Genomic DNA, 273,631 nt, shown 5'->3' with positions numbered 1-273,631 from the left:
GTCCCTGAGATCATCCCCCCTGGGGACCTGTTTCCCCCACCCTGGGTTTGGGGCCACCCCTGGGGACCTGTTCACCTGCCCCCTCCCCGACTTTGGGGTCAAACCTGGGATCAGGGCCACCCCTGGGGACCTGCTCCCCTTCCAGGATTGGGGTCACCCCTGGGATCAGCCCTGGGGAGCTGCTCCCTGCCCAGGACTGGTGCCAGCCCCAGAGTCGGGGTCCCCCCTGGGGATCTGTGTCCCCTCCCAGGCCTGGAGCTCCCCTGGGGATTGGGGCCCCCCCAAGAATCTGGCCCCTCCAAGACCCCCTGGGTCCCCTCAGTGCCTCCCTGGGGGCTCCTGGGGTGCCAGCACCCCCATCTCACACCTCTCCGGAGCTCGGGGGGGCCGTGGCAGCCACGAGGCCTTATGGGGTGTCCTGGTGTGAGTGGGGGGGGGGGACACAGAGCCCCATCCTGCCCTGGGGTTCACGGTGCTGAGCCTGGGGGGGGCCGCAGCACCCGCCCAGGGCAGGAGGCAGAGGAGGGACGTCTGTCCTGTGTTGTCTGTCGCTAATTCTTCCAGCGAGCGGGACACTGCAGGCACGCCAGCCCCCCCCCCCCCCTTTCCCCGCAGCCCTCCCCATGCTGCTTGTCCCCCCCCCCCACCTGCCCCCCCGTCTCTGGCTCTGCCCCAGTGACCCCCCCACTCCCACCCCGGGGCTGAGACCTGTCGCCGTCATGTCCCGAGTGAGCGGTGCGATGCAGGCAGGCCAGGCTGGGCAGGAGTGCATGTGCCACCCCTCCTGCACCCCCCCAGCTAACCCACCCCCCCACTAACCCCCCCCCACCCCGTCCCTCTGTCCGTCTGTCCGTCCCTTCTTGCACGGTGTGGTTGCTTCTCCTAACCAGGGTCCGTACCTAGTGCCCGGGGAGCCGCCGCGCGAGGGGGAGCACGGCCGCCTCCGGCAGGGCCCCGGCGAAGCGGGGGGCCGCGGGCAGGGCCGCCCCCCCCCGCCGCCCTCCCGCCCGGCCCCCCGCAGCCTGTCCCGCCAGGACACCTTCGACTCGGAGACCCCGGGCAGCCGGGATTCGGCCGGCACGGAGCCCGGCGATTCCTGCTGCATGGACATCGAGACCGACCCCGGCGAGGAGGAGCCACCGGGTCCCCCCGGGGCCGCACCCCGCGCCCCCCCCGGCCACCAGCACCCCGGAACCTGGGACAAGGACGAGCCCGGGCACGGGGGCCGGGGGCCACGGGGCCGAGACCGCTGTGACTCCGACCCGCCGGAGCCCCTCGGCCTGGACCGGAGCGACGCGGAGGGCTGGGGCCAGGACGTTTACATCCATTAGGGTGAGGGGGTGCAGGCAGGGATGGAACCCCCCCCCAGCTCCCAGCGTTGGTTTTGGGGTGGGGGAGAACCCCCCTGGTTGCCTTTGTGCCCCCCCCAAAGCCCGGCCAGCTGTGCCATGGGGAGCCCCTGCTTTGTCCTGGGGGCTCCCCCTGCCCCACTCCTTGGTGTGTGGGGGGTGTCTCCCCTCGCCCTCCCACCACAGCCCCCCAGCATCTCACGGTGCCTCGGGCCTTCCCCCCCCCCCCGCACCCCCAGGGAGAGCAAGTGACCAAAGGGGACCCCGGGTGACCGGCATGTCCCCATGTCCCCCCCCTCCCCGGGTGCCCCCGCTTCTCCATGGTGCTGTTTGCCACCCGGCTGTGGGGGGACCCCTGAGCTGGCCGTGGCAGTGGGGGGGGGGTCCCTGCCAGCTGCCCCCCCCCACATCCCCCTCCCAGGCAGTGTCTGCAGCCTGGCTCTGCACCCGTGCAGGGCTGTGACCCACAGCCCCCCCAGCAGCAAGGTGGGGGGGGTTGTGCATGCGTGTGCGGTGTGTGCAGGACTTTGGGGTGCTCCAGCAGTGGAGGGGTCCCCGCTGCCCCAGGTTGTGCCCCCCTGGGGTGCTGCCTGCACCCTGGGGGGCAGGGGCAGTTTGCATGTGTTTGCCTTGGAGGGGCTCTGCCTGAATGGGGGGGGGGGGCAAATCTGAGCCAGTTTGGGGGGGTCTAACACGTGCTAACAGCTGCCCAGCCCTGGCCTGCTGCGGCAGCACCCGGAGGGTCCCTCTGCCCTGGGGGGGCTCCACGCTGCCCCCCCCCTTTCCTTGGGACCACCGGGGTGCGCCGGGCAGTGCCAGACCCCTGCCCCTCCGCCCCCCCAAACCCCCCCTGTGCCAATCCCCCCGCCCCACCGTGCCTGACCGCTCTCACCCCATCCAGCTGTGTCTGTCCGTCCGTCCGTCCGTGAGCCTGTCTGTCCGTGTGTGTGTGTCTGTCCCCCCCAGCCCCACAGGGCTGCCTTCGCCCCCCCCCCCCCCCCCAGCACCCCGGGGCACTGCCTTCTCCTGCGCCCGCCCCGGGGTGTCCCTCGGCCCCCCCCCCACCTCCATCTCCACGGGGGTGACCACACCAGGGTGGAGCGGGGACACCCCACATCCAGCCCTTGCTGTGGGGCTGCGCTTGCCCCGCTTATGGGGCAGCGCCTTGCCCCCCTCCCCTCCCCGGGGGGGGGAGATGCTGGGGATCCCCGGGGTCGCTGCCTTACCCAGACCACCAAGCCTTGCCAGCCCAGGCCGGGGGGGGGGGCTCAGGGGGCACCCAGCCGCTGCCAAGCCACCTCTGCCCATCGCGTGCCTCAGTATCCCCTTTTTTGGGGGGGGGGGCAGGGGGGGGACACGGCACTCGGTGTCACTGCCTGCCAAGTGCTTTGAGACTCGCCTGCCCCCGCAGCGGCCAGGGTCCGGGCAGTGGGTTCCCCCCTCACGGGCAGAGGGACGTCCCGTATTTATGTCACTCCACAAACTTTATTTAAAAAGACCCAACAAAGTGTATTTTATTTATTTATTCTCGTTGGTGTGTGGGGGGACTCGCCCCGCTCGCTTGGTTCTTTGTAATAAACATTTCGGTGAGACCTGCCCCGCAGCTGTGCTTGGTGGGGGCTGCGCCGGGCTGGGGACACACACACACACACACACACGGGATCCGCAGCCACCAGGGAGGGGCCAGCGCTGAGACCGGGCACAACTCAGCTCTGCAGTGACCCCCCCCCCCATATCTCTCCGTGGGGTGGCCCTTCAGCGGGTGCCCGGGGTGGGGGCACTGCCAGGGCTGGAGCTGGGACCTGCCCAGCTCCTGGGAAGGGGCGAAGACCCAAAGCAGGAGTTAGTGGGGCTCCTGCCGCCCCGCTGCCAGGGTGATGGTCGCCAGCGGCAGCCACCGGGGTTTAGCGGCGCTCGGCCGGCTCCGGACACGTTATTTACAGGGAATAAATACAGCGCTGCCGGCTCAGGGCTGCCGGCACCTCCACTCGCTCTTCTCTGGGCCGTACTCGAACGCCTTCCTGCGGAGGGGACACGGGGATGTCAGTGCCGCCGCGGTCCCCAGGACCCAGGTGTCCGCCAGTCCCCCTCCCCGGCTCGGGGGGATCCCCAGCAGCCCCCTGTACTCACTCTCGCCCAGGTGCGGTGGCCCGGCAGACCAGCCCGGCCTGGCACGGGCAGACCTGGTTGATGCTGAAGGCCAGACCCCCGGGGGGCACGTGGCAGCTCTGGGCCAGCTCCAGCCGCCGCTGGCACACCCGCTCACCGTGCCGCCGCGCGCAGCAGCCGCCCGCGCCGCAGTCCTCGTCCCGCTGGCACCGGGCTCCTGGTGGGGCGGAAAACGGGGTTAGGGGACCCCCCCACATACACCATCGCCAGGCTGGGGGACAGAGATGGAGCCGCAGGGGCTGGGAGAAACGGGGCTGGGCCGCCCCCAGCACCCGTTGGCTTCGCACCGTCGAGGCTGACGCCGGAGGTTGGCGCCCGCCCCATCAGCGTGACTCAGGTCACCGGGGTGAGGCTGGCAGGGCTGTCCCTTGTGTCCCCCCCCCATCCCCGACCCCATCTCACCCTCCTGCCCGTCGGGCACCGGCTGTTGGCACTTCCCGAACATGCAGAGGAGCCCGTGGGCGCAGTGGGTGTCCCGGCGGCAGTACTGTCCCGCGGGGCGCGTGGGCAGGCACAGCCCGAAGTGCTCGTCGCAGAAGTGTCCGTGGGCACAGGGGGTGGCCGGGCTGCACGGGGTCACCTGCGGGGGGGGGGGACACACACACAGCACGTCAGGGCACCGGGCCCCATCCCTGACCCCCAGCCCTGACCCCGGGGACAGGCCAGAAACAGCAGCAGGGGGCAAAAAGCGTGTTTGGACGTTAGGAAGCGGAGCGGGGGGGGGGCGGTTTAGGGAGTGGGGGGCAAAGGCCGGGGGCAGCTCAGCAGCGCTGGGGCGACCCATCCCCGCGGGAAACAGCACCCCGCAGCGTTCCGGGTTTTTTTCTCGGGAAAAGAAAACCCAGCGGGGGATTGGGGGGTGCGTTTTGGGGGGGGAAGGGGAAGAGCGAGGGGTGGCGGCGGCGTTGCCGGAGCCCGTAAAAGTCCTGCTCCAGGTGAGGCTCGAACTCACAACCTCGGCATTGCTCCGCGTACTGCCCTATAAGTACCGCGCGCTGACCGATTGCGCCACTGGAGCGCCCGGCGCCGCCCGCCGCGCCCGCGCCCCCTCCCGGCCCCGCCGCCCCCCGCCCCCCGCATTGCGCTGCCCCCCCCCGCTCCCACCTTACACCCCCCCTTGCTGCAACTCCTGCACCCCCCGGCTGTGAACTCAGCTCCCACCCTGCTGCGAATCCTGTGCCCGCTCCTGCTCCCACCCCGCTGGAAACTCAGCTCCCCCCTGCTCCCACTCCCCCCCCCCCCCCCAGCTGCAGACCCTGCTCCCCCCACCCTGGCTGCAAATTCTGCATCCGCTCCTCTCACCCTGCTCCCCGCCCCCCCGGCTGTAAATTCAGCTCCCACCCTACTGCAAATCCCACACCCGACCCTGCGCCCACCCTGCTCCCACTCCCACCCTGCTGCAAATTCTGTGCCCACCTCTGCTCCCCCCCCCCCCGGCTGCAAATTCAGCTCCCACCCTGCTGCAAATTCTGTGCCCACCCCTGCTCCCACCCTGGCTGCAACCCCAGCTACAAATTCTACTCCCACCCCAGCTGTAAACTCAGCCCCCACCCTGCTACAAATCACCCCTGCGCCCACCCCTGCGCCCATCCTCTCCCACTCCCACCCTGCTGCAAATCCTGCACCCACCCTCCTGCAGCGGCACCCCCCGCTCCTCTCCCCCAGGAACCCCACGCCCGAGGGGGGGGGGGGTGTGGTGTGTTCCGGGGGGGGTCACCCACCCCCACTCACCTCCTCCAGGTTGTCCCCCGGGCTGGCGGCTTCGTGGGGCGGGTGCTGGGGCAGGGAGTACATCCAGGCCCAGAGGTGCGCGGGGGCCACGGGCAGGAGGGAGGCGACGAGGCAGAGGATGGCTGGGGACGTCACCATGCTGCTGGCGGGTGGCACTGGGGTGCTCGGGCCCGCGGCCGCTGGGTTTATGTAGCCCACGGGCTATCTTGGCCCCCGCTGCTAAAACTGTTTGCCCACCTAATGGGGAAGGAGGCGGCAATCAGGGGTTAAGGGATTAACATAATTGCCACCTTCCCCTCGCTGGGGGCAACAGCCCCAGAGTAAACGGCCCCCTCGGAGCAGTCTGGCTCCGGCGCCGGGGGGGGGGGGACTCCAGCCTTGGGGTGCAGCCCGGGGTGCCCTGGGTCCCTGTCAGCCCCTGGGGTCCCCCCGAGGCTCGGGGTGGCGGTGGCTGCCAGGTCACAAGCGGCTCCGTGCAACAACAGGCTTCGGTTCCCGGGTTTGTCCCCCCCCTTTTTTTCTGGGGTGACGGTGGGTGCCAGCACCCTGCCAGGTCACAAGCAGCTCCAGCAACAACGGGGTTCAGTTCCTGGGTTTGTCCCCCCCTTTTTTTTCTGGGGTGACAGTGGGTGCCAGCACCCTGCCAGGCCGCAAGCGGCTCCGTGCAACAACGGGGTTCAGTTCCTGGGTTTGTCCCCCCCTTTTTTCTGGGGCGGTGGGACACAGGGGACAGCGAGGATGGGGGGGAGGCGGAAGGAGAAAGCGGGGGGCAAAGGTTGGGACCCCCAGGAAGGGCAGCGGTGGGCACCTGGTTGGCATCTGGCCTGTGTTTTGTGTCGTGTCCCCGCTCCCCAACCCCGGTGCTTGCCCCCCCCCCCCCCGCCCCCCTCCCCTGCACACAGTCCCCGGGGGTGACGGGCTTTGCGCCCTCCCTAACGGGTTTGCAAACGAGGTGTTTGCGTGTCCCGCCCTTATCTCCCCGCGGAGCTGGCACCGGCCTGGGCAAACCCGCAAATGGCCCCCCCTGAGCGGATCCCCCAGACAATGCCACCACCATGTCCCCAAACAGGCGGGGGGGCTCAGCCGGGGCCCCCCCGCGCTCCCCCCAACCTCTCCAATACACTTCGCAGTGGGAAGAGCCCCCCCAGGACTGGCTCCCTGTTGCCAGGCTGTGACACGGGGGGGGGCTTTGTCCCCAGGGGCAGGAGCTGGTGGCTCGCTGGGAGTGGGGGACACCTGGGTGTCCCCTCCTTTGGGCTCCAGGGACGCATCCTGCTGCGAGGAGGGAGGTCACCCCCCCGTGGGGTTTCCCTCGCTGCGACTGGGCGATTGCCCCCTGCTTCGTGCCTCAGTTTCCCCGTCTGTAAAAGGGGAGGCTGATGGGTGACACGGGCGCAGCTCAGTGAGGGGACACCCCAGATCAGGGGCTCGAAAGCCACCGCGGCTGCTTGCACCGGGTGGGGGGACCCCAAACTTCCTTTCTCCCCGTGGTCCAGGAGGTGCCGGTGCCCCGGGGCAGGATCCGGCCCCGCACATGTCCGTTTGCGCAGTGGCTTAAGGAGCAAATATTGACCTCGCTCCTCGGGCGCGACCCCCCTGCGCCCCCCATCCGTCTCCCACTGGGCGATTGCCCCGACGCTGCTGTCTCTGGCTAATCCTCCCCCGCACCACGGAGGCCCCCCACGGCAGCTCTGCTCCCCCAAACCCCCCGGGGCTTACCCCAGCTGCAGCAGCTCGGGGGGGGGCCCATGTGCTCCCCCAGCCCCCCGAGCCCTGCGGTGGGCTGCACCCCCTGCGCCTGCTTTGCCAAAAACTCGGGGTTTGGCCCCATCCCGCTCTCTGCCGATGGGGTTTTGGGGCTGATGGGGCCACGTCCCCCCCCACCCTACAACCACTGAGGCCTGGGGTGGAGTGTGGGGGCTGGATCCTGCTTCCCCCCCCAACCCGCTGTGCAGGCAGAGATGTGGGGGGACACTGGGCTGGGGGAGGCCGGTGAGGTGTGTGTGGGGGGGGAGTGTGTGTGTGTGCACCATGGCTGGGTGTGCACATGTGGTTGGTGCACAGGGGTGCACGTGGGTGTCAGTGGGTGTCTGTGGGTGTCCATGGGTGCACGCAGGTGTGCAGGGGTGCTCGTGGGGGCATGTGGGTGTCTGTAGCTGCGCAGGGGTGTCTGTGGGTGCACACGGGTGTCCATGGGTGTGCAGGAGTGTGTGTGGGTGTCTGTGGGTGTCCGTGGGTGTCCATGGGGGTCTGTGGGTGCACACGGGTGTCCATGGGTGTGCAGGAGTGTGTGGGGGTGTCCATGAGTGTCTGTAGGTGTCCGTGGGTGCCCACGGCTGTCTGTGGGTGTCTGTGGGTGCCCGTGGGTGTCCATGGGTGTCTATGGGTGTCCACGGATGTCTGTGGGTGCCTGTGGGTGTCTGTGGGTGTCTGTAGGTGCCCATGGGTGTCCATGGGGGTCTGTGGGTGTTTGTGGGTTCTCGTGGGTGTCCATAGGGGTCCATAGGTGCCTGTGGGTGTCTGTGGGTGCCCGTGGGTGCTCAGGGGGGGGTGCCCAGGGCCCGGCCGTGCAGCACTACAGGCCCGAGGCGGGAGACTGGCTGCGGCGTGGGGGTATAGCTCAGTGGTAGAGCATTTGACTGCAGATCAAGAGGTCCCCGGTTCAAATCCGGGTGCCCCCTTGTTTTCTTCCCCCTCTTTTTCTCCGTTGAAGGTTAAATTTTTAGAACCATGTACCAATATTATGCTCTAGGTCAAGAAAACTCTTCTTTGTCCGCGTTAAAGCCAAAGATCCCCGACCAGCAGAACCAGTTGGCAGCCGCCTTTGAGCAAGGACATCCCGGAGCAATTAGACCCTGACGAGGATTCATGGCCAGCTGGGCGAGCAGAGCCACGGTCCGTGTGCCCTCCGCTGAGCCCCCCTCGTTCGAATACCAAAAATCCCGCCTCTAGGTCAAAAAGACCCTTGTCCAGGTGAAGACCCTTCCCCTGAGCATGCGTAGCAGCAGAAGTGTTGTGTCAGCAGTATTATAATTGTATGTAAATTCTGACCAATCATCGTAGAGGGGATGGACTTGGCAAATCACCAACTCTGCAAGTTTTGTGTCTAAATGTTGCTCGAAAAGTCCCGTTGGGGGGTTTGATTTGGGGGAGACCACCGAGCCCGCGGGTTTGCGCAACCCGAAAATAAATAAGCGATGTCTCTCCTGAGTGTGCGATTATCGACCTATCACCGGGCCATGAACCCGCTTTTTGGATATTTTCACCCTTTTTATTCGCTCCCCAACCCCATGGCAGCGAGGGGAGGTCGTGTCCTGCTCCCCCCCGCTCCCCCCTGCTCCCCGCAGCCGCGGGTGCCCCCACCGGGGAAGCACCTTCTCTTGCAGAAGGATGGAGCGAACTCTCTGGCAGTGACCCCCCCCTCCAGACCATTGCCCCCCCCCAGACCGTTGCCCCCCCGCCCCCGATTCCGCAGTTCAGAGCAGCCAAAGGGCCCCGCATCCCTCCCGCACCCCCCGGCTTTGGCCACGGGTCGGCGGGGGCCAGAATCGCTCCCCAGGCCCTCGGCACGGGACGCGTCTCAGCAGGTGTTTGCACCTTCCTCCTGCCCCGGCACCCGGGACTGAGCCACCCCCCAGGGAACCAGCGAGGGAGGGGTTGGGGGTGCAGGCTGAGCCCCCCCAAAACGCTGCCCAAAATGTGGTGTGGCCAGAAGCCAGCTCGGCTGAACATGGGGCTGGAGCGTCGGGCAGCTGCCGGGGCTCTGCGGTGCCAGCTGGACCCCCCCACTGTGACCCCCCCCCACCCTGTGACCCCCCACCCTGTGACCCCCCCAACCCTGTGACCCCCACCCCACCGCCCCCAGCGCCCCCAGTAACCAGTGCTCCTGCTACAAAGGGAAAAACTGGGGGGACAAACACATCTGCTGCGGAGACGCATCCCCTGTGCGGGTGGGTGGGTGGGTGGGTGGACCCCGGGGGGGGGCGAGGGGTGCTGGACCCCCCCCAAACATGGTGGCTGCCATTGCCCTGCGGCTGCTCCGGCTCCTTGTCCCCGAGGGCAGCGTGTGGGGACAGGCAAGGCCACGGGCTGGGCTGGGGGGGCCACGTACCCCCCCGACCCGGGGCTGGGGGGGCTCAGCCAGGCACACTGCCCCCCCCCCCCCGCAGCCCGGTGCGGGGTCACCGACCCCCGGCTGCCCGCAGTGGGGACCCCCCAGCCTCATTGTTGCCCCCCTCCCCGTGTTGCTGGGGGGGTTGTCGGCACATGGTGGGGGTCAGCACATGGAGGGGGGGGTCAGCATATGGAGACCCCTTTCCGGGGGGGGTGGGGGGTGCAGCGCAGGCTCGGGGCAGCCGCCAGCCCTACCCGGGGTGGGGGGACACTGCCCGAGCCCCCACTTCGGGGTCGGGGGGGGGCGTGGGGGGGGGTGTCCTGCCCCCGGCTCCAGCCCCACCCCCGGCCCCACCCCCGGCGCCACCCCCGGTTCCCGCCCGGGCTCCGGCACCCGCTCCCGCTCCGGCTCCGTACGCGGCTCCCCGGGGGTGCCGGCCCATGGCGGGGCGCTGAGCCCCCCCCCCCCCCAAAAAACCCCCAGAGCCGGGGCCGAGCGGGGCCCCCCGCCCCCACCATGCGCTGGGGGGGCCTGATCCTGCTCTGCCTGCTGCGCGGGGCGCTGGGAGCAGGTAGGGGGGCTGGGGGGCGAGATCTGAGGGGGGGGGGGGGGCGGGAGTGGGGGTCCGGGGGGGTTGCTGTGCCCGCGGTCCCGCGTGTCCGTGGGCAGCGGGAGGTGTCGCGCCTCGCCCCGGGCTCGGGCTGCGCTTTGGGGGTGTCTTCGCGCCCCACTGGGCACGCAGGTGCGTGACACGCTGCGCCCCACCGCAGGCTGCACCCACAGCAGCCACCCGGCGTGGGACCTGCCGTGGGGGGGCCCTTCCCCGCCCCGTGTCCCCCCACCCTGCGAAACCGATGGGACTGTGGGGTGCCCGGACCCCCCCAAGCAGTGCAGGGCAGCCCTGGGGTGGAGGGGGGCTGTGGCTCCACTGCCGGGGTGCCCCCACCCAGAATTCCGCCCCCCTCGTGGCACGGCTGGTGCTGGCCTGGCGGGGGGGGGGGTGCAGCTGTCGAGTGAGATTTTAGGGGGGATGCCGGAGCCTCCGTGGGGGGCACCACAAACCTCCCAGCAGCGGTGAGGGGTTGGGGTCCCCCAGGGAAGGCGAGTGTGACCCCCCCAAGCACAGAGCCCCTTTCCCCGTCCGTCGGTAGCGGGACGCGTCCCGCCGGCTCCTGCCAGCTCAGCCCTGCTCCCCCCTGCCTCAGTTTCCCCTCCCGGAGGTGCTGGGAACAGAAACCAGCCCCACGGGACCAGGAGGGGACCAGGAGCTCATTAGGCAGCAATTAACTCCCTCTCCCCAGGGAGCAGGTGGGAGCCCTTTCCCAAGGGTGAAGGGAACAGCCTGCGGCCCCCCCCGGGTGGTTTTGGGGTCCCGCTCACAGGGGACAGACGTCCGGGCTCTGTCCCTGCCCGTGGGCGAGCATGTGCCGTCTGCACCGCCTCCGCCCGTGCCGAGCTGCCAGGAAATCTCATGAATCTCTGCAGATTTGGTCCCAAACGGTTTTTTCATCCCCCCCCCACCCCTTCATGCTGCGCTGTGTTTCTGGCCTCCGCTCCCTCCCCAGGGCTGAGCCGGGCAGGGAGAGACGCGGCAGGAGGGGACGAGGGACACGTTGCTTTTGGAGATGGGTGCTCAGAGTCTGCCCCAGCACCCACGCCCCACACCAGCCCCGACCAGGGGGACATCGAGGACACGGCCACGCTGGTGCCCCGTTGTTGAAGCTGCATCTTCCCCATCCCCGGGGCCTCACGCTCCTCCCTGTGCGAGGTGTGAGCCAAGCGGGGAGGGGTTGTAGGTGTTTTGCCTCTGTTCACCCCTCCATCGCAGCTCTCCTCCCCTGCCTGCGGGTGTCTGTCACCCGTCCCTGCACCCGCAGCCACCCCTGACCCGAGAAGCCCTTCCCTGCCGCCCCATCATTGCAGGGATGCTGCTTATCAGGGCTGAGACCCCCCCAGACTCGTGTCACCTAAGCAGAAACTGCCTTGCTGGGGGAGAGGGCTGATCCCAGCCCACAGGCCAGTGCCCTCCTGGTGCGGGACCCTGCTGACCCATCCCTGTACCCCCCCCACACCCCAGGACGCCCCCCCAGGAGCCCGGTGATAGGCGAAGGGCGGCGGAGAGCTCGGGAGACCTCACCGGGGACCGAGGGGACCCGCATCAGCCAGGACCTGGTGGGGGGCAGCCTGGCCATCGACACGCTGCCGGCCAACGAGACACGGATCGTGGTGAGTCGGGGCCCCCCCCAGCCTGCCCCGCGGCAGGATCCGGCCAGCGCCTGACTGCCCACAGCTATTTCCAGGCTGGGCAGGGACCTGGTGGAGACGCTGGCTCTGATTTAATGTGTGGGGCAGCCCAGAGGGTAATTACAGCCCAGCGCGGAGGTGGCCGTGCCCTGGGGATTGCGCCGAGCCCAGTGGCCGTCCCTGCCAGGTCCTGGAGCCATCCCTGGCCTGAAAAGCCGGGGCTGCTTCGCTTGCCATGATGCCACGTGTGCGACGGGGACGATGCTGCCGAGGGTATCGAGGCCGAGTGGGCTCGAGGCCGGGGCGAGGGGGCTGTGTGGGAAGAGGGGGGGTCTCTGGCTGGGGAAGGTGACAGCCTGTGCTGCTGCTAACGAACTCGTGTAGCAGCAGTGTCACCTCCTGGGACATCTCACTCCGGTTCTCACATCCCGGCTGTGCCTAATTACCCGTCCTCAATTAGCTCCTGGTTATTTGTGGCGGGGCCATGTGTCCCTTGGCAGCTGTGGGGGGGTTTGCCCAGCGCTGAGGGCTGAGGGGCTGCGTGGCCGTGGCTGGTTTCTGGTGGAGGACGCGCTGGCCGTGGGGGCTTGTTTTTGCCAGTGGCTGGTTCTGGCTTCGGTGGAATCGGTGCCCCCGTGGCACAGCGTGCAGGGGAGGGAGGAGCAGCTCTGGCTGTTTCCACTCCGCTCGAGCTCCAGCTTGGCCTTGCACGTTGTTGGGGTCGGAGAGGGGCCAGAAGCCAGAAAAGTCCCTGATGTGGAAGTGTTTAAAAAAACCCCAAACCAGCCCAAAACCACCAGTGTCACCATTTGGAGATGCCGGGCAGCCACAGGGAGGGTGTGATGGTGCTTGTGGTTCCCAGGAGGAAAAGGCAGCAATTTCCTGGCGCTCGGCGCTGTCGGGGGGTGAGGAGCATCTGCCCCGAGAGCGGGGCCACGTTCAAGGTCAGGGACGCTGCTTTTCCACGTGTCACTGTATCTCGCTGTGTCCTACCTTGGGGGGTGCCAGCCCAGGGTCTGGAGGGGTTTCCCCACTCTCCTCCCAAAAGGTTTGGGGCGCAGAGGGGCAGCTCTGGACCCAGAGGATGAAGAGGGGTGTGATGCCGGGCATCGCTGGGGTCCCTCCCCGAGCTGTGCCCCACGGCGGCTGCGCTCCCCACTGCTTTGTGGATCCAAAACCTTCCCTCTCTTAATTCCTGCTGTAACCAGAGCAAGGTGACAGATTAGGACATCCTTCTGAGTCATCGATGAGGTCAGGAGCTCGGCAGCCAGCTCCCCCGCGCTCCCGGCCCTGCTTATCCCCCCCTTTTGGAACACATTAGGAAGGCACAGGCGGGGGGAACACGACGAGGGCATGGGAGGTTTTGTCATTTGTCACCCAGTGGTGGCCTGTCCCGGCGTCCCAGGGGGTTTCCAAAGCTTTTGCGTGGGGAGGTGTGTGCTGGGATGCAGCAGGTGGTGGCACAGCCTTCCCCGTGCCTCAGTTTCCCCATCCATAGGGAAGGGGCTGCACCAGTCCCTCCGAGCGAGGAGGGGCTTTGATTGCCGTAGGGAAGCTTTCCCGGGGTCAGAGCTTACGCAGGAGGCAGAGGAGTGTAACGGCTCTCCCTGAACTTTGCCGAAGCTGAAAAATTTACACATTGCAGGCTTTTGCTCAGAGCATTTTATTCCTTGTGACTCCCGCAGACCTGCAGGAGCTCTCCGGGGAATAACACGGGACTGGGGGCGAGGGGGGGTCGGAACGGGCCGAGCAGCAGAAGCGCAGCAGACGGGGACGAGCGGCGAGCGTGGCGGCACGCCAGGCGCTGGCGCGGAGCAGCGGAGCAGCGGAGCAGCGCTTTCCCAAGGAAAATTAAGATGCTTCTCTGTCTGTACCACCCCCCCGGGCATGAACCAGCCTCCCCTGACAGGCGACGGCTCCCAGCTGTGTCCCTGACCGGCCGCACGCCGAAGCCCGTTGGAGAGGCCCTGGGGGGGGCCAGCGTGGCCAGGCCACAGGCTGTGCAGGGCTGGCTGCGCCCTGGGAAATGGCCGGTGTCCCCACGGAGCTGCCCCAGAGCCACGTGTGCAGGTCCCCGGTGGGGATGCACGTCCTTTGTCAGGCTCCTGCCCAGTTTGGGATGGTCTCTCAGGGTTCGGGGAGCCTGGGGGTGCTGCTGGTGGCTGCGGGGGGATGCCCGGGGTCCCTCTCCTTGTTCAGGGTGAGAAGAATGAGGGGGGATCTGATCACAGAGCCGTGCCCCAGCCCGCGCTCCGGGGGTGTCACCCGGGAGAGCAGAGCCCTGCTCCCCACGCCAGGTCCCCCGTCCTCAGCCCCTCGCTCCCGCTCGGCTGGCTCGGCCTCTTTCCCCGCGCTGCCTGTTCCAAGGTTAATCATTTCCTCTGGGCTTCCATGTCTTCAGTTGTTTGCTTCGCTTCTAGTGGTCACTTCAGCTGTAACTTCCAGCCCCTGGCTCTGGAGCAGGATATTTTCTTGCCGGGAAGGTTGCATCTGCTTCGCTCAAGTCTCTCGTGAGTCACGTCTCGTTCTCGCCAGCCAGCCCATCCTCTCTGCGCTCAATCGGTCTCGTGGGCCTTCTCTGCACCTTCTCCAACTGCTCAGCATCCTTTGCTGGCTTCACCCGGGGTTTTTCAGTGCTGGTTTTGTTGCTGTTTTGTGCTGAGGTCGGGTCCTGACTGCTCTGAGCCGTGCCTGGGGGTTTGCATCTCCACGGAGTGAGGTGGGTAACGCTGTGCCCTGTCCCCCCCGTCTCTCCCCGCCCGCAGGAGGACAACCACAGCTACTACGTGTCACGGATCTACGGGCCGGGGGACGCCCGTCTGAGGGGGCTGTGGGTTGACATGGCGGCGGCCAACAGGAGCCAAGTGAAGATCCATGGGATCCTCTCCAACACGCACCGACAGGCCTCGGTGAGCCCACGGGGCTGTTCCGCCACCGGGCGCGTCCCCCGCATCTCCTCTCCCCGCAGGGATTTCCCGATGGTGGCACCTCACCCGCGGCAGCAGCATCCCCTCCACGTCCCTGTGACAGTCTGGGGGAGACCAAGGCTTGGGAGGCGTTTGGTCCCCCCCCAGCCCCTGTCCAGGGCTGCAGGGGATGAGCCATGGGGACCAGGCACCCACAGCATCCCCACTCCCACCCCTCTGCCACCCCTCCAGGCACCGGCCCCGGGATTTTGCTCCAAGCCAGGGCAGAGCCGGTGCCGGTGGGCACAGACCCGTCCCCCCACGTCCCCAGCAGGCGTTTTGCCAAGGACCGAGCGTGATTGTCACCCCATTTCCCTCCCGCAGAGAATCGTCCTCTCCTTTGACTTCCCCTTCTACGGCCACCTCTTGCGGCAGGTCACGATAGCGACGGGCGGTGAGTGGGGATGGAGGGGGTGCCCGCGCTCGGTTGGCGTTGCCGTGGTGGGAGGGCTGGACGTGGCTCTGACCTCACCCCACGTCCCTGAGCCCCGGGGAGCTCAGGCAGAGGAGGGGCTACAGCCCTTCTAGCTTCCTCCCTGCACCCCAAATCTAACCCCTGCCCTGCTGCTGCTGTGCGGGGAGGCGGGTGCTGCCGGTGCCTCGGTTCCCACAGCGGTTGAGGGGATGCAGCGGGGTCTCACAGGCTTGGAGGAAATCTGGGAGGGGATGCTGGGGGTGAAAAAAGGGCTGGGTGAGCCAGGGCAAGGTGGTGGGAGGTCAGGAAGAGGGAGGGAGCATCCCGGGGCCGTCGGTGGAGGGGAGCGTGCGCTGCTTCACCCTCCTCTGCTCGCTCAGGTTTTATCTTCATGGGGGACGTCATCCACCGCATGCTCACGGCCACGCAGTACGTCGCACCCCTCATGGCCAACTTCAACCCCAGCTTCTCCCGCAACTCCACCGTCCAGTACCTGGACAACGGTGAGCCCTGTCCCAGCCACCCCCCGCACAACCCGCGGCGGCTGCGGCCGTGCGTACGGGCAGAGAGCAGGCAGCCTGCCTGCCCGCTCCCGCCTCGTGAAACGGGGCAAAGCTCAGCTGTCCGGAGCAAATAGAGGGGCCGGAGGCAGGTGGGGGTGTGGGGAAGGGGAGCCCAGGGCAGCGGGGGCTGTTCGGGGGGGCTTTGGGCAGGGGCAGCAGGGGTGTTTGACAGGGGCTTGCTCATGGGTCTGCTCAGAGCGAAGCGCTGGGGGTTGGGGGATGAGGGGACGTGGAGCTTCACTGGCGGAAGCGATGTGTCAGGCTGTTGAGATGTGGAGCGAGGAGAGATGAATCACAGAGTCATCTCGGTTGGAAAAGACCTTGAAGATCATCAACCATTAACCTCACACATTACATTGACCTAATGAGAGGACTGATCTGCGCTGGTCCCTCCCCCAGGGACGGTTTTTGTGGTGCAGTGGGACAAGGTCTATCTTCAGGGGAAGGAGGACATGGGCAGCTTCACCTTCCAGGCGGCCCTGCACAGCACCGGCAGAATTGTCTTTGGCTACAAGGAGGTGAGAGATGTTTTTCTGCTGGGGACAGCACGGCAGGAGGGTCCCTCGGGGGATCCCTCTGGGTCTGGGAGGAGACTTGCTGTTGTAACCGTTCACACGCTGAGTCTGGGCATTCCCAGTGCCACCAAAGCACTGGAGAGCTCTGCAGCAGCACCAGGAGCCCTGGGGCCAGGCTGGGGTCCATCACCCCCTCTCTCCCTGGCTGCAGATCCCCGTGCCGGTCCTACAGATCAGTGCCACCCAGCACCCCGTCAAAGCTGGCCTCTCCGATGCCTTCATGATCCTCAACCCATCTCCTGATGTGCCTGGTGAGTTGCTGCATTCGAGGGACTGGGGAGGCGGCTGCCAGGGCTGGGAAGCAGCTGGTCCTGCGGGGATGCCAGGGCTCGCCAGGCACCGCAGCTGGGAGAGGGGGCACGCGGGGACGGAGGGGTGAGACCTTCACGTCTTGGGGCACTTTAGGACATGAGGGTGCACGGTCTGGATTCACGGCGGGGAGCAAGGGAGCGTGAGGAGGGGCTCGGCTGCCCCTCATGTCCTGTGTCCCCTGGTGCATCTCTCTTGGGCTGCATCTCTCTTTGGGTGCATTTCTGCTGGGCTGCAGCTCTCCTGGGCCGCAGCTCTTGGGCTGCATCATCTTGCCCAGACCATGGCGCAGCCTCATGCTCTGGGTGGCCCCAGCCCACGAACGCTGTGTGCTTTGGCGAGGCGCTGCAGGCAAAAGGGCTTCGTGCTTCTCGCCCAGTGTGTTCAAAATCGCTGTGAGCAGCCAAGCTCTCGCTTCCCTGATTTCCAGCTGATGAGGAGGAGGGGAAGAACATTTGCAAACGAGACTGCAGATGGACGAGAGGCTTGGGGGATGCTCGGTGCCCCGTCTCGGTAGGCGTGGGGGTTCAGGGGAGCCTGCAAGCCGCACCGCTGCTGCTCCGGACCGTCCCTGGACGCGTATCACGGCACGGCTGCCGCACGGCCACTGCGGGCAGGGCTGGGACCTGCACCTGTGTCGGCAGGACTTGGGGACGGCTACGTGCATGTCCTCATGCTTATTCCACGTGTGCTGCGAGCTGCGGGCCTGGGCCGAGCTCACCAAAAAGGCTCTTCCAGCCTCTCCCGTCCCCTCTTGTCACGAGGAGCCCAACCTCGCTCCTGCCTCCCCGCGCTGCACCCGGCGCCGTTGCTTTTTCCTTGTTATTTATGGAGCCTGCCATCTGGCCCTCATTTATTACCCGTTTACAACAGTTTGTGTAAAAAACCTCGGCCAGGCTGGATGGTGCCTCCCCTCCCCACCCCGCCAGCCTGCCCTCTCCGGGCTGCTGCCCTCCGTCCCCATGGGCTTGCCGGCCCCTGCCTGCACCTCCTGCCTGCCCTGGCGCTCTGAGGGGAAGTGGGGGGAGAAAAAATGCAAGAACTGGGCACGAAAACCTGATGAGGTGAAGAAAGAAGGGAAGGAGAGGAGGGAGTAGGAGGGGAGAGTCCTGCTCATCCGCTGGTCTCCAAGTGTGGAGCAGAGCTGCGAGGAGCCGCGGCCGTGCTGGAAGGGCGGGTGTGATTCTCCTCGCAGATAAGCGTGATGCCAGAGGAGCATCTTGGCTGGTGACACCATGTGAATTAGTGGCAGACGCTGGGAGAAAATTTGGGAGAAGCTTGAATCCAGGATAGACCCCTCTGGCCCCCAGGATGAAGGGGAAAGAGAAGGAAGGGGGCAAAGCGTGAGGGAGATGGGGGAAGGAGGAGGCTTTGGGGGGAAGGCGGCTGCAGAGCGGGAGCCTGGGGAGCGGTGCGGAGCTCCGGGCGAGCGCTGCGCATGGGGGAGGCTCACAGCCCCGTGAGTCACTGACGAGCAATGTGTTGTGCAGCTTCGTGTTTGTTTAGAGCGATGCAGGACTGGACCGCATCCATCTCGGGAGTCTCTGGTTGGGGAGAGGGGGACAGAGAGCTCCAAGTTCCTCCTAGCAAAACAAGAAAGAGGAGCTCTGTGCCCTGACATCCCTCCTCCCCCCAAGCACCTCCTGCATTGCTTCTGCTGCGGCCTGAAAGCCTCCGACACCGTCCTCCCCCCCAGGAACGACCCCAAGACCTGGGGCCGCCAGCTGGGAGTCAGCAGCAGCCCCACAAGCTTTCCCCGGGGGCACACGCTGGGATTGACCTGTGGGGTAAAACCCCTTCGCAGGGTGGGGAAGGGTGCGCAGGGTGGGTTTGTGCCCAGTCTAAAGCCGAGGCTCCGTCTTTCAGAGTCCCGCCGTCGGACCATCTACGAATATCATCGCGTGGAGCTGGATACCAGCAAGATCACCAACATGTCAGCCGTGGAGTTCACCCCGCTGCCCAGTAAGTGGGACAGGCTGGCGTGGTGCCCCAGAGCGGGTTTCCCTCCTGTGGTTTCATCCAGCAACTACAACAGCCTCTTATTTAGAGCCAGAGGGGGACACCAGGGCTGGAGGAGGCAGGTTCAGTGGGTGCTGGGTGTGGGGCTGCCACCCATCACCTGATGGTTGGGAACCTACAGTGCACCGGAGCAGTGGAGGGTGGGGGGGTGCTATCAGTCCTGCTCTGGGGTCCCGTAGCCACTCTCTGCCTTTGTGAGGAGGCCTGTGCGTGGCTGTCGCTGAACGTACAGCCCTGGTGGGAATTATCAGCTCAGAGACCACCTCAGCCAACAGCAAATCCCACGCGCGTGCCAGCCTGGCTGCGCCACAGCTGAGATGGGATGCAGCGAAGCTCAGCTGGCACAGGGGAAGCTGATAAAGGAGGGATCTGCGGGCAATTACACCTTACCCAATTTGCTCAGTGCTCCCCAACTGAGTGACCAGAGCAGCGGTGCCAGCCACGATGTCCCTGGGAGCGATGGGCCACGGTCCCAAGCTGTGCTCCACGCTGCTCTGCCACCACTCAGTGCGCAGCTGAGTCGATGGCTCTTGTTGCTCACCAGTAGATCCCCTCTCGCCCCAGTTCTTTAATTCCTTATTTCCTGCACTGACAGCTCTTCCCACCTCTCCCATCGCTGAAACTCCTTCTCTTTGCTCTATAAGCTGCAGCTAATTTTGCTGGACACTGGTTCACTTCAGGTCTGTCTACAAGACATTTTCTACGCCTCCACACTCAGATGAAATTTCTTAAGGATCCTGTTAAATAGATACATTTTTAGTGTTTGGATCCAAGGACACATGCGCACGAGGGAAAGTCGTCATGCAGTCCATAAATACAGAGCGGAGAGTAAATCTGTCATGAAGATACCAAGGTTATGCATTTAAACGGTCTCCCCAGGGTATTTTATGACAATTTTAACAGCAGGCAGGGTTACTGCAAAGCAGATCATAAATAAGTATTCTGCAATAATTCTATTTTTTCTCCTTAAGACTTGCTATTTTGTATCTCCCCAGCATCTAGGATAGCTAAGAGCAGTATCTTCAGAGGAGCCACAGAGGTAGAGAGAACTAGCCTCCACTTTTTCTTCTGGGGATTTAATTTTTAGCCTTATTCAGGTCAGAAGTGGATGAACTGGGTTAGCCTTGGCCTCTTCTCCAGAGGTCCTTGCTTGCTGGCTGCCTCCACGTCTGCTCGGGAGAAGTCCAGGGTGGGAGAGCGGAGGAGATCAGGACTGGAGGCCACCAGAAGAGTGTGGGCAGCCCAGGTCCGGGGCAGCCGCTGTGGTGAGTTTGGAGAACAGGGAGCCCGTGGGTAGAGAAGTGATGGAGTGTGCGGGTCAGGACGGAGGAGTGCCAGGCGTCCCCGCTGGGATGGGGACGCTGCTGCCTTTCAGGGTCCTGTGCACCGAGGCAGGATGGGAACCTCTCGTGCTCTGCCTTCGTCACCTGGTAGTTCAGAGCACCACATCAGCTCTCGGCTCTGTCACCGCGGCTGTCAGGGACTCCCCAGGGGCTTGTTAAAGCTGCCAGTTTCCTTGACTTTTTTTGCAGACAAGCCCTCTTGGCCATCTTTTCTAGACAGGGTGACAAGCAAATGATGGTGCTTTACAAGCAGCTAGTCCTCCCCAATGTGGAGATATTCTTGCAGAACTATTTAGTATGGACATAGCAACAGAGGGTTAAACTGCTTGTATTGCTTCCTTCCTTCTGAGAAACACCCTCCGTACAACAAGAAATGGCATAAATCTCAGATGTGTTTTAATTCCCAGCCAAACAGAATGGGAAGACAGACGTTTACAGACGGACTGTGAGTCCACTCCTGCTAGAAAGGTGCTGCCTGGTGCTGCAGGTCCGTTGCAGAGAGAGGTCGGGTTAGAGACTCATCTGTTGATGCTCCGGTTCTACCCAGGCCACCAGCTTTCAGCAGATGCTCCCTTGTGCCCGTGCAGATGCTGGCGCATCGCTGGTACGTCTCTCCTCTCTCTTTTACAGCTTGTCTCCAGCATCAGAGCTGTGAAATGTGCGTGACCTCGGAGCTGACCTTCAACTGCAGCTGGTGTCATGTCCTGCAGAGGTAGCTGGGATGAGTTTCCTTCCCACCTCTTCTCTTGCTAATGTTTCTGTAGCTGGGAGAGCAAGTGCAACTCCAGGTCTGATGCCTGTATCAGTGGTGCTGGTTTTTTATTATTATTTTCCTTTTTTTATTGGGTTTTTTTTGTTGCTTTTTGGTTTAGTTAGGGTGCTGCTCTCAGTCTCATAGCCATGGTTAAGCAGCGATCTGATCTCCGGTTACAAGCCATTGAAAGGAGACATTTCCCGAGGCTTGGGTTTTTGGTCCTGATGTTTCCATGCAGCAGCTGGAACAAGTTGAGACCAGAAGCAAGACTCACATTTTTGTCAGTGAGCTTAAACGTGGGGGAAACTTGCCCTGACTTAGGCTGTGATTGCAGACAGAAGTGCAGGGCAGGGAGGCTGGGACAGGCTCAGGTCTGAAGGACGGCCGGGGATGCTCATCAGCCCCTCAGCTGCAGGGGACAGGCCCTCTTTGTGGGGGACGAGACACAACAAGGGTGGGGGGCTGCTTTTTTGGGGGTAAACAGAGGATCTGGGGGACGGGGCTGGCCCTGCTGCAGTCCCAGCCATGCAGCAGTCCTGCTCCGTGCTCTCCTTCAGCTCGAGCAGCGCAATACGGAGCATGAGAGAGTCTAATGAGATTTTGCTGAAGTATTTATTTAGAGCTAGTGGCAGGGGAGAGGACCCAATAACACAGATCCTCACAGGCGGCACGGGGACGGCCGTGCTCGGGAAATGCCCGGCTCTCCCAGGAAGGCACATGGGCTGGCCCCTTCCCAAGCTGCCTCCTGCAAGAGCTCGCCCTGGCATCGCTCGCAGGGCACCTTCATTCCTCCTTTCTGTAGCCCTTCCCTCGTTACGCTCAACACTTGCACCCTTTCCTTATACGCAAGGTATGAGCAGGGCAGCTGGGATGAGGAGAGATCCTGAGACATCAGCAAAGCAACCCTATAAATCAGTGTTGATTCACTGCCTTTTGGTGGGCTGGAGAACAACCCGAGCCAGGGGAACATCATTTTTCAATGACAGTTGCTCAGCGGTGGCTTCAGATCAGAGAATATTATGTTCTCGCAGCTGAGAGAGATGCGTGAAACCAGATGTGGCTTTGGTAGCAAAACCAAGCCTGAGATACAGTGGCTTAGTCTGGATCTCGTTTGGGCTGAAACCCCAGGGTTCAAGGACTTTGTCATTCTGCTTATTCCTAATCCACGGTGTTTGCAAACCCCATCTTCCAAAATCCAAGTCGTCGTTGCTGACGTTTGCTCTTATCGCTTGTAGTACGGTGACTTCTTGATGCGTTGGCTAAAAGCCACGCTTCCCGCAGCCGCAACGGCGGATCGACAGCTCGGCCCTGAAGAGCTTAGGTTACAAATGGAAAGTACAAATGGCAAGCGTGGCGGAAACTGCAGGCTAGAGCAAGCCTACTGCTATCTTGTTGGCTTTCAACCAGGTTGGTTTTGTAAAGCCAACATCATCTTTTCCAAGGAAGCTGGTAGGGTGGCTTCCAGGGTTTGAACATAGATCCTGAGTCCAGCTCATTGGTTTAACCCCAGAGTCCTCTTAGCTCTCTTCTGGATGGTGGAGTTTGTATTTTTGCTTTTGCTGAGCCCGTAATTGTTACAGGAACTGTACTTTCAGCAAAGATCTCAGTGACTCAGCAGGACCTGAAGTTCTTTGTGGCTTCTCCTCTTTTACTGGTTGGTAGTTGGGTAAATTAGTGCTTGTATGAGCTGAACCCCTGATTCATATTTTAGTATCTCCAGAAACTTCCCAAAGGTCAGAGTGCTATTTCATTCCCTCTGTTTCTGTAGAGATTTCTCTAGCTGGTGTTTTCTTGATGCAGTTTATAATTTCTTTAATGTGTTTTTCCTGTGCAGATGTTGCTGGAAAAAAAAACACCTCGTGAAGATCATGGCCTTGTCCTGGCACAGAGTCTGGGGAATGGAAATTCAAACTCAGTCTATATATTTTTCCTATTTCTCTGCTTCTCCGTTTCCCTTGGAGAAGCAGTGTTGACCCTTTTCCTTCTCTGTGAAGAGGAACATTTGGGTCCTCCCAGCACAGCTGTACTGGAAACCCCATGTCTTTGGAGACCAACTTGTATATAATCTTTCCAGTCCTCAGATATTTGTTTGTCCAAGTGTACACAGTGCCCATCGGGGCAGTGTTTGGGACTCTCAGGCAGCTTAGAAATCGCTAGTGATGCCCCCCCCGCCCCTAGAGTGAGCATTATTATTGCTGTGTCTTTTGGGAATTCACATGCCACAGGTTAATCCTGCTTTTCCCCGCAGATGTTCCAGCGGCTTTGACCGATACCGTGAGGAGTGGCTGTCCTACGGCTGTGGCCAGAAGGTGAGACTGAGAAGAATCACATCTCTTAGGTCCTCTGCTAGGAATGATGCTGATCTGCAGAAAAAACAGTGGTCATAGCCCAGCTCAAAACATTCACGCTCGGCTCCTCTTGACCCGTGCTGTTCTGGAACAGACCGAGTATCCCTTTGGATGTCCCCTTCCCGTTACAGCAGGACCTCACAGAGGATGTCTGTACTGGAGTGGTTAAAACATGGTCCATCTAATCCAGCATTTGCCTTGCTGGTGTCTTGTTTCTGTGTTGGTCGGTGCTGGATATTCAGTAAAGGTGCAGAGACCTCCATAAATTACCAAACGGTGCAATCTGAGTACACTGGGATATTTTTTCCTTCACCTTCTGAAGCATGACTCTTAGTCACTCACAAGCCAGAAGACATTAGCCCTTGTGATTTTTTTTTTTTTTTGTCCTTGTTAGCACAATTATCTCCACATTGGATGAACTAGTTTCTTTGTCTCAGAAAGATCAACTCTAACGAAACATCTGTTTCTGCTTTGGGTTGGGTTTTTTTTGTTTTATTTTTTCCCCACTGAAAACTCGGCTTTGTTCCCTGTTAACCAAGAGGGCTGAGTGAGGGAAAAGGAGGTCACAGGACCGCTGTAAGGTCATCCAGTGATGCAAGAAGGTCAGACTGTAGGACCTTGCCAGATCATTGTCATTTGTCCTACTTCAGTGGTTCCCAAACATTTCCTCCTCTTCTCCAACCTCCAGGTCACCCCCCTGCCCCATACTTGTGGCACTTCTGGACTATGTCCCCTGCTTCCACTCCAGTGTTGGAACCCCAAGGGCTCGGCAGCCCTAAGCCTGGGAAGCACAGTCCTCACCACTGGCTTCCTGGCACTCCTGCTGGAGGAGAGCTGGGAAAAGTAGCTGTTCTCCATTTTCCTTCCAGTCAGATGAGAAGACCTGCGAGGATTTAGCAGAAGGCGACCACTATTCAGCACCTCCCGACAGCTCTTTCTCACCTCTGGATGAGGATGTCACCACCTCCACGTCCTCGCTCTTCATCGACAGCCTCACTACAGAAGGTAGGGGCAGGTGGGGTGAGCAGCTGTGGCAGGGACACCCCATCCTCAACGCTTATCCCTGGAGAGATCTTTCCCTCCAACGCCTCGTAAAGGCAACTCGTATCCAAATAAATGCAACAACAAACCCGTCTTTGAAGCGCAGGGCAGGGGTGGGAACAGGAGGCAGTGGAAAGGAGAAGCAGGGCCAGCCTAGGAGGTGAGACTCGGAGTGATGTGGGAAGGGGAGAGATGAAACCCGCCAGTGGGAAGAGTTTTACAGTTGCATCGCAGCCTTTTTACACATTTGTGAAGGTCATCGAGCAAGCAGTTCCTGGTGGACAGACACCCCAGCATCGTAACAGGTTAATATTCTTATAGTGGGGCTCAGGCTTTTAATGTGCTTGGTCCTGAGGGCTGCCAGTGCTCTCAATAATACAGCCCAGGCTTGTGATTGCCCCCTGCTCCGGAGTGGTGTTCGTTCCAGCATAGGAAAGCTCCACACAAGGACCCGAGTTTCCCTCGAGACACCCATGTTCTAAAGCTTGATAAGCCTATTAAGACAGGGCTGGCTCCTCCGATCCTAGCGGCAGGTATCACTTCAATTTTGCTGCTTAATAGTCCCTAACGCAAACTGCTAATTAGAATAAATAGAAAGGAACATTAGTAATTGTCCTTCAGCAATGGGAAGGAGTTGGGGAGGGGGGAAACGGAGCGCCTGGCTGACAGAGTTGACTTTGAAAGGAGCAATTAAAGGAGGGGGGAGTGTAACACCACCACTGAGATTATTTTCCAACTCATCGCCAATTCTTGGAAAAAGAACAAGAGGCTTTCTGTGACATAGTCAAGCATGAAGTTAATTTGTAATCTTGGAAGGAAACAAACAGCCAGCTGCATCAGGCAGCGAACTTTATCTGGAGAAGCACAGCAAAGGAACAAGCAGAGCAAAGGAGTGGAGCCACCCCTCTGCATCCTCCCCAGCCAGCCCAGCTCGCTGGCTCTGCTCATGGAGATGTTTGTGAACGTCTCTGACTCGCTGGTTGTGTGTCAGCGCTGCAGCCACCCAACGCGTCAGCCCAGGAGGAGAGACTCCTGGACGAGGATTTCAGCTGGACTCGCAAGGGTGGTGGTGTGGAGAGCACCAAGACACAAAGCCCTGTACAATATATCCTGGTTCTTCCAGAATGAAATGAAGAATGGAACTGGATTTTGGGCCCCTGTGCCAGACGTCTACAGCGTAACATCCCATTGATTACTCAGGGTGTATTAGCAGCATATTGTGCAAATGCCACAGTCTGAACGCTCGCAGGGGCTCAGGGCCCGTGCAGCATTCAGTTATTGTTCTGCTTTGCACACTGAACATATTTAGGTTTCCTCAGATGTTCGTGCTCCAGGTGCCACCTTTGTGAAAGAAGACAATAAACTATAAGCCACGTGCTTCCACCAAACTTGGAGGTTTAAAACTGTCGCTGGCCACATAAATGCTGTGCAGGAGGTGTGTTCTGTCACTGGCCCCATTACAGGGGGATGAAAGCGGGTGGGAAGCATACAGAATATCATAGAAGGCTCCTAACTTTATTTTTGTTGCCTTTGTTTTCTTCTTTTAGATGATACAAAGCTCAATCAGTATGCCGGAAGCGAAGGTAAGCCCTTAATCTTCTCTCTGCCTGCTCACATTCGTTCCAAGTGAAAACATGTTACACTGAAATCAAATGCACTGGGGAGTTGCGATCAGTCAGCGGGGTGGACAGGTGACTGAGATTGGAGGGATGTAATCAAGATAAGACTCCTGTTGTCCTCACCCTGATTAATACCATTTCAGATAGTGAAAAGTGAGAGTCGGGACTAATCTGTTTTACCCTGATGCTGTTTGTCTACTTTTCCCACTTAGTCCTGCTGCGCAAACTAAGATGATGAATTTTCTCTTTGCATGTAATTCCCTTTCTTTGCAGTTTTTGCGTAGACACAAAGTCCTTTTTTCTTTTGAATTTCCCCAGCTGTGCCAAAGAGCACTGTAAAATCCAAATATAAAAAGTCTCCTTAGCCCAGCTCTGCCTTTTTCACCTCTGTTCCCATGAATCCCCTCTCAGGCCGAGTCTGTTGGTCACCCCAAGAGCAGGGAACCAAACTGCCCTTACTAATTCCAGAGTGTGGGAAAGATCCAAGCCCTCTTTGCCTGCAAGACCTGTGGTCGGACGCAAACCACGAGCCCATCCCTCTTACCTGAAAGCAGCTCGTGGAAGCTACACTGGCTAAACTGGGTGCAGGATCCGTTCCTTTGCAGGCACAGGGCCTTTGAAATGCATGATCTTCCCAGTTTCAGCCAAATTGCTCCCCAAATGGCTGGTAATGTCACTGTTAATATATGCCACACCCCCCCCTCTGTGGCTCCGTGCAATTGCATATTCATAGCCGAGCACTGAGGGCAAGCTGGAGGGCTGTGGGTAAGACACACTGAGGACCCTGCTCAGCATATGGCTAATGGCTTTCTATCGGAGTGAGCAGCCAATATATAAAGAATATGGATTGAGGAGGGGGTTTACTGCATGGTGGTGGTTTAATCTTCTTTTAAACCAGCTACTGCCATCATCTGAAAGGGATGCTGGAGCTCAGACTACTCTCTGCTGCATCTTCCCCTCTTGTTGAGCCAGACAGCAGCAGGCTAAGTTGCTCAGTCGTACGTGCAGAGCTCTGGAAGGTCTTGCCTTGCTTTTCTTTTCTGTCCTTTCTTTCCCCGAGGTCTCAGCACGGTTCAAGACTCAAGTGAATTCTTTTTCGCAGGTGTGGGAAGCAGCCTTCCTTCCAAGAAAGCAGGCGCCCCGATTCACACAGGTACTATTGTGGGGATCGTTCTGGCTGTGTTGCTCATTGCAGCTATTATCCTTGCTGGGATTTACATCAACAGCCACCCCACCTCCAACGCTGCCCTGTTCTTCATCGAGGTGAGTGGACAACCTTACCCCCGGCTGTTTTTTTCCTCCTCTGCCATCAACACAAATCCCAACCTAGAGGAGAGCAGGGAGCAGAGAGAAAGGGAGAGAGGAACTTTGACAGAGTTCATATCTGAGTTTCTTTTCATGGTCCTACAGTCACAGCTAATCTTCCAACCTCCAGTTGATGATGTTTTAAACTTAGGCTCTCTCCCTCCCACACTGTTTTATTTTGCTCCCTTTCACACATTGCCTTTTTTTCCCCCATGCAACGTTAGACTTTTCCACCTGCTTGCATGAGCAGTCGACATGCAGCCTGGTTGGAGGGCTCAGTTGGAGCTATGACATAATTGAGATCGCTGCCTTTTGAATTGCCCAGCTGGATTTTGTTGACTAAAATTGTCAGACTTTACTGATAGATGTCATGCCATCAGCTACTGTGTAAGTGGTGGTGTGAATGCTCTAAATGGAAGATTTTAATTCTCGGAAAGACAGGGGGTCCGACAATCTCCATCTGCTGTTAAAAGCCAGAAGACCGCTTGGTGTAGGATCCCGAGGCAGTCAGAAGTGGGCTGAATCCTGGCATAGGAGCTGCTGCGGAGGGAGTGAGCAACACTTAGCCCTCAGCCTTTCCTTATCACTTGCTGACTTTTTCCTAGAGCACTTGTCTTTCCTCCATCTGTCCTGTTTGCAGAGACAGGCTTCAGAGAATTGATCTACACAGCCTCTACCAGCTTAGTACCTGAGCGCTTGGCAATGTTTGATGCATTTATCTACCCCTGGCTGAGAAGGGGCAATGCATTGTCCCTGTTTTGCAGATGGAGGGGACACACAGAGCTGACGTGTATGTGGTCGCACGGGAAGCCCACGGCCAGCCTTGGCCGCACAGGGCACCCTTGTTCTGAGGCTGATGTGGGATTTCACTTCAAATTTCCATTTCCTCCCCACTCCCCATTTTAACCTTATTAGCGGGTCAGCTCAGTGAGATCGATGCATTGTAATGAACTCTTTATTAATAAAAAATAAATTTTAAAAAATCGCTTCCTGCTTAAAAAAAGTCAAACTTCCACAAAGACAGCATTGTTTTTGTTGCAGGACCGAGTTTCCAATTTCCCCGCAGGCTTGGCGTAAAAGGCTCTGTCACAGCTTCTGATGGGTCTTTGTTTCTGTCCACAGCGAAGGCCACATCACTGGCCTGCCATGAAATTCCGAAATCACACCAACCATGCAACGTACTCGGAGGTGGAGCCGACCAGCCAGGAGAAGGAGGGCTTTGTCGAAGCAGAACAGTGCTGAGCGCTTCTCTCCCTGCGTCTCGAACCTCCCATGTCTCAAGTGTTGGAGTCTTCTGTTATTCTATTGCAAAGTCTTTCCCCTCTTGGAAAAGAAACGGCAAGTAGAGGAAAAAGACCCAATGGAGCATTTGGAAAGAAAGAGTCAGGGTGATGTGAGGCTGGACTTGCCTGGATTCCCCACGGGACAGCAGAGCCTGCAGCCCCGCACTGAAGCCCTGGATGTGGTGGTAGAAAAAAACGCAGTCAAAGTTTTGGTTTGGCGTGGGTTTTTTGTTTTGTGGTTGGGTTTTTTCCCCGCTGTGTGTGGCTGACCTCTTCCCTCCTCCACCAGGACTCTTAACAGGGGCAGCAAAGAGGGGACAAATCTCGGTATGGGCAAAATACGCAGTTGCTTCAAGCAGCAGGCCCTTGGGGACAGCAAAACTGTTGATTTTTGCTGCACACTGGCTCTGCCCGCACTCAGGAAAGTCGGCTGGTTGCCTCTTCCCCTCTCCAGGGAGAGGCTGGGTGGGTAGGGGTAGGGGCTGTTGGTGGCCCAGAGAGGCAAGGTTGGCTCTCCAGGGCTCACCTCCCCTCTCCCATCCCCTCTCTCCCAGCTCTGTCCCTTTCTCCACTCTCCCCTTCACCTTCTTTTGGGGCAGGCGACATTTAATTTTGTCCTCATGGCTGAGAAGCCTTGAGCCCTTGTCTTTTCATCCTGCAGTTGGTCTTCCACCACCACAGCTGCAACTCCCTCCCCTCCTCTCCCTTCAAAGCAAACAGCTTCCACCCCCTGGCTCTGGAGAAGGGGAAACCTGATCTATTTTAAGGGCAAAACCCTGCGGAGGATTCACCTTCAGGATGTTTGTGAGCCAACAGCTCTGATGCACTTTTTGGCATCTAACTAGTTTGCTAAATTACTATGACCCTTAGCCCAAAGGAGACAGAGTGTGAAAAACATCTTAAGATTCCTTCAAAATATGTCCTCATGATGTGGCCACTAATCCAGCAGGAACAGAGTAGGTTTTGGTGGAAGAGAAAGGGGACTAGTGAAAGCAGTGTCCTCCCACGGGCTAAATCCTGAAGTAAATCCGAGCTCCTTCATGGGCATTTCACATAAATAAGGAGTAAAGGCATACACGCCTTGACACCGTTGAAAATCTGAAAATCACCTTGTTAACATCATAGTTTTTAGAGTCTACTCAAGTCAGTGGAATTTTTTTCTATTTGTTTATTTTGTGACGTCTGTGATAGGCCCTGGTCTGGATTTGTACGTATATCATGATTCCAGAATCTAACCCTGACTAAGGGCTTTGAGATTCCAGAATCTGACCCTGCCTAAGGGCTTTCTCAGGGTTTTCTACTCCTTCTGTGCAATCAGAATTCAAGACTAATCTGCAGAAACACTCTACCCTACTTCCACAGACACCAGCTGCAGGATTGGGCCCTAAACTGAGGAAAGTTTGTATAAAAAAAGAGACCAAAGTCCAGTGTAAGGTAAAGTTTTCTTTCCCCCACCAAAAAAAGGTGTTGGTTGTATGGGGCTTCTTTTCCTTTTTTTTTTTTTTTTTTTTTTTTAATTTTCCCTTGATCCTCAGTTATTTATTCTGATAATCATGTTTGGTGCATATTTTATCCACTGGCTGGTTCAGCTGTCACTGGTGGTGATTACTGCCAAAGGCAGGGTCTGTCTAATTAATGTTTTCCTTCTCATCTGCTGAATTTATATAGCCATTAAAGATAAATATGGATGCTTTGTGGCATTTAGACCCCAGATTATACTTTCTCATACATAGCCACTAGGGAGACTTTTGCTGCATCTTATTATGGCATAAAGGCACCAAAACGCTCAAACAGGGTAAGTCAGACTGAGCCGTGCCAAGTTGTTAAGGCTCAGACAGTCTCTCTTTAGACATATTTTGAAGATAAACTTTATTCCCAAATAAAGCTTGCAACTGGAAGGTTGGTTTTTTCCCCCTGTTTCCCTGAAGTAGAAAGAATTCAAAGGGATGCTGTCATCTAGTTTTTGCCTAGGATCTGATCTCCTTTGAAATGGTTATGAGCTGGTAAGGAGTTTTCTCTGGATTTAACTCTTTTCAAGTAATGGCCTTGTTTTTACTGTTTTTCTGAACATGCACACACAGTAACAGCAAGATTTTAGGTACTCCTCTTACCCCTAGAAATGCTAGGTAACAGCCAAGAGTTCTGGAATGCTGAGAATTTAGAAGGAATGAGACTTTAAATAGTGTGCAATTGAGCTGTATAAATCACTGGTGCATTACTGCAGCCAGGATCTTAGAAGGATTCAGAAGAGGATCAGATACTCAGGTGGAGAATAACAACATCCAAGTGCCATAGCACAGAAATGGCTGAGATACGTAAGACACCTGTACTTCAGGGGAGAAGCCAAGTTCTGAGTGCCTGGAGTTAAAAAGGCTTTTTTTTTTTTTTTTTTTTTTTTTCCTTTAAGGAAAGAAACAAAACAAACCAGGCTTTTCTGTAGCTGTGCACCAGATGACTGGTCTACCTTCTACTGAGGAATGTGGTTTGGGGTATTGTCAGGTAGAGCATTAACGGCTCCAATTCACCATCTCTAAGACCTTGTGGTAGAGTAGGTGGAGAATTTACTGCCCATAGTCATGTGCGTGCTCGGAGCTGAACGTCTGGATCCAACCAGCATCTCCCACTGCCCAGCCTGGAGAACCTTGCTGTGTCTCAAGAAGGAGAAAAAGAATATTCTGTCCTACCTTTCGACATGAGGTGTAGCTCTGGGCACCTGAAGTACCCATCTGGGAAGCTCGTGAGTCAGCAATATTCTTTGCACATGGCTTTGTAGCGGAAGAGAAGAGGTTTTCTATTAAATTCTGGAAAATGTAATGGTGGCATTGCCGATGCCTAGAAGAAAGAGAAAAATGTCTTTACCATCAACAAGTACTGCTCTAATGTTGAAGAGGAGAGTCTGGGTGCAAGTTTAATGCTGGCTGCACCAAGTCAAACACCTCAGGATCAACACTCCCTTCCTACCTGTGTAACTCTGACTTCAAGATGCCGGTTAATCTTGGTAGTCTCGAGTGCCGAAGCAAGAACGTGATGATGGCAACTATGGCATAAAAAGAGGTTGATTTTGCTTTTAATCGTGTGGCTTCTCTAGCCACATCCTGAGGTTTTCCTCTGGATTCTGATGAACCCAGCATTGGGGCTTGCTTCAAAGCAGACTGCATAATGTACATGTGTATATTGACCTGTATATTTTATAGCTATCAAATGGGCTGGGGCTGTTAGCTGTGCTCAGTCCGCTGCTCAGCTGGTTAAAAGAAGATGCAAAACACAAACAACTGCTACGGCTCCTCATTTGTCTTTCCAAGCACCGTGCCCTGGCAGTTTGTGGCGACTGCTGAGCACATCGTTCGGGCGTAAGGCAGCTGCCTGTCATCAGGCAGAAAATGGCATCACGTGTCTGCGCCTTGGCCACTCGCCTGCGTTCAGCAGTTGGGAAAACACAGCGCAGGGTTTATCGGAGACCAACGAGAGGTTGGTTGGTTCTGCTCCTGTGAAAGTTGGGGGCTAACCCCCCCATTTTTGACATCAGTGGGAGCAGGACCCAGATCAAAAAATATTCTCTTAATAACTAAAGGCCTACTTTCCACATACTTGAATTTACAGCACAGTTGGACTATTTTGAGGGACTAAAGGCACTTTAACTGTCTTTTAATGCAATGTATTTACTATGGATTATCTGCATGGAACACAGTCTTAATATTAAAAAAAAATCTTCCTTTTGGACTGCTTTGTTTTCAAAATAAAACATGCAAAGGATTATTGGTCATGTTATGTGAACTTCTAAGCGGGATGGGAATTATTTTCATCTTGTATTCTTTCAACTGACATTGTAAGAATACAAGGATTTTTTTTTTAAGACATCCTTTTCTGTCTTAGTAATAACACATCATTATCAGGAGGTGTTCCCAGGACATCTCTAGGATAAAAACTAATGTAATTGAGGTTTGAATCAAGACTGTAATTTTCTTCTCATTTTATTCTGCTCAGCTTATTTAGATTTTTTTTGCAGGCTTCTCAGCTTGAACAATGAAGTTTGCTTGGCCCATTTGACTTTTTGACAGTAGTCAGGTTAAGTGCTTTGATCTCTGCATTAGCACCAAATTAGTTCAGAAATGTAAATCACTTTAAAGGTCATTATCTGAGACCTCTGGGTAGCACCTCCACGCACATCGCTATTGTACATCAAAAGCACGAACAAATTGGCATGATGCAGTAACTGAAAGGAGATGATGAACTGTAGGAAAAGGCCCATCTTGCAATTAACTACGGATATCAGTAGATTGAACCCCGGGGGAGCTCTGACAGCACCGCTTCCATGCGTGTTACACCTCGAGCAGCTGATAAGGACAGAGCCAGCACAAGGACCTACCCGTAGCCCTCTCCACGTGCTTACCCTGCCAGCTGCTGTACCACACAGAAATTCCCACAGCAGCACAGAAATTGGAGCAATTCCGTCCTGCTTCACATCCCCTACGAGAGGTCAGCGTGAGCCTCGTCAGAGACATACCGGGGCTGTTCGCAGAGGCAGGACGGAGCTGTTAAGGTACTGGGTTGTGGGCCAGGAGTCGGAAGTCTCCGATGATAGAAGATCTCCTGGTATCTCAGTTGCTCGTCTGTAATATATGAACAACACCACCGTGTTTTGCCTGTGGCTGGTTAAATTGTAAACTCCCCAGCCCGGGGCTCTTTCCTAGCATGCACATATACTGTTCTGGGCCTTGATTCTGCTCGAGGAGCTTCATGCACAATTTTCTAAGCGTAACTTTGTCCCTGCTGCTGTTCCAAAGTGAACGTCAGTATTTTTTATACCTCCTTTCAATGGCTATGACCATGTTGCAATATTGGAAAAAGAAGTAATATATCAGCTTCTTCTCATTTTCCCTTTCACCTTCCCAAGCCCCTCACACCCTGTTCATCCCCTCTTCCCCCAGAGTCTTTTCCAGGTTGGGAGAAACCAGAGAAATTAATTTAAACATGATCAAAGAATTCTACTCTCCCAATGCCTTGCTCTATTTCTCTGAGCAGAAATGCAGCAGATATATAATTAGAATATATATATTCTATTTTTATATATATACATGTACACACACACAAGCAAATACTTTATAATATGCAAAAATGTCAGCTCTCCTGAACAAATCGTTGTCACACTAGACAACATCCCAGAAACAGGGGGAAAAAGACTTTAGCCATTATGCAAATAAACAAGGGTTTATACCCTGGAAATGCAACTGCAACCTCAGGTACAACAGCATGCTGAACCATAATTAATAGCACTGAAAGCAAGTAGGGAGCAGATTGCTACAAAAGGGCCTGTGGGTGGTGGAATAAAATCTCAAATAGATGCACAGCTCTGAATCTGCATTTTACAAGTGCTGTGGAATTAAGCTTTGGTTACAACTGGGAGCAGGGAATTAGGGCTCCTGAAGTCCTTGCCTGGTTGTATATTAAATGTCTTTATGCCTCGGGTTGCCTCACCTAGAAAGGAAGGATGGGAATAATTTCCTTTCTCACAAACAAATAGTAAATTTGCTAATATTTGTAAGATACTGACAGGTGCTCAGGGGAAAGGTGTTTTCAAGGTGGTGGGGAACTACTTGCTAAGGTGATTGCAAACATCATACACGCATCATCTCAGAAGCTGTTTTTTAAATCTCTTACACTCACTAAAAGAATTTAGAAATCTTCTCGAGTCAGCTTTAGAGAGGAGGAACGGGTGCCGCTGTAGTCAACCTGTCTGACTGGAATACATAAAGCTCACGCTCGCCACAGCTGGGGCGGGTGGCAGCAGCACTCACCCAAAGTGGGGCTCAGACAAACCCCGGAACAGGTTTGAGGGAAGCCATGAAGCCAATTATAACGCTGGGTTTGTTTTTATCTTTGTGAGACAATTTTATTAGTTTGCATAAAATACATTTCTGGCCCATGGGTGTGAGAAACAGATTTTTTTTGTTGTTGCGTTCAGCAAAGGGAAATGTATTTGCACACCCAGAAGCACACCCTTCTCTCTCTGACACACCAGCTATTTGCCTTGCTCAGCCACCTCTCTGCCTCCCCGTCAGCAGGGCCCCGCGAAGGGTGAACCGCTGCCGTAAACATCTGCAGGGTCTGCGGGTGAACCTGCTGGGTGCTGGCCAGGACAAAATTCAGCTGGCGCCTGCAGCAAGGGCCGTCGGTATTTCAGGCAGGTAGTTCCCCAGAAAACTTAAGAGCGCGACTCTTTTCATCCCGTAATCAGACTGAATTACAAAATTACTGATCCAAAGGCTATGCTAAAATTGCAGCGGTGATGCCCCCCCGCCCGTTGGCAGTCCCCTGCAGATGTACTTTCCCCCCTGCGCGCTGGCACGCTTCTGCCAGCCGGCTTTCAAACGGCTCAAGCGATGTTTCTGCCACCACAAATTACTATCTTAAGCTCCGCACCACTCTCTCAAACGGCAGATAGGGAAAGATTAGAGGGTGGCATCCTGTAGTGTGATAATTATCAGCACAGCTCCCAAAAAAGGCTCAGCTAACAGGCTGGATCTAAGGAAGCAGAAAACACCTGCACATTTCCATTCAGCTATCACGAGAGGATCTCTGCAATAACCTTCATCTCCTCCCACAACTTTCTCATTACAAAAGGATGAGGAAGAACTTGTGAACTCAATTCACGTACTGAAAATTTTCCAAAGGCTGGGTTTATTTGTCTTATCTTTTCCTTTTTACACAACAAATCCTGATTGTTTAGCAACCAGGTCAGAGCAGGCAGCAATTTTCGCAGAAAAACTGAGCTAAAATTTGTTGGTCCCCTCCTTAATTTGAACATAAAGTTATAAAAATTGATGTGTGGCTTTGTTACATTTTTTAAAACCTGACAAAATCTTCAGCATGTGCTGGCAGGATGCCTATAAAGCCCTTTTCCTCTGCACAAAATACGTAACTAATAAAATTTCAGGATTGCTGTGATAAAGAAAAAAGAAAGCCTTTTATATTTGTTTTCTTTTTTTTTTTTTTTCTTTTTAAAGTACTGAAAAGAGCGGGTTTGCTATTCTTTTAAGAATAATAGCAGATTTCATGCTCTGTGACACCTGCACACAAGTACTGGCTTCCTGGTACCTGCTCTTGAAGGTTATTTCCATGACTCCACTTTGCTGCAGAAGGATTTTTAACTCTGCCAGCCTACAGACCTACAAAATAATAAGAAAACCCAGGGTGAGAATTTGTGAACTCCTTCACCCTTTCTAGCTGACGGAGGTGGGGATAACTCAACGTGCCTGACTGTTCACAAAGAAACGAAGATCTGTGATAGCTCCGGCTGTTGGCAAAGCAGGCAAGTGATGCCTGGAGGTGTCTGACAGCAATAGAGATGCACGAGGTTGCACGTGAATCTCCAGGAAACAGCCTGTGCCACGAGCTTTGGTCCTGGGAACACGGGACTGCTTAACACGCAGCAGTGAAGAGCAAGACAGAGCCTGAAGCAATCATCAGGTTAATTTCTTTAACATTTACGCTATCCCTTGTTACTGCACTTTCTTGATATTTCCACGCCTCTATTGCAGGCCAGATTATTTTCCCTCCCCAGACAGGACAGCCGCCTGGGCTTCTGCGGAGTTGCTCTGTAACTTCGACGAGAATTTGCATCCCTACGGAAACAAGGTTTTTCTTGGTGTTTCTTCAAAGGAATAATAGGGCCTACCAATATGCTCAGCCTGAGAAAACTGATAAGATCATAAAACAGAGTGGTATTGGCTGCAATAACTTCCTATCTGTTATGAAGCTTCCCATGGCTCAAACGGGTAATTATCTCCATGTTGTGCTGACAGGTTCCCATCTGCTTAGGGCTGAACATTGCATCTTAAAAAGAAGCAGAAAGGAAGAGCACCAGTTACACTCTGACAGGTTTGCTCAGCTCTACAGAAAACCAGAGGAACTTGATTTGAGATGCTAATGAATTCTTAGTAATCCACTTCTTTTTTTGTGCTGGTCTCTATTTCTCTGCAAAACTGGAAGATGGAGAGAAGCTGAAGATAGGAAAAATATAAGGACTATTTATAAGGAAGGAGCAGACTGGAAAATCTAGAGGCCAGATCCTCAGCTAGATTTGACAACTGCAGAGGAACAACTCTGATGCGAGGTAAACCTTTAATATCTGATGAAATATCAACAATATACACAGGGCACAAACCTGCACCACCTTTGCATCCACCTCATCCACCCACTGCCTTGCCTCTTTCAGTCCTACATTTTCTCCATCCAAACATTTAGTGCCATCATCTAAGCCAGGAAGCAAGAGCTGGGACTCTGGATGCTGCCTCCAGTATCTTCTAAACAACCTTGAAGAAGTCCCTCGGCTCCTCCTGCTTCAGCATTATTTAGATAAGGGTTACCTCCTCCACAGGGCACGTTACACAGCTCTGTGATTTAATGCACGCAAAGTGCTTTAAGATCCTTGGTTGACAGGCATGGTAGAAGGCCAGAGCATTGTTAATTTATCTCAGTCACCATCACTGTCCAAAATGAGGTGGAAGATGCAGGGAGAAAATGGCAAGTCCTGGCATTAAATCTGCTTCTGCCTCACGTGCCCCAAACCAAGACACTTATGATCCTAAGAGCAACAAGGACATCTGGAAATTCTGTGTATTAGTGAAGATCCTGCTGTGGTTTTCTGCAGCCCTAAGTTTCAACAGGATGACGCTTGGGTTTGATATTGCAGTGAGGACACGGATGATGCAGCATCACAGAACTGCAGTGAGCATCAGAGCAGCCAGGCCATGATTAACCTCAGTCCTTCAGTGCATGGAATGTATTAAATAATTACCTCTTATTTTTTTCCCTGTTTACCTATTTTTTTGTTAAATTTTCCATTATCTTTTTTTTCCTTTTAATTCCTCCAGCTGCGTCTCATCCGTATCGCTGCACAGTTCCGCAAGCAAAATAACAATAAAATTGGGCTTTGTGTTATCAAAATTCTGATCAGCTCCTCAGCAGATGAAACCATTTCCGAGGTCTGGGACGCTGGATGTATACATCCCTGCCCTTCTTAGCCCTGTGCCATACATCAGCCCTTCCACACTCTGCCGCCGGTCCTTCAATAGAAATGCCAGCCAAGGAGGGCATGGAGATTTTATCCTGAGAATTCATTAAGAAGGATGATACAAAACAATGCCTCAATTCGCTCCATACCCTTGCACAACGCAGAGCAGAGCCTGTGCTGGATGAGTCAACAATTCCCCACTAATTGTGTACTTTTATCATTTTGTAACAAGCCTTAAACTGCTTTCTTCAAGTATAAATGAAAGGCTGTATCTAAGCGCCTTAATAACATTTCAGAGTTTCAATGAAACCTCGAGAGAGAATAAACATTTGGCAAATGAGGAAAAATTTGATTTAAACAGGGTAAGTACTGCAGAAATTTCACTGCCTAAGACTGCATACAAAGTGACACAAAACTTGGAGGCATTATGTCTTTCTTCTGCAGTTTATATTACTATTATTTGCATTTTGTAATGCTTACAGCACACTAGATGCTGCTCTTATTAGTGCTGGTCCTAGTGGTGCAATTTTTCCAGTATTGTCTCTTGCCTCCCACATTTGGTGTTTTCTTTTAATGCCCCAGAACAATTCGAGAAACCGCAGAAGAATGCCAGCTTTCTGCCTGTTGCTCAATAGTTTTCTAGTTATTTACATCTAGCCCTTGTGGTGAGAGGGGATATCTGAAGACAGGAAGAATACATTTTCTAAAGAAAAGGAAAAACACCTTAAATAAGTAATATATGAGGCCAGTTTTGGGAGGCTGAACACACTGGCTTGGCACATACCTCCTGCCCCCAGAGACTAAAATGGAAAAGGCTCGTTTGAGCAGGATGGAGGGGAGTGAGACACAATCCTTCCCTGGCAAAAACAGACATAATTTGTCCCGGCCTGACAGACTGCAGAGCCCCTTCCCAGACCCTGGAATCATTCGAGCTGGAAGGGGCCTTCCAGGGGCTTCTCCAGTCCCCACCCCGGTGCACAAAAGCTTCCTTTAGGTATCCCTAAAAGCTCTTAATTCCTATTTGCACCCCGTTTTACTTTTAAATATAGGTGCCGCTCCTATCACAGGGCTCTCCCATGATTTTCCTGAAAATCAGGCCTGTGATTAATGAAATAATGACTGAAAACTGTGCTGTTTCAATAGCACAAAAGATTTAGAACTTGCCCACATGGCCATTTCAGAGGAATTTAATGACATGCTTAAACACGGCTTCGGCGCGCTTAGGGCTACCTCCTAGCTTCCTAGGCATCCTTTCAGAAGCCTAACGTGCTCGGGCTCTTTGGAGAAACAACAACCAGCAAGTGTCTGCCATCTAAACCCCAGGCGTTTGAAAAGCTGACTCCGCCGCAGTCCTGCTCTTGTCAGTTCAATGTTGCCACCGTTTCTGCCACTGACAGTAGCAGAGCACCAGAGACACAACTGATATTTTTACCAGACTTACATAATGTTGCTCACACGTTCGGTGTAGGCAGGGCAAAGATAAATTAGGTACACAAGGCAAGGCCACTCATGCATAGAATAAGCAGTTAGCACTCTAGCAGAACCATCGCCATAGTTTATAACAACTCAATTGTACTTTTTTCCTTATTAGCTTTCATCCTGTCATCTCAAAACAGTTTACAAACACTGACTAGATTACAGAGCCTCAAATGAAGAAAAAAAAATAAATAAATCAACTGTGACTCATTCAACCAATTTAAAACAAACACAAGATAATACTTTTACCACACAATGCAATTAAACCGCAGAACTCAGTGTCACTGTTGCTATCGTTAATTATGCCAATCATTATGTAGTTAGACGTATTTATGTAGGTCCACCACTGCATATTAAACATGGGAGGGAGCCTGGATGTAGCTTCAGACTCGGGAAACCCTTAAACCACCGTCAGGCTCCGGAAAGCTGTACCAGAAGAAGGATAATCCATATACGTCCCGTTTTATTATATTCTTTCCCCAAGCAATGGTATCTGGTAACTACTGGAAACATTGATATTGGCATAAATGAACAAGCGTGGCAGTCTGAAATTCTTTATTCTGGCATTCCTGAAACGCAGCCCTTTTGTGGTAGAACACAGAGGCACAAACCAGCAAAGCAGCGACGGGGATGAGGTGAACGATACCTCGCTGCGTGCAACGGAATTGCTGAAGGATTTACAGAGGCAGAATGATTCGGCCAGGCACTGCCAGCTATCTCCCAGATGGAAAAAGAAACTGGGACAACGTAAGTCTTTAGGCTGTACCTAGCTGGTGCTGCTCAACTGGATAGTCAGTCTACATAGAAATGCCTTGGAGGCCTATTATTTTTGCACACTTGTCTAATTTATCTTTCACAAAAAAATATTGCAATCATGGTCACATCATCATGGCATTCCCACTCTCGTTGTCATTCATTTAAGCAGCCGTTATCAGATGATGCCCCATCATTATACATGGGGTTGATTTTTCGTTTGTTTCTATTTCAGTTTCGCTAAGGAAATTTCTTCCTTCAATAAAGTTCCAGAAAAAAACCAAAACAAACAACTGTCTTTGGGGAGAAAAAAAAAAAAACCTACTGGGGAAAAGTCCTTTAAACCAGCTGCAGCCCTCTGCTGCCATCGTATGGGAACTGCCTTCGGAGCAGCAAGAAAACCTCTCCCGAGGGGTTCGGTTACTATCCCCAAGAGAACTAGTTATTTATAGTCAGCTGCTTCAGAAGCAGAATTTGTAAAAAGAAATCGTTATTTTAAAAAGCAGTTTTCTAGTGAATACGAACTGTTTACGGCTCTAACAAAGAATGGCAGCTTGCCGTGGGTTTCCCGCGATCGCAGCACCGTGGAACAATACTATTCTGCAGTATAATGCAATAGTGTGTAACGGCTGCACGGCAATTTGTAACTACTTGTCGTAGCACAGCCTCCGCTAACAATGTTTGCAGCTGGTATTGTGCCACATTTTTGTTTTACAATGCTACAGCTTTGCTCCAAGACTTACGTTACGGCACGCTTAGTGCTGTGACATCTTTCCACTGCAGCATAATTAATTTGTATGCAGGCTTCACGGTCCTGTGTAAGCTTGTCCTCCAGCATCAAACTGCTGCTCTGACGTTAGCAAACGCTGGGGCCTGGCACCGTTGCTTGAGGTCATGTTTTTCCTCAGCAGACTGAAGATGGGGTTTGGCGAGCCTGGTCGCAGACAGGAACAACTTTGTAGGACGTGAGAGTTGTGCTACAAGGCAGGTCGGTGATGCGCTGAGATTTGGTCGTGGCAGCAACCTACGGAGGAGACCATAAGTGTCCTAATGCCCAAAACCTGGAGTGACGCTCCTTGCGGTACCCCTCACCGGGATGTGGAGGGAAGGGATCCATCCAGAGACACCTGGACAGGCTGGAGAGGTGGGCCCGTGCAAAACTCCTGCAGTTCAACAAGGGCAAGGGCTTGCACGTTGGCCGGGGGAATCCCCAGCACAAACTCAGGCTGGGCAAGGAGTAGATTGAGAGCAGCCCCAAGGAGAAGGACTTGGAGGGGGGGGTTGGAGGATGGAAAACTGACCCTGAACCAGCAATGTGCGCTGGCAGCCCAGAAAGCCACCCGTGTGCTGGGCTGCAGCAAGTGTGGGCAGCAGGGCGAGGGGGGGGATTCTCCCCCTCTGCTCCGCTCTTGGGAGACACCCCTGCAGTGCTGGGTCCAGCTCTGGGGGCACCAACAGCAGAAGGACACGGACCTGCTCGAGCGGGGCCAGAGGTGACCATGAAGATGCTCGGGGGGGCTGGAGCACCCCCCTGTGAGGACAGGCTGAGAGAGTTGGGGGGTTCAGCTGGAGAAGAGAAGGCTCTGGGGAGACCTTAGAGCGGCCTCCCAGGACTGAAAGGGGCTACAGGAAAGGGGGGAGGGACTCTTGATCAGGGGGTGTAGGGATAGGATGAGGTGTAACAGGTTTAAACTGACAGAGGGGAGATTTAGATTAGATCTAAGGAAGAAACTCTTCCCTGTGAGGGTGGGGAGGCCCTGGCACAGGTTGCCCAGAGGAGCTGTGGCTGCCCCCTCCCTGGGAGGGTTCAAGGCCAGGTTGGACGGGGCTTTGGGCAACCTGGGCTAGTGGAAGGTGTCCCTGCCTGTGGCGGGGGGTGGGACTGGATGATCTTTAAGCTCCCTTCCCACCCAAACTGTGACTCCACGTGCACACACGAGCCCCCACCCACCTCAGGCCCCCACACCAGTCACCCACCCCACAGCGGGGCACGGCAGCCTTGCCGGAGGACACCAAAGTACCCCAGCGAGCACCAATAGCTCACCTCGCCCAACCGGGAGGCGGCAGGAGGCGGGTACCGGCCCCCGTTCCCCGCCCGCCGCGCCGCCAGGGCCGCGCAGCAGCCTCTAGCCCGCCCCTCGCTCTAAAATGGAGGCCCAACGGCCGCCGGTGTTAATTATTCATGAGGGGGTGGAGCCACGCTGGGCGCTGACAGGCAGGGACGGGCGTTACGGGGAGGGAGATAATTACATATTCAACGAAGGGGCGGGGACAAGAGGGCGGGAAAGCCGCGCGCGAGGCTCTCCCTTCCCGCTCCTCCCCCTCTGCACTGAAAGGGGCGGCGGGTGAAAAGGCGGGAAAATAATTATTACAAACAAATTAGCACAAAACCCACAGAGAGGGGCAGAATTATTAATAATACTAATGAAACACTGCTGGAATAAAGCAATTGTGTTGCCTGAGGTAATTTCTTCCCTCCAACGCTTATTTACCGCCATTGGCCCCCTTGACAACCACCGCCCTGAAACGGAACTGGCTTTTTTCTGTGTTTGCAAATATTTCTGCTCCCGACTAAAGTACACACACACAGGTGTGCCTGCCGGTGTGCACCTGTCTACATCGCTAAACCCAGACTTCCCTTTTAACTCCAGTACCTAGTGACGTTTGACTGAAATGCTTTAAAAAAATTAGTTTCAAATAAGAATTTATTTTTTTTTCCCTCAGGGACATGGGGTGTGGTGCTCACCAGAGGCAGTGGGGTCTGCTCACCCCCCACCCCTTCATTCCTCTGCTGCTCCCCTCAGAGGCAGCCTGGCATGCGCTGAACCGGAGGGTGTTTGTGGGGAGGAAATGTCCCTGAGGTAAAAACCAGCTCAAAAAGCGTTCTCTGTGAGGAAGCATCGACTGCCAGACCTTCTCTATTAACTGTGTGTAGGTTTGGGGGCACAGGTCCCCGTTTTCAGCCCCTTAGCCCCAATTTTGGCAGTCTGGGGGGGAGAGGGGCTGTGGAGGGCCGGGGAGAACAGGGCCTAGCCAGTCATTTGGCCTAAAGGCCTGTCATAGCCTGGCTAAATCCGATACAAAAGGGCAGGTAAAAGGCCAAATATAATCTACTCCCTCAAATACTGCAGTCTGAGGAGCAAACCCACCCTGGGCTGAGATAAAAAAAAATAAGTGCTGGCATTTCCCCTCCGAGTGGACCCTGAAGGGATGAGCCCGAACCAGTCCCCCCCCACAACAAAGAAACCCCTGTTACCATCAGCAGTGGGATCAGGATTCCCCAAGATTTGCTTTCTAATCAGGGTTATTCACCAATTTAGATGCTTACGGGACTGATTTGCACTACCAATCTGATGTAGAGCCTTCAGCATAAATAAAAATATGGGGTTTGTAAATTGTCAGTGTAGGCCGCGGGTAACAAGTACTAACATAACTCCATGGCTGCACTCGGTGCTCTAAGGTTTGTCATCCCTTGCTTGAACTCATACATTTTTATTTGCACTGACAAGGAAAAAGAGAAAATTGAAAAAGGAAAAAAAAAAAAAGGAAGAAGCCCAGTCGAGTTAATATTTGAGGCAATTCGTTCTATGCTCTTTGTGTCAAGGCAGGGAAACGGAAATGTTCCAAACCAATCTCCAGAGTAAACAACCTTTTGCAATAAATGTTTGCCAAATGCTAACACAGGGCTCAGAGAAATATCAGGACAAAAGTGCATCCATTAGCAGGAGTTTAGCGACTGCTTAAGGACAAGAAACATTCTAGAGGGGGTTGAAAGTTGATGCTTTCTGCCTGGTAAACAAATTAGCTTATAGCAACAAACAAGATGACCCTTCTTGGCTAATATTATGAGTTTAGCTTGTTAAATATTTAACATTTACCTTTCAATTTCCAGTCTGGATTAAGCAGTTCTCTAAACAAGTGGTATCCCAGCAGCAGATGGAGATGCACAGACCATTGCCCCGCTCTGGCTGAACTCCCCAAGAAATAAAAACCAGTTAAGTCAAAGAGGAAGCAAATGGGAGCTTTCAGTAAAGTCTCTAAGCTTTGGCTTTGAAACTCACTGCTTGTACTCATTTTTATTTACATTAATTTTATCTAGCTCTGCTCTAAATTAAAATAGTGGTAGTCAATTCAGCTTCAATCAGATTGAACAGAAACAGACTGGAACTGGCTGAGTACTTCTGAAAACCTCCCTTGTTTTTCTTCCATATAACACAATTGCAGACCCAAGGTAAGATTTAAAAAAACCCACTTAACGATGCCATAAATCCTTACAGTACAGTCCTGCTGAAGACAATAAGGGGAGTGGGGGAGGAAAAGAAAGTATCATAGGATTGCACGTATATTTCTAAAGTATGAATCAGACAAATGCATCAGATTTAGCCTGTCTTGAGCAAAGTTTAGCAGTGCCCTGTTTATAAGCAGGACTGGAGTGGCTTTGTATATTTTAAGTTGTCTTGAATCCACAGTTGTGTGTATAAAATTTCCACCGATTTCAGACTTTGCTTTCTTTGCTTTTAGAAGATAAACATTTTCTTTCATATAACCATATGTTTATCTATAGGTGGTTTCTTGATTGTTCTTAAAGGTGTTACATCAATTTTCTGCCTCTTGGCTGAGCAGCGTAAAAGTCCAATGAAACACTAATTTTAGGAGCAGTTACATTTGCTCATGAACCTCGTCAAACTTTATAAGTGTCTTTAGCTAGCTAGAATTTACCACACCTAAATTAAAAATGCTTCCAGTGAAGTATAACTTCCTTAAATGTACAATGCAAACTATCCAGCACACAAGCACAAGTCGGCCAAACCCATTTGTAACGCTGTTAATGAAATGCCCCGTATTCTTCCAGTTGTCAGTACAAACAGTGCTTCCATTGTGGATGTGGTAATTTTGCTCAGTGGCATATTAGATCGGTCTGGCTTGCGTGCTTTCGTAATAAATATGAAGGATGTTTGGAACTTGTTTTCTGTAATTTTTGTAAATTTTTAATCTTTGAAACAATGAGTCTATTCTCTGAGTGTATTTCCCACTGATGGTGACTGGGATGTTGCACTGCAGCTTGGACGGGTTCCAGTTATGTTACTACTAGTGCTGCCAGCTCTTGTAATTATACTGCAGCACTCATTCTCTTTGCCAATTTCCCTGAAGCCTCAGCTGCTGGAATCAAGAAATTGTGTGAAAAATCTCAGTTTAAAAAAAATATTTAAGAGGTAGCGAGTCACTAACTCATTGTTGCCTGACAATGTGAAGTGTACCTATTCTAGAGACTCAGAAACCAGAGGGCGAATCAAAAGAACGTATTTATTGATCTTTTAAAACTCATTATTTTTCAGACCCTCATCAATTTGGCAAAGCCTGGGCCACTGGGGTTTTTTAGATAGCAATACTGTATCATTTATGTGGATATCACACATATAGTCACTGTATGAAATTTAGCCATGTAACAACTTCAATGCTGCAGGAAAAAATGGTTTGAAACACAACTTTGTTACTTTTAATCTTGTTTTTGGTCACATGCAAGCGTGTGTATAAGTAGTTACCACTCTAAAGGAAACTAGTAATGTGACATTTCAATAGCATCCCTATAACTTTTTTCTGTTCTGTTGAATAATTAGTGTAACAAGGTAAAAGAATGTTGTTAATCACTGTAGTTTGTACCCCCACATATACTTCCTCAAGACTTTCCTTTCAGAACTATTTTCCTAACTTTCTGCTGTCCCCGGTGCTTTTATCTTTTCCTCCTCTAAGATCAGCTGAATACTCCATTCTCTGAGACATGGATTTAGAAAATCATTTAGTAAATTGCATGTCATTGCACTAAATTCAAACAAAAATTTATCCTACGCATATGACAAGATTTTCACACTCCATCACTGTGACTACAATGCGGCGATTTCCTCTTAGCCTAGTTCTGGGTATAGTATTTTCCTCTTCTGAAAATATTTCTTCTGAAAATACTTCCATATTTTCTCTTCAGGTTAAATTTATGGGACTAACAGAACAATGACATCCACGGCAGGGACCAGCTACACCTTGATTCCCAACCAGAAATACAGACGCAGCAACCGTCGCTCCAGACAGTGCTGGAACATCTTGGGCACAGATTCCCAATCTCTGTCAACACTTGACTATTTTCAAACACTTCCACTAGAGATCTTTCAAATGGTATTGAATTATCTCTCAGGTGAGAATCTGATAAGAAAGGTATTACTTCCAATATCTGAAAATTACTACAAAAGTTTTCCATTTAGAAAAAGCCATTATTATTTAAAATGTTTTAGCTGTTAGCTAGTTGAAGTCATTTTATGTGACTTATTCTCTGAATTTTCAGCTTTTATGTATGGAGAACCAAATGACCAAAATTTAAATGATAATTACAAACTATTTGAAGTGCTTTTTGCCTATTATGTGTGAAAAGTGTTCCTTAGATCTACCCATTACTAATTACTACAGTTTGTTGGCAAAGGAGATAAACAGTAATTAAATTTTGTTTTATTTGTGAATCTTATTTCTTGGCCTATTTTTCAAGTAAGATAAAGATATTGGCTAGTGATCAGCATTTTTCTTGCAGTAAAGATTTACAGGTATACTGGGTTTTGCTTTTTCAGTGAAGGATATCAGCATGCTGAGCATGGTGTCGAAAACCATCAGCAACAACCTTATTAATTACATCTCAACCTCATCAGGAAACCGAAGGCTCTTACTGCAAGACTTTCATAACCTTGAGCTACCTGGCAAGAGAGAAGGATCCTATATTTTAGAGCACTACAAATCTCTAGGTGATCCTTTAATGCAAATGGAACAATTAGGGGAGAACCAAGCTCAGTTAAAAGGTTTCTTCTGTTATACGCATCGATCGGTAAAATGCTGAGGATACAGCCCAAATCATTTGTGCAGCTCCCTCTGAAAGTGAAGTTCCTCCCCATGCCAAATAGCCCCCTCAAATAGCATTAACTGGCAGGGGGAGGTGGGAGGAATTACCTGAAATTGTTCCAAAACCTCACAGTTATGGAAAAAATAATGTATGTTCTGCCTCCTCTATGTTTATTTTTTCCTATTAAATGGCAAGCAGGGGTTGGGCAGAGGATCAGTTCTCAGTAGTAGGTGTTTCCAAATTTAGTTTGTTTGGACACCACCACTGGAAACTGCAGCAGAAACCGCGAGTCCCAGGCCCCACGCTGGCTGAAGGAATTTGGCTGTTCAGGCCTCCTTCGTGGATCACTTCGGAGGAGCTCGCATTCCTCAGTCTGGGAAATGCAGCCGCAGTACTTAAACCCAGCCTAATTCTGAAGTGACCAACAACAGTTGCCCTCAGAAGGGCTGCTTGATAGTCTGCTGGAGATGTATTGCAGATCACATTCCACTGCCTAGAAAAGGAGTATGCTCGTCACAAAAATGTTATCACAGTTGTCCGTGACTAGCATTCTCCTTGGCAGCTTCGTATCAGAGTTCAAAGACTGAAATGGGCATGAAGAACACATTTTCCTCTCGCTCTTAGCTTAAGGGCAATGTGAAAATGTCTGCGCTTTTGCTGTCATGGTATGGTGAGTGCGAATCAAAACCTTTCTGGGTGAAAAGATTCTCTTGTTCTTTCTTTCAGCTGCTCAGGCTTCTTCTGGTGTAGCACGATAGAAATCTGGATCAAAATAACACGGGTTCAATAGTAACGAGTGCTGTACAGCCTCAAATTCAAAATTGTTTGCTTTTTAACTTTTCTGCCAATTTTTAAAACACATAGATTCTAATTCATTCTAAAGCATTCTATCAGAGAAACACATTAAACATAATTTGATCCATATCTATTTACTGTTACCTATGTGATAAAAAAATAAGGTTGTTTGTGTGACAGAAATAAAATGGCACCATGGTTAGATGCAGGATTATAAGTATGGTTTGAACTGAAGTCATTAAATAAAGGCATTCACAAGGTAAAGGAACACTGTTAAAGTCATTTAGACCAAACCCCTCCTATTGTAAGCAATCCATGTAGGTTTTTTAGGTATCTTAAAATAATCCTAGTGGTTTATTTTTAAAATGAAGCCTGAAACCCTACAATTCTTAAAAAAAAATAATTAAAAATTAGTTTAGGCTTTCTAGTAGCCACATACAAAATAGCACCTTGTTATTTAAACGTAGGTGTGAGCCCATCGTTACAGTAGGCCTAGTAGCAAACGCATGACATACTCAAAACATAAAGCTCTTTGGCAATATCTGTGTCATCAGTGGAAGGCTCAAGAGAATGTTTCTGTTAAGAGGTCAGTTGCAAAATCAATATTTACTTTACAGCAGGAAAGTCTGGACTCAATGGCAAAAATTCGTTCAGAGAGCCTGGATGGGGTGTACGTATTACATAAATCTCACTTAAACTCAGAGGGGTCTGGCTCCACTCAAGTCCATGGCAAAATCTTGCAGGACTTGTAATGGGTCAGAATTTCAGTCATTGTTTAAAATGTGAGTTATAAATGATGGTGGCACTGTCCTTCGGCACAGGGGGGATTTTGCTGTACAAAACCAGGAGCAGTCCGTTTTGCTCAGCCCTTTGTACTCAACAGAGTTTTTTCCGCACGCTGATGGCTGTATCCTGCTTTGCAGCTACGCTGTCTGAACAGTTTCAGCTATTCTTCAGGGAGTTCTCTCCAAAGTCTCATCTAGTCAATAGAAAATTGACTTGACTGAGCTTTGGACCATGTCCTAGGCTAATGAATAAATTATGTCTGTCATGTAGGAATGCTAACACGCTTCTAAATAAGGAAAGAGTCGATTTAGAACCAAAGTAAATGCATAAAGTACTTTTTGACATTGAAGAAGTTATGTATTTTTTAGGAGACTGACAATGCAGAAAAAAAGTTTCCTCCCTCCCCCCCCTCCCCCAAGTAAATGCTTTTCTGTGGATTTCTTGATTAATTAACAGACAAGATATATATATTTTATCCCGGTAAAAGCAAGCTGTTAACCCGTTTTCTATCAGTAGCGTAGAAAAGAAACAAACAGCTGTTCCACACTATAATGAACTCCAGACTTTGACATCCTAAACACATACCATTTCAGTCCTGTATAGGAAAATAATTTTACCTCTTAGCTATGTTTTACATTAACACAGTTTAAAATATTTTCTTTTTAGAGCATGTGGCTATCTTGAAAAAATTTTGGAATCTCAGCTTTCCATGATGTAAGGGGAAAACCAGCGTTCCCCAGGGTACTGTTAAAAGAGGTGCAACAAGTAACATTTATTTCCAATATTTTTAACAGCTGTAATTCTAAAACCAATATAGCCATTTTAATAGGGCTCCAACCGTGACTAACAGAGACTTTAAAACAACACAATAAACAAGTTACGGCGTAGGAAGCCTACGTACTCCCCGACAACATTTTTTCAGAGAAAGATGCCCCCGCTACAAAAGCGTAGAGCCCCTCCCCAGAGCACAGGTTGCTCTTGTGCTGCTCCCTTCGCCTGGCAGCAGGGCTTTGTCTGAGCAGCGTGCGCACGCGTGGCACGTGAATGCTCCAGGTAATGGAGGGACGTACGTGCCGTGTACGCATACTCACAGCCGTGTACGTATTCGTTTTTTTTCACAGGGTTGTTGCTGAAAAGATGCACGTTTCTATTGCCTACAAAAGATCGGCTCAAGTACGTACACAAGATTCTCTCGGAAGTAAGTTCACGTTCCTTTCACTGGTGTTTGGAATTGTCCCTTGCACTTACGATACCATTTCTAGAAGGCAATTGCTGGTTGAATTATGCCTTTTACAGTAGGCCTTTGTTGGAGTTTATTACTACTGTGTGATGAATTTATTGATTTGAAAACGGTCTCATTTTAATAACAATAGAAAAGCCTAAGCCAGCGTATTGAACACAGGCCAGTTCTTCTGAGATTTCATACTCCCAGATCAGTGGTTTTCAACTTTCCTTCAGTTTGTGGACTACTAGAAATTTTGCAGTGGAAGAGCACAGATCGTCACAGAAATTTTACTTTTCTGAAAACAGGGTTGGTCTTCTTACAGATCTTTTGCACACTCATTTGTCCAGAGTTTTGAGCTTAATGCTAAGCCATAACATAGGTACTATGGGAAGTAAGGGAAGGGAATCCTTCTGACCCTCTCTAATCAGTATTGCTGTACACCAGTAGTACAGAGAATTTCAACCACAGGAATTACTTTATGGTCAGCTAAGATAAATTACTAGTGTTTTGTACTTGCAGGTTTCCTGTTTTAAACTTAATGGCTGTCCAAGTCCTTTGAATTGTTTAGGATTACAGTGCTATGGGGTATTTTTACAGGTACAGTATCTTTATGGAGAGAAGGCAAGTATCACAAACAGAAAATTAAGTTCATTTTCTAAATTAATGTGTGTTTTTGCAAGATATTTAGAAGTGTGAGATGGTTTTGAGCCTTGGAGTGTAGGGGAAAGGTATTTATTCACACAGTCCTCTGAATTTCCTTTCTGGTTGTTAAAGTTGCTGATTGGACTCTTGAGAATTCCTTGGTCTGGATTTCACGACCAACCAGTCTGGATTTTGATTAGCGATTTATTATCTAAGAAGACATGGGAGAAGGGGAGCATTTCATTACACAGCTTCAAATTCACAAATCAAGAGCAGATATGGTTTAGTTTAAAATTAAATGGCTATACACATCACATGCCAGAGTATTTTTGTTAGCTTGTGGTAGCTTAAAATTAATTAAAAAAAAAATCAGCGTCCAATTAATTAGTTCAGCAATCCACAGTTTATTTACTGTAATGACTACTGTGATTGCAAATATGCAGTAAAACGCTATGGGTAGGGCCTTTTTAGCACTACTTGAGATGTCTGATTGTGAAGCGTTAGAATTGCCCTAATGGAGGCTTCACTGGAGAGTAACTTTGTTTAAAAAAACACAGAAACAAATTCCCTCTCAGAAGAACAGGCATTCTGAGCACAGTTTAAATGCATTTAAGTCTTAGAAACTTGTGCGTGCAGGTGTTGTATTTGATAATACAAAAAATGTGATGATCTTTCTGTGGTTAAGGGTTACAGATAATTCTTTGTGCCGGGACATTTGTCTTTGTAGCAGGTACCTTTGTGTACTTTTCCACATAAGGTTCAAAAATTAGATCTTGGCCCTGAATGTGGAACACCACTAGCAGCTTTTGATTCTGGGCTGCGTTAAACCTGAGTGCAACCTCTGCCGTAATGTGCAGCTCCTCTGTAGCAGATAATGGTTCCCCTCCGCTCATCAGGGCGATGCTGTGCAGGCACCACACTCCAGGTGTGACACCTTCCCTCCCTGTTCTTCGGAGAAATTGCAGGACAGATTGTTTATCTAATACGAGAAATGGCATTGTGATCTGAATCTATGGCTCAATCTGTTCATTTTTACCCCCTTTTTTTTGTGATCTTCAGATCCTAACAGCCGGCTGGGATGAACTAGAGTGTCACCGGGTTTTCAACTTCCTTTGTGAGCTGAGCAGTTTACCCCGTAAAGTACAGACAGTTGTCAGCAGCAAACCGGGTAATCGCCAAAGCCGACAAAAGTCCTACAAAATCAAAACGCGCTGTCATGGAGAAGTCAGAAAATGGATCTTGATTACTGCAGACACAACTGAGAATATTTTAGCTCAGCCAAGCCTTGCAGCACCAATCCTTTCCTGACTCTCCTGTACGTTCTGTTAGCTCCAATATTATGCAGAAAGTGGGCATTCTAAAGCAAATACTTGGCCTTCGCATAGATGAATACAGCTATTTTTTCTTCACCAGAAGCAAAGATAAGTGCTTTTGTCTTCGACATATATCTTGTAGTGAAGAGAGCTGTCTTGAGAGGTGTTTAGGTGTTTTTGAATCATTCCATTATCAAACCCATGCATAAGGGATGTATATACATAAACAGCAACATGGACTTGGGTCTTTCCTACTGTGCACCAGTGCCAGTGAAATAAATGGAAAACGACCCAATGTAGAAATAAAGTGATGCAGTAAAAAGTTAAGTTTAATATTTCTAAAACACAGCACTGACATGGTACATGCCTCTCAAGAAATTCTCATGTTTCCCAGCACAGAACTGGGTATTTCTGTGGAAGACTTTATACACAACCATGTACACACTTCCTCCTATTTCCACCTACTGGTGCCAAAAACCAGAAACCGAAAACCATAGCAGAGAGCCCTTGAACACATGCGTGAGTTGCTGTAGAAAGGTAGAGGGTGCATCGATAGATTTTATGGCCTAAATCAGTGCAATGTATCCAAAAGAGCCCAGACTCAGGAAGTAACAGCTGAGAATTTCATCAAATCCCCCTAGATGTTCCTGGGCAGCTTTAAGAAAATCCTTCTTTCTCTTCCTATTAAAAAAGTGATCATGTGTATTGTATGAGGCTTAATGGATTTATAATATCTATGTTCTTTTACCCCAGGAAGTGCCCGAAATCTAGAGCTGCAGATAAGATTATACTGTCGTAGCGTCTTGTTGAACCACTGGATTTATCAAAGTGATTCTGCGTTTTGGTTGACTCGTATTTTAAAGCCGTGGCCCATTGTTAATCAAGCTCGCCTGCTGTATATCATCTTTGGGCCGGTGTCCTCCCTTGATGGCGAGTAGTCTGGGGGGTTAATTTTCGAGGTTTGCTCCCTGAGAATGAGATTTCCTTGCTGGATGCAGCATTTCTGAAAACCAAGCTTTATGCAAATAAAATGTAGTGTAACGTAAATGTAAAATGTAATCGGATTGCCCAGAAAAAATTGTTCTGCTTAACCAGATCTCACTAACATACATAAATACATAAATTATATATATGTGTGTATATATATATATAAATGTTACAATTCAAGTGAAGAAATTGCACCGCTGTTCCTCTATTCTCCCCTGCTTAGGGTAGAGTTAGCTCCAATGCACCTCAAAGAAGCCCCTCTTTCCCTGAAGAAAAGCATGCTTTCTCACTTAATTATTAGACCTGGGTTTCTTTAAATCGCCCTTTGGTTCATGCTGCAACTACCACCATCCCTACTAAAATGACCAAAGGAAAAAATCTCACTGTCACAAAGACTGAGTCATGTTACCTGAATTCCCCTCCTCTGACTCAGCTCTAAGGCCCAGTTTAGCACCTTCCTTGTTTTTTTTAAAAAAAAAAAAAAGTACTTTGTCACTTAATAGCAGTTGTGATTAATATATTGCTCAGGACATGTGATCTGGCAGAAAATGATAGAAGGACCAACAGATGAGACCAGTCTGAAAGGTCTGGCAGATGCCATTAAACTGCTGTACGATACAGAAGCGAGAGAATGGACAGCAGATGATGTTATCAGTCTTGTGGATGAGCTGTCAGGTGTGTTTTTGCCTTTCTCATTAATCTGTAGGATTATATGCTCATGTCCTCCAAATCTGGCAATAAGTGTGTTTCAGACACGCAGGTGCCTCGGGAAAATCACTGTAATATTCCTCACAGTAGCTGTGGCGTAACTGGAAAAGTCATTACGCTTGGAAGCCAGGCAGTAGCTGGGGACGAGAAAAAACCCAGCACTGCTTACAAATTCAGGCTGTCTCTCCCCATTGTGAAATATTTTAAGAATCTGTGCAGACCTTTAACATTCTAGTCTTGTCTAGCCATTATTACGGAAACGTTGTCCAAGCTGTGTAAACTGAAAACATAATGTTTGTTCAAGCCAAAATTCTACCAAACGATGTTAATGGCTACAGAGAAAGTTAATTTGGGGTGAGATGAGATCACATGAAGAGCTGGTAGGAATCACTTATGAGACTTTGTTGCTACAACCGTACTCCAGAGGGTATCCCCTCAGAAACTCTGGTTTGCTATCAAAACCAACAGTTAATAAATTCCCGTCTCCCAGAACAGTTACTGCGGCACGCCTTTCTTTTTGTTTGAAGATCACTAAAATTCTCTCTATTTTATTACATAGTTGTTCCCCGGGAGTGGCTCATGGAGAACAACGCTCGGCTTCTTGTTCTGAGCGGAAACAACATTTGCTTCACTTTCATGGCCAATAAAGCTGTGAATGGGAGAGCCCTCGATTTAGCCAGACTTGTGGTCTTCCTGGCTTTGGTGAGTACTATTGAACAGAGCAGGCTCAGGCCTTTTGCCTCTTTGCCCCCAGATTTGCTGTTTCCCCAGCTACTCCTACAAACCAGGAGTAAATCCAGCCAGAGGCTGGGTACTCTTCCACCCTCTGGTCCCTGCAAGCTGGCCAGCCTGTCCTTGACTAGCAAAAGGTTGACAAGTTCCCCCGTTAGCGTGCCAACAACGAGAACAACCTCTATGGCCTCCTAAAAAGCCCTGATTTTCCAGGCCATGGCTGCAACTGATCCAGTCATTCATTAGTCAATAGTTAATTCTAAGATTTAATCTTGCCTTTTATAGCGTTGTGCTCATCATAAAAGCTGTGTTTCTAATATTTCCTGTGTACGCCAGGTCTGTGAGAAGGACCTGTACTCCATGGACTGGGTGGTAAAAATGATGCAAAAGGTCTGCAAAGTTTTCAGCACTCCAGGAGAGAGAAACAACTTTCTGTACAGTGTGGAGAGCGCCTTCGCTTACGTGATCATGGACATGGTACAGGCAGTGCTGTGGGGTAAGCCTGTGGGTCTGCGAGCCTGAGGTGTTCTAATGACATAAAATAATTGATCAAGTGTCCTAATTGGGAGAGACATTTATTTTAACCGGTCTCTCTTGTCTAAGAGATTCCTAGTGCCATGGATGGCGAAACCAAGAGTCTTTCAAAGTACGTCCCACCAGAGCTTTGAGCCCGAGGTCCTTCTGGGCTGGGTCTAAACCCAGGCTCTGGGCAGGTGCCAGGCAGCCTGTTCAGCTCCACAAGCTGCAGTTGCTCCCCGTCCACAGCTTGTCAGCCTTGAGAAAGCCTCGAGACCGATTACGATGGCAAGCTGTAAAGATGAACGGCCTGCTCGGTTAGGACAGATTTTTGACTTAACGCACAATTGTTCTTGTCCATCTTTGGACAAGCTGCTGAAGGAATTTTGGAGAGAGTCTCCTGTGTTATTTCACAGCTGTCCTGCCATCAGGTGCAGTAGTTGATGCCTCATAAATCTAAGCGGGTGCTGCTGATTCAGCCTCTGCTGAAAACACTGAAGGAGTAAGATTTATCTTCGAAGAAGTCATTTAGTTACACTAATAATTTTAAAATGGTTTTCTTTGCCCTGGTAGGGGAACGTGGTGAAGAGGACAGCATCATTGTGAATTTATTCCATCTTATAAACGCACAAGCAAACTTCCATAGAGATATCCTGTTCCTGACCATGGGAAGCACCAGCAACACCATTTGACGCTCTGAATTTTACAGACCTGCCAGCTACTTCGGCTGGATTTTTCTTTTTTTTTTTTTTTTGTTAAACATTTGCAAAGCAGTGTCTGATTATTTCTTAAATTTCCATTCCAGTAAGAGCTGGAGTGGCAGCGGGAGAAGGTAGTGACATACGTGTCAGACCAGCTGAAAGAGCTGATGGAACTGTTGGGGACCTCTGAGCAATCGCAGCGGAGTTCTGCGCGATTTGCTCCTCGGCGGCCGCGTTACGACGCTCGGAGGAAGCTCAGAGGGGCCTCTGGTTTGGGAACATGAACTGCATTCTTTTCCCACTGTGTATGTTTGCATACACAATAAAAATGACATGGTTTTCATATTTGGTGTGCATACACATATTGAAGAATGTTGTCTTAGTTCAGAAGCAAAAACATTTTGATCTTTTAATTTTGTTTTCTCTTGGGAATTGGAGGAGAAAGAGACAGACATAATTAGGGAAGCACAGCTACGTTTTCCCACTTGCCAGGATCTCTCTTGCTAACTCTTGCATTCTACCACAGAACTGCTCCATCGATTGTACGTTCAGCTTTAGCAGAACGGGGAGATTCCTGAAAGCAATTTAACTGCTTTGATCAAGCAAGGCAGGCTTTTTTCCCCTCAAACTACAGGTGCTTTTTAATCATAAAGCGGAAGAAACTCCAAATCCCTTTCCCTGCCTGGTGTTATAACTGAACTGTTAAAGTGTATTTGCCTTTATAGGACGTAGTTAGGTTGAAGACACACGTTAAACACGCGTAGGTGAAGATCACCGTTTCATTAAAGGATATAAATGTTTGTTACTTATTAAAGGTTTTGATTTTCTGCTCTACTGCCTTCAAAACAAAAATATGTAATGCATAATAAAAGGCACTTACTTTACTGTGCGCTGTTTACAACACGGCTGGTTTCTTCCTACTATTACATAAACCTTCATCTCCATCTCATCACTTCCCAAATGTTTTAGTGCTCCTCCAGGACCAGACTGTAGCTGCAGGGCCCCTGTTTAGCTTTGAAAACCCGTCTTCAACCGCTGCAAAGAGCCGAGTGGTGCCCATTTATCTCAGCTGCCCCCACTTGATTTCATCAGTAATGAGCTGACAACAGCTCTGTAATGATTTGCTTGGGAGTTTGCATGTTAAAAATTCTTGCGACATTTGTTGAATATACAATTACAGACAGGGTTTGACTGCGTTAAGGATATAAATTTTTTTGGAGGCTCTTTGTGGCGTGCCGGTAGATGGCAGAGGTGAAGCCTTCCCTGAGAGGAGTGTCTGCAGGCGATGGCTTCTAACATCCCTTTTTTCTCGCTGTTTGAAGGTTATATTTAAGAGCACGCTGCAATACTACAGTTGTGCTGCGACTACGTCTTACATCTGAAGTAAGCAGTGAAATGTCTGAAAATGCAAGACTCTGCTATCTGGTCAGTGAACCGAATGCCTCCAAACACGTCCCTAATGACCTCAAAATACGACAAACCAGACTTGTGCAGCGACAGGGAACTGCCACCGAGAAGCCGCTGAGGCGGAATGCTACAGCCCAGCTCGCTGACTGTCCCTCCCTTCCTCCACAGGAATCGCTACCAATAAATAACCCCAACGGATGGAATCTGGGATAATGCAGCCCTGCATCACCGCGGCTCCCCGGGCCGGGCTCTTGCTGGTGCGTAAGGCAGCTTCGCCGTGCTGCGACACAAAGCCTTGGTGTAGCTTCTCTGCCCGTGTCCGTCTCGTCTCCCGGGGCCGCGGACACAGCGGCAATAAATTACAGCCCGTCACAAGGGATGCCATTATGCGAGCGCGGCGACACAGGAAAAGTGAGTTCTTTGATTCCCTGGCAGCAGCCAACAAAGCTGAAATGTCAGCTCTGCCGGCGCTCGCTCGCTCTCGCAGCAGATCCTCCAGGAACACAAGCTTTAGGCGGCTGCCAATTGTGAAATACTGATGGCACTATTAATTATTATTACCCGCTCTTTTTCTTACACACACAACAGCTCAGCAAGTGTTTGCCGTTCGTTTTCGCAGTGCTCACGCACGCGCCAGCGTTTCCACCAGACAAGGCCTTTCCTCCTCAAAGCTCAAGCCCACCAAAGCGGTGCTTCCCAAACCAGTTTTGTTTGAACTGGAAAACGACACCAGCCCTTGCAGCCTCCTTCCCCGATATCACCCTCCGATCGTCTCTCGCAGTTAACCACCGCCGGGCTAATGGCGTCCGGGTGGGGAGCCCCCGGGCAGCGCTGCGCACGGGGGGGGGGGAGCTGGGACAGTGATACTTGAGCAAACAGTGCTTTTTCTTCTGCTGCCAAATTTGAACTGCTGCCGTGGGGAGTCGATAAAACCCTCCCAGGACGAGAAGCAAAATTCCCCCTGTGCCAGGGGAGCTCTTTTGAGCGCAGGGCCGCACCCTGACTGCAGTCTGAGCTGCGGAGCGCCGTATCCCATCGGCTAAAGAGCTGTCCCCGGCCGCTGCGGCCCTCGGTCCGGCTGCAAACACCGCTCCTGCCCAGAGCTTCCAACCCCTTTGCAGTCCTCAGCTGCTGGGCTGGGTCGCTTCACCTCCCAGCGCGGCGCTGGCCGGTTTGGGGCACGGCGGAAGGGATTGTTGTGCATAGCTGGCGGGTTTGTAAGGCCCTCCGAGGGGAGAGGAGCCTTCAGAGTGAGAGAAAATTATTGTTCCTGGTTTCACACTCAGCTGAGTTTCCATTCCATGCATTCCTCGTTACTCACTCTCTCTTAATCACTGCAGATGTTGATATCAGATACAGACTCACCAAGTGGAGGTTATTGAGAACATGACTTATGCTTGAAGAAATTCCTCCCGGAATATTTCAAGCTTCTGATTTTCAACTATATTTGGTGGTGGAGTGAGAAGCTTTTCCACATCTCCAGGGCTCAGCGGCGAGGGAGGCCAGAGCACCGAGAACACACTTGAGACCAAAGTCACCAACTTTGTGTTTCTCTCGGGAGTTTTACTAACAGGAAATTGCAGTGTCGAGTATTCAGCTGGCAACACTAACCACATCCAGCATTCCCAGACTCTGAAATCCCTCTTCTTTCTGTAAACACCATCTTCCGAAAGTCTCATCGACCAGTTGCCGCGTACTCCGGCAGTGCCCGCGCAGCCCCCGCGCTCACTGGAGCCTGTTCTCTCGTGCCCACTTGTGTGATGGTGCCATGGTTAACTGACAGGGCATGAGCAGTTTTCCCCATTACAGATATTTCAGGTGCTTAGAAAAAAAAAAAATATTCCCAGGATAGACCAGGCATATGAAAATTTTCTCTTCTAGGAGGATGAAACTTTCAGCTGGGAAAGAGCTTTGCTTGTGACTGACAGTGTAAGGGCAGGGATGGATGCAGGGCTTCATAAAAGGACAGGAAAAATTCTCCTGAGGCCCCAAATACCTCCCCAGACCTCTCCAAGCTGGGAGAAATTAAGCTCTGAAATGTTCTTTCCATCCCACAGAAATTTCCATCATATTAAGAAAGTTCCTTTTTCTACGCTGATATTGACTGAGACCTCCCAGAGCTTCCCTGAACCTGTGAGGGGACCTGAGTGTGGGGCAGAGCCTGGTTCGGACCCCCAGTCCCAGGTCAGGACCCCCCCGGGGACGCAGAGGTGTCTCGGCAGGGTTTGGGGGGATCTCGTTGTTCTCGGGGTGCCCCCCGTCTCTCCACAGAAGCAGAGTTTGCTCCCGGAGCCGTGTGTGCCCCGGCCCCGCGGTCAGTGCCCAGGGGCACGTTTTGGCAGAGCCAACACCAGCAGACACGTTCACTCTCCGGTCTCGTTCCTCTTTATTTCATTTCCTTCAACATTTTTCGTTAAAAATATAAGTGCTTTTCAAAAAGAAAACCCAACCAACCGACCTCGGAAGCGCTCATCCCAGGGGGCTAAGCCACCCGGGGCGGCAGGGGGCAGGACCCTTCGCACCCCCGCCCCAGCAGCGGGACGTCCCCTCGCCCCAGCCACCCCATTTCCCTCCTTCGCCCCCCCTGGGCCGTGCCAGCTCGGCCCCCTCCGCAACGCCCCTCGCTCCGCCTTGGGCAGCCGGTTCCTCGCCGAGCGTTAACGCTTTTCCAGAAGGCTCCGAGGGAGACGGCCCAGGCGGTGGCTGCGGGAGAGAAAGGAGAGACTGGGCTGAGCTGGGCCGAGAGCTGCGGGACACCCGGGCGGGCACGGCAGTGGGGGGAGCACAGGCAGCAGCAGCAAATCCCCCTTCACCCGGCACGGGGAGGGGCAGAGGCAGCGGGACCCCCCCCTTGGCCTCCTTTAAAATGATGTAACTGGGATCCCTTCTTGCTTCTCCCCTAAGCTGTTTTATTTCTCTCCCTCTTGGGAACAAAAGCCCCACGTTCGTGCTGCGCCACTATAAAAGGTGAAGAGCAGCTTTTCCAGACGGGAAGGGGCTGAGGGAGCCCGCAGGGAGAACCCAGTGGCCACACAACAGCCGGGGCACGTTTCAGCCGGCGAGGTGGCCTGATTTGTAAAATAAACCCTGGTGCCCTCCTTCCAGCCCTGAGCTCGGCTGCCTCAGCCAGGCAGAGGGACCAGCAGCCAGACAACAGCATTAAACCCCAAATTATCCCCTCTCCCCCCTCTCCCCGGACATGTTTCTCCCCAGAAATTAAATCCTGGTGGGACGAGGAGCAGCCGGCTCACCTGGACGATGCTTCAATTGCGAGGCTGATGCTGAGCCGCATCTTCCCCGGCATCGCTCTAGAGCATGTAAATGATGTAGGAGAGGATCACCAGGCCGATGATGGCAAAAAACATCAGGATGAAAATATCCAGCATGGCGAGCGAGGAGCCGGTGGGGCGGGGGCTGCCGGGCTCCCCGCGGCGTGGAGAGGGGATGCTCCTTCGCTCGCCAGCCCCCGCGGCTCAGCCGCTGCGTCCTCCCTCCCCTCCCAGCCGGAGCACGGCTCTCGCTCTGCTCAGGATGGAGAGATGATGCCGGAGCTGACGGAGCCGCTTTCCTGCAGGCAGGCAGAAAATAAAGGGACAAAGACAGGCGGTCAGAGGGGGCTTCGGCCTCGCCCGGGCGGCGGAGCCCTCGCTCAGCCCAGAGTGGGGCTCCCAGGAGGCACCACCTGCTTCAGCCCTGCTTCTTCCTACCCAAACTGCTGCCCGGTTTAGGGGGTGCTTACGATGATGTGACCCCTGTTTGCAGCTGGGGAGGGGCCCACCCTATGGGGGAAGAAGCAAAGATGAGCTTTGGGCATCACAAAGCCGTGGCGATCAGTCAGGACTGCTCTGGACTCTCACCTTTCAGGGTCTGGGGTACGCAGCGTCCTTTGCCTTCAGTGTCACACCACCTGCTTCAGCACGGTTTAAAGCAACACGGTTTTAAGTGAGCAGCAACAGCCACGGAGCAGTTCTATTTTAAATTTTTTTGGCTAGTGCTGTTGATGCAAATAACACTGTTATCCCCAACACCTTCAAGATTTTCTTTTCCCACTGCTGAACAGTGTAAATTGCTGAAAATCCCACCTTGAGAGGCTGCAGCGGCCGAGCTAAGCCGTCGCCAGCTGCGCCCGGAGCACCAGGGCTGGCTGGGTCCGGAGGACCCGGCTGTCGCGGAGCTGCGTTGCCGGAGAGGTCGGGGGAAGCCGGGACCCGGTGCCCTTGCTACGATGCCCGCAGCAAAGCTGAGCATTTCCCTGTGGGGGTCTGGCCTCAGAGCGGCCACCAGCGCACCTGAACCCCAGCAGATCCCAGACCCACGCTGTACCCAGCCTCTGGCCTCCCGGAGCAAGACCCCGAAGCGGGTCAGCAAGCAGGGAGGCATCGCCTGCGCCTCCACGAGGGTTTCTCCAACGTGGTTCAGGGATGAATTTCAAGGCCGATCTCCGGGGTGGCCGCAGCACATGAGCCAGACACGCTGCAGCCAGGCTCTGAACGCTCCAAGTGCATCCCTTGGCTTCCAGCCACACTGAGAGCAAGGGATGAGCCAAGAAGCTGCGTCCCAGGTGGGTTCCCAGCGTCTCCCACTCCCAGGGCAGCCAGGCAGACATGAGGACCCCGGCTCTGGCAGCCTCCCCCAGACCCGAGATCCCCACCGTGTCCAAAAGGAGCAGGAAAACAGCCAGAAAAGTGACCACAATCGAACCCAGCACCATCGGCAGGTAAAAATTATAATTTTATTTTTAATTCGAGTAAACCGGGAAGAGAATCGGTTGGTTTGTTCCATTCGATGGTTCGATTAAAAAGGCCAAATAACGTTTTTTTATTGGTGGGTGCTCAACCCGACGGGAAGGAGTACACAATCAAGCAACGGATCCGGAAGAAAACACGTTCTAAGCTCGGCACTGAGACGCAACCGGGGAAGCTGGGATGGACGGGATCTATTTTACACATGATGAGAAGCAATTTAGCTTTTAATTTTTCTTCTTTTGTTTTTTTTTACTATTTTATTTATTTATTTATTTTAAATACAGGTTTAGGTGCTTTTCAGCTATGAAAAAAGGCAAAAAAGTGCATAAGTCAAGAGAAAAGGCAGAAATCAAGCAGTAAGAGGTTTGTTTCCCATGGCAGGGGAGAAGAGGCAGGGCCTGGGAGGGGAGAATTAGGACAATGGTTTCAAGGTAGCATTAAAAAAAGGTCTGTATACCAAAACCTAATTGCCTGTGTTATTTGGTCCATTAAAAAACGGTTTATTCACATTGATACTCCCCCCCCCCCATTCCCAGACAAGAACGTGATTAAGAAGAGGATTAGCAGGGGGATGCGGACTCCCCCCTGCCCAGCCACCCCCCGTCCCCTGCTCTTGTGCTCGCTTGTTTTAGCACCAACCGGGATTCCCATCCCGTAAAGCCCATCCTGGCAGCTTCCGGGGTCCTGTTTTCACCCCGAGGGGATGACGGTGCCAGGAGTCCCCATCACTCTCCCCCCGTCCCGTTGCAGCCAACTGGGGAACAAGCCAGGAGCAAAACGCTCCCCTCTCCCCGGCTCCCGCCCTCCCAGCGGGTCTCTGCCCTGCTGGAACCCCCTCCCGGCCAGAACAGCGTTTGCTGCAGCAGCCCCCAACTCCGGTCACCCCGACTCCAGTCACCCCGTCCCCAGCACCATCCACGAACAAGCCCTGCAGCCCCGTGTGCACTGAGAAAGGGGACCGCAAGCACGAGGCGGTGGGATCCTCTCCCTCTCCGTGAGACCGTCCCCCAGGACGTGTCCCCAGAGCCAAGGAACGTCTCAACTTGGTCGCTTTGGTCCCTAAATTCCCTCTTTTCCTTTGGGAATAGAAAAAGCAGCAGCTTCCCCTTGGAAGCGTAGCCCAAGCCCGGAGCAGCCCGGCAAGGGGATGGACCCCTCTGGCTGCACCATCCCTGTGGTCCGGGCAGAGCCGGGGCTGTGAGCGGGCAGGGGGCTGCAGGAGAGCTGGAGGCAGCACGACGGCATCACCACCACCCCCATGTTCGGCTTCTGTGACCTGGGAGAAGAGCATCCTGCCCCCACCCTCCCCGCACAGGCTTCCAGTTATACCTGTCCCTGTCCAGCTCTGGGACCTTCGGAGCCCAAAGAAGAAGGGGACAGGGATGTGCTGCCAGATTTTGGTCCACAATGTGATCCTGTGTCTTGCTGGGGACCAACAAGAGGCGCAGGGTGGTTCGGGGTGCCAAACCCCGGTCTCTGCCACTCAAGACCGAGCTGCCAGAGGGGACAGTCACCCAGGACGGTCCCTAGCGTGGTGGCAGAGGGGGAGGATCTTTCACACGTGGCTCAGAAGAGGCACAGGGATGGGGGCTGATCCTGCCGGCTCCCCAGACCATCTGCCCAGCCGGTGGAGGGCTCAGGAGGGTCCCTTCAGCCTGGCAGCAGCAAGAGAAAATCAGGAAGATTCTGGGTGAATTTGGGGAGCGAGCACTAAGAGGAAGAGGCTGCCCCGGCAGGTGGGGCCCAGGGGACCCCCAAAAAAAGCCGGAACTGCAGGGGGGACTTGAGGTCTTGGTGTCACAGTGCTCCCCCCCAGCGCAGAGGAGTGGGGAGCCCGGCCCATCTCCAGCCCTCGCACGGGAGCAGCAGCCTCTGGGCGAAGCAACGCTGCGGCTGCTCCGTTTCCGCACCAGCACGGCCCCGGCTCAGCCCCGGAGGGATCGGGGAGGCGGAAGGAAGAAGCCAGAGCCCCAGGCAGAAGCAGCAAGAGCTGCCTCCAGGCCTGTCCAGAGCAGCCGCTCTGAATCCCAAGGAGAAAGATTTAGCTTAAGATTTTAATTGCGAACGTTTTTCTGTTTTGAGGACTGAAGGGAGCGAAGACTGAATGGAAACACGGCACAGAGGAGCCGGGAGAAGCAATGGGACAAGCCAGAACCCGAGCGGTGCAGGGTGGAGGCTGCCAGCCCATCCCTCCTGTCAGCCCAGGGCAGCTCTTGGGACAAGCATCCCCCACCTCGTCCACGCAGACATCGCCCATCCCCGCCAGAGTGGGGGGAATTTGGTCCTAAGACGGTCTCCTCCCCCCTTTGCTGGGGTCCCGGCAACTCTGGCTGCTTCCCCCAGCCAGGAAACACCGGAGCGCCCGGGAGGGCTGGAGAGGAGAGAGACCGAAGGAGAAGGAAAGCTGTGGCGGTTTGGTCTCTCGAGCCCCCAACATCCCTTGCAGACAGTCCCTCAGTCCCGACAGAGCTAGAACGAAGCTAAATTGGCAAGAGAAACCGGAGACGGCTGCAGAAACACAGAGTAACCGAGATGTCAGGATGCGGCTCCGGCGGGCGATGCCGGAGCGGGTGGGATAAGGGATGCTGGGACAGAGAAACGCACACACACACGGGGGGGCCGGCGCGGGCTGGGGGCTCGGCTGTCAGCCACGGGCCCCGTCCCCTCCCGCCGCTCAGATGGCCTCCACGTAGTTGGCGGGGAGCATGCCCGTGTCGCCCGTGCGCTCCACCGTGCCGTACATCCACCCGTCGTCGATCTGCTGCACGTTGATGATGGTGTCGCCGTCCTGGAAGGAGACCTCGTCTTCGTCGGCCGCGTTGTAATCGTAGACAGCGCGGAAACGCTTCTGTGGGGAGAAGAGGGGTCAGTGGGTGCAGACCCTCCCCGGGCCCTGCCCCGGATGGACAGAGCTGCCGTCCGTGGGGGGTTCCCGGGGCAGGGAGCTGTGATGGATCCAGGAGGTTCTCACCAGGCACCGCGCAGGGACACCGGTGCCAGCAGTAGCTGTGAAAGTGGAAACCAGGCACCCAGCGCTACAAACCTGCGCTTCCCCCGCACAGGGGGTGGGACCCCGGGGGGGGCTGGTGTTGGGGCTGTGAGCCCCGGGGCTGTACTTACCCCCCCTCCAGAAGGAGCGTTGCGCTGTGTCGAGGCCGGTGCCGCAGGCTCCTTGTAGCCGTAGGACTGAGACGACGGCTGCTGGTAGCCTGGGGGGGGGGGGGGGACAGATGGGGTCCGTTACCCGGAGCTGGTGCTGGGACGTGGGGGACACAGCAAAGCCCCTCGCAAAGAGCTGTCGGCAGTGCCCGCAGCCCCCTCGCCCCCCGCCTTACCTGGGTTGCTGGGTTGGACGTGATGAGACGGTTGATGCTGCTGCTCTGCGGGTCTCCGGTAATTGGTGCTCTCCTGGGAGTTCCTGCGCTCCAGCTCAGCGCCCTCGCTGGGACTTGGGCCCATCCTGCTCCTCTCGAACTCTTCATGGTATTTTATCTGCAGCGACAGGAGAGGAAGAGGAGGTCAGAGCGCAGCCCTGCCGCGCTGGCCACGAGGCTGAGCCCGGCCCCAGCACTGGCAGCAGCTCCTACAGCCCTTCGGCGTCAGCAACGTCCTTCACCTCGTCCCAGCTCATTTTTTTTGCCAGCGAGGACTCGACACCAGCCACCTCACAGCCTCCCCAGCAGTCCCAGGGGGGCTTCTTCCCCCACATGTCCCCCAGGCCACGGGGACGTTTGCTCAGACCCCTTTGTGGCACAGAAAGGAGGAGGTTTAAGCGTCCTGTGGGTGGGAGATGCAATTTTTTCAGGCGTGGGTGAGATTCAAGACCAGGCTCCCAAGCCCCCAGGCTGCAGGAGCACGGAGCAAGTCCCCCCCGCCAGGTTCAGTGGGTGCTGCGGAGGTACCGCTCCAACATCTACCCCCAGATCTCTCTTTAACTGAAGCCTGAGAGGGCCTCGGGGGTTTTGCTGAAGGAGACTCAAGGCAGATACCACCAAACACACCAGCTGCATCGGACCGAGCCTCCCCCCGCAGCCAGCACAGAGGGCCCCCCCGCCCCCAGCGGTTAACCCAACTGCCTGGGTGTGGGTGTAAAAATTAATAGCCACTTGTGTTAATGAATGCATTGCCATCGGAAAGCACCTGGAGCCCATTTGTCTGCTGGTTAAACAGTTATTTACTGAAGGGCACTACAGCAGGCTCTCGGTGCAGGCAGGAGGCAGAGCCCAGAGCAGAGCCCCCCCCTCCTGGGAAGGACCCCCCGGGGGGAGCACCCCGCTCCCCCCGCTTCAGGCAGTCCAAGGCTCAGGCTTTGCACAGCTCCGCTGCCGGGAGGGTTTCCCCACGGGCAGCACCACGGGGTGGTTTGGGGCTCCTCCATGCTGCATCGGGGCCCCAGCAAGTGCAGCCATGCTGGGCAGCCCCCCCCCGCCCAACTTTGCTGCCCGTGTGCCCACCCAGCTGCACCCCCGGGAATGAACCCGCTGCGTGCTGAGCCGGGCTTTCTGCAGGGAGCGTGGGTTTGTTTCTGGGTCTTTATGAAGTGGGTCACTGCAGCCCCAGGCTGGCAGCCACATGCTCATGGGGAAGCTGCTGAAAAACGCTACCACGGCCGAGAGAGGGTGAAAGGGACCAAGCAGAGGGACACGGCCTCATCTCTCTGCTGTGTTATTTAATGCCCCCCAAATCTCCACAGATTCTCTCTCAAAAAAAACCCCAAAAACAGAGAGGTGCTTTCTGTAAGAGCCCCGCGCCACGGCAGGGAAGCTGTGCTCATCTGCCAGCTCACACCCCACCGAAAAGCTGCCCCTCAGGGAAAATCTTCCAGCCAGGTCCGTTGCCTTCCCCAGCCCCCGCTGTCCTGGGGTTGGGTGTGCAGGTGACATCCCGCAGCTCCCCCAGGAGAGACCAGTGCTTGCCAGAGACCTGCTCAATGGGATCAGAAGAGGGAATAAACAACCTCCTCCTGCCCCACTGGGCATTCCCCTGTTTGCGTCTGCCAGCTCCCACTGTGGGCGCAGGCACCCGCCTCCCTCTCCCTGCAAGCACAGACCTTCCCCCCCCGCCGCCTCCCCGGCCATGCTGGGGGGAGCAGCCAGCAGCTCCCACCCCAGGGGCTTTGTCTCCGAGGCAGGGATGGAAAAGCGAGAGCAGCTCAGGGCCCTGCAGAGCTGGAAGCAGGGGAGGAGCTCGCAGAAGCCGCCCGTCGAGTGGACGCCCAAGAGGTTTCTCACACAAAGCTGCAAAGCTCCAGGGGGGGGTTTAGTGGTCAGGGAGAAGCCGGCCTTCCCCACAGCTCCGGGGTGTCTGATAAGGAACACGCGTGACTTTCGCTACCGGCGAAAGGTTAATTAACTCCCTGCGCTCTGCTGAAGGCAGATGCTCCCGCGGGCTCCTGCGCTGCATCACCTGGGAGCGCAGGGTTGAGTTTGGGCAGGGGACAGATATAACACCCCCCCCCCCCCAATCGGCCGCACCCAGTGCCGCAGCTATACGTGCGAGCGTGCATCCTCCTCGTTTGCCATGGCAACGCACGGGCGTCCACGGCTGCCACCAGCACCTGGATGTGGATGGAGGCTGCTGGGTGAAGCGCGAGCTGCCGCTGAACTTAGGCAGGGTTTTAAATGTAATTTTTGGAAATGGAAGAGCTGAGGCTCTTGCAGACAGGATCTCCCCTTCCGGAAGGTCACGGGAGGATGGAGATGGTGCTGTGCAACCCCTCGGCGTCAGCGCAGAGGCGGGATGGCGGCGGGAGGGAAGCTGTGTACGGCCAAGGGACCTCGAGGAGCTCCCTGCAAGGCTGCTCCGGTGGGCTGTAGGTGGGAAAGCGGCTGACGCTGCCTGTCCTACCCTCAGGGCAGGTGACAGCAGCTGGAGGGACCCTGGGGACTGTCCGCAGCCTTGGCACAAACCAACAGCAGCAGCTGCAGCCAAGGGGCCCGACAGCCGGACGGCTGGAAGGGGCTTTGCGGGTGTCAGGAGGGGTCAGGGCAAGCGGAGCCTGGCAGAGGACGGTCCCAGCTGCAAAGGGACAGGAGGAAGAGCTGTGCCTTTGGCCGACGCTTCCACACGCAGACCCAAACCAGGGAGAGCGTGCGAGGGACGGGGGTCCCTCAGGGGCAGCAGCGTGGGGCTGGCCCCAGCCAGTGAGCGCTGCCCACGCTGCGGGTTACGGTGACAACCAGGGGCTGTCCCCAGGCCACGGCTGCCCCCACCAAACGCCACGCTCCGCTGCTCCCCTTCTTGCTTCTCACAGTCAGCGTGGACTTGAGCTCCTCGGGACTTGGATGCCCCTCTCGATCCGGCTGCAGCATCTGCCAGCACGGAGGAGCTGGGAGAGGTGCAAGAGGGTCGCAAGATGCCCGGGCAAACACGCTGGAGAATGAACGCTGCCAGGCTGCCGAGATGCAGAGCCCCCCGCAGCCTCCCCCGGCGGGAGGAAGGTCACGGCAATATCACACACGGAGATTAGAAGCTACTCACGTTGCTGATCTGATCCTGAGTCTTTTTGATTCTCTGCAGCTCCGGGGTGTCAGCCACCACGCTAAAGCCTTTCCCCTTGTTCTTCTCAAACTCCTCCTTGTAGCGAATCTGGGTACAAACATGAAAAAACAGATTTAAACACGGGGGAAAGCTGGCGTGCACAGCAGCTGGATTCAGCAACAGCTCCTCGCCGTGACCCACATGCTTCATGAGATGCAGCAGCTTTCTAACAGGGCCTCTGCCTTGCTCAGGAGACCCCCCAACATACCCAGAAATCGCAAAAGGGGGTATTGCCAAGAGCTGAAACACACAGACAACTCCCTATGCATCTGCTGATCTCGTTTCTCTTTCAGCGGGGGCTGGGGTAACTCAGATTTACTTTGAATTTCCTGTGGGCTACCAGCGCGCCCAAGTCACGTACATGGAGCGACTGAGCCACGGCGAGCTGCCTGCTGGAGAGCCCCGAGCACTGGACGAGCTACACCCCTACAAAAGCGCGTCCACCTCAGGGGACGTTTGGCCACCTCTGGGAAGGAATACACCCAGAAGACCATAACGAAACCAGAGGGTGGAGGGTGGAGGCCGGCAAAACAAGCATCCTCATTTCTGTTTGCCAGACACTGACATCAGCATCCCTTCCCATCACACCCAGGAGCTGAAAAGTCCCATTTTTTGTTGTGCTTTTTTTTTTTTTCTTTAATATAACTCTACACAGCTTTAAGACTGGGGTTTCCAGTTCTCCCAGGAGGGAGCTAACACAGAATCACAGAATCATTCAGGTTGGAAAAGACCCTCGGGATCATCGAGTCCAACCCTCAGCCCGATTCTACAAGTTCTCCCCTACCCCACATCCCCCCACAGCTCATCCAAACCACCCTTAAACACACCCAGGGATGGGGACTCCACCCCCTCCCTGGGCAGCCTATTCCACTCTCTGACCACTCTTTGGGGGAAACATTTTTTCCTCATGTCCAGTCTGACCCTCCCCTGTTGCAGTTTAAAGCCGTTCCCTCTCGTTCTGTCACTAATTCCCTGTGAGAGGAGACCAGCACCAACCTCTCTACAACGTCCTTTCAGGGAGCCGTAGAGAGTGATGAGCTCTCACAGCACACAGCGAGAGCCCAGATGTGCTCCCCAGCCCTCAGCACCTCAGCTCTGGGGGCTGCTGGTCCCAGTCCCTGGTCCCAGCCGGCCCCGCTCTGCGCAGGACCGCTGCTCCCACCCACCCGTGTCTCCCAGAAGCAGAAGCAGCTTCTGCAGAGGCTGAAACCCAACCGCTGACTCGATGGCTCCAACGGGGAAGGAAACAGCACCCAGCTGCCCGGCCCGCCCCAACACAGCAGCTTTGCTGACTTCAGATCCGAGCGGCCAGAAAGACGCCCCATTTTCATGGGGGGGGAAGCAGACGTGCAGAGAGACACCCCGACCTCCTCCATCCTCTCTGTGGGGATCTGGCCCTTCACTAATGACTGTCAGGAGCTGCCTCTGCCTATCTGGGAAGCAAAGAGCCTGTCCAGTGGCAGCCTACAAGTGTGCAGCCAAAGCTGCCCCTCCCGGGGATTCACCCCCCCGGTCACGTTGTGTGTTGTCCCTACAATGGAAAGGTCACCACCGCCTCTCACGGAGCAGATCAAACCTGGGCCCAGCAGCTCGGCTCTGCGGGTGCAACGTGGGGCCGATGCCCACCCCCTCGGGCCGGGGGGAGGCTGCGGGCAGTGGGACAGAGGTGCTGGGGGTGGGAGAAGCAGAGCAGGAGCACTCTTTGACGGAGCAGGCTGGGAGAGCAGCCGACACATCACTCCCCGAGCAAGGGAAATGCTCACCCCAGCACACGGGGCCAGACATCAGCGTGTCTGGCCAGCGCAGGCAGCTTCCCGTAACCCTTCCCATCCCGCAGCAGGACGGCAGCCTGCCAGACAGACGGACAGTCGGTCGGGAAGCCGGGCTGGCCCCACAAAGAGCGAGCTTGCAGGATGAGGGCTCTGCCTGTGGACTGGCGCCGTGCTCACGTGCTGTGCCAAGATAAAGCTCGGACGCAGAGAACCGGCAGCACGGCGGAGGAGGCGGAATAAAGCCGATTTCTCCCCGACACACACTCCTACAGAGACACTCCTTCAGACCTCACATATTTGCCTCCCATCCAGACAGCACGTCCAGCTGGGCCTGGAAACACCTTTCAGGAAAAAGCTGCCAAACATGTGATAATACCTTCTGGAGAAGCCAAGACACACCTCTGCTGCCATCTGGGCTTCCCGTGGCCTTGCCTGGCTCCAGCGCGGGCCCTGGCACAGCAGGCAGGGGCAGGCAGCAGCAGGCAGCATTGGGGCCGCACTGATGTGCCCAGGTCGGACCCCCCCGGTGCTGGAGCCAGCCAGGGCTGCGGGCACCCAGCGCAGCACGGAGCAGCTCCTGCCGCCGCTCTGCTCCAGAAACGGGAAACAAGAGCTCTCCAGGGAAAGTCAGACACGGCGGTTTCCATTCTGCAGAGGAGCTGCAGGCTCAGGCCAGCTCCGTGCAGCCCCCACCCCAGCTGGCCTGGGGCGGCTCAGGGGGCCACAGCGCCCACGGCTCCGAGGGTTTTGTGGGGAGCAGGAAGGGATCCAGACAGCAGCTCTGCGCCGGGTGCCGGCAGGCACACGGGAGCTCACTGTGGCTGCAGGGGTACCCCAGCTCACAAACACAACATTTCCTCTCCCTGTCCTGCGAACCAGGAGAAATGAAAGCTTTGGAAGCACAGCCCCTACACCTTCAGCACAGCCATGGGGTGTCACAGAAACCCTCCCATAGGTGGTACAATCTATGAGCCACGTGAAATTTCTAACTCCGATGTTTCATTAGAAAGCAAAGGCTTAATGGACCGGGCTGCAGAGGCCACGCTGGGAGGACATTAACACAATCAAGATGCCAAAGCGCAGAGGACACGAGACCAGTTTCAAGGCAGAAGTCTCCTTTTGCTGGAAACAGTAAGAGGGAGAAAAAAACCAACTTTTGCTAGCTGCGGTAGAGAACGTATCTTGAACATCACTGATTAGGAAGGAGCAGCCTCGAGGTGTGAACCACGGGGCACGAGGAACCGAAGGTTAACAGAGCTGTGACATAAAAGCGATGACGCACACCCGGACAGGGGATCAGGAGGGGGTGAGTCAGCCCCGCTCTGCTCAGCCGCAGCGACAGGCAGGCAGAGGGGCCGTGTTTGTCCTTTATCTGCTCTGCTTTCAATAAAGGCTGTTTTCCTTGGGAGCTCTGCAGCCTGGGCGTGGGATGCTGGCCCTGCCGTTGTGCCTGGAGATGCTGCTCGGAGGAAGAGGGTTTATCCCGCAGCCTCCTGCCCAGCCAGCCCCGAGGAGGGGGCACCGGGTGCCCGCGCTGGCTGCAAACACACAAGTTGATGAGCTGTAAGAAATCCAGGCTAGAAAGATAAAGAGTCACCAAGGGAGAAGCTAATCACAAGGCTAAGCAGTTCCTTTGAGAAGTTCTGTATTTTTACCCTCCTAAATCCCACCCCCTCCACCTTCCTTGGGTTTTTTTACCCCTCTAACTTCCAGGATACAGGAACTTGGCTCTAAAAAAAAATGCCATATGGGGATGCCTGACTGCAGGTGGGGACCTGACCCAGGGGCAAACCCAACCCTGGAGTCATGGGGGAAGATGCTGGTGTGTGGGGGCAGGTCTCCCCCAAAACACACGTCCAAGGCTCCCAGCTCGCTGGGGTTCCTACACCCCAGCACGCCCGGCCACAGAAATCAGAGCGTGGCAAGAGCACTGGGGTGATGCTGGGAGGAAGCAGGGGAGGCCACGGGGCAGACATTGTCCCCACGCTCAGCACGGGGAATTGCAATTTAACAGGATCCACGGCCCTTCCTGGCTTGGGCACAGGAGCGGCCGGGTCCTGCTGGGCTGCAGCCACTGCCAGGGCTGAGCAAAAAGGCCGGAAAGGAGAGAGGAAACGTTCAGACAAGGCACCTTTCAGCTTCTCCCTGGCCTTATAGGGGCATCGGGTTGTGTATGTAGGCAGGCGTCTGGCAGGCAGTGCTGGGGAGGGGGGGAGAGGTGACCCCTGACCCCCGACCACAGAGGAATCCCACTGCCAGCACAGGCTGCGCTTGGAGAGGCACGAGTCCTTGCTCCAGCCACGCTGCTGGGGTCCTGCTCCCTTTGCTCCCTCAGAAACTGGAGTGCAGGTGACCCTGGGTGACAAAGAGGGACAGAAACGCACGGTTCGGTACCTCCTGACGAGCTTTCACAGGGCACCAGCTCAGCGCTGTGCAAAGGGCTGTAAAGATCCATCGCTCCTGCCCCAGCTGCCAACTCACATCCCCATTCCTGTCACTCCAGCTCGTGGCCGCGTTTCAGCTACACGTCGTACTAAAGAGCTGAGTGAGGCAGACAGCGCCACATCCATACTTCATCCCATCGTAATGAAATGGGATCCACAATTCACAGAATCCCAGAATCATCTCGGTTGGAAAAGCCCTTGAAGCTCCTCCAGCCCAACCATGAACCTCACCCTGACCGTTCCCAACTCCACCAGATCCCTCAGCGCTGGCTCAACCCGACTCTTCAACCCCTCCAGGGATGGGGACTCCCCCCCTGCCCTGGGCAGCCCATTCCAACGCCCAACAACCCCTTCTGCAAAGAAATCCTTCCTAAGAGCCAGTCTGACCCTGCCCTGGCGCAGCTTGAGGCCATTCCCTCTTGGCCTGCCGCTGGTTCCTTGGCTCAAGAGACTCATCCCCCCTCTCTGCACCCTCCTTTCAGGGAGTTGCAGAGGGCCAGGAGGTCTCCCCTCAGCCTCCTCTTCTCCAGACTAAACCCCCCCAGTTCCCTCAGCCGCTCCCCATCAGACCTGTGCTCCAGACCCTGCACCAGCTCCGTTGCCCTTCTCTGGACACGCTCGAGTCATTCAATGGCCTTTTTGGAGTGAGGGGCCCAAAAATTCACGGTCCCAGAGACATCGTTCCCTCCACGATGGGAAGCAGAGCAACGACTGGTGAATCCATGCGTTCTCCAAAGGGAGCCCGAGAACGGCCCTTCACACATGACAACCCCTCGCAGGTCCCGGCTCAAGCAGTTAAACCCCGCTTGTGTCCACATCCCCAACGCCACCAGCAGCTCCCTGAGGTGCCAGCTGCAGGGCTGCAGGAGGGACAGGAGATGGGTACCTGCCTCCCACACCACGGGAGCCTCCACCCTCTGGCAGGAAGGGCTGTGCCCAAAACCACCCATTTTAAGAGTTTGAAAAAGGAGCCACAGGACGGGAACCTACAATTTTCTTGCCACACGTGGGCTGTAAGAGAAGGCTGCAGGCGTAAAAACTGTCACTTTGGAGACTCGTTTAGCTGCACAAGACATCATTATCCAGCGTCTACCAGTGACCGGAGCAGGAGACGCCTTCTCAACCGACACAAATAGCGGAGGCATTGGGAGCGACATGAAACCGCTCCAGCTCGGCACGCAGCTGCCCCATCCCCACCCTCCGGCGAACAACCGGCTTTTCCAGTCACACCGCAGTGGACAAACAAGTGTATTTTTGGTGGGAGGAAATATGGGATCAGCCTCCTCAGGGTCACCCACAAGGACAGCAGCTCCCCAGCAGCTCTGCCCCAGAGGAATGGGTAAAAGTGCTGGGGAACATCACTCCCACAGCTGGGGAACGACCCCCCACCGGTTAGAAATCCCTCGCAGAGGACACAGACCCAGGGATCTCCCGTCCCCGAGCGCAGCCCCCAGCCACAGCCTCTCCGGAGGGACACGCTCTCCGGGGAGCCTCACATCGAGGACCAAAGGCTCGGCCACAGCTGAGTTTGGCTGGCAAAGTGCAAGCTTGAAGGCAAGATATGACTGCTCACATAACCCTGACCTTACTCCACAAGGGATTTTACTGCCTGCCCCAGCAGTGTCAGCCAGGACGTGCTTTTTAGGTGGCACTGGAACCGGCAGACGGTAGCGCCGAAGCCCTCCTGCCAGGCTGTCACCGCTGCAGAGCCCAGCCAGCCCTTCTCCACCAGCCTTTCCCTGTCTCAGCTAACAGCTCCAGTTCATCCAGTTAATTCGCAAGAACCCCCCCACCGCTGCCTCTGGAAGGGCTGAGGTGACCTATTCCCGTCCCCAGGGGTTTGCTCAGCTCCTGCGATTAGTAAGAAGGGATTGTCAATAAAGCAGAGCGGCTGCTGGTGCTTTAGCTAGAGCGCTTCAAGAAATACAAATGTTTGGCGCTTGGAAAATAGGAGACTCCCTTTGTAGGCAGAACAAAGGCAGAAAGGAATTAAGATCTTATCTGACGTGTGTTTAGGATCTATCCTCCCCAGGGCTCCGGGCGATTCAGCCTGGCAGTTTCCACCTGGTTCAGCTTTGCCACCTCCCTCCCACTGCTCCTGCGTCCCTCCCAGCCCCTCTCCGCAGGGGCTCTGCCAGCACCCAAACAGCCAGCACCCCCCGGCACCCTCCACCCCCTCCCACTCTGAGACATTCCACTTTGCAGCTCATCCTGGTGTGAAACCAGCACTGAAAACGTGGAGTGCTGGTGTCTGGGAAACGGGAAGACTCTTGCCTGCGCCCCAGCCTCTCCTCTGACACACAACCAAGAGCGTGCAGAAGGCTCCTCCAGCCCTGTGCTATCCCAGCTCCAGCCCCCAATGCCCAGGGCACCAGCAGGATGTGCCAGGGCTGCTTCTCTCCCAGGGACAGTGGTCCTGCTGGCATCTGACTCGGAGTCACCAACTTCTGGAGGTGCAGGCTCGAAAGAAGAGACACCCCCTCCCCTGCAAGGCAGCTGGCTTTGCCTCCAGTCACCTCCCACACACCACAAGGAGCTCAAAGTCCCAACCAGCTACAGAAAAGCCCAGGCAGGAGAGCACACTCCCTCCCCAAGGTCTCCTTTAATAAGCAACAACTAATGAAGAGCCTGAATTCATTGTAAAAACAGCGCTGGAGAGTCCGGACCACTCGGTGCAGCATTATCTCGATTGTTACCATGGAAAAGCAACTGTGTCCCCTCAACCGCTCTAGGAAACACAAAGCCAGCCCCAGGCTGAGCTCTAGCTCTAAGCTTGAGCTGAGCTGCACTTGTGCAAGCCAGGGAGCTGTTGGGCAACCGGCTCTGAGGAAGAGACCTTACAAAAGCAGAGGTTTCAAAACTCGATGCTGGCTGCACCAGCACCACCAGCTCTAACAGGTGAGGTCCTAAGGATCCCCCTCCTCCTCCTCCTCCGGCTGGATGCATTCCCAGGGAATCTGCTTTTCAGCTCCCGACACTCTCAGGCTAATGGGAAGAGAAGGAAGGTCACTGCATCCTTCACAGCCCAGTGGGGAGAGGAGTGCACTGATCCCAAAAAACGACTGCTCACCCTGAAAACTACGGCACATGCCGCGCTCTCATCCCTCCGGACGACGCTGAGCCGAGCCAACTTGCCTTGCTGACAACACCCCGGGCAGCCTTTTTGCCCCTTTTCAAAGGAAAAAAGAAACTAAATAGATTCCCAGAACAGTTGCCACATCCTGTGTTCTCCTGTGAGACGCTGACTCAAGCCAAAATTGCCACTGGATGCCTCTTCCTCCAGCGCAGCGACCTCTGAGCACCCGTCTGCAGCTCTGCCACACCGAAGCTCACGACGACGGTTCAGGGCATCGTCTGAGATGCTTCAACACAGCAAAGTCCCACAAGAAGGGTCACCCACCAAAACTGCCTGTTTCTGGGCCAACCATCCCCTTCCAGCTGTTTCTCTGCAAAACTGATGCTCACATTTCTGTTCTCAGTATCTTGGAGTAAGAGAAGGAAACCGGGGATTGCTCCTGGGCCCCACCCAAGGGACCAAGGGCCAAGCGGTTCCCACCGCATCACCCGGAGTTACCGGCGTGAGGACCCAGCCCACAGCCCTGCGTCAAGGCTGGGGACTTTTGCTGATCCAGGGACACCTTCAGGGGATAAAATGGGACATGTCTTGACAACACCCTTCTCAAACAGGCTCTTCTCTTCCCACTAGAGAAAGAAATCCTTATCTGTGCCAGTCGTTATCCCTTCTATCTGTTTATTTCTGCTTGCCAGAGCTTTCAAGCCCTACACGATTTGGGTTTACCTGAAATACTCGCCTAGAGAGTCAACGCCTGTCCAGGTGAAGCCGTTTGCCATTTCGCCTGATTTTGTGTCAGCTGGGAAAAGGTAAACTGGTGCAAGGCACGGACTGGGAGAGGCAGACTGCCTTCTGCACCCTTCCCACCCCCGGGAGGTCCCAGCAACCACAGATGAAGGGAAACAGCTGCGATGGGTGAGACCTGCGAGGAGGGACCCCCACCCCAAACCCGCCTCTCCCTCCTCCGGGCGAGGACATAGGAAAGCACCAGAGCGCGGGAGGACGCGGGCAGAGTACGGCAGCCCCGGGGCGAGGAGAGACCCGCGCGCTCACCTGGCTCTGAAGCTCGCTCTGCTGCTTTAGACGCAGGTTCTCGGGGGTGTCTGCCACCATGGTGAAGGACTGCTTCGGGTAGTGTCTGGCGAGAGAAGGGGGATCATGAGTCACAACGTTCCTGCAGGCCACGGCCATGCTCGCTGCCCTTTCCCACCCAGCACCCCCCCAGCAGATCCAAGGGCTTCGGCCCCGCTCCAGAGCGTCACGGTGAGCAGCAGCACAGCCGAGCTGGGACACACCAACGCGGTTCAGCAGGAGCCGTTGGGGGTGACGGGGTTTCTCCCCGTGCACGCTCACCTGCGCCAGACGCCTCCCCCAGCAGGTAACCCAGTGAGAAACGTGTATCTCCCCGTCTCAATATGTCAACTTCAGCTCAACGTCAGTTTTATCAAAAAAGGGGAAGGGGAGGTTTTTTCCCCAGGGGACAAAGCCATTCCAGGTTTGTGCCTCTCTGATTTCTGGAGAGACCTCAACCCATCTTCAATGTTTCATTAAACAGTCCTCAGGGTAACATTAGCCCAAGCAAATGCAGCGACTTTGCCCGTTTCCCTGTTTCAGCTGTGAGAGGTCAGAGGGGACCAAGGGGGTTTTACTTGCTTATTTTACTGCTGTTTCAGCCACACAAGTCTCACATTATGGTTTCCTGGTACTGCAGAATATCACAACCCTGGCATAGACCATGTTAGCGTGGGGCACAGGCTGCACCACTCATCCACACCAGTTCAACACGTTTAGCGAATCCTCAGGACATGCCCAGGATGGGAGTGTAAAGCAGGAGACCTCCGTCGTGGTCTGGCTACAAGCCATACTATTGTTCTGAAGTGCCACACAGCAGTTTCTGAAAGCACATGCAGCCCTTGCTGGAGACGACACAAATCAACAGTGAGAAGGACTCAGGTACTGGGAGAAAGTAAATATCTAATCCTAAAGCTGGAGGCTGCTACAAGCCCTGTCCAAACAGATGAATAAACTTCAAGTGGCCGTTCCCACCTCCAGGAGACACAGAAAATAGCACGAAGCACATCGCTGCCGTGACAGGGTACATCCAAGTGCGCAAAAACCTCCAGCCAGGCTGGGCCAGACCCCAGCAGCGGTTATTGCTGGAGTCTCTCACGCTGACCAGTGGCAGGGTCAGTCCCAGCACTCCACAGAATCCCAGAATCATCTCGGTTGGAAAAGACCCTGAAGCTCCTCCAGCCCCACCATGAACCTCACCCTGACCGTTCCCAACTCCACCAGATCCCTCAGCGCTGGCTCAACCCGACTCTTCAACCCCTCCAGGGATGGGGACTCCCCCCCTGCCCTGGGCAGCCCATTCCAACGCCCAACAGCCCCTTCTGCAAAGAAATCCTTCCTAAGAGCCAGTCTGACCCTGCCCTGGCGCAGCTTGAGGCCATTCCCTCTTGGCCTGGTGCTGGTTCCTTGGCTCAAGAGACTCATCCCCCCTCTCTGCACCCTCCTTTCAGGGAGTTGTAGAGGGCCAGGAGGTCTCCCCTCAGCCTCCTCCAGACTAAACCCCCCCAGTTCCCTCAGCCGCTCCCCATCAGACCTGTGCTCCAGACCCTGCACCAGCTCCGTTGCCCTTCTCTGGACACGCTCGAGTCATTCAATGGCCTTTTTGGAGTGAGGGGCCCAAAACTGAACCCACCCATCGAGGGGTGGCCTCACCAGTGCCGAGCACAGGGGTAACGGTGCTTTACCATCCTGGCCCTTCACTCGGGGTCCTGCTCTCACCCACGGCCAGACCCGCTCTGGGCAGCCGCCCTCGCTCTATCTGGAGCCCGACACGTGGTGCAGAGGAAACAGTTTGCAAGAGGAACGTTTCCAGATTGCTCAGCACCAGCTGCTGTGGAGGCAAAGCCCTCTGCTCCCCAGGAAAAGCCCAGAGAGGAAACCTGGCACTGAACAGATGGCAACTGCTCTCACAGGACGGCAAAGAAACCAAAGACATCCCACAGCAGCACTTTGGGTTTACAATGCAGATAGAGAGCGAGAGGAGGAAAACTGCCTTTTGAAAGGGTCAGAGGTTTCCCCTTCACAAGAGTTAAAGCAGGATTCCCAAACCGGGTGCCAGAAACAGACTGCAGGATTTTAGCAAAGTTCCTGCCTCGTGCGGAAGAGCGGGTGGGAGGCACAGAGACACCAGCCCCATCCCTGGCTCACGCTGAACGCGCGTGGCATCAGGGCAGCACGTCATGCTGCAGCTCCCTTTCACTTTCAAAAACATGCAAGAACTTGAATAAACTCTCTTGCAAAGCCGGGCAATCCGACTGTCCTCTCACTGTAGCAGCTCTTGAAAGAGGCGAGCGGGGCTAAGCAGGCCACTAAAACCAGACTGCAGCTCCTCGTGGAGGACAACTGGGAGTGAGTGGACAACTGGGGCCCTGAAGGCTTTGAGCACAACCCTGACCCCGGTTCCAGGGCTGTAGCTCAGACTGTGCAGCCTCCAGCTCCCACATTTCCATCCACGCAGCCCAACTGGTGGCTGAACCAAGCTCTCACCCGAGGGCTACGCAGCAAACTATGGGATGGCTGCAGCTCCCGTCCCTTCCCAGACCACATGAAACGGGTCTTAAGAAGCCCCCAGGCTCTGCTTTGGGAGCTTCTGTGCTCCAACATTAGCATCTATTCAGAGAATCAGCATTAGCACCTCTGCCCAAGGCTGGTCTAAGCGTGGCCAGGCGAGGGTAAGCGAGCGGAAAGCCACATGCCGAGGGGTCTGGCTGAAAGCTGCTGCCTTCGAGCAGCACTGCTGGAGCAGGACAGCAGATCAGCAACCGCAGACCTGCAAGAGCAGCACATACCTCAGTAAAGCAGCAATGCAGGAAACTCAAGAATAAAAATAGCTGCCTCAGCCCCGCTAAAAAAAATAGAGAACCCCCCCTACACACAGAGAAACCAACTAATGCAGATGTGGTTTGCAGAAAGGGGAAAAGGCAACTCCGCAAGCAGCAGCTCGCTGCCTGCTCCCCTCCCCAGCCCCGCGGTGCACGGCCTGGCAGGGGAACCCACTCTCCAGCCAGCTCCCCAAAACAACACACCACCCCCTCCCTGCTCCAGACCTCGTCCTGCTGGACATCACCGGCTGCTGTGTCCCATCACCCCCACCCCAGCTGCCTGCTGCTGCAGGGGGGCTGAGTCAACACCAGCGTCCTGGAGGGACGGGCAAGGTTTTGTCCATCTGAGGGCAGCCATCCCATGAGCATCTGATGGGTACCGGGCGTGACACTAGAATGGGAATGGCCTCAAGCTGCGCCAGGGCAGGGTCAGACTGGCTCTTAGGAAGGATTTCTTTGCAGAAGGGGCTGTTGGGCGTTGGAATGGGCTGCCCAGGGCAGGGGGGGAGTCCCCATCCCTGGAGGGGTTGAAGAGTCGGGTTGAGCCAGCGCTGAGGGATCTGGTGGAGTTGGGAACGGTCAGGGTGAGGTTCATGGTTGGACTGGAGGAGCTTCAACCCACTCTCCAGCACGTCCCTACCCCTCACCAGCACACGGGCATGCACAGAGGATGCAGCCATACCCACACCAAATAAGCCTGAATGAACCCTCCACAGCCCCCCCCAAACACCCAGCAGTAAGATCGAAAAGAACAGGAATCAGTTTTACACAAACAGATCGCCAAATGCTTGAAGGATATAGTTTAATCTCTGTTTAAATTAATCTGATTAGAGGGGATATATGACTGTGTGTTTAGGCTCCCTTCCCCACTACCTTCGGGCACTGGTATGTCAAGGCTTCACGCTGGGATACAGCATCAAGGCAGATATTTCACCAAGCTACTGCCTGTGCTTGCTGCAGAGAAATTCCTGCATTAAGACTCCAATAATGACAAAATCCGATTCTCCGGGAGGGTCCTGCACTTACCAGGAGCAACAGACACCAGGTGGACACCACACTGCAGAACCATTTGATGCTTATTTAAGTGCTCTGGACATTCTGGCCGCAGTTCCTGCCCTCCTGGCAGCCGGAGCCCCCAGGCCGTGGGTGTCTGGTGGGTGATATCCTGACCCGCCTCTCGGCCGGACGCTTCGGCGACCGCCGCGGAGCCGCACGGGTGAGGGAGATTTTTAGAAGCAGCAAAACAGCATAAAGCACCTCAGGACCAAATCCACCCCAGCTGCCGTCTGCTGCCAGCAGAGATGAACAGCCTGGGGGGCTGGCAAGGGGGGAGCTTGGTCTAAATGACATCGGCCCAGCTTGGCCTCTGGTTGGCAAAGGCAGCTCCTGTAAAGGCTGCTGCAATCACACCAGTCACAGGGTTAATGCGGTCACACCCTGGAGAGACAGCGTCGAGGGAAGCGGGCCCTTCGTCATCGCAAAGATGTCAAAACCCCTTCTTAGTAGCCAACAAGCTTCGGTGGCCAAGGCAGCGTCAAGAGTTTGCATTTTACACCCTTTGCTCAAGGGGTGCTGCACCTCGGCCACCCCCAGGGACGACTCCTTTCCCCTTCTGAAGGGGCAGCTCATGTTACGGCTACAGGGAGGCTGGTACCTGCTGGGCAGCGTCAGGAGCAAACACCCTTGGCAGGAGATGGGCATTTTCTTTGTCCAAACCCACTGGGCAGCTGCTGGGGTGCTGGGGTTTAACTAACAGCAGTGCTAACCCAGGAACGCACCACCTCAGGTTACAGGGGCACGAGGTGACAGTCCTGAGACTGATCTCGTTTCACCTGAGGTACCGCTCCCATCCTGGAGCCCCCTCCTGAGTTTCTTGGAAGCCACCATCGGACTCATACCAAGGTCAAAGAAAACAGCCACCTTTAAAGGACAAGCAGCCCAAACCCCAAATGCCCTCCCCCAAAATGACTAATTCTCCATTTGCAGAAGGCAACAGGCTGTGCAGACCAGCCCCAGATCTGCCGTGAGGATGGGAACAGAGCTCTGTCCCGGTCCTACGAGCAGAGCCAAATGCCTTCACCACTGCCCAGGGTCTTTGCAAATCCAGCGGATTTTTCCCGCTGCTCTGCAGCAGCTTTCACAGAGATCCCCAATTTTAACAGCCCCATCCCCTGAAGGGCACTGAGCTGGAGGGCTGCGCACAGCCCCCAGGCTGGCAGGGAAGCCACCCAGCGAGACATACCGCTCTGTGAAGGGCAAATGCAATTTTTAAGCTGTGTGCACCGCCAGCCAGAGCTGCATTTACGGCTCAGCCACGGCCCAGGAGCTCCCGTACTATCTGCTGGTGCTGCCAGTCGAAATCATCCCATTGCCATGGCAACCGCATCCCATGCCCTGGGCATGCTAATAACGCTTGGGAGAAGACGAGTCCCCAGCAGCAGCAGCCTCCGGATGCGGGGAGGAGGGAAGCCCCAGTCACTGCGAGGGCTGGAAACGGGAGAAATTCATCCCCGTGGAGCTCAGAGAAATTGAAAAGCCGTGGTTGTAGGGGGAAAAAAAAAAATAATCTGAAAGACAGCTAAAAGCCCTGCTTCTTGCATTTACAGGAGCGCTGCACCCAGAGCGGGCTGTGCCCTGCTACAGCCGCAGTCCGGTGAGGGAGAGGAAGAGATAGCCATAGACCACACAGCCTGAGCTAGAATTAGGCTTCCGCTTCTGTCAGATTTTTGAGGAAACCTCCCAAGGATTTGAGGCAGCTTTTTACTCAGCCTTCAGCCCCTACAGACTGTTGTGAGCAGGCAGGAGTAATCTGTCCGTCTGCGCTAGGCGTGGGATGAAATGCACAAGTTGAGAGTCCTCCCCTAAGATTAGGCATCGCTTTTTTCCTCGGCTCAGGAGATCTGCCTGATAACGAAAAGGCATTTCAGTCCTCGGGGAATTTAAGGTCGGGGGTTCCTGATGCAGGAGCGGCGACAGTTCCCCCCCTCCCCGCCCACCACGCTTCCCCCTGCCCAGCCAGTACAAACACAGACGCCCAGATTCCTGCCACACACCAGAGAGGGGAAAACCATCTCCTATGCATGAGAATCAGCCACAGTAATAGTCAGCAATAAATTAAATCTTAATGAGAAGGCAGTGAGTGAATTGCCTTGGGTTGGCAGCGCGGGAGGCAGCGTGTGCGTGGGAACGGGGCATCTGCGGGATCCGCAGCGAAGGTGGGCTCGTCTCCCCTCGCGTGGGGTGGGCTCGTGGCAGCAGACCCGGTTCTCCCCCTTCTCACAGTCAAAACGGAGGAAGGAGCAGAGCTGTGGGTCCTCGCTGCCCTCCCCCAGCCGTCACCATAAATAGGTCTCGGCTGGGGAAGCAGGGAAGGGGGAGGGCGTTTATTGCTCAACCTGCCTCGCTCTTTCAGAAGAAGCGTTGAGCGCCACACGCCAAATCCACCCGTGCAGTTACCAGCCATCCTCACCCACAAGGACCAGAGCCGATGGCTTCCAGAACTGGAACCAGCAGGAACGTTGGTGCCCACTGCAGCAGCTTCCATGGGACACTGAGCCCGGGAAGGGGCTTCCTGCCAGGAGGGACCACGCTGCAAGAGCCCGTCTGGCCGCTGCCGGCAGGTCCCCGCCAGCATCACGCCCGTGTACGTAACACGTGCACACCTGCCCTGGTGCCCTTCGCTCCCTCTCTGCTGCAGAAACACTCGTTTCCTAAGTTAGCGCAACAGGTAGAGAACCACACAGGGAACAAAAGTCACGTTAAGGGAAGATGGAGCTTTGAAAGGTCAATAGAAAAACCCTCCGGGCTGCACAGGCTTCAGGCACAAGCAGCCTGAGAAGACAAACAGAGGGGAAACTGCTTCAAACCATCCCTCTTCTGACAAACTGCAGGGAAATAATTAGTCCCACGCACCCTTAGATGTGACATTTGTGTAAAGTCTGCTGCCAAGTAATAGTTATTCAGGCAAAATGAGTAAACTTTCAAGAACAAATGGCAGCCAGGGAAAAAAAAAAAAACCACCCGTGCGAGCTACCTGTGGGGAGGTGCCCCGGTTCCTACTTCTGGCTGATGCTACAACAGGATCCAAACGCTTTGCTCCCATTTTGGCAGGAGCATCCCCGTGTTTTCCCAGCCTGAGGAGGTGGGGATGCAGGAGGGTGAAGTGGGGAGGGAGTCAAGTTTCGGTGGGTCTCAGGGACCTCCTGGTGCTCCACGGCTTTGGTGATGCTGCGGCAGCCGAGCCAGCGGCTGCGAAGCAGAAGGGGTGAGGAGCCTGGGCAGGGCGAGTGCGTGTCAAGCCCTCGGCATCCCCACAGCTGCTCCATCAGACACGGATTATTTTAACAACTGATGGAGAGGAGCCTGCTGGTCTCGGGGGCAGAGCCGCCAGACGGTCAGCGGATTGGCCTCGCACCTCGGGGTCTCTCCTCGCAGACACCGCTGGCATCCATCCTCTGCCTGATTAGAGTTTAACGAAAAGGGACACACAGGGTCCCTCCCCCGCGGCGGGCTGCTGTCAGATGAAGCCAAGCGGCACGCGAGTATGTGGGGCAGAGGGACACGTGACGGAGCGAAGCCTTGCCGGCGTTGCATCCTCGCTCCAGGCTGGCAGAAAAATATCCCCTTTAATCTGCGGCTCCGCAGGACCTCGGGTGATTACACCCGTCGGGAGAGACGCGAGGAAAAGCCACCCCGGATTTCACACGCTGCAAAAGTAACTGAACAGGCAGCTAAGGAGGGAGGAGCACAGCGAGGGCAGAGGCAGCCCCACTTTCCAGAGGTTGTCTGTCCTGGGCGGGCAGCCAGCCCCGGCTCAGCGTGGGGCATCTGCCCCCCCAGCAACAAACAGCCCAGAGCCACTTCTGGATCACAGCGGCACCTCCAGCCTGGCAGGTGCCACCCACAGAGGGGGCGACCACTCACTACCCTTGAAAACCCACAAAACCCAAAAAACCCAGCGCACACAGTTCCTCCTCCAAAAAGAGGAGCTTTACGGCCCGCAGCAAGACCCTGCGTACGAGCCCTTGGCAGGATACCCCAGCGAGGCTGCGCCGGGTCAGCCCCAGCCACCAGAGACGAGGTGTTTTTTGTTGCATTGCTAAATCAGGTCAATCGAGTCTCCTCCGGCCAGATAGAGCCTGTCTGGTTCCTGCATTAGGAGCTGTGTGAGTACAGCAACACCGAGGCAGTTGAAAGTTTCCGCTGCTGTTAACAGCGAGTCGCCGGGCTCCCGCGGGCGAACCCTCCGTCTGCATCCCGCAGCCCTTCCCCGAGCAGCTCTGCCTCTTCCCCAGCACCGCTACGGACACCCTGGCACAGCCACGGCAGAAAGAGCTCACCCAGTTCACCCGAGGGGCCACGAGCGATAGCTGCACGACCGAAGGCAAGGAAGCTCCTTCAGCAGGGACATTAGGAAGCAAACGCAGACCCCTCCTCCCATACAACACCCAGGAACAGCCCCATAGCAGCACCGGGGTCCCAGTTTCCTTGTGACCACACCTGGGCAGCATTTTCACCTCCCCAGACGCAGAGCAGTAGCGTAAGGGGTTCCCCAGTGATCTCACTTCCAGATCAATGTCCCAGTCCTGCCATAAAAGCAGGATTTGCCCAGAGAACTGCCTTCGCAGGGAGCAGAGTTGAACGGCACCACTTGAACTTTTGCCTTTGGAGCTTCTCACAAGCTGGAGACAGGGTTGAACTCCAGTAGAGAGACTGGTGGGACCCTTCTCTAAAAACTCGTGTAGGTGCAGCACGGCACCATCCAGCTGCTCTACAAAGAGCCAACTGATGCAGGTCTGTTAGCTACAGGGGCCAGACTCTGCATCTTCAGCAGGACTCAGAACCTGTATCTGTTCCTCCAGCAAGACTAATTTACACCATAGATCATGCGTGAGACGACTGAGGGTTTAGAAGAGCCTCTCTAGCCCAAAGTGTTGCTTGTATCCCAGTACAGGCTGCTTTAAAGCAAGTGCTTTTGGCAGACTTGTCCAGCAAGCATCAGCACAGACGTCAGCGCTGGTTCAAACACACCGTCCCTTCCCCACCCACAAACCTGCACCTCCGAGAGGTGACAGTCACCTTTGTGCAGCTGTACCTTGGTTTTGGGAAAGAAAAATTAAACAAAGGAAGTAATAGGGTCTGCTCTGCCAAAAGGCTCCCAAGTTCACATCCTGCCTTTCAAAGAGTTGCTGATTCTTGAGGACAAGCTTAAAAAAAAAATAAACTGCTCTTTTTTTTAATAATAAAAGCAGCGCCACGCCGCTTTGCAGAGGGCTTGCAAACATCCTACTATAAAAGAGCAGGCTGCAGAGGAAGAGTTCAGTTCCTCCCAGCGTTTTCAGGGAGAGGCTGCCAAAATGGCTGGTCCAGCCCTCCACGTGTGCAGCTGCTGCCTTCTCCCAGCATCCGCTCCCAGCCCGCCCCAAAAACTGGCTTTGCATAAAGTAACTCAGAGCACAACTCCGTAGGATACCGTTTCTCAGAGACCCTCCCGTTGCCCACCCAGCGTACCGGTGCCAGGCTAGCACAGAGCTGGAGGAGGCAGGAGAAGCAAAACCTGTGGCCAGCAGCTCTAGCACGGCTGCCTCGGCGCGGGACGGCAGCGGGGAGCGGGGTTTTGCTGTGCCAGCTCTGCTTTCCGTGAGCACAGGCAGCATCTATCTCACCCCCGTCCCCAAGGGCTCTGCCAGCAGCTACCGAGGGTGTTGCAGAGCAGCACACTGCCTAAGGAAAAAAACAGCCTGTTTTCACAAACGTACTTTAATCCATAATGGAAAGATTTCAAGCGAACGTAGGAGAGCAGGGGTTGCCAAGCTGTGAAGTCAGAAATCACTTCTGGAAAGGGCTCTGCTCGTCACGCTGCTCCCCCCTCCCATCGCTGACCCCCCAAAACAGAGCACTGCCTGTCCCATCCTCCCCCCACCACTGTTTATGGGAACAGAGCAGGCATCCCAACGGAGCTGGGTTTTTCCACACGGTTTTTTGGCCCCAGGCACGGATAAGCAAGTTTAGGAAAGTCAACATTCATCTGCCCCCCCGCAGCAAGGTCAACGCTGGGCAGCCCTCGCTGCAGACTCAGCCCAAACCCTGCACTCCTGGCTCCAAGGACGCTGCCTGGCTGCTGCCCGCTCCTCTGGGCAGGGCTGCAGGCAGCTGCCAAACCCTGGAGCTCTGCCTGAACCCCCAAACTCACCCCGAGCTGGGTGAGCTGCCAGCCCAGGGCAGGAGGAGCGGGGACGCTCCATGAATGGCAGGACAGTGGCAGCGGGAGGACCCTCACCCACCCAGGCAGCACCCCCTGACTACATGGGAAGGTGTTTCTTGGGAGAACAAGCTCACTCACCATCTGCTTTGCTCAGATGAGATGGTTTAGTCTTTAACACTAAGCAGGCACCACATACCTGAAGCAGGAGCACATATTCTCCTCCTAAGTCCAGGAGCAGTTGGGAAACATCTACCGGGTGGGTGGAGAACACCTGGGGGTATTGGGAAGGAGCAACGTGGCAGGGTGAGCTCTGGAGGGAGAGGAGTCATCTGCAGAGAGTCATTGGGAGGTTTCCTCTCGCACACCTCTGGCTTCACCCACAAATGCTCTGGGTTGTGCACCCCATGGCATCACTGGTTTGAACTCATCTCCAGTAGCGTCCACCGCAGGGAGAAACCAGCCCTGGAGAGACGGTAACAGCCACAGATGGGGTGGAGGGAGGGTAGGGAAGCCCCTTGGAAGGGTTTTGGATTTCCAGCTGTGGATTTCAGCTGCGAGAGGTCCGGGGTACACAGACAGCACTTGGAGTAAGCCCTTCCCAAGCACTTCAGCAAACAAGACGCTCCACCCCAAAGAGGCTTCGCTAACATCTGCGGCCTTCCAGCCATGAAGTCACGGCATTACTCAGGAGCTTTCCCATACACCAGATCCCTTCTCCCCATGGAAGAAGCACCAGTGACCCCTTCCCCAAACACAGCAGAGGTGAAGCAGAGGTACCCTGTATCCCCCCAGCACCTCAAAGCCGCGTGTGTTGGGGGTCCTTCCCCCCCCAGCAGTGTATGGGGACACCAGCTTTCATTTACACCAAGACAAAAAGCCGAGGCTGTTCCGAGCTCCACGGCACGCAAAGTGTGCACAGCAAGACAGAAAGGCAGTTCTTCTCATCCAGAAACTCGGCACAAATAAAGCATGGGATAAACACCTGGACTCCGTCCCAGCAACACAGTTGTTCCTCTTTCCCTTCCTGCCCCCCCCCAAACTTGGAAGATCGCTTTATTAATGTAGTAGGCTGCTACCAGATGGAGCAGAGAGGAATGCCAAGAACAGATCACTGGCTTCTTGTGAAGCTCAGAGCCACTCACTAACTTTTTCCAAGCAAGGAGTTAGCCCAGAGGTATTGGACCGCTCGCTCTGCATGGAAAGGCAACGATTTTAACAGTGAGAAATCTGCCAGGGAGCTTCTCTGGGTCATCAACAGGAATTAAAAGTTTTACATCTCCCGCCCTGAGTCACCGTGCCCCAGTAACACCAGGTGCTGGGTCTAGGTAAGCCGGGCAGGGCAACTGCCGAGCTGGGAGCCGCTTGCCCTGACTCAGCCAAGAGGAATGTCAGCACCGAGATCCCGATCCCCCGGGACACATCAGCACACACGCCACTGCCACGCCGGGTGTGGTTTCTCTGCAAGGAAAGTCAACTCCTTGAAGGAAGGCTGAAGTCAGGCGAGTACAGCAGCTGGCGGGAGCGGGGACCCTGCCGACACACCTACGGAAGATATTTTTGGCAGTCTCACTCAGCCTTTAGCCCCTTTTTGAGGGGGGCAGGGGGAAGGCAGTTTAGTGAGGGGGATGTGGAGATGCAGCAGCACGGCGATTTCCTTGTGCTCTGCACTGGGGGGGCAGCCTGAGCCAGGAGCACCCGAGGTGAGCGGAGGGTCTCGGTCGGCAGCACCGTCTCCCCGTGCGCGTTCAAACAAAGGATGCTGCGCGTCAGGCCAGGCGGCCGCTCCTTGGTGGTGGGGGAGGAGGGACTGCTGAGCAAGTAGGCCATTAACTTCCTGCCAGCCAGTCTGCAGCAGTAAGGAAATAAAAAAAAAAAAAAATCCAGCACTGTGGGGTGTGCAGGCAGCGGAGACAGCCCCTCTGATCAGCCGTGCTCCAGCAGCAGGACGCATGTGCTCAGTCAGAGCAGGGCTTTCCGAACACAGACGCATCCAACAGGGCGACTGCTTGTTCAGCAGCACAAATCCGGGCAAACCCACAGCTCTGAGATGAAGTCTGGCCTCAGGTCTCGTCTAGATGTCCTCAAGGGAGAGGAGCAGAACCACGCTGTAGCCAAGATAGAGGCAGAAAAGGAGCCTCTTGCCCAGGATACTGCTCCTTCTCCCCACCTCCCAGCCCCACGCCCAGGCACACACCAGCTCCTCTCTGCGTTTCAAGCGCTGCCCAGTGATGTCTCTGAGGACGCCGACTCCCAGCCCGAATACACAGCTTTGAACTCTCAGATGGGATTTTCGAGGCCCAGATCCGTGCTGCACGCCAAGCCACCACCGAGGCAAAGCTCGGAGCTGCCAGGCACCGGGGTGGTCTGGAAGGAGGGGACCAGAGCCCTGCTGCTGCAGGTGTCACCCCCATTTGGGACTCACAGCTAAGGGGCACAGCCCCGATTCCCCAGCCTCAGCCCTGCCAGCTGCAGCACAGAGCTCTGTTATCCCTTCAGCACAAGAAACAACTTAAAGCCTATATATATATAAAAATACGTATTTGGGAGCAGCTGGTCCCCTTGAACGCGCATGCAGCTTTGCCTGTCCTTTACAGCCAGGCCCTCCCCATCCTTCATCTGCAGAAGCCTCAAACTTCACCTGGATATTGCCCTTCCTCCACTTGTACCTCTTAGTTCAAAGTGCTCATGTAAAGAGATAAGCCCAGCCTTGAATGCTGCTCCCAGTGACTCCCAGTCACCCCAGTGCCCAGCTGAAGTCAAAAGAGGAACGGTGAGGAGGGTGGACACCATCACATCTGCCACCAAGCAAGTTCCCAGCACGGATGGGCATGGGGAGGGCAGAGGGCAGAGTTAACCAGCCACCTTTGAGAAAGGCTTCACACAGATCTATGGCTGGGGTACTGTCAGATAGGGAGGAAGCCCAGCCCTCTTCCTCCTGCTCTCTTGAAGAAAGAAATGCAGGAATTTGGCAGAAGGCCACGGCTCAAACAGAGGAGACCCTGTGCTAAGGCATGTTCAGAAAAGCAGCCTCTTCCCTGCCAGGATAAACGTTGCTTTTCCACCCCCTTCTCAGGGGACAGAAGATGTTGCCCCTCAACTCCAGCATCAGCAAAAGCTGTCTGGAAGGGGTGGGCTCCTCCTGGGCTGTCCTCTGCCAGACACACTCACCTTGCCTGGACATTTCTTCCTCCCCAGGATACTCCTGGGCAGCAGAGAAGGAACCAAAGCCACATCTGGGCATTGCAACCGTACAGCCTCCACCCCAGCAAACAAGGGGCTGGCAGCTGCCAGAGGCAAAGCCTCCTGTGCCAGCAGTTTTCAGCTGCTCTCACTTCCCTTTGCTTTAAGGCATGGCCAGGCAAAGCAAAAAGAACAAAGCATTTAATGCGGGTTTCTGCACAGAGTTTTGAACATCCAGGGCTACCCCGGGGTAGAAGCAAGACAAACAGCTGCCTCTTCTTCAGGGAGGCTGCTAAAGGGTTAAGACAGCAAGCCAGCATCAAAGGGAGCTCTGAGCAGAGGGGGTTGAGAAACTGAGATGGGTCGAGGTTGCGCAGACTCCTTGGAATCTCAGGAATTTCCCATTATTATCCCACTTCCCTTCCAGCAGCTTGGAGGGAGAGAGCACAAGAACAGGACCCCAGGCCCATCCCCACAGCCACCGGGGATGGACATGCCGCAGCCCACGGTGCCAGGCAAGGCTCTCTGCAGGGCTGCCCACGATCCAGAGGGGAAAAGCTTTGCTTCAGGACACTAAGGAGAGCTCTGGGGTCTTATCTCCTGCAGCTCTCTGCAAATCAAGGTCTCAAGCTCATGGATGGTTGGACCACCATGGTAGGCTGAGACCTGCACAGCCCAAGAACAAGTATCCCTCTAATCAAGAGTTCTCCCTGCCCCAGACCATGGGCTTCCCCCTCATGCCGCTCCAGTTACTCCAGGGCAGTTCCCAGTTTCACCGCAGAAGCTGAAGCTCCAGTAGTGCTGTTGGCCCCCATACAACCTGACAATCAAGAGTTATTTGCTACTTTTCACCCAGTTGCCACCCTGCATTTCAGGTGAGATCCCAGGGCACAGCCACCACCAGCCAAGACTTGAATGCTACAAGTCTCATCTCAGTGCAACAGAAGTTTTGGACTTTGGACAAGTCACAGTCGTCACCGACACCCGATATCAGCAATAACCAACCTATAAAAGAGCTACAGAAGTGGGAGGCTTCCACTAAGGCACCATATGGCTGATGGTCTTACTGCTTCTTTCTACTAGACATTAATAGGGTAATACCCATCTTACAAGGATGTTGCCAGGATTAATGTTTTTAGAGCACTCTGTGAATGGCCCAGGCTATACAAGCGCTAAGTAGTAGTACGTTATCTGATTTTCTTTCTAAGAACTTTTAATGTATAAGAAGCAGCTACAAAAATCTTATTGCAAAGCTGCTTTATAGACATTAAGAAACACGTCAGGTATGCAGAGCTCAGTGCAATCCTGCGGGCTCAGTAGGGACTAGCGCTCGTTAGGCAACAGCAGGGCCCAGAAAAGCTGTACACAATTAAGGGTCTTTCTTGATAAGAAAAAAAAAAATGGGGCCCAGTGAACATCCACCACTCAGAAGCAGCCTGAAAGATGCAGGAAAGTGAACTGAGGTGCAGCACAGGCAGCTGCTCTTGTTCTACCCTGCTCTGCCTCCACCTCCCCGCGCTGCTCAGGAGAGAAGGATTTTGCGTTCCAGCTGTATTTACCTTCAGATGCATTTACCTTGCCAACACCCAGGGCAAGTGCCAGCAGATGAGTGAATGCACTTGGCCATGAGCCCAGCAGAGCCCAGCCTGCAGCGTGACTCCCGTGTCCCTTGCTGTTTCACACACCCCATTCCCCCCCTGCTCAAAAGGGCGCTTCTCTCCCCAGACACCTGTATTCAGTCAGGGTGGTATAAACACCTTTTTATTTCCCTTTCTTTAAGGGGACACAGATTAAGATCAGCTCTGTGTAAATGCCTGCCTGTGTTTGAATTTTATTCACCTTCTGTCTGCCCAAGCTGGAACTGGAGAGCAGGCATCAGCTGGCATTTAAGCCTGGAAAACACTGGTTTAATACCAGCATTAACTGGCCTGGGTGACTCCTTCAGCCAGGGCTTCACATGCACTCCCAGAAAATGCTGCAGAGCAGCAGGGAAAGAGTTTCTGCAGAGGTGAGGGTTCCCCACACGCCTCATTTCAGGGTGTGAGGATGGTGCTTAAGGAGGAAGATGGTCCAGCAAACCCTACAGCATGTCCCAGGCCCAAGGCTTTCTCAGCGGCAACGAGAGCGGGTAGCAGAGACTTACGCGTTGCAATACGGCTTCTTCTCGTAGCCCTTGTAGTTTTTCATGTTTAGGGTCATCTTGCAGGTCTCGCAGTGGAAACATGCTTTATGCCAGAACTGGAAACAGAGACAAGAGAATCATTAACACGAGTGACTTGCAAAACAGGGCCACGTCCCACGAGAATCGCACAACTCAAACTCAGCAGCTCCTCCAGCCTAGAGGTGTCAGTGGTGGCATCCATGGTCCCTGCAAAACCTAGGACAGGCAGATTCTTACCAGTTTAGGACACAAGTAAATCCCTCCCGGTCCTCCCAATGCATCTTATCTCAACAGGGCCTCAATGCTTGTGACTTGCATCATAACAGCATCTTGCTTCCTTACCTCCAGACCAGGAATTCATGGGCTCAGCCAAACACAGAGCAGAAGCCGCCTACTCAGACAGAGGCACAACACAAACCCCTGTGAGCAGGGAGCTCGTCAGCAGAGTTAACAGCTGGTGTTTGCAGGCTTCAAAGTTGCTGCTTTAAGGTTTTTTTTGCTGATGTTAGCCAAGAGATAGCCAGAAGAGCAGGTCAGGTAAGGCTGCACACAGACACTGAGCCAAGGAAACAAAGACAGAGGAGAAACGGTTCTCATGAGAAGCAGACAGTCTGACACGGGCGGCACGAAGGTCCTCACCACAGATACCACCCTTCTGCTGCAGCTTCAGCAGCTCCTCACAAACCCTCCGGCCCCAGAGGATGCAGGATCACCCCAAGCACTCCTCATCCTTGCTCTCCTCCTGGTGGGGCTGTCAAGAGCTACGACTGCTCCTGCCAGGGCTGCAGCCTAACCCAGGGCAGGGCTGAGGAAGAGGAGCTGCTAGCCTGACATTCTGCTGAAGGTCGTTTTTGCATCCTCTCCCCCACAGCTCTGGCACCAGCAGCCTCAAGCTGCCCCCACATCCTACCTGAGGTCCATCACCTGCACAGAGCTGTACAGCAGCAGAGCTCTCCCTTCAACCAGCGAGGCACACTCGGACTTGAGGTTAAAAACACCTTCCCTGAAACTCAGCTCATGGCCCCACATTATGGGTTGCACACCTAATGAACTCTAAAGAACTCGGGACTCAGCTGTTGATCTGTCTTTAAAGAAGTTTTTAGGGCTACTCAAAGAAATTATTCCCACTTGGCATTTAACTGGCCCAAGCGGCTTTCTAGGCTGGAAGGAGCCCGATGAGAACAACTCAGAGCTGCTACCAAGCAATTCTGCAAGGCTGCTCAACCCCACGCAGACCAAGGCTGATGCCCTGCCAGGCACTAAGTGACCAGACTTTGTGCTTCCTCTGGCAGCCACAACCACTGGGACTTCAGGGGTCTGGTGTGACCTCCCGGGGACCAGACTGGGCACCGCAGAGCGGGAAGCGCGCAGGCAGGAGCCAAGCTGGAGCAGCGCAGCAGGCAAAGCCCAGCCCTGTCTTTACTCACTCGAGGGAAGGCAGTGCCGCCCTAGGGTTGCCCTTCCTCCTCAGCTGATCCCCCCCTTCAGCAACACACAAGCCCCCAGCATCACCCCAAAAAAGAACAAGCCCAAAGCCACATTAGCGGCTCATAAAACCGAGCAGATTACAGTCAACAAGCCTGCAGTGTGACACCCAGGACTGGGAGCCAGGCACACATTTAATATGCAGCAAGCAAACCCAGGGAGAACAGCTGGTGGTTGTTGCTATGATTTCCACCCTTAAGCTTTCAAAAAGTCATTTCCACCACCGCAACTCCTGGCTCGGTCTGTGCTCCTGCAAGGAGACGGCAAGAGCCAAGCCTAAGCCCTTGTGCCACCTACCCACAGGTACCACACCCGGAGCACAAACACCGCCGCGGCTCTACGAGACTATGACTCAGCCCAGAAGGACAATTTGCCTCGTTTCAGTTGCTCAGAGCAACATATTTGTTCTTTTCCTCTAGTTATACAAGTTGCTCCAGAGCTCGCCGCTAACAGCGAGAGGGGGCTTCTGACCGCACCACCCTCGTTCACATCCAGCCTGCACAGGATTATTTTCCCCCCCTCTCCCAGCTTTCAGACTCTAAGGGTAGACAGATCAACAGCTGAGTCCCGAGTTCTTCAGGCATCCTCAAAGTTACAGCCTTTCAGTTGAGCTACTGCCACATTAGAGGTAATTAAGAGACCTCTCCAAGCTTGTCAGCCATTCCTAGCGCTGTAATAGCTCTGCATAAATACCAGAGATGCCACTATAAATATGTGGAGATGAACTGACAGCCAACATGACTTCAGAGCCTCTTCCTCCGAGGAATACCCAGGCTCCCAAGAGCCAAGGAGTATCTGGCCAGGCCAGCTGTCCCCCGCCTGTGGCAGTCTCCACAATCAGCACAGCAGAAGCGATGCGCCCAGGCAGCCCTTACCCCCAGCCAGGGAGCAATTAATGCTGATTCTCGCCTCAGTTTGCATTAGGCGTTGTTCAGCAGAGGCGCTTCTGTCCTGTGGCTCTTACAAAGGACTCTGCAGCCTGAGCTACCCAGAGAGCACTACCCCCATCTTTAAGTCTTGCTGCCACTAAAACTTTGCCTTACCACTTTGTATTAACGCCAGATCCACGAATCTAAACCAGCACTAAAAGGAGGGCTGCAACACAGAACCGACACAGGGGAACAGCAATTATGTAGGCTTCCAGGAACGCTACTGCTCACCCTCCAGCACAGCTGCGGAGAAAGAGGACAAGCTTCAAATAGGTTTTTAGAGGAGCATTAACACCTGTGCTTTCCAATTCTAAGTCTGAAGTGCTCCGAACATCTGGAGGCAATCCCAGGTACGACTGCACGGCGCAGCTCACCCCACGCCCCAGCAGGCCGTACTCCACGAGCAGCACGCTGGCCGCAGTCCAGGCACGCTGCTCAGGGAGGGATGGAGCCCTTGAAGCCACTGTGCCACTCACAGCAGACTAGACCCGGGGACAGAGCTCGCTGCCACAGTTCGTGTTGGCGTATCCATTTATAGCTCATGCTGGGGCCACACAACATCCCTCCACCGAGCAAAGCCATCGCTCCACACCTGGAGCATCACTTGAGACCCAAGGGTTAGAGGACAAACATAAGGAGAGACTCCTTGGGCCGAAGGCAAATCCTTCATTGGGTTTAACGCACTGTGGCAGCTAGTTCTAACCTCTAGTCATTTCAGAAAAACTCATCTGACATCAGCTTTAGGTGGGTTCAGCAGTTGCAGCTGCAACCACCAAACCCTGCGACGGGCAGCACAGGAGATGTCACTTCCCCAGCGGAAGCCAGGCACGTCGCACAGCACCTTATCCGGAGAGCTGGCGGGAGGCATGGGGGAAGGGAACAACACCCATTTCCCCAAGGCCGAGCAGGGTTATTTGCCTTTCGCAAGGTGACGAAGTGAAAAGTCAAGAGGCAGAACTCGCAGGCGGAGTTCCACCCAAGTCGGAGCTGTCAGCAGCCTCACTTCTCCGGCTGCTGCGCTGCGTTTGTAAAGCCTGATGCAGCAGCAAGTTTTCCTCATTTACTGTAAATCTCACAAGGGAAACGGAACTCTCCTGATTTCTCTACCAGGAGAAAGCCAAGCACATCTGCTTGTCGACACAGCAGCACCGAAAGCTGGAGCGCAGCTACGCGCACACGTCTCCTCCCAGAAGCCCTCCACGGCTGCTGCCTGTGGTTCAGCTCCAGCACTCCCAGCGCTTACACAAACAACACCCCAGCTGCCCTTTCGACTTTGCTCCAGGTAGAGCGAAAACAGGGAAGCAGCCACTGCTAACAACACCATCCTCATCCCGTGCTTTTACGGGAAGCGGGTAGGCTCGTCCAGCCAGGAAAAATGAACAGAGGGGGTGTTAGCGGGGGGCTGCTGTTGGGTTAGGGGCGTGCTGTATCACAACGCTGACCAGGCAATGGTTTTTAAGCAAGAAAAAGCTAAAAAGACCCCCTAGAAGTACAAGGTGACGATAGCAGCCTCCTCCCAAACAGCCAGAATACGTGGCCGCAGGCGGCACGTCAGTCGTGCCCTCCCGGCAACGCGCAACTGCCAGCTCCGAAGTAGCACAAACCCCAGACACCGGCTGCGCGGGGGGAAGCAGCGGGTCGTGCCCCCCCTTCCCTTCCAATTATCCACAACTGGGACACCCTGCAGCGACGCGAGGCCAGCGCGGGCTCCAGAAGACAGAGCAGCTTCTCTGCTCCCAAGGACCAGGTCAGTCCCCGGGACACTGGGCTGATAGTTCAGCTTCAAGCCCTTCCCAGCTTAAGGAAGAAACATCATCTGTTAAAAATGCGAGCAACAGGGTCTGCCGAAGCTCAGGAATGCCGCTGCCGAGATCCGCGCATTCTTCAAGTTACTTTTTTTAGTCCCTAAACTGGTCGTCCCAGAAGCCTGGAAGAGGAAGGGGAGGAGAGCGGCTCAGCCCCCCAGGAGGGGTTGGGGCAGAGGCGAAGCCCACCGGAGCCGTGGAGCGGAGAGACGGAGCCACCACCGTCACCTCCAGCGCCAGCACGGGCAGGTTTTACCGGAGCTTTGGTTTTTTGATGGGAAAACGCTCAAAAAAAAAAAAAGACACTCAAAGCATTTGCGCACCACGTTAAGGCAGGCAGCCCAAAGTATAAAGATTGAATTTTGGAACACAAAAGTATCAATTGGGGTGGAAGGTTTTAAAAAAGAAAAAAAAAAAGGAAGAAAAAAGAAAGAAAAAAAGCTCGGCTAATGCAAACCAGATGAGGTTCCCGGCTTTAGGGGGAAGCGTTTAACTGTTGCTTTCCATCGGCCTCCGCAGGCGCCCGGCGGCTGCTGCTTTTTAATTATATATAAGAAAAAAAAGGCCCCGGACGCTGCTCGGGAGCTGCCACCCGCGGTACCCCGGGGCTGGGAGGAGCGTGGGTCCCACCGCGGGGTGCCCCCCCCCCCCCCAACCTTGAGAAAGGGGTGGGCAGCGTGGAGATACCCCACGGGGGGACGGGGGTGACTTAGCTCACCCCGTGGGAGACCTCACGCTTATAGATCCCCCCCCATCACCACGGTGGACCCCCCCACCCACCATGGGGGACCCCCCCCCCCCCCATTTCCACGGGCGCAGGGCTCACCTTATCCAGGCAGTTCACCTTCTCCGTGGGGTAAACGATCTTCCCGCAGCGAGCACAGTTGGGGTTCATGGTTAGAGAGGGCGGCGGGGGGGGGCCAAAAAAACCAAACAAACAAAAAAAAAAAACCCAAAATACCCCCCCCCCCAAAAAAAAAAAAACAAACCAACCACCTCGGGGCTCGCTCCGCTGCTGCTGCTGCTTCTGGGTCTCCGCCCGCCTCGCCGCGACCCTAAATAGGCGGGGGGGGGGGGGGGGGGGGGGGGGAAAGGGGGGGGGAAGGGGAGGGGCAGCGGGGGCGCGCACGGGGGCGGGGCGCTCCCCCACGCGCGCGTGCACGCACACGTACACCCTCCCGCCCCAAACTGCGCAAACGCGGGTGTCCCCCCCCAAATTTTTATGACACCCCCCCTCGGGGCGCTTTGCACGCGCGCGCCCCCCCCCGTTCCACGCGCGGACGCCGCGTCCGCGGCGTCCGCGCGTGGAACGGGGGGGGCGCGCGCGTGGGAAAAGGGGGGGGGGTGTAAGCGAGCGCCCGGCGCGTGTAGCGGCGAGCGGGGGTATAGCTCAGTGGTAGAGCATTTGACTGCAGATCAAGAGGTCCCTGGTTCAAATCCGGGTGCCCCCTCGAAAAAAAAAAATTCGCTTTTTCTTTCCTTTTTTTTAAAAATTGGTTTTCTTCACCCCCACGCGCGATTCCTCCTTTCAGCGAAAAGGAAAACGCCGCGACAACCCCACGCAGGTGGAGGGGGAGGAGAGCGATTCTCCCATCGCTGCAGAGTTCCACCTCATTTTTTAACGGGAACCAACATTTTTAACGTTTTTTTTTTTTAACAGGAAACAACATTTTAAACGCTTTTTTTTTTTTTTTTTTTTTTAAACGGGAAACAACCCACAAAAACAGGGCGAGAGACCGGCTTGGGCGAGCAGGAGCACCCTCACTTCTAGGGCTACGCTTGGCGCCACGGTTTCTCAAATCCAATTCCCGGGCGTCGCTTTTGGGCGCGATTCTAGCGAAACCAGGTTTGGATTTTGGGTGTAATTCTAGCGAAATGCACCCACCCGAACGCGAGCAGGAGCGCTCGGACCTCTCTGCAAGGTCAAATCCGGCCCTGCGGGGTAACCCTGGTCGTGCTGGTTCTTCCTGCGTGTGCACGACAGCGAGTCAGGTGGGCAGCGTCGATTTGGGTCGATTCAGGTTATTACATGACAAAAAGCTTCAGTAAGAACATGAATTCAATTTTTCTCCGGAGATAACACCTTAATTCCCCTTCCCCCGGAGCCTGTTACAAAAGAACAAGCCTCGGCAATCGCTATTTGCAGGCGGGCTTTAATAAAGCACACCCACATCAAACGAGGCTGCGCTCGGCTCTCTTCCCCCTTATTCATTTCAGGATGCGGCTTAAAATTGGCTTCCTCCGTTTTAAACGCAGCTTATCGGATCCTCTCACAAAGGCGCCCACTCCTTCCCTTTCTGATCACCTCGCCCAACGCTTCCCAGCCCCCCGAACCAGCCTCCCACCCTTTCCTGGCCCATCGCAGCTTAAAATAAGATGAGTTTTTCTGCTTATCCAGCTCTTTGGGATGTTGTGGGTGGTTTTTCCTCTCTTGGCGCAGGAGACGCTGTCGGGTGAGGGAGGTTTTTCGTCACCCAGACATTTTAGGGCCACGCCACCGGTTCCTGCGGACGGCGAAGCTGCCGCTGCTCCCCGGGGGCGGCCGAGGGCTTTGCTCCGCCGAGGCCCAGCTCCAGCTGCTGTTTTTCTTTCTCTTTTTATTTTTCTTTCCACGAGCTTTTCCCATTGGGCCCCTCACTCCAAAAAAGGCCATTGAATGACTCAAGCGTGTCCAGAGAAGGGCAACGGAGCTGGTGCAGGGTCTGGAGCACAGGTCTGATGGGGAGCGGCTGAGGGAACTGGGGGGGTTTAGTCTGGAGAAGAGGAGGCTGAGGGGAGACCTCCTGGCCCTCTGCAACTCCCTGGAAGGAGGGTGCAGAGAGGGGGGATGAGTCTCTTGAGCCAAGGAACCAGCACCAGGACAAGAGGGAATGGCCTCAAGCTGCGCCAGGGCAGGGTCAGACTGGCTCTTAGGAAGGATTTCTTTGCAGAAGGGGCTGTTGGGCGTTGGAATGGGCTGCCCAGGGCAGGGGGGGAGTCCCCATCCCTGGAGGGGTTGAAGAGTCGGGTTGACCCAGCGCTGAGGGATCTGGTGGAGTTGGGAATGGTCAGTGCTGGGTTAACAGTTGGACCAGATGATCTTCAAGGTCCCTTCCAACCGAGATGATTCTGAGCTGCACCACGTCTGGTGTCTGAAGCATCCGGCCCCTCAATTGGTCCCGCACCCTCCTCCTGGTGACTCTGTGGGGTGACGGGTGCGAGGTGACGTCCCGGGACCCCATTTAAGGGACATGCCGTGCTACCACACATCCTTACGCCAGACGATGCATCAGTACTTGTCTCTCATTAGCTACAAACCACATGTTTACTGTTAGCGGTTGATTTTATAGCCATGAAATGACAGGATACTCTTTTGCTTTCTGAAGTTATTATCTTAAATATATATTTCCCGTTATTTGCTTTCAAGCTGTCAAGACACTTTCTTAGCTCGACACGGAGCGCTCAGAGGAGCGGGGAGATGAAATATTACAAGCAGCATCGCTTGTGCTTTCCTCCTGAAATTAGATTTAGGCAATCCCTGAGGAAATAAAAAATCATTTATTGCCACTAGGCAAAAAATCTCTTTCACTTTGTGGTTAAATGACACTGGAATTTGCAGAATCACTAGGGCTGAGAAATCCACGTGGAGGCAAAAGCCGGACAAGGGCAATTCGTTCAGATAACACTGAAAAAATTCCTGACTTGCTGGCGGGAGCGGGACGAGGGATGAACCGCGCTGTGGCCGCTCTCCTGCCAGAGCTGCTCCCGGCAGGAGCCGGGAATCGTGGGCAGAACTCGGCTGCCTGCAAATGTTTTACACCAGCTTGGAAAATAACGCGTTACTGCTCCCGCTCTTCTGCCCACGCTCTCGGTTCCCCGAACCCCCGCACGTGGCTCCTCGCCAGCCCGGGCTTGGCCGGGTCCCATCGGGAGGGGCGGAACCGCTCCACCGAACCCTCCTGCTTGGCGGCTCCCGGGTAAATGGCCCCGTAGCCCCCGTGGTGCGAGCGGCACCGGGGCGGGATGTCGTGGCCGCCGGTTCCCCGCCCGTGGGGGGTCGTGGCCGCCGGTTCCTGCCTGGGCGATGCCGGTGGAACGGGCCGGGGGGGTCGTGGCCGCCGGTCCCTGCCCGTGGGGGGTCGTGGCCGCCGGTTCCTGCCTGGGCGGTGCCGATGGAACGAGCCGGGGGGGTCGTGACCGCCGGTCCCCGCCCGGGAACGGAGGGGCGGAGGTTCCGCGGCGGCGGCGGCGCGGGGAAGGCGGCGCGGAGCGGAGCGCTGGGCGGGCGGGGGTATAGCTCAGTGGCAGAGCATTTGACTGCAGATCAAGAGGTCCCCGGTTCAAATCCGGGTGCCCCCTTATTTTAATTTTTTTTTCCCCGTTTTTTCTTTCCTTTTTATCATCTCCTCTTACCCCGAAACTAAACATCTAAAAAGGATTTTTCGGCCCAAATTATTTCCGGCGGGGGGCGGTCCGAAAGCTCTCCCCGTTGCCCGGGGCGCACCCCAGGTCCGGCCCCAGAGCGGGGCCCTGTGGGGGCCGCGGCTGCTCCCGGTGCTGCCGGTACCGGGGCGGGGGGGGGGGGGGGGCCACGTGCGCTCTCCCGCCGCCTCTAGGGGGCGCCGCAGCCAGCGTCACGTGACTTCCCGCCGCCGCCACGTGAGCCCGGCCGGCCTCGCCACGTGACATCGGGAGGGGCGGGGCAACCCCATATCCCGGCGTGCTTTGCGCGCGTCTCTTTCTCTTCCGGCGCCAAGATGTCGAAGCGAGGTGAGATGGGCTGGGGTGGGGGGGGCGGCGGTATCCGTCTCCATCCGGTGTCCCGGAACCGGGGGTGTCCGGATCGGTGCTGGGGCGGGGTCTGGCGGAGCTGGGGAGCGGCGTCAGGCTTCGGCCGGGCGCGGAGGCCGCAGCCGGTGTCACTAAGCCCCTCCCGGGGAGGCGCAGGCCGCGCTGGCTCCCCGCTGCCCGGCGGCCGTTTGCGCTCCGTCGATCGCGGTTTTAATCCTCTTGTCGACCCGCAGGACGCGGCGGTTCCTCCGGTGCGAAGTTCCGCATCTCCCTCGGTCTCCCGGTGGGAGCTGTGATCAACTGCGCCGATAACACAGGTGAGCGCGGCCGGGGCTGCCCGCTGGGGAGGAGATGGCCCTTGGAACGCAGCGGGCGAGCGGCTGTGGAACGAGTTTGTAAAAACCAGTTTTCCTTCTGAAAAGCTCTTGTTGGGTCTGTGCTTGTGGCTCAGTGAGATGTCGTGGAGCGGCTGAGGGAACTGGGGGGTTTAGTCTGGAGAAGAGGAGGCTGAGGGGAGACCTCCTGGCCCTCTCCAACTCCCTGAAAGGAGGGTGCAGAGAGGGGGGATGAGTCTCTTGAGCCAAGGACCCAGCGGCAGGACAAGAGGGAATGGCCTCAAGCTGCGCCAGGGCAGGGTCAGACTGGCTCTTAGGAAGGATTTCTTTGCAGAAGGGGTTGTTGGGCGTTGGAATGGGCTGCCCAGGGCAGGGGGGGGAGTCCCCATCCCTGGAGGGGTTGAAGAGTCGGGTTGAGCCAGCGCTGAGGGATCTGGTGGAGTTGGGATCTGTCAGTGCTGGGTTGACGGTTGAACTAGATGATCTTCAAGGTCCCTTCCAAGCGAGATGATTCTGTGAAAAATACCACTCCTGGGTGACGCGGCAGCCCGTGCTGTTCGCCTCAATCGGTGATTTGACAGGGGAAGCGCCTTCCCCGACAGCCCCGTTCACACCGGTGCATCTCTCCGCAGGTGCTAAGAACCTCTACATCATCTCCGTGAAGGGGATCAAGGGGCGCCTGAACAGGCTGCCAGCGGCTGGTGTGGGCGACATGGTGATGGCAACTGTCAAGAAGGGCAAGCCAGAGCTGAGGAAGAAGGGTGAGCGCGGAGAGGAGCGGCGAGTCCCGCCGCGCCAACGGGCAGCTCCTGCCGGGAGCCTGCCCACTTCCCTTTGAGGGGCACGGAAGCAGCCCACTCATCCGAGGGGAGCGTGATTCCTCCCTCGAACTGATGCGGAAGGCAGGCACCGAGTCCCTGGAGCATCACCTCCACCCTTCTAAAAAGCACACGTTGGGTCTGCGTGCAGTGGCTCAGCGAGTTGTCGTGGAAGGGCAGAGCAAAGGCATCACTTTTGGGTGAAGTGGCAGCTTGTGCTGTTTATTTCAATCAGTGGTGTGACATTCTGCCTTGGAAAAGGCTTTTTTATTGTTCTGGAGGGGAAGGGAGGAGTTCTTGCTGAATATTGTCTGTGAATTAATGATATCCTTAAAAATAAAGGTGGGAAAGTGGAAAAACACTGAAATTGTCCAAGTGCAGATGCAGCTGTGTTACACGGTCAGTTTTAAGTGCCCTATTAACTCTAAACTAGTTTTTCTTCGTGAAGTGCTGCAAATATGAGATGTGGGGAAAAAAAAAACCAGACCACCCCAAACCTGTGCCTTGAGTTAGAACCTGCAGCAGAACTTCCTCTGGGGTATCTGTTGCTGGACCGGGAGCTTAACAGGATGTTTGTGATACTGAGCTGCTGGTTTCTCTTTGCAGTCCACCCAGCAGTGGTCATTCGGCAGCGGAAATCGTACAGGAGAAAAGACGGGGTGTTCCTCTATTTTGAAGACAACGCAGGAGTGATAGTAAATAATAAAGGTGAAATGAAAGGTACGGCCGAGGATCTGGTTGCAGTGGGCGAAAGGGGAACGCGGAGAGGGGTGGTGGGTCGGCGTTGCCAGAGGGCTGCGCTGTGAAGGGCCCAGATTCTCCTCAGACACAGGAAAAACGCAGTCGGGCTGAGATAGTGTTTGTGTAAAACGTTGCCCTGAACAGTCTCTGCACCTACTCAGGCCTCTAATGCGCCGTCGTCTTTCTCTCTTCTCCAGGCTCTGCAATCACAGGCCCTGTGGCTAAGGAGTGTGCGGATCTGTGGCCCAGGATAGCCTCCAACGCAGGAAGCATTGCATAGACGTGTTCATCTTCGCAGAGATAAAATAAAAGTCCTTGTACCAAATAAGTAGTGTCTTTCTTGCCAAAGCGCCCTCCTCTGCTGAGCAGGACGGTGTTAGAATGAGGGAGGTCGTGCTGGGAAACCTTTTTACAGAGCTCCTTGTGTGGATGGATTCAGCAGGAAAATGGGATTTGGCGTTTTTAATATCCAGTGATAACTCTGTTTTTCAGGCAGGTTCCTATGTTATTGGAAAATATCTGGAAGGGGGTTGCACTGGAATGACTTAAATCTTAGCAATACTGACTGAATCAGTCCAATTTACGCACAGATAGAAACTGGGAGGCGTCTACAAAAGCCCTTCCGCAAGCAGGTGTCGTACAGGGGCTCTCAGAATTGTAGGTCTGGATTTTTTTTTTTTTTTTTTCCAGAATGGGCAATTTTAACTGCTTAGAGATACCGGTCTGATTCTGTGTGTGGGGAAAAATATTGCCTGGAAAGTGATCTGTACCGTGAGCTGCAGAGTTCGTTGTGGACGGCGGGCTCTGAAGAACAGTTCTTAGGCCTTGCTGAAGACTTGCAAGGACACATCGAGCCCACTGCTGCTGGCTGAGGTGGTGGCTGAAGCACATGCCCCCACGCCCCCATCAGTGGTGAAACAGGCCCTGTGGTCACTGATTGCTAATTGCAAGTAGAAGGGGTGATCTGAACTTTTCAAGATGAAGAAAGGCTCCGAGATCCGAGTTGGAAGGTATGTCTGTGCAAAAACTCCTTGTGCTGTGTGAAGTTGTGATTTTCCTGGTGTCCTGGCTGAAGCAGAGGAAGGAATATTTGGCTGTGAACTGCAGGTCAGCTTGTCCGCCCCTCCTGAGCGAGGGCCACAGGAGGGGCAGGGAGGCTGCCTTGTACCCGGGCTCACGAGTGGAAGTGGGGGTGACTTTGTGCTGGCTGTCGTGGCCCCCAGGTTGACCCCAGCGCACACGCAGCTCCTCCCTCGGGCAGCCCCTGGTGCGGTTGGGCTTGGCTGCACGGGCCCTGGCACGAAGCTGTTCTCACAGCACACTTCAATTTCCCTCTGCTTAAAGATTTCTGATACTTTTGTGGTATTCCTGATGCTTTCCATGCAGAGGGGCTATCGTGGAGGGTCGTGAAAGGGAGCAGAGCCTCAGGGATTTTGTACCACACACAGGTAACGATGGACAAGAGCACCAGGGTCTTGCAGTGAGTTGTAAAGTGGTTTTGAACAGCTGGTTGGCCTGACATGAATCTGCAAAATATTGTGGCCTGAAAATGGTTTCTCAGACTTTCCCACTGGATCCTTGGGAGCTGTGCACTGGCAGCGGCTGGGGAGGGGAAGCTTGGAACAGGACTCACACGGACTGAAGGCCACTCTCGTTTCTACAGGCCGTTCCACGGACCCTGCGAGCGGTCGCAGCTTCTTCCCAGCAGACCTGGCACCCATGGAAGGGCCCAGTGGGTGCTCTGGCCGTCACCACAGCGCTCCAGACCTGCGGCTGGAGCCGAGCTCTTTCTTTCTGAGCCGTCAGCATCTTTCCAGTGGGCTGGTGATGAAGGAGCTGTTCCTCAGACCTGGGGCGAGGTGCAGAGACCTGCTTACGAGTAAGGAACCACCGCTAAAATAAAAGTGTTCTCCCTTGATCTATTTTAACAGCTCGTGCTGGAGTTTTGACTTGTGAGGGATGTTTTTCTGAGGCAGGGTATGGCACGATAGTTGGATGAAACGCTTTGGGTGTTTCTTTTTGGGCATCACCTGCCTTTGGGCTGCCAGTTGGGGAAGACAGAGAGGCTGTGGGGGGTGTGGGAGGTGTCGTGGCAGGTATTTCTCTGTGAGGCCGGTTGTGCTTTCAAAGGGCAGGGCACACCCCGAGACCAAACAGAGGTGCAGCCCAGCGCCGTCAGCGGCGTGTTGAAGACAGTGTTTCAGTGTTCGTTCTTCTCCACAATGGGATGATTTAGAGAAGGATAATTGGGAATTCATGAGCTTGGCTGCCAGGAGCCTGGTTGTAAGTGTGGTGAGAGAGGTGGGGAGGGGTTTAAGGTGACCCGAGGGGTAACGCCAGGGCCGTTGTGTGAGAGAGGCAGCGTGGCAGGAGCGGTGAGTGCAGGTGGTGGAATGCAGCAGAGCCGCCTCGTCCGTGGCCACAAGCAGCCGTACCTGGGAGTGCTGCCCAGGTGGGGGTATAGCTCAGGGGTAGAGCATTTGACTGCAGATCAAGAGGTCCCCGGTTCAAATCCGGGTGCTCCCTCCCCTTTTCCTTCTTTTTCTCCAGAAAACATTGCTTTGGAGCTCTTTATTTCAATGCTTTTCCCATAACCTGTCTGCAGGCTCCAACCTCTGTCTGATCGGGTGCTGGCCAGAGATAAAGCAGCAGATTCCCACGAGAGAAGAGGAGAATCAGGGAGGAGTTTGCAAAGAAAGAGATAAGTATTTCATGAGAAGCTGCTTTTTGTCCTAGGATAAATTTGGAGGGGTTTGATGTGAGACAATTAGCCAGGAGATTTCTGCTGGACAGTTGTGTGGCAGCAGGGGGTATAGCTCAGGGGTAGAGCATTTGACTGCAGATCAAGAGGTCCCCGGTTCAAATCCGGGTGCCCCCTCCCTTTTCCTTTTCTTGGGATTTTGGGGTGCTTGTTCACTGCAAGGCTAACTGGTAAGATCAGCTCAGCTCCCTCTCCTAATAATTCCTTTTCATGTTACAGTTGGAGCTGCAAAGCATGGGAAAAATGTCCAAGACTGAGGCAGTTGCTGTGTCAAGTCACAGTGTGCTGAAAGAGAACCGAGTGAAACTGGGGGAGGAACGGGAGAGGTGGCTGGAGAGGAACGGGGCCAAGGTCGTCTGGTGCGTGAAGTAGAGAGGCAGCGTCTGTCTCCGGTGCTGGAGTGCCGTGACGCAAGGTCTTTGGTGCTGTCGCGTTTCAGTCTTGTGATTTCTGCAGCAGGATCTGATTCCTACGGGAAAGAGAGGCCAGAGGCTGGGGAAGGACACGCTTTCCATGTTTGGCGAGTGGGCAGGTGTGTGCAGGGGGTATAGCTCAGTGGTAGAGCATTTGACTGCAGATCAAGAGGTCCCTGGTTCAACTCCAGGTGCCCCCTCTTTTCTTCTCCTTCAACCCTTCTTTTGCCAGAATTTCTCACAGGAAGATGACGGAGAGCTCCTCTTGGGTCTCCTGGGCTTGTGCTGTGCAGTGATCGTTGGCTTCTGAGCTCCAATACTCAAGATCCCGAGCCCCTGACTATAAGGAAACTGCAGGGGTTGTGCACTGAGTAAACACTCACTGTCTGTGTGTACTTGTCTCTTTTCTGATTCTGTGTAGTTAATTCCCTGCAGAGCCTTTGGCAGGCACATTAAGGTGTGTGGTGGGCTGTCAAATAAGTGAATCTAACCAGTGGGCATAAAAACTTGTCTGTCTTGGAGAAATGTTTTTAAAATGTCCTTGTGAAGGCCTCATGTGTGGGGGGTATAGCTCAGTGGTAGAGCATTTGACTGCAGATCAAGAGGTCCCTGGTTCAACTCCAGGTGCCCCCTCTTTTCTTCTCTTTCAACCCTTCTCTGCCAGAATTTCTCAGAGGAAGATGATGGAGAGCTCCTCTTGGGTCTCCTGGGCTTGGGCTGTGCGCTGGTTTCTGAGCTCCATTACTCAAGGTCCTGAGCCCCTGACTATAAGGAAACCGGAGGGGTTGTGCCCTGTGAGAGAAACATCTGCCTGACTGTGTGTACTTTTCGCTGTAGTTGTTATATTTATCATAATTTATCATATTTAACCCCCTGTAGCCCCTTTGGCAGGCACATTAAGGTGTGTGGTGGGCTGTCAAGTAAGGGAATGTAACCAGTGGGCATAAAAACTTGTCTGTCTTGAAGAAATGTTTTTAAAATGTCCTTGTGAAGGCCTCATGTGTGGGGGGTATAGCTCAGTGGTAGAGCATTTGACTGCAGATCAAGAGGTCCCTGGTTCAACTCCAGGTGCCCCCTCTTTTCTTCTCCTTCAACCCTTCTTTTGCCAGAATTTCTTACAGGAAGATGACGGAGAGCTCCTCTTGGGTCTCCTGGGCTTGTGCTGTGCAGTGAACGCTGGTTTCTGAGCTCCGTTATTCAACGTCCTGAGCCCCTGACTATAAGGAAACTGCAGGGATTGTGCACTGAGTAACTACTCACTGTCTGTGTGTACTTGTCTCTGTTTGTGATTCTGTGTAGTAATTCTCTGCAGAGCCTTTGGCAGGCACATTAAGGTGTGCAGTGGGCTGTCAAATAAGAGAGTCTGCCCAGTCCTTGCAGCACCTTGTCCCTCTTGGATTAATGTTTTTAAAATGTCCTTGGGAAGGCCCCATGTGCAGGGGGTATAGCTCAGTGGTAGAGCATTTGACTGCAGATCAAGAGGTCCCTGGTTCAACTCCAGGTGCCCCCTTTGGGTTGTGCTTTTGCCAGGAAAAAGCCTGGGGAGCATTCCAGTTTTGGATCTGCTGTGTGCAGAAGGCGGGTCTCTGAACTTGAGTATTCAAGATACTGAGCACTTGATGAAACACTTCCTGTGAAAATCAGTATCTGTGCCAGTAACGAAGCAAAGACCTAATGTTGGTTGCTTGGCTGTTGCAGTAGTTGTTTTGATCCATGAGGAAACTGCCAGGGCTCTAGTTTGTGTGTGTAATTAGACCCTGTCTGAGTAATTTGTCTCCAGATTGTGTGCAGCACCTTTCAGTGCAGAGTTTTGCTTGTACATGAGTGTGCCAGAGAGGGTGCTGTCATGTGGCACAATCCAAGCAGCACAGAATCGGAGCTATGTATGAAGTTTTTTATTGCTCCTTCCATGAGTATTAACCCAGGGGGTATAGCTCAGTGGTAGAGCATTTGACTGCAGATCAAGAGGTCCCTGGTTCAACTCCAGGTGCCCCCTCTCTTCTTTTCCTGCAACTCTTCTTTTGCCAAAACCTGTCACAGAGGATGGAGAGCTCCTCTTGGGTCTCCTGGGCTTGTGCTGTGCAGTGATCGTTGGTTTCTGAGCTCCAATACTCAAGATCCCGAGCCCCTGGCTATAAGGAAACTGCAGGGGTTGTGCACTGAGTAACTACTCACTGTCTGTGTGTACTTGTCTCTCTTCTGATTCTGTGTAGTTAATTCCCTGCAGAGCCTTTGGCAGGCACATTAAGGTGTGTGGTGGGCTGTCAAATAAGTGAATCTAACCAGTGGGCATAAAAACTTGTCTGTCTTGGAGAAATGTTTTTAAAATGTCCTTGTGAAGGCCTCATGTGTGGGGGGTATAGCTCAGTGGTAGAGCATTTGACTGCAGATCAAGAGGTCCCTGGTTCAACTCCAGGTGCCCCCTCTTTTCTTCTCCTTCAACCCTTCTTTTGCCAGAATTTCTTACAGGAAGATGACGGAGAGCTCCTCTTGGGTCTCCTGGGCTTGTGCTGTGCAGTGAACGCTGGTTTCTGAGCTCCGTTACTCAAGGTCCTGAGCCCCTGACTATAAGGAAACCGGAGGGGTTGTGCACTGAGTAACTACTCACTGTCTGTGTGTACTTGTCTCTGTAGTTGTTACATTTATCATAATTTATCATATTTAACTGCTTGTACCCCCTTTGGCAGGCACATTAAGGTGTGTGGTGGGCTGTCAAGTAAGGGAATGTAACCAGTGGGCATAAAAACTTGTCTGTCTTGGAGAAATGTTTTTAAAACGTCGTTGTGAAGGCTTCATGCGTGGGGGGTATAGCTCAGTGGTAGAGCATTTGACTGCAGATCAAGAGGTCCCTGGTTCAACTCCAGGTGCCCCCTTCTTTAGCTGCTTTTTCACCCTTTTTTTCCTCAAATCTCCTCACAGTAGACTGTGAAGCGACTTTCTTACCCCTCTGAGGTCTTGGAAATCACTCGGTGATCTTTTGCCAAGCGTGAAATCAGACTTTGACGTTTTTCTGTCTCTTCTCTGAAGTACTGCACGTACGCACAAATAAGGTGGCTCAGGTGAGTTGCTGCTGGTCTAGTTTTTCCTGTTTGAGTACTTAATTTAAACAGTAGACATGTGTATAAACAGTATTTAAACTGTAACTGTGTATAATAATGTCTTTCTAGAAGTGAAGATCTCTCCAAATGTTTTCCGCAGGGAGCTGGGATGGATGATCAGTCTGTGGTCAGGTTGCTGAGGTGAGATGTAGCGCTCTCGGGCCCGCCCGGGGCTCGAACTCCGCACCTCTGGCCCCGCAGGCAGACGCTCTGCCCCTGAGCCGCGTCCCCGGCGCGGGGCGCTCGGGGGAGGGTCTTGGGCGCGACGCGATGGCTCCGGGGCAACGCGCCGGGCTGGGAACGGGGAGGTCACCGGTTCTAAGCCCGTCCCCGTCCGCCGCCAGAAACCACGGAATCACCCAGCGCTTGCGACAGTCGCACTTGTGCGACTGCGCGGGAGAACTTTCGCTCAGGAGCACCCGAATTCCAGCGCTGCAGCCCCCGGGGTATCGGCCACTGAGGGGGACAGGACCGACACCAGGCCCTGCCTGGACGGGACCGGCGGCGCTCGGGGCTCCACACCCGCAGGGACCGGGCAGCCTCGCCGACTCCCCGCCGTTCAACCCGCTCCGCTACCCGGGGAGCTCCCGCTGGGGCTTCCAGATCGCTCCATTTCCCCACCGCACGGCGCCGGGAGGCGCGGCGGGGCCGGCTCAGCTCCGCCGCCATCTTACCGGCTGCCCTCGGCGCCGCGGCGGAAGTGACGACACTGAGACGCGCCGCGCGTAGCGGGCGTGCCGTGATGACGCAGCTCGGGGCCCGGTAGCCGCGGCGGAAGCGCGCGCTCGCCCGACCGACCGCCGCGATGGGGGGAGGCGACCTGGTGAGGAGGGTCCCGAGCCCGGAGGGGGCCGAGAGGGGCCGGGAGTCTCCCCCGGGTCTGCGGGGGGCGGCTGGGGCTCGGGCGGGCGGGCGACGGGGCCGGGACGCGCGGCTTCGCCGGGGCCTGCGGCCGTTCGCCGCCGGTCGCAGCGGGTCTCGGCGAGGTGGGAACGAGCGGGCGGCGTTCTGCGGGCCTCGACCTCGCGGTGGAAGGGCTGCGGGCGAGCGTGACTCGGAGCGGGCCCTTCCCCGCGGCCAGCGGCGGGGGAAGGTGGCCCTTTAATTAACGGGCCCGGTCTGTTATCCCCCCTCCTGCAGAACCTGAAGAAGAGCTGGCACCCCCAGACCCTGCGCAATGTGGAGAAGGTGTGGAAAGCCGAGCAGAAACATGAGGCCGAGCGGAAGAAGATCGAAGAGCTGCAGCGGGAGCTGCAGGAGGAGCGAGCGCGTGAGGAGATGCAGCGATACGCCGAGGACATGGGCACCGTCAGGTGAGGTGGTGCTGGTACCCCCCCCGCCAGATTTGGGGTAACCAGCCCTGGCCATCCTTGGGGGGCCGATGAGGTGTGGGTGCTCTTGGTGCCCCTGATCGAGCCATGGATTTACTGTCTCTGATGATAAAATGTTTCCACTCACCTTCATAAGCTAGTGCCTTAAAATGTAATTTCAGAGCTGTGAGAAGGAAAATAAGACGGTCTTGTTTTCAACAGGAAAAGAGAAGAGAAGTTGGAGTGGATGTACCAGGGTCCTGGAGGCATGGTGAACAGAGAGGAATATCTTATGGGTCGCCCTGTGGACAAATACGTCTTTGAGAAGACAGAAGACAAGGATGCAGGCTGTTCCAATGAGACAGGGCTTCTCCCAGGCTCCATTTTTGCCAAGACAGGTGCCAATTCTGTCCTAGATATGGCAAACAAAATCCGGGAGGATCCGCTTTTCATGATAAGGTACTAAACGTGGAGCTGAGAGCAGTAGTAGAGGAGGCAGAGCATTAATATTAGTAACTCGCTCAGAGCCGTCTTATTTCTCTTTGTAAAGACCACTGTTGTGCCTGTTTCTCAAAGCTGAGTCTGCCTGTTTGTGAGCTCTAGGCTGTAGGTGGCAGTCCTGGCCGCAGAGAGGTCACCGGCCACTTACACGACTGGTAGGATTTTGATTGTGTGTTTTAGACACGGCAGTATAATCTCAAATAACGTATTTGAGTCAGTTTGCTGCTTTGGGATAATTTTGCTGACTTGATTTCAAATCTAAGATTTTGTCATCTGAATGAGCTGATGATCATCATATAGATCATCGAGCTGTAAGGTGGAAAAGATATAAATGCAAAGATTTTTATTCTGCATTGATTCATCTCTACCAGCTTAATTCACCCTTTATGTGAATAAATATATCCGGTCTGCTCTGAGAGCATTGTAGGCAGATTGATGGTAACATTTTTATTTACCCTACTAGTTGCACTCTTAAGTGGTGAAGAAATGGACACACTCCTAAATTGGATTTACTTTGCTGAATGTACAAAACATGCCTGTTTTCCTGCTTTATATGTTTTTAGAGCTTGCAGTTGATTGGTATCTTTCATGAAAATATGATCTTTTCAGTTGTCTGAAAATACTAATAATTTTTTTTTCCTGCTTTAGAAAGAGGGAGGAGGAAAAGAAGAGAGAAGTTTTGAATAATCCTGTTAAAATGAAGAAAATCAAAGAATTGGTAGGTGTATCTCAGTGCTCCTTTACAGACTCAAAGCACAGAATACCTGGCACCAAGGGGAGGATATAGGTCAGAATTAGTATTGTTTAGGATAAGAAGCTGAGTTCTGTTTCCTGATTCTTTCACAGAAAAACATAAATTCAACTTTCTATAAATCCTGAGCAAGGTTCCTTATCAGTCTCGCAGCAGGAATTACTTTCTCTTCCTTTCAAATTCAGTGTTATTTTACTCCTCTTGCTCTTCTGGTGTGCTTTTTTTTTAGCTAGTCGTTAATGGTTGGTTTAGTACAACAGGGTGGTTGCAGACATGGGATTTGACACACACTGATACCAAACTGACACCAGGGAAGACTCCATTAAGCTCTTTAGTTTTGAGAGAGGACCTTGTTAAAGGGTTTAGGTTTTGTTCCAGGAGCCTTTCCGTGGAGAACTCTGTTACTTTGTGTTGTGATCCTGACTGCCCAAGTGTAGAGACAGTGATTATTCCTAATGAAATGGTGTCTTGCTTTATAGCTGCAGAACAGTTTAGATAAAAAAGAGAAAAAGAAGAAGAAAGAGAAGAAGAAGAAGCACAAGAAACATCGGCATCGCAGCTCTAGCAGTGAAAGTGACAGCAGTGATGAGGAGCGAAACAAAAATAAGTATGTTTTGAGGTTTTGTAGTAAAACCACCACGTTTTCTGGTTAATTTGGTTTGTTTTCATGTCTTTCTAATCCTGTCTGAGTTTTATCTTTCCAATTAATGCTTTTAATTTGCCTAAATGTTTCTATATGTTACTTCATTGGTTTTGCATCATTAAATTACTTTTATGACATTTTAATGTTAAAAAAATATTGTATTCTTGAATTTCATCTGCTTCAAAAGTACTGTTCTGTTTTCTCTTTAGGTCTCAGAAGAGGATGAACAGTTCCTCCTGGAAACCTGCTCCTTTCAAAGTGTCAGGATATGGCTTGCAAGTAAGTACGTGTGTTTCGCACAGCTCTTCCAGCAGCAAGTGCTCTGAGTGAGGGAAGAACAAGAATTTTAGCAGTTTGTGGTGAGACTGCTTCACCAGCTAGAAGAGGATGATGAGGGGGACATGCTATAAAAAAGTTCATATTCAATTTGGAGTCATCTAAGCCTTGAAACTAAAGTTGTTCAGATCCTGGTAGGGCTTTTGTCTACTCTGAATTCAAGTTAAGCTGTAGTTAGTTTCTCTTCACAGTTACCCATCTGTTCAGATATGCTGCTTGACTGTCTGGGCAGATTAGCTTCACTGAACATGATAAAGAAATAATCTTTTTAGACACAGGTGTTGATAAGAAGCTAGGAAGTGAGATAAGTTAAATGCAAACCACAATGTACGCTCCTTCCTGCACTTAGCTTAGTCTGAGGTCTCCTCTGTGGCCTTACGTTGTTGTTGTTGTTGTTGTGCTCTTCCAGGAGGTCTCTCCTTAAAAGACACTTTTGAATTCCAGGTTAGAGACCCTGACCAGAGCCACAGGTCTCGGAACTCTCCAGCTGCCGGCCAGGAGAGGGCCCCCCACAAGCACCGGGATCGCTCCAGGTCCAGGAGCCAGTCCCGCTCTCCTCAGAGACACTCTAGCAAGAGGAACTCGGAACAGTCGGGGTGCAGGGGGTCACGATCTCCTTCCAGACACAGTAAACAGTGAGTGTGACCAACCTGGATGATGTAAACCTGGGGCTGCTGGGGGAGGAGTTCTCTAGAATCAAAATCCCTCTTAGTCATCTGTCACTTCAGTCTTCTGGCCACGTTGTTGCTCAGTTCTGGCTGTAAAGACAGGAGCTGTGCAGTTGTACAAGAGTGCAGAAGCACACAGGTTAGCTCCTGGAGGGGTCACGCTGTCTGCAGTCGCTCTCTTCATCTGGGAATGTACCCTCCTAGGCACACCCTTTAGGTATTGCTTGTGCCTGTGCTTTATTTGGGCTACCGAGTCTCTTTTAAAGGTATTTATAATTGTTGGATTATGTTTACTAAATGCTGATAAAATCAAGTACCAGGTATTTATTGTTTGCTGGTGAAATAATTAAAACTGGGTAAAAATAGATGGAAACTTGCAGTGTATTAAGGGTGATTAGGATTTCTTTTCAAAGTGGACAGGTGACAGTCCTGCAGTTATGGGAGATGTCTTGTTTTTGAATGTCTACAAAAAATCCAGGGAAAGTTTAGAGGTGTGATTATGTTCATCTGTCCTAATAAAAGGTATTTCTGGGTTACAGACATAGCAATCGGGAGGAGAAGGGGAGAGCTAGGAGCCCCTCCCCTAAAAAGAGCTATCGACGACAGCATACTCCGGGTTACACGAGGTAAGCAAGATCTCGTTCCTCTGCTTTTGGGTGGAAGTTGCCCTGGTGATTGTGAAACAGCTGGGTGTCATCTGTGAACCGAATTTTATTCTGTTGGCTAAACCAGATTGGATCGAATGTCCAGAAAGTTGGACACGCAGTCCTAAAGTGCTTGGTTTGGTGCTTTTGAGCTTGATGGTTAGTTAACACCTTGGACAGCTTCCCAAACCAATTCACATGGTTGCTGGTTCTCCGCGTGTCACGCATTGCTGTGCAAGGCAGTAATGTGAAGTCAGTCTTTGTCCCGTGGACTGTTAATTAGAAGCATTCGGTTTCACTGTCATCAGGGAAATATGACCTTGACAGCATCGTCTTACCAGTCGATTAAAAACAAGAAAGCTGAAAAGAGGGAGAAAACAGACTCTTGCTGGGGGTGTGGTAAAGCAGAACATTTAGACATGTACTTACAAGCTCTGCTGATTGGCTACTAAAGAGAAAACCCTGTTAAACCCCCCTAATTTTGGGGATTGTAAATCGTCTTAAAGAACGGAAAGCAAGAAGGGGGTGGGGCCCAGCGTGCTATTGATTCACAGCAGCGCTGTTTTCTACACAAATAGAAAGATCTCTCCAGAGGAACTAGAGCGTAAACGCCAGGAAATGATGGAAAACGCCAAGTGGCGGGAAGAGGAGAGAGCAAACAACCTCAGGAAACACCGAAAGGAGGAGGAGCTGGAGCGAGAACTGGAGAAACTCGACTCCCGAGATGGGAAGTTTTTCAAGTGAGCGTCTTCTATTATTTGCTTTTTCGTTCAAGGGAAACACAGGCCACAGCTGAGGAGTGAGCGATGGCCTCCACGTTCGAGATGTTTCAGATTATGGTATAAGATCCATCTCTGCTGTGTTTTACAGTAGAACTAGTGACATCTACTGTTCCCAAATTCTCTTTTTAACCCAAAAAATAGCTCTTTCTGCGATGGCTTTGGTAGTCAGGCTTGGGAATGGGTAACCAGTTATTTTTTTACCAACCTGTAGAAGTGACTACTAGTGTTTTACATGCAGATATGAAAAAGCTCTCTATTTTTAGGAGCTTGCAACAGTTTTAGGCCTGCAAGTCCACTGAGAGTCTGTGTGCCAAGAGCTTGTGGGACTGAAACCTGTGCTCAACATAAATAAGACCATTTCTAAACACAGGTGGTAACTTAGAGTCCCTTGTGCACGTGACAGGCAAAGGAAATTGGAGCAGCACAAGGCCTCCCAGAAAGCGCAGGGCTGTGTGAGAAAGATCCCGTGGCAGTGTTACGTGTTTGGGAGTCGCTGCAGCATAGTGTTGTCCACCTATGAATTAATCGGAGGAGAACGTATACTTAATTCCTGAAGCTGCCCAGAGCTGGGATCATGTAAGGGTGCCTTAAAATCACGATAGATTTTCTCCATGAGCAAAATCTCTTGTGGACAGAGATATTTGTGTGTTTCCCTGTGCAGAAGCAACCGGTTGAGCTAAAAAACTTTGAGTTTATTGGCACGTTGTTTGAAGGGGGAGATGGGCAGGAGGAGATTGTTCAGAAAAGCACAGCAGTGTGATCTGAAGCAGTGAAAGGAAGCGAGTGGTCGCAAGGATCCCTTCTCTCTCCCGCAGCTAACACAGTTAGCTCTGGCGTTCAGGCTCCCAGAGGACTGCTGCCCTCAGTTCAGGAACACATTGCTTTTCCCTCGTTTGCTTCACAGAAAGCAACCAAGTCCCCTGTGACGGATGCATTTGTAATTAACAGTTAGTTATATTTGGAAGACGGAGGAGACTTGAGAGCTACTGAAAATATATTTCTGAGCACTGACCTTAAATAAGGCATTGAATCTGTTACAAGCCAGACTGAAAGGTATTCAGTTCTTTCTGCGCAGACTTTAATAGGAAATAATTTGCTGTTTTCTGTGTTAGATTGAGGTAGAAGAGTTGGGGATGGTGAATCCTGCTAGAAGTGGTGTAATATTTGGAAAGAGATTCTGATTTCTCTCTTTGGTTCAATTTTCTGCAGTCGCTTAAAACTAGAGAGTGCATCTACTTCCACCCTAGAAGATCGGGTGAAACGCAATATCCACTCCCTTCAGAGAACCCCCGCTGCCTTGGAAAAAAACTTTATGCAGAGATGAAACTTGTTCTTCCTCTGCTCCTGTGCAGAAGTTAAATGGACACTTATTCCCAAAGGTGAGAGACCTCCAGCACAGACTCGCTGCTCTCTGCAGGAACAGTTGCTGTCTCCCAAAGAGGCGCTGAATTTCGGTCCTGCAGCGTGTTCTGGACTTCGGGCGTTGTGAATACGTTTGTAATGAGTATGACCTTGCAAGCAAACCTTTGTTAGAGAGCTCGTGAGCCTTTGTATTCTATTTTTAACACATTGCCAGATCTTTTCCTTCTCTCTCCACCTTGCCTGGTATTTTTGTGTATTGTTATTACCAAATTATACCAGGTGGTGACTGCTTTCTACGTTGGGCAGATTGTCCAAGCTCTTTATAGGACAGAGCAAAAGACCTATTTTTGTTAGTCCTTAAAAAGCGTAACAGAACAAATTCACATGTGAGTTAATTTCGTGGGATTTGATAAAGCTACATGAGTAACAGACAAAATCCTGTTCAATGCTATCACCGTTTCAGGTTTGGGTTTGGAGGGTGATGTTAGACGAGTCTGCAAAATACCTGTAGCCGTTATTTGATCACTCACAGATTTGAATGGTTTGACCCAAAGGAAGCTGCTTTGAAGGGAAAGGAAATGAGCAGAGCTGATACAGCAAATATTTCTCTGGGATTTTGTAATGTAAGTAATGTGTATATGTACAGCAGTGTAGATCTCTTTTTTTAAAAAAAAAATATTAAGAAACTTTACTGTCATTTTTAAACGTTCTTTGTGGCTTTTGGGCCTGGGAGGGGCTTCCTGTCGAAGGGGAGGTTTTGTGACCGGCCGTAGCAGCCCCTGGGCGGGTTGACCCGGGCCCCGGGAGGGCTCTGCGGGGGTCCCCGCGCCGCCGGGGCCCCTCTGCTGGCCCTTTAAGTGGCGGCCTGTGACGTGTGTACAGCCCATTCATAATTCCAGGCGCCTCGCTGCTTATTGGCCCGTTGAGAGCGGGGCGTGGCCCGGCCGGTTACGTCACGCCAAGCGGGCGAGACCATCTCCGGGACGAGGAGGAGGGGAGGCGCTTTCTGTCCCCTTTCCCTCTTCCTCCGCCCCGCCCTTCCCCTTGTTCCCTCTCTCAGCACAAGCCCTGCCGCCGTTCCTCACGTCCCTGCCGCAGGTCGAGTCGGGGAGACCCAGCGGGCAGCGCCGCGCTCTCGCCCCCCAACAGCCGGGGCTCCCCCTCCTCGGCCAGGACATGGTTCCGGCCGCTCCCCACCTCCTCAGCCCTCCGCCATCTTGGCGCCTCCTCAGAGCGGGGCCGGAGCGGGCTCGGCCGGGGCGGCTCCTCCTCAGCGGTGGAGCGAACCACCGCGGGGGCGGGGGGGGGGGGCAGGGGGAGGCGGGGACGGAACCACTGCGGCAGCGGCGGGGGGACGGCGAGGGGGAAGCTAACGGGCCGGGCTGGACCAAGGGGCAGGGGCTGACAGGGGCGGGCGGTACCACCGGGGGAGGGGGGGGGTGTGCCGGGCAGGGCGGAACCATGCGGAGGCGCTGGTAGGGGGGGGCCCGAGGGAGGGGGTTCGGTCCGGCTCCCGGTGCCGCCGCCGGGTCCGCCATGGCCTCGAACTGCGCGGGGGGCTCGTCGGCGGGGGGCGTCGGGGCGGCGCTGGGCTCGGCCCTCAGCGCTAGCAAGACCAAGACTAAGAAGAAACACTTCGTGTGCCAGAAGGTGAAGCTGTTCCGGGCCTCGGAGCCGCTGCTCAGCGTCCTCATGTGGGGGGCCAACCACACGGTGAGCGCGGCCCGCAGCGGGCCTTCCCCGCCCCCTCAGCCGCGGCCCTTCTCCCCCGGGTCCGGGCCCTCCCCAGCCCCTCGGGACGGGGCCCTCATCCCCCTCACATCGGGCTTTTCCCCTCAGCGAGAGCCCTCTCCCCTCCTCCCCCGGATCGGGCCCTTCCCCTCTCTCCCTCAGGCAGAGCCTTTTCCCGCCCCGTTCAGACCAGGGCCCTCACCCCCCGGCTCGGGCTCTGTCCCCCACGCCCTCTTTCCACCTAAATCGCAGCCTTCCCGCCCCCTGGCATCTGCTCCCTAATCTGGGTCCTTTCCTGGATTCCCCCTCCCAGGGCACCCCTGGATCTGACCGCTCTTCCTCCTGGCCTGGTGGATGCCCACCCTGGGAGGAGGCTCTCCGTGGGCTCTGCTCCTGCCCGCCTGTGGCCCTGTCCCTGGGGGTGCCTTTCTCTTTGGGTCAGGGCTCCTTCCCCAGAGTGTCCCCATCTCCGGGTGCAGTTTGGGTCCCCCCTGGGGTCAGGGTGTGTCTCCTGGCCATCACCTTCCTCACGCCTGGGGTGGCTTTACGCTTCTCTGCTGCTAGACACGTCTCTGCCAGCGCACGCCTGCCCCCTCACACCCACCCGTCTGCCTGCGTCCTCTTCCCCGACACCTTTTCCAACACCTCTTCCTGACACTCTTTTTACCCAGGACTGGGGAGGGGGAGCGATGCCATTTTGGTTTGCGTCCCTTTGTGTAGGGTGCTGTTGCCCTGGCACATCCCCTCTCTGGCACCGGAGACCCTGAGGACACTGTCCCCTGTCACAACCCCTCCCTTTCTCGCTCAGGACAGTTCCTGTGGCCCCGTTACAGTGAGGGGACTCCCACGTGTCACGACCTAGAGGTCCCACGCGCACAGTGACAATCCAGTTCCTCAGTTGGCTGTATGAGGACAATTACATGTGTGTCTCATCTCCATCCCAAAACACAAAAGGGTCTTTTGGCCCCGCCTGTCCAACCTTGTCTCCCTCTGACTTTAGGCTTCACCTACCAGAACTTGGGCCCTGTATGTCCCCTGGACTCTCAGCCCCAGTTTCTCTGGGCAGTGTTGATACAGGTCTTAGGAGGGAGCTGGGAGAGGGTCCCTTGGAAATGTCTGTGATGGCTCAGCTCTTTAATCCATCTCCTTTGGAGGTTCCTAAGACTGTCTTTGTTCTTCTCTGGAAACTTCTCCCTCATCTGTGATGGCAGGCACAAATCTCGTGTTGGAAAGGAGGATTGATTTACCACTCTTGGATGTGGGATGCTGTTCTAGGAGAATATTCAGTAGGTCAAAGAATTCAGAAACCTCATCCCTTCCTAAATTAATATGCTTTTAGGGCTCAAAGACACCTATTTCTCCAGTGGATTAGTGGATGTTTCCTAGAGAGTGAAAGGGATTTAGGCTTAATTTTTGCAGAAACAAATAACACACCAAAAATAAAATTAGAATTGCATTTCTAGCTTGCCTGACGATGGAGTGAAAGCTTCCAAATGTAGTTCAGCACAGCGCTGTCTTTCTGAGTCAAAGGATGTTCCAAGTGCTCGCTGCTCAGAGCCTTGCCCAGGAAGCAGGATAATGAATTTAATCAGGCTTTGATCAGTGGCGCTATTAGGAGCCCTGAAGAAATGGAAATTGGTGGGATTCTTCTAAGTTTCGTTTGTGGCCTCTTAGGGACAGTTGTTGCTTGGTGGCAATTAGCTTTTTATTTTTTTTTCTTTTTTTCTGTAGCTGTTTGGGTACTAGGAATCTGGCAAGTTTTTTGGGCACTGGATCAGGACAATGCAACTTCTGGAACACTTGGCTGTGAAATATTTAGGCAAAGGGAGGAAGGCAAGCTGTCAGTTCTGTATGAACACTAAGCTAGTAATAAGATTATATCAGATGCATGTTACGAAGAAATTGCTGCCAGAAAGGAGAACCGTATCCTGAGGGGCTGGGAAGAGGGTTAGAAAATTTCAGCTGTGACCTCCTCACCCTTGGACAGGCATCCGGGATTTCCCAGCAAATTCTTGCTAGTTCATTTTCCTCCACCTCTCTGCCACGGGTGTCCCTTTGTGTTTGGGTGAGCCTTGTGAGTACCCCGGAGGGTTGGTGGCCGGTGTGACCGCGCTGCAGAGCAGGCTGCGAGCTCAGGTGGTTTTGTTTGCTCGACACATGAGCAGCTGCTCATCCTGGTCTGCGTTCGGGAGATGATGTTGGTGCCCTGGTTATGTGGGAAGTGGAATTGCTTATGTGCTTTGAGCAGATGGGTCTGGCCAGTTGAGGAATATTTTCAGGAGTGCCTTTGGACTTGGTTGGAAGTCTTTTGGGGATTTGTTTAATGTTTGGCTTCTGGACCACGGTTTTAGAAGAAGCGATGAATCTCTTGGCTGTGCCTGCGGAGCCCTGCCTTGGGCTCCCTGCAGTAGGAGGGGGAGAAAACTGCTATCAGCACAACCACAAGGTTGTGCCAGGAAGATTCTGTCAAACATACTTGCATTTGAGATGAACTTTTTCATGGACAAATCAAACAAACAACCATTTTATGCAATCCACCGTTTCTGTTGACTGAAGAAATTCCCGTGGGTCCATTAACCAAGTCTGGCAACAGTTCGGCCCTGCCTTGTGTTTAAACAAGCTTGTTAGCAGCTGGTGTGAATACAGGCAGTGATGGGTCTGGAGAGGATCAGGAGCAGCGATGTTAGCACACCGAGAACAGGAACTGGTTTCTGCAACGCCAGTTCTGAGCATTTCTGTTCAAATAGTGAGCTGGGTCTTGGCTGTCCTGCTGGTCCCCAGCCAGCATTTAAACCGAGTAAATCAGGATCGGGGTGGGGCTGTGGCTGGTGTAAGCAGGGCCAAACGTGGGTGGTTTTAGTCCAACAACTAAATTTTAAACTCAAAAACGGTGGAGGGGAGAACTTGTGCAGCTAGGAGGAGAAAGTGGAGTCCCGGAGGCTCATCCTTCATTTCTGAGTTTTCTGTAAGGCAATGTAAAATTCAGCAGACGTGGAGATGGTTCCTGGGGAAGCTTTGCTTGCGACTGCTGTTGTCATGGCATTGGAAGAGGCGATGCAGCTCCTCACTGTTGGTTATGTGTGTGTTGCTCCGTGCACATTCTCCACGCCCTGGCTGGACGCGTGTGCATGGGAGCTTGCCAGCGGCGGGGGGAAAGTTGTGATGGTTCTGGAAGGGAGAAGCCATCTCGCACTGAACACGACAGCGTTGTGTGATGCTCTGGAAACCATAGAAACGGTTGTAAGGTGCTGATTAGACAAGGCACTGGGATCCCAGTGAGTTTGGGGGTTGTTGGAGGGGTGACTCTTCTATCTGTTTGTTAAATGGACGGTCGAGTTCGCACGAGTCGTGGTGATGCTTCTCCAGGTGGCAGTTCATCAACTGGAAATGATCCCTGGAGCTCTGTGGATGTTGGCAGGGGCAGGGGGTAGGCATAAACAAATCTCATTTTTGTGGAAATGGGTAGATCTCTTCTGTTGGCTGCGTGGATCTTCCCCAAGGCAGCCTTCGGAGCTCCAGAGGCTCCGGGTGCTGGCTGAAGCACCAGCCGATCTCCTAGGACCTTTAGGAGTGGTGCCAGCCAGTACAAAACACAGCTATTTAGTATTCGAGTGAAATAGCAAAATTGGGATTTGCAGCACGCTTCTCCCTTCTCTGCAGTGTTGTTTTTGGTGTTGCCATGTTAATTCTAGCCAGAGCAGCATCTGCCACATATCAAATGTTGAAGTCCTATAAATTGGTCCTGGCGCAGGGTGAACAGCATGTATTTGCCCTTTCCAGTACCTGCTGTCTGCTGTGGCTCTAACTGACCTCTGGAGAGGGCAGCGTATGGCCGTGGCCACGGCAGCCCGTGTTCATGGTCGAGGCCGGTGGCTCTGAACCTTCTTCTCTCAAGATCTCCTGTTAAAATAGAGATTCCAGGAGCCCTTTTCCTTCTCGGGGCATGGAGAGAAAAGAAGGTTTTCCTGGGTAGTTCAGCAAGGGGAATGGGGCTCAGTTGCCTGCTCTGCCACTGACTCACGTGGCCGTGGGTGGGTTGTTTAACCTTTCCCTTCCTCAGCTTTTGTCTGAACCGAGGGCAGCGACTGGGAGGCCGGGTGCTTCCCAGCGGTCCTGAGGCCGTGCCGATGGTGACAGGCCGCCCTGCGCTGGCGGGACGCAGGGTAGCATTGACTGAGTCCTCTGCCTGTGATGCAGCGTTGGGCTGCAGCTCCGTCAGGACACGGGAGTCTTTCCAGCAGGCTTCAAAGTACTTTGGTCGGGAAGAGGTGGGTTTGCTGTCACTAGGGGATGCTTTTTTTTCCTCTTAAAGCATGCTGGTATTCCCAGAGCGCTGATAGAAATTATTGACCACAAGATTCAGGCTTCCATAGCATTGCATGGGGGTTTTGTTAGCTTGGATACTGATTAATCATGCTCTAATTCAGGGAAAACAGTATTTTTTTTCTCAAACCGTTGCCCAGTCGCTGTACTGTGTTAAGCAGCAGCACAGTTTTGCTGCAGATGTGGGTTTGTCTCCATGCTAGTTAAAGTGATTTTGCTATGTGTCTTTTACCTACTTCCCCAGAGTATTAAAAAGTTTAACTAATGCTCACAAAGTACTTTGAGATGCCTGATTGAAAGGCTTTGAGAGGAACAAAGTATTTTTATTTTCCTGAGCAAATTCCTGTTGTAAAGAATCCTAGAGAGTAGACTCACACACTCCATCATCTGGATCTTGTTAGTAAACAAATTGCATTTTCCCATCAATTTACTAATGGTAATTGCCACTTTGAGGCTACAGTCAGGTTTTGAAACAAAATTATGCCTGGCCTATTCGTTCTAACAGCTGTCCCTGAATGACACAGAATATTGATGTGTCTTATTAAAAAAGGAATTGGCTTTGGTGGGCAAGACAAATTATCAACTACCGATAAACCCAGAATCGTACTGACTGGTGTTGCTCAAGAATTCAAGTGACTAGGAATTAAAAGCTGAACAGACAGAGGGGAGGTGGTGTTTTTCCAGCCCTGTAAGGCCAGGGGTGGCTGTAGACTTCTCAGCGGCGTAGGCAAAAATGAATTCTGCTGACTGAGGATGAAGGGCCCGGCCACTCCTGCGGGGGGAAGGGGGGAGCTGGAGAAAGTGCGGAGCTGAGCTTGCTGTTCCTCTGGCTGCTGGGCAAAAGGAAGAGGAGGGTGGCGGTTGCGGCTTTTGGAGAGATGAGGCTCTTCTCTCCCTCACCCACTGCTGGTGCCCCCAAGCCCCGGTCCCTCCTCCGGTGGCATCTGGCTGCCTTTATGCTGCGCCTCTGGCTGCGACCGTGCCGCTTTGACACAGCGGGCAGCCTGCTGCCTTACCTCTCTCCTCGCTGGGGTGACTTCTGGACACACTGGGCTGCTTGCCTTGCTCCTTTGTTCTCAGAATATGGTGAAAGCAGCAGAGAAATGTGAAGCATCTTTTTCTTAGTGCCCCTGCTGTTGCCTTGTGAAGATGTCAATTGGTTTATCTAAAATGTGTCTTGGTTTTAAATCCTCTGAGCTCCACTCAGAGCCTCTGAGCCTGGTGCGTGTCTGAGCCTTTTGTGAGGCTGAGGGGCGTGCGCCATTCACGCTGCTTCTGGCCTGGGGAGGGGCAGGACCAGCGTCTTATGTCTTTCTCCAAAATGCAGGTGGCAGTGACAAAATGTACTTCTTAGTGATGCTTTCAGCCTGGACTGGTCCCTGCCAGGTTGTCTGTGCTTTCTACCCAGTGGGGGAATAGAAAACTCCTGGCTGAAGAGGACTGTGTAAAAACAGGCTTATTTTCAAGAGGATTCAAAGGCAGATTAGGTCTAAAAAGCTGGATGCCTTACAGAAAACCAGCATCATGCTGGGTCTGGAGACAGATCCCTGGTCTGAAGAGCTTGTGCTCTAAATTAGCCGTTCTTAACTTTTTCCACTTTGTGGACCTCTAAAGCCTTTTTAGTGGAGGTGTGGAAATACCCCAGGCACAGACTGCTGTACAGCACGGACCTGCTCTTCGCAGTCGCTCTGCTTCTCAAAATAGCCCCCGGCCCCTGCGGTGAGGGACCGAGGTGTGTGACTGCGGTGCTGTCTGCTGCCGCACCTCCGCTCTCTGCAGCTGCCTCTTCCAGAACAAAGCACCGAGTCCGAGATCTCGCTGCCCATCTTGTGGCCAGCGCCAAGCCCCAGAGATCTCCAAAGCTCCAGGTACAGGCAAACTTTCTGTAGCTGGGTGACATCTCTTTGTGGGAGACAGGCGGCGGGTCAGGCCCATGGGAACGGGCTCCCTAGGAGCCAGGGCTTGCTGGGCACCTCATTGCTATGCACCTTGCTGTGACCTTGCCTTCTGTAGCATAAACACACAGAGACACACACTCTGCTATATATAATCTCCTGCTACACGCCTCTCCCTGGGGAGAAGGCGAGAGAGCAAACATGTGCCAGGCGTTAGTCACGTTGCTCTTGGAGGCTGCTCAGATTCCACCATGATAAGCACAGGAGAGGATCCCTGTAGAGCGGTGCTGTCCGCTGCTCGTTTGGGCAAGGTCTCCTAGTGTTTCACTTGGCACCGTGCTGCAGGACCTGGCCCGATAAGCCTTAGGAAGGGGAACTGGATGCTGAGGATTGTACTGTGAGAAGGGAGGGTTTGGGATATCCCTTTTCCAAGGCGGTGTGGGGGCTTTTCATTCCTCTCCCTTTGGCATCCTGAGGGAAGCGTCAAGCACGGGAGTTACTGTGGGAGCACACAGTGCAAGTCCCTCTTGCCTAAAAAACAAGTAATAAAAACCAACAAACAAACAAAAAACCCTAACCAAAATCACGTTTGCTTTCAGGCTGGTGTCAGGAACAAAGGGCCAGTAGCCATCTGACCAAGAGCTGCTTTGTGCAGTGGAGGCCAGCCTGGCAGTGCTGGGACTAGAAATGGCCAGTTCAACTCTTGGGCAGTGATTCTGGGCCCCAGCGTGAACCCCTTCCTTCTCCCCATCTCCTTCAGTGCCTGAATCCCAAAACATCCAGAAAGCTTTGCTGTATGCAGCTGGAAGGGGGGAAAAGCTTCTGCAGGAGGGATTTTTTTGGCTGTTGTCAGGCTGTTGTATCTTGGGAAGAGTGAGGGCATCTTTTAAACAAGATGAGGTATCCTGGCGCACCATTTCTGCCAGTCAGGAGACTTGCAACAGGTACAACATTTGCTTTGAGGTTTCTGCTTTGGCAGAAATGAGGACATCCAGAGACGTCTTGACATCTCACTTTGCTAACATTTGTGTCTGAATTTCTGGCAGGGGGGAGACAATCTCCAAATCGCTGTTCCCTCTCAGCCGTCAGCACCCTTCCTCCGCTCTGGAACAAGCTGATAATAGCTTGTTTGTGCCTTACCCACCATCGAGAAGAGGGCTGAGAACAGGCGTGTCTAAGGAGCTGTGCTGTCGGGCTTCCCCTCCTGTTAGACAGCAATAATTAGTGGCTGGAGGCAGCGCCTCTTTCTTGATACAGAATTAGCTGTTTTCTCTCTCCCCCCCACTTCACCCTGAGGGGAAATCACCGCGTGGGGCTCTCTGATACCGCTCTTTGCAGCAGCTGGGAGCTGGACACCAGGGTCTGGGAGATCCCTTCCTCACCTGCCCTCCTCTTGCCTTTCCTCTCCTTTAGCTGCGGCTCAAGGAGCAGCTCAGTGCAGGATCGAGCCTTTAGCTTAAGCCGGGGGGCACTGGCCTCCCTGCTCCACAAATGATGGGAGGCGTGTGACATTATCCATTCATTTGTGCAGCGTTCTGCATACATCCCAGAGCACTTCACGGGAGTGCTTAATGCTCCTCGGTGCTGCTATAAAGTAAATACTGGGCAGGGTTTTAAAGAGCACCATCTCCGCTCTTAACGGAGCGGTGGCCGGTTTACTTTCCGCTTATCTGTTGTGTGGGATGGCTGTGTCTGAAAATAGTCATCTTTTCTCCTTGCAGTGTGTATGTGTCTTTCTTCCAGTCTGACGTTTGTTAAATCTGGTCTGTTTTTTCATTGGTAATGATGGAGGAAGGATGTGAAAAATACATACTTCATCAAAGGCTGGCTCATATAATTAGCTCACTGCACATCTCCAGAGCTGGGACCTTCGTGGTCCTTGCAGAGTTGAACTGTGCCACAGATCCCACTGCAGAATGGCTCCCTCACGCCTCCGTTCATCCCCGCCTCCTTGGGGGAGATGTGGCAGCAGCGATTTGGACAGTGTGTCCTGTTGCACGCAAAGAGCGGGGAATCCCGGAGCTGGAGTCCATTTCCTGAGGCGGCCGGCTCGGGCCCCGCTCCCAGTCAGCAGGGAAATGCCGTGTGCTTTCCAAGCCTGCTGGAAGTCACTTGACCTGCCTGAGATTTTGGTGTTGGGAACAGACCCCAGGCCTGACTCCCAGCCAAGCCCTGCTGTTGCCAGTGTTGTCTGCTTCTCTCCAGCATTACCTGCTTGGCACAGTAATTATGGGAATGGAGTGGTAATGAAATTGCTTCCTAAATCCAGCGTGTTAGTAGCGGTTCAATTAGATGGGACTCGGGTGATTCCGGTGAAGTCCATGTGAGTGAATGACACTGGGGCCATCCTCAGAAAAGGCAGCTCAGAAACGTGCTGCCTCTTGACCCCCTCTCGAACGCTGGCACAGCCTTGTCAGTGCCTGGGCTTGTCTGGAGCAGGGTAGCCAGATATAATCCAGAGGTGGATAATTTTTTTTTTTTTTTTTTTTTTTTTACTATTGATGCTTTCGCTGCTGGGTGCTGTAGCATGAGCCTGTCTGTACAATAGTAGCTGAACGTTCATTCTTCTGCTTCCCTGTATTCCTGTGGCTGCCACACATGACTAAGGAGCAAAAACAATCTAGTGGAGTGACTCATCCCTTTAGAGAAGGTGGGATAAGAGCAACAAGAGACAGCAAGCATAGAAACAGCATCCACTGGAGAGCTGTGCTGTGCTGCACCGAAGCTACCCAGAGTCTGTTCTGGCTGGCCACGATGTGAAGACTTTGGTCATCAGTGATTTGTAGCAGTGAAAACTAATTAAGAAATTAGCTGATGCAACGTTTCCTAAGTAAAGGCAAAGGTGATTTATTTAAAACATAAAATCTGCTATTTCTTGGTCTGTAGGTTTGTCTCAATTCTAAGCTGTGTCTTGGGTGGTCAGTGGAAGGTGAACAGATGAAAGAGCCGAGGCTGGCTCGGGAGTACTCACCACGTGATTGAATGAGATGCTGCTGTGGCTTGTAACCACAGTGTTCTCCAGTTTGCTTCAGCTCAGCAAGTTGCTCTGAAAGTCTAATGGGTTATATTCCTTCAAAACCAGCTTCTGGGATATTTGACATCCCCGTAAGTCCATTGACAGTAACTGCAGGGCAGTGGAACTTGTGTTTTGAGTCTCCATTTCCTTTCTCTTTTAGATCAACGAACTCAGCAATGTTCCCGTCCCTGTCATGTTAATGCCCGATGACTTTAAAGCCTACAGTAAGATTAAGGTGGACAATCATCTATTCAACAAGTAAGTAGGTGCTTCCCAACTGTTTGTCTCTGTAATTAGAGCCCTTTGCTATGGGGGAAACCGGCATGGTGAAGGCCTTTTGGTTTGTTCCCTGTCATAATGCCAAGAGGATCTGGCATGGCTGGACACATGCCCCGAGTCTGGACGTGGTGGGATTCAGCCTGTCACCGAGACACTGTCTTGGGGTTTGGTTTATACGCTTTGAGTGATGAGGAGCCTGGTAAGGCCGGGCTCAGAAGTGCCACCACTACACATAGATACTCACTGGACTGGGCAGAAGACAGTTGATATTTTAGAGTTCACAAAGTGTAACTTGCCCAAAGCCCTGGGTCTGGAGTTTGCTGTGCATCTTGGTTATGCACAAAACTGAGGCAGGACTGTCTCTTGAGTCCTGCTGTGCCCTGTCTGGGTGTCCTGTCCTGACCAGCAGATCCCAAATCCCAAGGCCATGGAGGAGAGGGCAGGAATTTGTTCTCCCTGACCTGCCAGTTCCTTGTCTCTGAGACTGTTCACAGGAGACAGCTGTGAAGCTGCATTACAGCCATGGCCCGTGGGGTTTGTACAGAGTTACCCCCTTCTCCTTTTCCCAAAAGATTAATTTTTGGAAGCCCTTTTAAAGCCGTGGTGGTGAGTGGTGCTCAGAGCTGTGTTCTCTGCCCTGGCTCTCTGTGCGTGCAGGTCTGCAGTGCTCCCTGATTAATGCTTCCTTTCCACTAAGTTTCACAAGGATCAGCTTTTGAGAGTGGGAGTGTGATTCAAAAGTTTGTCTTCTCTGGCACCTACAATTTGCAATATCTTCTCTTCCCTCTTCTCCTACATAGATTTTAGTTTCCCACGTATTGATGCAAAGGATTCTCATTGAGAATGAGCTGACAAAAATCTCCCACTGTGTCCAAGCAGGACCATCCTCTCTGCCTCTTCCCACTGGGCAGAATAAGAGCTCTGGGAGGGAGTAGGTGCAGCATCCCTCAGTGACGGGGAGCGTTGTTTCTTGTCCGCTGTGGTGTGCTCTGGGGAGGCCCCGTTCCTGGGTGGCAAAACTCGCTCTGTAACGGTTGGGACTGGTCTGGAACATGCCAGAGTGGAGCTGATTCACCCCTTCTCTCCTTTGCGTTCTGGGTGAGATGGTTTGTCGTGAGTTGACCTTTCTTTAGACGCACGAGTGATCTGATCTGATCTGAAATCAGAGGCCCCCCCCCCCCCTTTCCTCCAGCTTTTCATCTTAAACAGTAACAGTGTGTTGCAGGGGGCAGCTGCGTTGCTGAACAGAACAAAGCAACAAAGGAGGAGGAAAGAGAGAAATTATTCTGTCAAATCTGTGCTTGTGACAGGGGAGATTGTTCTGTGAGACAGACATCCTCATCCAGAGAGCCTGTTAGTCAAAAGCTGGATCCTGCAAGCATTTCTATAAACAGATAACTTTTGTAGGCATCCAGAGAAACAAGCTACCCTAATGAGAGTAAATACTTGCAGAATAGCACCCTTGAAGGTAGGAGGGGGCTTGGATATCCTGGGGGGTTAGCAGTGAAGTGGGAGAAGAATTGAGTTTGATTTCACAAGCTGATTATTGCACAAGAATATCTTTTCTGCTTTGCCCTAGGGAGAACTTGCCAAGTCGCTTTAAATTTAAGGAGTATTGTCCACTGGTGTTCCGAAACCTCCGAGAAAGATTTGGGATTGACGATCAAGACTACCAGGTACACTGTCTCTTCTCTCCCTGCCCTCCTAACACCTTTCCCTAGGACAGAATAACCAAGCTGGCAGAGAAACTATGATATCAACACTCTTGTGTGGTCAGTTTTTATGGGTTTATAATCATGGCTTGAATGATTTTACCATAACCCTAAGGGCCCACAGCAATGGAGTTGATCTTGCTGTGCTGAGCCCTGGGCAACTGCAGAATGGAAAGATGGTCCCTGCTCCAGAGAGCTTACAGTCAGGCACAAAATAAGAGGCAGCAGATGGTTGCAGACAGGCAGGAGCTGGAGGATAACAATGATCTAGTGCAGAACATCTGCAAGGAAAGTGAGTCTGTCATGTTTTTACAGATTCGGGTGCTTGTCACAGCCAAGTGTGTGTGCGCCAGGCATTGGTGCTGTTGAATTGGGTTTATCAAGGTGGCTGCTGCTTTGGGACCTGTCCCCTAAGGCTCAGACTTGCCTTGGAGGGGAGAGACATTTTCTTGTCTTAGTATTGCTGGGCTTAAATCCAGCGAAAGAGAGATGTCGCAACTCTTGCTGCTACAGCAGGGCCACCCTTCCACACACAGCTCTTGGTCTTATGCATGCAGGAGATGTGTAGTAGCAGGCTGCTTAGAGACCTTTTAAATGAGGGAAAAGCCAGTGCAGAAAAAGGCTGGCTTTGATAGCTGCGTGGCCTTTAGCAGGCCGGGTGTTAGGTAATTAAACCCCATATCTTTGGCACGCCGCTGCTGTTGATAAAGGCTGGCAATCTGCCAGCACTGACTGGTCAAGGGCTTTAACTAAAATACTCTCTGGAATCTGCCAGCCCAGAGAGGCACTTCTTGCTCTCTCCCTTCTCTGCTTCAGGTACAAGCCCAGCCATGCTCCCTGCTGCCTGTGTTGTGGGGAGAGGAGATGCTCCTGCTAATCCCACCAAACTGCTTCCTTCTAGCAGTGTCTGTGTGCCCACCTCCACATACGTCTGTGTGTACGCCCTCCCCAAGCGTGTCAAAATTCTCCCTGATTATATCTAAATTATTGCCTGATCTCACCCTCTTTTGAGGTTAATATAATGAAGAGATCTGTTTTCCTACTCCAGCTGCATGGCTTATTGCACTGGTGAGACACTGGATCTACTTGATCCAGTTTTTGGTCTCATGAGGGATGAGACAAGGAGCAGATGTGCAGCACCTGCATCCCATCCTCTGCCTCTTGTTCCCAGACAAGGGGGGAGCGCGCTGGTCCCTCTGCGAGAACGGGAGACCTCTGAGGATACCGGGATCGGTGTTTGGGGCTTTTTGCTTCTTTGTGTAACCATGTCTCAGTTGCCTCTCTCCTGGCTGCCAGGGCCCATCCTACTCTGCTGCCTGTTCTCAAGCATGCTGGGCACTCTGAGGGTGTTTGTTCAAAGTGAGACACGTTTTTTGAGCAGAACTGACAGCCGTCTTTGCTTTTCTTCTGCAAGGGGCCAGCCGTCCCCAGGAGGAATGGTAAATGCCGCTGCTGCCTCGCCGCTGCCTGTGGCAGCCCCGGTCTGGGCGACTGCCCGTCTGCTGTCGGAGCCAGAGCTCAGCGCAGCCTCGGGAGGCAGGTGGCCTTCGTTGTGCCTGCGTGTGCTCAGTGCCTCCTAATTACCTGCGAGCCACGAGCTGCACACACAGATCTCTCCTGCTTGTGATGGAAGATCTCTCTTATTTTCAGGACACGGCTGCTCAGTCCATGAGCACATGCCTGTTAGATTATTAATTTTATCTTTTCCCTCCTGCCATCAGGCCTATTCTGTAGGCAGCGATGGCGTTTTGCCAGGAGCAGCAGTACCATTGCCTCCTGCTCTGTTGACAGTAGTCCATGCCAGGCTGTGTATGGCTCTTGAGGAGACTGCTTGGCCAGCAACACCCTGCCCCTGGGGCTGGCTGTACCAGGGAATGAGTCTGTGCTGGCTTCCTCCATACCCTGCAACGTACTTGCATGCAGTGAAGTCATTAGCTCCTAATTATATTTTCTCCCAGTGCATCTGCTATAGTATATTTTAGAAATTTTTTCTCAGTGTCTTTTAAGAAATGATGAGAACCATGTGAAGTCACTTACATAGAAGCACCCACAATCTTGTTGGCTCTAAATGCCCAGTTTATCATTTACACTTTACCTGTTGCTCTGAAGAATTACTTCTCCCATCTCTGGGGTAGAGCAGTTTGGCTCTTTAAAAGTGTCCAGCTAGAACAAAAAGCAGAAAACATTCATCAAGCTAAATTCAGGTGGGTAAAATGTGATGGCTTGAGTGGGAATCGAGCCAGACTGCTAAATATAACACCCGAACTGTGGAAGAGGTGGGAGTGGCAGGAAGGGAACGAAGTAAACCTAAGGGCTGTGAATTTGGTAATGTCCATATGTGGTCACAATTTCTGCTTCCCATCTCCTCTAGCAGAAAAGCTCTGTGGTTTTGAGGTGAGGGTTGATTAAACCTTGTAGCACAGACTTATTTGCAAATGTCAGCAAGAAGCAAGGGGGGGTTTTTTTGTTTGCCTTTATTTTCCTGACAATTTCTAAAGCCCTTGGCAGGAGTAGAGTTTTTCCCCTGCTTCATTAAAGTTTTAAAAGCTTTAAATGCTTCATTCTGAAAGGAAACCTCTCGGCTCACTTGCAGCGTGACATGGTAAATCCCTCTTTCGCAGCAGGCTCTGCTTGCCTGCGTGTCTGCGTCTGCAGAAGAGCAGGCTCCCTCTGCTGTCCGCTCTTCAGAGAGCTGAGGGAAGGAGAGAACCGTCTAACTAGCAGCTAAAAAAATATGGCATGAAATGCATTCTCCAGCCCCGAGATCCTGACAGACACATCTACCTTGAGCTAAAGCTGGCTGTCCAGGGGTCAGAACCGCTGTGTTTCAGAGCGCAACTCTCACCTCTCCCCATCTGCTTGCACCAGTGGCAAGGAAATGCTAGTGAGAGCCTGTGCTGTTGGTTGACAAAATGGCTTCTGAACAAACAGGGGTGGCTGGGCTGGTGGAGTCGGAAGGCAGTTGCTGAGAAGTGATGGAGGAAACACACAGGAGACTGGTGATCTGCTCGGCTTAGTCTGGAAGGTGTGAAGAGCAGTGGCTCTAACAGTGGGGTGAGGCTCACAGCAAGTCCTCCTACCTGGGGAGAGGCATCAGAACAAAGAGCTCCGCAGCTTGCATGGGATTTTCTGATTGTGCTGCAAGTATGAAAAAGAAGCTGCAATGTTTCGTTGCTAAGGATGGAGACAGGGATATAAAGACAGATGCTGCTGGTTGTCGGAAGAAAAACCAAGCTATTTATACTCACAGTCTTTTTCGTCTAATTGTAAGAATAGCAGAGGCTCCAGGGTAGCTTTTGGTTTCAGGATGACCTGTAAAGAATTTCCAAACAATTGAGGCTTGCCAGTTTAGGCTGCTTTTTGATGGAAAAGAAGGCAGGTCATTTAATTCATTCTATTCTGTTTTTCCTTAAACCTTGGAAATACCCTGACTGTTCTTAAATTTCCAGGAGGAAATGCTAAGAAGTCTTGGCCTGTGTATACTCTCTCTTTAAAAACCCCTTAGTAAAAAAAAATCTTCAAAAATGCATGCCAGGTGTTGGAGTAAAACACATAAACAAATAGAAGGCCCAGATGGAAGCTCTAAAACTCCACGTCCAGACTTCTAAACAATTGAGTTAACCTCAGTAGTGCTGAACACTCAAGGATCTTTGCTTATTAACGGTCACGATCGGAGTGTGTTTGCAGGTGTGCTCTGAAGCTTGGCCAGGACACTGTCACAGTTACGAAGGTGGAGCACAAGGTCCCCGGCCTGGCTCTGGAGCTGGCCCTGGTCACCCCTGTCTCAGCTGCTTTCCAAGACTGCTCTTCTTTCTTCTCCAGGGAGGTGGCAGCTTCTGCCTCTCCTCCCCACTGTTTTTGTTCTGCTTTCCTCAGAACTCGGTGACACGAAGCGCCCCGGTGAACAGTGACAGCCAGGGCCGGTGTGGGGCCCGGTTCCTCACCACCTACGACAGGAGGTTTGTCATTAAGGCAGTGTCGAGTGAGGATGTAGCAGAGATGCACAACATCTTAAAGAAGTACCATCAGGTACGGTGAGTCTGGAACCCTGGGAGGGGAGGTGGCAAACACCTTGGGGAGCTTCTTGTGATTTGCTGGGAAACTGGAGCATGGATTCACACTGTGCAACCTGGCAGAGCTTGCAAATAGCTTTTGCAGAAGAAAACAGTGCTCCTTAGCATCTGAGAGCCAATTATGGCACAGCTGCCTGTTTCTTCGCGGTGCTGAGCCCTTTCACAGCTCACCCTGTTCCTTACATCAATGAATTATGGATCGCTGGTACCTGAGATCTGTAAACATGCTCCTAATTCAATCCTTCGAATTAAACTTTCCAGAGAGACCGGGGAGGAGACGGTTACATGTAGCAAGGAAGGGGAGGCAAAGTGGGACAGCTGGAAATGTTCTACCCTGGTCCCCGTTATCTGCCGGTCCATCTGCTCTTTACTTTCAGACACACTCGCATAACCACGAGAAGTGAAGTTAGCCAGTGCCACCAAGAGACTTGCCCTGCTGAGCCTGAGTGATGGAGGTGCACACCTAGCCTGGTACAGCAGGCTGGACATGCTTGCGGGATGGGATCCTCTGTCTCAGCTCAGGGCTGGAAGATTCTTACGATGCCCTAACTTGCTTTTCTTGAGGCCCTAGGAGCATTTGCAAGCCTCCTTTCCTTTCACATCGGTGTCAGATGGCTGGAACTGGAGGCTTCGCTATCACCTTGCTGAGCTTGTGTTCTGTCAGAGATGGGTTTTGTGTGACAGTACTGTCTTTCTGTGCCCTCCCTTCCCCGCTCTCCTCCAGTTCATAGTGGAGTGTCATGGGAACACCCTCCTGCCCCAGTTCCTTGGCATGTACCGGCTCACCGTGGACGGAGTAGAGACTTACATGGTGGTTACCAGAAACGTATTTAGTCACAGGCTGACTGTGCACCGGAAATATGACCTGAAGGTGAGGGTTTGGAGGCCAGTCATGGAGCTGAGAGCTCCTTTTCCAGGAGGGGGGGAGTTGGTCTTTGTAACACCTGCTTGACGAGGTCCTGGGCTTTGCTTTTTGTTGAGGGGATTAGGTTTTGGGAGCTCTGGATGGGGCTGCACTTGAGGCTCAAGTGTTGTTCCATTCCCTATCCCAAGTGGCCTACACTACACCAGGTAGATCTGTAAGTCCATCTCGGACATGAGAAAGGGTTCAAGCACTGATTTTTAAAATACTTTCATTACTTTTCTGCATGGAGGAATTAAATAGTGGCTATGAATTCCACGGGAATATGGCACATAGTGCAGCAATGCTCTTTTCTTTATTCTTTTATCAGGGCTCAACAGTATCCAGGGAAGCAAGCGATAAAGAGAAGGTATGGACCACCCCTGGCCAGCCTTTCCTTCCTCCTGGTGGTTGGAAGCAGATGGGATCCAACTGATTTCCCTTTTCCAAAGGGGTACTGAGCAGGGAATGTTAAATGGGCCCTGAGCGATAACCTGTTTCTGTCCCACCTTTCAGGCTGTGCCCAGTAACTGCTCAGGAGGAGATGGTGCAGATCTGGTGCTGCCCTGCCCTGCTCTGTTATGTTGACACTACCAGGAGTGGGGGGAACTTCTTGGGGGACAATCCCACAAGTACCAAAACCCACATTAGTGCAGTGGTGTCTTGACGGAAGGATTTCTTCATAGTGCTCCCTGTGTACCAAACTGAGCCAGGTCAGCGGTTAGCTTGTGCAACAGATGCTTTTATAAAGCAGATCAGCTCCTCTCAGATTCTTGGCAAATCTCAGCATGTTTGTAAGTTTTTGGTTTCTGGTGCCGTTAGGGAATCTTATGACTCAGAATCCTGCCCCTGCAGAACTTTGGCTGTGATGGTGTCATGAAAAGTCCTGTTGAAGTCACAGCAGTAACTCGTGGCACTACATGTTTTGCACATGCACGTGGGATTTTCGGATTTGGGACTGCAGAGTAAGTCTACTCCAGCCTGCCCTAAAATTAGATCTCTGCCACGAGCCAAGGGACTTCCATTTACATAGAATGCTCTGGCATCAGGGCACGGCTTCCTCGTGCCCAAGTGTCCCCAGCTTGCTGGCTGATTACTCTCTAGCTTTTTCTGCTTATGCAGTTTGTCTCAGACCATTCATATTAGATCTAGATAAAGCCACCACACACTCGTATGTCATTCTAAGAACAAAATAATTTAATTCCCAGCTGCACAAAGGGGTTGTATGTTCTTCCATATCGCTGAGAAATCCTCAGGGCCTGCTGCAAACAGATTCCTCAAAAAGCAGTGGTTTTAATTTTTTCCTCAAGCCTTTAGGGAGAGAAGCAATTTTTTTCAAGCCCTCACTCCTTCCCCCCCCAGTCGGAAGCCAACAAAATGCATTTCTTTTCTATTCTGGGAACTGGTTGGACCATCTCTGGCTGGAGCCCAGCTGTCAAGCTTTCAGCCTGCAGCACATCTTCCCGGCAGTCTTTAAAGTTGAGTTGCTCTCTGTGTCTCCCTATGTACAGCTCAGCACATGGATTCATTGACAAATACTGTGCTGTGCCTGATGCCATTTTTGTACTTAGTGGATAGGATGAGCCACTTCATCTTATAAACAGGCAAAAGATCCTGGTGCAACCCCACACTCGATCAGAGTCTCTGTGTAATCAACATATTGCTAATGGATCAGTGTACCAGCCCTCCCCCAAGAAGCAGGGCTTTGGAGAATTTGACACAGGTTTTTTGTTGCAGGCCAAGGATCTACCAACGTTCAAGGACAACGACTTCTTGAATGAGGGTCAGAAGCTGCATGTTGGAGAAGAGAGTAAAAAGAACTTCCTTGAAAAGCTGAAGCGGGACGTGGAGGTAGAGTTTCCTGGGGGGACAGCTTTTACTCTGTCACCCGTAACGGCGTCCTCGCTGTGGTCTCTGGCTCACGGGGTGCAGCAGTGAGTGAAAAGCAAGTCATTCCTGGATCCCTCAAGCAAGTACAGTCAGGGTTATGCTGATGGCAGTGGGCATATGAGCTCATGTGTTGGTTCTCTGGAGTCTAATAAGGGTTTAGCTCTCGCTACAGCCCTTAGGGAGATACTGGCAGAGTAGGACTGAGGATTTCTCATCCGTCATGGATGCTGCTGTTCTCACTCATCTCTTTCTCTCAGTTTTTAGCTCAGCTGAAGATTATGGACTACAGCTTGCTGGTTGGGATCCACGATGTTGACCGAGCAGAGCAGGAAGAGATGGAAGTGGAGGATCGGGCGGAGGATGAGGAGTGTGAGAACGATGGTCTCGGAGGCAACCCCATTTCCTCCTACGGCACACCCCCTGACAGCCCTGGCAATCTCCTCAACTACCCTCGCTTCTTTGGGCCTGGAGAGTTCGATCCTTCTGTCGATGTCTACGCCATGAAAAGCCACGAAAGTGAGTATTGTGGAATATTGCCCCGAAGAAGGCCTGGAGCGCAGAGGAGGTGTCCCATGGTCTGGCTGGGCTAAACGGAGTGGGAGGGCTGTCAGCAGGGAGAGAGACCCTGCCCAGTGTCTCTCCTTTGCTGAGCAGTCCCTCGTTGCGGGTGGTGTGCGTTGGAAGGGGTGGAAGCGGTACTTGGAGAGCAGTGGTGTGTTCAGAGAGCGTGTGGGCCTCTGGTGTGCTGTTTCCAGTCATTCTTCTCTGCCCTCTGCAGCCTCCAGCTGCCTCGCTTTCTCTGCTAGTTGCATCAAACCCGATCTGCCGTGTGTTTCTGAAGGAGGGGGGTGCAGCTGGGCTTTGCTCACAGCTCAGGGTGTGCTAGCGACTCTCTTGCCTTGCTAGGTGCCCCCAAGAAGGAAGTGTACTTCATGGCCATTATAGACATTCTTACGCCATATGATGCGAAGAAGAAAGCTGCACATGCTGCCAAAACAGTGAAACATGGGGTAAGCAGCCTGCTGCCCGCAGGGAGGATGGGCTTTGGGGCTTCTGCTTTGCCTGCATGCCTGCGTGCGTATGTGTGATGTCTCCTGACACTGATTTTTCTACCAGTATGGAAATTCTTCAGTGATCCTGTGCCCAAGGACAGCTCTTCCCTCACTTACTGTCTCCTCGGACTGTCTTGGAAAGGCTTTTTCCCTCTGGTTGGTTGGAGATGACTTGTGTTTACGTCCCAATTTGGGAGGTGCTGGATTTCCCTGGTGTGGCACCAACAGCCTCACAGAGCAGGAACGGATTGGCTGCAGGCAGAGGTATTACCCTGCCCCCTTCCTGGGGCCAGTCCTGTTCCCTGGCAGCAATCCTGAACTTCCCAAAAGGGCTTGAAAAAAGCCCAGGTTGGCGGGACATGGAGTTTTTCATGCTCCTTCCAAATCTCTTCAAAACCATGAGGGAACAAATCCAATGCTTTGACTCAGTGGTCTGCAGAAGATCCAGCTGGAGCTAAAATCAGTTTCCTTGGGGATCTCTCTAGACCTCTCTGGATGTTGTTTTTTCCTAGAACTTGCAAGTTTTTATGGGTCTTTCCTGGCAGAGACAGGCTGTGCTGACACGGTCGCTCCCTGCTGTCCTCCCGCCTCCACCCTTCGCAGAGCTGCAGGTCTGCCCTTCAAGGAGGGTGTTGTGACTTGTTTCTCCTCTCTGCCTTGCAGGCTGGGGCAGAGATCTCCACCGTGAACCCAGAGCAGTACTCTAAACGCTTCAATGAATTTATCTCCAATATCCTGACATAGTCGTCTTCAGCCTTCAGCGAGAAATGAAGAGAAGAGGGGCTACTTCCAAACAGAGAATGCAGCCTGTGACACTAAAACAGACACTGTAGCAGCATGTGGGGTGTGCATGTGTGTGTGCGTGCGTGCGTGTGTGTGCAAGAGTGAGTGTGTGGCACTGTGTGACTTCAGAGAAAACTAATTCTAGGTGCACCCTCCAACAGTCCACTTGACCCAGGTGGAAAAGTGGGTTTTTATGTTACAGAAGTGCCCAGACGTAGATTTGAGGGCTTTTTAAAACAAGAAAAGTGCATTGTTTCAGCACTGCTCTTTCTAATGACATTTTCTCCTCTCTGATCAAGAGAATCCCATAGGGATATGATATGTGGCACTGTATTAAAGGGGTCGCTCTAGATCACGTTCAGTGGGAGTGAAGCAGTGCCTGATTCCACAAACTACTACTTTTTTTTTTTATTGGACTGTCTTTACCAGAAAGACACACAAGCCCTTTTATTTCCCTCTTGGTAGGAATTGGAAGGAAAATAGCTTACCATTTCAAGGACGGAAAATATTACTCTGATAAGGAGGAGTCACTGAACTTTAGGTAAATTCAGACTGGGACACTTTATATTTTTTGGTTAATTTAAGTAACAAAAACTTTTTTTGTAACTGCACTTGATTTACAAGAAAGACGAGGGAAATGAACATCTACCAAAGATGATCGCTTAAAAAGGTGTAACTTCTAGAACCTAAAAAAAACCAGTGTGAGAAGTAGTAGAGGCATTGAACAACCTCAGATGATAATGTGCTCGGACCCATTGTGCTTTAAATTGGCCAGCTATGAAGATTTCATAAAAGAAAAAAAAAAAAAAAAAGGCATTTTGTACCTGTAGATATGGGATAGTATTTGACTATCTGGAACATTTCCCTGTCGCACCTCAGTCAGGAATTGCCGTGTCTCTTAGATTCCAGCTTCACATTGCGGTTCTGCCAGTGTTAATCTAGCTAATGTTCAGTCTTCCTTACTTGCCCGATCTGCAACAGGTACTTGAATTTGTTTCCTGACAGAGGTTCTTTGGTTAGTTGGTTTATTTTTTAAATGGCAATGTGACTTGCACACGAAGGAATTGGACTCGCTACCAGTGGGGAGTGCTGGGAGCTGTGACTGTGGAGCAAGTTCCACTGCTCAAGAGGACTCAGGACTTGAGCTGTGATTGGTTTTACTCTTCTCTGCTCCATACCCCTCTCTAGAGCGACAGTCAAGGAGTGGAAATGTTTGAACACTTGCGCCAGATTACTTCCCCCCCCCCCAAGGAATTGGAACTGATTTGCGTGACTGAATAACGTCCTGTTTTGTCTCCAGAATGCTTGTAATATTTTTCACAGCCAAGCTTGTCAGGCTTGCTTTGGGTTTTGTTAGCTCTGCTGCACAACAGTTACAGACCTTTTGGTTCTTTTTTTAACTTTCTTTTTCTTTCTAAGCAGGATTTAGCGTTTTGAACAAACCTCTTGCAGTTGAAACATGTTGCTTATCTGCCTTGAAACTGTTTTCACATATGCCTTTGTTTCGGGAATAAGCTGTTTCGAATGTCTGTCCTGTGCTGTAACGCGTGCTACAGTTTGCTGTGTGGAATTTGGTCCTTTTGAGAGATAACTGGTGCTCATCACATCCTGGTAATTTCCCTAGACTAACGCTAGCTCTGGTCTGGATTCTGAATGTGGGCTTGGTTTTTTTTATGTTCATACCCACATTCATGATGTGAATCCCACAGGTCTCAACTTTGAAGGGGACAAAAGGGGGCTAAAGTTTCAGCCCGTAAGAGTGCACTGTAAATAGAGTCTTTAAGAAATCAAAAGTTAATATTAGGGGTCATAATGGGATATGAATCTTCTTATTCATTCATGGGTCATTCCCTTTGACGTGGGACAAATTTCTTCTGCCGCTGTAGTCCAGTCCCTATTCTGTGTGATGTGGGGGCGAACACACCGTCGTCTGGGAGGCCGAAGAGTCTCATGTCTTAAGGTGTGTAGCTGGAAAAGCCACAAAACAAATGCAGCTATGAGAATACTTTAAAAAGGGAGGACACAGAGGGTATCATCAGCTTAGTTTTGTGGGCATTATATTGGTTGCTTTTCTCTTAAACAAATAAGCACTTAAGTTTACTATCAATTAGAAATTAAATACCAATCACTTTTTATTCTTGACAGTTTTAAAAATCTGCATTGAATCCGCAACTTTGGCCTGGTAAGTTTGCCGTTCTCCTTTTGGGAAACTAGCTTGTACCTTTTAAACTGTTTGTCTTTAAATCATATATTTAAAAAAAGAAGAGAAAAAGGGGGGAGGAAGAGAGAAGGAAATTAGGGAACTGCAGGCATCCTGCACTGAGACACTACAAAACAAACAACCCAAAGAAAGTAGAAGAATGAAGCTTGCATAGCTAGGAGCAACAGTCTCATTCACTGAATTTCATAGACACGAATGAAATTAGAATGCAGTTAGTTCCTGCAGCAGTTTTTACAGACGTCCTGATACTAAGGGCTTAAGAGCAGTTAACTGTATTTTCTTATTCCACTCCTAACAAACTCCTGCTTGGATTAAATTGGCTGGCTCTGGCTCAAGTGATACGAAAAGCCCCATAAACTCTATTCACTTTAGCACTTCCCCAATTCTGCCACTTCTGTCAAGTTGCCATACTGTGTGTATTAAAGTAATTAAATGCAATTTTCTCACTTAATGATGTATTACCCAGGTATGTAACTTTGTTAACATAAGCGTTTTGTATATTGTTTACATTTTGAGAGGTAGCATTACGTTAAAAATGCTAATTTTTGTTTCTAGACAGTATTTTTATTACCAGAATAAGAAGTGAAGCTGCAAATATTTGATTTGTTTTTAAAAGGGACTTTTTCTTTTGTTTTCGTTGTTTTGTTTTGGGTTTTTTTAATCTTGTTTTAGGTCACTTTTTTAACTCAAGTATTTAAAAGGAAAACCCAGCCCTTTCAATTCTGGTTTTACAACTGCTTGTGCTAGTTTGTTGTCTGTTTCTGGTGTGAATTTAGTTCTAGTTTGCTGAATGTAGATATTTCTGTCTGTAGCATGTACCCTGCGGAACACTTTACACTGAAGTGCATTTGACTGAAAACCACCCTCAGCTGAAAGAGTTGCAGTAGGTAGGCAGATCACTCAGATCCTGGTCAGAGTGCAGGATTTTTCAAGAAATTGCAGTGCAATTTTTTTTTTTTTTTTTTCAACTGCGAGTTTCAAAAAGAAAAAACAAACTTAGCGTGCAGTGTCTCTCTCCAGTGCCCAAAGGCAGGGTGAGTCTGTGTGAGAAGTGAGCTGCAGGATGCGTAGTCCTGCCTGTACCGAGGGTCTCTCTCTTTCTGAACATGGGCCTGATCTGCCAAAATTTCAGAACTAAAAACTGCTTTGAACCTAGAACTTAGATCTTCCCCGTTGAGATAGCTCCTACAGCGTAAATAAGAGTGGGAGAGGGAAGGCAGAGTGCGGAGTCACAGTTTGGGTGCTGTTCTGCTCCAGTAGTGCAATAAAAACCACTCGAGAGCGCGGTGGGTCACCCTGTCACAGGAACCACGTGTTCTGGAGGTACCAGGCAGCGCCCGCCCTTTGGGTCAGCGCTGGGAAGGGGCCTGGTGTTTGCTCTGTGTGAGAAGAATGTCAGCAGGAGTTGAGTTCTCCCAGCGAGGAGCGGTGGGATCCTTCCCTCTGCTCCTGTACACGCCTCTGATTGACCTGGTTTTAATTATAAAAGCCACGATCATGAAATTCATCACGGGGAGAACTTCTGGGGTAGTAGGTGACTCTAGATTTCCTGCATAAACGAGGCTGTACTCCGAGAACCTGGTTTTGAATTGCATTATCGCAAGAACACGAAATCACTTGAGTCTTCCTTCCTTTTCTGGGAAGAAACTCCTGCTCTCCCCTCCCGAGCGCTGCCACAGCGGGGGACTCACCTCTCAGCCCCAGAAAGGCACAAGCGAGGTTGTATCGTAGTTATGGGCCGTGTTTGGGAGGGGTTGTGTCTTAGCCTCGACGGACGGATGCCTCCCCGTCCTGTGACTACTATGCAGTCTTTATAGATGCCCCCCTTCAAGCTGCGCAGAGGTCAAAGCGTTGAACCTCGAGGTGGTACAAACCTTTCAGAAGTCAGTGTGCGTGTCCTAAACTCGGTTCCCAACACCGTGTAACCCATCGGAGACGGATCGTCCTTACAGTAGCTCCAAAACCAGAACAGCTCTCCTCTCCCCGTCTGTGTCTTAATGCCCCGTTCCAGGTTTGCCTGTCAACTTCCCCTACTCTGCAGAGCCATTCTCCGGTATCCGTATTAGCCACTACTGATTTTCCTTGCTCTTTGACACGAGTATCTTGTGTAATAGCGATGGCAAAGCTCGGGGAACCAACTGCTGCTCATCCACCATCTTTAGTGGTCGCGGTTTTCACCGCTCGGAAGTTGTGCTGGTCCTTGTTGAGCTGCACAGCGCTAAACTGAGTCAAGCGAGCGTATTACACACAGGTCACAAGGGTGGGCAGGGCTAATCAGTGCAACTGAAAAAATGTGAATAAATTAAGTTTAAAACTGAAAAAAAAAAAAGCATTCTAGGTTTTTTCACTGCTGTTTTTTAAATAGGAATTTTAAGTCCTCTGTGCTTGTCTGTTTGCTAGGAGCAGTTTGAGACACTGTTACTGTTTTGAAATGCATGCATGTTACAAGATGAGTCTCCAACCAGAGAAAAATAAAATTAAAACTTTGTGTACATCTGTTCCTTCCTGCTGTCCTCTTTAAAGGGCTCTAATCAACTGTTACTTCATGAGGTATGTGGTCATTTTCAGTCCTCAATTAACCACAGCTGGGAAAGTGTTTTTATACGTGCCTGTAAAACGGGGTTACTTGAATCAGTAAGAACTGGTTTTACCAAGTCCTGGCTCTGAGAACAAATTCAATTTGATGGGAGCAGCTAATAGCGCCAGGCTGGCTACAGAGATGCTGCAGCTCAGTCACTCGCGCCCGCGGGGGTCCTGAGGGAGGTTAGTGCAGGCTCAGAGGGAAAGGTAAGCTTCTGCTCCCCTGTAAAACCTGAGCTCCTTCTGACAGCTTTAGAGATGAGAACTTAATCCTAGTGTTCAGACTCAAGGAAAGTTCGTTACAATAGAGAGTTTTATTTAAAAAAGTTCCAAGCAGACCGGGGTGTGAAACACACGAGCAGATGTGCTGGGCTAGTCCATGCGAGCTTTGAGGGTCCTGGTGGTGATCTTGTCTTTTTCTCTAGAGGGGAAAGAGAGAAGACTTAGTAAATCCGCGTTTAATACCTACAGATCGTCCCTTCGTTAGGAAGCTGCAGGCTAGTGCAGGCAGGATCACCTGAACTTGAAGGTGGCCGTTAGAATGGAGTAAACCCCATCCCTCTGCTGCTCCACCCCAGGGGAGCCCCGGCAGGTCCAGCGAGCGGCAGCGCCCGCGATGCCGCAGGGAAACGGCACCACAAGCAAAATAGATAAAGCTGCTTCAGAAGTCGGACTGCAGAGCCCCGAAGTTAAGGTCACGCCCAGCTGTGGCAAAGAGCATCCTCTTGGCCAGTGCCACCCCCGTGTGAGGAGTCCCACTCCTCGGTAGGGATGGGAACGCAGGCAGGGAAGCCCCGTGCAGCAAGAGGAACACGAGGATTCACCTCGCACGGCTCCTGCAGTTCCACGAACTGCAACAGAGCGGCCGTCAGAAATAAAACTCTTAGAATGGACAAAACATTACTGAAGATAGTGCTGGAAGGGAGCAGGATTAGGGGATACCCTGGAAAGCAGTCCCTGAAGTGGCCTTAACGCCCAGCTTGTTAAATTCTACCTCTGTTCCGTAGGGCAGCGAGCGGCACTTACATGATGTGTACTACCACGCCCATTCCAGATATGGCATCTCTGTCCACGGCGTTCAGCATGGCCTGTGAGATTGTTTCAAAGAGGTGATCGGGTTCCTGGGGAACAGAAGCTACTTTAGTTGGTGTCAAAATTGAATGCTGAGTCATTAGATTTTGTTCAAAACCCCCAAGACGCGGCAAGATTCTTCCTCTGGGCTGTTAAAAGCCTCTTTTCTCCTGAGCTCTGTCGGGAAGGACCAAAGGACAGAGCTTTTCACCCAACCCGCGTATCTCGGGTTCTCCGGTGAACAGCAGGAGGCTGAGTCACAGATTTGAGCCTGGCCACCCCACTCACCATGTCGGGCTCCCAGAGGGACTCGCACATGCCGTACATCTGCTCAGAGCAGGTGCCGCTGACCACAAAGTCATCGGTTATCATCGGGCAGCCGATCAGGTCTAGAGAGCAGATGAAAGGTTCGTGTGTTATGGGGTCCAGGCCGGCAATGACGGGTTCTGTGTAGTAAGGTCCAAACCTGTGAAGAACAACATGGCATAGAGCAGTCCCACCACCGCGGAGCAGTTCCACATCCCACGTAAATACCCGTCCAAGGAGAACATCCTGCAGATGCCTTTGGCGGGGGGCGGACCTTCAGCTCAACCTAGAAGCATCCTGCAGTGGTTTTAGCATGGCAAACAGAACTTGTACTGCTACGGGATTATTTTAACAATACTCAATATTCTTTTGCAAAAAAGTTGAAGACAACATTGTCACTAGATTGAAGTCTCCTTTTGCTATACCACAAGTAGTCTTTACAGGAGCCCTCCTCAACCTCCCGCCTCTCTAGAATCAGAGCAACTCCACCAACCACAGCGTTCACTGACACGTAAACAGCGACTGTTGTTTGACAGTTACCGTCTCTCATAGAGCAGATTGGAAACCATGCTCATAAAAGTCTGAGGTTTGATCTGCCTGCCTTCCTTCAGCTCGTAGAGATTCAGCCTGAACTTCAGTCTCTGGGCACTGCAAGAGATGAGAATCAGCATTAAAGCAGAAGCAGGTTCCTTTTTCTTTCATTTTCACCCAGGCCTGAACTGTTCTGCACGCTGACAGATACCAGCTCCTGACGCACGCCTGAGGCAGGTGGGTATTCCAGATACTTTTATACCTGAAGTTATTTAAAGCTTAGTAGTGATGTGATCTTAAATCATGTGCAATTTTATTTAAAAAAACCTCCCTGTGAAGGGAGCCAAGAAAGGGAGTGCTGGCACCCAGCTATTATACCCTTCCCCATGAATAAACAAAGACATTTATGCTCAGCTTAAGCTGCCACTTAGTATTTATTGTAAATATGCCTCTTACAGACTCAGTACGGGAACGTGCGGGCAGGAGTCTCACTTACACCGTCTGCACATCCGTGGCCAGTCCTGCCAATCCAATATACAGTCTTTCTCCCATAGGGAAAATCTTCTGGAAGTCTGTGGTCACCATTTGCGCTTGAATCCCAAACCGCCGGTCCGCAGCAATGGCCACGCAGTTCTTCCCCTTCATGGCCATTACGGCCCCACCGTTATATGACATAATAGACTGGAAAAGAGAAGGACAGCGGGTACCACCGGGGCTGTGGGCAGCGGTTCGGGGGGCGCCTCCCCCGCCGGTTCCTTGGTGAGGCTGAAGGGACCCCCTGCCCCTCGGGCACCCCCCTCCGCCTTGCCCTGGCCCTGCGTCCCCAGCCCAGTGCCGGCAGCCGCCGCCACCCCGGGGGGCAGCGGGAGGGAAGCGAGCACCCCCTCTCCCTCACGGTTTTGGTTTTCATTTTACCATTGTTGGAGGCCACCCCACAGCGGGTCGCGGAGGGCTGCTGCTTCCCGCCACGGCCCGGCCTGAGGGAAGGCCCACGGGGATACGGCACCGCGGGGACGGGGAAGGCCTCCAAACCCACCCGCCTCCCCCGGGCACCCACGGGCCTCATCCTGCCGGCCCCAGCTCCTCCCCCGGAACCCCTCCGGGCCGCCCCCGGCCCCGTCCCAGCGCTCACCATGGCGGCGGCTGCACGGACACTGCCAGGCCCCGCTCCGCTGCTCCGGCCTCGCCGCTCCGCCGCTACTCCCGCCTCCCCCCTCCTCCCATTGGCGGCCGCCGCAGGCTCCCGGCCAACCGCCGCTCGCTATTGGTGGTTCGGCCCGCGGAGGGGCGGAGCTGATTGGTTGCGGCGGCGGCGAGGGAGGGGGAGAAAAATGAAGAGTCATAGTGAGCGGGGCATGCCGGGACGGCGGCGGACTGCGCGCGCGGGGCGGGGCGGGGCGGGGCGGGGCGGGGCGCAGCTGGAGGGGGGCGCTCGCACAGCTGGATCCATCGGGGTGCGCAGCTGGGTGTGCGGGCAGGGGCGTGACACAGCTGGATGTGCCCATGGGGACATGGCACAGCTGGATCCATCGGGGTGCGCAGCTGGGTGTGCCCACGGGGACGTGGCACAGCTGGAGGGATGTGCAGGTCACAGCACAGCTGGATGTGCCCATGGGGACATGGCACAGCTGGAGGGGCGTGCAGGGCCACTGCAGAGGTGGCAGGCGGGTCATCCTGTCACTCAGTGGCACTGGGGGGTCCCCGAGGCCGCAGCCCCTGTGCCCGCCCAGGGTGGCACCCACATGTCCCTCCCCTGCGTGCCCATGGCGAGGCCGGGATCAGCGCAGGGTGGCCAGGCTGGGTCCTGCCCCCAGTGGTATCTCCCCCCAGCTTGGCCCTGTGCAGCCCTGGCACCTTCTGTCGGGCACCAGGAAAAAGTTGGCCGAACCTGGCTGAATTTAACTAGAATCTCTAGGAAAGCCATCCCGCACCACTCCACCATGTAGAGCCCGGGTGTGTGTCGGGCCTTGCGCACCCCCCGTCCGCTTTTGCATCTCTGGGACCCAGGGGCAAAACCCAAAACTCGCCCTGTGGGGCCAGGGACAGCGGGGGCTGCCCAGGGGAAAAGAAAATCTCTTTGGAAAGTGCTGGCACAGTAGAGTCGCTCTGTAAAGTCCCTGTAAAGTCGCTCTGTAAAGTCACTCTGTAACGCAGCGAGTCACGGCACGTCCCGGGGAGGGGAAGGGGCCTGGCGAGTGGCTGTGAGGGTATTTTCTATTCAGAGAACCACTGAAAGGGGGATTCGCACTCTGCAGAGTATTGGATTTCCTTCCCCATCCTCGCTCTCCTGGAGGAGACAGGATTAAATGTTTAATTTAGGGGAGTGATGTTGTGCCAAAGGGAAAGAGATCCATGTGTTGGGAAACGCTCTCAAATGCACAACAGATCAGCCCGCCTGGTTTCAATGAAAACCCCCGGCCTGTGCAGGGGCTGTTCACCCACCCTGAGCCCCGGAGGCACAGCCCGTCCCGTGGCAGTTGTATTTTTAAAGTGTTTTCCATTGTAAAAGGTTTCTCGCAGGGATGAAGCCAGAGGCCGCGTTGTGTCTGGAGGGACCACCACCCGCGCTGGGGCGAGGAGGAGCGGCAGAGCCCACAGGAATATCTGCACAGGCTGATTTGGGCAGCGCCCGGTTTCTCCGCAGCTCTGGCTGTCCCGGGCAGCAGCGGGGGGATCCCCACTGGCCACCGCTTCTCTTTTTGCTTGCCCCTTGGGCTCCTGCTCTAGGACGGGGAAGGCAGCAGCAATTCCTCTCCCCGGGCCGGAGACCCCCGGGTGCTTCCCCAGCCCCGGCACCGCTGAGCTCAACCGTGGGAGCATTTTGTGGCTCTGAGCTTTTGAAACAACAGGGATCTTCCTGGCACGGCTTTATGCCCTGCATTAAAACATTAACTTCGTTATTTCTGGTGTGAAAATAAAATCAGGGCAAGCGGGGAACATAAATAGATTTTACAAGAATTTGTAAGAGAGGGGAACTTCAGCGATGCAGATTTTGGACCCCTTTCAGCTTATTTTTAAGGCGAAATATGGACTCTGGATGGAAATAGGCTTTCAAGTCTCCCGCTGTTTTTAACGTCCCAACATGTCCTTTTGTTTATGGGAGAAACTGCGGTGCAGAGGGACCAGAAATGGTTTTGTTCACACCAGGGGCTGGTTCCTCCTCCTCCAGAGCCGTGAGCCCACGGGGAGCACCGGGGCCACATCCTGCCCCTTCACACCTTCCCCCAGTCCGGCTCAGCCCGGTCCTGAGGGCGAGGACCACCCCAAGGGAGCGGGGAAAGCCCCACCAAGCCCCTGCGCAGCTCTTTGCACAATGAAAAAACCCCCCTGCCCACCCCACGGGGTCTCGGAGGGGCCCCACCTCCGCCCGCCGCCCCCGCGCCGTGTCCATCCCGGCCGCTCCCTTCGGACCGGCCCCGGAAGAAAAAAAAAAATTAGAAAAAGAGGTGGCGGCGTCCCTGGGTGGGCTCGAACCACCAACCTTTCGGTTAACAGCCGAACGCGCTAACCGATTGCGCCACAGAGACCGCGCTGGGAGGAACGGCCGCGGCCGCCGCCCTCAGCCGGGGAATCCCGGGAGCGCCCGCGGGGCTGCGCCCACCGGGACCGGCACATCGGGACACCGGACACTGGGACACCGGGACCGGGATACCGGGACACTGGCACTGGGACACCGGGACATCGGCACTGGGGCACCAGGTCACCGGGACCGGGACATCGGGACACCGGCACCGGGACACCGGGACACCGGCACTGTGGCACCAGGACACCGGGACCGGGCACCGGAACCGGGATATCGGGACACCGGGACACCGGCACCGGAACTCCAGGCTCCGGGACACCGTGAACTGGGTACCGGGCACCAGCATCGGAACACCGGTACCGCCACCGGGAACCGGGGCAGCGGGACACCGGCACTGGGACACCGGGACGGGGATACCGGGACACCGAGCACCAGGACACTGTCACTGGGACACCGGCACACCGGGCACCGGCACCGGGACACCAGCATCGGAACACCGGGACCAGGACACCGACACCGGTACCGCCACTGAGTACCGGGACACCGGGACATCGGCACCGGTACCGGCACAGGGCACCAGGACATCGGGACCGAGACACTGGGCACCGACACCGGGACGCCGGCACCGGACACCGGGACACCGGCATCGGGCACAGGCACCGGCACACTGGGACACCGACACCGGCACTGGGACACCGGGCACCGAGACACCGACACGGAGACACCGGCACCGGCATCGGGACACCGGTACCGGGTACCGGCCACAACCGTGTGGACCGCGGAGAAACGCGCGTGGGCGCTGCACCCCGCCGAGCGGCCGGTACACCGGGTGTACGGAAGCGCCCTCGGTCACACCGAGCTCGGGCCGGACCCGCGGACACGCGCGGGGCTGCGGGGCCGTTTAACGCTCCCCGCCGCGCGGGATCGGGGCTGCGGGGCGAGCGGTCGCCGACACGCGTGGGCACCGCGGCTGCCCGCGCCCCCCGAAACCCCCGGGAGCTCCCGGCAAGGTGCCCCCTTCCCTCCGAGCGGCGCCGGGACCCCCGTGACGGAGCCCCCCACGCCGCGGGACCGGCCCCACGGGGGAAAGCGGCGCCGTGAGCCCGCCCGCTCCGCGTCTTTCCCTTTTTTCCCCTCTTTTATATCCTTCCCGCTTTTTCCTTTTTTTCCCCTTCTCTTTCCCTTTTCCCCTGTCTTTTCCTTTCATCCTTTTTTTGCCCCCTCCCCTTTTTCCCCTCCTTTTCCATTTTTCCCTTTCTTTCTCTATTTCCCTCTATTTTTCTTCCTTTTTTTTTTTTTTTTTTTTTTTTTCCCCTTCCTTTCGCTTTCCCCTCCCGCCGCGGCTCCCGCGGGCACCGAATCCCCGCCCGAGGGGCCCGGGGAAGGTCCCGCGGGGTCCGGGATGCCCCCGCCTCGCCTCCCGGGTGGGAAGTCCCCCCATTTGGGGCCCAAAATGGCCCCAGCTCTGGTCGGGGGCCGGGGGGAGGATGTCCCGGGGCACCACCCGCCGTGACCGGGGGACCACGGGGACCCGTTAGCGGGAAGCGGAGCGGAGCTGCCGCTGGGCACCGCCGCCCCGGCTCGGATTTTGGGTCCATTCCAGCGGCTTTTAGGGCGCTCTCCCTTCCTCCCTGAGCACAACGAGGGGGGCGCGGCGCGGCGGGGGGGAGGCAGCAGCGGGACCCTCCGCTGGCACCGGGGCACCGACACAGCGGTGTCCGCCGAAGGGGGGGCGAGGGAGGGGGCCGTTCCCCGGTGGGGCGGGGCGGGGGGGGGGGGGAGCCCCAATCTCGGCCCCTCACTCCCCTCCTCCGCAACACCCCAAAGGAATGAGGTCACGTGAGGCGGGGCGGGGCCTGGCGGCGGCTGGAGGAGGGAAAAAAATAAAAAAAAAAGGAGGAAAAAAAAATTAAAAAAAAAAAAAAGGAGGAGGAAGGAGGGAAAAAAAAAAAAGAAGGGAAAAAAAAAAAAAAAAAACGAGCGAGAGGAAAAAAAAGGGCCCCGGCCGCAGCGCCGCCGCCGCGCCGAGCCGAGCCGCACCGAGCGGCGGGAGCGGAGGGGCGGCCGCGGGGCCGCCGCTGCCGCCGCCACCAGGTAGGGACGCGGCCCCGGGCCCCCCCCCCGCCGTTGCCGCCGGGCCCCGCCGCCGGGCCCCCCCCACCCCCCCCCCCGCGCCCTTTTCTCTCCGCGTTCAAGATGGCCGATGGCCGCCGCCTCCCCCCGCTTTGTGCCGCGGCCCCGCTGCTGCCCCGGGGGGGGGGAGCTGTGAGCACCCCCCTCCCCTGCACGGCGGGTACCGGCGAGGGGCTACGGAGCCCTGACAGCCCCCGCTCCCGCCGCCCCCCCGCCGGGCCCGGCGTGGCGTGGAGCGGGGCAGTGCGGTACGGCCGGGGGGGGCCGCGGCGGGAGCCCCCCCCCCCCGGGGCGGGCGGAGGGGCCGGGCCGAGCCCGGGGGGGGGGGCCTGTCAGCCGGTCCCGGAGCACAAAGGGCTGCGGGGGGCACCGGGAGCGCCCCGGGTTCACCGGGGCTGCCCCACCCCCGGCCCCAAATCGTCGTGTGTGTCCCCCCCGAAAAAAAACCCACCGAAGCGGGAGCTGCCCGCGGCGCGGGGCCGGGGGGGACCCCCGGGGCACAGCGCGGGGTCACGCGTGTCCGTGTCAGGCGGGTGTCACGCACCGCGCGGACACGTCTCGCCGCGGGAGCGACGTGGGGGGGTGTGGGGGTGTCCTTGTGCGTACACGGGTGCGTGGACACGCGTGTCCGTGCCCTCCCCGCGGTGTTTCTCCCACCCTCCGCCCCCCTTCCCGCTGTTTCGCTCCCCGGCAGCGGCCGGTGCCCGCGTCCCGCGCCCCGGGGTGGGGGGGGGGGGGTCCCGTCGAGGGGGGGGGGGGCGGCGGGTTCACGCTCCGCCGCCTTTTTGTCGCGTTCCCGGTGCGTGGGGGCCCGTGGCCGCCGTGCGAGCGCGCGGGCAGGGCCGGGGGGGGGGGGGGGGTGTCCCGGTTTATTTCCCGGCCCCCGGGCTCGCCGCCGCCGATGGGTCCCCCGGGGAGGGGGCAACCGGTCGGGTCCAAGTTACCGGTGACTTTGAAACGTCCTTCCCCACCCGTGCCTGGCCCGGGGCGGGGGGGTTTTGGGAATGGGGGGGGGGGGGGGCACCGTGCCGGGCCACCGCCCAGGGAGACAAAAGACCCCGAAAGTCGGTGCCGGGGGTGCGGGGGAACCGGCGGCGGGGCCGGGGCGGCGGGAGCCGCTGGCGGGACGGGGCGGCCCCGAGGGCTCCGGCGGGGCCGCTGCTGCCGCCGGCTCCGGTACCCGGGGGTGGAGGTGGTTGCGGGGGGGGGCTGTCCGGGGCTTTGTTCGCCCCCGCGGCAGGAAATCGCGGTTGTTATCACCCGGTTTATTAGAACCGGTTTGCGCCGGTGGCTCGGGCTCCCCCCTCCCGCGGAGACCCGGGTCGCCATTGGCGGCTGCGAGCACCAAAAGCGGTAAAATCCACCCAAAATGCAGCCGGGGGTCGGTGCGGGGGACCCTGCCCCCCCCCATCCCCCGCATTCTCCTGCCCGGGGGTGCCTGGCAGTGCCCCCCCCCCCCCCCATCACCTGTGGGCTGCGGAGGACTGAGGGCACCTGCCCGGGGGCAGCAAGTGCCGGGACCCCGAGGGGCCCCCCCAGGGGATGCCCGGGGGTGAGAGCTGAGCTGAGGGGGGGGCTGGGGCTTCCCGAGCACCCTGGTGCCCCTGGCCCCCCCGTTCTGCAAGGGGACCCCGCGGCTCGACTTGGCCCCTGCTGCTCCAGCCCAGGGGTGTCCTCGAGGTCCCCAGTGCCGTGGTGTCCCCATCCCCACAGCATCTCCAGCCCCATCGCCATCAGGTGTCCCCATCCCTGTTCCCGTGGTGTCCCCATCGCTGTGGTGTCCCCATCCCTGCAGCATCTCCATCCCCATCACCATCCCCACGGTGTCCCCATCACTGTGGTGTCCCCATCCCTGTGGTGTCCTCAACCCCGCAGCATCCCCATCACCATCTCTGTGGTGTCCCCATCCCTGCAGCATCCCCATCCTCGTCACCGTGGTGTCCCCATCCCCATCCCCACGGTGTCCCTATCCCCATCCCCATGGTGCCCCCATCCCCACAACATCCCCATCCCCATTGCTGTGGTGTCCCCATCCCATGGTGTCCCCATCTCCATCTCCATGGTGCCCCCATCCCCGTGGTGTCCCCAACCCCATCCCCGTGGTGTCCCTGTCCCTGTGATGTCCCGTGGAGGCGAAAGGAGAGGAGGGACCCAGACGGGAGCAGGGAGCGAGCGGGGCCGTGGGGCAGCTTCCCCGGGGCAGGGACCTGGTGTGGCCCCGGCATCGTGCAAAGACACCTGCAGCCCCCAGCCCCCCCACACCCCCCAAACCCCCGGCCCTGCGCACACCCAGCCCTGCGCACCCGCCTGGTGTGCACACCCCCCCACCCCCCCCCCCCCCATACACCCTCACACACCCCCACGCACGCGTGCACCCCGTTTGTTCCCTGGGCGCGGGGTTCGCCCTGCTCCTCGCCCGGTGGCGGTGCCCGTGCTGTGGCCATTGTGCCCTCGGTGATTGTGGCGGCTGTTGTCTGGTTGTTGGCTGTCGGGTGTTTGCCAAGCGCCTGGCCCCGTGTCAGGCGGCCGGTGACACCGCTCCACGCCTGACCCCATGCGAGCGCCTGTGCGGCAGGGGTGTTGGGGGGTGTGCGGGTGTACTCTGCCTGTGCGCCTGTACGCGTAGTGTGTGTGTGTGTGTACGCACACGTGTGTGTGTGTCTCCCTGGGGGGGTGTGGGGGTGTGGGTGCGTACGGGTGTTGCTGTCGGCGCACCCAGGCTCTGCCATCGCACCCACAACTCGTTTACACAAACCCAGGGTTTCTCCTCCCCTCTCCCCCTCGCCTCGGATGGTTGTAATAATATTCTGGCTCTTCTCCAAGTATCGGGGTTGCCATGGAAACAATAAAACTGCAGCGATTTCGGGCCCCGGCTCTGCCGTCTCCCATTGTAAACGTGGAAGTGCCGGAGCGGGCAGGCGGCGATTCCCCCGCGTCTGCGCCCCGCGCCAGGGCCGCTGCCTGTGCCCCATGTGCACACCCGGCCAGGTACACCCGGACGGGCACCCCCGGCCGCGCAGGTGCTGCGGGTGCTCCTGGCCGCGGGCGAGTGGCCAACACTGGACTTGGGAGTTTCTATAGAAACCGTGAGGCGGTGGCTGAAAATGCTTTTTCCATCGAACAAAACAAAAATACACTTTGTGTGTGTGTGTGTGTGTGTGTGTGTGTGCGCACAGCCCCGGGAGCTGCAGGCCAGGGGCTGGCAAAAGGGGGTGATTTCTCCCCTCTCAGAGGTGTCTCAGGATGGGGGGGACCCACCTGGGGACCCCCAGGAAGATGCAGACGTGAGGCAGAGGGAGCTGGGCAGTGCCCAGGGCTGTATGGGGAGGGGTGTGGATGCTGCTTGCGCACCCCCGGGGCAGCCCCAGTGCTCCTGGGGCCAAGTGTGGCCTGTTATGGGGAGCACCAGGCGCCCCCACCCTGCTCTGGATTTGTCCACGGGGTGAAGAGGGTCCTGCAGGTCCCGTCCTCGCACGAAGTGACTGTTAAGGGGGGTCCCGGGTGTTTCCCTGCAGGGAGGATCTGCCGCGGCGCTGCTCCAAAATGCACAGGACCACCAGGATAAAGATCACCGAGCTCAACCCCCACCTGATGTGCGCCTTGTGCGGCGGCTACTTCATAGACGCCACCACCATCGTGGAGTGTCTGCACTCCTGTGAGTGTCCCGGGCCCCGCGCTGCACCCAGGGGTGCCCCCAGCCCCGGGAAGGGTGTCCCCAGCCCCGGGAGGGGTGGCCGTGCTGCACCGAGACGCTCCCGCGTGCCCAAACCCACCCCTGCTGCTGCACGGGGTCATGGATGGGGCTGGAGCGGGGCACCCTGAGCCGGTGTAGGGGTGCGGGTGCTTCACCGGGCTGGCACAGGGGCTCTGCCCCCTCGTCTGTCTGTCTGTCTGTCTGTCCGCTCACGCCGAGTCTCTCCCCGCAGTCTGCAAAACCTGCATCGTTCGCTACCTGGAGACGAACAAGTACTGCCCCATGTGTGATGTCCAAGTGCACAAAACCAGACCCCTCCTCAGCATCAGGTGAGCTTCGGGGGGTCCCCGTGCGCCGTACCCCCGCGTGGCACCGTGCCCCGGGCCCTGGGCCCCCCTCGGTGCAGCCTGTGCCCCTGCTCTGGGGTGCAGCCCTGAGCACCCCGGGATGGGGAGCGGGGTTCTGTACCCAGCCCGGGCGCAGGATGGTGCCGCTGAGCGAGGACCCGTCGCATCTCCTGCGGCATCTCTCTGCTCCAGACCTGCGCCCCGCAGCGGTGGGGCTTTGGGGCGCTCCCTGGGCGGATGGGGTGCGGGGACGGTGGGCAACGCCACCATGGAGGGGACAACACTTGGGGACATCTCTGTGGCACCCTGCGCCCTTCCCTGCGCATCCCAGCCTGCGGCCGTCCCTCTGTCCATCCCTGCGGCCCCACCAGGCGCAGTTGAACTTGCACATCCCCCCGTGGGGACGGCGCCGTGTCCCTCGGGGGATGCCGGGGTGGCAGCAGCGCAGGTGTAAGCTGCCTGGCCGCGGTGACGGTGGCTTCGCGCCGGCTCTGCCCCGGCCCCGCGTCTGGCTGGGGAAAGCCAGACACGTCCCGTCAGTTGTGGAATTGGCTCTGCAGGTGGTTGGCATAGAAACCATGAGAGGCTGCAATACATCACCCGGCTTTTTTTTTTTTTTTAGCTTCTCCCATGTAAATCTGTTTCTGTAGTAACACTTTTTTTCCGCCTTTTTTTTTTTTCCGCCTTTTTTTTTTTTTTTTTTTCTGGTTCACTATGAAATATTTACACTCTGGCTCTCACGGCTCCCTCACCGAAACATCCCTGCCTGTGTGTGGAGACGGGATACGCAGCCGCCCGCGCCGCAGCCGGGCACCACGCGCGTGGCCTTGTGGTGCCTTCGCATCCCCTTCGCTCCTGGTGGGGGGGAAAATGTGGGGCACCGGGGGTGGGCAGAGGTGCTGCCGCGGGGCTCTCGGGGGCCTGATCCGGATGTGGTGCTGTAGAAAACTCCCCGCGCCGATGAGGGATTCGCTTCCCCCTTTGCTTCCCGAAGCAGAGCCGCGCACCCGCGCCCTGGGCGTGATGCTGAGGGTGCTGCCCACACGTGTGTCCCCCCCCCGTGGCACCCCGGCCCCCACCCAGCGCCAGCGTGCTGGGCTGAACGGGGTTGACTCATGCGAGAGCAGGGACCGGCTGGTAATTAAGCTGCCAATCAAGTGGCTGAGGTTGCTTTTTCATTAGCTTGCTGTAAATTATAAAGCAAATTCTCTGGGTATGTATTATAAATAAAATCACAGCGGGGCCTCGTGAACCAGAGTGACATCACCGAGGAATTAGGGATGAAAGACATGGCTAGGCTAAAAATAATATAGGGTACGGTCATTTGTTTTTCTTTAAAATAAAGGCCTTATTATTAAAATGGAAATAATTGCAGATATAATTTACTTTTCACCAGTCCCACTGCTCTTGCTTTGTTTTTGAGATTATTTTTTTTTTCATTCGGCTGAGCTGCTGGTTTTAAATTGTGCCAGATGCCCTCCCTGCGGGGTCCCAGCCAAGCCTCCCAGCAAAATCCCATTCCCAGCTCGGGGCTGAGGATGGGACTCGAGCTTCCCCAGTTCCTCAAGTGCTTTAGAAGATCCGACCTCGATTTGTTCACATTTTAGGGAGCCCACCTCTCTTTCTGGGATAACAGCGGGTCCGTGGGCGCTGTCCTGCCACCCTCACAGCAGAGGGAAGTCAAGGCCTGAGCCCTGAACTGCAGCCCAGTCCAGAAATAAAATCAGATGCAAATTAAAACTTGCAGAAACATTTGCTGATCTTAGATTAATTTTTTTTTTTAAGTTCTCAGGGTGTTTTTGTAATCGTTTTGACTACTGAAAGGGAACCTGGCCCCAAAATCCTGCTGTCATCATCCCAAGCAATTACAAGGATTTTTGAAATGGTTTTCTTTCTTTCTCCAGAGTTAACCCTTTGCGGTGAGCGCGAGGGTGGACGCGTTTGCCTGCGGGACAGGGTTGTGGCATCGCCGCGGGACGGGGAGCCGGGGCTTTGTGCTGGGAGTTTCCTGGGAGGGAGATGGGGGGAAGCGGCGTTCGGGCTGGCCGGGGGCACCCGGTGCAGGGCAGCTTTCAGCAGCCCAGGGAAGCAAGCTGCTCCCTAATCCAGCTGATTTCTCTCTCTTTTCCTCTTTCTTTTTCTCCCGCAGGTCGGACAAAACCCTACAGGACATAGTGTACAAACTGGTCCCGGGGCTTTTCAAAGGTACAGCCATGGACGAGTGATAATTGTGTGGGTTTGGGGTTGTTTGTAACTCGCTCCCACCCACCAGTGAAACTGGTGCCTTGGATTTCGCGCTGCCCACGCCCGCCCCTGCCCGTGTAACGGGGGCAGCAGGAAAATGCTTGGCGTGACCGGACAGGGAGTCCGGATAGTGCCCATCCCACGCTCTGGCACCCTGGGGGCTGCTGCTGGGGGGCACCACGAAAAGCAAAGCTGGGAGCAGGAGCCACGGATTTGCTCTCCAAGAGCCTGCCCGTCCTCGGGGGAAAAAGTGTGGGGGTCTGCAGGTGTGGAAAGACTGAGGACAGTCGAGCCGCCGTAAAGGCATTCTCACAGCAGCGGATTTGCAGCCGCTCCGAGGGTTTTACTGGTACGACTTGGTTGCTCTTGCTAAAGCGACTGCTCTCCTGCGGGTCCGTCTGCACCAGGCAGCTCGTGCTGGAGCTGCTGGCGGGGAGCAGGCGCTCGGCAATCCGGGGCTTCCTCTTGCTCCCCTCTTTGCACCCATCTCCCCCTTGGTGTGATGTTTTCCCCCCTCACCTTCCTCCTCCCTTCTCCCGCAGATGAGATGAAGAGGCGGCGCGACTTCTATGCAGCCTACCCCATGGCAGAGGGTGAGTGTCAGCCTTGCGACCCGCCCCCCCGCCCCGGCCGTGCCCCCCACAACAGCTCAGCCTCTCCCTCCCTCTGTTCCCACAGTTCCAAACGGATCCAACGAAGATCGCGGGGAAGTCTCCGAGCAGGACAAAGGGAACCTGACGGACGACGAGATCGTCAGCCTGTCCATAGAGTTTTATGAAGGGTCAAGGTACCATTTTTTGGGGTGGGGGCTGTGAATAAACTCTCATCCTCTCCTCACTCCAGAGACAGAGCTGAGATGTGAGGTGGTGGCGGCTGACACAGCCCCACCTCAGGGCTCAGCGTATCTCAGGGTGCTTGAATGGGCAGAGGAGCACCCAAAACTCACCTGCCCTGGTCCCCCATCCTGCATCCTCTGCGGGTGCTTGCTCTGGCAGCGGAGTCCCTCCTTGCCACTCCCCGGGCAGGCAGGGGAAGGCTCCTTCCCAAGCAGCAGAGCCCAAAGGCTGCCACGTCCCTGGTGCTGGTGGTGGCCTCCAAGGATGTCACCGGCACCCAGAGCAGCGGTTCAGAGGGAGGCAGGGAGGGTGGCAGCGCCGGGCAGCGGTTGCAGGGCGCTGGGTTGGAAATGCAGCAACTTGGGTGTCTACATGGCCAGGGGTGGCCAAGCTGAAGGTCACTGGGTGTTCCCGTCCCAGCCCCTCCACGGATGGCCCTTCTGGTGGGTTATTTTTTCTCGCTGCCTTTTTATTCCTCCATGAAGTTTGCCCTGTGTTTGCTTTCTTCCCCCCCCAGAGAAGAGAAGAAAGGGACCGTCGAGAACGGGGACCTGGAGAAGGAGAAGGTGAGTGTGGTGGGACCACGGCACGGAGAGCTCCGTGTCCAGCTGCCTGCCGGGCTTCTGGGGTGTGTGGGGGGACAGGAGGGCACCCCCAAACTGTCTGCTGAAGGAGGTGGGAACTGCCCATTAATTGCACGGCGGACTCTCAGCAACGCCTCTCCCCCCGGCCCCCTCCCGCTGCGTCCCCAGAAGAACGGGGTCCGGTTCCTGCGCTGTCCCGCCGCGATGACCGTCATGCACCTGGCCAAGTTCCTCCGCAACAAGATGGACGTTCCCAGCAAGTACAAGGTGAGCGTGTGCCTGGGGTGCACTCGCTGCCCGGCTTTCGGGGTGCTCCGCTGGGCTCGGGGTGGGGGGGGGCGATGCCATTTGGGCCATCCCATGTTGCATCCCCTGCTGCAAACACACTGTGCGAAGCCCCGAGGCCCCGTGAGGGGTGAGGGGGGGCTGGCGGTGCCCCTGCCCCCGTGGCGGGGGACTGACGCTGTCCCCTGTGCCAGGTGGAAGTTCTCTACGAAGACGAGCCCCTGAAGGAGTATTACACCCTGATGGACATCGCCTACATCTATCCCTGGAGGAGGGTAAGCGGAGCTGCCGCCTTCCCCGCCGTGGGCACTGGCGCTTGGCTGGGAGAAAAGCTCGGAAAAGCAGTCCTTTAGGGGAAGCTTAAAAAGCTTAAAAACTGGAAAAAATCTGAAGAGCTTAGAAACTGAAAAATTTAAGAATTGGAAGAAAAAGCTTAAAAACTGGAGAGCTTCAAAATTTGGGCGCTTCAATAAATGAAAACCCCAGCTGCCCCCTCTGTACAAAAGGTGTTTGCTCCAGGTGTGGTTTTGAGGGGGCTGGGGGGGCCGCACGTGCTTTCCTCTCCCTTTCTCCGGGGCGGGCGGGAGGGCTGGTGGCGTGGGGTGCTGCGGGGTGCCCCCGGTGCCATGCTCCTGCCCCTCTCCCGCTTGCAGAACGGGCCCCTGCCGCTGAAATACCGCGTCCAGCCCGCCTGCAAGCGGCTCAAGCTGTCCCAGCCGGCCACCTCCGAGTGCACCAACACCAGCGGCGCCTCCGAGTGCGAGTCGGTCAGCGACAAAGCCCACAGCCCCGCCACGCTGCCCGCCACCTCCTCCTCCCTGCCCAGCCCCGGCACCCCGTCCCACGGCTCGCCCAGCTCCACCGCCGGCAGCGGCCCCGCCGGCGCCGCCACCGCGCTCAACGGCACCTCGAACTGCCACCCGCTGCCGCCCGCCGCCGGCCGGTGCCGCAAAACGACTGTCAACGGCAGCGCGGCCTCCGCCTTGACCTAAGCGACGGCAGAACAGGGACTCCTGGCTGGGTTTTATATATCTATATATATTATATATATACATATATAAATATATATGTGTACATAGGGAGAAAAAAAATTATACATACTTATTTTCTATTGATTGACCAGATTAATTTAAAATGCAAATAAGACACATAAATGTGGTTGAATATTTTTAAATGATTTTTTTTTTTTTTTTTTAAATTTTCTTTTAACTTATGTAAGCTGCATGCCGGAGCTGGGAGCCACGCAGGCGCTGCCACCTTCCTTGCTCGTTTTCTCTAACGCTTTTCACTCTCCTCCCCATCCCTCTCCCCTCGCGCCCACCGGGAGCGAGACGGGGCCGTGAGCGGGGACTCCCGGCTGCACAGGTAAGGGCCAAGCACAGGTAAGGGCCAAGCACAGAAGCCAAAAACCGCCCCCCTAGCCCCACCGTGCCCTGTGGTTTTTTTGCTTTTTTGTGTTTATTTGGGGGTTTTTGGGCACCAGGTCTGATAACGTGATGCCTGTGGCCGGCTGGGACCAGTGGTCTGGTTGGTGGCATCGAGCATCGCTTGCCGGCGTTGCCCCCCCCCAGCTTTTCCTTGCCGTGCACGTTTCTGTTTCTTTTTTGCTTTCCCTGTGTGGTCTCTGGACGGTGTTTCAGGCTCTGATCTAGCAAACCCTCACACAGACGCTTCCCTTTATGCACAGTAAGTAGGTTTGGTTGGGTTTTTTTCAGCTTAAAAAAATTAGGCTTGCGCCTTGGCGGTGAAGGGCCGAACCGGGGTGGGAGCACAAGCCCCACTGAACGTTGGTTTCTCCTTTCCGGGCAGCGCTGGGTGCCCACGGCTCTGGGCACCGCCAGGAAATTTTGGCTGGGGGCATCTAAACCGTTGGGGGTGAGACTGGGGGGGACCCAGAGGCTGCAAATGCCGCTGCCCTGCCCGAGCTGGGGGGGGCGCGGGACCCCCACGTCGCTGGTTCCCCACTCACCTCCATGGCTTCAACGCCGCGTTTCGGAGCGTTTATTTTTGTTCCCGCCCCGTCCTTCCTACCTTCTCCTGTCCCCACATTGGGTTTTTTAAAAAATAAAATTAAAAAAAATAAGACTACAGTGCCTTTAGCCAGGAGGCTTCGGTGAGGGGCGAGCGCGGGAAGGTGCTGCCGTGTTTCGGGCGGGAGCGGAGCGGCACCGGCTGCTCCGGGGAAGGGACCAACTTTCTACATTGTCAAAAAAAAAAAAAGCACACGAGCCCCGGGGAGTGCAGACCCTGGGGGTTTCTCTCCTGCCCTTGCTGGGGAGGGGGACAAATGAAAAAAAAAAAAAATATAAAAAGCAAAAAGCAAGTGCCTGCAGCGCCCGGACAGCACCCCCCAGCCAGGCAGCGGCTGCGGCCGCCCGCGACGGCACGGTGAGAACCAAAGGAAAGCGGCACGGGAATTGTATGAACAGCCCGACTCCAAAGGTCAGGAAACATGGGATGTTGTTATTGTATTTCTAATTTTTTTTTAAATTTTTTTTTTTTTTTTGAAGTACTGCACCCCCATCGCGGACTCGACAGCGGCACTTTTGCTATAGCACAGCCCGGGCTCTGCTGCCCGGGGGGGGACCCCACAGGGCCTCTTTTATTTCTCTCTTCCCCATCCCCGGGCTGGGGCTGGACGAGGGGCTCGAAGCGTGTCGGGGGGGCTCCATTTGTCTCGACTTTGACACCCCTTTTCTCCTTGTAAATAGGCCAAAATGGACTGAGGGAGGCAGCTGAAGTGCCTCGGTCTGGGGTTTGTGTGGGGCTCTTGGGGGGGGGTTGTTTTGTTTTCTGTTTTTTCCTATATGGTACAAACCAAATTGCTCTGTATGTTTGCATCCTGTACGACGTTTTAATGTCTTGTAATATATTCTGATATTCATATATTGTTATTGGTTAAACATTTGTATAACTATACAGCTTTGTAAATGTAATAAATGCTGCAGACTGTCCTTCCCTTCGCCTGCCTGTACAGCTGCAGCCGCCCGGGTCCCGCCGTCCCACGTCTAGCCGGGCACCCGCCGCTCTGGCAACACCAAATCCACTCCGGAAAGTCCCAGGATCCAGTGGATTCTTTTTTTTCGCAGCCACTGCTGAACCTCCGTTACCCCTGGCAGGATCCCCGGGGAGGGGGACAGAAAGTAAAACCGCTGCCCCCACGCTGGGGTGAGGCTGGTTCGCTGCAGCTGGGCCCTCAGGGCTCGGTAATTAAGGTTAATTGGGGTGGGAGCTGAGCATCTCCCCACTCCCTCCCATACCTGAGTGGGATGAACATCCCGGCGGCCCCCAGCTCCTGTGGGCTCCGTGACCCCCATCCCCGCGGGGTGCAGCCGTGTCAGGGCTGGGTGCCCTCTTTATGGGTGCCGTCGCAGTAGGGGGGGGTGCGGGTGCGCTTGCACCCACAGAGCCAGACCCTCTTGTCCTCCTCGGGGGTGAAGCGCAGCGGGGAGACCCCCGGGGCCGCTTTTCTGTGGGCGCCGTCGCAGAAGGGCTGCAAAGCAAACGGGGAGCAGGTAAAGGCGGGGATTTGGTGGGGCGGGGGGTGTCTGGCTGGCTCAGGGGCCGCGCTGATGCCCCCACACCGCGCTGGGCATGAAACTGGGGGACCACCACCCCGCTTTCCCCCCCCCCACCCCGGCTGCGAACCGCCCCCACCCGTGGTGCAGCGCATCCTCCGGGAATTGGGGCGCTGCGGGAGCACCCGGGGGGGGCAACAGCACCTCCTCGCCCCAAATCCCTCCCCGCTGGACCGGAGCGGGGCGGGGGGTGTCCCCGTGGGTCCTGCCCCGGCCCCATCCGCATCCCGAAAGGGGGGGGGCTGGAGCCCCCCGGCCCGACCTGGCTCTTGCTGTGCCCGCAGGCGCACCACGCGTATTTCTTCCCGGCCTTCAGCTCTACCGGGAACGGCTCCGCGGCGGCGGCCACCGGCGGCGGGGAGGGGGCCGAGCACCGTCGCACTTGGGGGGCGGAAAAAAGCGAAGGGATGTACAAAACCCCCGGAGGATCCCGACACCGGCGGAGATACCCCCCCAAACCCCGCCCCCCGCCCGCTGCGGCGCTCATCAGTGTCACAAGCGCAGCCGGTCTCCGCGGCAGCATGGCCCGGCCCCACGCCCGGTCACCGTCCCCGGGAGCGGCTCCTCCCCCCGGCCCCGCCGGAAGGACCGGACCGGCCGGGCTCGGCGGGAGCTCGGTTGCTCGTTGCAGAAAGGTTCCCCCTTGCACGGATGCTCGCACGGATCCTTGCAGCCCCCCCCGCGGCTCCTTTGCACGGTCGCCCCTCTCGCACCCCCCCACCGGGGGTCCCCGGTCCCGGTGCGCGGCCCCTTTGCACCCCCCGATCAAACCGGGCTCTGGGTGCGCTGAGCCCTTTGGTGCCGCCGCTCCCCCCGCCCCCTTCTCGCCCCTTCGCGGGGTTGGGGGGGTTCGCCCCGACCCCCCTGCGGAGCTGGAGGGGGGGTCCCTCTGCTCGCCAAATGCGGGCTCCGCCGAAATTCATCCTCCCTGGAAATTCATCGTTTAAGCATCAAAGGTTTGGATTTCCCCCCCCCCCCTTTCTTTTCTTTAACATTTAACTACTGGGAAAAATGAGCTTTTTTGACAGCTGCAGTGATTTAGCTCCGCAGATGGCAGCACACCGGAGCGGGGGGGGGTCTGCAGCTGGGGGGGATTTGACCCACGGGGACGATCCCACCCGCCCCGGGGGTCACGGCCCCCGCGTGTCCTGCGTGGGGGCTGCTCCCCCCACGCCATCCCAGCTTCCCGGTGCGATGGAGCGAGGGGCTGAGCCGGGCACCGAGAGCATCACCCTGGAGAGCTGTTAAGCCCAATGTCCAACCCAAGGCCGGTTTATTTTCCTTCCTAAAGTGCCCCCCTGCCCCCCCCAAGGGCTCATCCCCACGCCAGGGGTAGAAAACTCCCCTCCAGGCAGCGACTCCCCAACCTCCAGGCCCAGGTTTGGTTCTTCAGCTCACGGCGTCGCTCGGAGACGTCCAACCAGCCACCTCTGCACATTCTGAGCTGCGGAGGTTGTAAATTCTGTGTTTAATGTCGCTCTGCAGCCCGGCTGCGGGCCACGGGGCGGCCTTTCCCCATTCCCCCTCGTCTGCAAGTCGCTGGGGAGCTGCTCGCTTCCTCTGCGGCCGCCGGCGCGTCTGTCCAGAAACACCCAGAAAATGAGCGGACATGGAAGCGGATCTTTTCAGCCTACTTTTTTATTTTTTGGAAAACATTCTTTTCATAAAAAGTACAAGGACTGTGACAATTTCTCAGTCATACAAATACATTAATGATACAAAGACGTTATTTGCGTTATACACAAGGGAGGGAAAATGAGGCGCGCTGACTTCCTTTCCCACTGAAGATGGAAGAAGGGTAAACAGGAGCCGTTTTCCAAGAGGTCCTGCTGCCCTTAGCACCTGATTTGGTTTTTGTCCTTAGGAAGAAATTAAAACGGAACGCGTCCTCCCCGCCAGCCTCCGGCAGCGAGCGCGGAAGACGCCGACGTGCGGCAGTTGTACAAATATGTAAGAAAGTGCGGCTACAAATCTGCCCATGTAGTTTTCAAATAAAAACCTTTTCTTAGGAAAAAAACCAAAACAACCATACAAATATCTGCTTAAATGTTTATGTTCTTGTATTTTCAACTCCTCGCTTCTCTCCCCGCTCCCTTTTCCACTGGCCCCTCTGGCCCACTCGAGACCGGCTCCGCTGTGGGGAGCCTTGTAACAATTAGGCTGGGCTTAAATCCCTCTGAAATCCAGGCTGCGCAGGGCCAGACCTCTGCCTCTTCCCCGCTTCCCCAAGCAGGGGGATCAAACAGCTCCCGTGGGGCAGGACCCTGGGCCGTGCCCTCGCAGGGACGTGGCTGCAGCCCATCATTTCATTCGGTCCCTCCCTAACCTGGGTCACAGACCCTCCTGCTCGCTGCGGCTTTTGGGGCTGCAAGTGCTGTTTAATCAAACTGTCTTGCAGAGGCTCCCTACAGCCCAGGCAGGTGCTAAAACTTTGCATTTGCTGCTTAAATTAAAAATACAAACCAGGCCCTGGAGGGGTTTTCTGTGCTTTACCCTTCAGCTGCGATGTCACACGTAATTTGGAGCACAGTCACAAATGGGCGCTGCTGGGCAGGGTACCGATGACTTTTTCAAAGTTAAAATGATAATCGTTAACTAAACAGAGTTTTTCCACTTTCTTACTTTTTAACCATTTTTAGCACAAACTAATTTCTTCAACTTCTGATAAATGTTGAAATATCAATTAAAAAAAACCCACCGAAAGCTTCCCTCCCTCCCTCCCGCCAGTCTGAGCAGTGGGTTTGTGGCGGGGAGCTGCGAGGGGGGAGCCCGTCCAGGCAGAGCAGCTCCACCACCTGCGCCAGGGAGGGAAGGGATAAATGGGGATTTGTGGATTTGGCTGAGCCCGAACTCTCCCCTTGAGCACAACCTCGCCAAAGGTCTCACCAGCCAAAAAAAAAAAAATTTGTAGCGCTGCCACTCCCACCATCTACCCCCGTCTGTACTCCGCAGCTCCCACCGCAGCGATGCCCCGGGCCTGGTGTCCCAAGGCAGGCAGCTGTGGGTTGGGAGGGGATTTTCTGTGCCGAGGATCCTCACACAAAACCCACGGAGCTAAAGGAAAGGCTCCACCTGCCCTCGCTGCCCCGCGCAGCAGCGACTGCCCTGAGAGGCCGGAGCCGGGCTGTGCCCATCAGGTGCTGCTCTAAGGACCAGAAGGGCTGGCAGCTGCACAAGCTTGTGAGCTCCTGGGCTGTCTCCGCACCCCGTGGGTCCAAGAAGCTTCCCCGCAGGATTGAAGCCACATGGGACACCCCGGAGCCCACGGTTGAGTGGCTACCACAGAGCTGGGGTCCCTTTTCTGGGCAGGGGAGGGAAGAACAAAGCGCAGGAGACGTGGCTCCTGAGCAAATTAGTCCTTTCTGTGCCTCTGCTTCCCCATCTGGAAAATGGGAGGGGAGAGGACACCTCTGAATTGCAGTTTCAGACCTGCTGCTGCAACGCTACTATTAAAATTATTGCTACTTCACCCTTTCCTGCAAAGGTGACATCCACAGCCTTTATGACAACGCCATTTCTCAGACTAAATGCACAAAGGAGAGGCACCAGGGACCCATTCAACTCCCTGCCTCAAGGCTGTTTTGATCACAGGCACTTGATTATTTTTACTTATGTGGGTTTAAGAAACCGCACAGCACAGCATATACCAAGGGCAACGGTAAATAACAGCGCAGCAGGAGCTGCCAGCTCCGACGGACCGGCTGGGCTGGAGAGCCCTCGGAAAACCGCTTTGGGCGCAGCGCTGGCTGCTCGGCCCCGACCAGGCTGGAACCTGAGGGATGATGCAGGTCTCCTTCACGCCAAACGCAAAGCAAAGCCCTTATCACCAGCAGGACGGGGCGACGCCTGCGCTGGAGAGGGGTGTGCAAACAAACCAGGCTTTAAGGTGAAAGGATCTGGGAGCGACGGGCACTGCTCTGCGTACAGCTGGCCCCTGGTGCAAGCCGTGGCCACGCCGTCCTCCAGAGAGCTCTCGGGGCCCGTTAGACCAAGGGGTGGACTTGCAGGGAGCAGCGAAGGCCCCGGGCAGATTTCCTTTTCTGCAGCAGGAAAGTTTCTGTGTCCTAGAGCCAATCTGCCGCTCACGCCAAACAACCGCCGCCTGTTCCGAGCCCCCGAGGGAGCCGCTCCACCACCGCCGCGGGCGGGAGCCCCGCTCGCTTCAGACGCATCGGTCACCTCTTGCCCTGCCAACTAGCCTGAACATTTCACCCCAAAGAGAATGACACCATCTGCTTGGTATGTCTTCTCTGGAGTCCTCTCCTGAGCACGTGAGAAGACCTCATCCATGTCTCTATTGTCTTTGGTACAGAGCCAAGGGGCTCAAGCCATCTGCATCCGTGCAGTCTGCAGGGACGGTGCCGGAGCCTGAACCTGCCCCGTCCCGCCGGGGCGGTCGGCTCGCGGCTGGAGCACGTGTGCCAGCGCGGCAGCAGAGAGAAAACCAGAGTCCAGCGAGTGCCAGGGCCGCGGGAGCCCCCGTTCGTACAAGAGCTGTGTCCAGGGGACACTGGTGACTGGCTGGGCGAGACCTGGAGCGGAGTGTGTCAGACCTAAGGCCCGTGGAAGGGAGGGGCTCGGTGTAGGACAGTCGCGTTCCATGCACCTGCTACAGAGGTGTTTCCCTTGTTAGCCCGGTCCAAGAAGATGCCGCGACCTGCTTGTTGGGCACAAAACCACTGAACGTTGCTCAGCACCTTCCTCACACATCTCTCCAGTCCCCACCCATGCAAAGGAACAGAAACGCTACCGAGAGCCAAGCGGTGGAAAGAGACGAACCATGCCAGGAACAAGCCAACACAACTCTGCGGAAATATTCATCTTCTTTTTCATATTTCAGGGCTCCAAGAAACACAGCACAAGGACCTCAGTGCTCCACAGGCCTCCCCTGGGGCTCCCTCCCAGCCCGCGCCCCGGCACTAACCACTACCAGGCACAAAGAGGAGGATCCGCAGCCACCAGCTCCTGCAGTGAGCAACCGAGTCCTCAGAACCAGACACCAAACCTCCTTTTCCCTTCAAAAAATCAGCTGGAAGTTTCCTACAACGACCCAGAGCATTTGATGGCCCGACTCTACAAGACTTTGCATGCCACACTCTGCTTCCTCTGGATGACCCTTTGAATGACCAAAACCACTCTTAAAGATAAAACTCCCAACTCCTGTGTCTCCAGCTCGCTCTGTGCTCCCTTTTTGACACCTCTTGGGCTGTCTGGAAAAACCCGGGCAAATTCTTTGGCGTCCAGTTTGCCCCTCCCAGGTGGCAACACTGGCTGCTGGTCAACGAGAGAGAGAAAAGCACTGCGGAAGGATGGGGTGTGGGGGGAGAACTTCTCCTGGGCTGTTGAAAGGAGCCCCACGAACCCAGAAGGCAAGCAGGGCCCAGCTCGCTGATGGGACGCGGGCACACGTGGGTGGGGAAAAACAAAAGGTCAATAAAACCAGTTTCTGATTTAAAAGCATAAGGAGAAAGCAGAACCATGGAGCCTGTGGGCTACGAGACAGAGAAGCATGCAGTTTTGAAGCATGACCCAGTAAAGTGCCAAGCCAGATCTAAGAGCTGAGCACTGGAGCAGGAGCGGGTTTTCTCCAGAGCAGGACATGTCTCCAAACCATATTTTGAAAAGACCTCATCACCCAGCTATGCGGGGCTGTTTGGGGGAAAAACAGAACAAAGCAGAAACAGCACGAGCCCTTCCCTTTGGTGCTTAAGAGAAAGAAACTCTTGGGAGCGGGGTGGACCGAGGAGCAGCTGCAAAGCTTAAAGTCAGTGAGTTTGGTTTTGGGCATCTCTACCGACTAACACGGGCTCTCGCTGTTCTTTGGGGGAGCGAGAGACCTTTTTGCTAACAACGAACCACCAACTGCTCCTCCCTCGCCCTGGTCTCCCTTTGCTCCCAAGGTGTGAAGCCAGGAAGGAGCCAGGCGGGGAACTTCCCCCCGGGGCCTCGGTGCTGCCTCCTCGGCGGCATCGCGGGCTCAGGGCAGGGCCAAGCGTGCGCCCACGTGTGCTGCGGACAGCGGGACCTCAGCACAGACGCAGGACGGGAAGCACACAGACCCTATTCTCATTTCAATTTTGAAACCCTAGCTGTATTAAAAAAGTCTTTGATATCAATATTAATATTATTTATTATAATAAAGAACAGTCAAGCAGCGTGAAAAAAATATATCTTAGCTACATTACCTTAAATTGGCAAAAATATACACATTTTTCTCTTTTATTTAATAAAAAAACAAATCAAAACAAAAAAAGACACATGCAACATACTAAATGAGACATTAGCATCAAAACGGGTAAAGAAACGTACCCCAGTGCAACTGAAACACAGATAATCTTTAGCTTTTATTTTTTCTTTCCCCTGCTCTCCCTCTTTTTCACAGAGATACAAACGTTTCATGTCGACCTTCCAGCAGTGCCCCCTTCTCCCCTCAATCTGCCAAAGGGACCTTTGGCTCTGGGACAGGTTGAGGCGATCAGACAAGGAGCACACTTCAAAGGGACCGGGCGCCTTTGGAAGATGTCAGAGAAATGTGTAAGTGCTATATGTCTCTCCCCCCCGCCGTCTCGTCCCTCCCTGCTCCGGAGAGCCCCGGAGAGCAGAGGGGCTTCGTCCGCAAACTACTGCCACCACCAAACCTCAACGGCACGGCCAGGACGGGGACGCAGCGCAGCTCAGCCCGCCCTGCTCCCAACAGCAACCCTGCCTGCAACACCCAGTCTTCACTTCAGGCCTTGATTTCCAACCTCTTCCGACACACGGGCTCCCAGGAGCGGTGCGGAGCCCCGTACAGCACGTTTCAGCCTCCTGACTGCAAACTCACCAGGAAGTACCTCTCAGCGACCCCCTAAAAGTTTTCTGTTGTTGCCCAGGGATTTGGGCACCAAACCACTGATGGTTTTTGTTTGTCCTGCAAGTCAACGCACGTACCATGACTCACTACAGAAGGGACAGATGCCAACCAGCCTTCCCTCCTTCCCGTCCCCTCTTCCTGGTACTGGTGTGTTTCTAATACCAGGGTGTGAAATGTGGTTAAATTTTGGAAGAGTTTGACCAGGTCTGGGCACGAGGTCAGGCCCTTGTGGTTACAGACTGGTTTGAAGGCCGTGCTGATGGTCAGCGTGACAGCAAAACAGGTGGCAACGCAAATTTGGGACCTTAAGAGTAAAAAAAGTAAAAAAATAAAATAAAAATCAACCCCCAGAGCGACCCAGCTGGGCAAGCAGCTGGCAGAGACCACGTTTGCACATTTAGCGGCCGCTGTTTCACCCCGAACCCTTCTGCCCATCACCTTGCTGACCCAACCCAGCGCTAAGGAATGTCAGTTCCCGAATCCCGAGGAGCTGCTGCTTGCCCAGGGCGGGCAGGCACAGCCTCCGCGTGCACGCAGCCACCACACGCACGCGGGGCACTTCGGGGCTGAATTCAGCACGGCAGCCCCAAAACAGCAGCTTTTGAGCCCAGGACTCCTCACGCGTGGAGGGGGCAGCAAGGCAAGACACGGTCTCTGCCCCTCGCAGAGGGAAGGGAAGGACAACACAGCTGGGGGAGGGGGGGGGGAATTAAAAAAAAAAAAAAAATTAAAAAAAGTGCAAGCACACAATTGTGCCAGAGCAATTTTGGGGACAGGGAGCCAAAATTAAACCATTTGCAACTGAAAGATCTCATTCACAGTTTGTACCAGGCGGATGGAGGGTGGCACAGCTCAGCCCCGGACTTCCTCGGGAGGTGGCTGGGGACAGGGACCGTCTCAGCCAGAGCCTCGGCTCAGCGCTCCTCTCGGTCTGTGCTGCAGAGACTGCAAGCAAGGAAGGGAGACTTTTTTTTTCCTGCATTTTGACTTTTAGCTGCCATCTCCATCTTTCCAATAGCTTCTTAACCTTGTTAAAACATTAGTTTTTCTTTATAAAAAAAAAAAATCATATATATATAATATATATATATTTCTGAGCAGACAGCAGTGTTCTGCCCAGTTCACAGAACTGGAGGCTGAGATCAGAAAGGTATTTTCTCTCCTTTTAGCCTTATTCAACCATTGTGGTGACAATCTTCCAAACAAACAAACAAAAAGAAATAAAATAAAATAAAAAGGAAGGAAGATATTTAGCAGATGAGTTTTGCCTATAACAAGCTTTTCTAGTACTATCAGCACAGACCCACTGCCGACAAATTTGAATAGTGCAAACTAGTTAGAGGCAGCGGGAATGTGCTGAAAAATATCCATTAAGGTCTGAATTTTATTTTTTTTTTTTAAGACCCTCAGAGATTCTATTAGCTGGAGTCTTCCCGCCTGCCCCCAGGAGCTCTGGATTTAACCAGGGGATGAGGAAAAGAAGGGGCATTTGTACGTTTGACGTAGATGTTCCCCCTCCCCCAGAGCTGCCCCACCTGTCCTTCAATCAATCCATCGCATCCGAGCTCAGAGGAAGCCGATTTCTGTGCTGAGGTTCCAGGCTGCAAGACGGAGTTAAGGTCAAAAGGTGGAGAACAACAAAGGGTCCAATGTCCTAGCTCAGGAGACTGGTAATTGTCCCATTGCTTGGAGATCCCTCTTCTGAAGTGCCCAAGACCAGTGGAAGAACGTGGTTTGGCCAGACTGGAGCGATTTGTGGTGGGTGAGAAAGAACAGGTACCGGATTTGGGATTCCCTCTTCCCCACACACATTTCTATCTGCCAGCTCAGGCCTGGGAAACAACTGCCAGGTTCAAATGCACCTTCGGAAGTTGGCTACGACAGGGGTAATACTGGCTACAGCCCCTTTTTGCAAGCTGAAGTTTTAGCCTTTGGAAATCTTGGAAGGAAAGAGAGATGGCACAAGGAGCAGGAGTGTGCTTTTCACGGGAAAAGTACAGCACCGAACCGACAGCAGCTGGCGGAGCAGATGTGGCAACGTCCTTCAAGGAAGCTTTCACCTCCTCCCCCTGCACCGGTCCTTACCCATCGCTCCACCGCTCGTGTCTTTTCAGGCTGGGTTTGGATCCAGCTGAGGCATCGGGGCTTCGTACGGTGGCTATCGAGAGAAGAGCATCCTAAGAGCCCAGCAGATGAAAAGCAGGTGAGAAATCTCAGCTACAGGACTTCTTCTTAACCTCCCCATCTGGGCAAAGCAGACCACGTAGGCAGCGCCACCACGTCCCGCTTCCCCAGCTGTGTCACAATCCAGTGCTGCCTCCCAGGGCACCGCCAGATTCCTCTGCACTGGGCAGAAAGTCCTCAGCAGAGGGGCCTCCCTCCGCCAAGGTCTTGGCCAAGGATGCGCGGTGGTCTCCAGTGCCTCGGCCTTGGGGGGGGGCTTACACACACAAACACACTCACGGCAGGGAGGAGACTGGCAGCCATCTGGTGTTAACTCTCTCCTCCACTCTGCGTGGAAACGCAGCTTCGTTTGGAGCGTGTGTGGCACGGACCAGGGTGGCAGGCAGCCCCCCCGCCTTTGCTCCTCCCGATACCAGGGCTTGGTCAGAGACGTACTGTCTTCCAAAGCACCTCTTGGCATTGCCCAGCGGCAGGAAATGCTTCTTGGAAGCCTTGTGCTCATTGCTCTAACAGTATCAAAGTTGACTGTGGAAAGCCACATTCCCCTGGCTGAGAGGAGTTGGCTGCTGGTTTGTTCAGGGTGAGGGGGGAGCTTAGCCCTTGTCCTGGGTAAGAGGAGCTCCCTTTTCATTCATGCTCTTTAAAAAACAAACAGAAAAAGAGACGCAGAGGAGACATGTATCAGTACTGGATGGGCAGCAACACGAGGGGGCAGAAGCAGAGAGCCCTGCTGTGCTGCGGACCTGGCCCTGCTCACCGCAGCCTCTCAGGCTCCTCCGAGATCAACGGAGAACGGGAGCCCCAGGGTTCCCCTCTGCCCAGTTCAGGCCGAACTGGCCCCTCGACCCTGGCCTTTGGCTCCTAAACGTTTCCAGCCAGGGCTGGACCTTCTGGGCACAGGTATAGGCCAGGGGAGGGATGGAGGAGAGATGAAAATATCACACCATCAGTCCCTAGACACTGGTGTTCCAGTACAAGGCTGCTTTACCGAGAGGCTGTAAACCTGGCCACAACCTCTCGGGCGTAAGGTTCCTTCTAAACCCTGGGTTTCAGCATGCAGTCACCTTCGTATTTCCTCACAAGGCTCCAGTAAGGGCCAGGGGCACATTGTCCCATCCAAGTCCTAGGGTTAACGGAGACAAAAATCTATGGCCCGTCTCTGCCGTGCTTCTGCAGCAGGTCTGGTGTGTGTCTGCACACACGCGCGTGCAAGGACACCTTGGGAGCCTCTGGGCCTACCCACGACCCTGTCTGGGCCCTACGAAGTCCTTGGAGGTAGGATCAGGACGTGACAGTGGCTAGCCAGGGATGCAGCAAAGCCAGGGGAGCATTCTGGCTCTGTTGCCTAAGCGGTGCCCTGCTCCCCCGAGTTAACCGCAGTCTGTACAGCGCCTAGCACCACGAGCTCGCTGGGGTTAGGGTAGTGCTAGCAGCATACGCACCGTTCCTTTCGGGGTGTTGCCATCAGCCTGCAGGTTGAGAAACGGGTTAGTCTGTGCTGTAAGGACAGGTGGGATGCCCGTCCCCGAAGCCAGGAGGTTGCTCCCAGGAGCACTGAGCGGTGGGGTGGCCTGGGGAGCCAGGAGGGCATTGCTAGGGTTGAGCTGCTGGGGGGAGAGGGAGGCCATGAGAGAGCTGCTGCTGGGGGGCGGCGGAGGGGCCGAGGTCATCAGGGCGCTGGTGCTGGAGTGCAGGGGGGCGGAGGTGGCTGCCAGGAGGCTGGTCATGGACAGCTGGGACGAGCTGGTCATCTGCAGCCGCTGCAGCTCCCTCTTCTGCTGGATTTGCTGCATCATCTGGAACACCAGGGCCTGCTGCTCCTGCAGGGAAGGGTGAGGAAGAGAAGTCAGAGGGACAAAGGGCTCAGGAAAGGGTGACACCTAATACAAAGGAGCCAGGAGCCACATGGGCACTCTCCACCCTGGGCAAAGCTACTGGGGACAGGGAGAAAGTCCCCTTGATCACATCTCTATAGGTAGAGAGAGGAACAGTCTGTCCTGTGTTCATTAACAGCCTGTGCTCGTGACCGTTCCAAGCCGGCTGTTTCCTGGAACGGAGGATTAGTTAACCCTGACTAAGACACCTGCAGGCACACAGATCTACCCAGCTCTTTCCAATCAATTGACCCACGGCTTTTAAGTCTGGGGCATTCACAATCCTGAATTTCTAGACTGGCTGCTAATTTCCTTCCCCAGCCCCATCCTGCTTCACAGCTCAGCCCTGACCCACAGGGTCAGCATAGGTGAGCCGGGCTCAGGGAGACGAGGGCCACAGCTCACCTGCACCCGGAGGGACGCCCTCGAATCCAACCAAACCACAGAAATCACTATAGCAACCATCGACCAATGCGGCAGGCTGAGAGCTGACATTGTTCCCGTACCCACAGGGATGCAGCTGATGACACGGTGACATCAGCTGCTGTAAAGAGAAGCCCTTTGAAATTTGCTTTTCCCCGAGTTATAAATAGCCTGACCCAGAAATCTATCCAAAGCAACGGGCCAAGTTGATGGGAGATATAAATGAGCACAGCTTCATTGACGGGAACTGTTAGCACTCCCGTGCAACTCCACCGCAGGGGAGGGACACCACAGCGGGTTCTACAGGGCAAGTGAATGTGGTTCTTACAACTCAAGGGCTTGTTTACCATCTACCCATGCAGCCATTCCCACAGCAGCCTGGGACGGGGCTGCTGTTTTGCCCGAGAGAGTGCAGGCAGAGCGCCAAGATCCTCACAACAGCTGCCTGCTCCTTTTTCTGACCCCGAAATCCTCAGCCACCTACACGTTACAAGTGCCCCTGGCACCTCCAGTTTGCCCAGACACAGCTCACCTGCCTCAGGACTAGACAATTTGGTGCTTATCTCTTTCTAAACTCAAGAAGTGTCCTCAGACGAGTTCCTCTTCTCCTGTGGGCCCTGGCACATGTGCAAGCCCAGAGACCAGCGTGCTCGTGGCAGCAGGAGCAGACAGGATTTGCATTCAGAGATGGCTGGAGGAGGTAACGGCACTCCTGACTTTGTGGTGGCTTTAGTTACCATGTTCTCACACCCTCAGGATGTGGGAAACCCATATTAAATTCTTTCCTTTGTATGAAAAAGTTCAAATCCCCATCTCCCTCCCTCCGGGAGGCGCCGCACCTTCCTGCCTGAAGCTTTTCTCCTCACACCACCCACCGCAGCCCGGAGCCAAGGACAAGGCACATGACTCTCGCAGCCCTGTGGGCAGGGGATTCAACAGTGCAGGAGGGAGCCCTGAGTTTTGCTCTCTGCTCCGAGGCTTTCCCATTAAACACCTCATCAGATAAAAGGTGCCAGCAGGCACGCTTACCGGATTAAGCGGCTGGGAAGTCAGGAGCTGCTGAAGCTGCTGGAGCTGTTGTTCGTGTTGGTGCAGGACGTGCCGCTGCTGCTCTGTCAGGGGACTCAGGCTGGGCACGCTGCAAGGGGAGCAGGGCGGGGGACGTCAGCGCGGCCGGTCTTGGTCCTGCACACACAGGGCCTCCCTCCATCCCTCCCTCCCTCCCTCTCGGTGCTACGCTTCTGCTGGAGAGGGCAGGGCTGTCCCCGCGAGCTCCCCGTCCTCACCTGCTGAGGCTGGTGGAGAGCTGCAAGGTCGGAGGCCCGCTCGCCTGCGTCAGCGCGCTCGGAGGCTGGGCGGCCTGAGCTCCGTTCAGATTCCCCAGGATCCCGTTGATGGGCATCTGCTGGCCTCCTGCCAGGGTCCCCATCAGGCCGTCCACCATGGGCACCGTGGAGAGGCTGTGGCTGGCAGTGGTGCCTCCCCCCAGCCCGCTGCCTGCCACCCTGGCCAGGCCATTCACCTGCTGCACCCCGGGCAGGGGTAGCGAGGCAGGACTCTGCTGCAGCATGGGCAGGGGCGGAGGAGTGCTGTGGAAGGACAGGGAGGAGCTGCTCCTGCTGGGGCAACCTGAATGAGGGTCCTGGGGGAAAAACGGACATAAGAGCATCGGACTGGGGCAGCTTGTGAAAGGTCAGCTCAGCTCCAGGGGGGCTTTGGGCAGGAGCCGGAGGCAGGAAGGGGGGGCTGTGAGTGCAAGTGCAGGCGTGCGCTTGGAGGGGTCCCAGAACTCACACCTGCTTTGCCGGATCTCTAGAAGCGTGGCCAGAATAACCTAGAAGCATCCTCACCTCACACTCCCAGCCTCAGCTACTCTGACTCCGACCCTCAGCGCTGAGATGAACTGAAGAACGGGCACTCCAGAGAAAGAAACCTGATTTCTGGGCCTGGACTACAAGGCTTTATGAGGTGGCTATCAAGTCAGAGGACTGGGACTGCGCTGCTCTGCTCCCTCCCCAGGTCCCGTCCCCAGCTGGCTGGCAGATGCGGTGGCCAGCGTACCTCAGAGGAAGTGGAGAGCGAGTTCTCAATCCCAAAGCTGTTCTTGCATGGGGGGCTCTTGCTGATGCTCAGGGAATCGTTGTTGCAGACTGTAGGGAGGAAAGAAGTGAGGATGCAGAGTCAGGGGTGGAGCCTGACGTTGCCACAGCAATAGCAAGGGACAGTGGCTACAGAGAGATAAATGGGTCAGGTCCTCCCCACTGCGACCCCCTCCTGCTCACCCCAGGGCACCGCTAGGAAAGGGCACAGGGTGATGCCCCCCACCCCGGTTCCTCACCGTTGGGAGGCAGGATGTACTGGGCCTGGCTGCCTGGGCCGTTGCTGCTGGTCACCACGGGGAAAGGGACGGAGAGCTGGACGTTGAGGAGCTGCAAACGCTCCTTCTTGGCCGTCAGCGTCATGATCTGCTCCTGGAGCCGCTGGTTCTCCTTCTGCAGCGAGTGCAGGGCTTTGAGCATTTCTACAACTGCAGGGAACGGAAAGGGGGAAGGGGGACAGGGTCAGGGGAGAGAACGGGGGATGGAGGAGAGAGGAGAAGGGGATCCACAGGAGGTACCACAGTTAGACCGCACTGGGGGAGGAGACTGGCCCCAGATCACAGTCCCACTGCCAGCTACTTCCCCATGGCACAGACTAGTGCTTTGTCCACCACCCAGCTCCTTTGCCCATGGGCAAAATCCCAGCTGGCTCCCACACAAACATGCAGAAGGACCTCTCCTCCCACAGCCCATGCCCTGAGCGACTCACTGTTTACGCCAGCTTCCCCGTTGCCCTGCTTCTCCAGAAGCTGCTCAATGTTTGGGGTCGCCTGGGGAACATTCTCCAGCTGCCCGCTGCTGCTACAGGACACTGTCTGGTCGAAGAGGGTCGGCAGGCTGCTGATGGGGGACCTGGGAGAGGGTCGGGGAGATGTCAGAGATGCTTTCCGAGTCTGCACCTGTGCTCCGCTGCTCCCGTCTCCCCGCATCTCCTCTGCCTCACCCTGGGAGCGGCTGCATCCCTCCCAGCCTGTCTCCTCCGCTCCCTGCTCGTGTCGGAAAAGCAAACCTGCCTCCTCCCATCCCACTCCCAGCCCCAAGGAGGAGGGAAGGAGCTGCCTCTACTTCCCCCAGACTCTCTCCCTTTCCTTGCTGTGTCATCCCACGGCATCCCGGGGTACCGCCCTGCCCACCCAGATGCGGAGAGACCCCCCCCAAAGCCCGGCGAGGACTCCTGAAGGACACTCACATGGAAGAGAGACTCTCCTGGGGCGACGTCCCTCGGCAGCCAAAACTGCAGTCTTCCAGGTCAGGCTCTGGGTGGGGAGGGGGGCAGAGAGGCACAGTGTTCATGGGCGCCCAGCCCTCGCAGGTGCCCGGTTTGTCACCCGAGGGCGGCCGGTCCCCGCTAGATGGGAGCACCGAGCAGCGCCGGGCACCGGCATTGCATAACGGCTGCGGCCCCGCCCGCCGGGGGAGGGGCTGCGTGTCCCTGCGTGTCACCCTGTGTCACGCCGGGAGTGGGGGGGATGGTGGTGTCACCCTGGGAAGGTCACCCGGGTGACCCCCTTCTTAAGGGCAGGGGCCAAATCTGCCGGGGGGTGCGGGCGCCGGGGCCGCGGGGAGCTGGGTGGCCCCATCCTGGCTCCCCCCACCCCAGCCCGGCTCCCCAGCCCCCGAAACCGGAGGGATGAACAGAAAGCAGCTTTTCTTTTAGCTGTAAAGCTGCTGGGGGTGGGACACACACACACACACACTCGCTTTGCTGAGCCTGCAAGGATGCAGCAATCCTGTGCAAAGCCCCCCCGCTCGGCTCTCCCAAGTGCCACCGCAGCCCTCTGCCTCCAGGAGCCTTTCCCGAAACGCAGTGGGAGTCCTCCAAAGTTTCCAGATGCTCAGCTCCTTTCTAAAGAGTTTAAATAAATGCCTCAGTGTCCAGGAGTTACCCCCAAAGCCATCCCTCTGTCCCGGGGAGCTGCGACACCGCGGTGCTGGGGACGGAGCTGCCGTGCACACGGGGGGGGTATCTCTCATCCAAAGAGTAATTGAGAAGAGAAGTATATTTATCTGCCATTTGCCCTCCATCCCCAGAGCCTGCCAGCCCGTAAACACACGCTCCCCTCGCTCTGGGACGTGTCAGATGTTGTGACTACAGCCTGCACCAGCTGGTTGACTTGCCCCTCCTCTTCTTCGCACAATAAGAGACATTTCTTATGTGCAAGAATCCAGGAAGTCTCCTGCAGGGAACACTGTGATTTACAGTGTAATGCCCTGAGCAGGGCATTAGTTACTGGCAGTATTTTCTACTGCTGAGAACAAGCAAAGGCAGCTGGTGTTCAGGAGCTCCGACGGACAGGTATGAGTGGGATCCTCACTCCTTCATCCCCGTAGGAACGTCTTTCCGGCCATCAATTATAACTGGTCCACCCTCCTGGGGAGAAGCTGCCACTTTCTGGAGATGACCAGCAGTTGCCAGTATAAGACACCATGTGGAGACAAGTCTTGATTTCAGGGACACCACAAGGCATGAAATCTTCCTAAATTCAACCAGGATCAGCTACCCGAAGGCTGGGAGCAGTCAGACCACAGCAGTGCTTCTCAGTATCGTTTCCATCCAAGGACCACCTAAACCCTTTGAAAAATATCCGCAGCTTCGCCGCAGCGGTTTTAACTTGCAACCAAATAAACATTCAGCTAAGCCCTGACTGCCTGCTTGTTACTGCCGCGGTGTTTGCCTGCAGCCCAGGGAAGCTGCACACATATATACGATTCTGGTTTTCTGAAACGCTACCAGGCTCCATGTTCAATTATCTCCTGGCCAACACCATCCTGTTGTCTACAGAACGGGGAGATGACTGAGTTATCACATAGAGACAGCACTTTCCAAGGCAGCAAGTATGAAAAGAAGCTTGAAGACAACTAGAGAAGATAAAATACATTTGGCCTGTCATCATAATGAGGCAGGATCCAGGACAAGCCGTGGGAGGAAGAACTAGACGGTAGCTAAGGGAGTGGGAAGATAAGAATCAGACTTTTTGTACTGCCAAAGGCACCCTGGTATCAACCTGCATCAGTGATAACAGTTTCTCAGTTCCCCCATCTGTAAGACAGTGTAGCACCATTTCCCTACATCACATTAGAATTGTGAAAAGCTCAAATATTACTGCCGTGAAGGCCACGTCTCCATGGGCTCTGTCTACACACTCTCAGGAAAGGTGATCTGAATTAAAGACAAGGCAGGATTACTTAAAACTTCACAACCACCCTGTTAACGATTTGGGATTAAAGCAGTCACAACACTTTTAAGTGCAAATGGCCCCATACAGGAAGTTTAATGCATGTTAATTAATCCCTCTGGAAAAAAAAAAAAAAAAAAGTGAATTTAGCTTAACACCCTCTGGGCCACTAGCGCCAGCAGGAGGAGATAGCGATGGACAAACCTTAAACGGGACCAAAAAAAAAAAAAAAAAAGGAGCTGTTCTAAAGGCTGCCTGGAACTGCAAAAAACCACGTCCCGAAGCTTAGGAGATCCCAGTCAAACAAAACGAGCAATCTTGGAAATGGAAACTAAGGATCAGGCTTTTTTGAGCACTTTTGTATGTTGGATTTTGCCTCCATGATTCATTCATCAGTAGCCGCAGGGCTGGAACAGAACCCAGACTGCGGAGCCTCCGCGTTGTGCTTGAACCACAGGGCTATTCCTGACAGTTGACTCGCTTCCTCCTCCTGTCAGCACCTTGCCAAAATAACAGCAAAGGGGAAGTGGCAGTGGGTCATCTCGCTCTCGTTGATTGCCGTAAGGGAAGAATAACTCTTTGAATCATCCCATTTTTTCCTTAATTCCAGGTGACTGAATCACTCCTGACTCAGAGCTCCCGAGCGAGGGCCCCGGCTCCCGCTGGGCTCAGCCGCGCAGTTGCCTTCCTGTCGCACTCAAGCAGATGCAAGCTGCCGGCGGGGACATACAGACAAAATGCTGCCACTGACACACAGAGAGACAGACAGGCACCTCCACGGGCTTGCAAAGGTCGTAAGTAAGCATACGTGTTCATTCATGCTTTACATGCAGGCATGCACACTTGTTAAGGCAAATAGGGGCACACTGGTGTCAGATTATCCGGAGAACTCAGAGCCACCTCTAACGAGGACTGTGTGTTTTAAAGTGCTTGTCACTCAGCGTGACACTGGGCAGAGTTTTACCTCCCAGGAGTTCAGCATCCAGCATGCTGAGCTGCTAACACTTCTGGGCTAGGGGAGCAGGAGACAGTTGCACCACTAACTGCAACATTTGAAAATCAGGAGGGTGCTTTTGTTTAACTACTGGTGCAAACCAAAAACCAGGCCCACTCCGGTTTCGGAAAAAAAGCAATCTTACGATGCTTCAAGTTTCCTGCTTCTTAACGAGGCAATTTTCCAAGAAAAATGAATTTGCCTTGGTGGGAAAAAATGAGCAGTTGTAAGTAATTCAGTGTTGGCATGTTCATGTTTGGAAGTTGAAAACGGTGGATTTTGTTGCATTCATGACAAAGCCAAAGGGGAAGGGCAGAAAGTAACTCAAAACAGAAATGGAAGATGAAAATTAAGAGCACGAGGTATTTCTCATTTAAAAAGAAACCCAGAAAACAAAACCCTAACAAAAACTTTTAACTTATTTTGAGCAAGCAAAAGCTCACAGTAGCTTTCACTAGGTTTGTACAGCTCCGGTGCGTAAAGAGACAACAAATTTCCACAGGGAAGGACTTCACATTCTTGCACTTTTCTAGCACGTGTCCAGGGACACACGTTATCCAATGGACACAGCAGCAGATAGATGTGCTTTTACAGGATTGCAAGCCAGCACTTCATTAAGGCAAACACAAGCACCCCCTGCCTTGGGGAAAAAGCCACTGTCCCTCTCTCCTAGCCCCTGGCTCTCACACGCACAGGATGGGAGCAAGCAGGGAGGGCAGCTGGAGAACTAGGGATGCAGTTGTCTCGACTCTTCCAGGGAGACCCCTTTGGAAGTCCAAACTCACATACCTTCTGATTCACGTACCTGCCCGGCTGCTTTCCGACTGATTTAAGAGTGGGTTGATTGATAGCCCAGATGCAAGGGGGCTTCCAAAAATATGTGAGGAAGGGAGGCTAAATGTTGAACCTGCCAGGGAGAACACCTACATGGCAAAACAAGGAGGGGGAGAGAGAGGAATGACTTCTCCAAAATGCAAGAGGAAAATAACTTCATTGTTCCATCTCTTTCTGACTCTTGAACCCAGCTTGCTCATGAGAGAGAGCGTTAAAAATATCTCCTTGGAAGTCTCGCTAGACAGTTGAAATCTTCCCAGCTCCGTCTCGGAGCCAAGAGGTCTGAACGAGCTGTGTTAACGCTAAGGCTGTAAAACTAACTCTCTCCTCCCTGTAAAATACCTCTCACAGTGAGGTCCCGACGAAGGACAAGGCTCTGTCTCCTGGCACACGCAGAGCCCACCCAGCTGGGACGTGCGAGCCCTCCCACCACGTGATCTGTGCCGCAGAGCAAAGGTAGGGCTGGCGCTGGTGGCAGGATCCAGCCGAGCAGTGGCACGGGGACGAGCAGCACGGGACACGGCACACGCCGACAGCCAGGCCTCTGCCACCCGAGCGCTGCCCGTCCTCCCCTTACAGTCAGGGGAAGGCAACATCCTTTTAGGTTGCAATTCCTCCCACCCCGAAACAGGCTGCGTGGGGCTGTGACACAAAATCACCTACATCTCTCTACCCACTCTAAGGGAAGCTGCAGTTGGCAGCTCCCCTCCGAACAGAAGGAAGAGTAGCTGTTCCCGAGTGGAAAAAGCAGCTCTTCTGTGCCCACAAACTGGCCCTGCTCTGTCCAACGCTCTCCCAAACTACAGTCCCTCTCCTGGTCCTGATGTTCTTACCTGCGTGGTGGAGACCGAGGAGGAGGAAGCTGGGATGGTGCTAGCAAAGGGAGACCGGTTGAGCTGTGGGAGAGACGACGTACCCTGGTGTGCCAGCAGGCTGGAAGAGAGGGGTGTACTGCACACAGCTCGGAGCACTCCGCCCCCATGGGAAATAGGGTCCTTGTTACTGGTGTAGATCCCTGAAAGAGGAGGAGACGTGTTAGAGAGCCACGCTCCCCTCCCGGGGCCGGGAAGCAGCTGGTTTTCCACAGGGCTCGATCTCAGAAAGGGAGGGTGGCACCAGTGCACAAGACCGAGTGTAACGCGCGCTTCAGCATCTCGCAGCCTGGCGTGCAGCGAGGGTGCTCACAGCCCACAACCCTTCGATCAAAAGGCATCACAAATTTTTCCAGCCTTGCCCTTGCCCCCCTTTCCGACAGAGAAATCGCAGCATAAAGTGACTCACCGAAGGCACAAATCAGTGGCAGAACAGGGTAGTGGGGCTCAGAGTCCCACCCTCCGCTGCCTGTGCTAGTCAAGAGACCGCACTGAGCTAACCTGGCTGAGCATCCCCTTCCGTGATGCCCAGGGACCACAGTGGAGCACGGACAGATAAATGAGGAAGAAAGGGTGAGGAGAGAGCTGCTGCGGAGGGAGGGGACCCATCTGACTTCCCCTTGGCTCAAGCCTGTGGCAGAGGCAGTGCCCAAAGCCAGGTCCCTCACAGCCCTGCCAACATCTCTCCGCAAGAGAAGAATGGGAGAAGGAGCAGGCAGGAGAGTGGGGCCTGGCAGCCTCCTTCTCTTTGAAACATCCCTTTGTTGTTCCAGGGGGAGGCAAAAAAAATTGGCCTAAGGTTATGATTATGGAAGTTGCATCAATTCCTGCAGCTCCTCTCCTCTCTCGGGCAGCACAGACAAATGGGCCAGGGCTCCCAGGCGCACACAACAAAATTATACCTCCCCCCCCTTGCAATCTGACCTAAATTGGAGCATCTGCAAACAACCCACAATAGACCGATGACAAGTTCTGCTGCCAGAACAGTGTCAAACCTCAGGCCTGAGCAGCAGGCCCCTCCTCTGCCTGCTGCCTTAACCCCTTCCTGCCACATGTCCTGGCTGCCCGCATCCCTGCCAGGCCAGGGAAGGGGACTCAGGCTGGGAGCAGCTGTAAGCTCTCGGCAGAGTTAATGCTGTGCCAGTCTCCCAACCCTACGGGGATGTGGCAAGACCAGGATGAGAGGTTTTGCTTTTAAAAGAGGGGTTAAACTTGAACCACTTACGAGAGTCCCTCATTTGGGGTCAGATTGTGGTCCTTCCTGTTTGGTCTGTGAATATCCCTCTCTAGCGCTTTGGAAATTAAGCTCTGGCTAGCTGAGGTTTTCCAGCACTTGAGCAAAAAGGGTTTGAAATGCTCCCCAGCTCCGATCTGCAGCCCAGCTCCAACGAGAGAGGTGCTGACCTGGAGGAGATTCTAGGATGAAGGCCAAGGTGGGAAGGGGAGACCCAGACGCGGATTTTTACAGCTCCTGGGACTGAATTAAAGGGACTGGACTCTGTGCAGACAGGTCTGGACACCAGGAAATGTGATGAAGAGACAGCAGGGCTGGGGGGAACTGTGCACACCTGGAGCCCTAAGGGGGAACATACCTGAACCCAGCAGCGGGGACTCCATGCTGAGGCTGGGCAGATTCCCTGTGTGGCTGAAGGGCCGTGAAGAGTTGCCGATGCTGGAGCTAACAAGAGAGCCCCCGGAGAAGGGTGACGAGGAAGTAGACGTGGACCCAGCCAGCTGGGCACCCAAAATCTCTTTGCTTTTGCCCCCTTTTGGCCTGCCAGGCCCATGCTTGTTCTTCTTGCTACCCTTGTGCTTCTTTTCCTTCAGCACCTCTCCCTCCTCCATGCTGAGGGACGGCATGCGCTTGTGGCTGCTGCTGCTACCACTGGTCCCACCGGTCCCCACCGAAGGGCCGCTGACAGGGTTCGAGGCCTTATAGTCCACAGGGGAAGCATCACGGCCTCTCTGCTGGCTCACCGCGGAGGTGGAGAAGCGCATGATGGACCCAAAGCCTGAGAAGATCACCTTCTGCTCAAAGATGTCCCCCTTCTGGCCTTCATACAGAGGGGAGCAGTGGGAAGAAGAAGAGGAAGAGACAGGCTTCCGGTACTTCTCGTCGTCCTGCTCAAGCTTGGGGAATGTCACAAAGTCCTGGGAGCACTGCAAATTGCTGCAGGAGGTACCTGGGGGAAGCAGAGACAGGAGGGCTCGTGGTGGCGGTAACTCAGTCCATATGGCCACGGGAAGGTGGCCACAACACAGGTCCTTGGCACTGGCTAGTCACCCAGCTGATGGCCATCCCTGTCCCCTCCTGGCCCTCTGTTTTGAGTTTCTCTGGCAAGCACAAGAGGTGCTCACTAGCAGCTTCATCCCACCCAACCGTGCACGTCTCTGCTCCCCCAGGGCTGTGTCACCGCTGTCCCCCCAGCCCCGATTAGGGTCCCAGGAGAGGAACATGCTAGCCATTACAACAGCTCGAAAAAGAACTGAGCAAGGTCAGAGCAGATGGGAGCCCTGCACGGCTTTGACTCAAAGCTCAGGGGAGCCTGGATATCAGGTTTTGGCTCAGTTCTCTCCACTAGTACTCCTTAAAACACTGCTGCAGACAGTACCACCTACGGAGGAGAGGACAGGTGCTGCCCATATTGCCTGTGCACAGTATCGCTTCCCTCCTCCCTCCACTCAGACATCTGGATCTGTTTTTCCTTGCAGTGCAGCAGGCCTGCACAGGAGGGGAGCTGTAACACTCATCTGACTCGGTTCTTCCCTCTGTGCATGGACTTAGTAGCAATAAGACTTTTCCCTTTCTCTTCAAGGGGTTAAAGAGATACCCACCAGCAAAGTGTCACAGCACTAGCTGGTGAACCGGTATCTTTACAGATACAGACCTCAAAGAGGAGCAAAGCAAAACATCACCCCCATCCTCCTCTCCTCTCTTGCTTCTCCTTCACCCCTTACCTGCAGGCTGGAAGGTCCCGCTGGATGAAGCTGAGCTGAAGCCAACGGAGCTTTTCCCGCTTCCCGTCTTTTTCCCTTTGTGGCTGCTGCCATGGCTTGAGGACTTCCTGCCTTTCACCTCCGACCTGCCGACCTCCGAGGTCTCTTTGCTCCCCTCATGGTGGCTGGTAGAGCCCTGGCAGCAGCAAACACAGAGGTGACTCACTCAGGCCAGATGTGGCCACAGCAGGGGCTCTTTTTACCAATTTCCCCTTAAGAGAAGTAATTGCCCCCTCTGCCCACAAAGTGATGGTCAGGTCATGTTACGCAGGAGAGAAAAAAAGCAACATTTCCCTCTATTGCTGCTTGGTGGCACCAGGCTTTATACTCCTAGGGATTATACTCATCCCATCTAATGGCAGGAAATTAAACAGGGCGCTGACAACGAGGGCACAGACATCAGAGATTCCTCACATCGTCATCAGAGGGGAGTACCTCAGAGGGTTATTCAGCCCAAATAAAATGTGAATTTGGCTGTGATTCAAACATACATTTCAGCTGCATCTCTCAGGTGTGCTGTTCTCAGCAAGGTCATTCCACCTGGGGGAACCTGCTTGTCCTTGTGCTGCAACAGGAGTTTCCCTGGATTCCCTAAAGCATCCACCGGAGCAGCTCCGCTGCCAGCCCGGAGCTTTCCAAATCTACTGCAGTAAATATTTCACAGCGATATTGTTAGAGCAGCATCTGACCACGCAACAGATGCTAGCCAAACCCCATATAAGCCTGCAGGAGACAGGGAAGCAAGGGGGATGAAGAGGCTGGCCAGATGCTAGGAAATCCAGGAGCTTGGGATGAGAGAGAGAAGTGTGGGAGCTTAGCAGGGGGAGAGTGGAATGAACTGAAAACCAGATTCCCCGGGGCACCCACGCTAGGATATGAAACCTTCACCTTCAAGTCACTTCAAAGCCAAACCAGCAGCGTTCAAAGATCACTCCTTGCAAGATATTACTGCAACCAATCAATAATATAGATACAGTTCTATTGTGATGGCTACAGCCCAAAATATAACACCTGTGCATTAGTGCTAACACCTTTTATTTCTGACTGATCAGCTACAAGGAAGACACAGAGAAGCACAATACCTTTCTTACATTCCACTATCCCTGACTCCAGATGACCTCTTCTTGGGGAGAGCTCGAGAAAAAAGGGCTTGTAATGCAGACTCATGAATGCCCAGATAAAAATCTTTCCCCATTCCTCCCACATGGTTTAATCACTCCGCACAATGCAACAGCTGGCAGCCTAACACACACCAGATGTGCCGGGAATATGAAAGACAGGAGGAAGGGAGTGGTGGAAATTAGGGGGGAGAGGAGGGGGAATCTGTATTTTCTCATCACAGACTCCTGGATGTAGGAGATTAAGCCTTCTTGATTTATGAGCTCAGAGGGAGCATGAAAATCTTTCCGACTTTCCACATCTGCCTGGGGAGGGAAAGGAGAACAGTGTCTGGGGGCTATGGGAAGTCCTGAGACTGCTCACGAAGTCGCAGGAACGAGATGGCTCATGTCTCAGCAGAAATGCAAAGCCCTGAATTTTCCTCCCATAAATTCACCTTTTGGAGCTCCACACAAGGTGCACGAGGCCACAGAAGGGCAGGGGGAAACCACATGAGAAGACATGTTCTAAATCCAGAGTGTCAGGAAGGGAGTGCAGGGCAGGTAATGAATTAGTGCGGGGTGGAAAGGGGAAATCTGAGCTGGGAAATAAATCTTAATTGCAAAATTAAAGGGGAAAAAGAAAGGAGGGGACGAGAGGCTGAGCTGGCTCAGCTGAAGGCAGTGAATGGACAGACACTCACCTGTAGGGCTGATCTGACCTCACAGACCTCCCTGAGAGACTCTCAGAGATTTCAGGGGCAGGATTTTCCCATCTCCTGCCAAATGCTATCCTAGATATTGTTTGCCAAACAGGTCACGGCAGACAGATCTGTCTGGTGCTGCCACAAGCCCTCCTCACCACGAAGGGCCCTGCTCTAGCAGCCGCTCCAGAGAGCCTGAATTTGGAGCAAGAGCCCAAACATTGCAGCCGAGGAGCAAAGAGAGGGAACCTGAAACCACACTAAATCACTTCCCCTCTCTGTGCCTCTATTTCTTTCCCACTTCACTCCGTGGAGCCTGCGAGCTCTGTGTGGCAGCTGAACCTTCCAGGAGACACACGTGGACTGCCAAGCACAACACGGCCTTGATTTGAAGGGGAGGGGTCTGCTACCATAATGCCAATATTAATAACAGTAATGAGGGCTGCAGTCCCCTCGCCTCCCTAATGAAGGAGATTCTCCAGCTCAGGGCTGCTGCCTAGAGGGAGCAGGGCTGGAGAAACCTGCATGCCTGCTGCTTGCCTTGTGCATAAACAGAGGGCTCAATCTCTGGGTCATTGGCTTTTCTCCAGCACGGAAATCTGTGTGTGTGTGTGTGCAGAAGCACCAGTGTTCTGTGTGTTGCAAACAGGTGTGTGGGGGAGAGCATGCTGCAGAGGAAAAAAAAAAAATAGGGAAGTGCTGAGGAAGTGAGAGCTCTTTTTCAAAATGAAGCAGCAGCTACATTTTGAAGGTCTATTTAAAGCAATCAAGTGAAAAATGTCATCAGAATAAACCTACTGCCCCAGCTAGAGGTGACAGTCTGAATAGGAAACTCCTGCCTCAACCCCGGAGAAGTGAGACGACGTCGCGCAGGCACCCAAGCGCAGGCATGCACGCACCTCCTCCCCCCGGCGCTCGCTGTCCCCCACGGGGCTGTACCTGTTTCCTGGCCTCTCTGTGACACTGTGCAGCACCCAAGCTCTTCATTCATTAATTTATTTATGGGAAATCAGAAGAGCATCTCTTTGCCTCCTGATTGGCGGGGCGAGCTCCTAGAGGGAACCACTGACAAAATACAGAAGGGGTGGGGGAGGCTGGTGCCGCGTCGGAAACACAGAGTGGCTTTGCCCTGGATTAAACTACTGGTGAGGGGAAGCAGGGAGGACACGAATGAGGAACGATGCGACGAGAGCAGGAGCTCCTCCAGCCCACGCACGGCAGGGCGATGTGCTGAAGCAGCCGCCCAGGCAGGCTGTAAGCATCAGCTGCCTTTCCACGCTGCATCACGAGGTAGAGGTCGGAGTCTCCACCAGGAGCTCCGGGCACCAGCTACAGCATCTCTGTGTCAGAGCCACTCGCAGCCTTTACCACGTCCCTTCCCTCAACCTGGAGATCAGGCAGCACCGTGCTGCTGTTCTTTATAGGTGGGCACAGGAGACACAGATGGCTGAAGATCATATTTTTCAGTGCCTGATGTCACTGGCAAATCCTCACTCAAGTCAGGACAAGGGATGCTAAAAGGCTCAGGGATTTTTACTGCGAATACCCACGCTGAGACACGCTTTGCTTAGCAGGGGTAATCATCAGCCTTCCCCCACAAACCCCTACCCCACCCCAGCGACTGTGAATTTGCCTGAGCCAGGCGCAGTGCAGAGGTTCCCAGGATCTGTCAGCTCCAGGCTGGCCCTGGGTAGATGCCGAGAGCTCAAATAACAGTGGGAAACCTGGAAAGTCTCCCTGCCTCCGGTGGCGTCTGCAATCGCGAGCCCTTCGCCCCGCTGCGCTCCCTCTCCAGCACCTGACCGGGAGCGGGTGGGTGCGGGGAGGCCTTGGCATCCGCGGCTTAGATTACAAAACCCAGAGCGAGCCAGATGTTGCAGCCCAAAACACGTAGCATGTGTGAGTGTGTGTCAACAAGTGATCACGATGTCTGCAGCTGGCAGGAGGAGGCAGCTGGGGTGGCTTGCAATCCTGCAGATTTACTGCAAGTGCAACAGAGAGCGGCAGGACGGCTCCCCAGGGGCATCTGCAGGGGGAGGGAAGAGGCACGCTGCTTGCTGTTCACTGAACCCAATCCCAGCACCAGGCACCAGCTACACGCAGGGATCCTGAGCACAGAAAAACTGCCTCCTGAATTTGTCTGGCTATAGAGCCCTGGCTGCCAAGACTTACAGGTGCAAAATCCTCCTCTGCCCCAGGCCCGCTCCATCAATGCCATCTTTCCACCAGGCTGTTCGGAAGTGTTACTAGTTGGCAGCATTTTGGTGTTTTTGGAGACACCACATAAAATAGCCAGAAATTGTTATAGCCAGAAACTATTACCCAGAGCGGATGTTTTCTGCCTCTTTCCCACTCCCCAGAAAGTCTGTCTGAGCTGCAAGTACCCGGCGTGACAATGAACGAGAGCCTGTATCCAGCACAAATTCCCTCTCTACAACCCCTCCAATCCACCCAAAAGCCCTGAGCACCGCTGGGCCAGCCGCTCTGGACACTCCTGTGCCCCACGAGCAAGGTCTGTGGCCCCTCTCTGAGAGCCATGAAAATCACATCGCCCAAAGACACTTTCAGAGGCAGGAGGAGAGCTCAGAAGAGGTGTTACAAAGAGTCCTTTGCATGCTGTGAATTCACACCCTAGTTTCACTTTCCGGTGTAGACCAGAGCAGAGGCCACAACAGCACTGTGTTTTCAGTCTGTTTATCCCCCAAACCTGAGCGAGGCAACGAGAGCTTGTCACTGCACAGACAGCACACGGAGGCCTGGTAGTGCCAGATATTAATGGTATTTAGATTCCTAGAAGACACAGGGAAGCACTCAGTGGGATGTTCAAAAATCTGGCAGAAGTCAGAGGTCTAGCACAATTGATTTCAAGAGGAAGACTGAAACCACATCAAAGGATCTTCTTCACAACTAAACGGTTCAAGAGGGGAGCACAGGGTGGACGACACATTAGGTGAAAATTGGAACTGAAAAATAAATCTGGATTGAAAAATTAAAGAAAAACGTGAACCCAGAGGCCAGGTTGTTGGAACAAGGAAGTGGGACATACCACAGTTCCTCCAAAGCAATGAAACAGTTCCCCTGCTGTCAGCCTAACCTGGTGAAGTAGCTTGAAAAGTCCTACTATATAGGACTATGGCTCTGAAAATCCATTATTAAAGGCTTGCTGAAAGCTTCAAAGGACTTTGGTAGCAACATTAGATGCTGGGCGTCAGATGTCCCAGGCTCCTTTTAGGCTAAACAAACCGGGAGCAGACTGGAGCGTGGCTTCAGTTACCAGTAACGCCTCTGCACGGCCCGGTGGCTGGTGCCACACTGCAGTCTGCCCGCAGCCCCGGTGCCCAAGGAGCAAGTGGTGCCAGGGCCCTCCTGCTGATCCGCCTGACTGATGCTCCTGCTCCTCACTGCTGGCTCCAAAACACTGGTGATGCTCGGTGCCCCCCGCCCAACCCCTGCTCCGGCACTGCCAGGATGGGAGCCTGGGGCTCGCTGTGTGTGGTGCCACTTTGGCTGCAGCATGAGCAGCACGGCGAGCTGGCAGCAAGGGTCTGGCACGGACACCAAGGGCTGCACCAGCCTCCTGCGGCTCTGCACGGCTGCTCCGGGCCACTGGCCTTCTCCCAGGAGCCTGGACATGACCATCTGTCCCAAGATTATCCCTGGGGAGTTTATGGTCTGGTCCATTGGGTAACTTGGAGAACACCGTGGAGGCGATAAATTATTTGCCCAAGATCATGTAAGTGGTAAGGAGAGGAAGAGACCCCAGCTCTCTTCAGACTCTAACCACGGCACAGCGGGGACTAGCAACGCTCTTCTGCGTAGTCACACCGTGAACGTCAGCTTTTGGTTTGCTGCATCTCCCCAGTGCACTCTACTGGGAAGAGCTGTACTAATGTACGATCCAGAAAGGACAAGGATGGTTTTGGCTTCCAAGAAGAAACCTGTTTGGACATGCTCCATTAATGTGTCTCAAGGTTTTACATTAGTTTTACATTAGTCTAACCTGTGCAATGTTACACTGGTGCAACTCTCCAGCCAGCCTCATACAACCACCCCAAGGGGTTTGTGCGGGGTTGTAGCACGCTGCTGAGCAGCTCTTACATTTGGTCTGGAGTGAGTACCTTTGGTAACAGAGTTTGAACAATACTTTGGGATCTATGCACAAAAAAAAGCAAGGGAAATACACTCTCTGTTATGAGGATTAATAATAACTCCCTAGGGAAACACTAAAACCCTGTCACTCAAGTACAGCTACAGTAATTAGGATCTCCTGAATTTTAGCTTACAAAGAGTTGAAAGCTGCCTGTAAAACTGAATTGCACCCTTCCCTCCTTATTTATAAAGGTCTGGCAGGGCTTTGGAGGAGACAGTGGGTAATTGTCTAACAACCGCTCTAAGCTGGCCAAGAGTCAGGTTTTGGATTTCAGTGCAGCTTGAAAATAATCTTCTTAGGCCATCGGTTCCTGACAGCTCTGTTAACTGGGTGAATCTGCTGTTCCCAAAAGCCAGAGCTGAGCTGCCCTAACATGAGCACAGGTAAAATCAAGAGTGACTGCAGCTCAGAGGCTGTTCCTCCACTCTGTCCCGCTGTAACTTTCTGCTTCTCCCAGCCTGAGAACCATGAGACCAGCTTTGCCATTTCAGCTCTGACCTACACCTACTCCCTGCTTCCAGGCTTGGCCTCACACAGAACAGAGAAAATCCTCTTCAGCCCTAACCCAAAGCAACCCCGTGCTGACTGGCAGGAGCTTTCGCTCTTCCAGACTGCCCCTGCAGTGCTTCTCACACACGCAGACACTGCTAGCCTGTGAATTCTCATTTTCACAAGGCAGTCCTGCCACGTAAAGGACACCCAAGCCTTTCCAAGTAGCATTTCTGTGCACAAAAGGACATTCCTGGGACATGTTGTTTATTTGTTCTAGCAGGAGCTTGGCCCCAGTCCTACTCTCACTTACACCAGAACAGCCCTGCTGAGGAGTTGCATTAATTTACATTCCCACTCAGAGAGGAAAGTACAACTCTAAAGGTCCAGGTGCTGGAGTAACCTCACTTGTTCCCTGACCCTGAACAACTGCAGACTTGGCCTTCACCTGGTTGCATGCAATCTCGAGGCAAGTTCCACTGTGTCTATTCTGCATTAGTGGAGTCCGGGGCTGGCACAAATTACAGAAAGCTCAGGGCCCTCCTGATTTACAGCCAGGTGCAAGAGGCCATGTCAGCAGCATGATTTCAGCAGTGAAGAGCAGACACACACCGACATCCCGACTGCGCCCTGCCAGCCCCACACACCCCGGGCCCTGAGAAGACAAACCCACACAAGTGACATCTTCCCAGCAGGGCACTGGGCTGCCTCTACACCTCAGGAGCGAAACAGGCCACTACACTGTGCCCCTCTGCCTGAATTTCCCTGAAATGGAGGAACTAAATAGAAACCAACCTCCCATTGTCTCACACAGAAAAGCTACCTCTATTACGCACTTTGAAGATCTTCTGTGCTTGCAAGATTGTCTGGGGTTTTTTTCCCCTCAGCTACATCAGTTTGTCTAATAAAGGCTAACACATCCTCCCACAAGCCTTGCCTTGCTTATCCACCTGCCTGAGCTGTTTATGATGTGGCAGCAGAAAAGGCCAAAGCATGGATATTTATCTATTCCGCAAGAGCTTCAAATCTGAACATCTGCTGCAAAACAGGCTGGCACTTACAGCTCAATCACTTGGGAGTTTAGCTCCATGATTGTGTCGTCAGTGCTGACAGAAATCAAGACAGCTGCCGTGTTAAATTCCCAAGGTGGGCGTCGAGGTGGGGAGTCAGGCAGAGCGAGCGAGAATGTGACGAATCAGGAATCAAAATAAACGGACAAAAGCCCTTTCTCTGCTCTTCTGCCCTGTCCACCCCACTTCTAGGAAAGCCAGCGTCGATGGTTTCCCCCTGCCCTCCCTCCCCACTCTGCATTCACACACTCACATCCTGGGGGTTTGGTACCTTCTCCGCAGCGACGGGCACTGAGGATGGGGTAAGGCTGGTGGGAGACTCCGGACGTTTTTTGTGCTTCTGTTTAGGTCTTTCTTTGTCCTTCCGACTCTGCAAAAGAAACGAGAGAGTACTGGAAGGCTAACTTTTCCTCTGCTGAGAATAACAGTTGTAAGGGAAAAGAAAGCAGGGTGTGTAGGGGTGGATTTACAACCATACATTCATATTCCTCTTTCCTTCTCCACCCATCCACACGAGCCCAGTATCCCTTCCCCCACATCCCAGCTTCTGGCTGGGAGCGTCCCACTATCTCTATCCCAGCTGCAGCCAACATCTGGAGTGCAGAATATCAACAGAAGCCCCCAAATCAGTTTATGGTAAGATGATAGGGAAGGACTTAACAAGCTCTGGCTGATTTCAAGAAACCTGAGCTTTCCTCTTGTTATTTCCCCAAAGGGACTCTGTGCCCCCTTACCCTCGCTCTCCACCTTCTTCAAGGGTTTCTCAGATCCACCCTGTACAGACAAGGGGAGAGTCTTGATTTCAGCACATGTTGCATGTGCACAGGTAAAAAGATCAGTCAGCAGATACCTCAGAACCTAGGCTTGAACCTAACCTAGAGATCCCCCCCATCTCCCCTCCCAGCAGCGACAGCTGGTCTGGGTCCATCTCTGCTAACAGGAGACAGACTATTCAGTTTGATTTCTTCATCCTGTTTTCTCTCTCACTAAAACCCCAGAAACACAGGATTCTTCAAATTGCAAACATGGAAAAATCACAGCCTGAGAAACACTGAGTCCTGTCTGCCCTGACTTTATATTCTCCTGGGGAATGGACAGTAACCAAGGAGGTTATTATACAGTGCCGTCTGGATGTTTATGCTAAAACTGAGATGTCTTCCGTGACTGAAAACACAGGCCTGTGTGACCCCAGGCTTGAGGATGCCCAGGCCAGCTGGCATACAGGATGGATGGATTGAAGAACACGCTCCATCACACACTCCTGCTTCCTCCTTGTCTTCCTCAGCTGCACGTTCCCATGGGAACACACTCAGCTGACTGCAGGAGCTTTTCCATGCTACCCATGTCAGCTAAAGATGTGGCTGCCTTTACTGAAGCTGAAGAAACTTCTTTACCAAGTTCCAAAGCTCCCAGTGTGGTCACTGGTGCGTGGACCAGTCAGATAAACACTTGCATGACATGCAGGGCTTCGAAAAATCCATCCTCCTGTCTCTGAGACCTTTTTGTGGGAAAAAATGCCTATTCTGGTTCACCTCCCTTGCACGGGCGTTTTATTCTAAAAGCTGAAGTCCTCAGTCTGGACCGAAGGTGCGTTCAGAACAGAACAGTCACATCAAAATTCACTGACTCTCCAGAAAGATGCTGACTGCTTCCTCACGCACGCAAAGCCCCGAGGCTACGGCTGCCAGCACATGCCAAAGTTGGGATGCTGTCAGGGGAAGATGCAACTGCAGCAAATATATGAGCTCCGCTGTGTGTTTTTGGGGAGAAGTGGCATAATTAGCTCAGGAAACAATACACTAAATGGGAAAAAAAATGGGCAGGAGGAGGGACAGGGCAAGAGAGAAAGGCTGGAGAAGGCTGGCATGAAGTGAAGTGGAGGTGAAGCAAAATTGCTCCAGAAATCAGCACCTTCCAGTGTGGGTTTGGCTGAATTTCCACTGCACTTGAAAAGGAAGCCCATGCTGCAGCCACCAGTGACCCTGCCAGCGTAAACCTGCCGTGACACCGCAGGAGCTTTAACTGGGATGAGCTGGCGAAAAAAGGAGACAAATGCAGCCTAGAGCTTCACTGCACTTGCCGAGTGCCCAACCAACACTGCCAATATCCATAATTTTATCACAAGACTCCTGGCGTTTGACATATCTGTTAAAGCCTCTGTTCCGAGAGCTACAGTATTTTACAAGAATCTCTGTTTCCTTTTTTCCCCCCTTTCTTTAATACACATTTTCAGCTTTGGCAGTGAACAAGGAAAGCTTGAAAATGTGATTTCTACAGACTAAGTGCTGAAAGATAAATTAAAATTAAATCTTTACTAAATCTCATAATGTTTCAAATACTTGGGGGCTTCTCATGCTATAAACTCTATCTAAGTCTCATGGGTCTTCTAGGACAGGAAGACGGGGAACCTGTGCCCAGTTAGTGAAGCAGCTTGTTACAGACCACGTGCACGTCAGCGTTCAGTACTCCAGTGGTAGTAACAATTTGCACTCACTTAATAGCACACAGCAGAAAGTTTCAACGAGCTGAATAGAGGTTTTTAATATCTACATCTCATTTTACAAATGGAGAAACCAGCACACAGGGGATGAGAGAACTTGCTGGTATTTCACAGAAAGTCATCCATAAATTCAGAAGGAAAAGTCAGGGATCCCCACCCCACCTGGACACACGCTCGCCTACTTGCAGATGCTGCCAGTGCCACTCACGGAAGCCAGAAATGGAAAACAGAAGCCAGACACCTCATTACAATACATTTTGCCAAATAACTGCACAAACCCTGGTCCTTAAACTTTCTGAATACCACAGAGCTTATTCCCTCATGTCCAGACCCTGAATCTCAAATGCATTTCAATCATGAAGTCGCAACAGGAGGCAATAAGATGCGCTGCTGCAAACGCCAGCAAGACAGCACCGTAATGATTTAATTTCACGTATCATGGTCAGGATGAGACAAGGCAGAGCCAAACCACTCTGGCTAATGACAATGAGCCTACACATCTCATACATACACATACACACGTGCACATGCGTGGGGAAAGGGAGAAATGTCCTGACTGTCACCACAGTGAACCAGAAAACCTCCCACAATTACATTGTGATGGCAACCACCGAACTCACATCTTCCAGCTTCAAAATCCTGGCTGTCTCCCGTCTGAAAAACCTCCCTTCGCTGGCGGCAGCGCAGAGCCTACGACAGCTAACTGAGCAGTCCTCTGGTTATATGTAGGAGTGCGTACATATGTACGTATTCAGCAAGAACCCAGCCTGCACAATAGGGACCAGATTTCTGGAATGTCTCAGCTCCCATTTAGATGCTTGAATAAAGGGTCAGGTTTTCCAAAAAGCTAAACGCTGGGTATTGAGCTCTTTTGAAGATCTGGCCCCAACTCCATGTGCGGAGCAACTGCACTCAAACTATTTAGCAAATCTGTCCCACAGAGACCAGTCTTCGTGCTCTGCTCAAAGGACTGCACTGAAACCAGAACCACCGCAGCCTGACGAGGAGCTCCCCACCACTTCTGCCGGGTGTCCCTGCACGCAGCCCCAGGCCATGCCCACGGGCACACCTTGCTCCTCTGTTGAGCTCACCAAGCACTTCTCCCGCTCCCACACCACTCTCTGTGCTGTGTCACTTCTGCTCGGGCAGAGCAGAATCCCACAGGACTGGGCTGCCACGAGCCTTCCGGGCTGCAGCCTGGGTGTCCGCTGCCTTCGCACACCCAGCAGCACCCACCTCCCACCCTTCAGTTACCCTCTAATACTTTTGGCTACTCAGAAAGGCAACAGCATCTGACACCTTCTTCAATATTACTGGAGAAACGCGGTGCCCTGTGTTAAACGGGCAGGACAATTCACTCCGTTGTCCCACAGACATTCTGCAGACGGGCCGGGCTGCCCCCAGACCACGGCACCGATGGGAAGGTTACGCTGGCTGCCGGCCGAGACCACGGCGCTGAGACGGTTGGGGTGCCCTGGCACTCCTGGCTATCTTGGCTGTGTCGACAGGCCCTCAGACAACCCTGGGCGTCCCCCAGCTTGCACCAGAGGCTTTTAAACGTGTGGGTTCTCTCCAGGAACCGGAAGGCTCCAAATGCTTCCTGCAAGAGCCACAGAGCGCAAAGGGCGGGGAGGGCAAGGCAAGAGGGGGAAAGCAGCACTCGGTCCCTTGCCTCTGAAATGTCCCCTCCCCACCTGGCTCTTCTGCGTCCAACGCTTCATCTCCCCGGCACACAGGCACCCTCCTCTGCAAATCCTCCTTCCAGGAAACTCCACAGGCTGCCAGCAGCCCCCAGAGACCTGCCTGGCTGTGCCATGAAGTGGGATTTAGGGGAGGAAGAGGAGGAGGAAGGAGGGAGGACGCTCTGTGAGAGCAGGAAGCCTTTCAACACCCCCCGTCCCATCTTCGCAAGCAAAAGCCGAGCCCTACCTTGCAGCCGCTCGGTGCTCCCTGCAGCAGGCTGGCTGGCTGGGCGAGCTGCGGTCTGCAGGGAACGTGAACCTGCCCCCAGCAAGAAACTTCATGGAAAACAAACTCTCTCCATGCAGGACTGAGCAGCTGGGGCTTGGCATGTGGGCATGGAGCAGGCCAGGCCTGCGGCGGGGGGAGCGCGGCTGCATGGGGGGGGGGCGTGCCGGCGACACAATCTCCCTTCGAGCTCCTCAGCCCAGGAGGAACGAAACAGGATCTCTCGCTGCCAAAAAGGGTTGTGCACAGCTCCTCCTGCTCCCCCCACCGCCGTCTCCCCTTCCCCGAGCCCCCTCTTTCTAATCTGCTGGACACCAGCAATTGGATCATTAAAAGTAGATTGGGCAGGGGAAGGAGGGAGGGAAGAGCCGGGAGCTGGGAAGAGCCAAGTGGGCTCTGCTGCTCCCTCCCCTCTTTCCCAGGCTCTCTGAACTCCCTCACCCGGAGGAGGAGGCCTGGCTCTGGGCTGCAGCCATGGCAGCCGCAGCGAGGAGGAAGGCAGCATCGGTGAGGAGGAAGGCAGCACCGGGCAGAGGGACGCTAAGCCCCTGCCGGCAACCTCACTTGCTCCGGGGCTGTGGTGGGGATTTCACGGGTTTGCCTTGAGTCACCCTCGGAGTGCATGAGAGCTTTTACACAGGGACAGGCGGCCAGTCCTGGCGGGGCTTTGTGTGCTCTCAAATTATTGCTGCACGCCCGCCGATGGAAGGAATTGCTGGGGGCGGTTAAACACCCACATAATGAAAGGTCACAGAAAGCCGGTCAAGGATGCTGCGAAACACGGCTACTAGAGGTAGATTAGGGCAGGTTTAGGTGGAGTACTCCCTCCCCAAAAATCTGTGCTGCTCCTGTAAGCACCCACCTGCATCCCACTCGAAAAAAATGCCCACTTTGCCCTGCGGTGCCTGCGTGGACACAAAACTCCAAGAGGCAGAGCTCCGTCACCAACCCGAACGCAAACACAAAGCTCCTCACAGACCCACTGGGTTTAGATTTCAGCCCAGTACAACTTCTCCAGTGTGCTAAATCTGCCGGGCTGGATCCTTGGCTCATTTCCTCCACTGGCATCGGGTCTAGACAGACAGGCAGTGGCAGCGGGGAGGCAGGCTCTGCCGTGCATCTGCTCTGACGCCACGGGACCGGGGGCTCATGCACCGCCCTGCCTGGGGCTAAAGGGATGAGGGGGGCAGGACAGACACAGTCCCTGTACCCCAATAAAGTCGTCCCCCGCCGTGGCTAGGGAAGCAGTTCAGGAGCTCAAGGTGTGTTCTGATTGTGGAGAACTGGCTCTGTACCCAGACCTGAGGAACAACTGCAGGTGGGCTTGTTTGCTCCAAGCGCCTGCCTCTCCTTCCCATGTCACCGGGCAGGGACTGTTCCTCTTGTAACAACATCCCATACCCAATTTAAAAGTCCCCTGATTTCCCTTATGGCTTCCAGGTGTTCAGTAAGAATAACACCGGACGAGTGTCTCCCTCCATGGGGTATACGCCTAAAAATGTTTTACTGCATGTGCTCCCGTCTGCTCCTGGCGTGACAAATTTCATTCCACGGAGCGTGGTAATTTTTTTCTGCGCGTTTCAAGCAGACAATATAGGTGACAGAACATCTGTACTTCATTCAACCCCTGTGCGTCATCCAGCATTTTCTTGGTATTTAGCTATTGTTTTCTTTCTTCTTTCTTTTTTTAAACAAACACTCCAAAGGCTCCCACAGGGTAGAGCACAACCACTGCAATACCAACCCCGAAGAAATAAATGCGGCTGGTTTTGCTAAGGCTTGGTATGTTCTGAGGAGAACCCAAAGCCTGGAGCTTTCCCATTTTCAGGACAGCACAGAAGGAAATGCTTGGGCTGGCATCATTTGCGCCTGCAAGAGGCGGGGGATGCCGACGCTGGCTTGCAGTCCCACATCACAATTGTCCCTTGTTCCACAGAGAACAAGACTCTTCACAAATGCTGAACTGTTTTACAGCAGGGCTTAGAAGTCCAAATCCCAAGTCTTTGCTGTCTTACTGAAGCCACTCGGTTAAATCCTGTGCCCCTCACTTAGTCATTAGCTCAGTCAGGGTTTTCCTCCATAAAGCCTAAGCAAACAGCCACAGCCCTGCACTGGAAGGGAGCTGTCAGGCTCCTTCTGGAGCAGAAAGCCAGGAGCACCTGCAGCTGGGGGACTCACACACAGGCTCTGGTCTGCCGCTGAGTGATCAGCCCCCCTGCAACGCCTCCGGCTCTGGGAGGACGGGACCAGCCGGCTGCACAGCTGGACAGGCTCAAGAAAAAGCTGTTCTACTTCAGGTCAGCACAGCAGCACGCCCAGTTCCCCTGAAACATGTGCAATTAGATCATGCACTGCTAGTCACGTACTCCAAAACCATGTGGGAAGTAATAGTTCAACCCCCTCTTCGGGTACCCCTTTGAAAGGTCTCTGTTCCCACACCGCCTCGCACCCCGTCCTCCCTCCCTGCACTTCACAGCCGCTCCCAGACCTGCAGACTACCCAACGCCCCTGGAAGCCGAGAGTGCCTTCTTCACCCTGCCCATCCCAGCTGCTTGGCACACCTCGGACCCCTTTCCGTGCTGACTCCCCCTCTCTAAGTGGAAGGAGTTGATTTTGCACTCGCGCTGCGGCCGTGCCAAGCGATCCCAGCCCTGGAAGGGGCCTCCACGGGATCGGCTGCTCACAAACCCAACGAGCCATCAGGAGGGGAGAGGGGTGAGGCAGCAGCGCGACGGAGTCCCTGCACGTTTGTGAGGAACCCAGAGGCTAACAATAGTGGCAAGCGCCACTGAGAAGCCTATAAATAAATCCATATTCCTCCTGTTTTCGCTCTCCCCCTGGCGCTGACCTGCTTTCCAACCAAAGCCGGGGAGCAGCACCACCCCTGCTCCTACCTGCCAGGCACGTGACTGCGCTCCCACCCCCGCCACCAGAAGCTGTGCAAATATAGAAACCCTCGTACGGTCCCCAGCCTTGGACTCGCACGGTCTGTCAGTTATAATTACAGCTGAGCTGCTGTCAATCACCCCGATCCTGCCCTCTCCCCCACCCCCTCTGCCTGTTTGTTGGCTAAAAATAGCACGTTCCAGTACAGCCGTTCACCTTGTGCCAAGCGCTCGCTCCCCGGCCATGGCACAGATGCTCTTTCTCCCTCCTGCCTCCTCCTCTGCTCGCAGCAGCTGAACACACAAGAGGAGTAAATACTCCCCAAACGCTCCAGCCTCGTCGGCAGTAGGAAATTTACTGGCGGTGTCGGCAGCGTGAGCGAGGTTCGCCGTGTTTGCCCACGTATCAGGTACGGTTTGGGCAACCTTCCCAAACACGTAATGGGCATGGTGGGCAGCCTTTCAAACTGGATATTGCGGGATAACCTCTGTAAATAGAGAGGGAGATGGCTTTCCTGCCCACACAGTTTATGGACTCTCAGCCGGGCGTGCCAGGAGGGTGTCAGTCAGTATTAAGGGATGGCCGTACTGCTTTTGAAAGCCTGGATGCCCTTGTCCTCCAGAGACTGGGCTGGGATCCATCAGACTGAGCCCACATAACCCACCGGAGTGTCATCAGGCTGTTTCTGCGTGTGGGTCACTACCATTACCATTCAAAATCACTTACGCATTGTGAGGATGCCTACTGCAACAAGACAAAAACAAACAAAAAAGTAGTAAACAGCCAGACAGCTATGGCAAGACTTAAAATGTGATTCATGCTGTGATTTGCAGGGGTATCATCAATCGTGTTTATACAACAAGGTAAATCTGGTTTTTGACTATAGAGAAATGTATCCAGGGGTTGCTTGGTAGAGTAATCCAGGATTTCTGCTAGCAAAAACCAAGATCTGGCCCATAAAGTATTAAAAACTATCTGACCGCGCTGACAGTACCCCTGTAAAAGTTATTTCTGCTTTAGATCCTACCCCACTGCTTTGGACAGACGGGGTGCAAAGGAGGGTGGCAGTACTACGTTGTGGATTCTTGCTGTTGCGAAAGCTGTATCCATTGAGGGGTAGGAAAGATTTCTTATTCTGCTGCCACTTGCCTTAGAACCTGAAACCTCAGAAAAAACGCATGTCCTGCATTTTAGGGCTATTTGTTGTTATAAGTAACAAATACCTCACAAGCCTTTGGCCTCCTCGTTTCTTTTGGTACAGACCCTTCCACGCTGGAACCTGCACCCCTGTCAGAACCCAGGAGTCTGCTGCGGTTCTGCCTTACATGTTCACTGCTGCTTTTCCTTGAAATATGAGCATTTGTCACGTGAGTCAGTTGGTTAATTATGAACCTTGGTGTGCTGTTAACATGTCCTATAACACTGCAGCAGTTTTCATGAGTACATCTTAACCAGCAGAGTTAGAGAAATAACTATTGTACCAGTCAGATCTGGCATGCGATGCTCTTCTAAATAATTGCCTAACAAAGACAAACTTATTTTCACAGGTAGACTTGAAGGTGGAATCCCTGTGGCTGGTTAATCTGACTAACAAAGTACTACCTAGTTCACACTAATTATTGTTCTTGCCTACAATCAACCTGCTGGCCACAAGGCAGATTACTAATCAGTATCTCTTTGTCCTTTAAAACTTGGACTCTGGGAGCTGAGGACAACGACCTCGAGTTCATGTTCTGGAGCTGCTGCATTTAAATCCACAGCCCAAACTACTTCCACACAGATGAACTCGGTAGCTGGAAACCACAGTCCAATGTCAGACTCAAAGTGGACTGGCCACAAGACAGGAAGGGGGAAGCTGCACGTTTCACAGGTGTGTTGTGCCAGGACTCCTCTGGCATAACCTGAACATGCAAACTCAGCCTCACGTTCCCCACGGCTGCGCTGCTCTGTTTGCATACACCCTTCTAAGGGCCTGTTTAAAAACGCAGCGACTATTCAGATCTCTGACTGTGAAATTCTTTGTGGAGTCAGGGCTCACCCAAGGAGCTGTCAGTGCTCTCTGCACACTTCTCCCCTTCTCACCTCCATCCCACATGACTGTGCCTCTCTGGACTGACAAACTCTGTGCAGATCTTACCTTCTTTGGCCTTTCGTGGTGGGATACATGCTTCTCTTGAGCGGGGGATGTGGATCGACTCCTTCTTCCAGCAATGAAGGAGCTACCTCCAGAGTGACGTGAGGTCTTCTGAGGTAAGTGGGGAAGCAGAGAGGAGTTGGAGAAGAGGAGAAAAAGAGAGAGAGGAAACAGTGTTACAGAGTCCAGCTTTCACTGTTACAGTGAGCAAAGTTCCAGTAAATGGCTTGCCTACCACACGCAAGACCAAACTCTTTTTGGACCAGATGCCCAGCCTGGTTCCCAACACGGGGACCACAGCGGATACCGTGGCAATGGGCTTACAAACAGCATGTAGACCTGACTCCCAGATCCTCGGTGGCCCATGCACACTGACACTTGCACAAGGAAGGCACAGCTGCTCAGAGACCATTCTGTAAACAACAAGATAAATGGTAGCAGCAGTGCTGCTTAGAGAAGCCACTCCTGAAGGGCAGCGCCCAGCTTTCAGTCCTGAGCGGGGCGTGGGCTGTGTGCGGAAGGATGCCCTGTTCTCAGGCTCCAGGCACCAGCAGAAGTCCTGCTATCTATCTCGGCATCAGTTAACTTGATACAGAGCTACACTTGTGTCAGATACTGAGGGTACCTGAAGGGCAGGGAAGGTGTCCTCCAGTTTGACTTTGAGGGGAAGCTCAAGGCATCAGTCACTGTATGTGACAGCACTGATAAGCGGGAAGGAAAGTGGGGAGGGCCAGCAACAAAGGAGCCACTGAGACATAAAGCTGTAGTGAGAGGATCAAGTTTCCTTTTTGCTGGAGGGGGGAGAGCAGGTGTCTACTAATTATGCAGAACAGGAAAAGAGTTCCTCTCTTTCCTCTCGGTACTGTAATTAATAGGGGGGGGAAGTCCTTTGCCCCAATATCCCTCAAACAGTGAATGACTCCATGTCTCTTCTGGGCTGCCTCTGTCCTCAGGCAGAAGGTCTGGCTGCTCTGTGTTACACCCTCCTGCCCAGGGTGTCTGCGCTACACCCCCAAGTCCCTGGAGCACCAACCATCACGGCTGCTCTCCTTTCTTGGGACTTCTCTTTCAGCCACACAGAGTGGGTCAGGGAAGCCAAAACAGATGGGAAGCATTCAACACCTACTTTTGAAAATGGGTTTAAAGATGCTACAGAAACGAAAAATATAAATTAATCTTTATTCCTAAGTGACTCTGGCCGGAAAGGGAAGCAGGCTGCAGACCTCGTTTATGTGTTTGTGGCATTTCTTACTGCTCTGAGCACAGATACAGTCTAGGAGGAAGACAATGCCTTTTATGTGACAAAATAATTCCATTGCAGGGATGAAGAAACTCACCATTTTATTGAAGTGGTACTTGCAGTAGCCACAATATTTGACATTGTCGACTTCCAGCACTTCCTCTTCACATAAGAGGCCGGCCATCTGGGCACTGAAATACATGCAATTAGAAGGAGGATAAAGCAAATTGTACAGCCAGACCACATATCCCATCAAAGGGCAAAGAATAGTTCAGGGTACCCAGGCAGGGTCTTGAAGTTTCCTGTTCTGCTTGGCAAATGGTATGCAAGGAAGGGAAAAAAGTTCAGACTATTTTTAGTTCATATTAAGCTCTTCAAAATGGTCAGTACTTTTCTACCACATTGTCTTGCGATTTTTGTTTTTCTTAAGGGAGGCCTGGGAGACCAGTAACAATTCCAACAAAAGACATGTCATGGGCAAAGAATCCATGTAAAGCTGGGAATCTCCCTGCTCTGCTAATAGGCAATGTTGTTTTCAGGCTGCGAGGGTACGTGAGGGTATCAGCCCTTCAAATCACATCATCTAGATGATACTTTTGCATGTGCTCTGCTGGAGAAGGAACATTCCTGGGTTGTGAGTCACCTCTTCTCTTCTTGGATTCCACATAGTCTTAGGGAAATCCCCAGCCTTCGTTCTCAGCAGGGAAGGCTCGCTGGTGAAACCTCAGCCTTCCTGGGGAAGTTCCCCTCACAAACTGAACAAGGATGAGATACCCCTTGCACAAAACCAACCCAGGGTGATCAGCCCAACTCCCCACACCACCCAGTTAGTGCCGCCTCAAAGCCACAGCAGCAAAACCAATAGCTGGGGCTATTCTTGGGGTGATGCCGTGGGGAACTCACCAGGTGACATGGAAAGCTTGCCGGCAGCCGTGTCGGTTACAGGCCATGCACGCTCCCGAGGCTGCTTTGCTCTCTCTGCCCTGCTCTTCACAGATGTAGCAGGTCTGCAAAAAAAAGGAAAAGTGCTCACTCAAAGAGGCAGACAAAACATCTACTTCACTCTCACTGTTCACCAGGAGGCAAAGCCTTTGAGAACTCATAACTCTGTGTCCAGTCATCTCCCTCCTACGACAACAGCTCTGGGTTATTTCTCAGTGGCATGCACGAAGCTCACACATCTTCTTTTTCTCCCCAAATAACAACTGTGTCAGATCAAAACGTGGAGTCACCAACACGCAACTCCAAGGCGGAGATTGCTCAAGTTGCAGGGAGTTGGAGAAGAGAGAAATGGAGGACCAAGAAGTTATTTGCAAGAACACAGATTTACTTTGTTAGTTATTTTTAAAGGAATCTGAGTAACTGGAAACTAAAATAAGTTGGACAGGAGATGTGGTAGCATAAGATGACCCCAAAAAGCCAAGGTGGGGCAAGCGCGCTTTGGGGCAGCACTAGAAAGAGGTGGCGTTACCTTGTTGAAGCGGTCGTGGGGTACATACTGCAGGACAATTGGCTCCATGGTGAGCACATTGGCAAACTGCACCTCTGGGATGTACAAAGCACAGACAACGTGGGCCCACCCTGGGGAAGCAAACAAGACAGAGAGAGGAGATTCACATGGAGCAACCCAAGAGAGTCTTAAACTTAGGCAGGGCTGCAGACAAGCATGGGAGGGAGAGAAGGAAGAGAGTGTAGGAAGGGAGCCAACTTAAGTTAGATGTTAGATTTGAAATACTGCCTGTTGTAACTTGGTTAGGAATCAAGTCCTTTGTGGGTGAAAGATAGACGGATACCACCTCCAGATTAAATGGGAAAGCAGAGATTTCTTTGGGAAAAGTGTACAACGCTCATCGTTCTTAAAAGCACCCCCTCAGGACTTGAGGCCTGGAGTTGAAGACCTAACCAAACCCAAGAAAAGCATCCAAGCAGTAAATGATGCTGATGGGACAGGTTTGACGTGTAGTCCCACGCCACTGGAAACAAAGCTCCCTTTATTGGCTGTTATCAACGGCTAAAGAAGGCTCTTTTTCAGCAAGCCAAGTTAGATTAAAATCTAAATCCACCAAGACGCTTCCCAAATCAGATGTGTAAGTTGAAATTCCATCTGGTCAGGACAGAACTGAGAAAGTTTGAAAGTCAGGAGCCTTTGGGGGCTGATCCATGACCAGTATGGCTACTGCGCTGGAAGGATTTAGCTCCAGTTAGGATGGAGTCACCTGGGCAGGCAGAACCAAACTCCATGGTTACAGAATCATACAGCTGTATAATTCTGTACAGTGACACAGCTGTAACACTTCTTATGCCTGTCTACACAGACCTGACCAAACCACGCAGTAACATGTTTGGAAGAAGATGCTATGTTATGATAAAACAATCCCCCAACATGATACTTGTGCTATTGCACTAAGACTCTTGGCACTTATGACCTGCTCTAGCAGATGCTTCTACAAAATAACCTGGATTTAGCACTTCTCTAAATATGGGATCTATCAGAATAAAGACCTCCTTGCCTAATCTAACTCTTTGGGTATTAAGGTGAGTGGCAGGCAGGTGCAGAAGCCTTTCTGAAAAAGAAAGAGAAAAATTAAGTTTGATCTATACAGCCAGTAGCATTGACAGCTGCAAGCTCTGACAACTGAAATCAGAATCCCCAGTACTTCACAGCCCCAGAGGCTGAGAAGATCAACGATGAGCACATAAATCCTGCAGAGAAAAACATCTTTACTGTGTCCTAGTCCCTGCTCTCGGATGGGGACTCAAGGCTGAGGCTCTGTTAACTTGAGGATCACACTGCTGCTGTGCAAGCGTGCAGCAAATAACTCTGCAACGTCCACATTTCTGTAAACAATGCCAGATCAGGCACCGATTCCTGCAAGGTTAAACTCAAGAAACTGCACATTTCAGGGGCTGGGCTTTGATGCCAGTCAGAGGTCAGGCAGGTTCTCCCCCCCAGGGAAAGGTCTTCTCACCATAGAAGCTTCAGAAAGGGAAGTTTTGTAAGAAAAAGGCAGAGTGTTTTCAATCCTCTGGAGCCTCCAGCCTTCCCTTTCTGGTGACACAGGCTCAGAAATTAATTATTTTGTGCCTGGGACAGCTGCCGAGTCCCCAGAGGCTCTGTGTGACATACCCGGCTCTGCGCAGAGGTACTCACCTCCGTTGTCGGTCCGTTTCAGGGCTCCATCTTTGTGGGGACACAGTTCACATCTCTTGAAATTAAGCAGAAACAACAAGTTTAATCTAACTCCCAGGGGCGTGGGGCCAGAAAAGAGATGATTCATTTACAACATGGTTATGAAAGATGGGGCTGCTTTCAAAGAGAGGAAGTGGAAGAAGGGCTGAGAGCAGTTTGGGTGCAAAAAGATACTCTGACACAGCTCGATATCACCCTGTCTGATGGGGACGTATTTAAAGCCTCAGCCCAAGAGCCACAGGGCTACAAGTGAACCTTGACTTTCATGGGGCTTTTTTAAAAAAAAGTTTTAGACTTTGTGGTTGGGGAGTAAAACTGAAAACCATGACTCAGAGAGCAGAACGCAAATAAAAATAAGCCATTATCTATCTTTGCCTCTTTCCTTCCTTCCTTCCTTCCTTCCTCCTCTCTTGTGATATTTTTTCCAGTCTCATGAGAGGCGGGTGAAGCTGTCGTGACATTTTTGCAGGCAGGACATGGGGAGCCATGGCGAGCCCGGCCCCAACGGCTGGGACTGGCGAATGGGCACCCTGCTGCCCCCCAAACCCAGTCTCGGGGGTGGCTGAGGTGTGATGGAGGGGGCATGAGTGGAGCGTCGGCGCTGGAGAGTCCCTGCCACCCGGGAGGGCGGAGGAAGCTCCCTCGGCGCCAACACGCCAGGCAAGAGGCCGCAGCCTGGCACCATGATGGGCTGTGAGGGACCCAGTCACTAATGGCTGCTTTTGGGGAAAAGCATGAGGGGGAAACACACCATCTCCTCCACCATGGGGCAGCAGCCACAGGGCGATTGGAGATGGGCCCCCTCACGCCAGGCCCAAGGGCAGGGGGGCCTCCGAGGCCAAACCTGCTGAAGGGTCTCCCTCATGGCCGGGGTGGGAACGGGCCTCACCCCACCACCACGCACACCCGGCGAGGGGACGGGGAGGGTCTGGCCAGACACGATGGCACGAGCCAGGGAAACCCAGCGCCATGGCCCTCGGCGCCATTCCTCGCCTCTCAGCAGACGGCCTACACTCATTTTCCCCACCTCACTCATTTCAGCCCTGCCCAGCCACCACCAGCCTCCAGATGAGGGCTCTCCCCCGGCCATGACGCCCTTTCGAAGGGTTGGTGGAAGGTGGGGTGGTTTCAGGGCGCGTTGCCACGCATGGGGGAACACGCTCCCAGCCCTGAGGGCTCCTCCCAGGCTGAGCCACCTGAAAACGGCCGCTGTCTTCTCACGGCATCACTCGGGGAAAATTTCTACGTGCTTTCTGTTTTCTTTGATTTTAAAAAAGCCCTGAAAACCTGTGAGGCGCAAACCTTTTCCTTCCCCAGCAGAAATGCTTGATTTGCTAAAAAAACCCAAACCAAAACAAAACAAAAAACCCGTTTTTCTGTGAAAAATGTGCTTTGTCAGAAAGTTTTGAAATGAGGCGCTGGGTGTCAAAGTGAGACAGCGGGCTGTGCCACTATGAGTGTGCGGGACCTGGCGTTCTCGCCTGCTCGTGCCTCACTCCCAGTGCTCGGCTCTGGGGAGCGTAACGGGGCAGGTGCTCCCTGCTGCGACAAACACCAACGTATTGAGCAATAACTGGCCACGAGCAAAAGCCTCTGCCACTGAGTAGTCCCCAAGGACCTTCCACAAAGGTGGTTTTCCCCAAGCAAGATTTCCTCTGTCGAAACTTCACCCCCTGGACAGACAAGCACAATAAATAGGACGGCAACGCAACGGGCAGCAGGGAGGCTCAGCCTGACCCTCCAAGGCTTTCGTGGGAGTCAAGCATGTGGGGCTGTCAAACAAGCACCTTTGGCAAGCACGAAATCCCTGTGATAACGTATAAATAAGATGAGGGGACAAAGACCAGTGTGGTCGTCAGCGGCCTGTCTCGCTTTCCCTGCAACTTAGTTTGAAAAACGGATGGATGGCCACAGGAGGTGTTTCTCACCACTCCTGGTTAGGTCTGGGCTGCCAGAGGGCCAGAGAGCTGCTCTCACAATTACTATGGAAAGCCCGACAGAGCCAAGACAGAAAAAGAACTGGGTTAACTGAGACACTGTAATAAGAAATTTGCACTTGAAAAGGCCCCTCTGCTCTCCCCTCCACCCCTCAGATCAAAGCGGCTCTCCCACCATGCGATTAGCAAAGCTCTGATTGTAACAAGAGGGGTTAACAGCTCCATCGGCCCCACACAAGACTTTTAATAGCCCTGCCTCGAAATGACAGCTAAAGCCTTCACATGATCCCTCACATGAGTGCCCTCTGGCCATTGCAGCTCACCGGGCTTCCTAGACAATTTGATTACAAAGCGGATGGGCTTTCAGTTGCTTACTGTAAGCACAATAGCATCCACAGCATCCTTCGGGGACCTGAGCATCTGAGGAGGGGTTAGGAGCAGGATTAGCGGTACCTCTTCCTTTTATTCAACCTGCATAGGCCCAGGCTGTCTCCAGGGTTTTTATTTCAACTCTGGGAAAAGAGCAGAGTTTGGCTGATTTAAACCAGGTTGTGCTGGGTAAGGTTAGAGCTCCTGACCCCCTGGGGTTTCTAACTCCGGGATCTACCACCTGCTGCCTGAGAGTTAGGGCTCCTGCGCTCTCTTTCCAAAGCTGAAGAGCAGATGGAGTCCATCTCTCTAAAGAAGGTATGCAGAAATCAGACCTATGTTTTAAAACACTCGCTAAGGAGTGCACTGTTCTCCATGCCTCTGTATCTCATTTTCAAAGCAAAAGTATCAATATTTAGCCAATAAGCATGTTTGTTATGGACAAAGCTTGTAAGCTGCTTTAAGATTCTTCTACGAAGGCAGATGTGGGAAGAAACACACTGTTGTTTTTCAAAGGAGTTTGCCACACAGTCATTATGAAAGAAATACAAATATGAATTCGCTCTGCTGCTGTTGCCAGTGCTTTTAGTGCTCAAACAGCAGCACCTCTCATTCAAGATTCTCAAGGCAGTGTCTGCAGGCTGATAATGTCCCTTTTACAGCTGGAGAAAGCCAGGCACAGAGAGGTGCAGTGACACCCCAGGGCAGTCACACCCTCCTGCCTCACTGGACCACGGAACCCAAACTCAGCGTGTAGCAGAGCCATGCACAGCTCTCCTAAGACCTGACTCATTTCCCTTACTCTGATCATGCCGTTCCCTACATCAAAGAACTAGATTCTTTTTAAGTATTTACCCATCTGCGTGTCTGTTGCTATGACTGCTGGTGTTTAACTGAAAAGGTGAGGGATTTAGATAGGAAATCATCCCCAGCTCTGCTTAGGAAGGAAGATTATCACTGTTCAGTTATTATAGTAGCAGGGCTGAATGCCACAGGACTGAGTGGCATGACTGAAGCCCATCACGTATTGTCTAACGGATTTCACCGAGGGCAAGTTAAACAAGGAGCCACCTGCAGGGGTATTGTTTTCCTGATACCTTGGAGGCAGTTTGAAGTGTACGATGTGCAAGTAAAAAGTTACAGTCCTTGCAGTGAGCGCAGGTGAGGAGGGCCTGTGTGTACATGTGTTACTACAGCCTACACTGAATCGTAGCTAACGCTGAAGAGCTTCTCTCTGCCTGCACGGTTGGGAGAGCTGGGGGAAGGAGGCCCATGAAATCCAAATTCCTTTCTTTGCTATGAAACTATCTGCAGGATGTAAACCCACTCAAAGACACATTTGATCTTCTTTACTGCAGCGCACATAAAAGCAGCATCTTACAATGGGAAAAGAGCTCAGGTCTGAAAGTCTGGTCTTGTTTACACTCCCGCTTCCAATGAGGAATGAGTTAATGCAGTGTAGAAAGCATGGCACAGATACCTAATTCCCCCATTCACTCATCTTTGCCAAGTTCTTCGCCCATCTGTGAAACAGATTAAACTTTTGTACTGCAGCAAGCAGAGAGCCCAGCTGAGATGGAGCAGGCTATTTGCTCAGGCCTGCACAGATCCACACGTTCAGAGGTCACCTACAGCAGCTTCGCTAGGTGTGTACTTTAAAAAAGGTTTAGCTAAACCAGTTCTGAAGGCAGTGCAGGCATTAATAAACGTTGTTTGCGCTGACTGAGGCCTTCTGTACTTAAGGAAAGCCAAAGTTTAACTTCAATCCATCCTTAAGGAAGCGAAGCGGGGAAGCAGGCCCAGATTTACTGTGTGGCACAAGCAGCATCCACGGCATAACTAACACGTTAAAGATCTCCATCCCGGCACCTCGGCAGTTGGTTGGTGCAGCCGTATCGGGTAAGGGCTCGCATGGGAAGTTATTGCAGGGTAGCTGGTGTGCTATAAACTCACAGCCTACTTTACTGCACAAATAACTTTGCCACATAGACAGACCTAAGAGGCAGTCCTGGCCTGATTGTTTCCACTTTCCTGCCTCACCGGGAAATGCCAGAATTAATTAAGAACATTTGTAAAGTGTTCTATACCGCTAAATTGCTACTTAGACAGAAACTAAACCCTGATCCAGCTTCCTGTCATTTTCTCGGCTGTTTTACAAATGCAGAAGACTTTATGCAGGAGACTGTTGCTGCAAGATATGAATGCCAATCCACCCTGTCAGTCAGTATGATAACTTTGACAGCACAGCATCATCTCAGGTGATGCCAACTTTCCTCCACTCCAGAACTTCCTCAGGAGTTGAACAGAAAAAGCAGCAGGGAAACCACCTTTTAGAAGAACGTCATTAATTTTTTAGGAGATTGAGGTCTCTAGACTCAAAAATTTTGACATTGGTAACTTGCTTAAAAACACCTCTGGCAGCATCTTCATCAAAATGGCTAGCAGCATTGTATAAAATCATTTGATACAATTATTCCTATTGTCTAAAGGAGATAGAGCAGGTTACAGGCAGAGCTGGGATTACAGTCACTGAAATGCCAGGCTCTACCACTTTTGCCAGGGGACCACACTGCTCCCAGCAGAGACGTGAAAGGCATCGAACAAACCTACTTAGTGTAAGTACAAGTGTGCTGCATACTCACCACCCTGGCGGCTCTCTCTTGAGATTCACATTTCCGACAGAACCAGGGTCCGGTAGGAACCTGGACAATTCCATAGCAAGCTGGAAGAAAAGCAAAGAGAGTTCATTAGACCATCTTTAAATTGACTGTTTCATTTCTCAGGTGTATATAAAGGTTTGCCAGAGCTGTTATCAGTCAGAGATGGGCGACAAAACCAAACATTGCATCTACGCAGCATTTTATTCCCCTTTCCAGTTTCCATACCCACCGAGAGCAGACAGCCTTTTGCGAGAGGTCCAGTGTTACACATTTATTCAAGCTTCCAAATAAGCTCATGCCCAGTGTGAAAAATTCCAATGAAAATCTGGCCTAAGTGGAAATCCAGTGCTTCATAAACTGCGTCTAATTCTGGTCTAGCAAACAGAAACGGACAAATTTCTTACCCTTTAACTTTCCAAGTGTCACTAGTGATCTAAATATAAAATTATGAAATGGATGGCTATGAAGCACCTTAACCATCAACAGGACTAAGATAAAATCTCAGCATCACGAAGGAAATTAGCTCGGTGAGAATTCAGACAGACACCAGGCAAAACTCCCGTTTATCCTGCACGCCCTCAGGTCTGTAAGTCACGTCCAGCCGCAGCCACGCTCTCAGGATCACTGAATTCAGGCTTTTTAGGACTACTCCCAGGAACGGGTTCTGTGTTAACACAAGCCTCCAGCTGATCACCCAACAAAACTGCCGGTTTTATCCAGCTATACCATGCGTCCCTCTTGCGTTCTACATCGCTACTGATGCTCTCAGGGTCTCCCTCTGCAAGCTGCAGCTCCCTTTTCTTTAAAATCAGCTCCCTTCTCTGATGGGGCAATGCTGCTTGAAGATGGTTCACCTTTTTCAGCGATCTTCTCCCTCTAACCATCCAAGGATGGTCTTTGTGAGTCCCAAAGGAAGCGTTTCTGACCCTAAAAGGGCTTTTAGCTACCACACAGGTGGGTTTAAAGCCACAGAGGCTGGTAAAGATGGTAGTAAGAAGTAAGGGTATGCATCTCAGACGAGGGTATGAGTCTCCTAGGAAAGAACAAATTATATCTTCCTTATTCCTCCTTCAAATGCGAGCTGACGGTTGGAATGGAATCCCAGTCACTTGAGACATTTGAAACTAGGTTGGACAAAGCATCTGAAAATATCCTGCTGGAAGCAATCCTGTGATGTTCCCTGGGGGGTGGACCAAACACAACCCGCAATAGGTTCTCTCCATCTCTCTGATGTCTATTATTCCACATCAGCCAGGAAAACGAATGCAATTGTAGAGTTAAACCAGAAGAGCTGACTGCAAGATGAGCCAAGGCATACACATAAGAAAATAGAAACTACATGAAAGCAACGACAGAGGAGCCTTGGGTCCATCTTTAGCAGTGGGCTTAGGGCCAAAAGCAAGCACTCAGCTGGAGCCAGCACGAGCTTCTGTGCCCACTGCTTCAAAAAGGAAGAAAACAAGGGAAAATGCAGAACATAAGTAAGGCAGAGTTGAAAATACAGTTTGTACATGTTCTTAACTATCCCGTTAGAGTCTTCATTTCCAAACAGATGCTTTCATTAACATTTTCAGTTTTTTACTGGAAAGGTAAGATTTCTAACCATCATCAGAGAAATGGCACTGATATTTTTACAAATCAGCCCTAATGCGTAGCTATGGTACAAGTTTTAAAAAAATACAGGGTTCTTTATTTAACTGTACAATCATTTCAAAAGGTAACTTTGGTTTTGCGGATATTCAAGCAGTACAAAGAGATACCAAACCCAGTGTGTGATTGCACGGAACGAGACTAGATGACCCAGATGATCCCCTGCAGAGGTTTGTTTCTATTTAAGAAATAAAAGCCCACCAAAACACCCCACTACGGCTAGGCTGATGAGCAGCCTTTAAAAAGAAGGTTGAAGAACATCCACTACACACTGCTACACTCCTTTCGAATTATTATATCCTGAAGGACTCTTACAGGACCTAAATAGACAGTTGTGGTTTTCAAACACGCGAGCTGTGCCCTCTCTGAGACTTTTCTAACACGTTCCAACTCTACCAAGACAACGCCACGCGCCCGCTCCCCCACCGCAGCGGCGAACACATCCCGACTCCGTACCTGCACGGGCCTAGAAACAGGCACCTGAAAAGAATAAAAGCACTGCCCGTTTGAACCTGCTCTTGCCCGTTTGAAACTGTTCTCGCCAGCAAACAAAAGTGTTTATATTAATCTTGGGAGCGGGCATAAGGATGTCAACACCCTTTATCTCCCCCCCAAAAGAGAGCGATGAAGAAATCTACTTTCTAGCGTAGGGTTTGATAAATAATGGGAAGAATGAAAGACTTAGAGCAGCAAAATTAAACCAGAGAGACCCTTACATGCTGCCGGGTCACTGGGAGCCACCCTGGCGAGGCTGCCTGATGACAGGAGAGACCCAAGCATCGCCTCCGAATGACAAGAAATCCCCCGCGAGCTTCGCTTCCTCATTCTATCTCCCCTTTAGTCACCTGGTTGTAAGCGACTTGTTACTACAGCCGCGAGCAGGGATCCACCAACCGTACGAAAAGCAACAGAAAGCCCAACCTACAGACCCAGAGACCTGCGCCTGACAGGCGGGCAGAGGCAGGGCAGGACACATTCGCAGCTGGAGGCAGGAGCGCGCATCAAGACACCGAGGGAGAGATGATACAGGAAGAGGCTGGAGATGCGCTGCTAGAGGGATGGGATAATAATAGATGGAAAAACAGACCCGCCAGATGAGACCAGAAACCTTCGCGTTATTCAAAACAAACCAGCCAGGATAATCACCGTGCCTTTCTGCTGGAGAGGAACGGAAGCAAATATATATTTTGGGGGAATTTTTAATTTTTTATTTTTGTTCGGAGACCCGAGGGCAAACTTTCCGGCCCGATACCGTGTGTTAGGGGCGTGCTCCGAGTCATTTAAAATGCAAATAGCCCAGAGCTCTGCGAGGAGAAGGGCTGCCTCCCTCCCTGCCCTTGCAAGCGCCAGCTCCGGGCCCCGCGGCCGCCCCCGGGGGTTACCCGGGGCCATGTGCGGCACCGGCCCGAGCCCGGGGCACCGGAGCCCCGGGGGGGGGCTGCGGCGCTCCCCGGCCCGGCGCTGCCCTCCTCCCGGCCCGGGGCTCGGCCGCCCGCCCTTCCCGGGGCACCGGGGGACAAGAGGACCTGGCTCCACCGCCCCGGGCGACACCCCCCCCCCCCCCCCCCCCCCGCCTCCACGGAAGGAAGCGGCCGGCGCTCCCCGCCGGTACCGAGCACCCCCCGAGAGGTTCGTCCCCGCCTCCCCCCCCCCGGGGGCGCAGCTGACGGCCAACTCCGAGCCCTCGGCACACCGCGCTGCCCCCCGCTTCCCCCCCCCGGCTCCTCCGCCGAGCCAGGCCAGCGGCGACACCGTTATTTTGAACAATAGGGATAAAACAAAGCCCCCCCCCCCCCCTCCGCCGCCCCCGCACTCCCGCCCCCCCCCGGCCTCCCCGGGGCGCCCGGCGGGGGAGGCGGCGGCGGCGGCCCCGGTGGTGGCGGGGGGGGTGTGGGGGGGGCCGGGCCGGTGCTTACCTTGGTGCACCGCCACATTGCAGCCGTGCCCGTCGCAGTACACCAGCGGGTTCTCCGCCCAGCCCCGCTCATCAGAACAGACACAGCAGCCTCCCACCATCTCCTTCATACTTCCATGAGGGTTTCCTTCCCCCCCCCCGCCTCCCTCTACGCACACACTCCTCCTCCTCCTCCTCCCTCCTCCTCCTTCTCTTCCCTCCTCCTCCTCCTCCTCCTCCTCCCTCCTCCTCCTCCTCGCCCCCCCTCCCCGCTCGCAGCCTGCCTTTCACACGGCCGCCCCGCCAAGGGCCGCGGGGTGTCCGACCCCCCGGGGCGGCGGCGCGGAGCCGGGCGGGGCTCCGGGGTGGGGGGGGGGGGACGGGGGGGGACGGACGGGGCACCCGGGGGCGGCGCGCCCCCGCCCCGCTCCCATGCACACGCACGGACACGGACACACACACACACACACCCCCCACCCCCCCACACCCCCCCCCATGTACAATCATGGCTGCGCCGCCCGCACGCTCCTGTAAAATTTGAGGTTCAGGGATTGCAGGCTGGCTGGGGCGGGTGCATTTCTCTGCGTGTGAGATTATTTATTTCTTTTTAAACCGCCCCCTCCCCGCTCCAGCCGCTTTATGTTGCTTCTTTCTTCATGTTTTTGTTCCCCCCTCTCCCCTCTCCCGAGCAAACCGAGCAGGAATCCGAGTGTGCACCCGTGTGTGCAAACCGCTGGATGCGTGCCCGAGCCAGGCAACATGGATCGCTCCGGAGGGATGAGTTGGGACCGTTCCGCAAATCCTATTATCTCCGCAATTCCTCTCTGACAGCTCGGGCTCCGCGAGCGCCACCGCCTGTCCTGCTCTCCCAGGCTCCTTCTGCAGGAGCTTTTAACCCGTTGGCACCTGTTTTGTTCTCTTTAGGGAGAAAAATACCCCCTTGGAGGTTTATGCCCAGCAGGACAAGTATCAGAAATCACCTGGAAACCAGTAAAAAAGAAATAATCCTACTGTACAGTGAGTAGCTGTATGGGATTGCACCTGCAGGTCCTGTAAGCCCACACGGTATCATGAGGCTCCTGGTGTATCATGAGAAACAGCCCTTGCCTTGGCCACATCACCCAGAACAGACAAGGAGAAATGAGGAAAACCCAAGTACAGAGCACAAGAATAATTAAATCTTAGAAAAGAGGCCTAGGAGGAACCCAAAGAATCCAGGTAACACCTTCCCACAGCTCCAGCTCTACCTGAAATCATCCGCCCGAGGAGACAGAGCAGCTCTGAGGGAACAGAGCCTGGGCTTCATGATCTCTGGTGTAGGTCCTTACCCAGCGACCTCAGGAAGAAAAGGAAGTGCCTGATGCCAGACTGGGCAAAGAAACAGTAGAAGGTGTAACTGAACAATTTTTTGCCTGCACTGATAAATAAAAATATGTCCTCTTAAGTTGCTATGCAGTATAGTAGGGCTTTTTGTAGGGCTGATGGAGGAACGTCAATAAAAAGGTGCATATAAAGGTGCCTGATTTGCATTACTACTTTTCAGTTCTGTTCCTCTAAATCCTTGGTGATTTAAAAAAGAAGTGCCGTAAATTAGATCAAAAGGAGAGAGGCTTGTATCTTGCTTGGGAAATGTACGGGGTTCATGGAATCACTAGGCTCCCTCAAATCTTTTTTTCCTCATTCTCTGTGGGTTGTGAGTGCTGAAGAGAGATGGTCGCATTAGTGAAGGAAACACCGAGAAAAAAAATCAAAAGCTGTTCTCTCCGCTTCCAGGAGTAGGCACTTAAAATTGTTTTCAGATGCTGGCACGTACGTGAGCAGCCAGGAGGTCACACCTTTACCTGAAAGTCAGTCTTCGAAGCCATCAGGGTTTCTGCAGAAAGATGCCTCCCTGGAACACAACCTCGGCAGTTCTGCTCTCCTGCCTGCAAGCGCATCGCTGCAGTGACTCCGCGGGAACTAGTCCTGATTTACAGCAGCTTCAATAAGACCAGAAACAGTGTCAACGCCTCAGACTGGCGACCCTCTTCTTGCTCAAAGAGCTTCCCTTGCGACAGGTAGTCTTTGAAAGGTCAGCGTATCCCATCGTATAGTTTCTTTTAAAAAAATCTTCTCATCAGAGAGCAGAGAGGAAACCCATTCCCGCAGCCCTAATAATCACCAGTTTAGCATCCTTTATATTGCACCTGTTCAAGCGTTACATCAAGGGGCTGGAAGGCAGACGGCTCCCTGAGAAGCTGCCTGCTGGGTTGCTGTCTTCCTTTTATTACATTCCTTTGAGAGTCACAGGGGCAGACAATACGTTCACCACATTGCTGGAAATTCACTCAGCCTTAGCTCACTTTTCTGGGAGGGTTTCCCCTCCTCTCCCCCTCTTCTTTTTTCTTTTATCTATTGTATTATGAACTTGTTTAAAAGAAAAGGGGGAAAATCTGGCTGGTTGCCTTTGTAACCTGAAGGAGATCCTTGCGGTTTAGGATTGTCTTAGGCTACAGGACAAAATGCTAAACATCCGCCATCCCCTGACGGTCTTGGTTCCAGTTGGCCATGCTAGCAGACACTTGGACTTGAACTGCAAATTTGCCTTTAGGGGATTAAGTTCCAATTTACATAACTAATCCCTGTGGTGAGGAAAGGCTAGGCCAGAGAGGAAAGGGCAGGATGGTTTCTTGAGAAAAATTTAGGGGAAAGTTACAACTGTGAAAACTGAGACATGGCCATATTTAATTTATATTATTCATTTGTTATTTTATCAGTCAGAGTTTTTAAAATGTGGCCATATGTAGGGAGCAGGCAAAATTAAAGTACTGACTCATGGGAACCACTATCCTCGCGTATCTCAGTCATAACTGCAGACCTAAGTTACAGAAGTTGTTACTAAACTTAGTCGTTTACTACTATATCTAGAAAATTGTGGATAAGGGAACTGGCTTCTGCACAGGCTCATACATCATGAGCAGAGCTGTTGGCCTTATCTCCATCTGCAGAGGCTTTGTTACAGACGATCTTTCATTTGCAGGGGGATCCTTTGCATTTACTTGATTACTATTTAAAAATAACGTAAATTTAGCATCTAAGTGCTTGACATGGAAATTCTTGAGATACAATAAATAAAATACTCTTACTGGGGTGTAAGGCCATATTATTGCATTTTCCAGCTTATTCATACTTCAGCTATTTTATCTATAAAATACATACATGCTATATTAAAGAAAAGAAAAAAAAGGCAAGAAAATTTATCTTTCCTATGATAACTCCACATGCTCTTAGGAAATGTAAATACTGATCTGTATTAGAGAAGTGCTTATGGCCCAGCTTACACAAAGGGTCGATGCAAGGAAACACTGGCATGCACAGACTTAATGGCTTGCAGTGATAGATTGCCTCTCTGCACAGTGTCCCAGCCTTTCCCAACGGCTTCTCCTGGGAATGAAGACTCTTCCTTCCTTCATTTATGGGGAAGCTGTCACTTGAGGTTATCATGAGTAAGGACTGTAATTTATCCGGGTCCAAGGAGGGCTAAAACTTGCCTATTTACGGACAGGCAAATCTGTGCCCCTGTTTAACGAACCTGTTTGCTCTGTCAGATTTTATCTTGTTCCCCTTGGGCAGGTTGGAGGAAGAGGGAATTGTGCAGATAAGAGTAGTAATCCTCACTAGGCAGCCAAATTCCTTCGAGTCACTAGCAAGAACCGCTACTTTAAAGTATAAATCTGTCAGCTGGCACTGCAGGATCAGTTCCACAGATAGCAGCACGAAGTCTTATCCTCCGTTAGCAGCAGCCACCAGGGAGAACGTGACAGAACCGGAGAACTCTCCAGACCATATCTCTTTTAGAAAGTTGTTTTCTCATTTCAGACCAAACTTTTCATCCATCTCACCGGCGCATATACCCTGAGCTCCTTCATCTCTCCATGCACGCTTACTAGAACAGCGAGAAGACCACACGCGTTATTTAGACACGTTATTTAAACAAAATAATTTAGTTGGGCTTTCTTTAAAGCTTTGCTTGTGATGTTTTTCTCTGTATCCTTTGTTTTGGATACCACAGTGTCTCAAAACATCAGGAAGGATTATGCTAGCTGTCAAATTTCAAGGCCAACAAGTGTCCCTCCTTGAAGAGGTAGATCATCTATGGCAGGGAACTCTTCTGTGAATCTGGAAAGATGGGCTCCAGCTCTGCCACTGACCTGTTGCAAGACATTAGGTAAATTATTTTGCTTTTCCCTTCTTCTCTGTCTGGATTATTAGACCTTCAAGGAGGGGAAGCCAATTTATCACACCTTCTGCGCTATTCCAGGATCAGTAGGGTCTTGATGGTACTCAGAGTCCCTGCATGTTCCATCATCATAATTAATAATAATTGTAATAGGAACAAAAATGAGAATGTTGGTAACGATAGTGACAAGTCCTCAAATGTGACTCAGTGGCATGCACAAAACTTTACCCTGATTTATTTTTTTCCTCTCCCACATATAATGCTGCTAACCAGCTAGTTGTGGAGTGTCGCAACCTATGTGGTGGGTTGATAAATGATATAAACTTTTCCCACTTCTCTTCACCAAAAATTGATTTTATTACCTAGCAACAAAAGGTTCATATGCACAAGGCAGGAGGGACAAGGGGTCCAAATCTTGGTATTTCTCTACGCCGTAGATGGGGGAGAGGTCTTCCCATCCAATGAAATCGCAGTTGCAATCAGTCAGCCCTCTGGTGCACATTTTCCTGCAGTATATTGGGCCTCTCTTCACATCGTCAGACAAGGAAAAATCCCACTGAGGTCCGCAAAGGCTTCTCGTGCCCTGCAGGGCTGGCAGCTGGGAGTCTGGACTGCGACCTGCAAAGGCAAAGGCTCTGTTTAAACAGGAGCTTCAGCTGCCGCCGCAGCGTGTGGTTCCCGAGGGAGAGAAAGTGAGACCTTTGCCCCTGCTCTTCATCAACCACACCTACCAAAAAGCCCCACGCTTTTCCTCTCTTTTCTGCCCTGCTCATATCCCTACGGAAAGCATTTTGTCGAGGGATCTTTTCTTAAGAAACAACTCTGTTTAGTGAAGATATTCCCAAAAGAAAAAGAAACAGTCAGCTTTCAGAACAGATTGTTGACTCGGCGCTTATAGTTTTACTCTGTGCTTGCTCCATTATGGGCTAAATGCTGCATTTCTAATGTACAAACACCCTCAGAAAGGTTCAGAGAGTCAAGAAAGGCAAGAGCCAAACACACTCACCCCCGGGGGCTTTGCTTCGTCAGTAACTTTCTGGCCTTGGACAAGTCACTTCCTCCCTTTGTGCCTCATTTTCCCTCTTTGTCTGACCAATTCCCTACTGCAGAGCACTTCTGGGTTGTTTATCTGAAAAAGCACTATATAAGTGCAAGTTATTATTCATTAAACAATGTCATTAAGGACTTTGAAAGGAAACAGTGATGTCATTAACAACTTTGAAATGAAAGAGTGCCATTAGTGACTTATAAAGGAAAAAAATAGCAACTGAAATATCTTCTATGCCTGCCTTTTTTTTTTTTTCCTCTAGCAGCTTAAATCAAACAAGACAGTGGATCATATTTGTCTTCATGGTTTTGATGCATTCAAAACAGTAAAATTGATTAATATAGTAGGTCATTGTACAGGAAGATGACAAATTTGCTTTTGGTACTAAATTACTCTTTTATGAGTGGAAATATTTTGAAGGGATTGTTAGAATCGCTCTGTCTCTTCTCGCCCTAAAAGCCGAAACTCCCACGCTTTTGTGACATACCCGTATTTACGACCACTTTCCAGCCCGCTTACCTCACTGTCCTCTCCCGCTGGGGTGACAGGAATTCCTCTGGGTCATGTATTTAAAGTGGTTTAGCTGTTTATTCACTTTTTCCTGCAAAAGAGAGAATGTGCTACAGACCATGTAGTTGAGGAACATCTCTAAAACAAGTCCAGTTTAACAAACCTAATGGGATAGTCATAAAAATCACATAAACATTGCTTTGGAAGGAACTTCAAGAGACCAATTAGGCTAATTCCCTACGGGGAGGCAGAACCAAGGACTTATTAGTGTCATATTATTTTTATTATTATTATTATTTACATTAGGCAGTGAAAGTACACAACAATTACTAGAGAAGTAAGTGATGTGGTCTGTGTCCAGAAACCAAGAGTATTTCTAAGGAGCCTGTACTTAGGCTTTCAAGTTCATTTTTAGGAACCTAAACAGATGCCCTGGCTTTAAAACCAAAACAAGCTTTGGAGCTGCTCCAACCTCTCGGTGTGCCCAGACCTCTGCCGATGTGTGCGGAGCAGGACCAAGGCTTCGGAGAGCATTTAAACTGTCCCGGGGTGCTTTGGCGTGGCAGAGTGTTTGGTACGTCATAGATACAGGCCCTGAGTCTTCAGCCTGGGTCCTGATGTGAAAGTGGGGATTCATAATCACAAACGGATTTTTTTTAATGGGAGTTAGGCACCTGTTTCCCTTTGTGCCTTGGGACTTTTTCCGCACGTTCCCGCATTTTTAGCGCCTTTAGAAAACAGTCGGCAGGGTTGAAGCTTTGCCTATACCCACCAGTTGCTCTCATTTAACTGGTTTACAAACCAGTTTAATTAAACGCTCTGCTCTGACGTCCTTGCATGGGTTTGGAGCGTTGCATCAGCTTAGCTTGCACTTGTATGTTCAGTTCTTGGCTGCGCTATCGGAAACTGCCTTTAAGACAGGAAACCTGAGGTAAAAGCCTGAAGGTAACAGCCCTGCAGTGACGGCACAAAACCAAGTCGTTGTTCCAGGCCGAAGTGATTTTCCCAGGGCTGAAAATATCCCGCGTGGGACCAGCCCTGTGGCACAGCAAGGCGGGGGGCAACTGGGGGGGCAAAGGCCACCATCCCTCACCACCCCGTGGCCAGGCTGGCAACGGTCCGGGGTGTTAAACCTGCACAGGGTGAGGCTTTCTGCTTCCTTCCACCCAAACTGCCTCTGTATATACTTTTATATAGATGTATATAATGACTTCTCAAGCTGGTTTCCAGTGTGCAGAAGGATCCATCACAGAACACGTCGCGCGTGGAGCTGCGTCAGCTCCGCGCTGCTGCTCACACCTTCCACCGGAGAGCACCCAGGGCTGGGGAGGGGTGTCAGCTCCCACCCCAACCCCTCCCGCTCCCTAAGATTTCTGCCAAAACATCTTTACCCACAGCCCAGGGGGGTGTTCTGGGTGCTGCAGGCCCGGGGAGGGGCTGCCGGGACCCCCCGGAGTGGATGCCGGGGCTTGGTGGTGGAGCTGCCCGGTGCCCGGTGGGCCAGCCCGGCCCCTGCCCGGGGCTGGGAACCGTCGGGGCTCAGAAAGCCCCGTGAATATTGACAGGAAACGATCGGCGGCTTTTTTGGTTGCGAGCTGCAGCGCTGAGGTTCAGGCAACGACATCCTGCCCCCGCGCAGCGCCGGGGCCGCGGGTGCGCAGGCAGCGGGGGCGGCGTCGCGCTCCCGGGAGCCGGGCAGGAAGCGGGGGACGGCGGGGGGGCCCCAGAGCAGCCCCGGCCCGGGACCGGGCGGCCCTGAGCGCAGGCGGCCCCATGACGCCCCTCGCCCACCCCACAGACGGCAGAGGCAATGCACCTCCCTGCAGCACGGCTGTCCCTCCATCCCCCCCTGCATCCCTTCCTCCATCCTCCCCTGCATCCCCCCCTGCATCCCTCCCTGCACCCATCACTTCATCCACCACTCCTGCATCCCTCCCTCCATCCCTCCTGCATCCCTCCCCACACCCACATCTATCCACCACCTACCACTTGCAAGCAGTGCCAAGGAGAAGGACTTGGGGGTGTTGGTGGGTGGAAAACTGACCCTGAACCAGTATCGTGCACTGGCAGCCCAGAAAGCCACCCGTGTGCTGGGCTGCACCCAGAGCAGTGTGGGCAGCAGGGCGAGGGGGGGGGATTCTCCCCCTCTGCTCCGCTCTCAGGAGACCCCCCTGCAGTGCTGGGTCCAGCTCTGGGGGCACCAACATCAGAAGGATACGGACCTGCTCAAGTGGGGCCAGAGGTGACCATGAAGATGCTCGGGGGGCTGGAGCACCCCCCTGTGAGGACAGGCTGAGAGAGTTGGGGGGGTTCAGCTGGAGAAGAGAAGGCTCTGGGGAGACCTTAGAGCGGCCTCCCAGGACTGAAAGGGGCTACAGGAAAGGGGGGAGGGACTCTTGATCAGGGGGTGTAGGGATAGGATGAGGTGTAACAGGTTTAAACTGACAGAGGGGAGATTTAGATTAGATCTAAGGAAGAAATTCTTCCCTGTGAGGGTGGTGAGGCCCCGGCACAGGTTGCCCAGAGAAGCTGTGGCTGCCCCTTCCCTGGGAGGGTTCAAGGCCAGTTGATGAAGCTCTGAGCAGCCTGATCTGGTTGAAGATGTCCCTGCCCATGGCAGGGGGTTGGACCAGGTGACCTTTAAAGGTCCCTTCCCACCCAAACCATTCTGTGGTTCTATGATCTCTCCATTTTCAAAACTACAAAACCTACCGTGCCCCTTGAGCCCCCCCAAAGCCCCACAGGGCTGGTGGGACGGGGGACAGTGGGTGCCCAGTGTGGGGCAGGGTGGCCGCAGGCCCGTGGGGGCTGAGGCAGCCACAGGGTGCACTTTGTGTTTATCAACCAGTGAGTAGCTCTGGTTCTTAGCAAGAGCTGCAAAAACGGAAAAGAAAATATAATCAAACCTTTAACCCTTCATTACTGCTCTTAGGAGATTTGCATGGACCAGTCTGAGATGCCTGTTTACGATAAATGTCCTAATTATTTGTCAGAGGAAGAAACTGTTTCCTTTACTGATAATTTCAGTGATTTATCAGGGACTCTGCCGATCTGCCTCGCTGTCAGGATCGGCCTTTTAACCATGTGTCTACTTAGTGACTGACAGAATGGGTTAGATCCTCTCGCACACCCTATTACTCATCAGAAATGTTGAGGCTGTAACCTGTTACTTAGTCACTGGTGAGTCATAGCTTGTCCCCTGGAAAATAAAAGATGGCCAAATTCTGACACCCTTGAGGTTTACCTCCAAAACAGTGTGTGAAGTCACCGGCACCATGTCCCAATGAGAGCTCAGGGATCAAAATTAGGCTCATGGTTTCAGCCTAATTAATGAGTAATATTTGGAATAAATCAGTTTAGCCGTGATTCATATCTATCTATCTCGACGCTCAAATATTTTTGCGCTTAACTTGAGAGACCCAGGAACGGGAATCATTTCTAAAACTCAAAAATCGGTGCATAAAGGTCTCTGAGAGCAAGGCCGTCGCAGGCTGCTTTGGAGCAAATCTGTACATGTGATGTGCTGACTCACCTATGCTGAGGAATTTCACAGGTGCAAAACCTGTTCAAGTGCACTAAATCCAGTTTACATTCATTTAATTCGATCTGGTTAATTGCTAAATTAAAATAATCTGCCGTAAGAACAGTATAAAGTAGTAGTGGGTCTGGATGAAAGGTTTGCACAAACACAGCGGTATATTTAGAGTAATTTCCTAATATAGACAAACCCACTCTGTTCTCTTTCTTTCTTTCATTCTGTTTTGGCTCGTTGACAGCGGGATTATAAAAATAGTGAGAAGACCTGAAATTGAAAATGCAACTCGGTTTACAGAACTGTGTCACTTCGGGGGGCAGAAAGGCTTTAGGCTAATGTGATTTTCTAAGTGTCAGCTCTGACGTGGCAGGTTTTAGTGGTGCTTTTCCCTGCACACCCCCCCCCCACCTTTCTGCAGGGCAATTGTGGTGTTGGGGTGGGCACATTTTCCCCCCGCATGGCTTTAACCGCATCTCCCCAGCCCAGCGGGTGTATTTCCAGGTCCCTGCCCTGATTTTTGCTGCCCACTTCAGTCAAATAAGCTCCCAGCGATCTCTGCACAGTCAGGCTGCTTGCTCCGTGCCCTGCCATGCATCTCGGCACGAAGTGTGCCGAGAAAGGGGATTTTCCCCCCCCGCTGTTTCTTTCTCCCGTGCGAGGAATTTCTATTTCTGCCGGGTAAACCGGCAGCTTTGCCGTGGAGGAGGAGGAGACACACACACACCCCCCGCCCGCCCGGAGGAGGGTCTGTGCCAGCCCCACGGGGTCCCCAGCGCCTGACACCGCCGGGATGTGATGCTCAGAGCCGGGGGGGCTGAGCAGGTGCCCTGGGGATCGGGGTGGGGGGGGATCACGGCGTTGCCGGGTGGGTGCAGGCAGCTGCACCGGCCCGGGACTGGCCCGGGGTGCCCGCGAGCCGCCCGGCTGCTCGTGGGAAGGCAGCCGGGGACCTCTGCTGGGCAAAGCCTAAAAATGCCCTTTTTTATCCCCAAACGCGTGCCCTGCGGCCAGGCTGGCGGTGGGAAACCTCCGGAGGGCGCCCGCATCTCGCCTTTCCCCACCGGGCCGGGCCCCCCCGTCCCAGCCCGGCTGCCCCGTGGTGGGGGTCTGAGCCCGCGGGCGGGCGAGCCCCAGCCCCCCAAAACCCCCATCCTCCGGCCGCGCCCCCGGGGCAACGGGCAGGGACGGGGACTAGCCCCGGGCAGATTCTGACCTGAGAGGGCGAGGAAGGGGGGTCATGGCTGGGGGCATGTGTCGGCTTTTCTGGGGGTGTGAAACCGTTCAGAAATGGGAATGACCGCGAGAGGCAGAACTAGTCCTCGACTATTTCTCCCACCAACCCATCCCTCCCTCCCTCCCTCCCTCCCTCCCTCCCTCCCTCCCTCCCTCCCTCCCTCCCTCCATCCCCTCCGTCTGTCCATCTGTCCATCCTCCTCTGGGCTCCCCTGTCTGTCCAACCCAGCCCCCGCTCTCCCCTGCCCCATCCCGGCAGCCGAAGTTAAGCCGAGCTTTCCCCGGGAGTAAACCGGGTTTAGCAGAGATAAAACGCGACGCACTCAAAAGCCAGCCCGGTCCCGCAGGGAACGGGGGCAGCGGCGGGCACAGACACACCCCCCACCCCCACCCCCACCCCCCCCCCCCGGGCAAGGGACAGCCGAGAGGCTCCTCTGATTTATTTATTGGGGTTTTTTTTAAGTGTATCTCCGGAGGCAAAGGCGAAAGCTGCCGGCGAGGCTGAGCTCGGAGCCGGTGCCAAGAGGTGCGGGCGTGGGAAGGGGGGGCTGGGGAGGCGGCTGGCCCGGGGCGGGGGGAGGCGCAGTGAAGGGACGCTGGGCTGAAGGGATGGAGCCGGGGACGGGGACCGCCGCTGTCACCCCGCTTTTTCATGCCCCGCTCCTGCGGCGGGGGGGGGTGGGTGCAGCACCCAGAGCCCCGCGGCCGGCACACTCCTGCCAGTGTATTGAGAGCAACCGGGGGGGCGAGGGGGGGGCGTGTTTTTATAGGTCCCTTCTGACAAGCACCAAAGAGAAAAATCAGTGGAAAGAGGCGGAATAGCCGGGACAGAGCCGGCTCCAGCAGCACCCCCGGCCGAAGCCGGGCACCCCCAGCCCTGCACCCCCCCCAGGCCCCCCCGCGGTACCCACCGACCCAGCTCACCCCGTGAGATAGCCGCTCGCCCCGGCCGGGCACCGCTGGCCCCGGCTCCGGTGTCCCCCCGCCCCGGGACCCGGTGTGTCCCCCCCGCCCCGGTATTCGCTCCCTCGGGGACCTCGATTTTTAGGGATAACCTGCGAGCGGCCCCGAAGCCGCTCCCCGAAATCATCTGTTTCATCTCTGTTTGGGGACGAGAGACCCCCCCCCGCCGCCGAGGCAAAGGCGGCTGCAGGAGCTGCAGGGGAAGGGGGGACACAGCCACAAGCTCTCCCGTCCCTCCCCCACGGAGCGGGACATTTCTGCCAGGCGATTCCTAGAAAGTGGAGCTGAAGCTGAAATGTCCATTTTGGAGCGAAAGGCAAATATTTTCTATTTTATTGTTTCCCAGCTCGGTGCCTTCCTCTTCCTTTAAGTCTTAGGAAACCGAGAACCATTTGGCAGCTGGGAGATGCCACGGTCTTAAAAAATAATAATAAAATCAAATAAAGACAAACAGATGGAACCTCCCCCCCCCCCCCCCCCCCCCCCCCCCGGAGTAACGCGCGGAAAGTACTTGAGAGCAATTCTCAGCCCTATAAAAACTTTTTTCATCCCAAATTCCAGGGTTTAACCCAGCTCAATAGCAGGTAGAGCAGCTCCTGCCCGGGTCGCGCTGGGCACGGAGATCCCACACCTCCGTCCGTGGGTCCGTGGGTCCGTGTGTCCGTGGGTCCTTGGGTCCGTGGGTGCACAAACCCGTTGGGGCCATGCTCGAGTCCCCGAGTCACCCCGGTCCAGGGCTCCTTGAGCCCCAAGAGAGTTTGCTGTGACTCTGTACCTCTGTACCCCAGGTTTGGTGTGAAACTCTCCCACAACCCAAGATTTCCATCAAAATTCAGGCTATTTAAACACACACACTCAGTATAACCCCCAGATCTTGCCTTCAGGTGCGTGGGCCCCGCGGTTAGGAGCTGCCAGAGCTTTTTCTCTTCGGATGCGCAGAGCTCTGGTGCGTTATCCCCTGCACCCACCGCCGGGGAGGGCTTTGGGATGTGCACACGAATGTACATTTTCTGTACATGTACAAATGTACATCTCAGCTGGGTCGAGCCGAAACCCTGGCGAAACCCTGGGGATCTGCCCGTACGGTGAGAGATTTTATTATTATTGTTGCTGTTGCCAGAAACCAGCAAACTTTACAATCCAGATGTTTTGAGAGTGTCAGAACAACTTGCTGCTGCTGCTGCTGTTGTTTTTTATGGTGAAATCAAAAGCAATCGCCGTGGTTTATAATCTGAGAGCATCCAGCCTCGCAAAGAATGCAGGTTGCTCTTTGCTTTATACCTATCTAACCCAGATGCTCTGGGTATCTCCCACTGCTGACAGCCGTTTTCTTCAAAGGCTTGTCTTCAGCGATCCATCAATTAGGATAAAAAATGAGCTCTCGTTCTCCTGCATTTGTTTTGGGAAGAGGGAAATTATTTAAACAACTGTATCCCCATTAAATGAGGGAGTGAGGGTGGGGAGCGGATCCCCTTACTTTCTGAAATGGAGCAAAATGCTGTTTCACAAACCCACACTCTCTGGGCTACACACCAGCTCTCACAAATAATTATTAGCTCGCCCACAAACCCTGTACAGTAACGGAGCAGAGGAGCTGCCTTTCGAGGGTAGGAGGAGATGCTTTTCCCCTTCATTTCCTCACTTAGTGGGAGAAGAGACAAAAGGGTGAATATTAACGCTGATATCCACTCTAACCTTTTTTATTTCACTCATCCCTGCTGACCCCATTTCCAAAGGCCTTGCTTCCTCTCCCTGCACGAGCACCAGACCTCGGCACAGAACGAGGGTACGGCCTCGCACGCCGGCGGGGCGCAGACACCCGCACCGGGGACGCACGAGGGAGGGCGAGTAGCTGCGGTGCGAGTGGGCCTTTCCACGGGCTTCCTTGTTTCCCTCCCTAAAGGAGGCTGCCATTTCCAACTTGAGCAAATTCGGTCACTTTTCGAAATGGAGCAACGCTTACTGAGTATCACCCAGGCAGCCAAGAAACTCAGCAGAGCGAGCGTCAGCTTTTCTCCTTTTATTGTCCCAATTAGGTGTGTGTGGGTATAAAAAGGGCTCCGAGGCTTCAGCACTCCCCATCCAGAAGGGAGCTGCGATCCTTTAGGACATGTTCCTTTAAACAGCCCCTTTGCCTTTTTTATTTACAATAAACACATTTTTGTTAATGAAACCCTCGCCCACTTTGCCATCTCCCCCTCCCCTCCCCAAAGCTCATAAAGCTCCAACTTTGCATATCTGAGCCCTGTTCTGTTGGGCTGGGTCCTTCGGGGGTCCCAGGGTCAGGCTGGGGGCAGCAGGGTCATTGTATAGCCATCATGGGTCAATAAGCAACTGGTCAGGCTCTCAATCCACATCAGGCCTTGAAGAGGACTGGGAAATGGGAGAATCCATTCATAATAATAATAAACTTGTCAATCAATAACAGGCAGGAGAAATACTTTGTAAAAGGTAAAAAAAAAAAAAAAAAGTTTTTCCCTTTTAAAGTTTGACAACATGAAACTTTACACAGTTTAAAAATGCTCTGAGGGTATTTGTCTCGGAGGAATTTTAAATCATAATTGCTTTAAAGATAACACTTAAAAGGTAAGGAATAAGTGTTGTAGGTATGAGTGCAATTTAAATAAGAATTGATAAATGTTGCCCAAAGAATATAAAATGCTCTTTGAGGGAAAAGGCAATATCCAAGACCATTCTCCGTCTTATAAAAAGATTGTGGCTTTCTTGCATGGCTTTTAATTTGTCCCCATACCAGCACTTACTGAAGGGCAAGGAAGAGTTTTGGTTTAAGCTTATCTTAGCAACAAAAATATTTTCCAGCATTCTTTTAATTCTAAACTGAACTAGCAAACAAAATCCTGTGTTAGTAGTAAATCAATAGGTTAGACATAATAAGAGACTTTCCCTGGTTTAGCTGGGCTAGATTTAAAGGAAAAAAAAAAAAAAAAACCCCAACCGTGATTTAAGATTTCTTCAGATGAAATTTGCTAAAAAGAAAAAGTTCTGGGCTTATAATTTACTAATCTGAAAAAATTTTTTATTAGTAGTTGTTCCCGTAAAAGGAGTAAGAGCCTGGATTAAGCAAGAAGAGGGAAAACAACCAAATCACAACATAATATAGGAAACATCAAAAGGCGACAGAAGACTAATGCGAATTCTCTGCTGGCTTTAAAATTGAGGCATGAAATCTTCCATCTACAAACTCTTTTTTTCCTCTTTCTTAGAAGGCTGTTGATTTGGGGGGGTTGTTTTAAAGGACACACACTTCTCTCTATCGCCACAAAAATAATCTTTTAAATAATCGGGGAAAAAATAGGCTCGTTGAAGGCAGCCGGAAAATGGAGGTTCTCCCCTTCCAGCCTCCCATCGCATCCCTCGAAGTTGCCGGGTTCACCGGGACCCTCCTCCAAGCCTCTTCGCAAGGATTTCTCCAGGAGAAGAAACCCTCTTGGAAGTATTTAGCTGTATTTGCTTAGGAAAACAAACAAACATTATTTTTTTTTCCAATCGGCAGTGTTTATTACTGTATAATTTCCTTCAGCTGCTCTCTAGAAAAATGTGGTTTCTTTGTTAGAGGATGGTGAAAGGCTGTTTAGTAAGAAAGATGGAAATAAAGCAGAAAGTTTGAACGAGCGACCTTGGGATGTTTGAAGCCAGGGGAAGGACGGGCGCGTTTTTCATTCCCTGAACTGGGACCCTCCTCCCACGCCAGTAAAACCTCGCGAAGGAGCTCCGGAGCAAACACAGCTCAGCTGATTAAAAAAATAACGACTCGTTTCTCCATCCCTTCGGGATCCGCTCGCCGGGACCTGCCCCGGCTTTGCCTTAAATCTCTCGGTTTTACCCCAAGCAAGGCTCAAAACCTTTTAAACGCGGCCTGAGCAGCACCATTTGGTCTGATGCAATCTATTGCTTTTCCTAGGCCTCTCTGGTAGTTTAAACAGTTTTCATCAGAAAGCACATTTTCGATTTATTTTTTTGGTGTTTTTTCCCCGAGAATCGTGTTGTTTTACGGGGAGGAAAAGGGAACAACAGCAGCAGCAGGGATGGCCGCAGCCTGCGGCCCCGCAAGCCGAGCTTATTTTCAAACTAAACCCACTTTTCTGTCTTTGTATTTTGAGACAAAAGAGAGAAGAGGGGATTTGCATCTTTATAAATTGTCACTAAATACTGCTTTTGTTTGAACTGGGGTAGCACCTAAAGGAAAAAAAAAAAACCAAAAACCGAAAAGAACTAAACATCTACTAATAACGGCCTGTGCATCGCAGCAGATTCACTGCAAATTATCCCAGCCCGGCCGCCCTGCACAGCCACTCGCTCCTCTCTTCTCCTCAGCCACTGGTTTTCCAGAAGCCTCTTATAAATATTAAAATTCATAAACCGATAAATTCAAGTATCGGTTTAGGAATAGTAGGATTCGTTAAAATATTTTTAATTAGTGATGCAATGCGCCCAAAGTTTAGAGAATGGAGAGACATTTTTTCAGTGGTTTCATTGAGTATTATTCACAAACTGCTCATGGAGGAGAAAGGGGGAAAATTCTGAAAAATTAGAGAGAAATCCTGAAAAATAAGAGGGAAATCCTGAAAAATAAGAGGGAATCTTGAAAAATAACCCTATCCCGTGTGAATGAGAGGGAATATCTCTGCCCTTGAGTGCATCCGAGAGCATTTTATCAATCCCTGGCAGCATAAAGGGGGGGTCCTGGAGCAGGGAGAGCAATTACAAAGCCACCCCCCACCCCAAAGGGAAAGAGGCATTTTTTTCCCTCCAGGCTGGCCCTGGCCCGTCCATCCGTCTGTCCTGCAGGTCGGGGCGGTGGGGTTTGGGTGTGCTCCTCCAGCTCCCTCCTGTAGCCTGTAAAATGTACCAGAGACCTTTAAAAAGCCAGTGAACCAAGTGATTTGTAGAAATATTTTCATCCCGGACAGTTTAAGAGCCTGTCAGGAGTAACTGCCTCTGATCAAAATATTGGGGGGTTTAACCAGTGCCTGGTGCTGGGCGGCTTTCAGCTCCCCCCGAAGCGATGGGCTTGCCTGCAGGTCTTTCACAAACCGAAATTTCAAGAAAAATATATCAAAATCTCAATATTTTCCTTGGAAACACCCCTCGATTCTGAGCCAAAGGGCTTTGCCATCCCCGCAGAGGGCCCGAGTGTCCCGGTGGGAGCACCAGGCCCATCCTGCCCCAGCGAGCAGTGGGGAGGTGGGAAATCGCAGCCTCCCCCCGCAGGTTTCCAGCTGGGATCCGCCGTGGGAGCATTTGCCGAGAGGTGCAGGGGCACGGCCGGGCTGTCCCTGGCTTTAGGGGTCTCTGCGTGGAGGGATCTCGGCATCATCTTGGCCACCTCATTTTCTGGGATTTGTTTCTCGCAAGAAAAGGAAGAGAAATGAATCGATTCTTTGCAATTGAAATAATTCCGTTAGGCCAATATTAATTTCTAATCACTTTTTTTTCACGGTAAATCTGATGTATCCTGCTGAAGTGCCAGCTGCTCTGTGAATTCCTCCCACTCACCCCCTGCCCTCACTCCCACCGGCAGCATCTCCCCTGTTTTCCCGCTGGCACCTGCTTTTTTTTTTTTTTTTTTTTAGGTATCTCCCCCCTCTCCTGTTCTCTGCGAGGGGTGTAAGAACCACAAGCGAGATTTGAGCTGCCAGGCCAAAACCAGCCGCCCCACCCGCGCTGAGAGACCTCGCGTACACCGTGCACAACCCACGCAGAAGGGCCCCAGCCCCTAAAACTTCTTCCTAACCGGCGCAACTCATATTTGGGGTTTTCAATGATTTTTTTAATTTTTATTTTCCTCCCCCAAGCTTTGATGCTCTTGCACCAGGCCAAACAGAAAAATAAAGCACCGAGAAACCAACGTGGAAACCCCACGGGAAGCCCCAGCTGGAGCCTGAGGGATCCGCGCTGCTGCGCGGCCGCGCTGCACCCCGCGGCCGCGGAAGAGGTTTGCAGCGGCTCCTGCTCCGTCTCCGCCCGAGAGCCCCGGGAGGGGCGTGCGGAGCCGACCCCGACCCGCGCAGAACGGACCCCCCCGTCCTGTCCCGTCCGCAGCCCGCGGAGGCCCGGACACGCGTGGATCCCCCCCGTCCCCGCGCAGCGCCGTGGGGTGCGCACTTCCGCGTCAGGCAGAAACGCACCTTTATCTGCACCGGAGCCCACTCGGGGCGGTGCGTGGGGATGAGTTTACCGGGGTAATCTCACCTGAGAAGTCCCCCGCTCCCCGAGGGGAGAGGGGTGGGAGGGAGGGGGGGTCCTGCGCCTCCAGGATCCCCTGGAAGTGGGGGTACCCCCAGAACCCGATCCCTTGTACTGCCTCCCGCGGAAACAACCAGCCCCGGCAGGTACGAGGGAGAAATCTCCCGGTGATGGCTCACGGGTGGGGATTACCGCGGGGACCCCCGGGTTATTGTCCTACCCTCCCGGGGGGGTGGAACCCCCCCTTCTCCACCCTCGGGAGCAGCAGCTGGGGTGAGATGCAAGTACACAGAGATACAAATATATAGATATACAAATATATAGATATACAAATAGATACACAAATATACAAATATGTAGATATAGAAATATTTAGATACACAAATAGATATACAAATAAATAGATATACAAATACGCAGACACACAAATATACAAATAGATACACACATATACAGATATCCATCGCTGGGGGTGGGTGCAGCCCCGCTCGCCCCCAGCCCTCGCGTGGGACCCACGCAGCAGCCCATCCCGTGGCCATTTCCGTGTCAGGCCTGTGGCCACCCGGACAATAAAGCCGTGTAGAAGCCGCCGTGCACCGAATAACGACCAGCTCGTCTATACGTTTCTAAAGGAAAGCGTTATAGCGGGGCAGTGGGGCACCCACGGCGAGAGCAGCAAGGGCGCCTATAGCAGAAGCACCGGGCGCTTATGGAGCGACTAAACCGCTTTTGCTTCTGAACCACGGCCCTGGCCGCGAGTACCCTGCCCACCACTATACTTATATATATACGTATGTATACACGGGTTTGTAAAGTATCTGTATGTCCCACATGGGGCTGTCTGCGTCCCTATAGAGACGTCAACGCACACACACACTATTGAACTTTATCCATAGCCAAAATATTGCCTATTTGTGTTCCTATCGACAGAGATTTCCTGGGAAATGACGTATCCATACATTCGCCTCTGCGCGGATTCTGAGCCCTGTTTCCTCCTGGCCGGCGAGCCGGGGGCTCCAGGTCCCCTCTAAAGCCCCACAAGCGATTGGGAACAGTTTAGTGCGCTGCTCGAACTTGTATTTTCTTTACCAGCCCCCCCCCCCCGCCCCGCACACCCCCCCTCCCCGGCTGCATCAGCCGCATGGGGCAGGGATATTCTCTGCCAGGTCCTTCCCTCCACCCCACGCTCCCCTCCTCCAGTCTGGCACGGAGCAGAGCTCAGCCTATAGGTAAAATGGCTCTGGCTTTCCGTGGAAAGAAAAATATCCAGGATCTCCCTCAGATCTGCGAAGGGAAACTCCAGGCTGGCTCCAAACAGGACTTTCTGTGGCCCCTCGCAGCGAGCCACGCCACAGCCCCCAGCTGCAGTATCCCCTAACCGGCCACTTTCCGTCCATCGCGATGCAAACTCTCCCCCCTCCCCTCTGCCCAAACAAAGAGGAATTTGGTGTTTGTGTTGGCCGGCAGACCTTTACTCACAGGAAACTCTTGCCTGTGGAAAACGAGGGTGAAATGTGGTGGTTTAATGCAGCCAGATCTGGCAAACGGGGGCTTTGCTTCTCGCAGCAAGGCCAAGCGTTTGCGGGGGGTGCGCGCCCATGGGTGCTGGGGAGGGGGGACCCCCCGGCAGTGATTCCTCCCCCGGCAGAATCGGGATTGGCACCGGGAGGCTCCGCTCCCCGTCAGCCGGCGAGGAGGTAAAAGCAAATCAGGTGATCTCCGCTCCCAAATTAAAGGCGATGTTGGAGTTATTTTAAATTTTTTTACACGCATACTCAGGAATGCGCTTCCTCCTCCTCCTCCTCTGGGATTGTTTCTAAATCGGGATCATTTGTGGTTGATTGTACATATAGTTTAACAAATTATTATTATCAAATTACTCAGATTTTGCCATTTGAACCACAAAAAAAGGCGAGGAAGACTAAAAGCAACTTCTCATGTGGGAGACAGACGAAGCTTGAAAGGGAACAGCATGCGCTGCAGAGCTGCAGCTTCCCTTCCCCCAGAAAGGTTTCCGAGGTAACTGTTTCCCCAAAATTAGCCTCCTGAGCAGAGAGTTAAAATCCCTCGGTCCAGCCTCCGCGGCTCCACTCACTTCGCTTAAGTAGCTTCAGGTTTATAAAGAAATAGAGGGGACGGGACAATGGAGCTCCGGGCTGGGTAAGGGGTTGGGGGTTTTTTTTGGCTTTTTTTTTTTTTTTAATTTTCCCCCCTTGAAGACAGAAATCTGCAGCCCTGCTTTTGGGAAAACATCGCCTGGTTTGTAAGGCAGGAGCGAGCTACTAAATGCCGAAGAAATCTTGGGACTTAAAGTTTGAAATAAAGTTAAGCAGCGCAAAGGCATGCAAAAGAATTTTTTTTTCCCTTTTTTTTTTTTTTTTTTTAAAGAAAGAGTTTGGAAGAAAAAGATGCGAAGTGAATAAAGAACGTGTGTGAGTAAAAAGGAATATAAATATCTTTGCATTGCTTTTATTTGTACATATTGCCGATGTTATTGTTGATACCGCGCTCCAGCCCGTGCTCACTCCAGATAATAAATACAGTAATTGGCAATTAATAAGCATTCCACTCCGGGTTGAAGGATGAATTGTTGCGGAGTCAATCGTTTTGAACAACTCGCTTAGAGGAATATCGTTCACGCTTTATTAAATATATACGCACACCCCCCATCCCAGAGGAATCCGGGCAGATTTGGGAAGGCGCAGCAACCTCTCTTAAAACAACCCTACGTGGAAAAAAAAAAAAAAAAAAAAAAAAGCTAAACCGCGGAAACAATGCGGAGGCACCCGCGCTACCATCACCTCGAAAAGACAGCGTAATTTGTAATTATTATTTTTTTTTCAGGAAAAAAAACCCCAACAACCAAACAACCCCAAACCACCCAAGGCTGCCTCTATTGTGTGCGCCCGGGTGTCGGGGCGGCGGAGCCGCGGTGCTGCGCGGTGCTGCGCGGCCCGCCCAAGGGTTTCTGAGGTTTTGCGCGGGGGTGTGCGTGTGAAATGTTGGGGTTTTATGACATCACAGGCCCGGAGTGCCCAATCAGCTGGCGGGTGGCGGGGACGGCGCGGTGGGGTGTTCCCGAGGATATACCGTACGCGGCGGCGGGGCCGCGAGTGCGGAGCCCGCGGAAGGTGGGAGCCGCACGGAGCCCCGGGGCTCCCCCGCCTCCCAGCCCCCCCCTCCGCTACCATTTTTCCGCCCCCCCCCCCCCTCCCCTTGTCGGGAGCTTTGTTTGCTTAAGCATCTCAGTGGCTTCGAACAGCAAAGGGGGGGTCTGTGCTTGTTGATTCCTTCCCCCCCCCACACCCCCCCCCCCGAGATTATTTTTGAAGTGGAAGGTGGGGTGCGCGGCCGCGGGGTGGGAGGTGGCCGTGGGGAGCCTGGAGGATGCAAGATGTTTGACTTCTTTATTTTTCTTTCTTTTTTTTTGGCTGGGGAGGGGGAAGACGAGGAGTCAAGCCCCGGTACAGGCGGAGGAACTGGGTGTTTGGAAGATGTTGCAAACCATTGACTGGAGCGTTTGAAAGGGAGATCGACTGCTTTTTCTTTTTTTTTTTTTCTTTTTTTTTTTTTTTCTCCCCTCCCCCCTCCCCCACCTCTCCGGAGGGGTAGGGATGTGTGTGATCAGGGAGTGGAAACAAATATGTCCTTATTTTCAATGCCCCCTTTGAAAGAGACAAAGTAAATGCTCCTTGCAAAATGTTCCTGACCTGCGAAGGGACCTTCGGAATTGTTCCAGCCACCATGGATTACAATGGGGAAGCCAGGCCGGGGGATTTTCATGCTGGCTATCAAGAAATCGAAGGGATAAACTTGGGATACTTACAGATCAATGGCACCCAGATGTTTGCTTTGGCCCAGGTCCTCAGCGACCTGTTTAAGGATATCCCCAGGACCACCATCAGCAAGAAGATGGAAACCTTAAAGATCAAGAGCCGACGCTGCGATCTCAAAGAGCTCCGGACCCTCAAAGCCATCAACTCGGTGCCCACCCGCGCGGTGAAATGCTCCCTCATCTCCAAGGCGGACCTGGAGGCTCTCTGCACCTCCTGTAAGAGCCTCAGCCCCCGGAGGAGGAAGAGGAAGAGGAAGAGCAAGAGGAGGGAGCAGCTGCTGCTGCCGGCCCCGGGGGAGCTCTTCCCCTGCCCCCGGCCCCAGCTCCTGCCGCCCTGCAGAGCCGGCGGCTGCTGCTCCCCCGCGCCCCCCGGCCGCCCCAAGCTGCCCCCCGCTTTCCCCAAGCCGCGCTCGGCGCCGGCCGCGCTGCTCCCGCAGCCCTTCCACCGGGCCTTCCCCGCCTTCGAGAAACCCCCCCGCGGCCGGAGGAGCTGCGGTTTGGGGGACCGAGGTGGGTTTTTTGCCGGTGTCCTGGCCGGGTACCCCCGCGATCTGGCGCTGCTGCACCCCGCGGCCGCGCATCCCGCCGCGCAGGCGGCTGCGCTCGCCCAGCCGGGCCGGCGCAAGCGGGGTCCCTGCTGCGGGAAGGGGCTTTTCCCGGCCGAGAAGGGGCCCGCGGCCCCCCGGAAAGGCCGCTCCTCCGTTTTCCCCGGCTCCAAGCGACAGGGCACCTCCGCCGGCTACTCCAGCGACTCGGACTCCAGCCTGGATTTGGGGGGGTCCAGTCCCGCCACCTCCAGCGACTCCTCGGAGGAGGAGGAAGAGGAGGAGGAGGAGGAGGAAGGGGACAGCTCGTGCAGCAGCGAGGAAGGCAGCTCCTCGGAGTCGGAGAGCAGCTCGCTGTGCAGCGGGGACTCGGTGCAGAGCACCCGGTACAGGCAGGCGGCTCTGCCCCGCTTCCAGCCGCAGCCCCCCCGGGAGCCCCTCGGCGAGGAGCGCCCCGCCGAGCCCCCCCCGAGCGTGGGCAAAGCCCTGCGCCCCGACCCCAACCTCCTCTTCCTCTCGCAGCAGCTCTGGGCCAGGACTTTGCGAGCATCAACTTTGGAAAGTTTGAGCCCGGCTCCAGCCCTGGGCTCGGGGGCCCAGCCGCTGCCGGAGCTGTACGCAAAGCAGGAGGCCTCCCCTTCCTCCTCCTCCTCCTTTTCCTCCTCCTCCTCCTCCTCCTCCCCCCCTCCCTCCCCGAGCAGCACCCCTGGGGGGGCTCCGCAACAAAAGGAGGGAGGCTTTGGGGACGCGGAGCCCTGCGCCAAAGGGAAGGATTTGCACAAAGATGCCTCGAACAATAGAGCCTCGTTAGGCCCCAGTGACCAGGCAGAGAGGCAAAGCGGAGCTTTAGCTGGGCGAGCGCCTTCCCAAGAGCCGGCCCCGGGCTCGGCCCCGCAGCCCCCGGCTCAGGAGCTGGCGGGGAGCCTCGGCCCGACCCCCCCGGGGGAAACGGGGGAGCCCCGTCGGGAGCACTTTGACCGGCTGATCCGGCAATCCAAGCTGTGGTGTTACGCCAAAGGGTTCAACCTGGACGGGAAAAGTTTACGCCACGGAGGGAGGACGGAGTCCTGTAAAGCTGCAGAGCTCAAATCCCCCGGCTCCAAAAGAGCAGAGAGCCCCAGCACCTTGTCAAACAAAGCTTTGAAAGGCAATGGCTCGGAAAGGAATGCCAAGCGCAGACGCCTTGCCAGAGGCGCTGAGGCAGAAAGGCAACAGAGCTCCTCTAAAGGGAGGCCACAAAAGACTCCGAGGAGGAATGCCAAAAAGGGAAACACTCCCTGCAAACGCCTCGGCAGCGCCGGGCCAACCCCGCCTCGGAATTTCAGCCTCATGGGCAACTTCCCCTGTACTCCCTCCCTGGTCGTGGGGGAAGATGGGGACCTGTGTCCTGCCTCCTCCTTGGGGGTCAAAAACTCCTGGGCCCTCTCCAAAACTCACCCGCTGTGGAGCTGGCACCTGGGGGGCAACGCCATCCCGGTGCCCCCCAGCCTCAAATTCCGGGGCTATAGCTTGGAGGATCTCTAAGGACAGCGGACGGCCCGGAGGAAAGGTTTACATGCAACAGATGAGAGATGCAGGGTGGGCGGGGGGGTGGGGGGGAGGCCCGGGGGTGGGGCGGGGGGGGTTGGGGGGGGGAGCGGGTCCCTCCGTCCCGCCGAGCCCCCGGGGCCCCCCGAGCCGGAGGGTCCCGGGCAGGGAGGTGGATGCTCGGAGGAGCCGTGCGGGATCCGGGGCGGGGGGGGGGGGGGTGGGGGGGTGCGGGAGCGTTTCTGGGGGGTGCGAGTGAGTGTGTGCACGGCTTCGGCTGGGGGCAGGACGGGGGGTTTCCCCGCTCTGCTCGGCGGGGGGAGGATTATTTTTTGTTGTTGTTGTCCGTGTATTTGCCAGGGTCCGCTATTAGTTTCGCAATGAGTTTGAAGGGGCGAAGCTAAAACACGCGATCAAACCGAGGGGGCGGTGGATGGACGCTCCCCTTCCCCCCCCCCCGCCCCGCTGCCAAAAGCGATGGGTTATTCCCAGCAAAGGGATTTGGGATGAACCGCGCATTTGGGAGGGGAGGGGAGGGCCGGGGCTCCCGCTGCCGCGCACAGCTCGCCCCGGCCCCCGCTCCCGCCGCCCCTTCCCACCCCCCTATGCCAAAAAACCCAGGAAAGAATAGATCTAATTTCTGCCTTTTCCTCCATAAAGGCATTGGATTAAACTAATAATAATCACACGCAGAGAGAAATAATGATGTCATGCAGCATAAACACTCCTTTTCGGCCCGAGTCAATCCCGGAGAAATTGGGAGCAGCTATTCCAAATAACTATATTAATAGCAATGTAATGTTTTCTGTCTGCTTAAGAGACAGGAAGAAAACACCGACTTTAAAAAGACCAGGAAATTCTGTTTACTAAAAGAAAACAGGAGGCTTTGAGAGGAAGTTATTTGAAACTGCTGCACGTATATTTAAAAAAAAAAAAAAAAAAAAAAAAAAGAAAAAAGTGAGTTGTTTGCTGGATAATAACCCAAACTCCGATAGCCTAAAGGTAGCAGGCCTGTAAAAGCTTTACGGGCACAAGAAATAGGATCCAGGAGCATTAGCAATAGAGTACAGATGGACAATTTGATCTCTCCCGAGCTCCGGAGTGGAATGCGGGGAAGAATGCGGATGTCTCTCTCCTCTGCAGAGGAAATCATATCCCACTTTAACTTTTCTTGCAAACCAGTGGCTTTGTCACTGGCTCTTTTGACTATTTCTGATGTGATTTCCACCCCGCTTTGGCATCAAAGCCCGACGGGCTCTCTGAAGTCCGCTGTGTTTTGGAAACGTGAGGCAAATCAAAGCTGATGTGTGGTTTTTGGGTTTTTTTTGGTTTTGGTTTGTTTTTTTGGTGTTTTTTTTTTTTTTTTTTTTTTTTTTGGGGGGTGTGTGTGTTTCTTTTTCGCCCCCTTCTTTACAACAGAAAATATTCGCAGCCCGCGGCCGGGGATCACGCAGTGCCCGCTCGGGAATTTCTATTTTTCCTCCAAAAATTGGCTCCCCCCAAAAAAATCCCTTCACAGCGTCCTTTGCTTCCCGTGAAAAGGGAAGGGAAAGGGAAGGAAAAGGAGAATCATCGCAGAATTCAAAAGAAAATATTCAGATCTGGCACGGCCCGTTTTGATTTTTTTGGTTTAATTCCATCAGTGGGTAAAAAAAAAAAAAAAAAAGACATTTTTAAGGTCAAGCGTATTTTGTATCTATTAGGCGCTGTTTTTCTTGGAGATGGTGAATTGTTGCTAAAAGCAATGTTTGTTTTACTTGGGTTTTTAGCGGGTTTTTTGGTTAACTGCGTTTTTTTGTTTACTTCACCCCACCTCCCGTTGCTCCCATGCCGAGCAAAAGAGGGGGATTTCTTCTCTCTCCGAAATATTCAGGTTTTATATCCGTGGCCGTGGCCGGTTACCAAAAAAAAAAAAAACCAAATCCCAAACCTGCGAGTGTGTAGGAGCGAGAAAAGCCGATTTTGGGGAGTTTGCTTCCGCATCGCTGTCTCGGGGTGCGCACACAGGAATCACACAAATGGGGGGTTTTCTGCCCCGCATGTCCCCACAACCCCCCTGCTCCCCTCGGCCTGGCCCCCCGGGGGGGGACCCGCAGGGCAGAGCCGGGGAGAGGGCAGGGGACACGCGTGGGGGGGGACACGCGCCCGTTTTCCGTGTCATTGCCGAGCGCGGAGCACGATCGCTCGCTCTCCCTCCCCGACTCCCCTAAATCCGGATCGGGTTAAAAATGTATTTTCTAGGAAAAATAAAATTTAAAATAAACTGCGGGTGGGTGGGTGGGACGGAGCGGTGCCGCGGGAGGGAGCCCCGGCCGCACAAAGCGCCCGCGGAGACCGGGCAGAAAAAACCCCCGAGATCCGCGCTGGGAATGAATGCAAAAAATCTATATATATATATATATATATAAAAAAAAAAAAAAAAAGCAGCAAACCCCAGACTCCGCAGCTCATCTGCCGCGGGCAGTAACAGCCAAATAACTCAGGAATATTTTCTAAGGGATATAATCACCTCGGGAAGTGCGCGCGTGGGGTGGGCGGGTGAGCGGGCAGGCGGACACCTCCGCGTGTGCGGGTCCGCGGAGATTTCTCTCCGTGTGTAGCTGTACGTGCGGGTGTGCGGAAACCACAGCTATTACTACAGGCTGTGTGGGCGCACACGCAGACTTTCCACTCCCGCACATCTTTATCTGCTCGCACACGTAGGTCCGTGCGTGTGTAGGTGTAGATATCTGTATATAATGCAAGGGGGTTGTAGCAGGGCTGTGAAAACAATACAAAATACCTCAAAACTTTCCACACAAACACACCTTGAATGGCTCCTCAAGCAGCAGAACCATCCCGTTCACAGCAAAAAAAAAAAAAAAAAAAATTATAATAATAATCCCCCCATTTGTTTTTAAACATGTTTCAAGGAAATTAAGCGATCCAAAAAAAAAAAAAAAAAGAAAAGAGTAATCTTCCTAGCGATCCTTCAGTAAGAGACTGGAAAGGGGGATGGCGATGCATAGAGAGTAAATCGAAAAAAATAAAAATTAAAAAAAAAAAAAAAGGAAAACTCAAACTGTTATCTGAAATAGCCTGTTTTGGACTTAAAAAATGAACAAACCCAAGCGGTAGTTGGTTGGAAGAAGCAATACCTCTGCGGGACACAATGAGCCGGGAGGAGGGAGCGGTTCGAGCGATACAAAGTAGTTCTGGTTTTGAGCAAAAGATCAACTCGCATCGCCAGGACAGCATAAAGGATATAAAGGCACCTTTCTAATGACATTAGTGACATTGCTTTATTTCCAAACGGGTGCAAACGAAGCAAAAACGGATTTTTTTTTTTTTTTTCCATAAAAATATTTGTCTAGGTAGGAGAAAACCGAAAGTATGTTGTAAAAAAAAAAAAAAATAAAGAAAACTTTTATGAAAGGGTGCTGCTTTTAAAAATGCAGCCTGCTTTAGACTCAGGAAAAATCTCAGCTTGGATATGGTGTGGTGCTTTGTAATCACGGTTTGTAAGGGTTTATTTTTGGGGCTGGGCGTTTCAGGGACCTTTGCTCTCTCTTTGCGTTGCTGGATTAAAAATTCCCATCCAGTGGGTTTAAAAATGTCGGTCACTTCATGGGTGCTTCTCTGCTGGACCCCCGGATCCAGGGATGCTTCTGCCCAGGGATAATTTATTTTTGAGGGGTGCTGTGGATGGGGAGGGGAGTTATTTCCCCAGGCTGGGCACATCCAGAGGCCGATGCTGCCTTTCCTCCATGCCCTGGCCTAAAACACACATTTAAAAATAACCACCCAGGGGAGGAAAGAGCCTTTTCCAGCCATGTATTGGGTTTTCTGTTTAGATTTACTGTATCTTTATTTATTTGAAGTTGTTGTAAGTATATGACGATGAAAGTGTTAATTCCTGCGTGCAATATGGAATCTAGGCTGAGAAATAAATACATTTTTTTTTTACAGAACTGGCTGATATTCGGCCCTTTTTGTGGGTGCGTGCCAGGGGGTGGGGGCTGGCTGGTGTGCACGTGTGTGTGTGTGTGTGTGTGTGAGGTGTGGGTGCTCCCGGGGGTGCTCGCTTTGAGGGGGGACATGCATTTGTACACCCAGAGCACGCGTGTGTGCCCCCACCGAGGGGGTGCGTGTGCCTGCGTGTCACGGAGGGTGCGTGTATCAGCCTGTGCCGCCCGTCTACGTACAGCTGTGGCCGTGCACATCTGGCCGTGCGTGTTTATTTACGTGGTTCGGGAAGCACGTTCCTCTGCTCACATCCCCCCCCCTCCATGGGCCTGGCACCCTCCTGTGTGCCAGACCCGCGGGGGACGCCGGCTCCGTGCTTGCTCGCCGGCGTGTTTGCGTGCGCAAGCGTGTCCCCGCGTGTTTGTGGCCACGGCCTCGGCTCCGCGTGGCTACAACCCTCCGTGCCCTACGGCTGCGCGAAGGCACGTGTGGGCCCGTCGCCTGTGTGAGTGTGTGACTGTGCACGCATGTGCTCGGCGGCTTTGGGGGGGGGTGTGTGTTAAGCGTTTCTGTGGACAAATTTTGCCTGAAAGAAACATTTTTCCTCAACATTTAATAGGAAATCAATAGCTCCTTCCCTCTAATTTGTAGGGCAGAGACTGTTCCCCAAACATGTGTTTCTATTTTGAGGGCCTCAGGAGTTAGTGCCCCTTATGGAAGGAGCACTCCAGATATATTTTTAAAATCTCTGCCAAAGGGAAACATGGCTAAAGTCTGGAAGATCCCGTTGAAGCAGCGTTGGCAGAGCCAGATCCAAACACAAACCCCAGCGTGAATCAGAACAAGCGACCCAAAGACTGGAAGGGGTTTTTATCTGTGCAGTGTGTTGAAATGGGCCTGAAGTCTGTCATTTTGGAGTGGGGAAGGTTGAAATTCTGCCCTGGGAAGCGTTTACCCGGCTCTTTCACAGCCAGAAAGATTATCTCTCCAAACCGAGAAAAATGGAAAGAGAAACGAAACGTACCCCCAGCCGGGACCTCATTAGTTGTGATTAATAACGAGGTATTATTCGATTGCCACAAAATCATCTGATGACCTCGCTTTTGCAGGGGGCCAGGTAAAAACCTCCTCCGCCCTTAAAAATCACTGAAACCCAAATTGCACAAGAATATCGATCTGTAAATCACGAACGCGGCGCTTGAAACCTATTTGCAGGGTTTTTTTTTTCCCCCCCTCCTTTCTGGCAGGGAGGAAAGGAATCCAACTCAAAATGACTCCCATTTAAAAACATTTAAAATTTCGAGAGGCAAAGCCTGGGAGCAGCCCGAGCAGGAGGCAGCGACCCCGGCGAGACCGCACCAGGTCTAATCGCAGCCAAATGACCCTGCTATTATTATTATTATCTTTTAAAGAAGGTAATTTAATAATGACGTTAATTATCTGCAGGAACCAGCACGGGACCTGCCGGGGAGGGGGCTCTGAGTCCCCCCCTCCTCCAAAGCCTGTACATTTACGGCTGGTTCATACCCAAAAACTCAAGGGGGGAGGGAAGAAAAAATCTGTAGCCCCGGAGCAAGGTGTGGGGGGAGCCGAGGGAAGCTGCTGCATTTATTTAGTTTAGTGTCAGGGTGTTAATGATAAATTAGATAGCAGAGGAGGGGCTCAGTAAAACAGCAAGCTGTGAGAAAAAAAGCAGCGTAACCCCCTCCCAGGGCAGGCTGGGCTGGGGGCAGGGAAGGAGCGGGGAGGGGGTGAGGGATTAAGTGTCACTAAAGGCCTTTCATTTACCATGTTTACATGTAGTCAATAGAAGAGAATGGACAAGGGTTTATTGTGAGTTATGAGGCTCTTTCTAACTCCCATGTTATCAATATCTCCCTCTTCAAAAAAAAAAAAAAAAAAAAGCAGTGGTGGTGGGGAAGCAAAAAATGAGTTTAAAAAAAAAAAAAGAAAAAAAGAAATTATCCACCAACCTTTCTGGAAGGTGGGAGCCGGCCCTCCCAGCCAGCCCACAAAGCGCTTTGGAGGATCCTTCAGCTGTTCCATATAAATCTACGGGCTCAATAGGTGGAGTTTATGCTTTTAGCAATTGAAAGAAATTACCCTAAATGAGGCCATATGGGAAACTGTGCTCATCCTCCTCCCCCTCCCCAAAACCGGGGGAGGATTTTGCCTGTCCTTTGTCAGAAAAAGGAGGTTTGGGCCGGGGACAGGAGCCCTGCTCGGGCCGGTGTGTGGCTCCGGTTTTCTCCCTTTCCCAGACCCGGGGGGGGGAGAAAGGAAATTAAATCCTGGCTTTGGGCTGGCTCACACCACCCTGCCCGGCAAACAGCACGGATCCACGCTGGGTTTGTGGGGAAGGGGGTTCCCAAAGCGCTGGGGTGACCCCTGGGGGTTTCTCCCCCTCGGGGGCTGCTCCCCCAGGAGGGGTCTGGGGGTCCCAGAAGGTGTGTGGGGGGGGTTCAGGGCAGTGTTGATCCTCTGACCCATTTTACCCCCATTTCACCCCAATTGCCCCTCGGCCTCCCTGCAGCATGCCCGGATCCACTCCCTCTCCCCGGGAGGATCCATCCCTTCTGCACACCAGGACCCTGCACACTCAGGGTGTTTACCTTAAATTGAATTTTTTCCTACAGTTTTACACACTGGGCTCATCCAGCCCTTTAATCAGCTGGAAATACCAGCAACCGCCCAGACGACTGCTTGTAATTAACCATTCGTTACAGTGGTTAACCCCCCCCCCAAATAACTGAAGACGTTGCGTAGGAAACTCGGGATCCTGCATGCAAGCGGCTCGTCATAAAAGAGAAGTGACCCATCGGGATGTGCTCTGAAATCAATCCTCCCCGAGCAGCCTGCGGGATCCGAAGCACCGAGGCCCAGGGTTTGCTGTCTGTGGTTTCTAACGCGATGAAAAGCCCTCCTTGACTCGCAGTAAAGATCTAAGTTGAGGATTATTCTCGAACTGTTCTTTAACTTCTCATCGGAGATTACTTTGGGGGATGAAAAAAGGAAAAGAACAAAAATGTTGCTGGTAGATTTAGAATTTTATGTTCTTAGCTCTAGTTAATTTTATATATTTATCGTCTCGCTCGCAAATACTGGGGTTACTTTTCCCAGTGCTGCATGAACAGAAACATCAGTAACGGGGGAAAAAGGTGAACCTGACCCCCCTGTTGTCGGGATTTGGGGAGCAGGATGCTTGGATGAAGTGTGTGCAGGACCAGCTTGTCCCCCAAAATCCGGTGGGAGTGTGGGGAGGCCGGCAGGTCAGAGATGTGGGGTGCTGCCATCTCCCCTCCCCAGCCCTTCACCAGCTGCTTCCAGGCTGGTAAACCCTGAGCCAAGGTGGTTTTCTGGGAAATAGAGTTATTCTGGGTTGTGGGTGCTGGGGATCTGCCCCTCTGCTGCCATTCTCCCTGTTGGGCCCGTGCTCAGATACCCCCCGTCGGTTCCCAACAGCAGAAATACATAAATACACGTGGAAGTGAAAAACCTCCGACGGGGCAGGGAGGGCCTGGGGGGAGCGGGGAGGTTTTGGGGACGCAGGAATGTCATGGGGCTGCTTCTGCCCTGCTCCGTGTCCCTCTGGGTGTGGGCAGGACCAGAGGTGCTCTGTGGAAACGGAGCCTCCCTTCCTCCCCTTCCACCCTGCAAATAACTCCCATTCTTTACCTACATATTTGTAGTTTTTTCCCTGCTAATTCCCATTTTTCCCTGCATTTATCCAGGTGGGATTCCCTGCCCTGAAAGGTGCCCCGAGGGAAATATTCATACATGAAGCTTCCTGCATCCCTAAATCACCCCAGGGACACTGGGTGTCACTTGAAGGTGGCTGCTGGGCACCCACCGTGTGTCCTGAGTGGACAGAGCCGTGGGGCGAGGGGGCAGGATGACACCATGACACCCCCGTTTCCTTTCTTATTTCCTCTTTTTTAGGTCTGAGAAGAGGAAACGGCACCGAGGGAGCTGGGGAAGGAGGAGGCGACCGGGGAGCACTGGCTGGCAAGCAGCATCCTTGGGGGACCGAGGCCAGGCAGGATGCGGCCCTGGGCCGGCTGGAAGCGGGGTGTCACCCAGCTGCCCCCCACTTCCCCTGGCCCTGCTCCGTGTGGCTCCCTAACGAGGTGACGGGGGCTGCAGGGCCGGCTGTTGGCCCGGCTGAGGGGGGGTGCTCCCCAGGTGTCAGCTTTCCCTATCTCACCCTAAAATCTCAGCAGCATGAACTCTGTGAACCCGGGGTGGCACCAGCTGTGCTCCCCCAGCTGTGGCCCATCCAGCTGTGCCGCCTGGGGGGGCTGGAGGAGAAGCCCCTTTCAGCTGGTAAGGGGGGAGCAGCAACGTCTTCCCCCGCCAGGATGGGGGGCACAGTGGGGTGCAGACATAGGGGGTCATGGCTGGATGTGACCCCCAGGGTGCATGGCTGGGGTGCGAGCACACGGGATGAGGGTCCCTGGGGCGCAGGACCCCGGGGTGGAGGTCGGGACCCCATGGGGGTGGTCTCAGTGCACCGCCACGATTTGCAATATCGTACGTTGGGTTTTTAATCACGTGATTTCAGGGGAGATTCACGTCTGTGGTGAGCTCTGGTCCCCGTTATTTTCATTATTAATCCTTACTGCTCCTACAATTATAATGATAATTTCAGCACTTACTCTTTCAAGAAAAACACTGGTACCGAGTATTTGTAGAACACTTCTGTGGAGGAGAAAAAAAAAATCTGTTAATAGCAGTTTGTGACAGAAAATCGTTTGGGCTATGCTGTCAGCATACCTACTAATACCTGAATAATTAATGTCATACTTTTTTTCCTCTCTTCAAATATTAACATCTTTAGAGTCCTCGTCAAAATTGAATACCCCTCCTTGAAATTAATTGCCAGTAAAGATAAGGAGAGGTACGCGGTTTGCAAAATAGATTTTTTAAATTTTTTGGGGGTTTTTTTTTGGAAATGTGAGAAAAATCTAGACAGGAAAAAAGGTATCGGGGAGTCCGTGGTGTGTTTTCTGCATTACAAACTTTTTGTAGGTAGTAATGTGAGCAGCTGCGTTCGCCTGGTTTATGGGTGTTCACGTACGTACGCACACACGCACTCAGCTACTCGCATGGAGCACGTATGTCCACATGTACTTATATATAATTTAATGTGCTGTCGCAGAGACCCGTGATCTCTTTTGGGGTGGGTGAGGGGTACTGGGGCTGTGGGGGGAGCAGCTCCCCTGGGCAGGAGGCAGCAGGACCCTCCTGGTGCCCCCCCAAGAGCAGGGGGGTTGCAACTCCCCCCCGCCCCCCCCCCCCAGTGCTGATCTGACCCTGCTGATGGCTTTTCTTCTTGAGGAGCTTTTTGGAATAATTAAATAACATGGCAACTGGAGGAGAGGAGAGGCTTTTAGGGGGAGGGGGGCTGCTTCTGGGAAACCCCCGTGCATCTGGAGGCAAACCTCGGCTTTGCGCTCCGGAGATCAGGGGAGAAACGCGGGGTCGGCTGGATTGGAGCTGCCATCCAGGAAAATCGAATGACGCCACCCCCCCACCCTCCTGGTATATATATTTATAACATCCCAAGGGTGTAGCTCTGTCTCTCTTGGTTTAAAACAAAACCAGACAGAGTCTTGAGGGTCAAAAGGGAGGTGGGGGAGGGCTTTTCTCTACCTACCCCCAGACAAAGATCCCTTTGAATCTAATCAAGCAGAAAAGAAACCCCTTTCCTGTGTGTTTTTGTACGAGGGGAGAGGGGTTAGGGCTGCCCTGGAAGGTAAAAGGAAAGGAGATCCCATTTTTCCTTTCAACAATGAGATCTTTATAAATGTGCTCAAAAAAAACCCCCAAACCCCAGCCCAGCCCCAGCCGTGGAAGGACGTTGCTGCGTTTTCCCAGTGGACAAGGTGAAGGTGGGGGTCGGGGCGATGCCCCGGCCTGGAGGGGACATGGAGGGGACACGCTGGGGGATGGCAGGCGGAGGGGTGAGGTGATGTTTGCGGTGAGGGTGGGGATGCAATTTGGTGGTTTATTTTCTGCAGGGGGAAGGGTTTCCAGCGCTCCCACCCCACTCCTCCGCCCTCGGAGGGTGCCCGGCGAGACACGGACCTGCCAGCAAAGAGCAGCGACCTCCCGCTGCAGCCCTTCACCTCGCTCCCACCACCTGATTTCCTACGGGAGAGCATTCCTGCCGCGGGTCTGATCCTGCCTCCACCCAGATCAACTAGAAAACTTCACCAAGGCCCTATTTCACAGAATCACAGAATCATTCAGGTTGGAAAAGACCCTCGGGATCATCGAGCCCAACCCTCAGCCCGACTCTACAAGTTCTCCTCTACCCCACATCCCCCCACAGCTCATCCAAACGGCCCTTAAACACCCCCAGGGGTGGGGACTCCACCCCCTCCCTGGGCAGCCTATTCCACTCTCTGACCACTCTTTGGGGGAAACATTTTTTCCTCATGTCCAGTCTGACCCTCCCCTGTTGCAGTTTAAAGCCGTTCCCTCTCGTTCTGTCACTAATTCCCTGTGAGAGGAGACCAGCACCAACCTCTCTACAACGTCCTTTCAGGGAGCTGTAGAGGACATTGTAGAGAGGTTGGTGCTGGTCTCTTCTTTATATATTTCTTATTGTCCGTCACCTGCCACAGCCCAGCCAAGGGGCCCAATGGCCCTACTTGTGCTCGAGGATTTTTCCTTCGATGTAAAACACTCGCTGGGTGGAGGGATGGGCCACTGGTCCCTCGGCGGAGTGGCCACAGTCCCAGGGCACCACACTTGTGCCTGGCGATGGTTTATCTTGGTGACCTTGGGGACGCCTGGACAGAAGCCGTGTCCCTGGCCCCTGTCATGGCGTGACTGGGGAGACCCGTGTGCTGCAGGGTGAGGATCCCGCCGAGATGTGCTGCGGGACTTGCCGGCATCACCCGTGGCACCTGCTCAGCCTGGGGGGTTTTTGCTGTGCCAGAGCTCCTGGGGTCCCCGTACGGGAGTGCTGGGGTCCCAGCATGGGTTGTGTTGGCAGCGCTGCTCTCTGTGTGCTTTTTATCAGCGTCATAACGAAACCATCCCCGTCCTGTTGCAAAAACCCCCAATTTACCACTGTACATGCACCTACCCCTGGGTCCCCGAGGGTATAGCGGTGGCAGGAGCCCCGTCGCTTCCTTCCTCCGCGACGAGCCCCGCGCTGCAGCGCAGACGAGGCCTCAGATGCTGCTTTTTACATCCTTTTAACTAATACCACATGACAGTGATTTAAGCTAATCAGTACAACCTCCCCGTGTCAATGCAAGAATCCTCATAACCTCGGTGTTTACATTAAGTACAGCAGCGTTTCAGCTATAAAAGCACTTTCAAACTGACATTAACTGCAGCGTAACGATGTTAGATTGACTGGAGTTGGGTCAAACGCCTACCAAAAGCCTGCTAGAAAGAAGCTGCTGTCGAATTTATTGCGAAAGCATTAGCGTGGGGTTGTCCTTGCGAGGCTGGACTTCTCCTGGACCCGCATCGGCCGTTTCGCATTGATGTTTTGTACCGGCCCCTCCTGCCAATTTGCAGCAGCCCCGCGGTGCTTTGTTGGGCTGGGCTGTGACCTGGGGGGGGGGAGCTCCCAGCAGACCCCTGCCTTGTAGCACCTTTTTGGTTGCAAACCTGGTCACCCATGAGGTGCTGGAGGTGGTTGGAGAATTATTTTGCTCCTCTTCCCTTCTTCCCTGCCAGAGTTTGCTGTCACCGCTGCTCTGCCGGCAAAAGGGGCCGTGTTGGAGCAAAGCAGCCGGGTTAGTTTGAGGTGAAGCCGCTGCTCAGGGTGATGGAGGGGCTGGAGGAGCTCGTGAGAGGGGTGCTGGGCCTGGGGGGGACACCCCACCGCAGGCTCAGCCCAGCCCAGCAGCGTGTGGACCAGGGTGGACACCCCAACGCCTGCCGTGGTCACAGCCGGCGGGGACACTCGCGCTCTGGGTGTCCCTTTGCCACAGCCCTGTGTGGGAGCAGGAGCTGCAGTGCAAGGAAGAACCGCCCCCCCCAGGACTGGGGGGGCCACCACGAGGATTCTCCTACCCAGAGACCTTCAGCCACAGGGAAACAGAATAAACTGCGGCGCTTTATTTCTGCCTATGCGCGTCCACGTTGGTGTTCGCAACGTTTCAGCTCTTTCGGTGGAAAATTTATTGTTGAAATAATGAGACCAACACAAAAATGGTGCTTATAAAACACTTCAGATGCACAAAATTTGGGGTTTTTTTGAGAGTGGTGCAGCTCTCCTCCAGGGCTGCGCTGCTGGGTTTGCAGACACAGGTACCCCGACGTCGCCCCGGGGTTGGTTTTGTAGCACAATCCCGGTGGCTTTTGGACACATCCAGTCCTGCTGGTCACTGGCAGGAACAGGTTTTCTGGCCGTTTGCTTCAGGTGTAACCTCTGCCCTGATGGAGGGAGCCCCAAGCTGCTTCCACACCTCACCCCAGAGACCCCCAGCTCCCCATTTTCTTCCCCCTTCCCTCTCCACCTTGCTCCACGCCTTCTCCTCTGCATTTGCTTCTCCTCAAGCAACAGCCGCTGCCCCGCTCCCACCCAGTCACATTTCACCGCTGTTGTGTTTAAAAATAAAACAAACAAGCTATTAAATGAAAAAGCTATAAAAACAAATAAATAAACTATTATTACTATTTCCCAATCCCCCAGAGCCTCAATCCTGCAGTCGAATCCCCCGAGTGTTTTCTGGCAGCGTGAAGGCAGAGAGATGAAATCGGAGCACGAAGTCCCGTCCCGGTCCCGTGCGCAATCTGGGGGCTTCAGCGGGGACCGTGTGTCTGAGCGCACACACTCGTACACACACGTTTATCTCTATAGAGATATATATATCTCCCGTGTCTCTGCTTAATCCATCTGCTCATATAGCAGCAGCTTTTTATTTAACTGCTATATATACTTTCCCACAGGCTTTAAAGCCAGGAGGGACCACGGCCGTCGTTCTCGGTGCAACGACCACCCGACCGCCTCGCAGGTTTCTTGGCAACATTTCCCTGGGAGAGGGGTCCCCCAGCACCTCTCCTTTCCCCACGCACCAATCTTAGAGATGAAGGAGTCTGAGCGTGAGGCCGGTGATGCCCGGGCTGACTTTTGCTCCTGGCTTTGCCGGGTTTCTGGCCCAAAGCCACCCACCCACCCTGTTCCTTGGGTGCTGCCCACCAGCACGCTACGAGCGCCCAGACCCGCGGGGTGTTTTCAGCGGGTCAATTGGCCTTTTATTGCCTGCAGAAGCGTTCCCTGGTCTGTCTCACCCCCTTTCCCAAGCACTCGTGGGGTCTCTGCAGGCGCCGGTGAAACACCAGCAAGCAGAGCTGGGAGGGTCGCTCCGGGGTCTCTTGGAGGGGGAGGCAGCAGGCCCAGCTGCCCCTCCAGGCCCTCCCCATCACCTTGAGCGTGTCTTTATTTTCCACTTTACCCTTTGTCCCCTTTACTCTCAGGTGTTTCCAATCCTCCCCACCCACAAACCGTATCCCAGGGGAACTCAGAACCCCACACAGTGCAATTAAACCGGCTGATAATGAACTTATTTCCTCAGTCACCCTCCACAGCTGCCTTGGGAGCACCCATGGGGTCCACAAACCCTCGGGTGACGATGCCCTCACCCCACCGGTCCCTCCATCACCCCCCAGCACCAGCCCTGCCCTGGGCGGGGCTGCCCAGCAATAACTTCCCGGGGACGGGGCGGGGGTTCAACCAGTGAGGGGCAATTTTTTTTAGCACGGAAGGAACCTAATTAAGAGTTTTCAGCATTTCTCCCGAAATGCAGCTGGTGCTTACGAGCCCTGCCCACACGGTGGCAATATCTGCCCGGCAAGTGCAGGCAGGGCTGTGCTGCCTGCTCCTGGGGGCTGCACGCACAGGTAAGGGGGTCGTTGCCCAGAAATTCGTGGGTTTTTTGCTCATTTTCTCCGTTGTGCTTTGGCGGAGAGGTGTTGGTGTTGCAGTGCTGAAGGGGGGCGGGCTGGGCAGGATAGGATCCTGCCTCCTCCCTGTATAGGGGATGTGTGGCCTCAGGGAGCTGGAGTCAGGGGGTCGTTGGTCCCTGGGGAGGGGGTGGCGGTGTCCCCTGGGCCATGGTGGCAGACAGCAGGTCAGGGCTGTTGAGGAGGGACAGTCTCTCTCCTGCCCCGTTCCCCATCCCAGGGCTGGCTGGGAAGCTGCTGCCTCCCCCTGCCGCTGCCAGACCCTGCTCTGAGGCTGAGATCGATCTGGGGGTTGGGGTGATGCAGGAGCTTCTCCCCCTGCCCAGCCCGAGGCTTCGTCCCAACAAAGCCCCCAGGGACCCGACGGATGAAGTGGATGAACTGCACGAAGTGTCTTGTGGTGGCCACCAGCCACGACCAGGCCAGGACCTGCCCTGGCTGGGTGTTACTGGTGCTTTCTGGAGGTGGGCAGTCTTTTTGCTGCAAGGATTGAGATTTCAGTGTTTTCCCATTCTCAGTCAGGGTAAAAAGGTGTGGTTGGGGTTTTTTTTGTTATGTTTTGTTTTTTAAATCCAGTGGAAAATCCACAGATCTATCCGATTACTGAAACATTTTTCTTCCCACCACTTCAAAACATTGACTTGACTTCTCTTAACATTCTTTCCCTATAAGTTAAATTGTGAAACAGAACGTGTTACAGTTTAAAGGAAGTAAAATTCCAACGCCTTTCTCCTCGGTCCTTTTCCTTTAACTGGAAAACTTCTCCGCACCAATTATTTCAGGCAAACAAATTCAATCTCAACCAGTCGGAATTTTCGATGAAAAATATTTAATCAAAACATTCCCAAACAGCCCTACTGCTAGCAACTAACAGATGCGTTCGTGTTCATTAGCCCGAATGCTCACGAGGAGCCGTGCAGCAGCCTTGGGCTGAGTGTGCATCCCCCCTCCGAGTGGCTCAGCGGCCGTGGATTTCGGCAAGTCCTGGTCCTGTGGGCGAGTGTTGGGGAAGGGCAGCACCGATGCTTGTTCCTGGTGTAGGAAATACCTTGTGAAGGGGATGGTCTGTGCCGTTACCACCTGGCTGCGCTGGGTCTGTGTCTCCCAGCCCTTTCCCTGCTCCTATCCTGGGGGTTTGCCTGGGAAAGGGAGGATTTTTGGAGCAGGAGGGCTCAGGATGGCAGCTGCCGTGTTCTTCATCGCACACGATAGAGCGTGGCTGGGCTGGGTGTTTTGCCCTGGGTCCCTGGGGGTGGGTGCTGGGGGCGAGCACTGCATCTGCCCTGCCAGAGGTGGAGCTGCCCTGCCTGGGGGGACGGGATGGGCAAAAGGAGAGGGGTGGGATCCAGTTCACACGAGGGGAATCGAGGTCCTGGGGTGTTTTCTGAGGCCGGGGGGTGAGTGATGGGGCTGGCACCCATCACCTCGAAGGGAGGAGACCACTCTGCAGTTCCCTGGCAGCACCCCAATGTGTCTCAGTCCAGGAGCACTTGGTGGACCCAGCAAAACTGCTCTTCCAGGATGGCTAATTTGAGAGTGGGGGGTCCAGATCCCCCTTTCCCCTTTGCAGCCCCTCCAGATCTGCTGATATTCTCCCTTTCCTCCCCCCACCATGATACTCCTGAGACAAAAGCCATATCAACCGCTTTTATTTCAAAACACGAAATAAAATTAACTAGGGGGAGAGGGGGGAGCGAGCTCTTCTGAAGAGCACCAAATTGTGTTGCTATGGAAACGGGAGGAGAAGCCCAGTAGCTGATGCTCTCCTGGGGCTCGGGAGCCGACTGTACCAGCCGAGATGTTTTCTCATCTCTCATTCTTTCTTCTTTTTTTTCCTGGCGTGGGGTTTTTTTTTTTTTTTTTTTTTTTTTTCCCTCCCCTTCTACCCTTTTGAAATTTGTCTCGGTGACTTAGCACTGGCCAGCAGCCCTGGCTGCCAGCTCAGGGGACTGTGCCCTCTATTTGCCCGCAGGGCTGCAGGCAGGGAGGCTTCCTGCACATGCTGCCCTCTGCCAGCACCCATCTTCTGCTTGCCTGGAGGTCATGGGAGCTGCTTGGGTCCCACAGCTGAATTTGGGGAACACAGAAGCTTTGGGAAGCACCCCCATACCCCCCTCTCCTGGCTCTGCTTCCTTGCAGCAACTCTGCTCTTTAGCACTGTTGCAGCTTTTGAACTAAAAATGTGCTTTAAAAAAAATAAAGCCTCAAACGTCCCTCTGCGTGGAGCGATGGTTTCAGGCTTTCTGCAGACTCAGGTGTGTTGGGCACATTTAGCTGGGGATGCTGCCGCTTTGCTGGTGCTCCCATGTTTTGGGTGAGGCTGGGTGACTCTGGGTGCCCATGGACGTAGACCAGTGACAGCCCTTGGCTGTCTGCAGACACGTGTGCTTCTAGTATCTTTGGCAAACCCAACTTCCAGCATTTTTCAGCCAGTTGAACATCCTTGGAGATGCAGCCTTTCCTCTGCCAGCTTCCATTTTGTTATCTGCAACATGTTCGGAGGCACTCACGGCTATCGACCCTCCTGCAAGCCTGCTGCTCCCAGCAGCTCCTCTCCCGGTGCTGCTGCTGTGACTCCCTGTTTTTTTGGGAGGCGCCAGCAGCACTTGGCAGCGAGGAGGAAGGCTGTTTGGACAGCCGTGTTCTCACTGAGCTTTGTTTTCCTCTGATTTCCCAAGTCTTGTCCTCCCTGACAGGACACTGGTGTGAAGGGGAATTGCTGATGCTGCTGTGGGGTGAGTCCCCCAAGGTCTCCTCTTGCTGCGTGGTGTGTGTGCCCGTGGCCTTCCGGAGACCCCAAAACTGGGTCAGAAAGACTCTGGGGAGAGGATGAAGCTGTTGCTGGGTGCGTGGCAGGGTTAAAGCTGCAGGCGTTGCTGCTGTGTCACAGCAGCCTGTAGTGCAGGGCCCTGTTGTCACCAACTGATCTGGACAGGTGAGAATCTGCCACCCATCGCCCCCCGTCATCTCTCTACTTGTATCATTCACCACCTTAGAGGCATTTCAGTCAAAGTAGAAGGAATCGCAAGCTCTTGACTTCAGGAAACCATTGATTGAAATCTCTGCAAAGCCAATTTACCCACTGATCACCCCAAAATCAAACCACTTCAGCCCATGTTAGAATGTGAAAGGGTCTGTGGATGTGGAGGGGCCCACCCGGGTACTGGGGGGGTCCCCCCTGTGTCACAGCTGCTGCCATCTGCCCCAGGCAGCTGTGTTGAGCTGGCTCTGGAAGTAGTTGGCAAAGTATTTAGGGGAGGGGAAAAGTGCAATGAAAGTAATATTTAATTAGCCCCAAGAGGAGCATTAATTGGCAGTCTTAATTTGAAGTCTTGCCAGAGTCTGTTGTATTCCTACGCCATTTAGCATAAAATGGGTCTAGAAGCTAATTTGTAGGTCACGGTGATTTGATCGCATATGTAGGGCTGCAATACCCCAGACTGGGCAGCTGAGGGGAGGAGGGCAATGGGCTGGGAGTCGGGTACCTTCTGCCACCTTGTCCCAGCAGCCTCCCTTCCCCATCCCTCGCCCCCTTCCCTCCTTTAAAATAGTGATAATGCCATCACCCTGCTCCTGGCTTTGCTCACCAGGGTCTGTGAAATGCTCTGAGGTTTCTGGATGAGTGGGGGCTGTGCTCGTTGCGTTCCCTTTCTCCAGGCTCCCTGAACGGCTCCAGTTCAGCCTGGGCTGGGTGTTTCATGTCCTTCTGGCTATATCCCAAGTTATAGCCGGGGAGGAGAAGGCTGGGGCTGGTGGGGTGTGGGCTCCTCTAACCCTGCTTACTGCCCGAAGTCACGCAATACTCATCGTGGATAATGCTACCACCCCCCTGCCACGTATCCATCTCGAGCAACTATCAGTGAATTTGTATTCAGAGTGACCTGGCAGGGAGAGGCTGTTTTTCTTTGCTGAAGAGGTGAAGCCCCAAGGCTTGGACAGGCTGAATAACTCACTGGGAGCAGCAAAGCCTGCGCTGCCCCTTGTGCCTTGTCCCCAGCCCTGGGCAGGGAGAGCTGGTGCCGGCAAGCTGTGGGGTTTGAAACCAGCACGGCTGGTGGAGGTTGTCAGCTCGGGGCCAAGGAAAGCCAATGTTGCTTGGGGAAGCAGCGTGGTGGGGATCTGCACCCCATCTCCCTCCTCTCCATCCTCCTGCAGCTGGTTTCTATAGTGACTGGGTACCTGCCTTTCCCCATGGCCCTGCCAGCACCTGACTCATCCACAGCCTCACCCTGCAGAGGCGGAGGGAAGCGCAGCAGCAGCAGCCCCACGACCTGGGGGCGTGTGGGGGTGCCGAAGGGTCTCCACGCTGCTTGGTGGAAGCACTCAAGTGTGCTTGCATCCTTCAGTTTGGTGTGCATGTGCTGCTCCCTGCAGCCACACCTGTTTGTAAATACATGTGTAGCCCCAATCCTGCAGGTTTTTGGTGTAGACAGAAGCTGGGGAGACCCATGAAGGTCCTGGGTAGGTTTGTGTCTTGCCCTGGATCTGGAATGCCACCCTGGTCCAAGGCATCAGCGTCTCTTTATGGAGGCTGGAGGGAAAAAAAAAAATCATCTCTTTATTAGGGCAGAGACACACAAGAGCCTCTGTGGCCGGAATGGAGGTTGCTGTGAAACGCTGGGGTTTGTCTCCCATCTCAGACCCAGCAGGAGGTCGTTGTGCCAGCCCAGGACAAGAGTGGTACTGGGGTTAGTGGTCTCTTTTTAGCTCTACCAGGGACTTGCTGCTGGTAAGTCACCATCCCCCTTCCCTCCCAGGCTCCTGGGGTGTCTCATCAGGCTCCAGGCTCGTTAGCAGGTCTCCCAGGAAGCTGTGCCCAACCTCTCCTGTGTCTGGGTAGCTGTCTCCAGAGAACGCCGCAGATTTATTGCATGATGGCATCGGCAAGGCGCTGAGCCCGTCAGCACCGTCCCCTGCCGCCGGCCGGGCGAGAGGGGCCGGCTGCAGCCCCGCTGTCTGCAGCCCGGCCATAAACCACTCCAAAACGCCCAAACAAACGGCCAACCTGGACCCTGCGCAGATACATCCCGCGCTGCCCCGGGGAGGGTCGGGCAGCCCTTCCCTCGGCCCCGCATGAGATAACGTGCCCAGATAGAGTTGTGCACCCGCTCAGCGAACAGCTGACAAGCGGCTCAGTGGGGAATAAAGGTTACAGGAGGCAGGAGACGGGTCTGGCTCACTTGTTCGGTTTATGCTAAACAGCTGACACGAAGAACGAGCTTGTCTTTGAAAGGGAAGGGGAATCCTGTCACTGTTAGCACGATTTGATGCTCTAAACTGCAAATCAGTCCTGCTAGTTTCCAGGCAGCCTCTTCCCGCGTGTGGGTACATCTCCCAGGATAGACAGAGCTCGTCTGTAGCTCTAGATACTCCTGGCGTGCTGGGGCAGCGCTCAGCCGTGCCACTACTCAAGCCAGTGGGAACCAAACGCTCCCAAAATGTGCTAAAGAGTGGTTATGCAAAAAAAAAATCTTGCCTTGCACTGTTTTTTTTTTTTTTTTTCCCCCCCTCCTTGTCTGAAGTACTTTGCTAATCTAACAGTCCTTTCCTCCAGGAGGGCTCCTTCGCCTCTGCACTTTGCTGCCCAAGGAGTTTGCCTTCGCCCAGGGTTTCTCCTCCCAGACACCTTCGCAGGGTGCTTCATCCCGCAGGGTGACCGGTTGCTCGTTGAGCCAATCAATCCTTCAGCTTTGTGCCCGGGTTGGTGGGTCTTCACCTCTTGGAAGCTCTGTTAGCTTTGCTAATGACAGCACTTTTCTGATGATAGATGTGCTTGTTTTCTTAGGGAGATGCTTTCCCCTTAAAGGCGCACAGCCTTTGGTGACACGGCTAACGAAGAATCGCAGGAAGGGAGAGCTAGAGGGGACCTTAAAAGGTAACTTAATTTATCCCCTGCCCCAAGGCAGGATCAACCATTCCTATATAACTTCTGACAGATATTTGTCTGCCTTGTTCTTAAAAGCCTCCAGTGATGGATATCCCACTGCCTCCCTGGGCTGTCTGTCGCAGGGCTCTAATAGTCCTTATTATTAGAAAGTTTTTCTTACCATCTAGTCAAAATCTCCCTTGCTGCAGTTTAAGCCCATTATTTCTTGTCCTTTCTGCAGCAGACACAAAGAACAGATTATTCCTGTCCTCTGCAGCTGCCCTTTATGTCTTTGAGGACTTTCATCATGTCTTCCTCGGTCTCCTCTCGTTCAGACTAAACAAACCCTGGTGTCATCAGCCTCCCCGCTGCCTCCCCACCTTCCCTGGGTGCCAGTGCTGCGGGATGGGCTTTGCTCAGGCAGCTTCAGTGGGTGAAGCTGCAACAACATCTGCTCCGAGCCAGGAGGAGCTGCTTGCAAGTAGAGTTTGGATGTTGTTTTTTTTTATTTTGCTGGAAGCTGTGACCGGTGCTGTAACCTGCGTAGGCTTCCCGCAGGGTCGCCTGGGAGGTTTGGGGAGGTGGTGGTGGTGCCTTCGTGCAATATCTATGGAAACTGCAGAGCTGCTGAAGGTAGGGCTGCTCTCTGCTGCAATCAGATGTGCCACATCTGCCTGGAACTGGGCTTGGGAGTTGCTGGCAGAGGTCAGTCCCATGTGGTGACGGACCCACGGTGTCCTCGTGCGGATGTGCCACGCTGGGGCGTGTTGCAGCGGCTCCCGGCAGAGGAAGACCCAGGGAGGGGAGCAGTTTGGTTGCTGCCCCCCTTCATCCCTCCCACCCTCTGGGACGGAGCCCTTGGCACATCTGATGCTGGCCAGGGATGGATGGGTGTCCCAGGGAGGAACAAACACCTCCCCTGGCAGGGTCCCAGGCTGCCTCCCCGCTCCGCAGCCCTGGCCAGCGGTGACTCCTGCCCCTCTCCCAGAAAAGCCTCTCAAAGCCGCACTGGAGAGCGGGTCCTGCCCAGCCAGGGGTGTGTTTCGACCGGCGTCTTGGCTGTGCCCTCAACCTGATGTCAGCCTCAGAAAACCTGAGAAAAACGGCTGCCTTGTTTCCCACCTGTTTTATCTGGGATTTTTCCATTCCCAGCAACTCCCCCACCCCAATTACCCATTTCCCCCCATCTTCTGAGCTCCTTTCTCTCTGCTTTTACCATCCCATCGCATCTCCCCGCTGCTGGGCTGTGGCTTCCCTGGAACCACCCAGCTCCCGCTGCCCTCTGTCCCAGTGCTGACCCCTTGGTCTGCTCTTCGTTAGGCTGCAGCTCTGATTTGCATGTTTGATATTTAATCGCAAACGTGCCTGACAGATCTCTTCCCTCCCGTCAGCAGTTTGTAGTGTAATGACTGTTTTGTTTCTGACTGTCAGCTTTGCAGGAGGCAGTTTGCTGATAATCTGGGAGAAGAAATTTGGAGTTTTTCCACACCCACCCCTCTATTCTTCTAGGCTTCTTAAATTCTTAAAGTGTGTATTTTTCAGGCATAGTAGTTATTGATACTTAAGAGGGTTGGCATCTCCACCCCTTCTCCCCGCATCCCTGCGGTGATGAGTTTGATTTATTGGGATTTGGGACCTTTATACCCTGTACTTCAGGTGTTTTATCAAAGCATCCGGTGGCGGGATGAGAAATCTGATTTCTTCTGCAGTTTGCACCATTAATGGGAAAAATCACTTAGGAAAGCACTGTGGTTTAGGAGATGCCAGGAGTCCTGGCACCAGAGGAGATGAATGTTGGCCCCTCCATGTGGGTGCACGGTTATTTCCCTGGCTCCGCGTGCAGGTGGGGAAGATCCTGGTTTTGATCCATCTGACTGTAACAGCAGTTGACGCCGACTCTTCTTTGGCTTATGAGTTTCACCGCTATTCTGTGGTCCGACATTATGGTTCACCAAGATTTTCATTAGGGAAATCAATGAGCCATATCATCCTGGTGCTGTCTTGGTCATTGAAAAAGCATAAATAATGCTGAGGCCTGTTGTGTCTCCAGGGCAACAGGCGCAACCATCAAACAGGTCTGGTTTCTGTGCAGAATACCCTAAATCTGTCATTCTGGCGAGTTCTGGGCTCAATAAACACCATCCCTCTCCTTCTTTGCAGACCTTGGTTGCGTGATCGTTAACACCACTCGGTTCAATCCCTGCCGGGCTGGGGGAGCGGCGCTGATCCAGCCTTGCCCCGGGGTCTGCGAGCATGTTCACAACTTTTTTGGCTGCGGGGGGGAAATCCTCAGGCTTTGCCAGCTGAAGGTTTAGGCAGTAATTTGTCGTGTGTAGCTGCTCTATAGAGCGAATGGGCTTAATTTTTCCTTCCATGGAGCCTGGAAAAAATACTTGGCAGGCTCCTTGGCTGCAGCGAGGGCTGCGATTACCTCTGGATCTGGACTGGCTTGCGGCAGCTATTAGCACCTTCGACAGTGGCGTGGAGCTGCTTTGCACCTGGGTGTGCTGGGTGGGCACTCGCCTTGCAGGGCCTGAAGGATATTGAGGTGCAGATGGCTTGTGGAGCTGACGGGCGCTGCCGAGCACCGTGGTGGGCTTGGCCCCCAGCCCCGACCTCTTCTTCTGCCTGTGGGCACCATCGTGGGGCCCCTCTCTCAGTGCACGTTGCCCTTGGCATCGCTTCTCCCCTCCTGCCTCCAACCCTGCTGACAGGCTCTTTTTTTATTTTTCTCCCCCCCCCCCCCCCCCCCCCCCCCAAGATTCACACAAATTGTTTTTCTGTTACAAAATTGCCAGCAATTCCACTCAGTGTGAACTCGGTAGCGAGGCATCTCGGGATTCCTCCCCCTGCCTCCTCCTTCCTCTCCTGCCGTCTCCAGCTGCCCGCTCTCCCTCGGGAGCTGTTTTCATCCCACTTTCTTCTCTGATTGGCAACGTTTGCGAAAGGGAAGGCACCTATGCGTGAGAGCCAGGACAGCTCTGGCTCCTTCCCTTCTCCTTGGCTAATGACAACCTTCACCCCTGCGGGATGAAGGAAGAGGGAGAAGCAACCAGCCGCCCAGGTTGCTGGCTGTGGTGCCCATGGGGGTGAGGTGGTTGCCCAGAACCCCTTGAACACGGGTGTGCGAACCTCCTGCAGTGAGGCCAGGCTCCTTCCACGCTCCCTCCTCCCTGCCCAGCTCGCGTCCCCCGCGCTCGCGCGGCTGGGCTCTGGCTCCTCCATCCCAGGAATATGATTTATTTGCTGCATCTTCTGGACTCAAGTGGTATTGAACGGGCTTATTGGAGAGCTGGTTTCTAGACAGGTTGAATTAGGGGTGGGAGCATGTAAGCACATTATTTTTTCTTTCATCTCCTTGCTGTCTCCCTGCCTGACTCTGAGCTTTTCAGGGACAACATGCCAGGTCCTGGCGTCAGGGACTGACGTGAATGGAACCCGATCAAACCTGGTCTGGCAGCTCCTGGTTTCTCCCTGCCCTGCCCTGTGCATCGCACACCACTCTGGTCTGCAGCCCCCCGTGGTGTCCAGCCCTGGATGTCCATCCTGCTCCTCAGCCCTTGTCCCCAGCAGCTCCTGCTGCTCCTAAGCAGACAGGACTGGGGCTGCCAGAGCTCTCCCAGACTGCGCTGAATGGACATGTTGTAGGATGACGAGGCTAGCCAATTTACTCTGCAAATTGGTACCCAGCTTTCATAAGAAACTAAAAAAGTCCCGCAAAGCACAACAGCTTGTGATAGCCTCCCCACCACCCACCTTCCCTTAGAGGCAGGCAAGTATGGATTGCCCAAAAATAGAGATGAAGAGTCCCAGAGGAAGCATATGGCAGATGGGACTAGATCCCTGGCTATCGGGTTTTCTGTCAGTGCTTTAGCTGTATGATTGTCCTCTCTGCTTAGCTTTGAAGTATCGTGCTATTCCCCATACGGAGGGGATAGACTCTGGCTGTTGGGTTAATGCCTGTTGGGGCTTCTTATGACTAGCAGGACTTAGTGATGTGGAAGGTAGATTAGGGAGGTTTCCCCAACATTTTAAAGCCGTGATGCCTTTTGAAGTCTCCTTAAAGCAGAAGCCACAGGAGGAGCAGGTGGGATTAGCTGGAAGAAATCAGAAGAGAGAAAGCATATTGCTGTACCTGAGCGTCCCTGACTTGCAAATGTCACTGTAACATTCCTGTCCTGCGGTAAAGATCTTCTAATGAAACACTGCAGCAGTCTGGGTGATTTCCTCCCATTGCTTATGGGTCATGGCTGGGGGGTACCCCAGAGCCACGAGCCTTCATGGGGGACCAGTGCATCAGCAACACGGGGGGCTTTGCTGATCCCCCATCTCCTCTTTTAATTTCTTGTTTTCCTTTGTTCATTGGCCACTGGAAGGTGTCTGATAGCTTTGCCTCCTGGCCAGGGGTAGGTTAAGGGGCGAGAGCTGCCTTTCCTGGCTGCCTCCTGCCAGCCCCTGCAAGCTGGAAGTCAAAGTTTCCTTTGCAGCTCTGGACACGCTGGCTATGCAAGCACAGCCCGCTGTCTTCAAGGTAACTTTGTGCTGTGGCCGGACTGTAATCTCTTGAGCTAGCTGCTACTTTTGGGATCCAGGTTGTTCCTGCAATGCCTTCTGCTGCATCAGTAGAGCAACAAAACCTGCAACGCAAAGCTGTGGGGCTCCCCTGAGCTCTCGCGATGGACCTGGTGCCTGCTGGTAGCATCATGGCCTTGTAACCCCAGGCAGGGCTGGATGCTAAAGAAAGGCAGCACCTCCCACCCCGGAATTGCAGCTGGATCCTGCACGTGGCCCCTCATGTACGTTATCTACCTCTTGCAAACAGCGGGGGGGTTAAGCCTGGGCAGGCTCAGGGGAGGGGGGGTCTCACTCCAGACCTGTGCGTACGCCCCTGGAGCAGGTAGGACCACGGTGAGCTGGCTGTGGCAGATGTTCTTGCTAGATACAAGCAAGCAGAGGCTGCCTCCATCCTTGGCTTTGCTGTTGCAGGAAACAAACTTTCATTTAAGCAGTGACTGCATCCAGGATTTAATTAGCTCCGGCTGGCAAGCCCAACCCTGATAAGGTCACATTGAAGGGGAGTGTGATTGGCGTCTCTATCCTAAATAGCATCGTGTCAGGAAGCCCTTTGGGCTTGGATGCACGCAGGGAGTGGGCAGGGTCAGGACCAGGCGAGAGCCTGCGCTCCTGCCCCGCTGCGGCGCTCCCACACGTTTTTGGGGTGTGTTGTGGTTTAGTTTTCTAGCTCTGTTCCTTCAGCTGATGCTCCCCAGTGCAAGGTGCTGAGCACCGGCAGGAGCGAGGAGCGAGCCCTTCCCTCCTGGTCATGGTCCAAGCCAAGTCCTGGTCCTGGCTCTGGGTGAGCTGAGCTTGCTGGTCCTCTGCAGCTCCCTCCGCATTGTGCATTTGACTCCTGTTCTGAGTCCCCTCCAGCTCCTGGGGCTGAACATCATCTTCACAGCCTCTTAAATACCTGCGGCCAGGCAGGCTCTAGGCTCTGCTCTGTGAGCCCATGTTTGCTGATTCCCAGGGACTGCAGAGGCTCTTATCCCTGCCGGAGCTGTGGATATGCCCTTTCCAGCTGCTATCCTGGGGATCAGCCTGACTCTGATTTAAAGGTACAGTCTGCTGGTGGCTGCTGCTGCATTTCAGAAAAACAAGTGAGGAAAAAGTCTATCAGAGCTGCTTTCCTCAAGGCTCACCAGCCCCTTGCATATTCCTCTTAGAAATGGATTCACCATCCAGGTGGCTTTCCCTGCCTCTGTCCTCTTACAAATTCCAGGGAGTTTCTCCAGCTGAAGGAGAGAGGCCAGGGCAAGGAAGCTAGTAAGGCCGGTGTTTTAATGTGTAAATCAAATTAAGAAAGTACCAGCAGCACAGGAAGATGCTACTGCCTTCATAGGGAAGCGGAGAGATGCAGTCAGCTAGCTTTAGATTTTCAGGAAAAGATTTTTTTTTTTTCCCATCCTGTGCGGTTTTGACTTTTCAAAAGTTTTTTCTCATTTGTACTGGGATGAACCCAAGTTTTCTAGAAGCCTTTGCCAAAAACCTTCTTTTTGTATGGCAGGAGAGATAATCAACAATATTTGAATTGCCAAGTCTGGATCAGTGAGTCACTGGGAAGCAAGAAGAAAACCTCATGCAATGCTCCTGTTGCTCATCGATCGCCGCAGAGTATGTCATCCCAAACTGCCGCCCGTCGCCTTGCCCCCCCGGGGTGAGCACAGCGCGGTGCCGGGGCACAGCGGGCTTCAGGCGTGCTTCGGTATCGACCGGCCGCGTGGCTTTGGGCAGGATCGACCCGTCTCCCTTAACCCCTGTGCAAAAAGCTGATCCCTTTGCAGTCGCAGGGTGTTGCTGGAAATGGCACCGAGTCCCTGACCCCCAGCGGGGGCACCCCTGGGCCCTGAGCTCTGTAGTGGGGCACGGTTGAGCTGCTGGCATTGGAGTTTGGAGAAACACGTCTTCCTCATCTAGCAAGCCACTGACGTGTCTCCTATCCCTTCTGACCCAGATTTCTGGTTCCTTCTGCTACCGAAATAGCCTTCGAACTCGCTCTTTTTAGACATTTCCACCTCCTGAGCTTTCCCAGCATGGCCGCTCCGTGCAGCGCGTGATTCACAGGCGTCCTCCCACCCAGGGCAGCCCCTCCTCACCAACGGGGTGTCATGGGCAGCCCAAGGACCCTCTGGCTTGAAGCGGCAAACATTCTGCTTCAGAAGAGGGAGGACCTGGAGAAATCCAAGTTATAGCTGGCTCTGATTTGATTCTTTCTCCATCGCGTGCTTTTACTTCGGGGCACTGGGAGGAGCAGCCAGGGTCTGCGAGCGATCGCTGCATCTCTGCTAATGACTCAGGATTGCCTCTGTGCTGTCTCCTGGTGGCTGTCTAGCCATCAGCTCAAGCACAGCCATGGTAAATAATATTTAATCCCTGCCTCTGAGTCCTCTACGCCTTTTCCTTTCTTTTCTGGTTGCTGCAGGCAGTGCTGCTCTGCTGCTCCGCTCAGGCTGTGGCATTTACCCGTGAGTGAGGTGTTAGCCGTGACTCAGCTCTCTCCTTGCATTTCCCCTTCCACAGTGTCTTAATCTTAACAGCCCCCCTTTTTTTTGGCACAGAATATTGCCCAAACTTCACTCTTCCCAGTCGCCTCTAAAGCCCATTGCTGGAATCTCCTCGGTTTCTGTCTCCAGCAGCCCAGGGCTGCTCTCGACAAACACCATTTTGCCAGAAGCAGACCCTCACTGGATGCTGCTGTGGCTCTTCAGGCCTGATGGTTTTGCTGCGTTGCTCTTCTCTTTGCTCCTCTCTGCTGCCCTTCCTTCTCCCAGCACAGAAAAAATAATAAATCAGCTGCTGCTTTTTGCTCTCATGGCTTCTACGATCCCTGCCCCAGCACGTCTCCTTCCCTTTTAACTGTCAGTGTTGGCCTGTGATCATCCTGTGATAACTTGTCACTCTTGTCCCATCACTGAACTTGCCAGCAAACACCTTGGCTTTCCCCTGAGCTGCCCCGAGGCTTTGGAGAAACCCCCACAGCAGGAGGGAACCTTCTGGCTTCCCTGATGGCTCCTGTTTCCCCCAATCTTCACTAAACCCTGGTGACTAGTTAGATGCTGGTGAACTAAAGTGATTTCCATCGTCCATATTCACGTGTCCTCGCTGGGACAAGGGTGGTGCGTGGCTGTGCCAGCAGGTCCCAGCATGGGGCAGTCCCGCACCCTGACCCGGGCAGGTTTTACAGCCTGCACTGGTCTCTTGGCTGCTGCTCCATCCTGATGTTGTCCTGAGGCCGTGGCCAGCTTGGGGGCTTGGGGGAATTTTCTCTCTCTCTGTTCAATGGAAGACCCTGCTATTGCCCCCTAAGCTGGGTCTAGCGGGGGCTCTGCTAGAGGCAGGGCTGGTGCCATCCTGAGCAATAAAGGGCGGATCGAGTCAGCCGAGTGTGGTGAGCCCTGAGCCTGTCCTCCCCCTGCCCAGGCTGGGGGTCAGTGCAGGATTTCTTGCCTGGTTAGTGGAAATATCGGTCATCTCCACAATCAGCAAAGCTGCTACTTCTAATGAGGAAATCCTCTTAAAGCTGCAGGAAGAAATCAAACCTCGTAAAGCATCTGGCTTTTCTTCCCCTGTGTAGGGTGGCTGCTGGGCTGGCTCTGCGGGAAAGGGGGAGGCTTGGACATCTCTTGCGAGGATGCAGAGCTGTCTGTCTTGTGCACAGGTCTGTCCTGTGGCCACGGGCTGCCGTGCCACCAGCCGACAACCGCTCAGCCCCCGAGGAGCCACGTGGCTGGGGCTCTGTCCCCATTTAATTGCCAGACTCTGGGGACGGCCCCTGGTGGCCCAAGGTCCCAGGGAGCAGCACTGAGGAGGGCAGGGGGTTTGCGAGGCTTTAGGGAGCAAAGGGTCCACACGTAGCAGAGAAAGATGCCAAATCTGGGGTGAAGAGGGAGGAAACCCAACTCTCAACCTCTTTTCCTCCCCTTTCCTTTCCTCGTTCGTTCTCTCCCCTCCATCCCCCTCCTGCTCAGATGTCCATACATTATGCATCAACAATTCTTTGCCCACACAGCACTTGCGGAGAGAAACGTGGCTACCGGCTGATGAAAGATAGCGCCTCCTCTTTAACGCTAGCCCAGGAAGCCGGCCGCAACCTGCAAAAAATTTGGCGTAATTCACAGCACATCCCACCTTCCTGCTTGCAGCCTGCCTGTCAAACCCATGGGGGAGAGGGCAGCCCCAGCACCCCGGCTGAGCTGGAGAGACTGGGCTGGGGGTTGGAAGTGGGGGTCCAGCTGCAATTCCCCTGTGTGACCTTGCCCAGGTTCCCTGCTGTAAAATTTGGGCGATTATAGGTCCCCTCTCCTTGCGCGGGTGGCGGAAGGCAGCTCTCCTGGCAGCGTGTCTGGTACATGGGTGCCTCGTTCAGCCCCAAAACGTGAGCGCGCTTACAAGTCGTGGTCACATCTGTCCTCGGTTGCCATGGAGACTTTTCCTCTTCCCGATGCCCAGAGGAAAGCAGCGGGTAATGGCAGCGACAGGGAGCTGCTGCCGGAGCCCATCACCCCCGGAGCCTCACGCCAGCACGGCCTCTGCCACCCAGCATCCCGGAGCGCGTGAGCTGCAGCGTCCCCTCCACCGCCCGGGTCCAGCTCCCAGTGGCTTCGCTCCAGCCGCCGCCGGACTTTTACCGGTGTGACGGCGCTGAGTGTTTCTGTACAGCGGTCACTGGACCCGGGTCGGTGCCCCTGGCTGCGGACGCGCCATCCGGATGCGCAGTGAGAGGTACAGCTGTATAATCAAACCCCTGTGCCGCTGCGGGTGAGCCGCGACCCCCGCGTGGCCGTGGGTGGGCGAGGGTCTGCCTCAGGCCTTGGGGTTTGGGTTTGCACATTAGGGCTGAAGTTTTTTTCCTTTCCTAAGAAACAAGCTGAGGGTCCAAACTCCCTGACCGAGGCACCCCTTCTCTTTCGATATTTGAATTTCTGCGGTTTCAACCGCTTCTCCCTTTCAAGTTGCCGTGGCTGAAGGTTGTCACCTCCTTCCACCAGCCGCCTCCATGGAGGATGGGGTGGTGGCCCCCATTGGCACGCCTGGATTTGCTGCGAGAGGGCTGGGAGACGAGGATCTCTCGGTGTTTGGAGCTGGCTGAGCACACACGAGCTTTGCAGACCGGTTCCCAGTGGAAATCAGGCGCAGGCAGGCTCCGAGAGGGACTGTTGCTTCCTCGCACGCTCCAGATGGGGAGAGATACGGAGGCAGCAATGGGGCCCCTTTCTGAGACAATAAAATCTATTTGCTGGTGGTGGCTTCACTTATAAACACCTGCCGATACATGTATTATTTAACTGTTATTAAGCCCTCACCAATCACTGTGAAATTGGGCAGCGAGCTCCTCCTGGTTTTATCCCTGTGTGGGGCAGGCTGGGAAATTTATTCAGATTCTGCAATATTTTCCCTCTTCTAGATCTCTTTTATTGCTTGTCCAGCTCATTTCTGGAGTGTTCCAGCCTTTTCCCTGCGCTCCCAGAGAGAGGTTTCCATGGGCTGAGGCAGTTGGGGCAGAGCAGGGACTGTGGGCTGGCTCCAGCATCAGAGGGACCTGCAAAGCCCCTTCCTCTGTGCCTGTTTTCCTGGATTTATGTTTGGGAGAGGAATAATATGGACCTTATTTAGAGGCTGGAGCATTATAGGTGCGGGTCTGCTATTCTTTGCCCGTAATGGGGCTGCTCAGGAGTGGGAAATCTGGGCGTTGCAGGCAGGACCCTGTGGAGAGTCATTTTTTAGGAGGAAAGGGGAGGATGGTGGCAATACAAATGGTGCTTGAAGGGAATGTAGATGCTTTCTTAAGCTTTCCAGGTGGATTTTGGAAGAAGATGGAGTGTGTCTGGAGGGGGGGGGGCGTGGATTGGAAAAGGCCCATCCCCAAGCCCGTGTGTGGCGGGATGAAGATGCGAGGGCTTGTGCGTGACTGGGCGCGTTATAAATGGAAACGTGTGGCTGTGCGGCCAGCGTGGGCGAGGGGCTGGGCACGCGGGTGAATGTGAGCCTGTGCCGAGGGGGACAGATGTGTGTGGGATGGCTCCGTGTGAAGCTATATTAAAAATATGAGCAAGGCAGACTCTGGTGCTTCAGATGCTCAGGCTTTGCTTCAAAGGGGAACAGTGCTGGAGGGCAGGGCTGAGCCTGAGACATCTCAGATTCCTTTCGCTTCTGCCCCCCCCCCCCCCCCCCCCCCCCCCCCCGCTTTTGGGATTGTGCAGGGGAGGGACAGGCTGTCACCCACCATGTTTGTATGAACAGAGCCCAAACGTGTCCCTCCTTACAGCTGTGGCTTTTTGGACTGAGCTGCCACACACGCGGCACCAAGAGCCTCTGTTAATGTGGGGGACAACCTCAGAGCAACCCCCCCAGGCTGGCAGGGGGGGCCCAGGTGATGCTCATGTCAACGCTCCCATTCACAGCCTCTTCCCAGCACTTGGTTCCTCCCCTTGGGTGGAGCTGGTGGGTTTTAAGGATGGGGCACAGGCAAGCTGGGGCTTATTATTTTTTGCTGGGATCATGTTGGGGAGAGGGGGGCAGGTTTGGCACTACCTGCTGTGGAGCACCCTGTTCATGGGGGATGTCAGTCCCCAGTGAAGTGGGTGGCAGAGTCAGGCTGGTAAGAGGAAAAACCCTTTTGCTGGCTGCGTAGGTTGGGGGCTCATTGCTGGGGGAGTTTGCTGAGACCAAGAGGAGGGATATTGTGGGGTGAATAAGAGCATCCTGTTATTAAACTTCTGGGGCGCTGGATCCTCGGGGGTGGTCTGATCTGGCCTGGGTGAGGGGGAGGCTGCAGTGCTGACCCCCACCCCTGTGGGTGGCATTTGTGGCCCTTTGCAGGGGCCAGCTGACAGGAGCTCCTGCTCCCCAAAGTCTTTGTCGTGTTCTGGAGCAGGAGGTGTGAGCTGCCCCACAGAGGAGAGAGGATGAGGATGGCTCATTTTGTGGGGAGGGCTAATTAAAGGCAAGAAGCACCCAAATCTCATTCTGTGGTGGGCACTTCAAAGGACTTTTTAGGACAAGTCAGACAAAAAAAGAAACGTATGATAAATAATTGAGAACCGAGGCTCAGCTTTCATGTTTCTCCCATCCAGCGCCAGAGGCAAAGGGACCTCGAGCCCCTTCTGCAGGGCTGGGGGGGTTTGGGAGTGGGAGGGTGAAACAGCGACCGCGCTGCTGTGAGGCTGCAGCCGAGCTGGGGAGAATGGAAGAAGGTTTAGGAGCCTCGTTTCTTCCTTTTCCCTCTGGAAAGGAAAAAGGCTGCCAGTCTCTGCAGCGGGGTTGGTGCTGGGGGTGTTTTGGGGAGAGCCAGCCCCCGTGGGATCCCATCCCCGCAGCTCTCGTGTGGATCTGAGATGTCGGCTCTTTTGCTGAAGTGCCAGCTCCCGGCGTCATGTAGTTATACATGATATCTGCTTTCCTTTTCAAATAAAATTCCTCTCTCTTGTGGCTGCAGGACTTTCCCTCTCCCTTCCCCTTTTGCAAAGCCTCAGAAAACAGAAATAAATAGACTTGTGCTCTCGTCGGCTTTCTTCCAAGAAGCCTTGGATGTTTTCAGGTCACTCCTGTGATTTCGGGTGGGGGCTGGCTCGTGGCCTCTGCCCACGGTGTCGGGTGCCGTAGGGAAGCCCTGGGGGCCACGACTGCCCTGTCCTGCCCAGCCAGCCCCCACAAAGGTGCTTGAGGTGGGGGGTGTCAACCCAGCCTCATCCCCGAGACCAGCCTCTTGTGCATGTGTTTTTAATGGGTTTTTGAAAACAGGAGATTGCCTCATGGTATCTTGCGTGCAAGGTTATTGGAAGGAGACCAGCAAAGGTCTATAACCTCTCTGCTGATGAGGATGAAGTGCTTGTTTAATACATTTTAGCTTTCAAATATTTCTCCTTAATGTGTTTTTGAAATGACTGGAGCTCTGAAGGGAATATGTAACTTGTTAGAAAATAGATGTGCCGATTAGACTGCATTTCAGCTCATTTAGAGACATTTCACCGACTCACTTGGATCTGCCATGATCAAAACCCCTGCCTCTCCACAAGCAGCAAAGTTGGGGAGCTGTCAGCTGGCATCACCCCACGGTGCAGCCCCGGAGCCAGGGCTGGGTTTGCTCTCGCCGCTGCCGAATGCGTGTGGCTTCGCCGGTGGCACGAGGAAGCTGTCACAGCATCGCTGGCTTTGTGTCGGGTTGTCTTGGCTCTTCCCAGCTGCTCAGTTTTATGCCCATCCCAGACAGCCCAAAATGTCTCTGATCTGATCCTTGCTGGTGGGCAGCTCCCGCAGCCGGGAGGGAGCGGTTGACACCTCTGTCCTTGGATTTCCCACCTGATGCTCTGTACAAATGAAATCTCCCCCCGGGTTCACACCAGGCAGCAGTGTGGGGTCTGCTGTGGGAAACCCCAGAGCCCGTGGGGAGGGCAGGACCTGTCCCACTTGGCCTGGGAGGTGCCTGGGTGTGGGGTGGCCCTGTGGGGTGGCCGCGTTCCCCTCCGACACGGGATGGTTCAGACTTTCCCGGTGGCATCTCTCAGAGAGTGGCAGATTAGGATTTGGTATGAAACGAGAGACTTTTAATGCCGGGGGGAACTTTAGCTCCTCTAATCTGCCTGCCAGCGAGACACAGAGCGGAGGATTTCACTCCATGTTACAAACACTTCACCTCTTATTACATCTCTGAATGCTTCCAGGTCTAACAGCAACTCTTTCCATTCCCATTTTTCATTCATCTTTTTTCCCCCTCTGTCCTGTCTGCCCCCCCCCAGCAGGCAGAGCTCCCTGTCTCCCCCTCTCCCATGGTTGCAGGGATGCAAGGAGGCGGTGGGGTGCATTGTGAGATGACGGGGCTTCCTGGGACTGGGGTACGTCACCAAGCAGGGACAAGGCAGCACGTTGCAGCGGGCCCCATCCCCGTGCACAGCCCCAGTCCCTCCCCCGGCCGTGTGTGCTGGGGCATCCTGCTGTCAGGAGCACGTCAACCCCATCAAGATGCACTTCGCTGGCGCTGGAAAAGGCTTTCGCCCCACGGATGTTCTCTAATGGAGCCAGCGTGGCCGCGCTCCCCCGTGCCGCTGGGCAGCGGCTCTCCGGCTAATGCAGCGCTGCGGGGGGCTGCGGGGGTTCGGCTTAGCGGGCATCGCCTCCACCTCCCCTGCCTCTCACCGGGGAGGTGCTGCTCAGCCCCACAGCCCCCGGCCCACAGCGATGGGAGCAGCACCGGTGTGGAGGGAAGGGAAGAAAACCCGCAAGACCTCCTCGCTGGTCCTGGGGAAACTGCTCAAAACAAAGCGGCTGCTTATTTATTTTTTTTTCGCTGCCCTATCCCTCCTCTTTCTCCCTGGTGGACCTTAGGTTGGTTTCTCTTGGCAAGGAGGTGCCAACCGGGGTGAGGTGCCAGTGGGGCACCTTTGTGTGCCTGTCACACCGCGGGGGCTGCTCTTCCCCAGAGCCCACGGTGGGGTCCCCACGGCAGCGCCCCGCCATCGCCGGTGCTGTGCCACGGAGGGTCTTTGGCTGCTTGTGCGGGGGATTTGCAATCACCAAATGCTGCGTTAGCTGGGAGCTGCCATCCCCCGGGGCTGGGTATGGCCACGGCTCTGCTGGCGGCATTTCCACCACCCTTTTTGCTTCGTTTCCCCCAACCCACCTTTACAGCAGAAGCCACTGCCCGTGCGGGATGGCAGCAGGATGCTGCCCACCCCACCCCTCTCCCAAGCAATGTGCAAATGCGATTTTTCTGTCCCTTTTCGAGGTATATAACGTTTTATTGAACGCTCCTCCGGCACATCACCCTGAGCTGCCTCTCCTGTGCATCCCCCGTGGATCCGGCTGCCTCTCCCGCTGTCAGCGGGCGACGGCACATGGTGGCAACTGCTTGCCACCCCCCCGCCTGCTCCTGGCATTCGGGCTAGCCACCTATCACCGAATAAAACGTAGGGGCCTTTAAGAGGGAGAGGAGAGGGGGAGCCGTCTCCCCGCACATTAATCTATCATGAGCTAATGTGTTTTTCCCATTTGTTCCTTTGTACATCGCGGAGCTGCGCGCTCCCACGCGCACACACCCCGCGCGCGCTCGCACCCGCGCGCCCGCTCGCTCGCACTCCTGCCTCCGTCTCCCATGGTTGGCTGGGCCTGAGCCCCTCGCGGAGAGAAAGGAAAGAAAAGAAAGCGAGCAAGCACAGCAGAAATGGGGAATACACCCTCTCAAGGCATGTCACTCTCACTATGTGCATCCATTCTTAAGTAGCAGGTATTTTTTTTATTTGTGTGGTTTTTTTTCCTCCTCCCTCCACGTCGCCAGGGCAATGCTGCTGATGCCCGGGGAGGGGGGGAAAATTGCTGCTCCCCGGCGCTGGAGTTTGCTGGCTGTGAACTGACACCCGGGAAGGGTGTGCGTGGGGTTGTGATGCTCTGGAGGGGTGTGCGTGGGGCTCGGCTGCCTGTACTGGGGATGTGGTGCCCCCCCCTCCCCCAGCAGCTCCCCCCTGCACAGGGGACCGATGGGCTGGGGGATGCTGAGCTGGTGCTGGTGGTGATGCTGCTTCTTGGGGTTGTTTGTTGTCGGGGCTGCCTTGCTCCAAAGGGATAAAGTAGCTGGAGAGCCGCTGTCCTAGAAACACCGGCGCGGGGAGCTGGAGCGATGGGGTGTCTGGGGGCGGGGGCTCACCGGGGATGCTCGAAGAAATCTGTTATTGTGCCTATAGCTCTTTCAGCTCCGTTGTTGCAGCGTTGTGCATTAAACATGATGTTTTGCTGACCGAGCCAGCCTGGATACTGCCAGGCTCTGGATTTCCTTTCTCTGCGAGCTTGGGGAGACAGATGGGTGAGGAGGAGGGAGGCTGCGGGCGCTCTCCTACCTGCTCTCTCCCCTTTTTCCTTCCCCACCAAGCCGCTGCTGAGACACAAAGGGCAGGACGAGCCGTGGGGCTGCAGGTCACCCCTTTTGAGATATTTTCAGCATCCTTGCAGGAGGAGGAAAAAAATCTGGCGCATCCCAGGCTGGGCTTGGGCGTGGGGGGAGGCGACGGGGAGGGAAACTTAAAATAACTCCAAAGGCTGCCTGCCCTCCTCCTGCCCTGCGCCACGGCCGGCTGCTCCCCGCGTGTTCGGGGGGTAAAGGAGAGCCCCGGTGGGGTCTGCTCCCCCCACCGAGTGTGCACGCAGGAGCAGGGGTGGGTGGGTGTGCGGGTGGGTGTGCACGCGTGTGCACGGTGTGCTACGGCTGCTACTGCTGCCCTGCCCCGTGCCAGCCTCGGTGGGTGACAGGGACACTGGCAGGGCTGTGCTGCCCGCAGGTGGGGGTCCCTTTGTCCGTCTGCGCCACGGGGAGCGCCCAGCCTTCGCCCTGCAGCCTCTCCCCTCTTTGTTCTCTCTCTGTTTTCACCCTGGCTGTGGTGAGACAGGCTGGGGAGTGGCGATGCTTCGGCCCCTGCGCCCACCCACCCGCCACTGCCTGGGTGCCAGCACCCAACTCCTGGGGAAGTTGATTTTGGCTGTGCTTGGTCCTGGGAATGCGCCCGGCTCCGGCTGCGGGGCCCTGGGGAGCTGTGCCCCTTCACAGACCTCTCAGGGGGCAGGAGGGGGGTCACGTCCAGCCCCCTCTCACTTAAGGATGGAGATAGAAGGGGTCCCTCTGCTCAGCTGGTCCAGGCAGGGGGTGGGTGTCCCCCACCCTGACATCACATGGGGAATTCAGCCCTTCCCTATAGCTGGGTCAGTCCCAGGGATCCCAAACTTGCTCAAGGTCTGCCAGCACCTGGATCCTGGGGGTGCAGATGCTTTTCAGTCCCTCTGGGTGCTCTGTGGCTTTTGCAGCGCTGCTGGTGCGGGGGTTGCTGTGCAGGATCCACCCCTCCAAGCAAATGCAGCCTGGGGTTCAGGGCAGTGCCCCCATCGAAGCTGCCCAAAGCCACATGGTCACTCCAGCCCCAGCGGTGGCTCTTCCCTCATTTTAATGAGGAATACATTGCCAATGTTCTAATTATTTCCCACCAGACTGCCCCTGAAGCTGCCAGCGTTCACCTGCCTGTGGAAATGGCTCTGTGCTCCTTCTGACAGGAGCCTTGTTCCCCCAGGGAGCTGCTGGTGGGCTGCGATCCCCCCCCACCCTGGGGGGGCCGAGAAGGGTGCGGGGGGAGCGGTTGAGCAGCCACAGGCCCTGGCAGTGCTGCCAAAGGGCTGGGGTCTTTGTGCAAAGGGAGCTTTAATCTTTGTCAGGAGCCGTCCCTCCCCTCCCAGCAGGATGGGCAGGGAGGGATGCTCACCCCTTTCTTTTTTTTCTGGAATGTCCTGCTTGTGGTCTGGGAGATGCTCATCCCCTCCTTGGGGAGGTGGGCTGGAAGGGGAGAGAGTGGGGGGCAGCCTGGGTGACTCTGGCTGGGGGACGATGCTGAGAACTGGCGTGGTGATTGCACTGGACTGTGGGGGGGGGTTGTCAGTGCTGGCGGGGGGGTTGCTGTTGGTGCCCCATGCAGGAAAGCCACATAGCTCCCCCAAAATGTGATTTTTCCCTTTAAGGAAAGGGGGTTAAAGGCACCTCTCTGCTGTGCTGGGGTGGGTGTGAGCCCGGGGCATGGCCCTGCTCCATCATGGCTGGACACCCCCCCTGCGGTGGGGAGGGCACGGCTGCCCCCCAGCATTGTCCTCCTCCCCTCTCCCTCCTTCC

General features: G+C 54.0%; 12 protein-coding genes, 2 long non-coding RNA genes and 15 other non-coding genes across 41 annotated transcripts in view; 21 read left to right on the top strand and 8 right to left on the bottom strand.

The window, feature by feature from the left end:
• Window positions 1-1,917, top strand: part of CACNB1 (calcium voltage-gated channel auxiliary subunit beta 1) — a 12,677-nt gene extending 10,760 nt beyond the window's left edge. The window contains 2 exon segments of the mRNA XM_074849683.1: window positions 891-1,254; window positions 1,257-1,917. Of these exon segments, the coding sequence (XP_074705784.1) occupies window positions 891-1,254; window positions 1,257-1,336 (444 nt within the window). The 3' untranslated portion in view covers window positions 1,337-1,917.
• A 2,528-nt stretch (window positions 1,918-4,445) lies between these two features.
• On the bottom strand, window positions 4,446-4,536 carry TRNAI-UAU (transfer RNA isoleucine (anticodon UAU)). The gene is given in 2 exon segments: window positions 4,446-4,481; window positions 4,499-4,536. It is a non-coding gene; the product is annotated as a tRNA-Ile (tRNA).
• A 3,322-nt stretch (window positions 4,537-7,858) lies between these two features.
• TRNAC-GCA (transfer RNA cysteine (anticodon GCA)) lies at window positions 7,859-7,930 on the top strand. The gene has a single exon. It is a non-coding gene; the product is annotated as a tRNA-Cys (tRNA).
• Window positions 7,931-9,840: 1,910 nt separating this feature from the next.
• Window positions 9,841-31,903, top strand: PLXDC1 (plexin domain containing 1). The gene is made up of 14 exons (XM_074849684.1): window positions 9,841-9,934; window positions 11,441-11,589; window positions 14,373-14,516; window positions 14,898-14,967; window positions 15,369-15,491; window positions 15,951-16,069; window positions 16,278-16,377; window positions 18,302-18,397; window positions 20,428-20,509; window positions 22,800-22,860; window positions 23,769-23,904; window positions 25,488-25,523; window positions 26,662-26,822; window positions 27,987-31,903. Exons 1-14 carry the CDS (start codon window positions 9,880-9,882, stop codon window positions 28,104-28,106), a joined length of 1,452 nt encoding a protein of 483 aa, XP_074705785.1. The 5' UTR covers window positions 9,841-9,879; the 3' UTR covers window positions 28,107-31,903.
• An 11,581-nt stretch (window positions 31,904-43,484) lies between these two features.
• FBXO47 (F-box protein 47) lies at window positions 43,485-55,549 on the top strand. Its single transcript, XM_074849685.1, has 11 exons — window positions 43,485-43,620; window positions 45,370-45,576; window positions 46,001-46,171; window positions 48,969-49,045; window positions 49,592-49,669; window positions 50,774-50,882; window positions 51,781-51,957; window positions 52,543-52,689; window positions 53,282-53,424; window positions 53,791-53,950; window positions 54,544-55,549. The coding sequence occupies exons 2-11, from the start codon at window positions 45,396-45,398 to the stop codon at window positions 54,660-54,662; spliced, it is 1,362 nt and encodes a 453-aa protein (XP_074705786.1). The 5' UTR covers window positions 43,485-43,620; window positions 45,370-45,395; the 3' UTR covers window positions 54,663-55,549.
• A 2,902-nt stretch (window positions 55,550-58,451) lies between these two features.
• On the bottom strand, window positions 58,452-59,659 carry LOC141934401 (uncharacterized). The gene is made up of 2 exons (XR_012626310.1): window positions 59,330-59,659; window positions 58,452-58,781 (listed from the first exon to the last, which is right to left on the bottom strand). It is a non-coding gene; the product is annotated as an uncharacterized LOC141934401 (long non-coding RNA).
• Window positions 59,660-60,790: 1,131 nt separating this feature from the next.
• On the bottom strand, window positions 60,791-177,666 carry LASP1 (LIM and SH3 protein 1). Of its 2 annotated transcripts, XM_074849715.1 has the most exons (8): window positions 177,654-177,666; window positions 96,136-96,226; window positions 91,073-91,167; window positions 75,706-75,790; window positions 67,304-67,411; window positions 64,159-64,315; window positions 63,944-64,032; window positions 60,791-63,671 (listed from the first exon to the last, which is right to left on the bottom strand). In XM_074849715.1, exons 2-8 carry the CDS (start codon window positions 96,202-96,204, stop codon window positions 63,498-63,500), a joined length of 777 nt encoding a protein of 258 aa, XP_074705816.1. In that variant the 5' UTR covers window positions 96,205-96,226; window positions 177,654-177,666; the 3' UTR covers window positions 60,791-63,497. The 2 variants fall into 2 exon arrangements, with proteins under 2 accessions (XP_074705816.1, XP_074705815.1); XM_074849714.1 differs by lacking the exon at window positions 177,654-177,666 and having other exon boundaries at window positions 96,136-96,308.
• On the top strand, window positions 96,689-96,760 carry TRNAC-GCA (transfer RNA cysteine (anticodon GCA)). Its single transcript has one exon. It is a non-coding gene; the product is annotated as a tRNA-Cys (tRNA).
• TRNAC-GCA (transfer RNA cysteine (anticodon GCA)) lies at window positions 99,576-99,647 on the top strand. Its single transcript has one exon. It is a non-coding gene; the product is annotated as a tRNA-Cys (tRNA).
• Window positions 99,942-102,301, top strand: RPL23 (ribosomal protein L23). The gene is made up of 5 exons (XM_074849716.1): window positions 99,942-100,058; window positions 100,313-100,396; window positions 101,047-101,175; window positions 101,839-101,952; window positions 102,171-102,301. The coding sequence occupies exons 1-5, from the start codon at window positions 100,046-100,048 to the stop codon at window positions 102,251-102,253; spliced, it is 423 nt and encodes a 140-aa protein (XP_074705817.1). The 5' UTR covers window positions 99,942-100,045; the 3' UTR covers window positions 102,254-102,301.
• Window positions 101,348-101,480, top strand: LOC141934452 (small nucleolar RNA SNORA21). The gene has a single exon (XR_012626333.1). It is a non-coding gene; the product is annotated as a small nucleolar RNA SNORA21 (small nucleolar RNA).
• On the top strand, window positions 104,428-104,499 carry TRNAC-GCA (transfer RNA cysteine (anticodon GCA)). The gene has a single exon. It is a non-coding gene; the product is annotated as a tRNA-Cys (tRNA).
• TRNAC-GCA (transfer RNA cysteine (anticodon GCA)) lies at window positions 104,780-104,851 on the top strand. Its single transcript has one exon. It is a non-coding gene; the product is annotated as a tRNA-Cys (tRNA).
• On the top strand, window positions 105,276-105,347 carry TRNAC-GCA (transfer RNA cysteine (anticodon GCA)). Its single transcript has one exon. It is a non-coding gene; the product is annotated as a tRNA-Cys (tRNA).
• On the top strand, window positions 105,709-105,780 carry TRNAC-GCA (transfer RNA cysteine (anticodon GCA)). Its single transcript has one exon. It is a non-coding gene; the product is annotated as a tRNA-Cys (tRNA).
• TRNAC-GCA (transfer RNA cysteine (anticodon GCA)) lies at window positions 106,153-106,224 on the top strand. The gene has a single exon. It is a non-coding gene; the product is annotated as a tRNA-Cys (tRNA).
• Window positions 106,586-106,657, top strand: TRNAC-GCA (transfer RNA cysteine (anticodon GCA)). The gene has a single exon. It is a non-coding gene; the product is annotated as a tRNA-Cys (tRNA).
• TRNAC-GCA (transfer RNA cysteine (anticodon GCA)) lies at window positions 107,072-107,143 on the top strand. The gene has a single exon. It is a non-coding gene; the product is annotated as a tRNA-Cys (tRNA).
• On the top strand, window positions 107,501-107,572 carry TRNAC-GCA (transfer RNA cysteine (anticodon GCA)). Its single transcript has one exon. It is a non-coding gene; the product is annotated as a tRNA-Cys (tRNA).
• Window positions 107,949-108,020, top strand: TRNAC-GCA (transfer RNA cysteine (anticodon GCA)). Its single transcript has one exon. It is a non-coding gene; the product is annotated as a tRNA-Cys (tRNA).
• On the top strand, window positions 108,972-115,939 carry CWC25 (CWC25 spliceosome associated protein homolog). Of its 2 annotated transcripts, XR_012626304.1 has the most exons (11): window positions 108,972-109,068; window positions 109,386-109,558; window positions 109,778-110,014; window positions 110,705-110,774; window positions 111,287-111,414; window positions 111,660-111,729; window positions 112,231-112,421; window positions 112,994-113,080; window positions 113,677-113,838; window positions 115,090-115,259; window positions 115,706-115,939. XR_012626304.1 is itself a non-coding variant. In XM_074849713.1 (10 exons), exons 1-10 carry the CDS (start codon window positions 109,051-109,053, stop codon window positions 115,202-115,204), a joined length of 1,251 nt encoding a protein of 416 aa, XP_074705814.1. In that variant the 5' UTR covers window positions 108,972-109,050; the 3' UTR covers window positions 115,205-115,939. The 2 variants fall into 2 exon arrangements, 1 of the variants encoding a protein (XP_074705814.1); XM_074849713.1 differs by having other exon boundaries at window positions 115,090-115,939.
• On the top strand, window positions 116,699-141,610 carry PIP4K2B (phosphatidylinositol-5-phosphate 4-kinase type 2 beta). 6 transcript variants are annotated; one of them, XR_012626327.1, is made up of 13 exons: window positions 116,699-116,955; window positions 126,368-126,465; window positions 128,066-128,162; window positions 132,075-132,227; window positions 132,996-133,142; window positions 133,504-133,542; window positions 134,910-135,023; window positions 135,320-135,578; window positions 135,969-136,072; window positions 136,179-136,378; window positions 136,778-138,857; window positions 139,043-139,079; window positions 141,519-141,610. XR_012626327.1 is itself a non-coding variant. In XM_074849887.1 (11 exons), exons 1-11 carry the CDS (start codon window positions 116,779-116,781, stop codon window positions 136,800-136,802), a joined length of 1,413 nt encoding a protein of 470 aa, XP_074705988.1. In that variant the 5' UTR covers window positions 116,699-116,778; the 3' UTR covers window positions 136,803-141,610. The 6 variants fall into 6 exon arrangements, 3 of the variants coding, with proteins under 3 accessions (XP_074705988.1, XP_074705990.1, XP_074705989.1); XR_012626326.1 differs by having other exon boundaries at window positions 139,043-141,610; XR_012626325.1 differs by having other exon boundaries at window positions 136,778-139,079.
• Window positions 141,994-144,884, bottom strand: PSMB3 (proteasome 20S subunit beta 3). Its single transcript, XM_074849890.1, has 6 exons — window positions 144,739-144,884; window positions 144,103-144,287; window positions 143,616-143,723; window positions 143,058-143,235; window positions 142,725-142,819; window positions 141,994-142,119 (listed from the first exon to the last, which is right to left on the bottom strand). The coding sequence occupies exons 1-6, from the start codon at window positions 144,739-144,741 to the stop codon at window positions 142,071-142,073; spliced, it is 618 nt and encodes a 205-aa protein (XP_074705991.1). The 5' UTR covers window positions 144,742-144,884; the 3' UTR covers window positions 141,994-142,070.
• On the bottom strand, window positions 147,060-147,133 carry TRNAN-GUU (transfer RNA asparagine (anticodon GUU)). Its single transcript has one exon. It is a non-coding gene; the product is annotated as a tRNA-Asn (tRNA).
• Window positions 148,897-160,206, top strand: PCGF2 (polycomb group ring finger 2). Of its 2 annotated transcripts, none has more exons than XM_074849653.1 (10): window positions 148,897-149,223; window positions 152,778-152,917; window positions 153,189-153,285; window positions 155,453-155,508; window positions 156,090-156,140; window positions 156,226-156,334; window positions 156,901-156,949; window positions 157,139-157,234; window positions 157,447-157,527; window positions 157,906-160,206. In XM_074849653.1, the coding sequence occupies exons 2-10, from the start codon at window positions 152,806-152,808 to the stop codon at window positions 158,242-158,244; spliced, it is 990 nt and encodes a 329-aa protein (XP_074705754.1). In that variant the 5' UTR covers window positions 148,897-149,223; window positions 152,778-152,805; the 3' UTR covers window positions 158,245-160,206. The 2 variants fall into 2 exon arrangements, with proteins under 2 accessions (XP_074705754.1, XP_074705753.1); XM_074849652.1 differs by having other exon boundaries at window positions 148,904-149,223; window positions 157,136-157,234.
• Window positions 160,087-161,388, bottom strand: CISD3 (CDGSH iron sulfur domain 3). 2 transcript variants are annotated; one of them, XR_012626297.1, is made up of 3 exons: window positions 161,093-161,388; window positions 160,513-160,745; window positions 160,087-160,364 (listed from the first exon to the last, which is right to left on the bottom strand). XR_012626297.1 is itself a non-coding variant. In XM_074849654.1 (2 exons), the coding sequence occupies exons 1-2, from the start codon at window positions 161,351-161,353 to the stop codon at window positions 160,590-160,592; spliced, it is 417 nt and encodes a 138-aa protein (XP_074705755.1). In that variant the 5' UTR covers window positions 161,354-161,388; the 3' UTR covers window positions 160,087-160,589. The 2 variants fall into 2 exon arrangements, 1 of the variants encoding a protein (XP_074705755.1); XM_074849654.1 differs by having other exon boundaries at window positions 160,087-160,745.
• Window positions 166,943-213,216, bottom strand: MLLT6 (MLLT6, PHD finger containing). 4 transcript variants are annotated; one of them, XM_074849708.1, is made up of 20 exons: window positions 213,097-213,216; window positions 209,513-209,592; window positions 204,526-204,580; window positions 202,846-202,955; window positions 202,278-202,381; window positions 201,472-201,565; window positions 200,138-200,245; window positions 190,900-191,016; window positions 183,098-183,272; window positions 181,732-182,322; window positions 180,101-180,282; window positions 179,239-179,356; window positions 175,453-175,519; window positions 174,973-175,115; window positions 174,503-174,691; window positions 174,226-174,314; window positions 173,451-173,806; window positions 173,194-173,302; window positions 171,310-171,687; window positions 166,943-170,505 (listed from the first exon to the last, which is right to left on the bottom strand). In XM_074849708.1, the coding sequence occupies exons 1-20, from the start codon at window positions 213,203-213,205 to the stop codon at window positions 170,461-170,463; spliced, it is 3,219 nt and encodes a 1,072-aa protein (XP_074705809.1). In that variant the 5' UTR covers window positions 213,206-213,216; the 3' UTR covers window positions 166,943-170,460. The 4 variants fall into 4 exon arrangements, with proteins under 4 accessions (XP_074705809.1, XP_074705811.1, XP_074705810.1 ...); XM_074849710.1 differs by having other exon boundaries at window positions 190,918-191,016; XM_074849709.1 differs by having other exon boundaries at window positions 200,138-200,242.
• A 19,689-nt stretch (window positions 213,217-232,905) lies between these two features.
• Window positions 232,906-236,740, bottom strand: LOC141934227 (uncharacterized). The gene is made up of 3 exons (XR_012626291.1): window positions 236,607-236,740; window positions 234,616-234,709; window positions 232,906-233,514 (listed from the first exon to the last, which is right to left on the bottom strand). It is a non-coding gene; the product is annotated as an uncharacterized LOC141934227 (long non-coding RNA).
• Window positions 234,084-244,775, top strand: EPOP (elongin BC and polycomb repressive complex 2 associated protein). Its single transcript, XM_074849563.1, has 2 exons — window positions 234,084-236,718; window positions 244,581-244,775. The coding sequence occupies exon 1, from the start codon at window positions 234,489-234,491 to the stop codon at window positions 236,691-236,693; it is 2,205 nt and encodes a 734-aa protein (XP_074705664.1). The 5' UTR covers window positions 234,084-234,488; the 3' UTR covers window positions 236,694-236,718; window positions 244,581-244,775.
• Window positions 244,776-273,631: the final 28,856 nt, after the last annotated feature.

The sequence above is a fragment of the Strix aluco genome, chromosome 24, assembly GCF_031877795.1.
Source record: "Strix aluco isolate bStrAlu1 chromosome 24, bStrAlu1.hap1, whole genome shotgun sequence".
Classification (NCBI taxonomy): domain Eukaryota; kingdom Metazoa; phylum Chordata; class Aves; order Strigiformes; family Strigidae; genus Strix; species Strix aluco.
Note: the sequence above shows the minus strand (reverse complement) of the source record. Positions and strands in the feature narration are given on the sequence as shown.

Bases quoted from the DNA above. Each gene is read 5' to 3' on its own strand.
- CWC25 (XM_074849713.1), top strand. The intron at 110,775-111,286 runs GTAGGTGTATCT...CTTGCTTTATAG, and splicing joins TGAAGAAAATCAAAGAATTG to CTGCAGAACAGTTTAGATAA. The intron at 113,081-113,676 runs GTAAGCAAGATC...CTACACAAATAG, and splicing joins CATACTCCGGGTTACACGAG to AAAGATCTCTCCAGAGGAAC.
- PCGF2 (XM_074849652.1), top strand. From the start codon at position 152,806: ATGCACAGGACCACCAGGATAAAGATCACCGAGCTCAACCCCCACCTG. The intron at 156,141-156,225 runs GTGAGTGTCAGC...CTGTTCCCACAG, and splicing joins AGCCTACCCCATGGCAGAGG to TTCCAAACGGATCCAACGAA. The intron at 157,528-157,905 runs GTAAGCGGAGCT...TCCCGCTTGCAG, and splicing joins ACATCTATCCCTGGAGGAGG to AACGGGCCCCTGCCGCTGAA.
- FBXO47 (XM_074849685.1), top strand. From the start codon at position 45,396: ATGACATCCACGGCAGGGACCAGCTACACCTTGATTCCCAACCAGAAA. The intron at 45,577-46,000 runs GTGAGAATCTGA...TTGCTTTTTCAG, and splicing joins GGTATTGAATTATCTCTCAG to TGAAGGATATCAGCATGCTG. The intron at 51,958-52,542 runs GCGAGTAGTCTG...TATATTGCTCAG, and splicing joins GCCGGTGTCCTCCCTTGATG to GACATGTGATCTGGCAGAAA.
- CISD3 (XM_074849654.1), bottom strand. From the start codon at position 161,353: ATGCTGCCGCGGAGACCGGCTGCGCTTGTGACACTGATGAGCGCCGCA. The intron at 160,746-161,092 runs GTCGGGCCGGGG...TTTGCTTTGCAG, and splicing joins GCGGGCACAGCAAGAGCCAG to CCCTTCTGCGACGGCGCCCA.
- LASP1 (XM_074849715.1), bottom strand. From the start codon at position 96,204: ATGAACCCCAACTGTGCTCGCTGCGGGAAGATCGTTTACCCCACGGAG. The intron at 64,033-64,158 runs GTAAGGCGGGGG...CCCCCCCCCCAG, and splicing joins CGTCCAACCCAGCAACCCAG to GCTACCAGCAGCCGTCGTCT. The intron at 63,672-63,943 runs GTAAGTACAGCC...TTCTCCCCACAG, and splicing joins ACGCTCCTTCTGGAGGGGGG to AAGCGTTTCCGCGCTGTCTA.
- RPL23 (XM_074849716.1), top strand. The intron at 101,176-101,838 runs GTGAGCGCGGAG...TTCTCTTTGCAG, and splicing joins GCCAGAGCTGAGGAAGAAGG to TCCACCCAGCAGTGGTCATT. The intron at 101,953-102,170 runs GTACGGCCGAGG...TCTCTTCTCCAG, and splicing joins TAATAAAGGTGAAATGAAAG to GCTCTGCAATCACAGGCCCT.
- PLXDC1 (XM_074849684.1), top strand. From the start codon at position 9,880: ATGCGCTGGGGGGGCCTGATCCTGCTCTGCCTGCTGCGCGGGGCGCTG. The intron at 9,935-11,440 runs GTAGGGGGGCTG...CCCACACCCCAG, and splicing joins GCGCGGGGCGCTGGGAGCAG to GACGCCCCCCCAGGAGCCCG. The intron at 26,823-27,986 runs GTGAGTGGACAA...TTCTGTCCACAG, and splicing joins CTGCCCTGTTCTTCATCGAG to CGAAGGCCACATCACTGGCC.
- MLLT6 (XM_074849708.1), bottom strand. From the start codon at position 213,205: ATGAAGGAGATGGTGGGAGGCTGCTGTGTCTGTTCTGATGAGCGGGGC. The intron at 201,566-202,277 runs GTGAGTTCCCCA...CATGTATTTCAG, and splicing joins CAAGCTTTCCATGTCACCTG to TGCCCAGATGGCCGGCCTCT. The intron at 175,520-179,238 runs GTACGTGAATCA...CTCCCCACCCAG, and splicing joins GTCGGAAAGCAGCCGGGCAG to AGCCTGACCTGGAAGACTGC.
- PIP4K2B (XM_074849887.1), top strand. From the start codon at position 116,779: ATGGCCTCGAACTGCGCGGGGGGCTCGTCGGCGGGGGGCGTCGGGGCG. The intron at 116,956-126,367 runs GTGAGCGCGGCC...TTTCTCTTTTAG, and splicing joins TGTGGGGGGCCAACCACACG to ATCAACGAACTCAGCAATGT. The intron at 136,379-136,777 runs GTATTACCCTGC...TCTGCCTTGCAG, and splicing joins CGGATTGGCTGCAGGCAGAG to GCTGGGGCAGAGATCTCCAC.
- EPOP (XM_074849563.1), top strand. From the start codon at position 234,489: ATGTTCCTGACCTGCGAAGGGACCTTCGGAATTGTTCCAGCCACCATG.
- PSMB3 (XM_074849890.1), bottom strand. The intron at 142,820-143,057 runs GTGAGTGGGGTG...TCTGTTCCCCAG, and splicing joins CCCTCTGGGAGCCCGACATG to GAACCCGATCACCTCTTTGA. The intron at 142,120-142,724 runs GTAAGTGCCGCT...TTTCCCCTCTAG, and splicing joins GGCGTGGTAGTACACATCAT to AGAAAAAGACAAGATCACCA.